Here is a 214,702-nt window from a genome sequence, read left to right on the forward strand (position 1 = left end):
CACTATAGAATGAAGAAGAACAAGCTTTAGGTTGTAGTCTTCACCTGAGGGGAGCCTCACTGATGCATTCATCTGTTAACAGTTGAAAACACATCTCTGGTCATCTCTGAGAGCAGTTATCCATTTTGGAGTAAAGAATTGTCATCTGACATCAAGATGAAGTGATTAATGATCCTTCACTAGGCTACTTAAAACATCACACATCAAAATTCTACACAACACCATTACATTACTGCGTTATTCAACAAGGTGTCTGAAAGCACACTACAGAACTGAAATCTCCTATGTCTTTTTTAGCCAGCAAGTACTTAAAAAGCCAATTATCTTGTCAGCTTGATCTGCATTCTTTAGGGAAAGAATTATAGCAAACGAAGCAGCAACATATTAATAATGGAACACGAAAACAATTTGCAACTTCCCTTCTAATTCATGTGAAAACTGCGTGAGCACTTGCCATACATTAAAGACCACAGAAACAACCAAATACTTTGCAGTTCACCAAGCACCAACTTAGCTGAGAATAAGAACCTAACTCCTCAGTGTTTACCCTTAATTAAACACAAATGTCACTGTACTGAGTATGGCATTACACAGATTACCACCCTTCCTTGAAATGTATGCTTTGCTACAATTGACAGTTTTAGAGATACAAAAAATATATAAATGAACCCACTGACACATTGTTTTTCTGTTATCATCCTAAAATTATTTACAGAATCACAGAATGACCCGGGTTGGAAGGGACCTCGAGGATCATGAAGCTCCAACCCCCCTGCCTGGCAGGGCCACCAAACTTCCATGTTTACTAGACCAGGTTGCCCAGGGTCCCATCCAACCTGGTCTTGAACACCTCCAGGGACAGAGCACCCACAGCCTCCCTGGGCAGCCTGTTCCAGTACCGCACTACTCTCCTAGTAAAGGATTTATTTGTAACTACTTTGAGAGTACCTCTCATGCATCTGGGGTATGAACAGACAGAGATACACTCAAAACACTTGAGCTTCAGATCACTTCCTCCAACAGGTAAGCAGCTGTAAAGCAGATGCTCCCTCTGCTGCATGTATGCCACACTGCACGTTGTGTGCAAGTCCTATGGACCTCACTGTAGCAATAGCAACTAATCAACTTGATTCTGCATACACGTAGCTACTGCATAACTGTATGTAAAGGAGCTCAAACTGAAGTCAGCTTCTAGTGTTTCTTTGTGCTTTTAATAGAAGTGAACATCATTTGGTAGAACTACATCTCGTGGAATCTAGGGATGCTTATCAATAGCACAAATCACCTCTTTCTCTGAGAACTGCACTCTGACACCATCCTTCTGCGCATTCTTGATCATGACAGTCACAATTACTTGAGATTCTGTTTGGTACCAGTCATACCTTAAAAAAAGAAGAAAAATGGCTTTAAGGAGGTGTTTATAAGCAAAAACGAGCTAAAAAAAACCCAACAACCACAACCCACAATCCCCCGCACAATACGAAGCAGGAACATTGCACTGCATAGTTCCAGGCAGGGGGAGGGAAACGGTGCCCTTCCACAGAGCAGTTACAGACTTGACACATACTTAAAGGATAGAAAAATGGTTAATCCATGAATTTATGAAAATTGGATCACCTTAACCAATTCATGTTATAGCCTGCCTTCAATAAATTAAATAGCACTTTTTTACTTCAGGGTCTTAAAAGCATCTCAAAAATCATTACCTACACTGGGCACTATGAGCAAGTCTTTGAATTAAGCTCATAATGAAAATCAGAAAACAGAAGCTAGAACATCTACTCCATTCCACACCCACCCAGTCAGAACAAAGTCACTGACACTGTTTGAGAAACAACTCACTCAGAAACTTCACAAAGCGGCAGTCTACAGAATTTGTACCGTCATTATCTTGTATTTCCAATCCCCCAAGTCAGCAAAGAACAGGTGAGACAATTATTTTTAGTTCTCACAGCAATACTGAAGTCAACTTACTTGATCTTGGATGACAGAGGTTGCTGTTGTGTATTCTAGACGAAGCATATTGCATTGGAAAGAAAGTTGCATCAGTGTACCAGGCATATATAAGAACAAAGATACAGATCACTCTCATACTGATCACATTTCTTCTGTATGTGCATTAACTTATGAAAGAAAGATGGAATTCTTCACTCTACGTTCGTGACAGCCTTTAAAAGTTACCGTTTACAGACTGACAATGCACACACTCAGCGTCTCTGACAATACACAGGCCACACGTTTGAAAGATAACAACTAGATCGGCTTTAATTTCTTTCCTTCCTGGCTAAGAAGCACACCTGAAAGACACACAGCAGCCGTGTTGCTCATCTGTGAGTCACAAAGGAAACCTGAAATACATCTGAGAACGAATGGCACAGTTTTTAAACATAAAAACCCTTTAAATTGTATGTCTTTATATACAGCCACCTTATTTTCTGTACATTTTCTCCCTCTATCCCATTACTAAGATAGATATATATAAAAAAAAAGCACAAAGATTATTTTTTGCTTCAAAAAGTCAATTTTGACATTTCTTTTGAAGATTTCCAATTAGAAAGGGAAATACACTTGTCTGAGTTACAGCTGAAAAACGTCTGCAAAACCCACATGTGAACCACCAGAGCAAACATCTTCGAGCAGTCGTAAGTGAGTTGACAAGATGAGCTGATATGAGTCTGGTAGCACAGACAGCAAGTTAAAACCTGAATGAGCGCACAGTAATTTCCAGACTTGTACGTCATTCCTAAGTTCTCAAGCTGTAAGAAGGCACTGAATTCTACAAGCATGTTTGAGACATGATTCAAAACAATATTAAGGGAAACACCTTACCGCTTCTGTCTGGGAGCCTGCAGGTAAAAGAAGAGACAAAGGGAGATGCATGGTCAGAAAGAAGCAAACCCAACATGACTTTTATTTCACCTTTCTTCACTGACTCCACACATTTTGCATTTATACCAGTCTCAGTGGTACAAAAGTTAAAAACATACCAGCTTTACCTTTCATTTGCAGCCTTTATGACACTCTATTTTTAATTAGGCTTGCTTCATGCTATCCACTTCAACAACCAACTTGTGCAAAGATACAGTATAAAACATGCTCCCATTAACAGCAAGAACAACCTTTGCATTGCTTTGCTTTCCTTAACAAGAAAAGGATGCAGACCTTCATTTAATGAATTCAAGAGCGTGGCAAAAAATAAAATGGAAATCACATCCTGCAAGTCTGTGCTAGCTTGACCATCCCTTATACAGAACATATATATGTGTATATATATATATGTATATATATATATATAGAGAGAGAGAGAGAGAGAGAGAGAGAGAGAGATGGAATCCGAGCAGACAAATTCACTGGTTTAACCTCAAACACACCGTAACACTTGAATGTAAGCAGTAGCTCAGTATTTCCTCTTGTAAATGTTTCTCTTCAAGTAGTGTTTCCAAAGAAAAAACTCCCTGTTTCCCCTATAACGTACACTGCTAAAAAGATAAAAACTGTTTTTCCTGCAATTGGTTTTTAGGCAACACATTGATAGAAACTCGCGTTCCTCCTACTGCCCCATTCTCCAGTAAGTAACAGAAAGAGGGGAGATCACAACAGGTGGAGGAAGAAAAGAGGCAGCTCTTCTGACACAGCCCATTAAAACCAGCAGGCAGTTAAGCACTGCAGGTGAGTTCACCGCCAGGGGTATCAAACTGTGGAAAGATAGCTAAGGAAGCTGTGTGCACACTAAGACAGCAGAGCAGCAATTAGTATCCAAAGGCACTCTCCACGTGAAATCAAAGTGATTTTTATTGCTCTTTCCCACTTAAATTCTCAGATCTTGAAGGAAATAAAGTTGATGTTGCATTTAGAAAGCAAGCTGACACACGCTTCAACAGTTAAAATCAGTTGTCTGAACTTTCACTGCGTACTCATCTAAGAGTTCAGGATACGTAATCAAGAGAAACAAGGCATAAGAAAACATAAGTTCCTTTTAAGCATAAACTTTCTGGTTTAAGTACAAAGTAACCCTTCAGAAAGAAATGAAACGGCTTCAAATAACAGGACACATCAAATCCTGTAATTTGTAAACGTGCTTTTTCTTACCGTTTAACGTTTCCTCACATCTTTTAATCCAAATAGTGAAGGTATCATCTACATCTAGAAGAGATCAAACGCATTAGCATTACAACTCTTCAAGTAATGCACGCAATGCATAAAGAACAGTTCCTTTCAACTCCCGAGTTGGAACAGATTCATCCCAAATTCACATCGATTTATTAAATCATGGTATTATTTCCAAGTACTTTCATGTAAACTCACTCATTCCAGGTAATTTTTAAGTACTTTCTACAGCTCCACTATTTAACTCTGACACACTTAATTAATTTCTAATTAATTTCTAAGACACTCGGCTTTCTCCCTCCCCCAAACTCCCTCAACTGACCCATATATGACATTGCTTTCCAATTGAACTCTACATAACTGTTACAGAGCGAGAAGTACTGCTTTCAAGCACTTCTCCATTCTCTTAAAATTACTTTTCCCAAACAATCACTTGCTGCCCCTCTAGAGAAATATCAAGAGACCCCCCCCCCGGTTCTGTGGGCAGCTCACAGTTGGTGTGAGTTTACACAGACACCAGGCATTTTCCCCTGGTGGTTTCACATATACTTTACAAGCACATCTACAGTTTCAGGGATGTTGGAAATAAATAGGTGCCAATTTCACTTTGCGAATCAAAACCACAGAAGAGTTTATTAAGATCATGACGATTCTAGGAAGAAGCTCCCAGGAGGAAATGAATTCACTGGAAAAAACAGCTAAAAAAGGTAGCAGAGTGTGCCTCATTTCAACACAATTCCCAGAAAAACCCTTCCCAGGAAGGAATGCTTAAAAAAAAATAAAGCTGCTGCATTACTGACCGACTACTAAGCACAGATAAACTGCCACCTTTTTACAATAGCTGGGATTCACATTGAGGGTGTTCATTCAACCAGATTCCCTGCAGAGGGTTTGAAGAAGCTTAAAAGAAAGCCCACACCGTGGTCCAGCAGACATGCACACAAAACAAAATGTGGCTCCACTGCAGTTCTACAAAGCATTCACCTCAACCCTTTCATTTTAAGGTGTGTCTTATATAATTGCTACCCACTGCAAAGGGAAACACAGTCAAATCTACACTTGGCAACAAGTGAAGAGTTCTCTTTTTAACTACAGCCCACGACAAGACTGCCACGCAATACAAGCAGAAAGATCCAGAGTTACCTGCCCTGCTATCCTAGAAGAGCTGCCTCTTCTCATGCATCCCAGCACATCATAATCTGAGGGAAGGACTTTTCCTCTCAGCAATTATTCTCTCAAAGAACTTGCCAACAACATTACGAATAATTATTAAGAAGTTGAACAATTCCATCTTCATTAAATTTATTAGGTGGTCACAATGAAAAGGAAATTTCTCATGTATATTTGTCCTAAACTCACATCACATACTGAAGAGTTGCAGACCATATTGTTTTTTCCAATATGATGCAAATCAGTGAACTCCACAACTCTCCATGCATCTAAACTCATGGCAGAGTGAGACCCTGCTTCCTACTTATGATAGAAAGAAATACTGCACATTCAGTAACGCGCCACGTCCTATTAATCTATCACTGTAGGTGAACAGAGCAGCACTGACAGGCCCAGGGTACCACCAGCAGTAAGCACAAGTAGTGTGCATTAGTGTTCCTTAGCATTCCCAAGATGAAAAGCACACCTTCTATCAGCAAGGAACAGAGGCATGTAATGGTGTACGTCTGCCCCCTCGTGTGGCGAAGAAGCCAACCCTGGCTGAACAGAATTCCCTGTCACAGCAATTCTCTATCAGGCACCAACAGCTCAATCTGCTCTCTTTATCACCTGCCTAGCAATACGTGGCTACTTTTCCCCATTGAGCTTCGCTCATTTTACTCTTCCTATGTTTAACTGGAAGTTAATTAGCTCTTAATTTACTCTTCCTATGTTTAACTGGAAGTTAAGAGTGGGAGGGGGCACAATCACCTATCAGGAAGAACCTTAACTAGTTATGCCCCCATCAAACTCCACTCTTAGATCAGAGGAGCAGATTGCTTGTTTGGGAGAGGCAAAGCAATCACGTTTTTGCTAAAGCTTTCAGTCTCAGCCATTGTTGTGGATGATATAACTGAAAGATCCCAGATGATGACATTGCTTATCAGAGCAGCGCACTTTGCTCTGTGTAACCTTTCAAGATGCTTTTAAGATTTCCTTCTGCTGTTGAGAAAGGGAACTGAATGAGGTGAATTTTATTCGGTGTGGGGAATAGGAAGAAAGATAAAGGAATTGTAACCATCTAGAAATTACTTTGTTATACGCTTCCTAGGGCCTCCTATCAAAGTTTTCCATGTTGAACTATTTCTTTCCTGCTTCTAAAAGGAAGTCATATTATTAGAAAGCTCTAATTCTCCCCCAGATAATGTGTGCAGTTCCAACTGCCAACACTTAAAGGATAAAGAGAGCTCATACACACTCTTCTGTTATGCAGTGAGAGCTGAAATCCACTCTGTCAGTTTGAATGCTCACTATGCTGCATGGCCTTTCTGAAGGCCAGCCCATCAGGTAGTTTAATGACTACAAATCCCAACTACACACAATTCAGTTCAGAAACCTTCCTGCAATGCTTAGTGCCACACCATTGCCACTATTTACCTGCAAGGCCAATGGGAAGCAGGGAAACACCCCCCTTCTGCAAGGCAAGAGAATTATACACTACCAGCTAAGAATTCCACGTGCATTTTTAAGCAGTTTTACACTTCCAGGTAGCAACTGCACAAGTCTCTCCAGAAGCCAGACCTGATCCAGATATACCAAAGTCAGGCACCTAATTCCTAAGCCTTCAAAATAAACCAAACCAAAAGCCAACAACCAACATGGTGTCCATTTTCAGCTTAATACGTTAAGAGCATTTCATTTATCAGCAAAAGGAGTGCTCTGCACACAAGAAATGGTCATACTTACTGTCCAACTTCTGTCCCTCTTTGAAAGACTCTAAAGCAGATGCATAGTTTTTGATATGGTATTCTCCTAACCTGACATGAAGAAAGAAAAAACCACAAGGAAACTGCAATTACTTTCTAATCTAATCCACATCCTGAAGATTACAACATCCCCACATGTGTTGGAATTTAAATCACCTATGAAATCCCCTTTTTGAATAGTCAGGATGTTAACATAATCACCCCTCCCTCCAAAGAAAACAACAAACCACACCAAAAGATCCATTTTATCTTATAACCACAGCTTTATTACAAAGGAGTTACAAGCAGCGCGGCATGGAATCCACTCATTCGCAGTCATTGCAAAAAGTTTGCATAGAGCAATAATGCAAATACTATTATTGTCCTGAAGATGATCAGAATACAGTCAGAGCACCACATACGATACATACCCTTTCCTAAGAAGTGCTACAGCATTACTGGGGTTGAGCTCTAGGGACTTCTTTGCATCTGCAACTGCATCTGTTGGAAGTCAGTTGACAGGTGAAGATCATTATAACGTTATGAAAAGCAGTGAAAGGCAAGTCTTTCAGTACGCCTCAGAAAGAAAATATCACTATGATGTTAGCTTTCTTAGCCTGCACACAGATCAAACTGTCTGAATTGAATTCAGTCAATGCTATGGATGAAGTCTTCAATCAGCTACAGAGCTCCACAAAAGATGAAGCGGCAGCTTTCATTTTGTCAGATCCTCTACTTAGGTCTGAACTGTGAATCACCATCATTTATCTACTTATTTTGCTTAATTATTGACAGGAAATTGGGGCTAAATGTTAATTCAGTAAACCAAATAACACCTGGGTGGCAGATTATCACCTTCCTATCACAACTGGATTCAGTGTGTACCAAAAAGAGCACGTAAGGTTGGAAGAGTTTGCAACACTAAGGTTAAAATCTGCCTAAGAAGTCTACTGAAAATAATGTTCCAAGATAGCACTGTGCTACACTCAAACAGCAAACTGGGATTGCAGAGCATCAGATTCACTGCACGTTTTGCAGATATAAAATAATCAAAGATGGGGAAAGCTCTCGAGTACATCCTAACTGCAGAAACAGCAAACTGAGTTACAGCTAACACTTTGGTATTACTGATATGTCATCTTCTATAAAGAATGTGTCATAATACACTTGTAAGAGGATTGTCAGTGTTGCCTGAAGATGTTACCAGTGTAGTTCTGTAGAAGAATGTGGGCATAAGCTCGTTGACAATAATATTCGGCATCATCTGGACTCCTTTCCAAAGCTCTTGTCAATTCCTGTGAAGAAACATAGAAAAACATGAAATGGCACTTTGGAAATCCCCATGAAGATAGATTACAGAGATCTGTCAAATAAGATGCCAGAAAAAAATACCCTGGACCAGCATGAATGGACCTATTGATCAGTTTTCATCTGTAAAGCTTAAACGTCAGAGCTTGAGGTACAAGGAACCTGCCAGTTACACCTATTCCTTGCAGAGAAGGGACTATCAATGCCTTAAATAGGAATCTGAATGCTCAGGTAATCCTGTATGTTCCAAAAACCTTCCTGTAATTCTCAGCACATCTGAGGGAAAAAAAATGCCTCACTGTGAAGGTGAGATGCCTGGCTGTGATTCTGGGCAATGTGCTCCAGGTGACCCTGCTTGAAGCAGAGGTTTGTTTGGACTAAACGATCCCAAGTGGTCCCTTCTAACCTCAGCCATTCTGCGATATGGTGATCTGTACACAGGCCGGATGGATTTGAGGAAACGCTGCAATACCGGGGATTTGAAATCAATATACATCAGTCAATACGCCTGTGCAGGAATAACATGCTCAAAGCATTGTAATGTGGTGGAATTATACGTTATAAGACACTATTGAGAACGGGAGATTGTTCTGAAGCAAGCTGAGCAAGAAAAGTACAAGGACAAAAGATTCAGGCAGCACAGGGCTCACAGGATCCACTGCTGCACAATGGGAAAAGCATGAAATGGTCCCTTGCTAGGAAAATCACTGGGTAAACAGACTGAAATAGTTGTATTACACTCTCTGAGATACAAGTTTATTATTTTGGCATAACAGAATGAAAGCACAATGACTCAATGCACACGCAGCTGGAAAGAATGTCTCCAGTTCTCCTACCACCAGGGAGCAAAGCTCCTGTCTGCAAGATCATGGCATGTCTTCTGAAGCTACTTCACTACGTCACCACAGCACAGTTACTGTGTTTGCTAACTTTGCTGAATTTCTATTCAGAATTTGGCAAGCATGAGGGTAGCTAAGATACAGACTTTAAGCCTGCATAAATGTTAGTACAACACAGCTGCTAGAACTCAGCAAGCCAGAGAAGAAAGGAAGAGTAGCAGGGCCTGTTTTAATTCAGACCGGTATCCTGCTCTCTTTCATTTATATGCTTACACCAACTAGGAACTACGTGGCCACAACAGCTTCTTCCAGTGGCAGCATCAGGTGTACAAACCTCTTTGTAAGTGCAGCACAAACATCTAAAACCTCTGAAGAAACAGGAGGCAGAAAGAGGTACAACAGAAAGCATCACTAGATCTAACTGTAAAGACACGTTTAAGGATACATTCAAGAGCAGACATTATTCATGGTAGACAGATATTCTAGACAGGAGAAGCATGAGGAGACCCAACAGGATCACGTAACACCGAGAAGTGAAGTACAACTTTTGACCCTCAAAACCAAGGAGTCTGACACCGAACACTACAGGTGCTTGACAAACAGAACCCATTCTGTGACCAAATGTAACCTCCCGTGCTCTGCTGTGGAAACAGGAGCACTGATCAGAACAGCCAAGGGGCAGCTGACAGGCACTAAGAATCCCAGATGGTGGACATCAGATGTGGTTACTCAGACAAGCTCAGGCCCTGTCCTCCCAAAGACCCAGACGCTTCCAAGATACCTTCACTCCAGGCCTGTACCACGCAACCGAGTCTTTATCATATAGAATCACAGAATGGCCTGGGTTGAAAAGGACCTCAAAAATCATGTAGTTTCAACCTCCCTGCCACAGGCAGGGTTGCCAACCTCTAGACCAGGCTGCCCAGAGCCACACCATTCACTGTTAAAACACAGATGATGAGCAGCCAGTTGTATCAAACCCAGGAGCAGGAAAGCAAAGCATGCACATCAGGAATTAAAGGAATCACAGCTCGTGAGGTCACTATGGGAATACAACGCTGACTGGACACACGTCCTGTCAAGCGTATAGGCAGGACACAGCACCGCTTACAGGGTGCCATGTCCCACATTATGAGCGTTAACTATGTCAGCTGAAAGACCACACTTAAGCATAAGCAAACCTGGTACGCTACGTACAGCTCCAAGCTGGTAAGTCACCAGAACATTATGCTGCATTATGAGACTCACTGGGCAGTGCAGAATAAAGGCTGATAGACTGAATACATTTCTCTGATAAGCTTGTTTATATAACCACAAGTGATTCAGGTATCTGACCCACCCACACGGCACGCAGGGGGGTTTTACTTCTGCCTTTTCATTATCGGCCCGAGTGCTGTGCCAGAAGAGCCCAGAATTCAGCCAGGCCCCACACACAGAGGGCAGCCCCCCGGGAGGAGCGTAACGAAGCACCCCCAGCACTCAGCGCTGCGGCAGCACCCCTTAAGAGCCGCCGGTCCCTCCCACAGCTCTCAGCGCCCTCCGCCGCCCACCGTCCCGCCTCTCACCCGCGCCGCCGCCGTCGGGTCCCGATCGATGTCCGCGTCCGAGAACCTGCCGAGGAAACACAACGCCGTGAGGAGGCGACGAGACGGGGACGAGCGGGCAGGGAAGAAGAAGAAGAAGCGGGGTGCTCACCGAGCTGCTGCTTCCGCAGCCGCCGCCATACCGCCCGCCGCCCCCCAGGAAACTTCTGGAGCCGCCGCGGCGCCCGCCCCAAGGCCGCAGCCGCCCGCGCGTGGCCTGACGGGATGCGCCGGGACCAAACGGCGCCACAAGCTCCTCCCGCCCACAACGCGTGACGGGCCGGGGCGGCCATCGCTACAGAGGCACGCTCCCTTCCCGCCCCTTCCATAGAGTTGGAGGACCGTCGGGACAGAGCGGCGCGCACGATGGAGGAAGCGGCGGTGCGCATGCGTGGGGAGGCCGCCATGATGGAGTTGGCTGGGTTGGGTGGTATTGCGTCTTATAACTACACCCAGCGCCCATCCACACCCACCGTGTCCCTCAGAGCCACGGCTGCACCGATCCTGAACGCCTCCAGGATGAGACCGTACCACCTCCCTGTGCAGCCTGTGCCTCGCTGCTGTGCCCTAATCCCCCCCCCCCCTCCAGCTGCCCTCACCTCAGGCTTCCTAGAACTACACAGTGCAGAAAAACAACCCTGTTTTTTAGCCCGCTGCAAAGGCAGCCTGCCTCTCCCAGTCTGAAACAGAAAGTTCTCATCCGAGACGTACTTCACAGTGCTTACTCATGTACCAGCAACGGTGCCAGCAAGGCCCAGCTGCAGGGAGCGCCGCCAGACAAACCTCCAGCTGGCGTCAGCTACCAGTTTGGGTATGGCCAGCCTTCCCGAAAATGGGATTACAGCTGTGGGTTTCTGCAGGTCAAAACATAACCACATGGAAAGGCAGGGCAAAGAGCCACACGCTGAACTAAAGCAAGGCCGCTTCAACTGCCAAACAGGGCAGCTGTGGCTGAGAACTGCTTGTTAGATTGCTTCAATTAATTCAACTAGACTAAGCTTCTGCCACCTCCAGTGACAGAACATTAGTGGTGAGGTTTCATTCTAGTACCGCTGTGTTTAAAATTAACCTTATGAAACAATCGCTGCGTCTCCTATAGACGTTTATAGAACATTGATTTTTCCACGCTGCTCGTCTCCTTACACATTCTTATTCCGCCTCGTGTTGAAGTAAGGCTAGGTTCCAATATACAAAGGCTCAAGGCTCTCTGAGCTACACGGCATCTCAAGATTACAATGAAAACGTGGGGCTGTTTATAACACATTAGGAAGCGACAGAAAAGGAGGAGTTTAAGGCCGCTTCTCAGGCATAGCTCAGCTTTCCTTTGAGCTCCGAAAGCGCTGCTGTTTCAAAGGACACCATGCCACCACATGCCCACGGCACAGAGGGTGTGCTCAAGTCTGTTCAGAAGTGATTCATGCATTGCTCATTTGCTCATAGTCCCACCACCGACGCGTCGATGAATCATGTCCTATTTCTCAGCGTATTTTGGTTATACACGCAACGATCATCAAAAACATGGTGATGATCCGAAAGCATTTCAGAATAAGTGCAGGAAAAAAATAAACAAATGTTGGGTTTTGTGTTTTTTTTCCGTTTGATTTATTTTCATAATAAACCAATTAAAAATACAAAAGGCAAGAACCAAAGGTTCAGTGGGGCTCCATCATTTAAAAATTTGTCTTTAAATACAAATTCACTCTGTAATATGAATACATATAATATTAAACCTCTAAACATAATGATCTTATTTTCTTCTATCAAAAATTTGTATGGAAACAAATTAGCTGAAAAAAGAAAAAAACAAACAACTTGCTTATTGAATGTACATTATTTACAATCAAAAGGAACTCTTAGCAGTATTAATCTCAGAATATCTGCATAAATCGTATATATTTTTTTCTTCCCCCTCCCCCCCCCCCTCCCCCTTACAAAATAATCTGAAGTAGAAAGCAAGATTGTTAAGCTTCATAGTTACAAAATGGCATGAAACTTTTGCACCTGTGGTGATGCTGTTAGCTTCTGTAATTAAATATATCTATCTGATGTTTTCTTATCAAATATTGACATGGCATCGTCCGTTACTGGAATAAATGTTTTTGTGTACTCTCAATAGGAGTGTATATTCCGTTCTGCACACACAAGAGCTTGTGCTGCTGCAGCAAAAAAAAAATGCAAGAGGATATCTGGTTATCAATGGGTAAAACTGATGCAATTCACTGGTATGAAAGATAGTCATAAGCATTCATACACATGGAATGAAAACGCCCAAGGAAAAGTAACTGCTGCTTGAAAAGCTAAGTGATACACGTACGGATTAAACAGAAAAAGGTTATAATAATCTTATTGCAATGTAAATCAGCAACAGACTGAAAACATACAGTAAGAAAGAAGTTTGGAACTTTGGCCAACATCCTGAAAATGACGTCTTCATAACATAAAAAGCACGTTTCTTCGTGCCTGTATTTTGAAACATTAGTAATATGCAATTATTATTATCGCAATACGATAACGTTTAGCAATTAACAGAAAATCAAAACCTGTTCTAAAGCATGAACTCTAACAATTAAATGCAGAAATCAAAGTAGCTTCGTAACATCTTGCTTCTGAATCAAATTATATATATACAAAACTGAAAAGGTCCCATCACATTTATGAAAATAATCATCCACAGGGTCTTTTTTTTTTTTTTTCTTTTAACTTATTAATATGAATTGGGTTCCAATGGCTCATTTTCTTGCTTTGCTTGTATGTTAGGTGGGAAACTATTTGAACTGGATACTACCATCACAAACGGCTGCTGCTGGAATCTCTGCTCTGACTGCTCAGGATCATCTAATTTGTCACCGTCATCTTCTTTTAGCACTCCTTGTACCCCAATCTGTTTAGTTTCTGGCGCTTTAATAACTGAAGTGATCACTGTGCCAGATGGATGAGCAACCACCTGTGAACTGCTGGGTGAAAAAGTTACCACTGGGGTGGTGGCAGTGAAGGATGGAGACGAAGCCACATTAACTGTTCCGTTGCAAATTGTCTGCACGCTGCTGGTGAGAACCTGCTGAACTTGTGCTGGGCTCAGCACAATTGAGGGAGGAGGCGAGACTGGCTTCTGAGACTGTAGCATGACATTTTCTTTAAGGACTGTCATGGGCTGTGAAGTAGGAATGGCTTGTAAAATAAACTTTTGGGATGTTGCCGCTGAGGCTGGATCTGTGCTGGCTATCACTGTAGTAAGAGGCACCGTCTGGAGTGTTACAGTATGCAGCTGCTGATTTCCAGGAGAAACAACCACTGGAACTTGGGTCGGAGTCTGTAAAGTCCTGGTAGGGTTAGAAAAGATTATAAGGTTAGAACGTGTCTGTGATGAGTTTTTAAGAACACAGATTAACTATTGAAAATGACATCAGAAACATTTCGTTTATCTAAGGAGTGCAAAAGGGAAGCAGCCACTTAACTAATAAAACAGAAAATGGATTTGACCCCTGAATTCACCGACACAAAGTGAAGGTATCCTGCATGAATGATACAGCCCCATAACTGATATGAACAGCCCGCCTTTGAGACAGCTGGTAGGTCATGAGAAAACTTGGAAACTCCATCCAGGATCTCCTTCTCAAGCATCAACAAACATCAGAGGCGTGACCCAAAATACCTCTGCCATTAATTTCACATAGTACCCAGCTCAAACTATCCATAAATCAGCCCTCAGTTCTCCTAACATCTTTCTGTGTGTTTACTTATATGCAGAATTATCTACACTGCATTGGTGATGCTTATCAGGACATCCTCAGACTCTGAGGACACACAGCTCACTGCCTTGCCAGACTCGTGTGCTTCTGCTAAAGCAGCTGAACAGAATTTGCTTCCAAAACGTAAGTTTAAACTGGGAATCCTTCCATCAGTTTCAGGCTGACAGACCCGTGTGCCACATTCCGTATTTATGCTGAGAGCAAAGTTAGATGACGAGCAGCAAAATCACTGACGTATACAAACACTTCAATGGAAAACGATGATTTAGAGACGTGGCTGAAACACACACACTTCAGTCATGCGACAGACCTGGGTTTAAACAATCCAAAAAATATCTAAAAGCCAGAATATGCTCCCTATGAAGCAAATAATTTCTGGCAAAGGGAGGGAATAAGGAAGCTAAGGGTATATAACTGCTTTGAAATCCAACCACAGCTTGTTCCAACCCACCACGCTGCCCTCAAACATTCTTTCTCTTTCTTTCTTTCTCTCTTTCTCTCTTTCTTTCTCTCTTTCTCTCTTTTCATCCTGCAAAGTTCCATCAGTTCCAACATTGCTGCTGCTCTTCAGCATTTTCTCCTGCATGTCATAGTATCATATCATAGTATCATAGTATCGTGCGAGTTGGAAGGGACCTTAGAGATCATCGAGTCCAACTCCCGGGTTTCGAGCCCCCTGTGTAGTGAAGCGGCACTTCTACCCCCTGCGCCACAAGGGGGATTCGAACCCGGGCCCTCCAGTGCCACAAGCAGCAGCTTATACCACTGTGCCACTGGGGGCACACAATGTCCTCCTCCCCTTTAGTCTTAAGTGCTCATTTGTCTTTTCTTGAACATACCTGACACAGACTGAAAGCGAACATAACCGCCTCCTAGCTTATTTCTACCTCTGCTGAAATCACTTTAGGTGTTAAGGCACACTTTCGCCATTTGTACTTTCAAGTCCATTAACAACAAGCTATGCTGTAGACAGCCATCTACAAACAACATGGAATGTCTTTTCTGTATTCCTTCTGCCCATGCAGTGCCTGTTTTTTACAGCTCTGTGAAATCCTTCTTTCCAGCATTTAGCCACTGGCCCATCAGATCAGGCTGAGTGTATTCAGTCTAAAAGGATCACAGTCACTATCACAGTCATTATCACAGTCATAACCAAGAGCTCACCAGAACTGGCTGAACTATGGGATGCTGAAACTACAGGTGGCAGATTGTACCGCTTGAGATAGCACTGTTTGCTATCCCAGCCTCACGTAGAGCTGCATTTCCTCACCGCAGCAGCAAAGGCAAGTGAAGGAATATTAGCAGAGTACTTCCCAAGTCCCTCTCAGCTCAACTTCCAAAGGGTGCCCCCAGCAAGAGCAGCTCCAGTAACCCAGCTGGTAACAGGCTCAATGCACTTCACTCTTAGCACCCTGCTGCAGACCAGCCTCTCCCCACTTCCTGTGTGGCTCCGTGATAAATAAAATCTCTACCTGTAGCTTTCTCTTCCTCAAAAAAGATGAGGAAGTTCCAAGTAGCCAGGACTGCTGCTATAGCAAAATAAAAACAAATGGTAGCCCACAGGGCTCCCATGCACATCTCATCACACAGACTATATATATGGGACACAGAATTCAATGTTACTGACGCTAGAGTGCAGAGGGGCAGTCAATTAACTCAATCTTAAGCTCCTGTTTCATACAATTGGAGACAAGCCAAAGAAGATGGTCATGAAAACGGGCTGGATGGAAGATGAAGCACCAACAAAAGTGATCATTTCTTTCTTTTCTATGTGGTTCTGTGCAGCAAATGCACTTAACTGAGCTTAAAACACAAGGCTCAGAACTACATCATTAAGGTTCACCATGTCTGCAGAGGGCAGCAGGTGGGCACCCAATGGCTTCTTTAAACACTATGTAAACTACCAGAGTTATTGAAGCTTGCAGCAAAATCAAAATGTCACATAGATAAAATTCCATCAAGGAGGAAGCAGAAACGCAAGTGGAACTGTTAAGAACTGGCCTTTGCCGTCAGAAAAACACACTGAAAGTATTTCACTAAGACCACGAATCCCACACCAGCTTCTTCATCCATGATGCAACCTACGTGAGCCTGAAGAACGAAGTACTCTTACAGTCAAATCAGTAGTTACAACTTGGCAAAGCAGCAGCCAATGCTGGGAGACTGTGCTGGCCTACCCTGCAAGCAGTACTTCGGAGCTACTTTCTTGTTCTTAAGCTGTTTTCTTTTGAAACGAAACAGTAGAAATAAAACAGTAGAAATAAAGCAGCCCAACTGTTACATGGTTGCAAAGGGTGGCCTCAAAAACAGGGAACTGGATCTAACCGATGCTGAGGGTATTCTGCAAAGTACTAGGAACAACAGCTCTGAGACAACAGATCCAAAGCATTTTCTCAGCATACTGCAATTATTTTGACACGGACACAAAACAGCCTGGTTACTACTGAGAAAAAGAAATGGCAAAAGTCCCAAAGTCTGGCTGAAAATGATAATCTACCTCTTGGTTCATCTGGTTCTGTTAACAGTGAAGAGTTTTGCAAGGCCACATTAGATTATCAAGGGCTGAATAGTGGGAAAAAAAAAAGCAAACGCTAAATGACAAGAAGGAAGAACAAGTTTATTCATGGTAATTTATGAAATATATATATATATGAAATGAGGAAGGAAGGAAGGAAGGAAGGAAGGAAGGAAGGAAGGAAGGAAGGAAGGAAGGAAGGAAGGAAGGAAGGAAGGAAGGAAGGAAGGAAGGAAGGAAGGAAGGAAGGAAGGAAGGAAGGAAGGAAGGAAGGAAGGAAGGAAGGAAGGAAGGAAGGAAGGAAGGAAGGAAGGAAGGAAGGAAGGAAGGAAGGAAGGAAGGAAGGAAGGAAGGAAGGAAGGAAGGAAGGAAGGAAGGAAGGAAGGAAGGAAGGAAGGAAGGAAGGAAGGAAGGAAGGAAGGAAGGAAGGAAGGAAGGAAGGAAGGAAGGAAGGAAGGAAGGAAGGAAGGAAGGAAGGAAGGAAGGAAGGAAGGAAGATACAGAACAAAACTGAAGCTACAAGCCAAGGTGAACAAAGTATTTCACAGTACAAACAAAAAGGATCAAACAAGGCAACATTAGGAAATGCACTGAAGAGGAGAATTCCCTTCCTAGCACACACATTATTCAATGTATGGATGGATATAGGGGAAACGATGGACTTGAGATAGATGGGCCAATTTCCAGGGACTTTCCTCATTTGTTCAACTCACTGGCTACAAACAACTCATTCAATCAGCCTAGGAAGAGGAGGGAAGCAAAGGGGTTTGGTGTGCTTGTTAGAACCTCAAATGTGTGAGTCAAGAGGCAATCTCTTCTATGCGAGCATAGGAAATCTTGGCCAAATCAATTCTACCTTCACTGCAAACCCTTCCCCAGCTGTACTTGTTTATATGATATTCAAAGAGCCATCGAGCCTTGTAAATACCTCATCCCAAAGCATCACAGAGGTAGTCACTGGGCCTTCTTACAGTGCCACGCAGATGGGAGCTGCCCACCAATCAAGGTACAGAAGCCCATGAGAGGCACTTAAGGTACCCGATGTCTTAGTGTAAAAATCTTTACAGAGCCTTCTCCTGAAGGAGGGCAGAGCTTGCCTGTTCTTGTCTAGCTCTTTGTCTGGACAAGGCAATCTGTTACATCATGAGGGCAGAGGACCTAGCTCAACTGAATTAATATTCAGAAATGTTCCCACTGCCAGAGACCTGTAACAACTCCACCTCTTTTGACAGTGCCAAATACACATAAAAAGAGCTCCTGCAGACAGCTTCGCACTGTGCCGAAACAATATTAGCCTAGGTGACCTTTTAAATCCTATCTGACATAAGCAGCCTTCTTCCTACTACCACAGAAATCATAACAGAAATTTTATGTTATGAAATAAGCCTTCTCAGCTGCAGGAAATTCAAATCAAAATGGAAAGCGACAACCAAAGTCTTTGCCATGTTGACTCTGTTATAACAACAAATGAGCTCTCTTGAAGCTAAATGAGTTTCCTATAGACTCTCGATCCAACTGCAAATAGAGGCAAAGCGTGTGAGCTGACCCTAGTTAAACAAAGAAAGGCCCTCCACACAATTGCAGGAGATGTTTCCAGTTAACATATCCCTTTGCTCATGTTCCCCATCAAATACCAGAGCTCTAGCAAACTTTTTACCAAGGCTTGACACTTGCGGTGGGTTTTTATTCAGCATACCTCTAAGAAATGCATAAGATTGGTGGGCTACAACAGTAGCAGACGTGCAGATTTGAATTGCATTCTTTTTTGGGGGAAAGTATCATAGAATCATAGAATTACTCAGGTTGGAAAAGACCTTGAAGATCGTCAAGTCCAACCGCAGCCTAACCAGTAGCCTATCTCTTAAAAAAAAAACAACCACAAAACAATACTACAACAACAAACCTCTGCTAAATCATATCCCTGAGTACCACATCCAAACGGCTCTTAAACACATCCAGGGATGGCGATTCAACCACCTCCTTGGGGAGCCCATTCCAGTACCTAACCACCCTTTCTGTAAAGAAGTTCTTTCTAATATCCAACCTAAACTTGCCCTGGCGCAACTTGAGGCCATTTCCCCTTGTCCTGTCACAAGTCAGTAGTGAGAAGAGACCTGCCCCACTCTCACTGTAAGAACCTTTCAGGTACTGGAAGATGGCAATAAGGTCTCCCCTCAGCCTCCTCTTCCTCAGACTAAACAGCCCCAGCTTCCTTAGTCTCTCCTCATAGGGCTGATTCTCCAAGCCCTTCACGAGCCTCGTTGCCCTCGTTGCCCTTGTATTGATTACAGAAATGTAGATAGTGAAGACTAGATGTTTCCAGACTGCCTCTTTGTGCCTCTATGGTTAGTTCGAGCACAGTGAATAAAGATAGGATGCAAAGTACTGTTAGAGAACATAACAGTGACATTCACTGCACAATTTATACAAGTTAACATCTACAGATGACACAAGATAAAGAAAACATTCTGTTTGATTAGCAGCCGTAATTGCATCTGCAGTGTTCATAAATTCATGCTAGACCAATCTGTGTATTTTATCAGCATCAGCATAGCTGCAAGTCAGATCAACAATAGTTAGTTTACATCATAGCCTGGACACAGAAACAGACTATGGAACAATAGCACCAAGCGTGTGTTTGCTTGGCATAGACACGACTTTCAAAGGTAATTCCCTCTGCTTATCGGGACAATCCACCGTGTTGGCATATTGATGGCTTCATCACTGTTCTTACACAGCATGCTCACAGCCAGAAAAAACACAATTCACCTTCAGCTACTTCCTCCTCCTCCTCTTGAATAAGGATCTTGCCACTGTGGTCCATGCTTGTGTCACCTTCAGGATGAATTACTGCAACATTTTCTACCCCAAAGGTTGCCAAAAGGTCAAGATGAAAGCTGTGGCTGATTCATCGTGTAGTAGCAGTTCTCCAATTCAGAAGTGAACACACAGAGCATATCCCACTGGTCCTCTGTGGTCTGTATTAGCTTTTCCCCAAGTTACAGAACAGAGTCGGGATACTGGTCTTCTAACATGCTCTGTCCAAGCTATCACAAAGACAACTTGAAAATACAGAAAAAAACAGAAACAATAAACTGAATTTTGATAGAAACATTGTGTTTAGAACCTGGATTTGGTCATGCATTGCACAGGAGCTCTCTGCAGCCAGCTAATTGGATGTTCCTTGCTACACAGAGCTGCTAGCTAGAAAATTCAGCTACGTCCCATGTAATCATTATGGAACAGTGACATAGCATCTTAAATTACTGCCAATTCACTATCTCATCCTTTCTGAACTGTTAGTAATGAAACAAACTCTCTTCACTACATAGAAGACACTCTATCTTAAATCACTGCCACGCCAGATTAAAGGTCTATCTATTTACAGCCATAGTCATATAAAAGTGCAATTCAGTTGCTCAAACCCAGCTCACTTATAGACCTCATAATATCCTAAACTATGCAGACAAGGTGAGGCCTCCGCCTTTCAGGAGACACACAGTTTCTAGAGTAGCAGCAGAAATGCTCTTTACACTCAGAACACCCCTATAAACGTGAAGTTGAACCCCAAGCCTGCTTTAGTGCTTCCAAGCTAAAACAGAATGACTCCAATAACACATCCCTGCAAAGCAAACGACCTGCTTGAGTTACCCTGTTTTAAACAGAGCAATTCTACAGGCACTGCATTCAAAGAGCCTTTCTTTTGCCTTAAAAAGCCAGGTCACTGGAAAAGTTTAGAAACAGAATACTCATCCACAGAGGCATTCTATTCTTTGTCTTATCCCTGGAAACATGTGGCACCAAACTCAGTTCCCAGTGACACAACTGGAAACTTGAGTAACTACACTTGTATCCACCAAGAAGAGCAGAAGAGCTGAGAGTCTGTAGTGCTAAATGTTCCCATCTGAGATACTCGACTTCCATCCCAATCAGTGAAAGCCGGTTTGCAAAACCTGACCCTGCTCCTGCCCTATCTCCCAAGCCTGGGTTAGCTCTACACCGTAGCCTTTCTGTGCTCAAATTACACAGAACTCCACACAAGCTCTGAGCAGCTGTAAAGGAAGGCACTGCCAGCTCTGTGCCAGGCAATGCCAGCTGGCACACAGAGGGATTAGGACACAAATCCTGCACAGCATTCTTCGAACACGATCCTTTTAACAAGTCCCTTAGCAGAGAAGATGCATGTTCAGACTTCTTCTCTGAAGGGTATGGTTACTTGTTAAGAAGCCAATTGTTTTAACCTCAAAGGCCCTCAATATATTCTCTACAGTATGTGGTTAATCATAAATTTTGTTTCCCCACTCAACGTGACGGAAACAAATTGCTGCAGAAGGAAGAACATTTATTTAAATGAAGGAAAGAACGTTCGTATGAATTAAACTCTAGAGGCTACATTACAGGAGATAAATTATATGGGCCAAGATGTTTGAGTCTCACAGCAGAGCCTGACCACTAATCGGGATGTGTTAGAAAAGCTCCTGGGGAACCTTCCCAAGCCTTGCTCTCCTGTTCTCCCAAATGACCTCAACTACTCGTGCCTCACCCTCCAAAAAGCATGCACCAATGACTGCTGCTATTTCTCCTCCAGTTTGCTTAGAAAATGACAGTAAGGTGACTCCAAGCACTTTCCTACAAGCGGAATGCATCCATTCCAAGGTTTGTCTGCCTCTCTTTTACAGTGCTACTCACTTGTGCTGTGCATTTTTCAGTCAAGCAGATCCATCACCCTGCACCTCATGGTAGGTCCACTGAACAAACACATTCAACTGCCAGAGGCTTACAGTTGCTTGAGCAAACAAAACTAGGATAGTTACTCTGTTTTAGCTTTACTATAAAACAAGACCTAACAAATCAGCTCCTATATTTTTCAATATGCCTTTCCACGTGGCCAAAGGATTTTAAGTTTGCAGTTTGAAACTGAGCAAAAATATAAGTTACAAACCGCATTTCTGAAGCCTGGATTTATCAGCACCTTGGTCTATCCTAGCTAAAAGCATGGACACAAAGACTTCTTTATTTTTCAGTCTCACTGCTCAAACACCTTTGTACCTGCATTCCCAATGAACAATATTTCTATAACATTCAGTAATTTAATTGCACTGGAAAGATCCAATCAATGGGTCTCTTTGAACCCCTCACTCTCCCATTCACCTGAGACACTGTCATCATGGCTAGGAAATACACAACTGAAAGATTTATGGGAAAAAAAGAGTTACTCTAAGGATTCCCCAGCTTTTATTCCATTCAAACTTCACACGTGTATCATCTACTGCCTTCCCCCATAGCCTTTCCTTATTGCCCAAAAGCTCACTGTGAAGCACTGTAATGCAACAGGTTGGCATCACACCGTTCTGCAGCTTTCCTTGTCTTAAGGACTGCTTGCCTGCCTATCTAACTGGGTCTAACAGGTCTTCGTTCTGTTTATTACTATCATTTTTTATTGCTATCTATGCAACTACATAGAAAGATCTATGTATCTATATAACTATCCATCCAGTTGGCATTGTCTTTGATATATAAACTAATGTAGATGCATAGCCCAGAGCTATTTAACTCCGTAAATTGCCACACTCTTTGCCTACTGATGTTTAATAGCAATTTTCTCCTGACTTAAACGGTATTGCATAGCTTCAGTAATACCTGAACTCATCTCTTTTCACTACTTACCTAGTAAAGTAGTTGCCTCACTTACTTACCCACCCACGTTATTACAAATCACGGGTAATTAAATCCTTTATCAGCCTTGAAATCACAGGCTGATCCACATAAATGGAAACTCTTCAGTTTCAGCTACTTGGTTATCTCCTAAAACATTTCTCATCAGCTTTATGTGCCACTGAAGGCTGACCTAAGCAGTTTTAGCTCTTGTAGCTGAAAAACCTGGCTGATACTGCTATTCGGGATTTTCCTGAATCCATCTTCCTTTCATTTACAAACACAGTTTTAATAACCAACTGCCTTTTACAGTCTGTAGTAGCAGAGATGAGAGAGCTAAAGGTATTCTTTAGAAGCTAAACAATTATTTGATCTCATTAATGCCTTCAGTTATTACCATCTGACAACATTCTGTGGTTAACCCCATATACTCACAGATCTACCGGTGGCTCTGGATGCAGTTTTCAAAGGAAATAACAGAGGAAGAGAGCAGGAGAAAACATTCGTGACTTTTTGAAGTATAAAACGATAACCATTCAAACAGTGACTGTAACAAAGCAAATCTCAAGGGGATAAAGCAACAACAACCAACAACAACTCATGTTCCTAATTCATTAAGAATGTGCAGCTCCTGAATCATATCCTGAGGGTTCTGTGAAACTCTTATGGTCCAGAATTACCATACACAGTTACAACATTCTGTGAAGGGAAGAAGAACCAGCTCTTTCAGCAGCAATAAAATGCTGAAGGACATAACCGAGCTTTCCCCTTTTAATTGGGGACAATAGAAAAGATGAAAGAGATGACAAGATTTACAATAAAAAGAATTAAGAAATAAGAAGGCAAATCTTTCTGATGGGTTCTTCTAACCATACCATGTAGATTCAAAGCAAAGACACCAAGCAGTGAAAAAACAGAGCCATGAAAATACTGTCCCTGCTGCAAGACAGAACCAACAATAGTAATTTTAAAATACAAGTCGTATGTTCTTCCTCTTTAAAGGATTTGCACCAGCCCTAATTCTTGGAGGCAATAAGTGCTCTCCTCCTCCAAAGACAGAGCTCAGGAGTGTAGACGTTCAAGAGTGCTGTAGAAACTCCCAGTTAATTGCCAGGGTCACCTGCACAGAATGCCTTTCACTGAAATCCAGCCACGAGAGGAGAAAGCTTTTTGAAGCCCAGTAAAGAACGTAGACTACCTACCCACCATCCAATGAATTTATCATTATTCATACACTTATTTCCCTTACATTTTCTTACCTTATATTCTGAACTGAGGGATTTAATGTTTCATCTGGAACGTTACTGGTTACAGCCGCGTGTCCTTCTGTGAGGGTATGCAATGGCTGCATTACATGAACTGTCCGAAAAAGCTGAGTGGGATGTACTGGCTGCGTAGACTGCATTGTCCTCAAAACTTCTGAAGTCAAGCCAGGTGTCTGCTGCTGTACAACTTCTACGTGCTCCTTAAGCTTAGCAGGCTTTGAATTTCCTGTTTTTAGAACTGTGGTGGATCCTCCCTTTGTTCCTGTGTTTGCAGATGCTCTAGATCTGCTCGACTGGTTTCGACTGGCCACAGGAGTTGAGAGCAAACTTGAATCTGACGATTCAGTGCTAGGACTTGCATCTTCATCATCTATATAGACGAGATCTTTTGGCATTTCCTTAAACTGATACACTAGGCGCTGACCTTCTACTTTAGCCAGTATTCCTCTTTGGTAATAATATCTGTTTAAAGCATACATATATCAAGTTACAGAGTGTTTTCAGACCAAATAAAGAAAAAAACAAAGCAAGCTGAAAAAGAAAAACCCATAGCAGCAAAAGACCAGCACTAACAAGAAACAAGAGGCTTAAAATACTATTTTCAACACCTCATTTCTTGATTACAAAGGAGTGGCCAAATAAGTAGCACGTTTTTAGCTCAGACAACTATTTAATGTCTTACGGCCCTTTTAATTTCAACCTGAGATAACACCGAACAGTAAGAACTCTGTGACTTGGCAACACTGCTATAAACTAACACTCCTTAAGAGTCATACAAAATTACCATGTCTCCTGGGGACAACATTTTGGTTGTCTGAATTATGCTCAGAGAACAGGACAGAAGTAGAGTTCTCCTGTTATATTTACAAATACATACAATACTGAGATGAGAGGTGTAAAGAAATAAAAGAAATGCACAGCTGATCTACCAGACAGTGATCAGTCAGCAAGTAAGACTGAAGCTTGCATCACTCCCACTAACAGGATTATACTTATTTTGCACAGACTGTCCTGTATGTAGAATAAACTCCCATCAAATAAGATGTTTTAAAACTGTACACACAAGCAGATAGAATCTCATGCAGACCTTCATTCTAAAACTGTATTTTCCACTGAGAGCTGGATCGTTTGCTACGGGAATGAATAATTTCTTTAATTCTACTATAGACAAACTCAGGACTTTTTGGAGGAAGGAGAGTCAAACTTTATAAAAAAGCCTTGCCGCTTTTGGAATCTTCTGTCTCTACTTTTGGGGGTGACTGTGAGATACGGGTTTGGTGGCAGCACTGAAAACATCTAAGCTGAAACTGAAGGTGACTGAGTTGAGGTTTAAGTTAGCAAGGGTTACTCTCAGTTAGCTGACTTATTTTGCTACAATAAGTCCTTCATTTACCAAGCTATCAGAACTCTTTACCGTTGTTACATAAATTAGATGAGACATTTAACGCATGCAAACACCATGGCAACAAAGGCAGTCTATTATTAAAAATGCACATACCTGAGCGCTCTACCCATTGTTTCGTAATTCATGTCAGGTTTGTTTTTGTGCTTTCCCCACAACCTGGACACGGCCTTGGAATCTACGAGTTTGAAAATGCCCTTCTCTCTTTGAGTCCATTTGATATACTTAGGACACGTAGCTTTGTCTTGAAGCAGTGCTAGTAAAAACTCCCAGAGATAAATCGTGTTTCCTAAAATAGAAGTATTTCAGGAAATGGAAAATGAATAATAGTTAGTTGAAGCTGGTATCTGTATGAACACACTGCATTATTAAATGAAGATTAGGAAACAGTGACAGGGGGTACTCAGAGATATAACACCAAGGGAAACAAACCTTGGAGATAAAGTTCAGAAAACATCTATTTCTCCTAAACTCAGTGAGCTTCCCGGTAGACAACAATCAAACAGCATTTTATATAGAAGCAGACACAAGCACACACACACACATATGGAAATCCAACATGCCCGTTTGCTGTTTTCCACACATACAGAGAAACAATAAAATCACATACTGTGAAAAAATTACCACCAAATCTGTGTCCTGAAAACACATTTAAGGAGTCTAAGCTGGTATAACTAAGAAGATCTTTTTGCCTGCTTTTTCTAAGGCAGTTTGTGTTTGATGTTCCTTTGGGCAGTCACAGCTGTAGAAAAGCTTTTTTAGTGAGACACTGTCAGCCTGATGAATGAGGAAAACCTCTTGTGTGAAATTATCCCCTCACACAAGTAGCCATGTAATACCAAAGGAAGGGCAGCATATGCAGATTCCTGCAGCTTCACAAGAAAAAAAGAAAATGATGCCCAGTGAATGAGAACGTAACAGGATCTCTTCGATTCAGCTTCATTCTGCTGTCTTCTCAACTTCCACGGCCATGAGCCTGGACTTTTTGTTAACCTTATACATGCTTAAGACTCTGAAACCACTCTATTGTAATTTCTACAAATGCATTGTTGTCCATAGCAACGTTATGGGTTGGTCAGCTCTAGTGATGAACCAACACGTTTGACTGAAATTTTGGACATTAACCCAGCAAGCCCCCAGTACGAGGTACATGCAACTATTCAGCAACGTCACCAGTCGGCCCTGATGGGGCCTTAACACCCCTTCAGAAAGTGGAAACCTGAAAAGTGAACATCCCTGGAGAAAAACCATTGGCTCTGCAACAGATTTCTTCCAGTCTAGTGGAAAATGTCAGCCTGTTTGCCTCCGGACACCCAAAGGCAAAGTTCAAGACTGTTTAGGCCAGAAACGGTGCATTAGGAATGACAGCATTCCCAGCCAATTACCATCTAATCCAGGGTGCTTTTGTTGTAGTCTAGACTGAATTACTTAGCGGTATCAAGGCAGGTTGAAAATCTGTCACTGTTTAGCCGCTAAAAAAATCACTATGAAGAAGACTGTCTGTGAAAGCACTGTCTGTTGTACTCACAAGCAGGATTTTTTAACCTCCTGCGTGTTACAGCATAAGAAATGCAGAGAAAACTCACTATTCACTCCAGTATCAAATAATTAAACAGAAAAGTCAGTATTTTAGCATACATGTTCTCCTAAGGAGGAACAGTACGGATACAGAGAGATGAGCAACACTCAGGATCTTCTAGGTACTTCTGTGTCATGGCCACATGTATTATCATCATCTCTTCTGCTTTGATTCTACATTCCTCAAAAATGCTTGCATGGTAGGGTGGTTTTTTTTCATAATAGTGGCTTCAGGCAACACACTCTTAAATTCCTTCTGAATTAGCAGTTTTGTAACAAGGAACAAACGTGAAACCTCATAGTATATCCTTGTTAGCAACAACAGAAAGTTAGATGCTTCTGCCTTTAAACTCTGAGGACAGATAGCTGCTTTTATATTTACCATTACTTCAATTGAGCACTGCTGTGAGGTTCTTCTGATGCTTTTCTTTCATTTAAAAGTCGGGTCTTAATTAAAAACAAACAAACAAACCACAACAGTGCATATTCCAAACTGCCAGCAACAGCTTCTAAAATATTTATTACTTGCAAACAGGTCTTTTTTTTTTCCCCTGATACGACTGAAAAAAAACAAAGTTATTTAAAAGAAAACTTGGTTAAATGTAGTAATTTTTTTAATTTCAAAGGAGACTGACACCTCTCAGGTTTTGCAGAGCTTGTCTCCTGGTGAGCGCTGCACAACACGCTAGCAGTTCAGGTGATAAAAGCACATGTGGTGGCATTTGAGGTGACACAGAAGAGCTTCCCCCGTGCACAGGAGTTGGTGGCAGGCAGCGTGTCAGGCTGCAATTCCTAAACCAGCCAGGTTTCAGTGTGGGTACTGGATCGACAGTAAAGCAAGCTGACAACACTGACAGGCACTGCTAAACAGTTCAAGAAGGGGGAAAGTATTTATTATATCAATGATCTGGCTTTTTTTTTTTTTTTTCTTTCCTCATTTTAAACACAGGAAGAATGAAAGAAGTACTGAAAATCTAAGTAATCTGCTCAAGCCTTCTAGCTAACTTCCCTCACATTTCAGGCTCTGGTACTTCCCGCTGGCAGCTGGCAGCCTTGATTGTCTCCCTGTGCAGAATTAGACACACGCAGATGGAAAATGCTTTCAAAGATCATCTGTCAAAACAATCACATCCCAGGAAAGCTTAACACAATGCAAAGTGCTCCCCAAGACGTCTATTGAAACACAGCAGCCCCTGTGGGGGCTTGAGGATTTTCCAAGAACCCTTGCAACCGGAATGACAAATGTATCCTTCTTCCCAGGAACTGGGTAATTCACAAAGAAGCTTCTTGCACTAATTTTTTTTTTACTTAATTTATGATGAAATGTTAACTACCTTTGAGTAGAAGATCCGCTGCTCTATCACTGCAAACTTATCTTTTTTACACGTCGGTAAGAGAAAACATCCCTTGCTACAAACTTCAGTGATGATTATTTGACTTACCCTTTCCATCTTTGTTTTTCTTTTTCACAGATATGTTTGGAGTTGTCGTAGGGGACTCGGGACGAGCAGGTTTGGGCTTCTTCCCTGAAATAAACCACCAGCAAATCAACTTCAGTTTAGAAAGAAAAAAAAAAAAAAAGGATGTAAGTAAAAAAAAAAAAAAAATAGAACAAGGATCTTTCAAAATTCAGAGTAAATGTTATTTTTATTCATTTAAGAATTTTGTTCTATTCTGGGCTTTTCCTATTCCTACAAGAAGACTGACACAGAATCACAGATTTGCAGGGGTTAGAAGGGACCTCTATAGATCATTGAGTCCAACCCCCCTGCCAAAGCAGGCTCCCTACACCACGTCGCACAGGTAGGCGTCCAGGCGGGTCTTGAATATCTCCAGAGAAGGAGACTCCACCACCTCCCTGGGCAGCCTGTTCCAGTGCTCCGTCACCCTCACTGTAAAGAAGTTCTTGCGCACATTCGTGCGGAACTTCCTATGCTGAAGTTTCAGCCCATTGCCCCTAGTCCTGTCCCCACGCACTACTGAAAAGAGACCAGCCTCGCCACTATGGCTCCCACACTTACGAAATTAGTATAAAGATTAGTAAAGAGTTTTTTTCTAGTATAGATCTTCCAAAGCTTATCTGCCTTGGAAATTTCTGTGGCTTTTTAGGTACTCTTAGTGACATTTAGTACAGCAGAGACAAGAAGAATAGGCTATTAACTGTGAACAGAAGAGTTCTGAGGGAAAAGGCTCAACAAAATACAGGGCACTATCTTGTTCAGACATCACCAAAATGGAATTTAGGGATAAAACAGGGCTGTCTTCTTATTTAATTGTCTGGAAGTTCCCAGTGATAGCAGCAAACTGCACTGTCACATAAGAAAAATCTTTTTCGGTTCTGTTTTATCTTATAACTTTCCCAACACTGGAAAGAAAATTGGTTGTTTTTCTAAGACTGGGAGAAAGACTAGTAATGCGTGGAGTCCTCTCATTTTCTTGTTTTCATTCATAGAGGATTCATGACTGAGGATGGGACACAAAGCTCAGCCATTCCCTTGGCCATTAATGTCTTCCTTGATTTGAATGAAGATGGAAGGGAAGAAATCCTATAACACTGGTTTTGTTGCACAGTCCCACGAAAGCATTAAGAATCACTGGAGCACGTTTCTAGCAATTTTGTAGCACTAGGCATTATTGGTTGCAAGAAAAAAAAACAAACCTTGTTTACTTTTCTCTTCCATAAAACATTTAGACAGAGCCACTCTTCAATAGGTCAGTTACTATTGCACAAGATGTTCCACACGGTAACTTTGGGTAAGGGCTTTTCTCTCATTAGAGTTGCATTATGGGATAACTGTTCAGTGTTCTTATTGTTCCCCCTCTTGTACATACATAAATATAAGCAATTAAGGAGCAGGGATTGTTATTTGGAGGTAATTCATTACCTACATCCAAGTAAGATGAGGTCTTAAAGCAAATCATAGAATCACAGAAGCACAAGGTTGGAAAGGACCTACAAGATCACCTAGTCCAACCGTCCTCCCATTACCATCGCTACCACAAGCTACTAAACCATATCTTGTAGCTCCTCATCCAGACACCTCTTGAAACATCACCAGGGATGGCAACTCCACCACCTCCCTGGGCAGCCATTCCAGTGCCTGACCACTCCAAGAGGAAAAGTTTCTCTTTATGTCTAATCTAAACCTCTTCTGGTACAACTTGTGACCATTTACATGGGTCCTGTCTGTTGCTTGGGAGAAGAGGCCAAGCCCCTCCTCATCACAACCTCCCTTCAGGAAGTGGTAGAGTGCAATGAGGTCTCCCCTGAGCCTCCTCTTCTCCAGACTAAACAATCCCAGCTCTCTTATCTGCTCCTCATAAGACTTGTGCTCCAGACCTCAATTCATGTACTTCTGATTACAGATAACCTAGGCCACTGAACATAAATAATACTGCTGCAGCTATTCTAGGTTCTCTTACCTCAAAACTGGACTTCAAGACATCCTATCTGGACAATCCTCTACCACAAAGCTGTGCATAACTGGAAATCAGTGCAGAACGTGAAACTTGTTTACAGAGAGGTACTGATCTTACTGCTCTAACACTGGGTTAGAGATGACTGAAGACGGGTTTAGGCTGCACTGAGCTATAACCTCCAGACACTGATACCATCAAAAGAACATTAAATATTTGCACACTTCCTCCTCTGGTCCAATAGAGAATGAACTTGTTACCTTTCAGAGTACGTTACTACATTCCTTTTTAGGAGAGAATTTTATAAAGAGGAAGGATGAAGAACGTGCAAGAGGCTGGGACTCAAGAGGAGTTGCTGTAATTTCGTGCTAATTGCTTGTATGATTATTTTTTTTCCCACTTTTCTATTTTTGTGGTTGTAAAAACACTTCAGCTTAGAAACTCCTGCTACAAATTAATTAGATATTAATAAAATGAGATGCAGCATCGTGGCTGGCAAGGCAAGTCATTAAAATCATCCCATCACTTCTGGGGAACGTTTTCTTGTAGAAGCTCTTCTCAGCAACGCCCCCAGCTCAGATAGCTGGCAATGATCTGTGCAATGCAACCCTACAAGTATAGCTATTGGGTTACATATGCTGCAAGTCTGTAAATAGATTGTGTTAGTAACGTATGTGGCAAAATGACCATAGTCCTTCACCCTGACACAAAGCTAAACAGCAAACAGACCGCCCTTATAAAAAACAGAACAAAAAAATATAAACCCTGCGTGTCATCCTGAAATGCACTATAAAATGAGTAACGTTTTGCAGTAAAGCTTATAGGTCAATGCCTTATAAATCCTTGCACACCTTGAAATAACGCTTCAGCACTGCTCAGATCAGACCATCTACCTCAAATTCACCGAACACTGGTAGTTAATGAAACTTTAAGCTGATGAGCCTTTTCTAGCTCTTCTTCTAATGATCAAAGTCAGTCACATTCACTGTGGAGCAACTGACTTTTTAGCCTACAGCTAGAAAGGAGGAAGGAGTGGGAGTAAGCAGAAGCACAACACGAAACAGGGTATGAAAGCATCAAGCCAAAGAGGTTAAATGTCGGGCAGGTTGAGGCTCCTTGTTTTGACCCACATAGCAGCCAACACTAAGAACCAAAAAAAAAAAACCCAAACAAAAAAAACAACCAGCTGAAGTCCTCATACAGTTGGTTATGTTGCAGCACGGTAGTTTCCCCAGCAGCACTCTTGGACAGCTGCTGGTAAGACTCCTCTCCACAGCAGTTTCAGTTCAGCTTTCTTACGACAACCAGAGAGCTCCTGATCAACACCCATCTCTACCAGACCCTGTGAGACACAAGGGGCTAAGGAAGCTCCCACAGCATTTCCAGAAGTCTGTATGTTGCCCTTCACAGGCAACTACTCCCAACAATCAGAAGTATGATTTACATTAGCAGCAAAATGCACTTTTCTTGCATCAGAACTGTAAACGGGTAGGTAGCAAAAGCCCTTTTCTGGATGACTTATTTTCCCCACAGGGGGACGCGTCAAAATCCTAAGTTCTAAAGCTCTGATTCAGATCTATGGTTTAGTTCCAGAAACAAAATGCTTCTATTTCATTTTCATTTGTTTATTTCTTTGTTGCAACATCACTTTACATCTGCCCGCACTACATCATACTTCGCCAAAGTAGACATTAGAACCAGGGCCTCAGATGGTGCCTGCACCAAAGCAGAGTAGGAAAACAGGAGCAGAAGATCTGACCAACATCACGTAACTTCATTACTCTTTGGTATGGCAGTGATTCCAGAGGAACATCATGCAATGGATGAAGCCTCAACCACGTCAAGTTACCTCCCTGCAAATGGGACTGTAACTTACTGTAGCGTGCAGCTATTTAGAGAAAGGAAAGATCACCAACAAAATAAAGCTACAGTTCAAATTCAAGAAAAGCTTAAAAAAAAGAAGTCCTCATTCTCATCTTCTGCACATAATAAACCTTTTTTTAGTCAGAGCAAAATAAAAGCTAATTAAAATATTTCAGCTTTCACGGTAGTGCAAGCTCTGTAGTTTGCAATGTAATTTTCTTCTTATGAAATGATAAATAGGAATGAGTAAAGATCCACGTTTCCTAAAAGCAAGTAACCATTGCTACCCCTCCGGCATCATCAATATCTAAGCACCAGCATTTGGGCTTGGCCTTACAGCCAGAAAAAGCACTCTCTGTATTTCCAGCAGAAGACACTTAATTCTTTTGACTTGTCAGCCACGATGGCTCCACAGACGCGTGAGAGGAGGTAAGCGTTCCACTGACTGCTCTGCAATATCATCTTACCCTTTTTCTTCTTTGGTTGTTCAAATTCTGGAGTCTCTGGCGACTCAGCGTAAGGGTCTGGGGCTTGGTGAACTTCCACAACCTCAGGGATCCCATCGAGAGTGACTGATACATGTGTAATAGGAGCCACTATATCTTCATCTTCAGTTGAGCCAAACATAGTTGCTTAAGGGAAAGGGATAATAGGAAGCGATCAGTTCATAACTGAATATATATCCATCCACAATCAGAAGTAGTATTAAAATAGACAAATCCGATGACATAACCTACTCTCCTAAAAAGCACTGTAATGGTGAGTTCACACATTTTTATTCATAGTTAACAGAGTTGAAGATGTAAGCATGTGTTATTGTATCTTGCCACTGTAGAATCACAGAACTGTTTAGGTTGAGGGACCTTAAACACTGCCTAATTCCTAACCCCCTGTTCTGCACAGGGACACCTTCCACTAGATCAGGTTGCCCAAAGTCATATCCAGCCTGGCCTTGAACACTTCCAGGCATGCACCACATTTCTTGGTCAAACATAAATAGATTCATTCTCTATCAGAGAAACAAAGCAGAACAGTCTAAACAACCCCACTTAATCCACATTTTCCCTTCAGTTCTTAATTTTTTCCTTATCTGTTGATGTTCAACTCTGGGATCACCACGTTCTCAAGGAAGTGAAACTCCTCACTGCATACAGCACTGAATTTCTGATACCCAAACTATGCATCTAACGTCTACCTGGAAGCAAAATATTCCTACTCCTTCCAGGCAATCACACAACACTGAACCTCTCCTTGTTACACAGAAGCAAACAAGTCAAATACAGACTAGATATGCTTTCTTAAAAAAAAACTTACTTATTCTTTTTTCATCCAGCATAGGACCAGGGGAGTCCATATTGAGAAGTGCTTCAGCAGCCTCAATTGTTTCCATAGTTTCGTCTCCATTATGACACGATGTTTCAACTAAAAGCAAAAGAATTTAATCTAAACAAACTACGAGGTAGATTTAAAGCATGTTATTTACTTCTATATCATTTCCAAAAAGAAAGTGGAAAGTGGTCTCGACTAAACGAGCAGTAACAGTTTATGAGAAGAGGTACAAATTTAGTGTAGTACTTTCTAACCCCTCCATGTGCTGATCAATTACATGCAATAAAACACCGTGTCCATAATCCTTGAGAAAAAGCCACTACCACAAACAATATTCTAGATAGTACGCTTACAAAAATGGCTGATTTCTTCTTATGCTGGTCCTAAGAAAGAGAATTCTATAATTAACAGATGCTCATATAGCCAGGAGGAAAGGGAAACTTCTATTAGACTGCTTATTATCTATAGGTACGACTGAACACTAAACTTCCAAATCTGCAGGGATGATAGGTGTGACTAACAGAGCATGCTCCAGGGAAGCAGTACTCAAAAATTACTATTAGTAGCATCATAAAAACCAATAGAAAGGGCTGGTATGCTTTCCAAAAGTCTCAACTACTAGACAATCCCTCATGTGTCTCATACGGGTGACCATCAGACAAATGGAAAGCACTTGGATCTTCAATTTATAATTAAGGTCACGCGAAGCACACAAAAAAAAATGATAAAAGTAGTTCTTTTCTATTTTAGAATCACAAGGTTGGAACCTACAAGATCATCTAGTCCAACCATCGTCCCATTACCTTTGCTACCAGAAGCTACTAAACCATAGCTCGCTGATAAACACAGGTTTATCAAAGCAGCGCAAAGGTCTGCATTAGTAGACCCCTCCATAGGGCACCAAGGAACCTCAGCTACTTTCTTAAGCCCTGTAATGAGTCAGCTTCACACCCTCCCTGTTTAACTTTGAGGAATTTGGGGTGGGGCAGTCACACACATACACACACAAAAAGAAAAGAGACTGACTCCATCAGCCATACCATGTACAACCTCAGAACATTTCTTCTTCACATTAAAGCCACAGATTCACTCCAAGAAACAGAACTTCAGTACTCCTTTCAATGCCGGTAACAACAAGGCGCCCAGCCCACCAGCAATCACACTCCATAAAAGTTTCACTCCAAATGCTTACAGCTTCTGCAATGGTATCACTGGGAAAGGACCGAGATAAGCGCAGGCATTTGTGCACCAACCCTGCCTCCCACACCCTGCTATGCTTACAGGCAGCACACGACCTACAGTGGGTAGCTCTACAGGAGCTTCCTGACCACCTGCATTTCTTGTGGACCTCAGCTCTGCCACGCTTGGAGCGTCACAATGGCAGAACATCAATCTGAGGGGCTCTGCTGGGTTAGCAAGTTGAATTACAGCAACTCAAGAGCCAACGCAAACAAGCTGTGAGGTGCCACACACGGCAATGTAATCACAACCTCACAGTCCTATTAGCAGCAGCACTCAGCTTGCGACAGCTCTCAGAGATAACCAGCCCAACAAATACGAGCAAGACAGTGTCTCTTACTTCAGCTTCTCAAAACCACACCCAAAAGTAACATTTTTTTCCCAGGGTACTCAACAAGTTCCCGATTATCTGAGCAAGCCACAAATTTAAGCCTCTGTGTATGCCAATTACAACCCAATTACTGCAGATGCATGTTTGCGATGAATCAGCAGAGCTCACAGCTAGCAGCAGGCCTGCCCAGACAAGGCTTTCTTCTCACCTGATGGACAAAGAAACATCTAGCCTGAAGCTCCTTCCTTCAGCCCAGATTCCCACCTAGCATACTTCTGAATGCTTTACACCTTCCTACTTCACACCTCCTGACCAGGTGGCTGCTCATTTCCCATCACTCAGCTCAGGGATCCCACTCCACTCTCTCTCATAGCAACCAGGCCCAAAGAGCTAATGATGGGGGCCCTTGCCCAGACTGGATATGAGCTGTGCTTGTCACAGCTGTATTTAAGTGTATCAACTAAAAGGGACCACAGCCTCAGAATAACATTGGAAGAAATGTAGAATTGCTAAAAGAAGGAAGAATCATAGAATGGCCTGGAAAAGGACTACAATGATCATCCAGTTTCAAGCCCCCTGCTATGTGCAGGGTCACCAACCACCAGACCAGGCTGCGCAGAGCCACATCCAGCCTGGCCTTGAATGTCTCCAGGGATGGGGCATCCACAACCTCCTTGGGCAACCTGTTCCAGTGCGTCACCACCCTCTGTGTGAAAAACTTCCTCCTAATATCAGAAGAAAGTCCACTGATGATTGACTTTCTGGGAAGTTTATTGCTTTTTAATAGAAGTTCTGCACCTGTTATTAAGCGATGCTGGATAACCAAGTGCTACTTTAAGAATGCATGTGATTCAGGGAGCCCTAAGCATCACACTTCCTTTTCTCACATATTATGACTGCAAAATTCTGTTTCCAACTCAGCAGCCCTTTGGCTGGTTTACAATACGTAGCACTTTCCCTTCGTTCTCTTACTTGAACAGCTTGGCTTGTGCCATCAGTGCTAGAAGTTCACCAAATGCACAAGCCAAATGCTACCAAACTTGGACAGACTGTTAATAACTTTTCAATTGGTTGTTAAGTTTCACTGCTGATCTATGAGAACCTTGATTTCTATGCTCTGGATTCAGATCAGGGCACAGCGAATCAATGTGCCAATCTTTTGCCCCTCCCCCCTCACACAATAATTCTCACTGTTTCAGTGAGGAAGCACAGGTGAACCACAAAATGGCAGAGCCTGATTACCTGCTGTTTTTCTATATTACACGTGCCAGCTTTGAGAAAAAGAAATAATTCAGGAAGTTACATAATCTCATTAGTTCCTCCTTCCTGTGCATTTAATAACTCTAATTAGTTACATTAATAAGGTAAATAAAATGCAGCAAATCATACCAATCTGACAAGATGGCCTAAAATTTATTGTATGCAAAACTTTATCCCCCCGTATTTTTCAGAGAGGAGAAAAAAAAACCCAAAAACTACGCAACTCGATATTCTCTTCAGTGATAAAACTCCATTCAAAGCCAAGTGCTCCAATCTATTTTCTTAATCATCTTTTACTACATGACAGTTAATCGTTTGGGGTCACATAATACTGGCAACAAACTGACCGTACAAATTGCCGTCACAGTCTTTCCAGTGAAATGTGTTGTTAAATGTAGAGAGTGATAAGGTAAGCCTGCCTATTAATTATAAAAAGATTACGGTGTGTATAACACAGCTAGAAAACTGGCTTTTGGCCACCTTTCAGCAGGGTTTCAAGTAAAACAGATGCTGTTCTTATAGCTGTAGTTTTCTGAGGGTCATAATTCATAATACAGATACTAATCACAGCAGTGTCATAGCTACTTTTGAATGGCTTAAGCTAGGCACAGAAGCCTACCATAGCCTGTAATTCTGCAGATACAACACTCAATAGTAATTCCTGCAGTTTCATCAGACCTACTTCTAATTACTTGTAGTTCAGGGGAAAACGAAAGCTTAGTGTACAACAGACAAAAAGCAGCACTGAAAAAACTCATAGCTTCAAAAAAAGATTCATGCTTATTTAGCAACCATTTCTGAGTAACGTTGGCATTTTCAGTTTCATTTTGCTGTGAACTTCAGTCCTCTGAATGTTTTAAATTGGATTTAGTACAGTCTTTACAAGGTCTGATTCTCTCTCAGCAGAATAACGTGGAAGTGACTGAAAAGATTTGTGCAAACTTCCAAGAGCAAAACAACCCATTTCACTGTTGAAACAAACACACACAAAATTAAGATGGAAGCCTCAAAGATAAGAAACAACCAGAAAACCAAGTAGGTGGGAAATGTTAGCTGTGATTAGCCCCGCTTCACAAGCAGCCCAGCTGCAAGATATGCTTGCACCTAACTCTAGCAATTTGGTTGGGTTGTGTACCTGACACCTAGGCAGAAAGGTGATGAAGCCATACTCCTTTCTCTATGCTCTCTCCCCACTTTCATGAGGAGCTCTTGCCCTCCCTGGCCCTGTAATCCTGCCCTACTAGGGACTGGCAGGGGTTCCCTGATATAAACCTGCTGTGGAAGCACCTTGAGCCCTGAGCGGTGGGTGCTGCTCCCTGCCCAGCTTGGAGTCATCTCTTCATGCAAAGCCAAGCACTCAGCTCCCAGTGGCCAAAGAAACCTGCAGCACACTGCAGTGTGAACCAGATAATTAGTTAGCATCTCCTTCATCACGATGATCTCTACAGAGTCACAGCTCTGGTTTTCTAAGGACTTGGCCTTTAAAGAAAAACAGATTGCTTCAGCTACAATGGAAGACGTTAACAATACAGCGCTTGTCTGCCTCCAAAGTATCCCTTGGACACCATCAGTTACAAGGATTACATATTTTCGCTCTCTGGCAGCAAACCCTTCTCATGTGACTATTTACGTTAGCAACAAAAAATCTTTTAGCAAGAGTAGTCACAAAAGTGGAGTTTCACAATTACTCACGCAACCGTCAATTCACACACAATGTATTACAGCGGATACAGATTCAGGAAAACTATGAAATTCATCAACTCCAAAATATTCACACAGTCGCATTAAGTGGTGCTTAAATAACACTCTGAGGAAATGCCAGTTACAGTGTGAATAATTCAAATGAATAGCAAGTGAATAGTTGGCATGAGGTCTCAACTTGAAATAACGTTTAGGCATGTTAGATTTTCTTCAATAATCAGCTAAATTATTTGTACAGTCACAGTCTGTTCACATGGCTAAAAAAAGGGGGGGTGGCACTTAGATAAAACCATTTATAGGGAATGGTTCACGTCTATTTACTCTATGAACTGAACTGCACCTCATGTCAAGTTCTGCTGAGTTTGGCTTTTGGTGGTAAAAGGCTGTAATAGAGCCTTTGGAAGTCATATCAGAGCCATGACTGGAACCAGCAAGCTGCCTCCAGCCCTGGGGAAGGCTCAGCTGGAAAAGCCTCATCACTGAAGGACGGCACAGACCTCAGCTCTGTAAAGCATCAACCTCACCTTTCAGACTTAAGTCTGCAAAAATGCTCCAAATACCCACTTTCACCGAATTACTGTTTGCTTTGGGGGCTTTTTTTGTTATCGTTTTGTTTTGAATAAGTTTCTTAAATTGGACGTATCCTCAAGCTTTCTCTTCTGCACTATCCTTCCTAACAGTATTTATGCAGGACATCCGTGTTTTAAACATTTTATTATTATTAGAGATCTAAAATGAACTCTATGCTGAGCGCACCAATATCAGCGTCATGCTGACATGCACATTTTACAGTTGGCCATTTGCATAACCCTCAAGAAACCAAACTAGTACATGTACACATGCTGTATATTGCTGCTTTTTTGGTACATATCAACCACTAAAAATAAAAGGGCAAAAAAATAACATGAAGAGCAATGCACAACCGTTTTGGTACTCTGAATAGAACCCTATCTTAATCTGTACTAATGGATGATGGGTCACTGTACCAGCTGTGCAGCTGGAATCACAAGCCACCTGGTACTGGAATAATACCATCTTCTCTATCTTACACAGGATTGAGAGCATTCAGTATCATTGTAACTTTGTTTCCTATTCATTTTTGCCACTCGGTTTTTCCTTGCTGCTGGCCACAATCGTCTTGATGCAAAAGCATGGCAGATAAAAAACTGCATTGCAAACCTGTGAGGGGGATATCATCATCTTCGATGATTTGCTCCTCTGCAACATCCAGAGAATTCTCAGTGATCATGTCACTGGGCTCATCCACGCAGGTTAAGCCAGAATAGTTGTTTAGGAGATCTCCACTAGGGACATGTTCCACGATGACAGCAGGGAAAATGGATGGATCACCAAGCTGTAGAAAAAAACAACAAAAAGAGGAAAATTAAAGTAACAGCAGTTAGAACATACCCAATTTAAGCATTTACTGATGAGGATTCCAACAAACCCAAAGCACGTCACCTAAATATTGGACGATCGAGATTGAGTGCTGAAAAACAAGATGATTTTTAGCACGCAAAACAAAACCAGCAGCATCATCCTGCTATGGGACAGAGGCTAAATATCACTACAGATAGTATACAATACACTGACATGGTTGCAGTAGGTAATACAAGACTCCCACAACATCATTCTGCAGCTAAAAGGCTGACAGAACAGAGGGATGGAGTGGTTCAGTAGAAGTCAAACTCTGCTGGCAATGATAGCAGCAAGCAACTCGCTGCAAGCACCTCCTGCTCTTCCTGTCTAGCTGGGGGTGGGGGGTGGTGTGGCTGTGAGCACTGCATGAAGGTGTTACCAGTACCAAGTTTTCTGTGAGACAGTAGCTTAGGGGTAACTTACTGTTCTCCACAGAAGAACAAAGATATGCAAAACTTAAGCAGGGTTTTTGTTTGTTTTAATTTAACCATGCAAGAAGGAAAATAACAACAGATGTAATGATGCTCATTTGGGCATTGCTCATGGCTCACAAACTTGCCACTGCAAAGGCCGCCAGCAGCAGCAAATGGTCTCAGAGCTGCCGTCTCCATGCAGAGAACAGCAATGGGAGTCAGCACCTCCCACAGAAGAGGTCTGGAACGTACATATTGAAAGGAGAAAGTGCAATTAGGATCTTTATGAAGCAATAATTACCATCCGGAATTGCTCTGTGTTTTGTACTATATGCCTCAACAACAACCATGGCAAAGGGCAACGGGGGAAAAAAAATCAAGAGTTAGGAAACAAAGCTAATATTTGTAGGGGGTTCTATCATAAATGCTCTACTAAGAAATTAAAAGCCTACAAAACCAAATACAAGCAAAATAAGGAAAAAAGCAGTGTAATGAGATGAGGAAAAATAAAATACTGTCTGCGTTTGGAAGATTTTCAACAGTAAGTTCTAGCATCTGTTCAGCAGTCTACTAAGAAGGTGAAAAGCATGGATGTTAGATAGGGAAGACACAAATAGGAAGACTTTGATATTCTCATCCTTTTCTAGCTCACAGACACTAGGGGTGATGTTCATCTCACCTGACTTCAAGCACTATACTAAGACTTGAGCCAACGAGCCTAGGTTTCCTTCAGAGTCAAGAGGGGGGTTTTTACAGAGCACTATCTCCCTGACCAGTTTTAGGCTCCTGTGTCACGATAGGATCAATCAGGCCCTGTAAAAACACCAATTTCTCTCCCCTGACTATAAAAAGGAGCTGGTGACAGGGTGCCTAATTCTGGCGTAGACATCCAACTTGAACACATGAAAGGCAGGACAAAATCTGCCATTTCCCAAGGAGGGAAGATTTAGGTTGGATGTCAGGCGTAAGTTCTTCACTATGAGAGTGGTGAGGTGCTGGCACAGGCTGCCCAGAGAGGTTGTGGATACTGTGTCCCTGGAGGTGTTCAAGGCCAGGTTGGATGTGGCCCTGGGCAGCCTGGTCTAGTGTTAGATATGGAGGTTGGTGGCCCTGCCTGTGGCAGGGGAGCTGGAACTTGATGGTCTTTGAGATCCCTTCCAGCCCAAAGCATTTTATGATTCTATGATCTCAAACTGGTCAGCTGCCTTCCTGTAGTGCCTCTGCAGTAAGGCAATCTGTCCTTACCTCCCACTGCTATGCTTGCACTAGTATGATACGCAAGGCTTGCAAAGTTTGTAGGGGATTGTCTCTCAAGGAGCCATTTGTGCTTAGGATGAGCCTCCTGTTAGCTCCTTCTGGATAAGAATTCTCTCTGTCTTAGCACCGTCCTTCTCTAATGACTGAAGTTCGTACCACTAACTGTCTCCAAGAGGCAAAAACACCAACACCACAGTTATGCTTCAGTCTTCCATTCCAGAATAAGAAAGGAAACACTGAACAAACTGATTCTTCATCACTTTTATCTGTTTCTCAAAGCCCTATTTATCTCCAGCACTACTAGTCACTCTGCTGTGAAACCTAATTGCAGCAGCCCAATCATCCGTTCGTTAAGGTACCATCCTTCACCACTATGTAGCAATGGGTCTGATCGATACGATCAAGTATGGTCTACTCTGCAAGGCTGTGCAAAGCATGGATCTTTTATCCTGCCATGGATATGAAAAGGAATTGAAATAGATACCAATAAACATCTACAGCAAGGAAAACATCAATGCAACCAAAAACAAACTGAATTCAAAAGACGTTTCTGAATAAAAAAGATCACCACTATTTTGTATGTTTGCGATTGGTTATGGTTCCTTTCACAAGCAACTCATTCAGTTTTAAGTGCTACTACTAATTAATACTGATACACACAAAACCACAGAAAGATAAAAACCTCACCTTGGCACTTCTGTAATGATCTTGATTTCATTGAAAGTACCTGAATCCCAACTATGGGGCAAGCTCAAGCTTCTTGTAGCTCTCAAAACAGAGGAATAATTCTGTACATACTTTGAATTGCACAAGTGACCATGATCACTACAGCTCCCTATGATGGTACCGTGTAATTCCATAAAGGGAAAACACTGCTGGATTAAAGACTACTTCTTATTATTAATTACAGAATCACACAAAATTGTAGGGGTTGGAAGGGACCTCTGGAGATCATCCAGTACAGCCCTCAGCTACAGTGCGTTCCCTATGGTAGGTGCCACAGAAAAGTGTCCAGGCAGGTTTTAAACATTTCCAAAGGAGACTCCACAGCCTCTCTGGGCAGCCTGATCCAGTGCTCTGTCACCTTCAAAGTAAAGAATTTTTTCCTCATGTTCATACAGAACTCCTTGTGTTCCAATCTGTGCCCACTGCCCCTTGCTTATGGAAAACCTGTTGCCCACAAGGACGCCCAGGTCCTTCTATGCAGAGCTCATCTCCAGCAGGTCAGCCCCCTAACCAGTACTGATACATGCAGTTATTCTTCCACAGTTAGCCATGTTGAATCTCATCAGGTTCCCCTCTGCCCAACTTTCCAGCCTGTCCAGCTCTTTCTGAATGGTACCACAGCTTTCCAGCTTTCTATCATCAGCAAACTCGCTGAGATTGCATTCTATCCCTTCACCCTGAAGGGATGAATGATGGCAGTTAAACAAGACCAGATCAGTAGTGACCCCTGGGGAATACCGCTAGTTACAGGCCTCCGCCTAGACTCTGCATCACTGAAAGTAACCCTCTGATTAAACAAACAGTATTACTTGTATTATTCCTACTACCACCATGATATAGTTAAAGCATGGCATCCTAGCCGCACCAAGCTTTGGTTTGGCTTCAACACATCTTCCCCATTTGCTGGGCAAATAAAGGACTTCAGCTTATGCTAAAATCTTCCCAAGTCTTTCGCACCAAATCCCTCACAGCGTAATTTTTTTCCATAGGCCAACCTTATATGCGGACCTATAACTATTTGGAAGTGCTGAAGTTCCTTGAATGCCCCATGAACAGGTCTCTGCAAAGCATCGGCCATTCTCTATGAGGGGAAAAACTAAAACTCCTAAAACTCCTGCAAAAACCATAAATAATAAAGGAGATTTCTTCTACCCTGGATGTAGTGTCACCTTATGAGACAACATAAGATATAAGAAGGAAAAGTTACATGGGGATTAAAGAAATAAGAAGCCTCCATGCAAAAACCAGCTTTCATATTTAAGATACATTTGGCCATTTATTTTGGGAAAACAACAACGACAACAAATCTAGAGGCACAAACAAGAACAAACACTAATAAAAACTAAGCAAAGTGATCTTGATGACTAGAAAATAGGCTCCAGCTTTCTCTCACAGACGTTCCCATGCCAAACACTGAAGCAGCCTCTCAGCTTTCCAGGCATTCCCATGGACAGGATCTGAGACATGACCAGAGGGATTCTGGAAGAAGATAAATACTGTTTAGGAGTACCACAGGATGGATATCACAACTATTTCTTGAGTCTTCATAAAACAGCAAGCTGAAAAGTGGGGACTTCCCGTAGAAGCTGGAAATAGACAAAAACACAGAACTTGGCCTTGACAGTGGCTTTCAGCTCCAGCACCACCAGTGTTCCTGAGATGACTTCATATTACAGAGCACCAGGGAATGTGGAAGAGCAAATCAAGTCCTGAGAAGATGAGGCAGAAGTTGTTGTCCAACCTAAGGGCTTGGACTTTAGTTAGAGGCTGAAAGAGTTGGGCTGTTCAGGCTGGAGAAGAAAAGGCTCCGAGGTGACCTGATAGCAGCCTTTTAGTATCTGAAGGGGAACTACAGGAAAGAAGGAAACACACTCTTCAGCAGGGTCTGTGGTGAAATGGCTTTAAGCTTAAAGAGGGCAGCTTTAGGTTGGATATAAGGAAAAAGTCTTTTACAGTGAGGGTGGTGAGACACTGGAACAGGTTGTCCAGAAATTTGGTTGATGCCCATTCCCTAAAGACTTTCAAGGCAAGGCTAGATCAGGCCCTGGGCAATCTAACCTAGCTGTGCACGTCCCTGTTCACTGCAAGGGAGCTGGGCTAGATGACCTTTAAAGGCCCCTTCCAACTCAAAGGATTCTATGACTCTATGATTCTAAGCTGCAGATGTAAAGAAAAGCAGTTCTGGGCAGCAGTGTTAACTCAGCCAAAGCCTGTAGGAGCTCCTGCCCAGTTCTACATGCACAGTGCCTCTGTCAATAAATATAAAATCCACAAAACCTCTACTTAAACGTGATCTTTGACACATAGCAGCAGCCAGTCCACCTATCAGTACCATTAGCATTAGTCATTTTGTTCCCTTCTCAGAATTATGAAGTTATTTTCACCACATTTCTTCCTCACCATGTAACACAATGTTACAAATGAGCCCTCCAAGGAATAAATAAAAGAACAAACAAAAAAACATTACTTCCTAAACGGAAAGGGATAAATCTGATAGAAAAGAGCCCTTCCCATTCACACAGAGCCACACAACCAAGCCCCTCCTGCTGGCATTTGCCGCTGATTGAATGCTTAGATTTGCAAATGGACTGTTCATAATTTACGGCTGTTTAACCGAGACTTAAGAGAAAATAAATAAATGGCCATGAATTATGACTTCCCTGAAACAGAAAATGTAGCTGCCATCTAGACCCTGAACTTCTCCCCACAGCTGTTTCATGTCCTAACAGTTCTTGGCACAAAAGGGCTCCGGACAAAGCCTCGACAAGAATGTGAGTATCAAAGTAACCTCAACTCCAGCTTTTGAGAAAATAGCAAAAATTATTACTCAAAGATCAGTTAATTGGCACCTGTACATAAAGATGGCTCCCCAGGGAGGTGGTTGAGTCACCATCTCTGGATGTGTTTAAAAACCGTTTGGATGTGGTGCTCAGGAACATGACTTAGCAGAGGGCTGTTAGTTTAGGTAGTATGGTTAGGTTGTGGTTGGACTCAATGGTCTTTAAGGTCTTTTCCAACCTGAGCAATTCTATGTTTCTACTATTTTGTATCCTGATGAAGCTCATAAAATGTTTTCGATCAACACAGAGCACTTCTAGGACTAAAATGCTCGAAGTACACAAGTTATGGTATATATATCCCAAAATATAAATTGTCTGGAACTGAAAAACTCCATAGTATCTATACCAATAGCTTCTACATTGTAAGAAGCATATCAATGAGTTATACACATGATCAACCTTTTTGTGTTAATAGCATATTAATCTACCTTTATCCAAGTTAAATCTTGTTCCAGTTTCCCACATCTTTGCCTACTTCAGGCTTCTTTTCCACATCTGCATATATAGTATCTACCTTCAGGCAGACATCTAGCTGGCTACCTGAAACTTTGATATATGAACTAAGACAACCTACTGATTTAAACAGAGCTCCCATCCAAGTGTTTGCAGCAAGGAATGTTCTGCTATGGCATTCCACATCTTTCAATACATCTCCTGTAGGGTATGCTCCAGGATGCCTTCTTTCCTTAGGCTTAATCCGGAGTAGGATTTATCTGGGTTATGAGACACACGCCAAGGTTAAGTTTGGCCTCCATTTAGGAGAGTTCCATTGAGGGAGGTTTTACTCTTGAATGTTCCATGTATTTATTTATTTATTTAAAGCTTTTCCAGTGAGCATCTGAAGAAACTGCAAGAGACAGAATGCATAGCTAAATCAAACAACGCCATTATTCTTGCACTGCTCCTCCAAGAAATCACAATGAAGCAGCTCTCCTCCTTCCCTTGACTTGTAAAGTAAAAACAGCAACAAACAACACAGAGAAGTAATAAATACGGCTCATTTTCCACTATGTTTGTGCAATTCCCATATCTAAATCCCCAGACTGCCACAGGCTCTGGAAAAATACAGGGAAGGAAGTTACATTTCTAGTTCCACCCAAAACTGAGTTAGCACTTCAGACAGACAACACTCAGTTCATTGAAACGATGGCACGAGTCTGACAGCAGAAACGGGACACTGGTCCAGCCAAACATGAGGCCACAGAAAAAACCCACAGTCCAGGTTATGAAGCCAGAAGTATTTTTAAAGCAGAGGACAAATGCTTTTCACATTCACAAAAAGAGGAGCAATTTGCAGCAACAGTTCTCAGCTGTCTCTCTAGAAGACTAAGTCTTAAAATCTCCACAAGAACTGTTGCTCCATAATAGTAAATAAGATGCCAAACTTATCGTTAACCAATGCAGAACCCTACCATGAGCCACCACCTATAGAAGAGCTGCCCGAGTTTTACAATAGGATTTCACTGCTGAAGCCTCAGGACTCAGAGGATGTGGTTTAAATAACCTAGAACTACCTGAGTTTTATGAGACAGAAACAGGCAGTTTCCCCACAGTGTGAAAGAAACCCATTTATGTTATTTTGAAGCTTAGCTCTGAATAGCTGATATACGCACAGTAATGCAATTTACAAACCAATCAGCAAAGAGCAGGGAGCAGACACTTACTGTTCCTTATAGTCACCTGTAGTGGATTTTATCCCTGCACACCGCAAAACTTAAAGCAACTGTGAAATACCAGAATGTCAGGAATTTTACAGCCTGAATGGATTCTACTGGCACAAATCAGTGACAAAGGAAAACCACCTTCAGAGGAGGTCTCTGCAATACTGCAGAAGTTACATCATTTCAACCAATTTCTGCTCTGCTCGCGTAAGTTACAGGAAGCAACAGGAAGCTTTTGAAACTGCGGAGATCTGCTGCAACAATAATGATCTCAGTGTTGGCTTTCTTGTGTTTTAGACAACACCTTTTCCTCGTGTTTTCCTAACATTCCTTGCACCAACTTGTACAAATGCCGTTCCTTCCACCATCCCATACCTGCTGCTCATCCTCCATGACGTTGCTGGCGAATTCAAACACAAGCTCATTCTGCTGTACAACTGCTGCCATAATAACGCATTCCCAGCCCTCAGCTCCACATAAGAAGAAAAACGTTCTCAAACGGAAAAGAATGGACAGTGTCACCAGGGTGCAGCAGGGCAGAAAGGCAGGATCACAGAATGAACCAAGTGGCAGTTTCAGTAGTTCTCAGATCATCAGCGTTCCAGGGTCCTCCTCTTCTAAAAGAAACCAAGGAGAATTCTTTCCTGAGTTGTTTCTCCCACGTGGACAGCTGTTTATCTCTGAGGAAGGAAAAACAGAATTACAATTAGGAACTCATTGCTTTAGCTACCTGAAAGCACAGCTCTCACTACGAAGCTTAGTCACGTCTATGAGTGTTCTACCTGGCGATAAGGAGGTTGGATACCTTCTGATTCCCAGAGGTATTACTCCCACTAACCCATACGTCCTTTAAAGGAATAAATAGAACTGTTTCAGGAAGCGAGACACAAGTTTCTAAGTGTTTCATATTAAAAGCATTCAACCAACACTAAGAAGAAGTTACGAAAGCCAACAAAAAGAAAATCCATCTTTCCACCTGATTCATACATGCAGTTTTCACCTTAACTAAATGATCTCCAAGTTACACTAAAAACAAAACACAGAACACAGACTGACCTACCAAGCTGCAGGATACCTCAAGCGTATCACCTTTCTGCCTCTCACACAGCTCCAGTTCTGCGGGGCTGTTCTTTAGCAAAAGAAACGCCCTCGATCTCAATTCCCACGGTTCACAACAGAAAAACAGCCACTAAATTCCTCATATGGGCCAGAGAGTCCCCAGGTCTCTCCATGAAGCAGATCTCCAGCTCCTTTTTAATAACGCGCTGTAAATGTATCCTTATCTCGACCACAGGCTTGCGAGCAGCCGGAAGGAAACTGCACTGACCACGTCATGGCAAATTAGAACAGGCAAAAAAAAAACCAACCCGCACAGCACATAAAAGAATCCCCAACTATGGAATGTAAACAGTTTCACTGGACGGATGCATGCTTACATCTCCTGCGTTTTCACTTACTCATCAGTGCTAAAGCTAAACATGGTCGACTTAAGCTTGGACGGAGATGAGCTGCATCACTTCTGGAGGAAAAGTCCTTGAGAAAGCGAGATGAGAGATTAACTTTGATCAAACTATTCAAGCTGCATGTGGAGAAGCGCTGCTGTGATGGAATATCTCGAGGCAGAGGCCTGGCGGATCCCCAGTCTGTCAGCAATGCACATGGGCCTCACTTGAGACCACAGAGCACTGGATGTTGCTGCTGCTTGTGAGGTGCCACCTCCGGCTCATGAGCGGCTGCCGGCTGCACCTTGTTTCTTCAACAGGTTAAAAAGGAAGGGCACCTTCCTCTCTCTGATGCCAAGCAGCTTAATTAGGGAGGACCGAGTCACACGCTTGTACTCCCTCACTCTAAGAAATATAGCAGCTGTTTTTCCCATATAGATTGTGGTATTCCCAAATTCCTAAGCAGTGATGACAGTGCCTTCAGGGAGTCTCATTGAGGTCACTGAATCCTACCCTTCTAAGAAATCAGGAAAACCAAAGTTACGCAGCCAGGAGAACCTCCCCAGCTTCCACTACTTGCTTCGACGAGCTCTTGAAACATTTTTAAGAGCAGCCACGATCCTAACTGGAGAATATTCGCATTAATGGGAGCTGCATGCACAAAAGGAAAGGGAAATGCTTTGGCAGCCATTGGTGCACAGCCTCAGTCCTTCCCACCTTGCAGGCTAGCTTGAATAGTTCCTAAGGTTTCCCTGCATATCAGCAGGGCAGGGGTACTGACAGAGTTACATGCAACTGTATTGTCCTGGGTTAACCCTCAACTTAAGCACTTGGGCTCTTCTCTTAGAAAACAGAAGTGCAGGGAGGAAGTTGCACACAACACCAGCACAAAGGGATCGTGTTATACCATCCCACATGTTAGCCTAAAAGCAAAGTACATACTATATAATTTAACATTTCCAACGTACCGTATCTCTGACACAGCATGTGTCCTGCCTTTATGTTGATGCTGTTAATTGCTGTTGGCCTTAAAAAGTTACAAGCCTTCAGGCATTTGCACTCTTTAATCATACACACGGGTTCAACTTGTGTAATGGAGAGGACTGTAAGCACTTTCTGCATTCTGGTTCTCCCTGTGCAATTAGCTTCATGCTCATATTTAAGTAAGTCTGCACTGGGAAGCTGAGAGGATTCCCATATTTGCCCGGGATCCTTTGGGGGTAGAAGTCCCTTTTCACTGATTAGTGGGAGTGACTTCAACCATTAGTATTTCTTTGTATTACAGAGTTATAATTCATTCTAAGCAGTAAGCAAAATACAAATCATACTTAAATATTATTTTCACTGGAAGCTGCCATATTCTTCCATTAGTGCCAGGTCACTGTGTAGTAAAATATTAACATTTTACAGTAGATGCTGCACCAAGATGCACAATAATCACAGAATCAGAGAATCACCAAGGTTGGAAAAGACCTCCAAGGTCATCCAGTCCAACCATCCACCTACCAGCAACAATTCCCTGCTAAACCACGTCCTTTAGTACAGCATCTACATGTTTCTTGAACACCTCCCTGGGCAGCCCATTCCAACAGCTGACCACTCTTTCAGAGATGAAATTTTTCCTAACATCCAACCTGAATCTCCCCTGGTGCAACTCAAGGCCATTCTCTCTCATCCTATCACTAGTTATGCAGGAGAGGAGGTCAACCCCCCACCCCACAACAACCTCCTTTCAGGCAGCTGTAGAGACTGATAAGGTCTCTCCTGAGCCTCCTCTTCTCCACTCTGAACACCCCCTGTTCCCTCAGCCACTCCCCATAAGACGTGCAGTGATGTGATTCAGAAGCTGTGACAGCAAATACACTAAAAGCTACAGAGATATTTTTTCATATTCATAGTTCAAGAATCAAACCAAAAAACCGATAACTCACCTAATCCAACCACCTCAATGCAAAATTAAGCACTGTCATTTGACATCATTGAGGAGACTGCAACAGTGCACTGCATGTGACCCCAATGGGATCCAGGCAAGCAATGCTTAAAATTGTTACACTTGATGATAACAGGAAGCTCTTAATAATCTGATACATTTGCAGGAACAGATACTGAAACACTGTTGTAAGGATTTTCCCCACCCTGACCCAGTGACTCAGAGCAATAAGACAATGCAGGAGGCTCCTCATTCCCTACCACCTCAAGAAAAGAACCTCCAAGGAACCTAAGACTGGAGTAGACCAGAGTAATCCACACAGAACAAGCGCCATGTAACCACAGCACTATGATCAAAGTGGAAGGCAACCGAGAAAACAGGCTTTAGTAGGATTTTGTACCTAACCTTATGGCCATTACAAAGGTTAGGCACTCAAACTGTTACCACTTATGGGACATTTCTCATTCTTTATTTGGTGGTAAATAGCAATAAGTGATCAACTGGGAAATAACGGCGTGGCAATATAATGCAAAGCACTTTAACCCATATCACCTTCTCAGGAGTATACAGAACAACAGCAGCTTTTCACAGAAGGCAGCACAGCTCCAAAGCCGCCATATCTTCCCCCACATCTATTTTTATAAACTGTACTTCCATTATTCCAAGCATCACAAGATCCTGCTGTCCATAGGCTAACACAAACATGACTATTGTCATTGCTATATAATGCTACTTACCTCCCTGTCTGATTTTACGTACATCTGTGAACAGAGAACAACTTCTTTGCAAACAGCACCAAATGTATAAATTGTACTCACACGCACAATAAGCCTGACTACATACAATTAGTCCCAGGAGAAAGTGGACCCAGTACATATTGTCATAAAATTTACATCAGGTTTTCAGAACCAGAGAATAAATAAGCTTTTATTTTGGCTTTTATTAACTTGCTGTTGCAGAAATGCGTCATATTAAATAGTTTTAACATACATTAAAACATATTATATAAATCCATGTCCTAATTTTGCTTAATCCTTAAAACTGAACACTATTTATTCATAATAAATTATCTCTATCTCCCTGGAAATTCCCCTCCCTCTACTGATTTCAACATCTAGAAGCAATCTCACCAAACAGCCCAACAAAAGCACATTCAGCCACTTTAACCCTTACTTTCCTACTCTGACACCCCAGAAGACGATGCCTTGTAGGACTCCCTGGCTGGACATCACATCATGTCTCCCCACCACTCTTTGCCACACATAACCTACACCAAAGGTGCCAGCAACAGACTCAAATGTTTGCTGAAGATGCACATCTGGAAGACTCAGAGCTTGATACTAAAAGTAATCTCAGCAAAAGGACGGGTGACGGAAATTTCCCAATGAGTTACAAAGACAGTCTTCAACGTTAGCTCTATTCTGCAAGAAGCAAAGTTGGGACTTCACAGAAATGCCAAACCCCTTTCTGAACAACGCTGTGGATGCAGGAAGAAGAGAATCAGTGAAAGAGAAGAATAAAGGAATCAATGGAGATTTCAGACATGAAGACTGAAAACTATCAGGGGTAACTGCAGCAACCCACTCAAGTTTCTAACTCCTTTCTGCTGGTGGAGGTTAAGGATGGATCATACCAGAGCCAGTCAGTTCCCTGTAGAAATGTACCTTCTTAAAACACCACGCAAGCAGTAGACAGTAGGGTCTGACTTGCATAGAAAGGAAAGAAAGTGGAATGATTCAGTTCTAACAACACAGGAATCCCACACCCATGATGACCTCCATTACCCACAGCAGAGTGTGAATACTATCAGTACGCACTGCAGTAGCATTCTTCACAGCATGGCTATCTCTGTGCAGTAACACTAACAAATGTAGCAGCACTGGAGCTCTGAACCAAGACACTGAGCATCCATGGCCAGCAAAATGACAAGCAAGAACAACAGATGTTACTCGGCACAAGAGATTTCTGAAGGCACGGTACTTCAGCTGCTCACACAAATTGAAGATAGGAAAACAACACTAGGCTATCATGGAGGAAGGAAAGAAACAAGGCACACTCTGTAATCTTCTTACAGTAGCCACATTGCCTAAAGGAAACCATGCAAAAAGCAGCTGACATAGTAAGTCAACAGAGTGACCTTTTCTGAGCTTCAGTTAAGGACAGGGAAATCTTCGATATCAACGAGCCTGTGGTTTGCAACCAGACTGGAAACAGGCCTAAGTCACCGTGAGCTCTTTGCACACACACGGCAGAAAGGACACTGAGTAAGAGGGTTCCATCTGTTATACATAATTACTCATAAAAAAGAGAAAAATAGGCACACGGTTTGATCAGAAAGTATGTGAAATGGAGACCCTCTCCTCCCTTAAGTGTCAAATAAAAGCAGTCTGTTACCCCACAGAGGGCAGAAAGCAGAAACGCATGTGGCGAGTTCTTTGCTGTCATGAACAAATCACTTGTTCAGTGATCATCATGTTTTGTTTGTGTTTTATTTTCTGGCAACAACCTTTGTTAGCCTGAGTATTTAACATCAAGCAAGATTCCTTTCCAGACTGTTAACAATAATGACTACAGACCACCCCAACTCCTGAAAACCTTCCTTTTTTTCTTAAGCAATGAACCCTGATATTTGTAACATCTTGAGCCCCTTTTATTTAGCACTGGTACCTAACTCAGCTGCTATACACCAGCCCTCCACACAAGGCAGCGTACTTCAGTCTCTCAGGTGGTGCTTTTTGACATGTCCAATGCACAGGGGATGAGGGTGGATGTTCAGAAGCCTTGGCTATCCACAGGGCTCTGAAACCTAGCAAACTGGATTTGGTTACTAAAGCCTCAGCTCACTGATAAGCTGTGTTGCTTCAGCTACACATGGACAAATAGCAGGTAATGTTGCTTGACTGTATAGTACCAAGTGTAAGCACAGGCCTGCAAGGATGCAGCCATACACACAAGAGTTGCAGTTGCCAAGCCTGCAAGGTCTCAGCATGCAGACCACATGTTTAGGGGGCAGAGAAGCTCAGTCCTGCAATGACTCATATCTGTGTAATTACTGCCATAAGGGGAAAGAGAATATGTGCAAGTCAGGTCTTCACTGCTTGAAAAACATCAACCAAGCATGGGCTGCAGCAGTGTGTTTCCTGGCCACTGATGGAATGCTGGGCTTTCTAAGAACTAAGAGCAATGGGTTATCTCATGGTTTTACTACCAACCATCAGATTTCTGTTAGAAAGAATGCTTGCAAAAGTGTGATGCTGCTAAACTAACGCAACGTGGATCCAGGACCCAGCTTCAGACAGTAACGTTCATAGCAAACATCTGCTCCTCTTGCTGCCTGAGGCATAACGCTACATCTGCATGGTAACCTCCACTCAATGCTGAGGCTGACAACTACAGTTTACCAGCCCCGGTTTCTTTTTGGATCCTTTTGACTCTGCCTCTCTTGTCAATTCACCACAAATGGTAAAGAGAAGGAAAAAAAATCAGGTACTCACATCTCCCTCTTGATGAAATGAGAAGAAGGAGACGAGCCATTTAGTCCAGAAGCAATGGGTTTTGAACAGATGAACGGAAAGCAATTAAAAATATATGAGCTGAGATGTACTTGGTCAAACTTCTCTCTGCAGACATGACATAAAATGAAACTAAGCACTTCAAAACTAGAATAGATGAATACATGACATAGCACTGCTGGTGCCTGCAGAGTCCAACTCACCAAGAAGTAAGTGATACTGAGCATGGAGACAAAGGAAAACAAAAGATCTCTAATTACTTCCTCTCCTGTAGCATTCAGTACAGGTCATTTTATCCAACAAGAGATTTGCAGGGATGGGGTTGTTCTTTGTCTTGCCCTACGATATCCAAATCGCGAATATTAATAAATAACACGAGTAAGAAAGACTTCACGCTAATTCCTGTATTGCACAAAATCTCAATAAGGAGGTTAAAAAAGATAAAACCTGGTTCTGACATTTCTGTACACCAAGGGAATTATTCCGGTGACACAGAATGAGTGTTTTAAAAGGCATTCTCAGTCCTTTTCTAGCATTTAGTAGCACTTCAGAAAGAGAATTAGGACCACAATCCTGAAGCAACCAGAACAAGACAGCTTCAGATAAGTCAAATCACACTGATTTCAAGGGGAAAGTGTCTTGGTGTAGAGAAAGTTGAAGGGCTGAGCTCCAAGACAGCTTACACAGGATATGAGGAGACCATGTCAAAGGGGTGTGGGAGGGAAGAGCTGCCTGACCCGGAGAGATGTGGCTGCACTGATTAACGGAGGCATGCAAGAGAGCAGAGGTGGCAGTGGGAGGAAGAAGGACCAAGGGAAATGGGAGATAATTGCCTTGGCCAGGTGCCGAGCTTCCCAAATTACCAGCTGACAGTCTGTAGCAAATACTGGCACAGAACTGTCAGTCAGCCTCTAAAAATCACTTTCCCCACAAATTAGTAACGCTGTCGTTATTTTCAGATCACCTGGAGGAAAAATGTTCTGTTTATTGAAGAAAAATCCTTTTTCAGCCATCTGTGGGTGGAACACAAACGCAACCTTGCAAGGTAAGTACACACAAAATACATACATTAAAGGGAGAAAACTGACAGAGGCCAGCAGAGATGAGCTGCAAGTCGGAAGCTTCTCAATCCAGGTGACCTTCTCCAGCCTGGGTTGTTAATCTTAGATCCACGTGTGAAACTCTCACTGGACTTTGTGTGTTCTGCAGAAGACGCTTCAAGCCCAAGCTCAGTAATGATTCCCCAACACAGATCTCAGCATTTAGCGTTTTTTCTCCCCTTCCAGGTAACAATTCCAGTTCGTACAGTCAAACACAATGAACACAACATGGAAATAATTCCAAAAAGCCACAGAAATATTCGTGATTCACCTCTGTGTGTTTTGAGCGCTCAAGCCATTTCAGAAACACAAGTTTGACTTAACTGCTGTGCACCGGCCAACAAGGGGCACAAACCAAGCGGTGCAGAGCTCACTGCAGCCTCCCCTTCCCCAACACAGATATGCTTGCAAGCCCCAGTGTGGTGCTTCACTCTTTAGCAATGTGTCTGCTCACGGCTGCATCCAGCGGATCCGTCAAGTTCAGAAACATAAATCTTACCTTTGCAGTGTCTATAAAGAATCTGTAAGGAGCACATCAGGAGGTATTTCTGCTGTTTGCTCTCATTTGCTGTCAGCTGTCAGCAGTATCAACAGTCAGAAACCCTCCGGAGCAGGCTGCTATTAGTCAGCTAGACTTGAATTTCCAGTTCTTTTACATTGCTGTCTATTTTCCTTCATTAAGTTAGCCTGTCCTACCCTGGTATCAGATTACATGGAGCCAACATTTATAGCACCTTGCAAAACAGTCCAACATATCACATACCTGAGTCTGCCTATACCTGTTGCCCTCAGTGATTAACCCTTGCTACCAATAGGAACAGCCTTCATTCTCAAACGTAGCATTTAAAAAAAACCACATCTGCATCAGAGGAGCCATTTTTCCTTCTCACCTGACAGCTATGGGACAGCGTCAGATTTCCATTGTGAACTCTGAGATATAGAAGGGCTGTTCTGAGAGCAAAGGCTCCAATGCACTGCACTGCACACAGCCCCCTGCCCAAAGGATGTGGGCTCGGCTGCTCCTGTGAGCATCAGTGGTGATGCAGAGGCTTCAGAGGGCTGCAAAGGAGCATATAATCAATATATGCTTGTTTCAGTATATAACCATCACACGTTTCAGAATTAAACAGAGTTCTCGCATAAATGTGTATGTTAACTGCACCATATCAAAGCATAAACCCATCAGTTTTCTTATCCTCCATGCAAATCCTGGGGACTCTATTAATTAAGCAGTTTTCTTTACAAGCACGAAATTTGAGCTGCTGTTGTAGCTGCGAGTGGTAGCCATAGGTTAGATGTTTCATAAACCTGGTTGTAATGTTTTTCCTCTCAGCTTACAGTGATAGGAAGAGAGGTAATCACCTCAAGCTGCACCAGGGGAGGTTCAGATTGGATATTAGGAAAAATTTCATCTCAGAAACAGTGATGAGGCAGCAGCACAGGCTGCCCAGGGAGGAGGTGGAGTCACTGTCCATGGAGGTGTTCAAGAGCTGAGTGGATGGGATGTAGTTTAGTGGACACGGTGGTGATGGGCTGATGGTTGGACTGGGTGATCTTAGTGGTCTTTACCAACCTTAATGATCCTGTCATGCACACATTTCTTCAACGCCTCCACGGACTTACACAACTTAGCATGAACGACATGCTCAAGCAGAGCATTATTTGCTCGTTCCTTTAACCTAAGTCTTTATTTACTTCAGCAACTTTTTAACCTTTCAGACAAGAATCGCAGACCCAATCGAGAGCAAAACAAAACAGAAGTCTAACAGAACTCATGCTGGCAAACAGCACAGCACGCATCACAAAGCAGCACTGCCAACACTTACACCAGCTCCCTTCTTACCAGTGTGTTCAACGAGTACTTCTGTCTCCAGAAGCTTCTGGCTCCAGCTTTAGAAGAGCACTTAGGTTTATTTTTAAGTTGGTGGTCGGCACGCAGGTAAAATATACAAGCATCTGATTTGTCAACTAAAGCAAATTTCTGCAAACTGCATGAAGCTTCTTTATCTATTTGTCACAAAGATCCTCACTTAACTTTTTTCCAAAGCACATCAAGTACTCTGTGATGTATGCACAGTGATTATACCATAGGAACTAAGAGGTGAAGGTGTGTTTGCATAGAATAAGAGGTGGCCAAGAGAAACACGATCACTGTGCACCCCCACGAGTCCCTGCTATCACCTGCCCAGTCACAGCCACCAAGGTTGGTTCTTCATATCGGATCTTTCTGAAAGCCTTTGATGAGTGAAATAACACAGGTAGTAACCACGACAGTCTTGTTTTTAAGGGCTCGGAGAATCCAGCACTAATTATGAACCCAGCTTTAACACAGCGACGGAGAGATTTATGAGGCTGGGACAAGAAAGACACCTCAGTCAGCAAACCTCTCACAAGCCAAGTGCCCTACTTTGTCAAAAATCACAAAGCTGATGTTTGCACTAAGCTTTCACATGGGCTCAAAAACAAACAAACAAATCCACCCAGGAGTTACCAGCAACACCTCCTAATGCTTCACAAGTAGAAATACTTGATTCAAAAAGCCTGTGGAAACATGAGTGAAAGAAGAGGTGCAAAGCTATATCCACGGTCAGGTAAACTGATAAGAGAAGGCTGTAAACAGGGGTAAGAGATTTCAGTTAGACTTCAGGAATATCTTATCCTCACAGTGAACTCCAGGACAGACAAGCCTGGTTTTGAAGGGCTTTCCCCCCCTACACACACATCCCACACTGTTTGTCTTTTTTAATGTAACTTGGGTGGGGTTTTTTTTTGAGCATGAGCGCATTCTACTTTAGCTTTTGCTCAGTTGCATCCTTTGCTTAGATAGCATTCAATAAGGAAGAACTCCCACCACGACTGCCCCATTCTTTGAACTGGGACACCAAAAAAACTACGTGTTTCTAGAATGGTCGTCTAAATCAAGGCACCAGGCTCAATATTATTACCTCAATAAGGCAAGCTCTTCTGGCTGCTTTCTTATTCTATGGATCACCACAGCTGCAACTCATATCAGAGACGCACTTAATAAGAGCTACTTAAAATAAGTGAAAATGGTAAAATGAGGGAGCTGAGCTCTTAAACTCCTAAGCTGAAGGGCTCAGACGGGTTTTGATTAGAAGGCTGAAACTGTAGGCTTTCCCTTTGCACAATGAGTCATGGCCCTGAATTAGTACGTGCTCTCTGCATGGGTAACCTGTGCTTGTGTTCCTGGCCACAGCTCCCCATGGAAGGAGGTAAGAAGTAAGAAAATAATCCAGATATGCTCAAGTAAACACAATTAGTAGACTCTCCCACAGTATGCGGGGAAGGGAGCTAAGTCACCTGCCAAGCAGTTTGCTCTTAACTCATGGAATGCTCTCAACAAACGTTAGCTTAAAACTGAACTTGAAATTGGAAATTACCATGAAAAAGTACCAGTGCTCACACAGACAGGCAGAAAAAAGAAGAGGGAGGGACACAGCCTTGTTAGAGAGGATAAGCATTACATAGCCAGAGGGCCTTCAGAAACAAAACAAAAACCCCAGGCTCTCACTGTGACTTGTTTGGTACACAAGCCAGCCTGCAACTAGACAGCCAGCTACTTATGGGTGTGGAGAGCACAGCCTGCACGAAGAGCTCTGTGTACAGGTTAGCCCAACAATCCCGTCCAGTTTAGATAGAATGAATATGCACGTCACCATCGTATCCAGCAAAAGGACCAGAATTATTTTGCCTCTCCCAAACTTCCTTAGACTTTCAACTCTTTCCTGCAGAGAGGACAGCAATTCTGGCTTTTATCACCTACAATCTTTGTCACAATCTCTTCTTTCTCCTACTAGCGTATTTAACATTAACTCTCTTGATATACAGCAGACTCTGCAAAAGTGTTTGTCCCCTTCTTCCTTATAGCCCCCCTTTAGATACCAAAAGGCCGCCCTCAGGTCTCCCCAGAGCCTTCTCTTCTCCAAGTTCAATGGTCCCAGCACTCAGTCTGTCCTCCTAGGAGAGCTGTTCCATCCACTTCTGTACATTTGTCTCATTTCAGTCCGTATTTCACAAGGTAACCGAATACATTCAGGCGTTTGCTCTGTCACACGTGCACTGAACACTTGTGTTGTTCTTGGAGATAACCTACCCACTCAGCACTGCTGCAGGGCTGGGTCAACCAGGCTGCCTAAGCTGGAACAGTGAGAGAGGGAACATTAACAGGATGAAGAGCACAACCATTTGTGTTCCACCAAACACCTACCCACAATGCAGCACGTGGCAGATCTGGTTCATCAAAATGCCTGCAGAAAAACAGTCAAACTATCCATTTTTTTACTATGCTTTAAAATGCCACAAATCCACTCACATCATTCTGAAAACATGTGTGCACGGGCTAATTAAAATAATAAATATATTAACTTGCAACTGTGTAGCATAAGACAAACTAATATTCTCATGCCATTTGAGAATTTTTCCTTTTTTAGATCAGCGTAGTTTAAATGTTACGTTCTCAAGTATTTGGATAGGGTGGGATTAGGAAGGGAGACTATTTGTCTGGGGAATTAAAAAGCAGTAAACTTGGCTATTAAAGAAGATAAATTATCTCCTGACTCGCTGCTAGACTAACAATTCCCACTGTGGGGTTTCAAACCGTGACAAAACACGAGTCAAAGACCAACAAGAATCTAAAAAAGCAAAAAGGATTTCTCTTAAAAGCTATGTGGAAAAGGAGTGGAGTCTGCAAAGGTCCCTCCAGGGAGGGCAGTGTCTGGACAGGCCAGTATTTCTCATTTCGTAATGTCTGGGGAAAAGTTGGCTGTGAAGCCCAAGTCCCTCCTGTATGAGCAAACACCTGCTCTGAGGAGATGCAGGAATTCACTGCTAATGAACTAGATGCAGAAATTTATGACAAAAATTGGGTATTCTGGAAAGTTTTGGAGACCCCACAAAGCAGGCGGAGAGAAACTCAAGCTTCACCTCTTCCTCATTTCATCACTTAAGTTCCTGTGTCCTTTGTAGAACTCAACTGTGAGAGGCTGCTGCATGCAGCCCTGCACCACCCATCCACAGCCCCAGCAGCGGAAGGCTGCACTGCCCCAGCTGCAGAGGGAAGGCAGGCTGCCGTGCTGGGGGAACCAAACCACCTGGGGGAAGCGCAGAACTGATGGTCAACCCGGGCTGGGCCACATACCCAATTCAGTCTCATCCTCCAACCAAAAGCTGTGCAACCTCACAGCAGCCTCCAGCTTCTGAAGGGTTCATGGAGTCCTCTTTCACCTCACTCCAGTTCCAGAGAATGAGTAAAACAGGTACAATGACACCCAAGTTCAAAAAGATTTTGCTATGCAGTATGCAGGACTGGCCAACACCCACTCTTGTTAAACGGGCCTAAAAAGCAAAGGCACCATATTCCACATCGTTATTCATGCAAGCACATAGATGCGTTCACATGAAGAACTTCTCCCTGCATTCAAATCCTCTAAATTCAGATGGCTTCCAAAAAACTCAAATATCTCTATAAGAAAGGCTCTTGGTTGCTTTAAGTTCTCCCTATGGGAGGGAATGTGGGCTGCCTCTCCTGAAGAGTCCAGTTTTTCCCATTGTCTATGGGTCCAGAAACACAGGCTTATGGTCTTTCCTTTAGCCTCACCATACAAGCAGCTTCCCAGTAGACCTCAGCCACAGCATGAAAACTTCAAATTATCATAGGAACCAGAGATGAAAATAACATTTTATCTACCGCTTCCACCCTACCCTTTCCCCCTTTCCTCTCCCATTATAGTGTTCAACTTGTACGGAGTCAACAGGGGAGAGTAAATAAACAAACAAGGGAAAGCAGATGTTAAAGTGGAAGGTTAACTGGTACCATAAACAAGGTAATGTTTGGAATCCATCCCGTCACTTGTCCACTAGCTTCTTTGCCTGACATCTGATATTTGATCTAATGGTGACTGCAAACTCTAATGCCTCCTCATTAGAAGTCTCACTTGACAAACCAAACGTGGTTTGCTATGATCACAGATACAGTACGCTAATTTCAGAATGGTAGGTGGGTGGGAAACAAGCACACACACACACACAATATCATGCCTTTTGTCAAGGTAGCATAAGCTTCAAGCAAGGTTTTAAGAGGCTTTCCCATGTGTGCCCTATTTGCACCTCTCAAGCAGGAAAAACAGTGCTTAAAACTGAAATAAACAGCAAGTAACCTGCTGCTGAGAAGGGCTTCCAGCACAACTGGATCAGAAATGTATGAGATGGCCCTTCATAGTGGCAAAATTCAGATTTTTAGCCTTGTGGTCTCAGCTCCATGTCCTGCAGGAGAACCGGGAGCCTTTAGAGTCAAGACACCTCTGAATGGAGCCCGCTGATTGATAAGCTGAGAAAAGTCAGGGGGAATAAAAAGCCAAGAACACCAAAAAGTCCTTGCCCACCTGATCTCACTGCCCTTACAATCCCCTCCATCCAGAAGATACAACCCTCAGAGTCAAAACCTCTATTTTAAAGAGCAGGCTGGCAGCAACACTATCACATGGCAAAGAAGCCTCTTCTCTCCACTCACTGCTGGCTAATCAGCACATAAACGGTTAAAAAAAAAGAGAAACAACAGAAAAACTCCGTCTGTTATACTGTCACATGAGGAAGAAAAGAGCACCAAACCACTCAAAATGGCTGAAATTATCTGCCCAGTTTCAGTTCCAATTTAATTTTGATGTGTGGAGTGTCAGTTCTCTAAAGCCTGATGCAGAGGAAGATACTGCTGGGGTTCTATCTTCAATAAGGCGCTGTAACAATACACCTATCTCAAAATCATGAGATGTAGATATTAAAATAAAAGACATGGTATCTTTTAGAACAGAAGTTTTAACGTGCCTTTTCTGTGCTGTTTTCTTCTTTTTCAACATTTCAGAGTACACTTGTAACGACTGGTTTAATCAGAAGACAGGAATTCCTCAGAAATGGACCCTCAAGTGAATCAGAAGGGAAAGAAGATCACTGTGAAGGTTACTGTATCTTATAATAACACCTGGCAAGGCTGAGTACCATGGCAATTATCTGCTAGGAAGGACACTCATGGAAGCATATGACTTCACGCCCTGACCTCCTGTTTCTCATATGCATTTAGGAACTCCTATATCAGTAGGAGCAGAAAAAGACATACTGGTCCCCTGTTCCTCAGTAACTTCCCTGGTTACTGTTTTACAGGTTATGCTTCAAGAGTTCAAGTGCTGCTTTCTCTTCAACTAGTTAAGTTCAGATGTTTATGCTCAGGTATCTAAAGAAGGGTCTGACTGGGATAATAATATCACAAGCCCTCAGTCTTGAGTGCATTTTGAGGAGGCAGCAGTGTTGCACAATGGCTGTTCGTGTCAGCAACTGGAGTCATCTCGTGGTGCATCTGCTCCGCCGCTGGTGGTTTAACTGACAGGAAGCACAGACAGTGATAGTGGGGCCGAGCAATGGCGCTTCCTGCCCGCATGGCTCCATCTGCCCCAGGGCCCGGCCCCACCAGGCCTGAAGCCTCGTACTGCTCCAAAAGCAGTGAAATAAGCTGTGCCCACACACAACATGCCATGTGGATGGAAAGGAATCAGGTCATGTCTACAGAAACACGGCTCCAGAAGGCCGCTGAAGCACAGCGTAAAATGGCGGTCGTCGCCCCCCACAGCCCAGGAAAGCACGTAACCGACTTGGGATGTTCTGGTGCTTGGCCTTCCCTTAACAGGCTTTAAAGCCACCAAGAAACCAGGTGACTTGACGTTTGAAATGAAGATGAAAACAAGTAGAAATCTTCAGAAATGAACCACAGCCGATGGCAGGAACCTCTCTGCCACATGGCACTGGTGCCTTTGTTTGAGGGACCACCCCATCCTAAAGAAAGGGGCATGCTGGTGACCCAAAGGACTCTTCTACCACTAACAGCTCCAATAACACTGGCTACTCCACCACAGAATTCAAATGCTGAGGCATACAGTAGCAACAACATAAGCAGAGCAGTTAACAGGGCTTAAGCAAGCAAAGAATCAACCGCTAGACACAGCAACATCACAGTGAAAAGCAGAAACTCCAGCACAGTTTTTATAACACTGTCTATATGAGAAGCAATATGCTACACTCTGCCTCACTATATACCTCTGTTAAGTCCCAGATAGCCCCATATTGTAGCCAGACATCATGTCTATGGCCAAGCTAAAAAATTATACTCCCAGGCATAGCAAGGAATCTTAAAATGGCCTCGTATTCTTCCTTCACAAGTAGCCACCTTTTTTGTTACTGCAGTATAAAGCTGACCCAAACCAATTTTGTGCTATATCTGCAGGGCTGTCCACTAAAGTAGTGGAAAATATCACTCATGTATTAAGCTGAGGCATAAAACAACTGGTAGGCATCTAGTAGATTTAACTTCTACTACAGTCTAGGGAATGTTTTCTGTATAAATTCAGAAACAGGGGGGAAAAAAAAAGAAAAATAATTGGATTTCATGGAGTCCTGGTATTTTACCCCCTGTGGAAGCAAAGGTCTCCATCCCCAGGTATTCCCAACTCTTATCCCATAACAGTCTGTGTTTCAAATGGTGACTGGCACCTGTAGTAGAAGAGCCATCTCAAAGTCAGTACTTTGCTATGTCTTGACAAATACCAGGCTCCACGTTCTCCCTGTTTCTAACTAGAAGACTGATCTGTAACTAGGTTCCTTTGACAGAACAGTTTTCATCCTCAGTTTTCACACATTGCCACCTCAGCTCTGTTACCACCCGGGTTATTTCCAAGAACAGCAGCTGCCCGGTGCTCCAGCAGGCAAGACTACATCCCTCCATGACACAACCTTGATCCATCCATGCCCCTGAAAGCCTGAAGGAAGTTCTAAACAGGACTCATCAGACATGAACGTAAAGCCTCTAAAAGAACTTGTAGCGGTTGCTTGCTTCTGCAGCACTTCTGAAGTCCATTTATGACACAAGTCTCACCCTTAACAAACATTCTAGTAACCCTCAACAGTCAACAAATTAAAAAAGATAAAAAGCAGTAGTTGCTCAAAAGCATTTCTGAACTAAAAAGCCTTGCAGCACGATCTGAGCCTTACTAAATTTTGCTGGGTTGGCAAAAGGACTTAGAAGAGGACTGAAAAAGAAGTATTTTCCATCTCAGATTCCAACAATACCATGTAGCCAACAGCATTTTATAGATTTGCTTCTTAGTTCGTAAGTCACGTTGGTCATATCTTGCAACATGTCCTGGCACGGTTCAGTGTTTTCCTATGAAAACTGGGGGTGGTAGATGCTGACACTGATCCAGAAATGGTTTATTCTCAAATTGGGTATTATTTTTAACCCTGAAAACTCATCTGCGTTCTGCTAATGAACAGCAGATTTTATTACAGCAAACATTTCAAGATTCTCTCTTACATGCAAGTTATTTTCATGGCATTACAGCCGTACTAGCCTTAAGCGTAACAAAAAGTAGTTCTATTCACAAGCATAATCATCTCTAGTAGATTGCGTATGCAGTGTTAAATTAGCCAAAAATTAATGTAATATGCATATAGGGCTAGAGTACTTCGGAGAGAGTTCTTTAATGATTAATCTTCATTCTGAGGGACCTAAAGACCATCAAGCTCTGTACATGTTAGCCAAAAAAAAAAAAGGAAAGGAAAATGTGTTGCTGTTTATGTTTATAAAAACTAAGAAAGCGAAGCAAAAATCAGGATTTCTCCATTCTTACATAACTGAAAATGAATCCCTTGAAGAAGCTGCCGTGTGGCTGCAAGGCACCAGCGTGCTCCAAACTGCGCTTCGACATTCACCTAACTTGGTTACAGCTAACAAGGGAGGAGTGGTCTCCACAGAACTGCTTATCCTTCAGAACAGTTACGAATCGACTTGTTTGCTGCCTCTGAAACTAGGAACCTGCCAGCCTCGCTCCCGTCAAGCTTTTGCAGGGAGGCAGAAGGAATTAAATCTGAAAGTACCACGTAAGGGAGAGGAGCAAAAGTGAAACTGAGCAAATTGACATCCACCAGCCAGGCTTCCCCAACCAACAAGGAATGAACTGATGCACCTATTTCTATTTTCCCCTTCAACAGAGGGGAACGCGACTTTTAATCCCACCAAGTCCCTTTAATGAACAGCCCAAAGAAGACATTTTCCAGATAACCAAAGAATTTTTTACAGTGTTGACTCACCATGCAGAGCACAGTAACCAGCTTCTAGCTGTTTGCACTACGAGGCAGTACAGTGCAATGAGTTAATAATTTATCACAGCACTGCTCTTGGCAACTGACCATTATCAACTTTTCAGATTCTTCCCAGTTTTCAGTCTTAGCAATAACACAGCATCCTAACAGATTCAGACCTCTATCTCCGTCTTCTGGTGGAGGTAAAAGCTTTAATCTTCCCCAACACCTGCTTTCTTCTCATATTGTTCAGACTCGGAGCAAAGGTCATCATCTCGTTTCAATAACCCAATTCAGCAGACAGGAATAACTAGAATATTTTTAACAAAGCGAGATGTTAACAGCATTCTTTCAGAAAGCTGCACAATTCTCATCCCTGTGTTTCCTTCCCTTTCTCACAGAGGAAAACAGACAAAAAAGCCCGAGCTTCTCCCACCACCAAAACCACTGCAGACTTCTATTTGCACAATTAACTAATGCACAAACACCTTTCCTTTCCAGTTTATATTATCAAGACTTACCTCAGTAAGCAATCCTGGCCAAAAGCTAATTCAATGGTTAACAATTGACTCGCAAACAGAAGGATCTAGAAGTAAGTTTCAGACAATTCATTTGCAAAACTGTTTTTTAATAGCTTAAAATACACTAGGCAGGAGAGTTAACTGTCCCTATTATCTCTTCATCGAAGCTGTAGACAATTGACTTGTCCCAAGGACAACTGTGCTGCTTTGTCCTCCCCCTAACCTTTCAGCCCCAGCTTATGATTTCTGTTCCCACAAACTCCCCAGCTCCACCACTCATAAATCAGTCCCAGCCAAAGAGACAGGCACCTTCCCATGGCCTGAACACCTCATTTGCTAACGTGGTTGGCTTTAGCTGAACCAGATAAGGGATTGCGCACACAAACAGTTCAGACTGTGGATGGGAGGGGAAGGCAATAAAACTTAAGGTGAAAACTACGGTATCAGAGAGGAAAAATGAGGGTGGTACACCCAAGCAGTATGGGTGCAGCCAAATGGGTACTCCCAAAGCTTCTACCACGAAAACATCTAGACATGACTACGCTCACCACAGAAACATGCAGACATGATCACGCTCACGTCCAGAAGTTAAGCTTACATTAAGTTTAAAACAATTAAATGAGACAGATATACATATGTTTAGTTTGTACGCAGACACGTCTAGAGTTTAAATCACAACTTGAGCTCAACGAGTATAACTTACCATTGAGTCAAGAACCTAAGGGCAAGGTAAGGGCCTGGGTAGATGCCACTTTGCTAAATGAGAGGTGTAAGGCTTTACAACCCATCACCTCCAGGCCAGTTCACTACCTGAATAAAACTTGCTTGGTTCCACAGCTCCCTTCTGGGCCTCAGGGCACATCCACTCAAACCACTGCCACGTAGGTGTAATGGGCTGTGCTGTGCAGGGGGTGGTTAGGCAGGAAACCTTCAGCTCTGAGTAAAAACAAGCAGCCGCAGTGAGGTCCCAGCACATTCAACTTGCACACCAGCAGCAAAGACACCAGACACAGCATCGAGCACGAGCAGCAACTCCCCACCCAGCCTGTAAGCACCAAGCTCACTCAAGATGGTGCGACGATGCATTCCTCTAACATGACTTCTGCCAACCTTCAAAAATCGAGCTGCTTTCACAACACGGTTAGCTTTTTTTTCCTGATTTCACATCATCTGGAGATTCTCACATACAGCAACAACAAAAATGAACCCACTAAACTTCCAACTGATCTTTTTTTCCCCACCTCCTGCTCACACCTGTGCAACACATACGGGACCCACGGCCTCCCCACACAAAGCAGTGTTTATTTCACCCAGTGCTGCTAATAACTGCTACTGTCCTTCTCCTCAGAGGTACACATTCTAAATCCCAGTAGATCAACGTAATCATGTCACAGCTCTTTGCAGATGTTTACAAAACTTGACAGTTAACAAAACGGTTCTTTAATTCCCTGGGAGATAAGGCACGTGGAAAAGAAGCTTTAAACACTGCATACATTACAACACAAAACACATCCTTTCTAGCAGCGCGGCTTCAAAACTACGACATCTTTTCTATAAACAGCCCCGTTATTTCTAATAAAAGCATTTGTGATACGGAGTTCTTATTTTGCAGTTTGGCAAAAGCTTTCTGACATTTGTTACTGTTCTGAATGATTTCGACTCCATTACCGCTGAAACATTTAATAGAGCTCGTTCGAAGGACTGTATTAAAAGCTAATTTGCTTCTCATAAAAACAAATGGCCGAATATCCTATTACATGGAAAAATACATAGTTACCAGAAGTACACATTGAGGAATGTCTTCTACCAATAGTTATTTCCTTCTCAGTTCTCCTCTCAAAAGACACCCCAAGGTCCATTTCTAAATGGCCCAAAGAATCACCTTCTTACACTGCTGCCCCTTCAGATAAGCTAAAATGTTAGCTCTCTTAGTTCCTTCCGTAGCCACTTCTTTTAATGTTGCTTTTAGCTGCTACTGGAAGAAATACACCATTTCCAATAGGAAAGATCCAATGCTTTTACAAATGCTGCACGTTTTATCTTGCAGTCAAGCAAACTTGAGACCGCTTCTCGACACAGAGTTTCATTTTCTTGTGTCTGAAACCACCTTTGCAGAGAGGAAAAAAAAAAGTCCCCCAACAGACACTTCCTCTCTGCAGTTCCTTCTTTTCTCTTTTGGAAATTAAAAGTATTAAAACAAAACAAACAAACAAACAAAAACCCCCCCACAGGATTTCACCCTTTTATAACATACCAGGGAAGGCACACCTGGATCACCTTGCTGGGCTCACGGATCTCTGCAAGCTCATTCAGAGGCACATTCAGCCAGCAAAGTAAAGTCTTGCAATCTGTGTAGCTTTGCTGCTGTCTCCCCCCCCCCCCCCCCCCCAAACAGCATGTAAACTTGTACATTATTTTCTTGATAACTAATCTCTTATTCAGCTCCCACGCTTCATTTGCGGCACTGTTACAATTCTTGAATAGCTACGGAGAGCAAATAGTTTGCAGAGGTTCTGGAGAGGGGAAAAAATAACAGCACAGCACAGCAAACACAACAAGAGACCCGGAGTGGATAATGCAACAACCACCTCCAAGGAATAGAGCCAGATTTTGCCTTTAGCAAGCAACTCCTCACGCTTTCAAAGCTGTTCCAAAGTGGGTCCTATTCTGGTTGGAGGGACAACCTTCGCTACAAACAATTTGTGCCATCACATCCTTGGGAAATTACCCTCTAGCTCCTAAATACGTGGCACGCACAAAGAGGAGAAGACTAATAGTATCCTTGTCAGCTTGCTTTTAACTTGAAATTGAGTCTGGTTGGGAAAGCAAGTTAAACATTAATTGCCTGACAGTGGCCAGCCCTAGGAATCACAAGTTGTTACCGTAGTTTCACAATCACATTTTGCCGTTTCTTTCCCCAGCTGTAACACAAAACTGAACAAACACCCAGATAGTTTAAAAACGGAAAAACAGCACCAGTGACCTGATAGAAAGCTCTCAAAAGCGAAGCGGCCTTTCTCCTGACCTGTCGGTTTCACTAAGTGTCAAAATGTCCCCGCGTAAAACACGAGTTCATCCAGAAAAACAGGCAGGATGATGAAACGGTGCACGCAGCCGTGATATATATTAACACGTTCTCTTTCTTTCAACAGCAGGCAGCAATCTGAATCAAGCTGACCCCCTTCTGACAGAGCGTGGGGGAAGACATTCATGTTGAGCCCACTTTGAGCCACCACCGCGCGAGAGGATAAAGTAAACCTAAATTAGGAGCTCTCAAATGAAGCCACGAGGCAGTTGTGCACTAACAGTAACCGCTCAGGAAGTGCAAAACATCCCTGAAAAAAATAATAAAAATAAAATCCTGGTATATTCGCAGAGAAACGCTGATGATTAGCTAAATATAGAGGATTCTAGAAATAGACTAAAATGTCTAATTATAGATGGATCGAGTGTCACTGCCTGCTTCTACAAACAACCCTTTCCCACAGTTTCCAACCTATATATTTGGTATTCCTATTCCTAGCAAATCATCTTAGCTGCAAACATTTTTTCCACCGCACGTAAAAATGACTTACATACAGGTTCTTTGCGGGCTAACAAAATGGCCATCATTGCCACATTCAAACCCTAACTGAGAACAAAGTCACACCTGACCCGAGGTGACTGATCTCTTTAAGGACATATAAATGACCTGAGCTCCAGCCAGACAATTCCTCACTAAAGACGGCTGTTAGGTAGTCAAGGCCTAAAACACATCAAGGTAAGAATGCATAAACTTCACTCCCTATCTAATGGGATCCCTTCAGCACAAAGACCAACACAGCTGGAAGCTCTGCAGACAGATCCATACTAAAGAATAAATTGTTTTTCACCTCTTCAGAGATCAGCGCTTGGTATCAAGAGAGGGAGAGAGCCTACAGCACTTCATATTGCCGCTGCAGATTTGTGATAAGCAAAGACTTCCAATTTCAGCACGCACAGTCTCTGTCAGACACTTTATCTGGAAAGGAACACTTAAATACAATTTAAGAAAGCAAATAATCTCTAAAGCACATCAGTGGCATTGAAAGGATAAAAGCATGGTAGGTCATTGGCGCATGGTAGCAAAGCTTCAGCACACACAGAGTGGAGCACAACCATGGCTGGAAACGTCAACTCCACCTCCTGCCACTCCTCTACCGAATCACTCCAGGAGGAAAAGTCTTCACTGCTCTTCACCACTCAACAAAACATAGAAGTTACCCAACTGTCAGTGCAAACAACAGTGAAATCCGAGGCAATTTTACTAACGCTTTCAAGAAGTGAAAGCTGGTTTGGAGATCTAAGCTTCTTCACTGATATCAAGGGAAAACTCGCCTTTCTGCGCCGCAGCCTTTCCTAGCAGCTCACACAGCACCGATCGCCTGGAGTCTCCCCACCCTCCAACGCAGCTCAGCTGAAAAGAAAGAAGGGTACATACACCTTGTGTGTTTTTCTAAGCACACGAGCGTCCACAGAGTCAAGAACACCACTAGAGTCTGAGTTTGCAGCAACACCGAAACATCAGGCCCTACCAGGCCAACAACATTCTTCAAATCTCAATTCTGTTTCTTGTTTGAGTGCCAAGATCACGGACTTAGCAGTTCTGTCAGTCAACAGACGAAAAGAAAAAGAATATATGAGAAAATAGCATTTCTAAAGCAAAAGCATGGGTCTGGAGCTGGAGTTCGAACTAACTGGCATCTGACGATACCACTTCCAAGGCTCGCCTCTCAACAAAGCCAAACTCTAACCAAAGAGAAAGATCCCGGCACAGACATGGCAGCTCTGCCTTCAAAGAGGAACTGCCTCTTCACAAAGCCCGCGCAAGGGAAAGCAGCAGCACTTACCCCTTAGCACAGAAGAAGCGTTCTGCCCAAGAGAAAGTGCAGAGGCTTGGGAGTTAAGGGCAGGATAGCTTGAAATTGTACTGCTGGATGCCTTGATAGGGTCTGGTACACGAAAAAGAAGTGAAGGAAAGAGGTGAGGAAAGCGAGGCTTGTGCTGTTGGCTGCCAACACGACAGGAAATTGTTAGCTCAGCCCCAAGAGCCCAAAATAAAACTCATGACAAAAACGGAAGATGCAAATCCGTTAAAGGGCCCTTCAGAAAGAAACTTCTACCACCTACTGCGAACGGTTTCTTTCCAAGTGGTTCCTCCGTCACTTTATCAATTCCTCCGTGGATTTGTCAGAGCGAAACAACACGCCGAGCAAATTCCCACAGCCCATACAAAAAAAAAACACCCTTGATTTAAGGCAGAAAAAAAAGGCAAAACGTAAAAGATGGGAAAAACACACCGTAACATAAGGTGCAGGAGGAAGACACGAGCAAACAGTGGAAGGCAGCAAAGGCAGCCTCACCCAAAACACGACCATGTACTTAATGGTTGCCTCCCTCCTTCCTTCCCTCCCTCCCTCCCCTGTAACCGATCACAGCATTAAGCAAGACTCCATTATACTGTCACATATCTGCTTCAAGCAGCAAATGAAACTGCAAAGTGCTCCCCTCCGTGCGATAGCTGGAGTTCCCTGTCACTCATTTCCAAGCGGAAGACGTTCGGCCGAGCTGAGAGCCTGAAGCATTGGGTCCAAAGCTACTCAGCCGGACCAAACTTCCAAAGGTATCACTGTATGTTCCTGTTCGACTACAAACAAGATGGAAACGCGTGTTTGTTTTTCAAGGTTCAGAAGCGCGCAGTTAGGGGCATTGAGGCACTTTTCCTGCATCCAAAGCTGAAAAGTAATTTGACAGGGCACCACCTCAAGGATTTTCCTGCTCCAACCACCACTAACCCCATCTTTACAATTGCTTTGTCCTTCCATCACATCCACAGCACCCCCCCCCTCCCCCCCACTATCATCTCTCAGGAAAGGAGAGCACCAGCCCATTTTTATACACCCAACACTTTCACTTCCTCTATTTTAAAACCACACAGAAGCAACTGTGGCCGAATTTGGCTATTTTGGCAGCAAGCAGAGCAGCGGGGTGAGGTGCGAAGTGACCCCTCGGCAGCCCGGCCCTGCCATCTTAGTGCAGCACAGGTTGGCAGAGCAAAGGTGCTCAGTAGGAGCAGCGCCCAGCCCCAACTGTGCCGGGCCGTGCAGAGTTCTAAAAGCCATTCATATGATAGATTAAATATATTGTGTGCCGTACAGACGGCTGAGCTGCCACCCAGGCAGTAAGAGCAGCAGCGTGCCGGAGATACTGACACGTCTCAAAGCCGACAGCGTGCCCGAAGCGCAGCAAAACTGAGAGTGCCTTTTTTAAGTGCGCTGCTCTCAACAAGCGGCCGCAGAGCTTCGCTCCAAGCGAGGCACACGGCGGCAGAGCACTCGCAGCACTTCTGTGCCGAGCGGTCCTTCAACTCGCGGCACAGTTCTCCCCGCAGCACTTCGGCAGAGGTCCTCCCTTACCCCATACCCTCGGAGGAACACGCTACAATCCCTCCCTCGGCCCGCCGCCCCAGGACAGCACGTACCGCCCCGCACGCCGCTCCCGAGCCGCCTCGCAGCGGGGCCTGCGGCGCCGCGCCCCCGGCCGCCCCGCAGCTTCATGCAGTTAAAATGGCTCCTGACGAGGGGGAAGTGGTGCCCGGGCTCCGGCCGGTGACTCACCGCGGGGCCGGGCGGCGCGGCGGGGCTCAGCTCGGCACGCCCCGGGCGGCGGCTCCGCTCGGGCCGGCTAGGGCCGCAGGTGGTGCTGGTGCGGCCCCGCTCCACGCCTCGGCCGCCACCTGAGGCTTTTTATTCCAATCTTTTCCTTTTGGGGAGCTTTTTATTCCTTTTTTTATTATTATTATTTGTCCCTGCTGTTGGCACGGTGCAGGTGCAGCCTACACACCCCACTTCCACCCCCAGCAGCCGAAGATCTGCCTGCTCCACCCTCCCTGGCTCCCTTCTCCGTGCCCAGCAGGTCCCTCAGCAGAGGGCGAGGGCCCGGCTGTGTCAGTGCCCAGCGTCCCACCCAGCCTCATTTATGACCAATAAACACACTTCTGAAGAACATCTATTTCCTACCAGCTGCCACCACTGTATTGCTCACGCTAAACTGGTTAACTCTAGAAAAAAAATAAAGCCAGGAGGGCCAAAACTGCCAAGGGAAACTTAGTCCCTTCAGCTTTCAGTTTAGTCAGGGAAAGGAGCAGCATGCACGTCACACAGCGCTCTCGAGAATCCCCCAGTAAACTCCCAACATTCCCAACTCGGACCTGGTGCCAAATACACACCAAACCAACGCGCCCGCACTCCCAGCCGCCCAACCCACAGAGGAACCTTATCCACAGGACTTGGACTGACCGCCAACATTAAAAGACCTGGCAGCGACTCAGTCTCAAAAGCACCACATTATTGAGGATGGGCACAGACTTCCTTCCATTGTGTTTCGGTGGGAAGTGAACGTGGGCACCATTTGCTACTGAAGCTCATTTCCACAAGTACAGAGTCCAATGTTCTGCTCTGGAAACTAGGCTGGCTATAGGCATGGCACGGCACAGGGACCCAAATCCTGTGTAAAGGAATGTAACCAAAGGGCAATAGGCAGGGTTGGGAGGCAGAAGGCAGTACATCTTTAGTAGATGTATTTTATCATGCTATTTTGTAGCTTACTTTAGAGGAAGGCCTAAGGAAATTAATAGCAATTAGAGCAGCATCAGTTTTCTATTATTTGCAGAGTAGTTATCAGTTAAGACACCATTTAAATAGCTTCACTACAGCTCCTTATCAAAATACATCCCCGTTTGTATTTCTCGCTTGAGAGACCGAGTGGAGGAAACGCCACGTTACTTTAATACTGTGTATTTTCCATCTCTTGTGACAGACGTACTTCTGCCCCTCTCCAGCAACTTCATTCTAATACAGTCTTGCATCTGAAAACATTTCTTGCATTGCAAAACCCTTTGGAGCACTTTGGGGAGAAATCTAACCCTGCAGCACAGCGGTTTCAAGGAAACTGTAACACGGACAGAGGGAGAGCACCATTTGAATTATTAAAGACAGCCTAATAGTTATGCTTTACAGGAAAAAATAATGCAACAATCTTAGCCAGGCAATCAACCACATTGAAAAATCATTCCACGGTGATGTATGGCCACAAGCTACACAAACCATTTTGCCATTTCCAGGCTGAATCTGGAAGGAATATATATATTTTTTAAGCATTCATAAAGTGTAAAAATATTTAGTGAGAGATAATGAAGGTAGACGTTCAACCTCGGAACCGAGTCAGCTTTTTTTCTTGCTAGGCAGAATCTTGGCTTAGAGAAGCGCCTTTGCCCATTGCTGGGATGAGTGTCTCTATGAAATTCAGATCACCGTTTGCCCAAAAAGACATAGCTAGACACTGACCAACAGCGCGGCTGAAGCCAATTCAAACAGCCTTCACTCTCCGTTCCATCCTGGCTGCATATTCCTCGCACCAAGCGACTCCCCCCGCTGTTTCCCAGCGCAAATATTTGTGCAGCCACACAGCGAAACAGGAGGTGGAACCGACCAACAGAAAAAGTTAACGCTGCACAAATAAATAAATAATGTGCAATAAAATGTTCAAGCTTTCATTGGCCCTGGCTCCTGCAGCCATGCACACTGAAGGGGAGCGGCCTGGCTGAGCCGGCCTAGACATGGCTTCCTTTACTGCCAGTCGGGCCCCCGAGGAAGCTTTCACTCTCCTCATGCCCCAGGTGGGTGATTGCTCCCTTCCTCATCCAGCTTTGAAAGCTACAAGAAGTCTGCAAGAGGGAGACTGTGTCGTAAAACCTCCAGCGCAGCAGCCCCAGTGAAGGGGCAGGCCCAAGAGGTGCTCCAGAGGTACGCTGACCCACCTGAAATGAAAGACATTTTAGTCTCATAAGGAAGGGCCTAATGAGAGGTTTGTGCCTGTTCCCAGCCTTCATTTTTGGACAGAGACTGGGTGAGGTGAAAATATTACGTAGATGAAAAAAGGGACTGAGACAAGTGCCCCTAGAGAAATGAAGCACCAATAATCCCATTTACACACCCAGCACGAAAACCTGAGCCATATGCCCAAGATCAATCATATGTGTGTATGCAAGGGTGACACCTGAACCAGCCTTCATCCAAATCTGAAGCTCACACCCTATCTCCTGCACTCTCTTTTCTCCTTGTATACAGCACCAAGAACCTGTACTGGTAATCCTGCGATGTTTTAACACCACAACATCCCTGTCCTTAGCTGGAACTTGTAGACTACACTTCCCTCTGGGGTAGGTGCCACACAAAACATACAAACCCTCAACGGTTTCACTGCCAAATGCATAATGACCTAAATATTTACACATGGAGAAACTGCATCAAGGCATTGCTTGCAATGTAATTTGGTCCCATCCACAGAAGAAGCCTCTACTACAGGACCTCAGATACACAGAAGTTCTCACCACTGCCTACAAACCTCTTGAATTTTGAAAGATTTCATTAAAAAAAGAACATCTTAAAGGAGAATCATAGAATCACTCAGGCCGGAAAAGAACTTAGAAGATCATTAAGTCCAACCATGACTTAACCATACTACCCTAACTAACAACCCTCCGCTAAATCATGTCCATGAGCACCACATCTAAATACATCCAGTGATGGTGACTCAACCACCTCCCTGGGGAGCCTATTCCAGTGAAAAACTCAGACAATTTCAGAACCCAGAGTTTTGGATACCCAATATGCAGCCCACACAGCTATCAGTTCTTAATTTGCAATTTAAAAGGCATGGTTCCAGTGCACTTTTAATACAGGACACAATAAACTTGAAGGAAAATACTTATTCGCTGTAGTGATCTTCTAAACTTTAGCTGCATTGTAGGAAAGGAAAAGTGAGAGTAAACAAAACACACATGAATAGGCTGTTACTCCTCTCACAGGCTGTGAGGGAAAGCATTGTGGTCATCCTAAGTTTGATCAGAATCCTTCAGATAATAAATGTCATCATCTTTCAAAGCACACAAGAGAACCTTTTGCGACTGTGATCAGGAAACTCCAAGTCTCCAGAAATTAGGCCTAAGTGGCAGAAGGGGGTGAGAGAAGTGCTGGGACTGCGACAGATTCACAACCAAACATCAGAGCGCTTTAACCTCATATCCATTTTGTTCTTCCAAGTTTGCCTCCAGTGTTTCCCAGTGAATTGGCAAAACACCTCTGCCAGCAGCTCAGCAGCACCCCACGCAGCTAGAAACCCCTGACCCTGCACAGCCTTGCACAAAGACTTCTTGGATCACCTCTAAGGTATTCCAAGGTCACATCCCAGAGATGACAAGCCTCTAGGAAAATCTTCTTGTATAGTCATTTTTCCTCGCTCTCTTAAGTCCCTTCCTTCCTCCTTTTGTTATGGGCTTGCCTCTGCTGAGAAGCATTACTTATCAGTATTTCTGAGAACGGTTTAAAATGTGGTTGTACTCTCCTTTCAACTGATAAACACTTAGGAGGGAAAGAATTGCAAAAATCCAGGCTGTAAATACAGCTCTGACAGAAGATAATGTCTGATCCAATCTCAGCCAGAAGTTACATGCTACAGCCTCCCTCCACCAACCCCCCAGCCACACTTTTCTCTCACCATCTTCTCCCTGCTCTGATTCTGCTCCAAGTGGGACCCATTAAACCTTCCACCAACCCAATTTAACCCATTAATGTGGCAGGAAACTGGCTGGGGTGTGTGGGGAGCAGCAGCAGCTCTCTGCGGTTGGTGAGCTGAATCGGAAAAGACTACGATGAGCACAGCCAGCAAAAGACAGAGGACCTCCCTTCTGTGGGTGGTAGTGAAGCACCCAAAAGGTTATTTTTCACCTTAAGAGTCACAGGATTGCATGCCAGCTGAAAGAAAACCAAACAACAAGAAGTGGAGGCATTTTATCCAGAGGACGATGCAGGCAGGCAGAAGGAACAACTGTGGCACTTAACCTATGGCTCTCAAACCCAATTCAGCTCTCTCCCACCACTCCTCCTCATGCTGTCTGCACACTTGTTTTGCAAAGTCATTTACCATCACGCATACATACAGGTGCCAGTAGATTCAATGGAAGTTACACTTCAAAACCCACAGATGAGGCAATCACGCAAGCAGATCAGAACGACAGAACAAATTTACAGCCCCTATTACTTCTCTCAGCAGAATTCAGATCCCTCAAAAATGATGAAACAGAAAGAACTAAACCACAATCTGAAATGCTTTTCAATTGTAAGCAACATTCCTCGGCTTTCTGCAGGAGAACCAACTTCTCTGTCAGAAGAACCAACTGTGTCCCACCTACTGTTCTCACTAACCCCAATCAGACATATAAGACTGCTACATTCTCAAACATAATTCACTTCTACCTCACTGCTTCCCAGCCCTTCATTCTGGGATGCTAAAAAACATCCCTTTTATCTTCATACACCATCTGTAGTCTCTGTCTCACTATGAGCCATACAACAAATAAGCCATCTAATGGTAAGACTGAGAAATAAGTGGACAGAGATATTATTTTATGAAAAGCAATGGGTAATTCTATCTGGGTCATTTTCTGTGAATATGTGAATATGACTGTAGTCATATTCAACACTCCAATGTAGCTACAGATTGTGACAGTAATGCCATTTTATACACAGGACACCTCTCTGCAACTCCTCATTACTTAATATTTGCAATAAGCAAAGCCAAAATGACCTCATTTTTGCACGGTAACAATCTATGTCAATCCCAAGAGAACCACAGGGGCACACAAGTACTGTGCTTTTATGCTGAATTCTCAGCTGGTACGCGGAACAGTCCTGGAAAACCTTTAGAAAATTCCTTTATTATAATACAAAGCCATGCAGTCCTGATTGCAGTAAGATCATGCCATGTCAGTGGCTTTCCAAAGGAAACGATCACTTGTGCATACAGCCAGTTTGAAAGACAAGTATGAGGTCACCTACCTATGGGCTCATACTCAGCTTGCTCATAAGCAAATACAAGTTCTGTGGTATTGCGCAAGAGAGACGCAGAGGTGAGGGGATACTAAGCTGAACTGAAACTGTTACCATTCAAAATCCTGCATGTGAAAGAAAATGTTCAAGTTCCCAAGAATACGAATCAATCTTTTCAGAAAAACCAACAAACCAAATAACCAGAAATATCTCTAATCATAATGCCACGTGAACATACACCAAACTGCATCGCAAACGCGTGCAGAAGGAAAACAAAAGCAAGGACTGAACGAGTTTGGTATCACCGAACAGCGGCCTCTCAACTGGAACACTCTGTAGTCCACTGAGGAATCCCCATTAAAAAGCTATAACTCAGTTTTTCCTTTTCTCATACTGTGGGTCATTTATTACATTTTTGGATGTTGCAACACATTCATGAATAATAAACACATACTAGGGGGAAAAAAAAGAACCTCAGTGTGAACACTGGGTTTTTTTCATGTCTATATTTATCAGTATAAAAATCAAACCAAGAATGAAGCCTAGAGTTGAAAAAAGTTTCTATGCGAGGAATGTTGTTATTCACGGACAAAGTATTTGGTGTAGCCCGAGACAAGCACACAAGGCACAGAAGTTAGAGCATGACAATGTTAGTACTACTATTATTGTTTGGCCTTTATACAGAGAGAGAGGACAGGGGGAGGGTTCATAACGTTCCCCATCCAACTCGCTCCTAAGGGAGAGCAGCCAGGCACCGCCCTTAGCCAGACAGTTCTGGACCCAATGCTGTGCTTTTGCAGCTGCCTTTTTCATTATTTCTCTCTTTTTTTTCTTGAGTTAGGCTGTAGAGACTGCACAGGCCCAACAAAGTCAGTCGTGCTACAGGAAATTAATTGTTGATATCTCAAATAAGTACCATGGAACTATTTGTCCACATTCGTGTTTCAGACAACAACAAATAGCATCCAGCATATGCACACACGGGAGTGGTTGGTACGTTTTCCACAGCTCCACACTGATGCAGAACAGTTCGCTTTAATTCCAACTGCTGTCGTCCTTTCAGTTCTGCAACTATAGGCAAGGCATCTTTGCTGGCTCCCTGCACAGATGCAAGCTTCATTTATGGAATTAAAAGGGGACCTTAGAGCAGCATTCAGTACCTGAAGGGGCCATACAGGAAAGTTGGGGAGGGACTTTTTATAAGGACATGTAGCAACAGGACAACTGAAAATGGTTTTAAACTGCAAGAGGGCAAGTTAGAATAGACATTAGGAAGAAACTCTTCACTGTGAAGGTGGTAAGACACTGGAATAGGTTGCCCAGAGAGGCTGTGGATGCCCCCTCCCTGGAAGCACTCAAGACCAGGCTGGATGGGGCTGTGAGCAACCTGGTGTAGAGGGAGGTGTCCCTGCCTATAGCAGGGGGTTGGAACTACGTGATCTTAAAGGTCCCTTCCAACCCAAACCATTCTATGATTCTGTGGTTTAAAAGAAATCTACATAAGCACTACTTTTCAGAAAAACGTCAAGCTTCACAAATACATTCAGATAGTTATGAGGATAATACAGAATATTTCGGCAACACTCCAAATGTTGACAAAGGAAAGTGTGTTTATTGCCACTCTTCCAGCTGCTCTAATTAGTGGAAAAAGACAATGCTAACTTGGAGGGAGAAAAAAAGTGTGAGTTGTGCAAAAAAGCTCACTGAAATAAATACATTTCCCTTTGCAAACCATTCAGATAGAGAACTGGTCATTAAAGAGCATTCAGTTAGAAACATGAGCCGATTACTTACTTGTTCAGGAAATAATACTTTCAGTATGAGGCTTACCTATCCAGATACGTGCTGCATTAGTCAATCGATGTATACATGGGGAAGAGGTAAAAAACAAACCATAATAGAGATTACAGGAAAGCAAAAGGAAAGGTGCCAGGGAGCTTGGTGCTCCAGATAAGGGGAACTGACAGCTGGAAGGCCAGCTCTGTGATCTCTCAGCTACATTTTGAGCTGCTTGCACAAACAGAAGCCTTGCATCGATGCTGATCTTTGTCCTGGTGAGCAGTCCTAAAGGAAATGACAGATCACACCAAACCGTCACCTCTGTTACTGTCATCTGCCCATAAAAATGAGGCACGGGGCACAGACATCTCCTGGATGATAGAGCTGCTTCGGAGAAAATCCCTGCCACCACGTTTTCCAAAAGCCTCACAGGAATCCTCTGTCTTTACTCTGTGGTTTCAGCCATGAAAACAGCATCTAGAACCAGAAGCTAAGAGAATGAGAGGATATGACATCAGGCATGACTTCACGTATGTGATTTTTCTCCTGCTTTCCACCAACAGAGGTCATCTACTTAATGGAGGGAGCTCAATAGTTTCCTCAAGTAACACAGCATTTCCCCAAGACTTACAAAAACACTCACTATCCGCAGTGCTCCATCCAGAGCAGTGTATAATCACCACATATACACTAGCAGTTATTACTTTAACTCAATACTACGAATTTAGCTTCTCAGCACATACATTTAACCTTAGAATCCATTTTGTCCCTTACTTACTGAGGGTTCAACTTTGAAGCACTAAAAACATCTCACCAGCCATACTGGAATAACAGGTGAGATGTATATTAGCTGGCAGAGCACTCAGATTCTCAGATGGAAGCCTAAATGCCAAGAGTTTTCCCCACTCCCTCTATGAAGCCAACTTTATTTCTTCAACTCTCACTTCTAACGTTCCCTCTTTTCAGCAAGATGCATTAGAAATGTTTTCCAGCTTTGCCTATCAGACAACAACACACCACTTGTGGCTATGTCACAGATATCTTCTTATAGTTCTACCTCTAGTGAAGAGTAGCATCAGAATAAATAAATAGCTTTTCTTAAGGCAGCTGTCAGTGGACTCACCGAGGAATGATAAAGGGTAAAGAAAATGACTTTCTGTTGCTGTTTTTTAAGTTAATTGCACATCCTCGGGCCTGTTGAGCATCTGCTGCTTTGCACAAGCTTTCTCTCTGCTACTCTCTAGTCTGTGAGAAAACCAACTGCCCTAAACAAGCGCCCTTTAATTCCTTTATTACTAATCCTGAATTGCTTGCAGCAGACCAATGCTATCCCAGCAGATCCCAAATAACTACCAGAGTTTGGTCCCAAGGTTTGACTCTGCTTTCCAAGAAGATGATTTCCATCCATCCCACTCAAGAGTCATTACCCAGTGAGTGTTTTTAAAGCTACATGTGTATGTCATATGTGGACATTTTGGCAGAAGTCACATCTGTTATGAAACAATTTATATAACGCATTGGAAAATTCACTTTGTACCATTTAATGTCAGCTAGCAGCCCAGGCTGCAAACAGGAAATACACTACCAGCCCCTGCGCATCCAACAGCAAAGCCACCGGCACCATCAAGAGACACGTGTGTGCACGTGGCCAGGGTGAGCAGGGAATAATGTGTTAACGTGTTGCTTTCTCCTTGTTAGTTCCACTTAACTAAAGAAAATTATAACCAGGCTCTTAATGTTTCACATATCAGCCTTCTACCTTGTTCAACACCATATGATGCTGGCTTACTAACTAGACAAGCTTCAAATAAGGTAATGACACTTACCAATCCAAGGCCATTCTCCCTACCCTTACATCCAAAATAGCATGGTGTGAACATACAGCCACATCAGCTCTCCCCGTTGGTTTTTGGGTGTCCAACTTTGTGCATGAGAAGGCTTATGTTAGGTGAGCCTTATCCAGTGTGGGTGGGAGGAGAACAAAAGAGGGTAGAGGGTCCCACTCATGAGTACCTTGGATGTTGCATTCAAGATATTCCCAAAGTCAAACTACCGAATTCCTGCAGATCTTATGGGAAAAGTCAAAATACAAGACAAAATCCTCTCTCTTCTCTCCCAAGTTCAATCATTAAAGCTTTGTTTTTATGTAAACATTTTCAACTATCAGTTTAAGAGAGTTTTGAAAGCAGGAAGCCAAAACAAGACCAGTACTGAAGAATAACACATTTAAGAGAATGCAGGCATGCTACTACAAAGCCAATAGAGGAACAAGCAGAATATACCTACAGTACACATACATACAACTTTACAAACTGATCTTAACACACTGACCGTTGACTATAAAGGTGCACAGATCATACCCGTATATGTGGTGTATATGTACATACAGTATATGGCTGTATATATGGCATAGTTGTAGTGTACCCCAAATTTGGGGTACCAAACTTGAAGACGAGGGGGCTAATATGGTAACTGCCCACTGTATGATTTGACCTTCCAGCTCTTAGTCACAGAGTAACGATAAAAGCAATAGACTACAAACTTCCACTTCCAAGGGACAAAACACAACACCTACAAAAGTTAATGCTTTCCTCACACAAAGAAATAGGTTGCAAACAGCAAACAACTCCCTGAAAACATGCTGTGACAATTCAGCTCTCTGCTCTTGTTTTTAGAATGCCCAAAAACCTCTTTCAAAGGTAAAACGAGCAGCCAGATCAGACATTTGGTAACACACACGGTAACTCACTTAGGATGTGGTACATAACAACGCAATCACACCCTCTCTGAAAAGGTATAATGATAAAAGTCAATTTGATCATAAGGAAATGAAAAACATGTAACATCAATAGATGTTTGCTGGATCATTCTCACAAATGGTCGTTTGCCAAGAAAAGAATACTAAATCTCCGGCTCTCACTGTTTTGACTACAGCACATTCATGGTGAGAAACCAGCTCATTCATTCAGTTATTCAAGCACCACCCCTGTAACAGCAGGGAAGTACCTGTCACCCTGTAACACTGACATCTGAAAACTAGATTTGATAAAGCCTTAGTCAAATTTTTATACATCCTAAAGATTAAATCTGTTCACACATACAATTTCCTTGACTACAAAACCATCTCGTAAAGGTTTGTTCCAGATGGATGCTCAAGGCCTCCAGAGAAAGACGGTTGCACGTAGGTAAGCAGGTGCTGGGGGGCCCTATTTTTTGTAACTTGTAGACAATCCTACATACTTATAACTTCCTTCTTCCAGAATGAAACAGAATCACAGAATCACAGAATCACAGAATTATAGGGGTTGGAAGGGACCTCTTGAGATCATCGAGTCCAGCCCCCCTGCCAAAGCAGGCTCCCTACACCACGTCGCACAGGTAGGCGTCCAGGCGGGTCTTGAATATCTCCAGAGAAGGAGACTCCACCACCTCCCTGGGCAGCCTGTTCTAGTGCTCCATCACCCTCACTGTAAAGAAGTTCTTGCGCACATTCGTGCGGAACTTCCTATGCTGAAGTTTCAGCCCATTGCCCCTAGTCCTGTCCCCACGCACTACTGAAAACAGACCAGCCTCGCCACTATGGCTCCCACACCTCAGGTATTTATAAACCTGGATCAAGTCCCCTCTCAGCCTTCTTTTCTCAAGGCTAAACAGACCCAGTTCCCTAAGTCTCTCCTCACAGGGGAGATGCTCCAGGCCCTTCACCATCTTTGCGGCCCTCCGCTGGACTCTTTCCAAGAGTCTGTCTTTTTTGTACTGGGGAGCCCAGAACTGGACACAGTAATTAAATATTAAAAGTAATTAAACATTAAAGTAGAAAAAAAAATGGCACAAGTCCATGTGTTTAAAGCTGGAGGAAGGTCTATGGTTGGGTAGGCTGGTGAACACATCTGATCTCCACTGCCGACACTAATATACCACTAACTTCCTCCCCCCACCCGTCATCAGCTTCTTTTACCAGAACCCACCCCAGCTTTGTCACCTAAGCATCACAGCCCACTGCAGGAGAAGAGCAAGTTGAAGGCTGATTGGCAACAAGGGTATTTTTCTGACACAGTGTGTCTGTCTGGAGAAGTCACTGCTGGAAGTATCCAGGCACTGGACAGGCTTCTGGTGCACAGGAGCCACAAAGCACAACAGGAGAGAGGACACAGGCTCAGGATCCAAGCTGAGGAGATGCTGGAGCTCTGTCTCTTACTGCCACTTCACTCAGTGCAAATGATAAGGAACAGCCTTCCTTAGACTTGAGAGAGAAAGATAATCTACAGACAATTGAACGCATCCAGCTCCCTGTATTTAGTTACTCAGTTTAACATTTAAATTAGTTGATCTCCTCTAAAAAATTAGGAGTTTGAAACCTTGCTGGGCTACATTCCTTCCAGGAAAGAAACAGGAGCCCTGCTCCTTATGCCACACTTTATTATCACACTGTTAGTATTCATATACCAGTGTAGGAGCAATGATCTAAGTACTGTCTCCACACTGTGACTAGTTTTGCTGTCCTTTCACAGCCAGTACCACTTCCTCTGTCATATCTCTTAAAGACCAGGAAATCCTACGGCACAGGGTAGTATAACCTTTTCTCACCTCTTTGATCATTCAGACTGGTGGCAAAATGGGCTCTTGCAAAATTCATATCTCTGTTGCCATTCTTTTGATCAACACTGAGAGACCTGGTCACTTCCCATTGAACTTCCCCACTTACACAGCATCCTTTAAGAAAAAATGAAAAGTAAAACAAAAAGAAAGAAAGAGGAAACAACAGATGCCAGGATGCTCTTCAACCCTGTTTAAACAACCTCAGAAGGTCTGCAGCAAGGTGTAGGATCCTACCACTTTCCCACCAGCAGTTCTAATTCTCAAGATGGAAAACCAAACCCACATCCATCTATGAAGATCCCAAGCATGCCCTGCAAGCACCCGATACAAGCTTAATGCATGAGCTCCTTAAAATGGTAAGATTGGTAGCTTCTCTTCAGGCAGCAACAGATGTCAAAAGAGAAGCTGCAGCAGCAGCTACCACCATATGAGCAACCTTCTACCAGGACTTGGCACGCTCAGTTTTCCTATTTGAATACATTAGGAATAAACGAGTTACACAACAAGGTCATGCAGATTGAAACACCTCATTAAATTTCATCAATGCCAGTATGACCAGGTACATGAGACACCAACTGCTTAATATCACTATTATATTAATGGAGAAAAGAGACAGGGATATCACACTGCCCACAGTACACAGGTGAATCCGAAACAGTTAAACAACAAGAACAAGAACTGCTGTAAATGTACGTAAATAAGAACAGGAAATTAATTCTAGGGAGCAGGCAGAATTACGTCTTCACTGCCACAGCTGTGCCAGATGACAGACTGAGAGGGAAGTCCTCGCATATGTGACACAGAATAATACGTTTAATAGAAAAACACAGGTCTTCGCTATCCTGATTATGGTCACATTGAGGACTGAGGGAGAAAACCTTGCCAAGAACTCAGTCCTGCTACTACTTAATTTGGTTATCAAGGTGCACCAACAGTTTGCTCCATCAGGTGTATTAACAGAGCAGCCAGTTAGGCAGCTCCGCCATTTGAACGTTCAGTTTTGATATGTCCTTCAGGCAGCCATAAATCACTTAATTCAGCCTCTGACTAAAATACTGTTTTATTTTACAACTAGCAAGGGAATAAAACTCACTAAATATTACAGGACACGAGAAGACATCAAGAGATGGCAAGCTACAGCCCACGATGGCACTTGGAGAACAGCCATCACATGATGAGACTCACTTGGAGAACAAAATGAGACTCATTATCATCGCCGTTATTACACTATTTATATCAAACTACTGGAACATTAAAGCAGGATTCAAGATTTACTTTTGATTCTTTGTTTTTCCTTTTTATTTCAAAGAGAAATTCATTAGATATCCGAATTAGAACTCCTAAACGCTGAACACTTCCAACCCGGCTTCTACTTTCTTAGTGAGTGACATTCTGTGCCTACTAGAAGTCAATAGGGCACTGTCATTACCTTCAGTGAACGTAGCAATAAGCACGGGGGCCAAACTAGAGATCAGTTTATTCTCATTCTATTCACAAAAACACATCTCAATACAGCAGCTGAAGATGGCGTTTTTAGAAATCACATCTGAGATGACTACTTTAAGTACTTAAGTGTTTCCAAGCAAGCGGAAATACTTGCATGCATGTTTTTCAGTAGAGATACTGATTTACAAGAACTCGGGCTTCTCGAGTTTCGGTTCTTGTCAATAGGAAACTGTCCAGTAATGACATTCTGTACAGAAAGTTCAATTTGTTACCTAAAATATTCAGAGCACGCTTTGAAGTGTGAAAGAAAAAGCCCAAATCAAGACCACTGTGTGAAACGTTGAATATCAGAACCCAGCGTGCTTTTACGTACCATTTACCCTATAGGAGACACAACCATTTTTCTAAGGAAGGAAACACTCTCATACTTGAAGTATATTTATTCTAGTGCAGATGCCAGAGGGGAAAAAAAAAGAAGTGTATATTAAAAAGAATGAGCCACAGGATCATAAAACATCATCTCATAACTATCAAAGGCTCAAGTGCCTTGATAGGCCAAATTCAGCTTCCAGCTTTATCACTCGGTAGGTAACACCTCACTTGATTTTCCTTTCATACATATAAGACATACTCAGGCATCATTCACCTCCCAGTTTCCTCTGATCTGATGAGCCACATTATGAAGTTTGGTTTCTAAACCTTGGATCGCTATTTGTCGCCATGTTCTTACTAATATTTCACATCCTTCCTCGTGTGAATAGCAACACCGGACACAGGCTCAGCATTCCAGTCATCTTACTAACGCCATGTACTTTCCTAATTCTATGCACTATTTTTATTGCTATCTAGCCAAAGATCACGCTTTGCTCACAGCATTACAATGAAAACTCCTGTTGAGATGATCGTCCAAACAAATTCTTAAACCTTCTTCCAAATCGCCAGTTTGAAGACAGCCTTCTATCTTGCTGGTATAACTGCATTCCTGGTCCCTTTGTATCCAGTTAAAATGGATTCTGCTGGATGAGAACCATTTAAAAATGTGATCATAGAATCACACAATCACTGAACCATAGAATGGCCTGGAGTGAAAAGGACCACAGTGATCATTGAATTTCAACCTCCCTGCTATATGCAGGGTTGCCAACCACCAGACCAGGCTGCCCAGAGCCACATCCAGCCTGGCCTTGAATGCCTGCAGGGATGGGGCATCCACAACTTCCTTGGGCAACCTGTTCCAGTGTGACACCACCTCTGTGTGAAAAACTTCCTCCCTAATGTTTAACCAAAACATTCCCCCATTCCAGTTTAAAAGCTATTTATTTGTGATTTGAAGTATATGGCACTAGCAACTTGTTCCATACATGCACACACACAAAAACCTGCATATAATCATTGGTAACGATGAGATATCATTGCAAAACAGTGAATATAACGATACTAAAACAGCATAACACCAAAATCCAGCCCCTGGGGGACCCCACAAGGAACAGCTGCGCTCAGAAAGAAAGACACGCCTAAGTGCCTCTCTAAACTAAGGAAGATTTATGAAGAAGCTTTGCCAATGTTTGTAGTATTTAATCCACAGTGACTCTGTGGCACAATTGTTTTAAACTCACACTTCACTGCAGAGTTAATAGATATATCAGGGACACAATATAGGGTGAGTCTGCTACAATAGAGCGGTTGATAAATAGCTCAGGAATTTGGGAGATGTGGTTTTTTTTTTACCATTCAGAACTCTGGGATGCAATTTGCTCTGGTTCTGCTGTAAATTGGTCTTTAACAATGTTAAGACTCGGAATGAGAAAGCCACAACTTGTTACTTATTCAGAGGCTCCATTTTGAAGCTGGCCAGGAAAACAATAATTAATAATATTAGTAAGTAAAAGCATTCATAAAATTAACTGTAAAAGTTTTAGTCTCACTCCCCATTAAAGCAACTTCAGGTCCAACTGGGTGCCAATTAGTCAGCCGGGTAACTTATTAATATAACATTTTAGCCGTGTGTTTCAATGTACAGAAACACACACCGGTATTGATGACGTTTGATGCTGAACACTCCTAATGTGCAATGCTGTATTCAGCCACTTGCAGCTTGGCCAGCCTTTATTTGGGTTGAAATTTTCCAATCTGAACGTCTGCCTCGGGCTAAATTTTATTCCATGTGCGTAGAGATTGCTTCTGAGGGAGGGGTGCAGAAAGAGGTAGACTAAGAAATCACAGCCAAAATAGTTCAGCTGTTTGCAGAACAAGACCAGGGAAAACTCAATCCTTCACTGCTAACAGAAAACGCCGGCAAGCTTGTTGGAAGGTTATAACGCCCTTTCAGCTTTGGATGTGAAATCAGACACAAGGGCTGGAGCTGTTAGGGTTAGGGTAGCACGTGCACCTTTTGCTGCCTGGGTGAAAAATCCACCTAGATCCTGCTTCTCACTGCCCCATCCCATGGGGGGAAGGCAGGTGCAAGGAGACAGTGGGAGAATGAAATGGCACCAAGATGAGGAATGGCACAGAAAAACACAGACAGACCAGGGAAATCTAAGATACCTATGGCAGAGTTCAGGACACAGACCAGAGTTTCTGAGCCATTCACTCCCTGAATGTGTACAGCTGTGGGCCACAGAGCACAGCAGACCATCTCCTGCTGGCCTACTCACAGCCAAGACCTGCCCGGATAGCTGGTGCCCAGTGGAGACCTCAGACAACAGTCCCATGTGTTGCACCAACCGAGGAAGAACAACACACACACATTGCCTCAGGATGTCTATCTGCTTATCTTATCTTTTCTTAACTGAAAGAAAGCCTAGGAAACGACACTCAAAAAAGCAGCATGAAAAAACATGACCAACACAGCAGTATTTAGGACTTCTTAGAACTAAGCGGCCTGTGGTAATTAAAGTCATCTCCCAGTGCTCACATGCATGGAGGTCAGTCTCCAATTGCGACTGACTCGGTTACATTTTTTCCCTGATAGAAGCTCTTTTACAATTAACACACAATCTTCTTTTTGCCCTTGTTCTTCAGAGCGCTCCTGTTCTATCAGACCAGAGTGTGATTTACTTTCCTCTCATGTTCTTTTACCATTCTCATCACTGTATTAAGCCATAAGGTACAGGACACTGTTATTCGTGATCTCTTGAAGATGGGAAACTAAGACATGAAGAAATGAAAGTTAAAAGCCCACCAAGTGAGCAGTCCTGATGAACAAGACTTGTATTTCAAACACGCTTAGGCCTGTAAAAGATCTCCTCCATGCTGAGAACAAACAGCTATTGACTTCTGTTCCAGACGAGTGAGTTCAACCCAACTGCAAGTCAGACTCCAGGCTCAGGTTAGGCACCAGAAAAACAAATGCATGTGAAAACATGGAAATCCTACGGGAAAGACAGAAGCTGCAGAATCCCAATTCTCCAACTATCTTAAGAACAAAAATGCCTCTCCTTCTTTGCACACCCATCACATCTCCTCTCTTCTGCCCAGCTGTGAGGCCTTACCCACTGCCTCCATTACCCCTGGTTGCACTGGGGTGGTCACCTCACGGCTGACGGTCACCTCAGCCTTGCACTTTATGGCTCCAACACCTCACCTGGCAAACATTCAGGGAGAGAGTGGTGGTGATGTATAGAGCACAGAGCATACAAGGCTCAGCTGCATCCACTGGGTGGCAGGCACGTTTCACACGATCCAGATATATACGTACAGAGGTATACAAACGAAACCTCTTCAATACTGCATTTGTGCTCCGTCTCAGAAGCAGCGACCAAATACAGTAAAAAAATATACCCCCAAAAAACAGTAATAACATACAAACAGCAGCCACAGTGCCTGCAGAGGGCAAGCCTTTAAATTCTTCTCTCGTTTAAGGAACTTAGCAGGATAAAAGCAAACAAGCTGTGGGCTAACAGCTGTGAACGCATCTGTGTGCATGAGGAGCAAAGTTGTGAAGTTCAGCGAACACACAAAGCCAGTCCGTCCCATAGCCGTTCACTCAGAATCATTTCCAAATTAGCCTCGGAGATGTTTCTGGAGAAGAGGACGTTGACCAAGCTTCAACCCAGCGCATATTTGTATAACCGAGCTGTAAACTACATGAAAACTACACTCAGAATGGAAATGCTGACAAACGCATAACTCCCGCAGGGCGCTATGACAGCCCGACCGCAGGCCCTCCCCTTGGGGAACCAGCCAGGCTGCTTCCCCCTCCTGGTAACACAGCTCGGCAGCAGTCTGGGCCGGGGGGCTCGGTACCTCCGGGTCATCTCGTCCCTGATTTAGGTGCTTCTATTCCCACATGGAGAATCACCCCCCTGTTCTCACAGCGACCAAGCACGGGGCCTCTTCAATCCGTGACTCACTCCACAGGCTTCTCCCCACCCTCGGTGTGATGCTAGCGAAGGGGCTGCCAGCTGCAGCCCGTGAGTTAAGATAGATAATATATATTGTTTTCAGCTCGCGGTAGCGTTGGGAAACAAGCTACGCCGTATGGGGGTTTAGAACACAACAACACCGGCACGACTTTTACTCAAGTCCAACAGCCGAAGACGCCCAACAAGTGGGCACCGAGGCGACACGAGCGGGACTCGAACCCCGCTCCCTCCCTCCGGGCCGTCGGAGCGCGACCGCCGCCCGTCACGGAGCGACCCCGGCCGCCTCCCTTCCCCTCACGGACACGCACGCGCCGCGGCCTCCAACCGTCCCGCGCGCGCCTCCGCCCCGGCGGCAGCTCGGAGCCGGCGCTGCCCGACGCCGGCGGGGCGGCGGCGGCGGGAGAAGAGGACGACGCGCAGCCCGCCCGCTCGCTCGCTCTCCGGGCACACGCCGGGGCCCGCCCTCAGCCCTCAACTCCGCGTAAAGTTGGCAGGGGCGCCCAGCGTGCTCCCCGCCGCTCCCCCAGCCCCGTTCCCCTTCGCACCTCCCGTCTCCCTCAGCCCGGCGCGGAGCGCTGCCGGCGGCGGCGCGGCTCGAACCCGCGGCGGCTCCCGTCCCCCTCGAGCTTGAGGCGCGGCGGCACTCACCGGCGGCGGCTCCCTCGGCGCGGCTCCCCGCTGAGCGCTCGCTGCTCCCGGGGCGGGGAAGGAGGAGCGGGCGGAGGGAGGAGGTGGGGACGGGCGGGGGAGGAGAACGCGGACTGAGCCCTGCCGGCCGCCGTCGCCTCGCTCTCCCCACGCCCCGCTCCGTCCCGCTCCGCCCCGCTTCAGCGGCGGCGAGCGGAGAGCGGCGGTGCGGCTGTGCTTCGAGGCGGCGGATATGTGAGTGCCGGGGGTAGCGGGCAGCCCCTGTGTGGGGGCCGTGAGCCGGCAGCTGGGCTGGGGGCTCTGAAGGCAGGGCCGGGCCGCGGGGGCCGCAGGCTGTGGGGGGAGCACGGGCAGCGAGCCTGGCCGCAGCTCGGCTGGAGATCCCCGGCCGTAGCACAGGGTTGTTTCAATCGCTGCTCTCCCTCCCTCTCGGTTGTTGATCCGCGCTGCCCGTCCCGAGTCTTATCTCGGCCAGACAGGCCGGGCAGGTCGGCGTCTTGCTGCTGGCAGGGGGGTACGGCCTCCCCCGGTGCCTCTGCTGCTGCGAGGGGCGCACCAAGAAAACCGCTGCGTCTTCGCTTTGCTGCTATCGCTGTTTTCTTTCAGGTCTTTAAAATAACCGGGAAACCTGCGTTTGGCCCGTCCCTACAGGTCAGGCCGGATGGGACACGGGCAGCCTGAGCCGCTGGGGCACTGCCTACAGCACGGGGCTGGATCTGGGTGGGCCGTAAGGTCCCTTCCAACCCAAAGCAGTCTTTGAGTGCGTGATCAATGCCCACCTGCGTCTGGGAGGTGGGAGCAAAATGCAGGCTCTAGCCTTGATGGAGTAGGAATATCATATGGATTACATTTGCTCCCCTCTGCTATTTTCCTTATAAGCCCAGTTTTCCTGCTTAAAAACATGTGAAGCATATCACAGAGCTGAAATGTTTCTGTGGAGAAGCATTTGATGGGTAGGCTGTGTGAGCCTGTCTTGCAGGCTCATTGCAGTGCTCTTAATTTTAGTTGTTGCTAAAATTACACCTCAGCAGCTTCTTGACCCAGTTTATGTTGATATTGGGGTTTTTTTTTCTTCTCTTATTCTTATCATATTCTCCCTGACGCAGCCCTTGTCTGTCTCTATCCACAGCAGCAGACTTCTGCTCTCAGTAGATATCTCTGACCTCAGATTCTTATCCTCTGGAGGTCCGCTTAGGTTGTTTGCTTTAAGCTCTCTATACATTCGGGATGGCAAGGTAGAAAGAGTGGTGAGGCAGTGGCACAAAGCTTCCCAGGGAGCTGGTGGAGTCACCATCCCTGGAGGTGTTCAAGAACCCATGTGGATGTGGCACTGAGGGACGTGGGCGCGGTGGGATGGGCTGATGGTTGGACCGTATTAATCTTGGTTGTCTTTGCCAACCTTAATGATTCTCTGACAAGGAAGAAACACGCACCCGTGCCATTCAGTTTCCATCTCAGGTGCCAACTTTGGAATGGGAATGATGGCCCTTTGGATGGTGCCCATCTCCTTCCATGGGCGTAAGAGTACTTAGATACCTCATTACCTCACGTTTTAGACAGCTGCTGTTAGATGAGGTGATTTCCATGGATGCTCTGAGGTGTTGCTGCTCTGTTATTTCCATACGTCCTTATATATTGTTACAGCTGTTAATGGGGTTGCCTTTCAAGTAAGCATAGAAAAGAACCTGGCAAAGCGGATAAGTGCAGATGAGCTTCAGCACTGGTACAGAGTTGGATCGAGCAGCTCATGCAGATTCTGCTTAGATTGCCTTGCAGGCTCATGACCTGTGTGTTTAGTGGGGGTGATTACAGTAGTATAATGAGGCAACCAGTTAGGTTTGGAGAATCAGTCCTATGAGGAGAGGCTAAGGAAGCTGGGGCTGTTTAGTCTGAGGAAGAGGAGGCTGAGGGGAGACCTTATTGCCGTCTTCCAGTACCTGAAAGGTTCTTACAGTGAGAGTGGGGCAGGTCTCTTCTCACTAGTGACATGTAACAGGACGAGGGGAAATGGCCTCAAGTTGCGCCAGGGCAAGTTTAGGTTGGATATTAGAAAGAACTTTACAGAAAGGGTGGTTAGGTACTGGAATAGGCTCCCCAGGGAGGTGGTTGAATCGCCATCCCTGCTTCTGTTTAAGAGCCGTTTGGATGTGGTGTTCAGGGATATGATTTAGCAGAGGGTTTTTAGAGATGGGGTACTGGTTAGGCTGCGGTTGGACTTGATGATCTTCAAGGTCTTTTCCAACCTGAGTAATTCTATGATTCTATGATTCTCTTTGCCAAACCTCTCTGGGCAGTAAAAGCTTCCCAGTTTTATTTGCACATGTCCTGCTTGCATTCCCCTTTGTCTGCTAACGTCTCAGCCCTGAAAACATGACTTTTCGTGCATTCAGCTTAATGCACTTCAGACTGTCCCTTCACTCAGTGAAAGGAAGAGAGTTGGCTGCAATTGTGATGGTGTATCAGGTACCTCTCTGGCTCCCCTCAGGCCTCCCTTCAGCTCCACTGCTCTGGACTGAGCAAACCCAGAGGCTCCAGCTGCTCCTTATGCATCTCCCCCTCCAAACCCTTCCCCGTCTTTGTATCCCTCCTTTGGACATTCTCAGATAGTTTTATGTCCTTCTGATGTTGTTGCACACACAGTACTGGAGGTGAAGCCGCACAAGACAAAGCTCGAGTATAAAAGACTTTTGTGCCACTTTAACTGCATCTCTTCATATGTCTGTATTCGATTAAAGAAAAATAATCACATACTTCAACATTCTCATCATCATTCTTGTGGCAAACTCACATCTTGACTTGCAGTGAATGCAGCTGCACAGCCTTAGTATTACTTACACTGGGTTCTTCCAAAGACAAAACAAGAATGGAAATCTTTAAGCTAATGGGTTCTTGTATCTCCGAAGCATATACTGAAATCATTTTAGTGTTTGTGGGCTTTCTGTTAGAATTGGACATATGCCTTTGGAAAGTTGATGTGGCTTTTAGCTGAGAATTCATTGTAGATGATGTCAGAGGGTTTAGGGGCAGTTCAGGAGCTACAGGTCAAATAAGGAAAAGAGACATGAGGTTCATTGCTGAGCTCTGAACTCCCCACCCCCCCACCCAGCTGGATATCAACCAGCGTTAGATTACCCAGGCTTTGGCCTTAGTGAGTTTTGGAATATGAATCTCCAAAGCTTTCTAATTAAATGTGCAGCTACGTGATCTCCCAGGTTTAAGGTTTACCGTGTAGGGATGGGCAGATTTCTGTTTAAACTGGAGGAAGCCCAGCAGCTTTCAAGCTTTTCAGAGAATTGCTTGAAAAGCTGCGTGTTGCAAACACACCATCGCTTACAGGTTGATGAGCATTTGGAGGGCGCGTTCATCCTGCTTATGATTTTAAACAGTGAAGAAGCAGCCTTTAATCTAATCATTGGAGGAGTCGTTGGTTTTGCTGTTAAGTACTTTAACACAGTGGCTGCGGGGCTCTGAAGTGTTTTCTGCGTGTTTTTGGGCAACTTCTTATCCAAACTGCACCTTCAGAAATACTCACGTTGTCCTACTGGAACACCCATAGCACTGCTCTGTTTTGTCTGGGCCCGCACAGCTCACCGTCTGTTCTTGGATTCCTCCACATTGTCCAGTATGGATTTTATATTAATGCTGGCAGTACCCAAAATGGACATTCATCCAAACCCAGAGGCAGTGCCTACGTTAATTTCCAAGGTTGTTTGCATGATAAACCTGCGATCGTCCTTTCAGATTGCTTGTCATTTATTTCTTATTCTCCTCCTCCCCAGGGCCGATTACTGGAAGTCTCAGCCAAAAAAGTTCTGCGATTATTGCAAGTGCTGGATAGCAGACAACAGGCCTGTAAGATCACCCGCTGTACTATACCACTGACTCTGAAATACCAGGGATGTCATTAAAATCACTTCTTTACTGATTTCTTAATGCATGAGAAGCGTTGTTTAAAACTGCCTTTCTGATACTTAATTGTGACAATTAAACCATGATGTGTGAGAAGCACATACATGAACACAACACGGTGTGTTGTGCTCTTCGACTTGGCATTACAGGATAAGAGCTGACGTATCTGGCCCTTCTTTTCCTCCAGGTTTTGTAACATAACATCCAGCTTTGTCCACGTGCTGTTTATATATGTCGGGCCTGGTACAGCCAGTGCTCAGAGCACGTCAAGGATGTTTCTCTCATTTCACACAGCCCACAGAAATGTTAGTGGGTTACAGAAAGGTGTTGCTGACTTGCAGACACCTTTTGCAGACCATGAGACCCATTGGTTTCTCACTTGTAAAACAAATTTTGCACTCCTGATTCAATGCCAAAGGTACTTCTGGAGCTGAGCTTCATCTGGTTTACAGTCACATACCTGTAATTCAGAAGCACAGATGTGAGCCCGTTGGTTTAGGTTTCTATCATGCTTATGAGGGTCGTGCATGAAGGAGGGGATTTGGGTAACTTACAAACCTGTCTTTAAATGAGATTAATCGTCATCTGGATGTGCATCTCTGCACATCGTTTTGTGTCGAGAACCTCTGGGGTTACCAGGTCAGATTTAGGCACCTGACTTCTCAACACTGACTTCTTAACACTTCAAACCACATGCGAGCTCCAGCTGTCACACCTGCAGGGCTGCTGAACTCCTTCCAGTTTCTGATGGCTTTTCTTTTTTCCCCCAGCAGCTTTGTGGCTTGCAGACTGTCCTATTGGCCTTAGTTACCCAGCTCTCCCATCTTGGCTTTTCTGTTAGCTCTCACATTTTTGGACCAGTGAGACCACGGGATCTGTGTGCAATTTGGAATATTGTAATACTAAATAAACCACACAGCTTAGGAAGGTTAGCAGGAAAGCCAACAGAGTGAGTGAAAGAAAATCAAGGGATGCTACTTGGAAGAACAGCACAGGGAAAGAATCCAGATTGTCTCTAATGCTGAATATTATCATCTCATAAGTATAGGATATGAAAGTTTATCATTGGACCATAAATATCATTATGGAGCTTTGCTGGCTTCTTAAAATGTTCCTGAATCGACTGTGAGCAAATGTTTTCTAGCTATAGACCTTGCTGGGAATGTTTTCAAAGCATGTTGCATTTAGGCTTGTTCAACTAAGTTTAGTCTATCTAAGTTGTAAGTCACTTAAAGAAAAGTATGTATTAATTTTTCTCGTTTTTTTTATCCTTGTTTTATTCTTGTTTTCTTAAGAGCATAGACTTTCATGAGAGAGGAAAAAATCACAAGGAAAATGTGGCCAAAAGAATTAGCGAGGTAATTCCAACGTCTTATTTTCACAGATCCGTGCGTTTAATCGCTTTCGTTACCAGACTTGTTGAAATTTGTTCTTATTGTGTTTTCTTTTAGATTAGGAAGAAAAGCATGGAAAAAGCAAAAGAAGAAGAAAACATGTCCAAGGAATTTGCAGCAATGGAGGAGGCTGCAATGAAAGCGTATCAAGAGGATTTGAAAAGGCTTGGAATTAAGCCAGGTAGCTCATATAGCTGCCAAAGGATTAAGGGAAGAATTGAAAGAATATCGCATAGGAATGCTTTTTATTTTGTTAAATTAGGATTGAGCAATATGAGAGTAGGCCTCCAGAACTGCGTTTGCTCCTTAAAAAAAGCCTGCAGATTGCCGGTAGTAGAAGTTGCTGTACAGAATGTTTTTAGTTAAGGTGTCCTTGGGTGCACGGAACGATCTGATTTGGGGCAGAACACTTACAGTGCAGTAGCAAAATAGATAGATATACTGTAGTTGGTACTGAGTGAGCAGGGCGGCTTCCCTTAGTTAATTTAGTGTTTCACTTGTGTCAGTTGGAGACAAGTTAGTATCAAACAGCAGAGCTTGCACTCCCAGTGGTAGCAGGTAGGGATTAGAATCACGTTCTCATCTGGCAGTTCAGCGAGTACCTTTGTTCAGTCCATGTGAGAACATAATCATTTTTGGAGGGTTGTACTGTGCAGCTTCTGTAGAAGCTGTGGCTTTGGAACTGCTGCAGCTTGTTTGGCTTCAGTCAGAGCTGGTTGCTCCTTCTGGTACTTCATGTTGCTACTCCTCTTTGGATACTTGGGCCTTGTAACAGTGTAGTGTTGCTAAAATGAAAGGCTCTTTGAATGTAGTCTTTTCACTTTTATCTACAATGAGTATAAAACTGATGAGTAACACAAAGTTTCCTATTTGTAGTTGCTGTTAATGAGTGAGAAATACTGCAGCTCAGATTATTACTTTAGTTTTCTTTCTTTTTGAACTAAATATCGTCTCGTTGAAGATGAGGTTGGTCCCAGTTCGACACAGAATAAAACACAGAGTAACACAGCGGAAGGTAAAGGGAAGAAGGAAAAGAAAGAAAAGAAGGAAAAGAAGAAAAAAAAGACACGTGAGGGCACCTCAGAGTCACCAAAGGAGTGGGTGCAAGGACTGTCACCTGAAGGCTACACTTACTACTACAATACAAAAACAGGAGGTAAAAAACAGCCAGGCAGATAAACTTGTTGCGTACAAATGAGTGAAGGCCACCTGCATTTACCCTCCTGCCACCTCAGTACTGAGCTGGTTATTAAAACATGAACAAGTAGATGTAGTTTTGATATTTAATAGTCGAGACTTGGGCATCGGCAATATCAGACTGTATTTGCCTTTTGTTAATAAGTTATAATGAGATAATGCAGTAATCTCACTGTTTCTGGAAACTTTTAGACACTCAAAGGATAAAATATGCCAAACATAATTATGTTCTTTCTAAATATGCTTTCTTACCAGGAGATTAATTGGGCAATTACCTCAGCATCAGTTTTGCCCTAGTAAATAAGGGCAGTTACGAATCGTTACCTGATTATTTCTTGCCACATTTGCCTAACTGATGGATGTCGGTTGAGGAGCAATGTGTTACAATCTCCTTCAGAGTATAAAAGCAATCCCTTTTGTGTGTGCGTGTGATTAATGAGAACATCACAAACTGTTTCTTAGAGATATAGAAATGACTTTGTTGGTTTACCTTACTCTTTATTTCTACATGGTAACTTCCAAAAGGTAAAATAATCTTGTGTGTTTAATTTCTTGTGGCCAATAATAGGGTCTTTTTTAACCAACCTCCCAGTCTCTGTGCATCAACCAGTGGTTCACAGAGTCTGATTAATCCTAGTGAAGCCACCTGTAATCAAGGCACGTTGCTTTACTGTTCATACTGTAGTTTGATAAGGGATAATGCATCAGGATGAATCCATACTGCACTTTGTATGAGTGCACATGTCGGGGTTATAACTCTTAGATCTGTTTTCTTTCTAAATATGATGTATCATGAGCGGGACTGAACGATGGGTGAAATATGTTCTTCTTTTTTAAGAATCACAGTGGGAGAAACCGAAAGGATTCCAAGGCAACTCTAAAAATTCACACACGGTAATAACGCTGCTCTTCATATCTTCCTTTGTCTTTGCAAGTACTTAGCAGGAATGAGCTGAACGGTTGCTGGCTTTAGGACATTGACATTGTGATGTTTAGTAGTTAGAGAAATATTAATGCCTTTTTTTGTGCTCGCTTTAGGATACAGTTATGTGATAATTGGTCTTTTCTGTAAGTTTCTTAGAGCCATGGAACCTAGGTAGAAGCAACCTTTTATCATTGTACTGCCTTCCTTATTTAAGGGACAGGCTGACTTGCTGAACAGTCCAAAACCAGAAAGTCAGTCATCAGTGGAATTTCTCCTGATATTAGGAGGAAGTTTTTCTCACAGAGGGTGGTGACACACTGGAACAGGTTGCCCAAGGAGGTTGTGGATGCCCCATCCCTGAAGGCATTTAAGGCCAGGCTGGATGTGGCTCTGGGCAGCCTGCTCTGGTGGTTGGTGACCCTGCACATAGCAGGGGGTTGAAACTGGATGATTGTTGTGGTCCTTTTCAACCCAGGCCATTCTATGATTCTATGGTTTATCACTACAGGAGTTTAGTGCTTCACAACATTAAAAACACTGTTTTTGCAATACTCCTACAGAGCTATGTGAAGTTTTCCACGTTTTCAATATAGATGTCATAGGCACAGTGTGATTTAAAGTCGGTATTGTTTGCTAATAATGTTGGATGTTCTGTTGGAGAGCAAAAAATTTGTTAAAAGAGAGTGACAGTGAATTCATTTGGGGAGTGAGGACATCAGAGCTTTGGTTAGTACTTCATAGGCTTGTTTCTGTGTTTCTGGGCAATCAGAAATGCTGCTTCAGGAAGCCCCGATGGAGGAGAGAAGGAGCTTCTTGGCAACAACTCGAAGGCAGCTCATCTCAGCTCTATCATGAATACACACCCTCACCCTCCGATATCTCTCCAAAGCCACATGGCTGTGTTTTGCCATTCCTCCCTCACCCCCACCTGTGACTCTGTGGTGTCTTTATTTAGCTCAGCTACTGCTAAAAGCAAACATTTAATTGCTCCTTTATTTAGTCTGAGCTAAAGAAATTGGGAACATTCCAGATCTCAAACAAGGGCTCGCATTTCCCACAAATTAAAGGGCACACTTGCAGTATGCTGTGCGAGTGAAGATTCACAGTTCCTCCTTGTTTTACAGCAGGTTAGCTCGCCCCTCGGGCTTCACAAGAGGTGCAGAGAACTGAGCAGTGAAAAGGCACATTGAAGGCTACCAGTCAGAGTGGGGTCATGCTTGACAGCATGTGTGCAGTAGGATGCTTAGTGTGCCCAGTGTCAAATATGGGCTGAAAACCTCTAAAGAACCCTAAGCTCTAGAATGCTCAGGATCTGAATAACAAAAGTAATGTCTGATGAAGCTGCGTAGAAATCCTACCCAGTAAAAGGAGATGAGTAATATTAGTATTTAAGGAGCAGTGAAAGTTGTATGTGTTGCTGCCATTCATGAAATCAAGTTCTTATGGAAGATGTTAAGCTATGTGTGATTCTCTGTGATGCTTTTGTTGATCCTTAAAAGTCTTGTCTTCTTGTTTAATTAACTCCTTTGTCATTTTCTCAGGGAGCAGTGTGGGTAGAAGGTGTCAGTGAAGATGGTCATACCTATTATTACAACACACAGACAGGAGGTAAGGACACCTTGGTTTCCAGTTAACCTGCTTCAGAGGAGAGTTTTCAGAGGCCGTTATTATGCTTCACGTTTGTTGAGCTGTTCCTCAGCTGAAATATACTTGTCACTTAACTTTGTGTTGGCTTTGTATCTGGATTGTCACTTCGTGTGCATTTGTGCTTCGTAGTTGGGTTTTTTTTTTGACCTTCAACTTACAGCTCTAAAATATGGCTACCTCATTTCTGCACACGTATTGAAGTTTTAGCTTGGAAAACCAGAAGGGATAGGATTTTATTTTGACAGGTATATAGGACAGAATTAGAATCTCGTGATCCTTCTTCCTTAGGAGGAAGTTTTTCACACAGAATGTGGTGACGCACTGGAACAGGTTGCCCAAGGAGGCTGTGGATGCCCCATCCCTGGAGGCATTCAAGGCCAGGCTGGATGTGGCTCTGGGCAGCCTGGTCTGGTGGTTGGTGACCCTGCATATAGCAGGGGGTTGAAACTGGATGATCATTGTGGTCCTTTTCAACCCAGGCCATTCTATGATTCTATGATCTTTCTTGCTATTGACACAGGATTGATATGAGAGACCAGAGTCTGAGCCCCTACTTGTTCTCCCCATTTTTCCCTGCATAGGGAACTTTGTAGTAACTCCCCCAGAACAGGCATCTGTTTTCTAAATCTGTTCAAATGATTTAAGGTCAGTGGTGCCTCTCTGCAAGGCAAGAGGTTTGACGCCAGCTATGAGCTTTCCTTCTGATGTTGGGTATGAAGCAGAATTCCTCTGGGTGTAAAACAAGATGACAGTAATACCCTTAGGAGACCTTTTTGTTAGTCAAAAGCTACTTGTTTTCAGTTTCTCACACCTCTCCTTCTCAGGCTGTGCATAGGAACATGCCTGGTAAGTGCTGTTTGCTACTGGTGATTTCTTTGGAAATAGATAAAATAATTGGAAAACTAGCAGTTCTGTTGCATTTGAGAGCTTATATAAAATTATATACAGAAAATTATTATTGTTTTGGTTTTTTTATTGTTACTAAAAACAGCTTTAAGACCACTGTGTTCACTTTTATTCGGTGGTTTGCTGGGATACTTTAATCAAGGAATACTAAAATGAGGTCATATTCTACAGATTCTTTTGTGTCTTTTCAGAATCGTGTTTTCATTTGTTTGCATGACAGCAGTTTTATTAAAGGCATAATCTTACCGAGATGAGATGCAGAGGGGGAAGATTTATCCTCCCTGAAAGCTAGGAGACTCACAGTTCCCTTATCTTTTCTTTGTCACCAATGGATAACTCAAATCAAACAGGCACCTCTCAAGGTGGTCTGTCCTGTCTTAGTGCCTGAGTCTTGTAGGCCATGATTTCTTACATGTGATATTTTTCTTAAGCACTGATTACAGTGATCTCTATCATCAGTGAATTCAGATGTTAGAACAGTATCTTTGCTGTGAACAATGAACTGATCAAAGGTCGAAGCCCTTGTGCCAGATTATTTGCTGTATATTTTGCACAGGGTGACATTGCTTCTGAAAAGGTGATGGCATCAAAGCAAAAGCAGACGGAATTAGATATGTGCATAATGTGGTTATTCAAATATTTTGGACAGTGTCCACGTGGGAGAAACCTGATGGTTTTGTTTCATCTGCAAACGAGAACAGTCAACGTGGCAAGCGTTCTGAAGAAGCAGATTCCGGAGCATCTGAATCAGACTCTGAACAGGAAGACAGTGAAAGCGAAGGACAAAGTCTGGGAACAAATGTAAAGGTAAATTTATACTCTCTTTAGATTTATTTTACATTTAATAGCCATTTTCTAGCATAAGATGACTTTATCTTTGTGACATGCTGTACTCATAGTAATGAGGTTAAACATCATGGCTGAAAGCACAAGTTCACGCTTTTTTGGATAATGAAATGAGCATTAGTTCCGTTATTTGGATTGTTAGTGGCACTGCTCCAGAATACTGAGCATGAGGCTGGCATCCTCCAGCCAGTCTCAAGTAGAGTTCTGCAAGAAGTCGTGGTGTGCTCTGAGAAGGGAAGCTGTCATCTCTGAAACAACCCCCCAAAAAATGATGTGGATTTCATTGTCCGCATATGGCCACACGTGGCGGCTTCCGACCTCCGCTGGTAAAGATGACCATGGAGAAGCTTTGAGGGAATGCCTTTAACTGAAAAGGAGCTGGCTGTAATTTCTATATCAATTCGAAAATGAACCATTATATATTTTGACAGCTATATATTTTTAATCAGTTACATTTTTCTCTTCAGATTAAAAACTCCAGATAAAGAGAATGTGATTGTAGCGCTGGTTGGGTCGGATGGTTTTCTGAAGCTGGGTGTTCAAAACAAATAAAGATGATTTAACTATAAAATGGATTAACAGACAGGTGTTAATTCTAAAATACATATTTACACATCACTGTGTATCATTATAAGCCAGTACCATGCATTACTCCTGGTTGAAAATTAGGAACAGCAGATAAAAAATAAAAGATAAAATAGAGCTACATTATGTTTTTATTTAGGCTTTTTTGCTTAAGGTGGGTTTTTTTCCTCTTTAGAAGAAAGGAGAAAAGGATGAAGAATCGGAGAAAGAGAAATCTCCCAAAGCTAAGAAGTTAAGCCCTTATGGGAAGTGGCGGGAAGTTAAATGGCAGGAAGTTAAATGGCAGGAAGAAGCTGTTGACAAAGAGAAGATTGCATTGGCTTCCAAAGAAGCCTCCAGTGATGAATCTAAGACCGACACTTATGGAAAATGGAAGGCAATTAAAAATGAAGAAGAAGAAGAAGAACCAGAGTAAGTATCTTTTTACCACAGTAATTTTCATAAGGTTTTGTTTCCAGGATCTTTTTAAGAGCTGAAGCTTTTTCTTCTGACTTCCAGCAGAATTAGCAGAGCAGTGATTGGGAACGTAACCCAAGTACAATTCTTTCCTTAGAATCATAGAATCACAAGGTTGGAAAGGACCTACAAGATCATCCAGTCCAACCATCCTCCCATCACCATAGCTATAGCAAACCACTAACCCATCTCTGGTAGCTCCTCATCCAGACGCCTCTTGAACTCTGCCAGGGACGGCGACTCCACCACCTCCCTGGGCAGCCATTCCAGTGTCATTCCAGTGCCTGGTGATTACTTTAAGTAATAGATCTCCATGGAAGACATCAGTGGCATTTCATTTTCAGTGTAGAAGTCTTCCACAAGTGTGAAGTGAAGTGAAGGATAATTGTCATGCATCATTTTTCTCAGAGGATAAGTAACAACAATTTAAATGTAGTTACACTGAGCTTGTGTTCCTTATCATCGTTTCCTTCAACAATTTGGTTCAGCTCCTGTAACTGTTTTTTTTTTTTCAACTCCTTCCAGCCTTGGAACCACATGGGCAGTTTCTTCAGGGGCTCCTAAAGGCTTCCATGCTAGATTCTGTTTCTTTCTGATGAGTGATGAGTTAGTCAGGCTAACTCTGTCTGGATTTCAAGAGCTATCTCAATCTTCTAGGACCAGCAGCAACCTGATCTTTGGTCATCTTTTCTTAGTTAGTATTGCTTTAAATTCCTTCCCTGTGGAATCACTGGTTGCTGACATGAATGCCAGGATGTTGGCTGAGTTGCTTATACAGGCAGCAAATTATTTCTTACTTCTGGGTACTCAGCTGACTCTAATTGTTCACTTGAAGAACACAACCCCTATAACAGCAATTCTTCTGTTCAATTTTACTTTCAGTCCGCACTGTATTAGAAGATTTCTGTTAGAGCTGTTGTCTTTCATGCTCCCTAATTTCCCAATAAAGTTAAGCAAAAAGAAAGAAACACAAAATCCACTGAAACTCTTTTCTGTTGTCATTATGTATAAGTGCTCAGTATTCTCACTTTCTGTAGTGATTTAAGTCAGGAGATGAAGGACAAAAACACATAGTCTGGTAAAGCCAATGTATCAAATCTGGATGACGTCTCTTTCTCATGCGCAGCTGATTCACAGCAGATGTTTTCATGACATGCATCTGATCAGGGATTTTTGCTTGGTTGTGGTTTTTTTTGCTCTGTTGTTGCATTGCGTGGTGGCTGAGGTTGCTCGGTTTCTTCTTAAGTGCTCTGTCTTTTATGGTCAGTTTCCTGTTATGGTGCCCTCCAGCAGTTTGGAAAAATTACTTCTGGGAGAAGGAAATCAATATTTCCCTTCATACTCACCCCGTTCTACAGCATTCTAGCTCTAAATTATGCAGCAGATACAGTTTTGTCTGGGTCTTTGGTCTTTTACATGAGTGTTTGCGTGGTGAGTACTGAGGGCATGCTATAACCACTGCAAAACAGAGGTCTTTTTTTGTGTGCCAGCTCACATAGAAGAAAGAAAGAACATCATCTTGGCTAGAAGACTTTGCCTCTAGCTCAAAGCTGCTTTGATAATTCAATATAGATGTTACTGTCTGTAGCACACTGTGTTCTCTTCTCCACGTGGATTAACCTTCTTCTGTTTCCATCTCTCCTCGCAGTGAAAAAGTGGACCTGGAGCTTCCTAGTACAGAGAGTGACAGTGTGCTGCCTCCAGTGCTGGATGTCCCAGAAGAAGGCACGGTGATATTTAAGGAGAAGACAGTGACCTCCCTTGGAGACCTGACTGAAGGGGTGGCGACGTTTAGAAAGAGGAAATTTGAAAATGGGAAATCCAGAAACTTAAGACAAAGGCTGGACGATCAGTAATACTTCAACATTTCAGGTTCTGCTGAAGCTGGAGAGAATCAGAAGTTTAATATTTTAAACAGGCTTTTATAAAGAAAAATGCTGGATGGAAACGAAGGATTTATAGGTATTAAAACAGACGTGAGTTGTAATATTTTCTTATTTTGACGTGACTGCTTTTGGAATGGAAGTTGGTGTTATATTAATTATGCAATATTGTAAATAGACTTATTTTTTATTGTAGCTACGCCACTTGCGCTCAGTTTGCTCCACGGATGCTGTTTTAGATACGTCATGTCAGGTTTTTTACCCCTTTTCTAAGTACGGGACAATGTAGAAATGCTTAATCTGGGGGAAATAATGCAGACCTTTTATTTTTACGCAGGAACTGGATCAATGGCTTGCTCTGGAGAGTAAAGTCATCCCTCAGCTTTATTTATCTGGAACCTCCTCTGTTGCAGTAAATGTCTCTATGCTTTCATCCCGGTGTATTTTGCTTTGTTGTCTCTACTTGAATTTTCTTTTTACACATCAAATTTTCTTTCTTTTTGGCCTCGTTTCCTCTTTGTCTCTTTCTCTATTAAAAAAAAAATTGCTTGATATCGTCATGAAAAAAAACATCCAAAAGATTTATCCCTGCTGCTTGTAGAGGCTGATGGTTTTCCTCTTTTGCAAGAGGAATGTGTTGAGCAGTTGCAGACAGAGTTAGCTGAGATGAGGAGGGCTTCATTATTCAGAGTGCTGTAAGAGAGGAAAACACAAGGTCAGTACGCAGGGCTGATGGCTGAAATGTCCTGGCTTGGCCGTTCAGGTTTTTAGCAGTTGACTATCTTAAGGAGCCTAAGGTTGGTTTCTTAATCTGGTGGAACAGGTCTTCATTGGCATTATCAAGATCCATTGGCTGCATGAGAAGACAGCGCTACATCCTACTTCCCTGGGTACCAAACAGTGAGCCACAAAGGTTCCGATCGCGCAACCATTCAAATATGTGTCTCCATTTTAAAGCTCACAGCACTTTGCTCAGGGGAGCCTCGGTCAGAAAGCAGAGTTAAGGCAGCTGGCACTGCCGGCTACGGCAGAATACAGTTGGAAACTGCTGAACTTGATTTCCTTGAGAAAATGACCTCATCTGTTGGATCAGCTGACCCAAGAGTGGGAATCTGATCTATCACATATTGCAAAGGAAGCTGAGCTCCTTTCTTTTAATTAGTTTTTTTTTACTCTGTGGTGTTTTTTTTTTTGTGTGTGTGTGGAAGAGAATGAAGTATTGAATTTAATCCTGTGTGGTTTCTTTGGCTTCTTTGTCAAGGTTGTATTTCTTCTGATGTTTATTTTGAGAAATCCAAGTATTTTCTCTCGAGTCCAGCTCTGCATTTTCACTCATAGGCGCAGGATGACTGCTGGCTGCTCTCACTGTCGTAGATGCAGGAATACGTGCTGCTTCTCCACATGAAAAGATAGAGCAGAAATCTCCTTTCTCCTTTCCTCCTGCCTCAGCTGCACATTGCTGGCAGGTCAAGGCTGCATGTGATGCCACCAGTACTTCCGTAGCGTATTGTGAGCAATTCCTGATACATCCCTTCACCACATCTTTCTTCCACATGATCGCATCGTGTTGTGTGCTGCAGGTGCCCTGTGACTGACCACTACAAGCAGCTCTTTCTGCTCCTCCACCACTGTCAGCTGCTGAGGTAGCAGCTGATCAGGCTTTGCCTTCAAGAACACTTTTTTCCTTGTGAGGTTTTTTTCCTGCTGTACTCATTCTGTGTTCTTTGCCCTGCAGCACCTGTGTTACTCCAAGCCTGAAGTATATTAAATGACTTTCTTAGTAGCGCTCCTCTGTAGACTTCAGTCCTCCAAAGAAGATTTCTTTCTTCAGTGAGGTCCCCAAAATATTATCATCTGCTCTCAGAGATGTTTTGTCATGTTCAAGCTGTCACAGGCAGTGATTAGTGGTACCTGTAGTTAAGTTCCTTAAGGAGATGCTGAAAAACAATCTGATCACACAAGCGTTCAAAACTCGCTTCCTTGAGCCGCTGTTAGCAGCAATACAGACCAAAGGTCTTCATAAAGCTCTGTGTTTCACCAATAAGCCTAAGCAAGTGTTTGTGTTAGGAAAAAGGATTCAGTGTCTTCTTTGTCATTGGTCAGGTTGGGTCGGACAGCAGATTAGTTGATATTGCACTCACTGCATTGAGTGTCACGGCAGACACTGGTCTTCCAAGTCATCTGTTCTGCAGAGATCTCTCTCCCTTCCATGCTGTCTCCCTGCAAAATCCTCTGCCTTTGGAATTTGCCATAGGAATCCTATTGGTATTATCTTAGCTGCACGGCTCATCTGCTAATCCTCCCCTGGGCTCACTGCCTTCTGACAAAGGAATGCTGCTTTTGCTGTTTCAGAAGAAGAGTGTTTTGTTTTCTGGCTGATCCCTTCCCTATCACGCAGCACGTTGTTCTGCTTGCCTGCTTCTACTGCAGGCCCCTTCAGCTGGGGCTGCACCTTGGCTTCGCAGCCACCACCTTGGGCACCACTAGTGCTTGGGGAAGGTAGGCAGAGAGAAAAGGATAAAGGGGATTCACTGCCATCTCTGATGTGTGAACGTGGGCAGGTCACTGCACTGCGCTGTATTTCTCTTTCTTGCATCACCTGTCTTGTGTGGAAGTGGAGCTTCGCATCCCATCCCTGCTGTGCGTGTGTTACGGCAGGGCTTGCCCAGAGCTGACGGTGCTTTTAGAAGATGCGAGCAAGTTGTGTTTGGCATGGAAATCAGCATGACAGGAGCTGTGCAGAGACCACCTGCTCAGTCCAACCCATGCCATGGAATTATCCGTGTGCCTAAAAGCTACGTTTTAACCTTCCATCCAGGAACATGTAGCTGGAAATCCAGATTTTCCCAATTTGGTAAATGTTTGTTGTTGTTTGACCCTTGTCTAAACTACTGGTGTCTTCCTCAACCTGTCTTCCTCCAGTATTCCGATATATGCAAACCTCTGTGTCACCGCTGTGCCGCATTGCCAGCAAACACCTCCTATCCCCAGCCCTGCTGAGGCCTTGGGTTGGCTCCATGCTCCAGGGTTTGTTTTCCTGGGACAGAATTCATTCCACTCCTCATACGGAGCTTGCAGCCCTTCCATCCTTGTGCTTTCTTGTTCCGAGCTGTCTGTATCCCTTCAGTTGCTGCTGCAGCTCTTTGCTTATGGTCTGTCAGGCATCATCTCTGTTGTATCGACCTCTCAAGTCGTCTCACCTTCTACCTGCTGTTTGTCCTGAGCCACGAGTCATCGCTGCGACCAGCCAACTGAGCTTTGGGATTTGATTTGGTTTGGGCTTTTCATCACTTGTTTTACAGAAGGGGTGCAGTGTGGAACACGGAGTTGTTCAAAGCCATCATTTTCTTTTGTGTCACCAGCTGTTCTCTATATAGAATTCTCTATTGCAATGACAAAATACTATGAGTCTTTGAAGTGGAGTTAATACAGAAATACCAAATAAAGCTTTTATTGAAATGATCTGTTATTGCTGTTGCTCAAGTATTCGAGGTGTTTTAGGACAACCTAACATTTATTGGTCAGTACTGGGGCCTGTCCCGTTCTGTATCTTATAGAAGACATGGACACAGGCATTGAGTGCACCCTCAGTAAGTTTGCAGATAACACCAAGCTGGGAGGAACTGTCAATCTGCTCAGGGGCAGGAAGGCTCTGCAGAGGAAAGTGGACAGGCTGGGTTGCTGGGTTGCTACCAATGGGATGAAGTTCAACAAGACCAAGTGCTGGGTCCTGCACATTGACCACAGCAACAATGCCAGGCAATGCTACAGGGTTGGGGCAGAATCACAGAACGGCCTGGGTTGAAAAGGACCACAATTTTCATCCAGTTTCAACCCCCCTGCTATGTGCAGGGTTGCCAACCACCAGACCAGGCTGCCCAGAGCCACATCCAGCCTGGCCTCAAGTGCCTCCAGGGATGGGGCATCCAGGGATGGGGCTCAGTGATAGTGAACAGCTCACTGCATCATAGGAATACACCCATCTGCAGGGCCAGTATCTCTGCTACATTTCCTTCTGCATTCCACTGGCGATTCACTGAAAGTAATCAAGATAAGACAGCAGTGCTCGTCTATTTACATATAGAAGGTAAGAATCCATCTTTCCACCATCACATGCGTTACCTTTCCTCCATTCCTGAAGGCATTGAAGGCCAGGCTGGATGGGGCCATGGGCAGCTGCATCTGGTGCGTGGCACTGCCCACAGCACAGGGCTGGAGCTGGCTGGGCTTGGAGGCCCCTTTAAATCTAAGCTGTTTTCTGTTTCTATGAATATTTTGTTACAGTTCATGCTTTGTTTATTCAAAAATTGTGATAAATAGTATTGATATAGATAAAATGTACGTGTAATTCAGCAGAGCACTGTAAGTACTCATACCTATGTAGACGACATCACAGTCCAACAGCCCTGCCTTTCAGCTGAATTAGAGTCAACTCTTGGCTATGAAAGGGAGCACCATCATTCTAACACCGAGAGGAAAACCCTGGATAGATAGATAGCACAGGTACCAGGAAGAGGGAGGATCTGAGTGGTGAAGTGGAGGTTTTACCAAGCCACAGCCCATGGGGATGACCTCTCATCACAAGAAGCATTTTTGGCTGACCCACTGGGTATCCCAACCCGGGCAGCAGACACACTTTATATGTGTGTTCTGATCCATCTTCTGTCGTGTGACACAAGCTGGGTTTAGTGGCCAGATTAAAAAGATGATGCTATTTATGTAGAGGTCTCGGGTACCTCCACTGCAGCTAGGTCTTGGAAAACGACAGCCAAGATAGAATTCCAAGGGTTGGGTAGGTGCCAACTACTATCTTTCTCATTTGAAAACTTCTTTCTCCTTGACATTTTGACAACCACTTCATAAAAGGTAAGGAAGTTTTATAGGTGTCCAAGACAAGACATTTAAGTTAAGTCCTTGCCTTAAGGATCTTACCTTGAAAAAACAATAACACTACAGCAAAACTACCGCCTTGGCTGCAGGCAGGAGGATCATCTCTGGAGAGGAACGCTCCTGTGGGACAGAGCCTACTCAAATACCTCCTTGGAAGTAAGGAGTGGACCAAGGCCAAAAAAAGGTGCAATGAAGGCACGTACACAGAGTTTGCAGCCCCCAGCAGGCTTATTATGTTTGTTATTACTGGTCTGATAGTGCTGCGGAGCTGAGAGCTGAGGTGTGTATATACCTGCAGGCAGCCAACGTGCAAACATGCAAATGACTCTTAAGGCATACGATAATTAGTTTACTCTCCATTTGTAGAGCTACAAATGAAAGAAGATTTTGTGATTGAAAGCATTGGAGGCATGTCAAAAATTTGCAAACAAAACTTGTTAAGATTGGGCAAAAACACAGAAATTGGAAAATAATTCCGTAATTGAGAAACTGAGTCGTTTTCCTGTTTTCTTACAGGTACAAATACCATCTGTCTTAAAGTATCTAAAGACACCATATACACAGTATTAAAACTATAAAATATAGGAGATTCAGTATAGGAAATGTTGTTTTTTTTTCATAAAATAATAGATATCTTTTCAGTCTTGTATCATTCTTGATTACAAAATGGATGCGCAAATACTGTGGTTGACTTAAGTGCAATTTAAGTCGTAACAATGAATGGACTCTTTACATCCAAAAGAGTGCAGAGCCATTGAAAAGCACACTTTGGGAAGAGTGGGGTAAAAAAGGGATGCGTTGATCCAGCAGCCAGCCTGGTTCAGTGCCACACTTGTGTCATTTTGGGTGAGTTTAAGAAGTGAGCACGTCTGCTGCTGCCTGCCCACGCACCAGTGTGTGTGAGCACATTGTACAATGCGTGCTAAAGGGAAAACGTGAATGCAGGCCCTGATAAAGCTGAGCTCTCTACAGACGCCTGGTTTGCCCACAGAGCCAGGCACACATTCCCAAAGACATCAAGGCAGAAGCTGAATTCCAGACGCACCTTATTTACTAAAATACATCTGCAGTGTGAACTCACTTTCTGTCAAGAAGCAGGAAGCTGCCCGTTATCACCGCCAAACTCCTTCCAAAGTGTTGTCATCTTCATTTGACTCCATAGCAAGCACTTTTGCACCCAGCACGGCATGCGGTCCACATCCACCTTCAGCTGACCCAAGAATGCGCCTGCAAGAGCACTGATGGGCACGGCTACCCCTTGTCAAAGTAGCTTTGACTTTGTACATGTCCTGTAACAAAATGAAGCATCAAAATATGGAGCGATTTTTGAAAGGACTCCATTTAGGAAATTCACTCAATTGGTGGATTAATACGGTACAGATAAGTACTATTGACAAGGTCAGATTCTAAACTATGTAAGGGGAGCTTAGGTTCTTTCACCTGGATAGGCACACAGAATCACAGAATGGCCTGGGTTGAAAAGGACCACAATGATCACGGAGTTTCAACCCCCTGCTATGTGCAGGGTTGCCAACCACCAGACCAGGCTGCCCAGAGCCACATCCAGCCTGGGCTGGACATCTCCTACCTCCAGAGCAAAATGTGCAGTGTGTGGTATTTCTTCTTCTCCATCACCCTGATCTATATCTGTCCAGCTGCAAAACGGGCGAGAGAAGAACTGGCTTCAAAAAGCCCTGCTGCCAAGACAGAAGGTGCGTGCACACAGTAATCAGTGCCTCTTCTTCTCTGCTAGGAGAGATCTATTAAATTCAACCCATAGAGTTCATTTGTGCCAAAGCACGAAAAGAGCAATAGCACACATTGAAAAACAGAGGCGTAGATTTGGATCAATCTGTCATCCAATGAGTGTTTCCGTTTTATTTAGTTACAAACCCAGTTCTTCTTTAGCTCCACACAAGGTCTTCATCAGCCTTCTCCTCCTACAGACTGCAGGTTTTCTAGATACTCTGTGATAGCCTCCATCTCCGCAAACTCCAGCAGCCTGTTTATTAGCTTATCCAGTTCTTCTTTCCCACTCAGAATTTCCTATGAGAAAATAACAGCAGACCAAAGCGTTACAGAGCATACCTCAGTACTGTCCCGCAGAGGTGACTACTGAGGAGTTCTCACAGAGCTCACTAAGGAGGACAACACATTGAGCATCATTCATTCATATAGCTGGAGAAAGATACGCAGAACTTATGTGACATGAGCAGGTCAGCTCATTATTTCCTGAAGAAAGGCAGAGAAGTGTAGGCTTCTTGAATCAGTTGTGCCCTATTAGGGCGTAAATAGCCATTTGATTTCCCCATATATTTTAAACCATTTTCACAAGGTTACGTTTTGCTTTAAGTGGCACAGGTAAGTACCCAAGTCTTAAAACCCTCATAAGAAACCCTTACCTTGATATTGCGTGCATCATACGAGATCCTGTGGTCAGTGACTCTGTCCTGGGTGAAGTTGTAAGTACGAATTCTCTCTGCCTGGGCTCTCGTTCCCAACTGTAGCAAAGCACCAAAGAAACAGAAAAAGAATGATGTCAGTCCCAAAAGCCACGGAAGGCAGAAGGCATTCCCACAAAAGGCAGTGAGTGGGAACCATTCATAACAGAAGCAGCACAATCGATGTCTGCTTACAGAAAGGTGGCAAAGCAGTTTGCTGACATCTGGCCATCAGAAATGAGTGCAGACTAAATCGAGCAGACACGGAGGAGTCCTCTGGTGGTAAAGTGGAGCAGTGCAATCAGTTCAAAAAGTTTTCATACTCAACTCCAAATGTAGTTTTCTTGCACAACTACCTAGAGAAATGAGTGTCTACTTGTACGAGCTGCTTTCTTCTTTCAAATTCCACCTGCGCTCACATTTGTATTTCAAAAGAAGGGATTTTATATATTCCGAGTCACTACAAAAGGTAATTTACCTTAGCGTGATTTTCTATAGCATTAACATAAATGTAGATCCGAAGTCCTTTATGCAGCCTTGAGAACTCTTGAGTTAAACTTATTAACAGCAGATAAATGGCTCACTGATTACAGCGACCGAGTTAATAATCTGCAGGAACAACACACTGACACACAGCCTGAGGTGAGCAATTCAATAGCTAAGCTGGAAACGGTGGGACGCTGAAGAGTTCTGTTATTGCAAAGAGTTTTTATTCTTGTTGATCGCTATTGAAGTTTGCACTGCAAACAGCAAAATACTCAAAGAATGGGAACAGAATGTTGGCACACTTAAGAGGAAAGCACAGCCTGCAGCATAACTTGAGGCAGCTCACATTTGGAAGTTACCTCACCCACAGCAAACACACCGCACAGAGCTGTGAAAGGGCAGGCTCCTTTGTGTGCTTGTTTCTCCCAGAAGCTCACCATCTTGTCAAACACCGTGTTTTAGAAACAGCCTAAAATACAACCCCAAGAACTTATGATCTGAATTTTGGCAGCTTCTTTAACTGTGTAACACAACATTGGGTGCTGCGTACCGCCTTTTGGGTAACTTCAGCTATATTCTTATGATTCTCTTCTTTCCACCCACAGTCTGTGGCTCTTTCATTACCTGAAAATTCTAGGCTAGGGCTGAACTGGGATAAGCAGACAACAGATGTGCAGTTTCAAAGCAGAGTTAGCATCTTGACACCCAGGCTTCTTCTCTGCAAGCACACTTTATTAGACACGGACACTCACACGCTGTCACGGTCATTCAGAGAAGCACACCTACAACAAAGCACCCTTCCCAAGTTCATCTATCATGTTTTCTCACCTGCAGTTTCCTGGCGCTCTGCTCTTGACTCAGTTGTTTTTCAATGATCTGCTGGTACAGCTTAGCTCTCAGTGTCCGCAGAGCCATTTCCTTGTTCATCTGCTGCGATCGCTCCTGCTGGCACTCAACTACCACCCCTTCACAGTAGAATGTCAGAGGGAGCAGAGTTAAAAGCCCATTCAGACACAGAACAAATAAGCTAAATCAATTCAAACACATTAGGCAAATGACACCTTCTAGGAGTGCTCATTTTTAGGGTCTTTCAGCTGCAGGATAGAAGTCATTTTAACAGAATGCCTCAAACCATTATTATGTTTTTAAACTCCTCACAGCTGTACCAGGAGCTTTGTTCGGTGCTACAGAAAAGCTGGGGATACTGTGAGATCCCACAAAGCAAACAGTTCTCATTGGAATTATCGTTCTCTGGACACTGCCTCCAGAGAACAGGTTTATTCCAGGTAGCTGCCACATGTTAAAACTGAAGTTGCTGAATCTACAAGAGCATGTTTAAAATAATGTTATGTGGGTTTTGAACGCCTTCATCTACACAAGCTCTTGGAAACTGGAATCATAGAATCACTCAGGTTGGAAAAGATCTTAAAGATCATCGAGTCCAACCACAACCTAACCATACTACCCCAACTCTAACAGCTTTCCGCTAAATCATGTCCCTGAGCACCACATCCAGATGATTTTTAAACACATCCAGGGATGGTGACTCAACCACCTCCCTGGGGAGTCTATTCCAGAGCTTAACAGCCCTCTCTGTAAAGACATTTTTCCTGGTACCCAACCTAAACTTAAACTGGTACAACTTGAGGCCATTTCCCCTCATCCTGTCACCTGTCACCAGTGAGAAGAGACCAACCCCGCTCTCACTGTAAGCACCGTTCAGATACTGGAAGACAGAGCAATAAGGTCTCCCCTCAGCCTCCTCTTCCTCAGACTAAACAGCCCCAGCTCCCTCAGCCTCTCCTCATAGGGCATATTCTCCAAGCCCTTCACAAGCCTCGTTGCCATTCTTTGGACCTGCTCCAGCACCTCCATGTCCCTTCTGTACTGAAGTATTCAAAACTGAACACAGTACTTGAAGTGAGGCCTCACCAATGCCGAAGACAGGGAAGGGAGTTCCTTACTGGAAAGTTCTTTATTCTGGAAGAGGAGAGCATCAGAGCCATACTAGAGAGTCTTAAACTGAATTATAAATAACATAATAAAATAAAAAGGTCACAAACAAAATACAATTTGTTTTTACTTCCTGTCTGATTTCCAGAACAAAAAGGCCAAAGCAGCTTTTTTCAGGTTGGTGTATGGGAAACTGTTGATCACAGCCTGGACCCCCTGAGGCAAGCAATGAGTCAGCTGCAGGAGCACAGGTGAAGGTAATTCAGCCAGGCTCGACCCCTCCTAGATAAATACCTATTTAAGGGCTGACTACCACTGAGGACTGATCTCTTTCTCTGGAGATCACTCCTTTGTGAAGTTTACTGCGAGCTTTCAACAGCGGTGAGCATTTTCCATTTACTATAGATTGTCTTTCCATCATGATAATCTTTCATAACAAAACATCTGTTTAAACCTCTGTTTACCTATTGATTGTACAACCCTACAGTTGGACAGATACAGGCCCACTGAAGTACAAGTAAATCCTAAGAAAGGCAGAGTGGATCAGTACCTATATTAACTTCCCATCAGCACATGTTTTCTTTCCTACTTAACTTTGGATAGCATTATCTAGTACTAAATGGGAATCTTCTAGCTCCTCTTTCTGCCTGGTGCAACTAGGCAAAGTGAACCCTTAACTGCCAATGGCCGTTACTCCTGAATCAGTCAGCACATATTGTTTACATCCTCCATCCCATCCCTGTCACTCTCCCTTTATTCTTTCATCCTTCAAAGACAATGTTTTCACTAAGTATAATAGCAGCATGTTGGTCATCGTACCACTACTAAAGTTCTTCTTCTCACACATTGCTTTGTTAGAAGGTGACAGAAGAAAAAGGGGCTACTGACTTCTTGGTACATGGCATAACCCTGCAGACTTACAGAGTTATGAGCTTTCATTCTAGAATACAGATTTAGAGCACTTAGAAGTACCAACCACAGCCAGACTCACCTGTGGGGAGATGTACAATCCTCACAGCACTATCAGTTTTATTGACGTGTTGCCCTCCTGCTCCTTTGGCCCGGAATGTGTCTATACGCAGCTCTTTGGGATCCACTTTAATATCAACCTGGAATCAAAGAAAAATACTACTTTCTGCTCTTCCTAAAATATTTTGAATGCCTCCTTAGTGATAAAGAAATCACTTATTAAAAACCTACTGATTTACAACTGTACCGAAGTACCAGCTACAATCATTATCATAGAATCACAGAATGGTTTGGGTTGGAAGGGACCTTTAAGATCACCTGGTTCCAACCCCCTGCTATAGGCAGGGACACCTCCCTCTAGACCAGGTTGCTCACAGCCCCATCCAGCCTGGCCTTGAATGCTTCCAGAGAAAGGGTAGCCACAGCCTCTCTGGGCGACCTGTTCCAGTGTCTCACCAACCCTCACAGTAAGGAATGTCTTCCTAATATCTAGTCTAAATCTGCCCTCTTCCAATCTAAAACCATTTCCCCTCATCCTGTTGCTACATGTCCTTATAAAAAGTCCCTCCCTAACTTTCCTTCAGCTTCTGGAAGGGCACTATAAGACCTCCTCACAGCCTTCTCTTCTTGAAGCTGAACAGCCCCAGCTCTCTCAGCCTGTCCCCATAGGAGAAGTGCTCCATCCCTCTGACCATCTTTGTGGCCCTCATCTGAACCTGCTCATGCTCCAGATCCCTCAGAAAACAAGGTACGTCTGCATGGGAAGCTAACTAAAATCAGCAGCTAACAGCAGAGTTCCAGGAGTCAAGCCTGAGGGATTTTTGCAACAGTGATTAAAAACATCTACCTGGGGAAACATTAGGTGTATCCTGATCCTGCTAAGGATAAGAGTCCATGATGATGTGGACCAAGTTTGAGCTCAGTGGATAGGAAAGGAACATTCAGATCTGACCAATGTTGCGAGGAAGCAGGAGAATTTGCAGAGAAAGCCTACAAGACCCAGTTTTGGTTATTCTTTGCATAAATTGCTAGTTTAAGTGAGATTTGGTGGTACCAGAGAAACCTCAGAAAGACCAACCAACGTGCTCATTCAAATGCAAAGCATACTGTCCTTGATTGAACACCAACAATTTAAATGAACAAAAAAGTAGCAAAGGACTTGCTGAATCACCTTCCTAGGCAACGCTGAATATTTTCTTGGATATATTCCCCATCTTAATACATGACTTAATTTAAAACTGGCTTGCTCCAGTTGTGCAGACACTGGGGCTGGAACACTCATTGTGTTCCATGACCACCGATGTACTCGTCCTTTCAGTCAGCAGCAAACGTTCTGTAAAGTTTCTTCTGATAACCCATATAAAAACATAAGGTACAGAGCCAAAGCCTGCTGCCTTCCAGAACCACAGGGCCTGTGGTTTACTTGCTGGGACTTGCTCAAAGCACTTGGGTTTCAATAAAATCCCCTAAGAGTACCATGGTTTTAAATATCGCCTAATCCAGTGCCAGCTCCACACTTCCCTGCTGCTCTGATTAACAGATAGTTACCTCCTCTGGCTGAGGGAGCACAATAACTGACATTGTCCCCGTATGAATACGCTGCATTCTCGATGACAGTCCGGTCTCAGGGATTCGCTGGACTCGATGAGTCCCTCCTTCATATTTCAGATGCCTGTAGACATCATCTCCTGAAATATGAGCAGCTGCATGATGCAACCCACCTACAGAGACAAACAATGCGTGGCAAGTACAGCACAGAAACACAGCATTAAATGTAGCTGTCTGGATGGAACGTCTGGGGGACTGTTGTACCTATCTCAGCCGGCACGTAGTTCAGAATGTCAAAGGTCCAGCATTTATAGTCTGCGTAGTTCTGGTACATCTCAAACATTTCTTTAGTGAACTGTTGGCAGATGTCACCTATAAATATAAAAGCGCTACAACATAAATAGCAGTTTGCAAAACGGCAGCCGCGGGTTTGAAGATTTAACTGCAACTGTATTCGTGCTCATAAAACAGATTAATGCCAATAATAAATAATACAGATTAAGGAAGTATGGCTTTATGCCACGGAAGTGTAAAAATGCATTAAGAATAACCCGTAAGAGCCTTAAAAAGTTGGGTGAAGGTTCGGAGTAATCTTTACTGTGGAGATTTTGCTGACCTCCAGTTGTTCTGCCAGCTGTCACTTCTAATATAACGTGACTTTTATCATACTTCTCCTTTGGCACAAGAAGCTGGAAAAGCTGAAAAGAGAAGGGGAAAAAAAAAAGAAGAAAAAAGGATGTCACCATCTCTTTCATGACTGTATCTCCTTTTAATGAAGTTTACAGCCAGCCTTCACATGGCTTGAGCACCCACAACCATGGATTTCTATTGGCAAATTAATAAGTAGGACTAAGAACTGTCCAAGTCCAAAGGCTGCTGCAGCTCAGTGCAGTTGGTGTGGAAATGGGATACGTTGGTGCATCCACAGGAAAGCTAGCTGAAAATTCGATCCCACAGCGTCAGGTGCCAGGCCACCCATTGCAGCCCCAACTACCTTTGAGCACAAAGTTACCAGCTATCACCCAGCCACTTATTACACAAACACAGACCTTACATTTCACAAGGGTCTATGTTCTATTTTCTCTATCTCAACACAGAAATGAGCCCAAACACAGAGCTTCCTACCAAACCTTTTCAGCTTCTCTGCCTATAATTAATATTCCCACTCGTGGGGAGCCACCAGTTGGAGAGAAAGTGAAATACTGAAAGTTCCAATCAGAAACCTTTTCAAGAATGCACGCTCTGCTGCCACAAGCAGTTACTTGGACGTCACGCAAGGTCTCAGTAGAACAGACACAGAGCTTCACATCCCCCTTAGCATCTCCAGACGGACAAGCAAGCAAGCAGAAATGCCTAAAATAATAAGCTACTAAGATGCATTTGTCAGTAAGGAGCTTACCAGTAATTAATGCTACCATGTCTTCTCAGGGAAAACAGAGAAGCTGCCCTTCTGTTTCATTAAATGCAAGTGTCAGAGTCTATTGGCAAGACCACAGAGGAACATTTTTCTCTGACATTTATTTAAGAAGCTGTGTGTTTTTACCTCAGGCTCACCTTTCTGCACAGCGTGTTGATTTTTTTATCGAGGGTTTCCTTCTCTTCTAAGGCAAGCTCTAGAAGTTGCTTCTCATCTCTGCTGTCTAGCTCTAAATTCCAACAATAGGAATAGACGTTAGCCAATCTTACTTAGCTTACAGCAGATTGTAATACAGCTGTCAGAAGACACACTTTACAGCATTTAAAAGCTTACAGTGCATGCAGTTCCATTTTGCCAGCATGAAATATCAAAGAAGAGAAGCTCAAGCCAGGATGTGTATTGCTAACTAAATGACTGCATTTTCCAGAGGTGCTGGAAGGAGCTGCAGATATATTACTTCTCAGTCTCTAGGCTATGACTCCAAGTCTGCATCACACAGACACCAGTCCCACCTGACAGTTACTTGCCACCAATTATAGTATACTGACAGTTACGTGACAGAGACTGACAGTGCAGAGGTAAAACCACATTGAGATTTAACAAAATATGTCAAAAACATGCCTGGAGAAAAGAGTGCCTCAGTTTTCCTTACCACCATTTCTCATGCAACAAGACTTTCCATTTTTAGACTAGCCCAGAAACAGCTATCTGCGCAGCACTTTGCAGCCAGCTCAATAGGATGAGCATTGGAAATGACAATTATGAGGGTTCTAACCTTCTGTTTCCTGCTAATCAAGCCATCAATGATCTATGAGAATTATGGCTTCAGCCATCAGGATGTGGACAACCTCACTTTAACTCTTTGCTTTGCTTGAAGAGATTCCCTTCCCATCTGCTCAGCCTAGGCGATATTTGTCCAGTTTTGAGCTCCCCAGTACAGAAAAGGCATGGAAATACTGGAGTGAGTCTAACTAAGAGCCACACAGATAGCCCAGGGTTGAAACAAAGAAAGTATGAGGAGAGGTCAAGAAAACCATCCCTGGAGGCATTCAAGACCAAACTGGATGTGGCTCTGGGCAGCCTGGTTTGGTTTGGTGACCCTGCCCATGGCAGGGGGGTTGAAACGAGATGATCTTTGAGGTCCTTTTCAACCCAGGCTATTCTATGATTCTATGATTCTATTAAACTGGGTTTGTTCAGCCTTAAGAAGAGCAGACCGAGGGGAGTTTTCATTGTTGCGTACAATAAACTCACAGAAGGATACTGAAAACTTCAAGACAAACTCTTTTTAAAGTATATTGTCATAAAACAAGACAGAAAATGGAGCATGGGAAATTCAGATTAGGTATTATTTCGACCATAAGGGTTGTCAGACACTGAAATGGGCCTGGGGAGGCTGCAGGATTTCTGTTCATGGATCTATTCAGCTGGACAAGACCCCAGTCAGGCTGTTCTAACCAGTCCTGCTTTGAGTAGAACATAAGCCGAAATCACCTCCAGAAGTCTCCTTCAACCTAATCAGTCCTACAGTTCTGTCATTCAATTGCGCTCTCCAACATTTTAGAACTGGAAAACATTCTCAAGCAAAGCTAACAAAAGCTCCACATCTTTTCTGCTCTACAGACTCCGGTTTAGAATTACGCAAGATGCGAATCACTTAGCATGAGATCGTGCACTAAGCAGACTGTTAAAAGATGGCTGGAGTCAAAAGGGAAATGCCAGAACAGGCAGCACCCCTTCATATGTTCTCCTCAGCAGCAAGTCTCGAGAATGGAGCGGGCTGAGATGCTGAACCAGCCTTACACACTGGACAAGGATAGTGGCAGCTCCTTCATATTGCAGTTTCTAATGTATGTTTCTCTTTGGTTGGTTGGGTGGCTTTATTTTTCTTTAAATGAAATATGGCAGATCAACATGTGAGCCCGGTATCCTCTGCTCTTAAGGCAAGAACTATATAGATAACCCTAACAGTATGTCACAGCTCCAGCCAAAAGATAGCACTGAAGATAGAAGAAGGCCTCTAGGTGGTCTGAAAAGCATCTTTACTGCTTAGCTGAATAAAAAGTATCGGATGAGGTTCTGACAGCAGAGATGGAAGGATGGGCTGATGATGAGAAGCTCGAGGCCCAAATGACTTGTGTCCCATTCCTCCTCCCTGACCTTTATAAATTCACACAGCCTGCCTCATGATTCACATCACTGGTGACCACTGGGAAATAGTAGTTTCCTGCTTCACTGAGCATTGAAAAATTACAATCCTATAGGAATTTACATTAATTTGGGTATTACAGAGAAGAGGAATTACCGAAACCCTTCACAACAACTATTTGAGGCAAAAAATAGTCCAAGGTGAAATATGAGCTTCCCATCATTTTAATACTTCTCAGATCTCCCAAGAGCATTTGTTGTTTCTGTCCCTTCTCATCTTCACTTCTTTTCCTCTTGATCCATTGAAAAAAGTGAAAGGGGTAAAATTAAAGTGTTTTCTATAACGTCTGTTTTTAAAGCACAAACACACCCATTTATTTCTAAAACTAAGGGATCCAGGTATCTTCTATCTTTCTTAAGCAGGTAGAAAACGTTACAAGCTACGTTTCTACAAGCTTTATTTCAATGTGGCTTTTAGTGATGTGCCAACATTCCTTTGTTCTTTCTCTCAGAATTACCAGGAATTTCAATCCTCCTCCTCTTAAACTGCTCCGGATCCATTTCTCCCTTCCTTTGCTTTCCCCTTCCTTTACTGTGTAAGTCCCATTTTCTCCAGGCGACTGTTTCTTATCTTAACGTCTGCTTTGGTGGAGCAGAATGCCTCACATTTTCCCTTTCTACTGAACACAGTGGCTCACTCTTCTCACAACATGTGAGTGTATCTGTTCAAAACGTTGCACCACAAGTCCTCTTACTGCCTACATACTTGGCTTCTTCCTGAATAGCAGCAAAAAGAGGATCAAGCTCTTTTTTTTTTACACCAACTTTTACTGCAACATAGTATTGAAAAGCGGCAGCTTTTTGGATAACCATCAGTTTTCCCTGTAGTACTTCTCAAATACCCTCCAAGATGTATTAAATGCTGCCGTTTGTGTTGGAAGCTGTTAATTCAGGGCCTAATTATGGCAGTCCACATAGCTTGCTTAATAAGCATCAAACTGGCTAGTTGCAATCCCATTTTAAGTGGCATGGCTGAAGTTTGTGTCTATTCAACAAGCAAGACTTGCTGATGTTTATCTTTCAATTTGTTCTGCTCTTGGCTCTACCAAAAAAGAGCCTAAACCAAACATTTCCAAACTATTTCTGCTAGATGCATAGCCCTCACAGTTCCAAACAGCCCCTGCTTTCCCAAGTTGGCTGCAATAAGACCTGTATTAAGAGAGATAGCATAAAAATAAGGAAACGTCTGGATCTAGAAAGCCTTAAATGGATGCAGACTCACAGGAACAGACAAGACCAGAGAGCATTCCAGAGCTGGTTAAACTCATTTAAAAGCTCTCCATAAAGGCTGAGCAATGAGGTTTATCACAAGCAATGCCACTCTTTCAAAACCAGTTAGCACATGTGCTTTCCTTACCTCTACACATAGTTTCCAATTCCTGGAGCTCGCTTTCAGCCTCTTTGATTTCTCGAAATGCGGTTGCAACTGGGGATAGATCAGCACGCCTTCTCCTCAGGTTTCTTTGCTCAAATTCATTTTTTGAATCAGCATTTAGCAGATGATTAACCTGCTGGTATTCCCTGCTTAGAGTTTCCAGATACTTCTGCACAGCCTCATGCTTCCACAATGCTCGAGAGTCCTGATGCTTCTTCCTAAGCCAACCATGAAATGACAGAGTGAATCTAGCCGTGTCCAACAAAGATTCTGGCCTCCAAAACCCACAGCTGTGCAGTCTCATCACATAACTTATCTTCTTTGCAACAGAAGGAAGAGGGGAGTTGTGAAGCTGACCATAGCAGTAGCAACTGGAGAGCAGGTTCTTGAAAAGCCAGACACTTCGTGGAGGTTTCATCTCGTTTCTTATTCTTCCACCACCTGAAATTAGAAGTAGATGATACACGGAGCACTTTTACTAACTAGAGAAAAGCATTTGGTTAAAAATAATAACAATAATAATAAAAATCCTACCTGTATCAAGCCCAAATTCTGCTCTTGACTACACACACCAACACCAATTGAATCACTATGGACTGATTTGTTTCAGTCTTAGTTTAAACTAGAGGCTCTTATCAGCAACATTGTACCAGCTGGGGGTTGGAAAAATCTTTTCCCTCACCTCCTCAGTGTTTATGCTGTGAAAGATCTACTCTAAATGCTGCTTTACAGACAACAGCTTCATTTGCCACACTTCTCACTGGAGAAACTGGATCATTTCCTGCCTTACTGGCAAAACAAAAACACTGCTGTGAGAAAACACATCTACAGTGCAGGCATCAAATTCCATATAAAGAAGGTAGAAAACGTGCAGTATACGCAATATCATACCCACTACCATAACAGGATACAACTTTGGCAGGTGGACATCATCATCCTACTTACTTTCATCTGTGTGTCCTGAAACAAAGGACTGTCTTGAAACAGCAATATACAGTAAAAACAGAGGTATTGCATCTTGCTTGCCCAGACATCTATTTTACTGCCTACACAGACTGGAAGAGCTAGAGAGAGAGGGAATGGCCTCTATTCTGCTTCTGCGCATTCCCCAGGGCTGGCAGATGCTACCAAACTCCCATCTGCACCTTTAAGGAGAATTTGATTTACAGAAAGCCAACAGTAATCCTTATGGATTGTTCCAGTGACTAAGTAGTAGAGGGATTCCACTTCCTTCACCAGCAGTAAGTCAGGATACACAAGTCAGGCTCATCATCTGCACTCTCGGGCTTAGTTCCTCAGGGACATAGATTGGACTTGACTCCAAAACATTTAGTTCTGCTGATATCAGAGGTGTTGCCCCTACTTACTGCAAATCAGCGCGGCCATAGAATCATAGAATCACAGAATTACTCAGGTTGGAAAAGACCTTGAAGATCATCAAGTCCAACCGCAGCCTAACCAGTAGCCTATCTCTTAAAAAACAACCACAAAACAATACCACAACAACAAACCTCTGCTAAATCATATCCCTGAGTACCACATCCGAACGGCTCTTAAACACATCCAGGGATGGCGATTCAACCACCTCCCTGGGGAGCCCATTCCAGTACCTAACCACCCTTTCTGTAAAGAAGTTCTTTCTAATATCCAACCTAAACTTGCCCTGGCGCAACTTGAGGCCATTTCCCCTCGTCCTGTCACAAGTCAGTAGTGAGAAGAGACCTGCCCCACTCTCACTGTAAGAACCTTTCAGGTACTGGAAGACGGCAATAAGGTCTCCCCTCAGCCTCCTCTTCCTCAGACTAAACAGCCCCAGCTTCCTTAGTCTCTCCTCATAGGGCTGATTCTCCAAGCCCTTAACGAGCCTCGTTGCCCTTCTCTGGACCTGCTCCAGTACCTCCATGTCCTTCTTGTGCTGAGGTGCCCAAAACTGGCCAGTCATCATCCAGCCCAGCACTAATCACTGTTAACAGAAATACTGCTGTAGTTAGAACTAACAGCATGAACAAACAAGAACTAATTCATTGTAGAGTTCTGCCTGAGCTTTCAGAAGTAAAATATTCACTAAAGACCCAAGCAACTGCACGACATCAACCCTTGAGAAAGTCAGAGGTTTAGAAATTGATCTTTGTATTATTATTTGGACAAAACAAAGTTGCCTCCTCCTCAGAGAGATGCAGTCACCCTGTATTTGTGCAGAAAGAAGCCCACATAACACTTTTACAGAGCCACGTCCAGCAGACTGCCTATTAACTGCTTCTCAAACTGGTTCTTAGTGATTTTCTGAACGTGACAAAATTACCCAGTGGGCAGCATGAACACATCACAAAATCAAAACCAGTCTGTAAAAACAACGGCTGCAATCATCTCATTACAAAAACATAGAGATCAGCTCATTTCTAGTTAAGGGACAGCTATCGATGCTGTAAATGATTTAAAAGCTTTTAAAAATCACTTCTAGTAATCAAGGATACTGTTAACGCAGTGAAACCGATGCTATTGAGACAGATATGCATAAGGGAGGAGTTTCGGTAATGCAGCCTCATGGAGGTGCCTTCAAGGTCTCATGGGTCCTCAGCCCCCTTTGCATAACCCTCTGCCTCCCACCTCAGCTACACCAAGCAGCCCTCCTGCAAAAGCCATGCACGGAGCCCCGTGCAGCCCTCCCCAGTGCAGGGCTTACTGGGAGAGCTGGAGGGAAGCCCTGTGAGCCAGAGGCCGGCAGGCAGCTGCCGATGATTGCCTTGGCTGGGCTTGGCTCAGCCCCTGCATCCCAGAGTGGGCAGTGAGCGGGCTTAGTGCCGCACACAGAGCCTACAAACTCACCCTCCCCAAATGGAAGCGCCAGTCAGCCCCTGCCTTACATCACGAGGCCATTGCAGACGGGAAGTAAAGTGGAAAGACTCGCACTCCCAGCATGCCTGCTCACAAACACAACGCCCAGCGTGCTTCAGCGGCTGCCTGCCTTGGCCGTCCCTCTGTCCGTCCCTCCAGCTGACTGCTCTCCTCCAGCCTGCAGATGTGGTCACTCTGGGAGCAGTGATCACAGATTTACAAGTGTGGCTTTAACAGCTTTACAAGTAAATCGTGAAATACTAGCTCCAAAACTTTACTCAAATCAAAGTTCCACTTCATGTCAGGGCTGGCTATAATGATACTTCAGATGAATTAGTGCTATACTACACAAGACAAACATCACTCAGATGTTACTAAACGTAACCGTTCTCATTATTAACCTAACAGGCAGTATCTGTTTAATATTATCTATACCCCTCATTATATTCATGTCCTAAAAAGTCTTTACGTAACAATGTTTTTTTATACTTATAATCACCCAAAAGGCCAATTTATTCCTATGTGTCGTAGAAGGAAAATGTATTCAAACCTCAGATGAAAAACTGTACTCCCTGATATATATATGTATATATATATATATAACATTGACGAGGTGAGGTAAAAGGCTGAAAATGAGATGATGGGCAGATTTGTACCAAACCTCACCAACATACAAATGACAACCAGCCTCTTGTTTCACTCTCAGGGCTGCTCCTGGCTCTGCTCAGCCCCTCAGGACAGAAGGCAAAGGGTAGAGACTAATAGACACCAGGAGCCATCCCCGAGCCCATCCAATTTATAGAGGCCACAGCAAACAGTCCTCTGCATTCTCCCAGGAGCCTCCAATCTGACACTTAAGAAGGTGATCTATGGGTGAACAACTAAAAAGCTAATAAGAACATGAAAATTACAAAACAGATTGAAAAAGAAGGAGGTAGGCCAAGAAAAATCACATCAGCTCCTACTGCAGCCAGAAATGGTTATTACATTAAACCCTCTGATTAAAAGCAATCACGATTCAGTTTTCACTGTCCTTGCTGGCAGTTCTTTAACTTAACTCTATGTGTGAAAATACAGGCTAACAGATTCTCAGCACACCCCAGCAGGCAGCAGACTGGACATGGGTTGGACTCAGGGGACCTATTCCTCATATCTCATAATAACAGCAAATAGGAAACACTATTTCCTTCTATTTTCAGGATGATGTTTGAAATGGAATAAGGGAATTGAGTACAAAAGACGGGAAATCCCATTGCTGTCTGTGCTTCCACCTCCCCTATGGTTTGCTTTGGTCTACAGAGCTGGTGAGGCCCAGCTGGTGCTCAGGGCAGGGTGCTGCTGCCCCTCCGCCTGTAGGCAGAGTAGGGAAGTGACAGTAGCAGGTCCCCAGGCTTCAGGGAATAGGACATGGCAATGGGGATGTGCTTTCAAATTTAAATCTGGCAACTCTAAGCTGCCAACTTGATTTCAAAAGGATGGATAGCAGGATGAGGGAGAGGATTGCCCACATCTACTCTGCCTTTGTGAGGCCCCATCTGGAGTACTGCACTCAGGCCTGGGGCCCCCAGCACAAGAAGGATGAGGAACTGTTGGAGTAAGTCCAGAGGAGGGCCATGAAGATGATCAGAGGGCTGGAGCACCTCACTTATGAAAACAGGCTGAGGGAGCCAGACTTGTTTAGCTTGGAGAAGAGAAGGCTCTGGGGGGACCTCATTGAGGCCTTCCAGTACTTGAGGGGAATTTATGATGGCTCAACCACCTCCCTGGGCAGCTCATTCCAGTACCTAACCATTCTTTCAGAGAAGCAATTTTCCCTAATAACCAGCATGAATCTCCCCTGGCACAACTTGAGGACACTCATTCTAGTCCTATTGCTAGTTACACAGGAGAAGAGGCCAACCCCCACCTCACCACAACCTCCCTTCAGGTATTTATAGAGTGATAAGGTCTCCCCTGAGCCTCCTCTTCTCCAGACCAAACAATCTTAGTTCCCTCAATTGCTCCTCATAAGAGTTGTGCTTGGATGTTGCTTCCCGCTTTTGACCTAAATAATCTGTTGACAGACTTCTGAATTCTTTCTATTTGCAGGGAAAACTGGTGACAGAATCACACATGCCTTGAATACAGCCCTATTTATTAACAAAGCCTGCAGAAAGCGCTTTGTTTGGCCAAGCGCAGTGGGATTAAATGACAAGAAGTTTTCTTGACTGTACTCCCAAACCTCACTTTCAACCAGCCCTCTGCCCCCCCCAGTGCTCATTTCTATGTTTAGTCTCTCTCAGCTAGTCTAAAATTGCTTCTTTACTGCCAACTTGCTCTCCTTTTCTTGCTGCTTTCAACACAGATTTGTAATACAGACACATGTTGAAATGCAGATCAAATGCCTGCCTCTCATTTGCAGTTTCGCCTGCTTTCAGATGGCATTCGTTCCAGTATTTGGACTAGCAGGAAACTGACCCTTTGCTATAAAGGACAGCCTTACTGTCTCAGACCAAAGGTCTACTGAACACAGTATTTACCTGCCCATTCTGTAGGTGCATCTGTTTACATAAGAAACCAATTGAAGGCATAAAGCCTTCTGCAAGGACAGAAAATCTGAGTTCATGAAGCCACGGCTCCAACTAGTCACAGTCAGAGCTGATTCAGTGCTGTGGTGCAGACCTTGAAAATGATGCTTTGCTATGCACATCCACTAAACTCATCACCTGAGCAGTAGAAATCATAGAAGGGTTTGAGTTGGAAGGGACCTTTAAGATCATGTAGGTCCAACCCCCTGCTATAGGCAGGGACACCTTCCTCCAGACCAGGATGCTCACAGCCCCATCCAGCCTGGCCTTGAATGTTTCCAGGAGGGGGCATCCACAGCCTCTCTGGGCAACCTGTTCTAGAGTCTCATCACCCTCACAGTAAAGAATGTCTTCCTAATATCTAGTCTAAATCTGCCCTCTTCCAATTTAAAGCCATTTCCTCTCATCCTGTTGCTACAGCATGCCCTTATAAAAAGTAAGTAGGTGATAACCGTATTATTATAAGAATACCATTATTTTAAAACACAACTAACGTACATAAAAAGTAATTACACAGGGAATAATTGAAGCTGCTTAATCCCTCCATCCCACTATCCCCTCCCCATCACAGTCTTAACTGACTGCAGCTCTGACAGGTTAACCAGCTTTCCTTCCAAGGAAGCATCCGATGCTGTGTGGTTTTAGTGCTGCTGGTTTGCCATGACAAATCACTGCTCTAAGCACGCACGATCGTGCTGGGAAGCTTTGTATAAGCAACTGAACAAAGAGCTAATGCCATAAATGACATCCCAAAGGCCGGGCTGGCAGCACACCCACAGCCCAGCTCTGCAGCCGCTTGACAGCGGGCAGCAACACCAGGTTATGAGGGACAGAGGAGCAGGGGGGAGGCTGTGAAGAGACAAAGAGATCTTCTGCCGTATCTCAGCACGGCCGGGCAAGGCCAAGAGCTTGAAAGGAAAAAAAACAAGGTCCATTTTCGACAGCCCCCAGCTTTGAAATAGCCATGACTCAGGCCTTCAGCGAGCCGCAGTTATTTTTACACCTTCTGAGGGCGGCAGTCCCCTTCCACCCCTTCCTCCCCCTACTCCCCCGTCGGGGCGGTTTCGAGGACCCTCCGCCTCAGGGGCGGCCGAAGGGGAAGCGAGCACAGAGCGAACAAGCGCTGCCCTCAAAAAGAAGCGACAAAAAAGAAACCCAAGCCCCATCCATCCCCTCACACGGCGGGCAGAGCGGGGCGGGAAGGAAGCAGCACAGCGCCACCCGCCCCCCACCCCGCGCCAGGCGGCGGTGCGCATGCGCGGCGGGGGACCCCGGCCGCCATTTTGCAGCGTCAGTCGGGCGGCGAGGCCTCCCCGGCAGCTGCGCAGAGGGGCCGCGCTCGCGCGCTGCGCCCGAGGGGAGCCGGCGGGGCGGGCGGTGCAGGCCAATGAGTTGAAGAGTCGCCGCCGCCGCTCGCCCGGAGCCGCGCCGTCTCCCCGCCGAGTCGGGGATCGCCTTTTCCTTTCACTCCCCCGCCTCCTTTCCCTTCCTCTCAGCGACAGCCACCCCGCCAGCCTCGAGCCGCGCTGCCCCGCGGCCGCCCGCCCGCATCATGCCGTCCGTGCCGCTGCCGCCCAAGGAGAGCAACCTCTTCAAGCGGATCCTGGTGAGCCCTCGGCGCGTCCTCCGCGCTTAGCCGGCTACCTGCGGAGCGGGGATAGGATGCGGCCGTCTGGAGGCTGCCACCGCCTCCTCGTCCCGGCTCGTCCCCGCTTCCTCCCTTTGTCTGCGGCCGTCGAACAGGCCGTGTGGCGGCCGGGAGGGGACGGAGGGCGGGAGGCAGGGAGGGACCCGCCGCCGTTTCCCGGCTTCCGCGGCTCTCCGGCCGCAGCGGCAACTCCGGGCCGCGCTCCGGCCGCAGCTCCGCCGCCGCGCCGTCTCTCCCCGCTCCTCCCGCCGCAAGCGGGCGGCAGCGGCCCTGGCGCGGGGGGCGGCGGAGGCGGAGAGCTGTCAGCCCCGGGTCAGTGCCGCTGGGAAACCGGCTCCGAAATGCCTTAGACTTCCGCGTGCCGGGCTGCAGCGTTCTGTCTGAATCGCTGTCCGCGTCTTTGATGAATCGTGATGCAAAGGGTGTGAGGCTGTTTTAACGAAACAACTCGTTTAACTTCCTTCCGAATCGCTTTTTGTTTTCTATACTGTTAAGGCTTGTGGAACATCACTCCGTTCCCTGGGGAAAGCCCGTTTCCTCAGGAGCGCTTCGGCGTGACGGTGAGCGAGTTGCGGCCTCAGCAAAGTTAAGGCTCCTGGTGCCGTTTGGCCTTCTGCAGGCAGAGCTCTGCACAGCCGACCTGCTGGCAGCGCGAGTTTCTTTAGTTCTACTCGAGCCTGTTGGGTTAACTGCAGTGATTTTGTGTGTTTCAGCCTCAGGAAGCTGATCTCAAAGCAAACAGGATGTGTAAGCCTCCATACTCTGCGACTGGTGCCATTCAGCACGAGTTTCTGAGTGTTTTCTTTTGCCTGTTTTAGGTGGTTCGTGGGCTTCTCTCTTTTTTTTTTAAAGACTTAATGGTGCTTAAGGGTGATTTGTTGCTTACTGCATGCCTATGGTATGCATCTTAGTAAGTCATTCTAGCACTCCTCTCTGCTAAAAATAAGTCACTAATATTAGAACAGTTGAGTGATTATTCTTACTAGTAGCAAACAAGCTCACAGTAGCAGTCACTTCTGAACTTAAAAACTGGACTGCAGGAAAAACTCTCAATCTATTAAATAACAAACTAAACAAGTTCTTAGGCAAGGAAACTACTGAGCTTTCCCTTGTTAGTTTGTCGGTTTCCATGTTACTACTTCCCGAAGTTCATTTTCTTGCTGTTCTTTATAAGTACCTTTAACTTTTTCATGGGGAAAAGTCAAGTCTTTGTGGTCTAAACTGACCCTTTTGTTGGCGCTGCAGTGCATTTCAGTATAGCAGTGCTACGGATTGCAGTGCTGAGTGCTCTTCTGTAATGGAAGGAGCTTTCAGCGCCGCTAGAAACCTTGAAATTGCTGATGCTGCCATGGGCATTTTAGAGATTAAAATAAATGAAATCGTTTCTATGGAAGGCTGTATAATAACGTCGTAGAAGCATACAGTGATTGATTTAACCACTTGGAACAGAGGAAGTGTAACTACTTGTGTATTAAGTGATTTTATAAACATTTGTCAGAGAATTAACAGTTGTGAAACGAGTAACTTATCTGGAAAGCCTGATAATGACTTTAGGAGTCCATCACTGCATTCCTGGCAGTGCTGGAGCAAGCTCCCTGAAAACTAGGTGTGATGTGATTGCATAACCAATAGCAATTGCAGCACAGGTGAAATGTTAGCATGTAGGTAACAGTCCTAGTTTCTCAGTACTGCTGTAAGATGTAGCGCCACGGCTCGTCTCTGTCCTGACTTCAAGGGCTACTTGGTCTCTTAAGCCTTGCTTACACACTTGGAACAGTGCTCTTCTTCCACTTAGAGGTAACACATTGCCTGGGAGGGAGGGGCTGGGCAACTTGAGGCTCCTCTGTGCTGTGCTTCTCAGCCTCCAGAAGGCGTGGAGGAAGTGTTCCAAAGCTTCCTGGCTCTCCCTTTTATGGGAAGAGAGGGAGGCATCCATAAAGAAGAATTAGTGCATGAACTCTGCTGTGTCTCTTACCGCTTAGAATCAGTCTTCAGCTCCTGTGACACTTTGAGTAAATGGGGCAGATGCAGCCTAAAATAAACATGCAAGTGTGATAACTTGAAAAAAAAAAAAACACTTTCTGTTAACACTGAAGTTCAGTAATGTGCATTTGAAGCTCAGTTACAGTGAACTTAGCCATTTTCTATTTCATGTATCTAACACAGAGTCATGTTTACCTTCAGAGTTCTCAGATTGAGAACCCACGTTATAAATTGCACCTCTTAGAGCGAGGTTTGAGTTTTGACTTTATGGGATCAAATCAGCTTCATCTGGATATTGCCATGGTCCTTATAAGTGGTTTACAGGAAGGCTGTGGGATTGTTGCCATACCTTTACAGTTTACTTGCTGAACTGGGAAGTGTCACGTACTAGTTATTGCTGTCTGCCTTATATCAGCTAGCATAAAGCATGAGGTATGAGAGAAACAGCAGGTGATATCTGTGGATACTCGCCTTGCAGTTGTTGGATGCAAGAAGGTTTGTTGCTTTAATTGCACCAAGCAAAATTTAATTGAAGTGCTACCTGTTCATGTTTCCCTTAGAGGGACCTGTGTCCTATAGGCCCCCTTCAGACACAAGGCGTTCTTCTTTCTAAGAACAATTTAGCCACCTACCTGTTTGATCTGAAGCAATGAAATGGAAGAAGTCCGCAGCTGTATTACTTTGTAGCAGTGCATTGTTACTGCTCAGCTCATTCAGGCATGTCTCTCTTTCCATCAAGAAAACTCGGATTGTGTCTGAAGTGCCTCTGCTTGAGGAATTGCACAACTGTGTGTTATGTTTTGCTCCTTGGATTTTATGGCAGTCTTAGGATATTCCTCCTGCGATAAAAGATAACTCCTAACAAATACTTGCATATTTAGATTAATTATTATTCATTAAATGCTAGAACTGTAGTATGTGAAATAATAATGGATTATGGGCGTGCAACTGGTTCATTTCCTAGTAATGATGCAGGGGATTTACCACAAACCATTAAACCCGGTAATTAGGAAGCTATGATAGTGTGCTAATTAATGCCTCCTAAACTGGATGGATAACATAAGATGGCCATTGTAATCCACTGCTGGAGCATGGGATGTTGGAAGTGTCTCTTAAAGAGTGTCTCGTTCAAAGAGAAAAGAATGGAGCTGCCAGCAAAGTTCATAGAATCAAGGAATGGCTTGGGTTAAAAAGGACCACAGCGGTCATCTAGTTTCAACCCCCCTGATATGTGCAGGGCTGCCAACCACCAGACCAGGCTCCTGGTGTAGCTCATAGGATTGAGTTGTGTTGCAGCTGTTGCTTGTGCTGCTGTGAAGGGAGGCACAGGAAAAATGTAGGCTCTTTCCTTGATATTAACTTTCAGAAGAAGTGGCAAGGATTCCTGGTCAAACTGCAGGCTTCTGAGATGATGGATATATCATAGACTACTGATCAGAGTCAGTAAAGCTGTTATAAGGTAAGGCCATGCTTCTCTCTTGTTAGTGGCTTGAGTAAGTTGAGTCTGGAGAAGTCTGTATCCCAAATACAAATTCCTGGTTTAATTCTCAAAAGGAATTGATGGATGCCATCCTGAAAGGCTCATAAGCTAGGCTTACTTGGAGTGATGCTGGTTGTTTATTCACATGGGGATTTCTTAATGTTCCTGTGTGGATAAATAAATGTTCTGAGTAACATTTTGTTGTGTTTTGTGCTGGAACTTTTTCTTAATTGCTTACAGTTACATTGAATAGGGAAAAAAAAAGAGAGAGAAGCAAGAAGGGAGCATATAAACAGGAGTGAGAACAGCTGTTTGTGAGGGTGGATAGTGATAGCATGAAGGGGAATGGTTTTAAACTGAGACAGGGGAGGCTTGTGGCACACTGGAACAGGTTGCACAGGGAGGCTGTGGATGCCCCATCCCTGCAGGTATTCAAGGCCAGGCTGGATGTGGCTCTGGGCAGCCTGGTCTGGTGGTTGGTGACCTTGCACATAGCAGGGGGTTGAAACTAGGTGATCATTATGGTCCTTTTCAAGCCAGGTCATTCTATGGTTTAAGGTGAGTTCATTTGTACTAAGCTATTCAAGGCAGAAATAAGAAGGCCTGCAGGAGTACTTCAGGATTCTGGGTTCAATTGTCTCACAGTGGAGAAAACTGATTGTGTAAATTAATGTATGACACTAGGAAACCATGATGTAGTGTAGGCATGTTATCGTCTGCGAGCTGGATTACCCTGAAGAGCTGAGATCTGTAGGGATCTGAGGGGGTTCTGTTAAGACCAGTTTCCTTGTGCAGCAGTTGAAAGCCAGCAAATCCTAGGAGCTGCTGTGGCACTGCTCAAGTCCTTGTTTCCATTGCAGTGCATGACAAGGTGCAACACCTGCTGGTCACACATGGGTTCATGAGGTGTTAAGTCTTGTACATTCGTGTGTGAAGATCTACCCTTTGGCTCAGAGAATGGGTAAGCCACAAGTAAGTGGAATGTTCTGGAGGGGTGTACCACTTGTATCTTGTCTCCTGTGATGTGGGTCAGGTGGGCCTGGTTGCTCTGGCCCCTTATCCATTATGGTTTGTGTATGATTCACAGTGAAGTCGTTGAGATGAGGTTAGGGTTTTAGGCTTGTACCACTAATTGCCTTAAGCTTGTTTTAGGATTTCTAATTAAAAACATAACATAAAGCCTGAATGTTTTATTTTTTCCTTACTGCTGCTGATGTTGGTGGTTTCATTTGCTTAACTACTCATGGATGTGGTCCCACAGGCTCATGCAGCACCTGCTCAGCCTTGAGTTCTTGCTAGTCATGCTGCAGTTCTGTCCCAGAAGTGGCAGATTGCATTTTGTGGAGGATCAGAGAGAGCAGATTAAAGACTATTATAAAATGTGTGACAGGGCAATGACCTGTTTAATTTCTAGTCTGCTATTGCGGCTTGTTTTGTGGAGGCATACCCGTGCTCATAAAACGTAGAGCGGCTCTAACAACCCAACTGAGCAGCTGTAGCTCCACACAGCAGTTGTAAGAGCTTTCTACCAGATGTTCTCCTGTTTCTGCTCCTTTGTTTGAAGAGAGAGAGATCCCAACAACTCAAGCTGTGTAGAGTATTGGTGTATTGCACTGAGTGTGACTTCATTATAAGTTAAGACAACTTTATTTAAGTAGTGTCATGCTTAAAAGGGAGTGGTTTATAGGGCTGTTGAAAGATGGTTCTTACAGAGTACTGAAACATGGTTCTCTTACTACTTATGTTCTTTCTGATAGTAAATGCAGTATCAACTTTGTTCTGCCAACAGCATAGAATACAACCAATAATGATCACTATGGTTATTGTACAGGAGAAGACATGATGTTTAACAGCAACTTCAAGTGGGGGAAAAAAGGTGGTTAAATGGGGAAAAAATACTGTTGTTTATGGAGAATCATGATAGTGAAAGCTTAAAATATAACAGTGACATTAGTTCCTCGGTGACCAAATATTTCCACTCTGTCTGATGCTGGCCACTTGTTCTATTGCACACTGCCATCTGTGGCCTGACTCAGCTTCTGTGTTGTCAAGCCTACAGCTGTGGGCAGGAATGAACTAGTGTGGCCTGTCCAAGCTAAGGCAAGGAGGGCTGGGGGTAGGTTATCTTCATCTTCCTTTCAGTTCCTGAGTTAAACTGCTTTTACGTGCAGAAAGCAGAAGTGGTCCTGTGTGCTCCAGAGGAGGGCCATGAAGATGATGAGAGGGCTGCAGCACCTCCCCTATGAGGACAGGCTGAGGGAGCTGGGGCTCTAGCCTGGAGAAGGCTCCAAGGAGACCTTATAGCAGTCTGGAAGAGTACTGATGTCCTTGTAATGACTGTGCTTGGTTCTGGTCAAAAATGCCTGTTAACAGTGAACAGCCACTAAATACTTGTCAGCTCCCAGGAAAAGATGCTGCTCAAAATCTTTATTGCTGAATAATTACCATTGGTCTTAACCACCACTGTGGCTTGGACATGTTTCCAGCATTACTTTGAGCATTTTTTCCATAAGCTTTGATACATGACATCTTCACCTCGATATTGTCAAGAAACAGCAGAATCAAGTTTTGAATTGCGGGGTTGTTATTAAATAAAATGTCAAATGCTCACCGTGAGCCCGGTCAGCGTGTTTCATTTGGATTGAACTACTTGTAACTAAGGATCTTGTTGCTGTTCTTAAAACTGCTGTTTGGTTTGATGTGGCAGCTGTTGCTTGAATGGAATATTCTGGTTTATTTGGCCTTCACTTGAAAATGGTTTATAGAGTAATGTCGTATCACTTTAGTATGTTCGTGGGCCCTTGGGACAGAGAGTAAGGAAAGGAATGGGTTATGGCAACTGCATCTTCTTGCTTAGACAGTTCTCAGAAGTGCTAATGCCTGAGGAACAGAATAAGGTGTTCTTCAGCTGTAAGATTGCTGAGCTGTGCTGAGCTTCATCTTCAGTATGTTCAAAATGTAGCTGTTCCATCAATACAAGACTAGAAGTGCTTGTGGGGGGGGGGGGGAGAGGAAGTAGTGTGTTATATGTGTATATGGGTAATACATGAAGTTGCTGCTTTACAAGTAGCCTTAGTGAGTTGTTCAGATCCGTGATTCTGTTAATAATGAGCAATATATGGGATTTTGGCTGTTGATGGAGTGGGAAGGTTTTGTCTTTAAAAAAAGATGCTATAATACAATAATTAAAACAGAATTTATAAATGTTAATGCCTTGAGTCAAAGAAGCAAAGCGATGTAATACGGTATTAATCTCTTGCCCTACATTGTTGTATCCTTGTTAATAGCTTTCTCTCATCTTTAAATGTCCAGTTATTTCCTGGGTGCTGTGCGATTCAGCCTCAAGGTAGTGGCACTTGGTATTTAGCTGGAAGCGCACAGTGCTGTCTGGTCTGGCTGCATAGCAAATTCTGCAAGTGGGTTATATCTGAGTTAGTGCTGACGAAGGAATTAAACCAGAATGAGAGAGTTGGCAGAGGAGGTAACATCCTTGAAGGAGCATCTGGTAGCAGAAGTTCTGGATAACATTTTGGCCTTGCCAGAATCTCCCTTTGAGGTTTCCAGGCGTGTAAATATTTGTGATTTGGCTTTAGTTATTAACAGGAAATCACTGCCATGAACAGGTGATGGAAGCCTCACATTAAGCACAGCACATCAGGCTGGTGAGCTTTCAATATATCAAAAGACTTAAGCTAATGGGAGGCATCCTAATGAACATGCTTCAGCTATATTTGCCCTGGGAAGTACAGGACTTGAACGTGGAGACATCAGGTTTCTCATCTATGAAATTCCCATCTGTAGTAGGAAATGAGATAAGACTGGAGTTTGATGCCATCTGATACTGTGTCCTGTAAACAAGTTCCAGGTGGAGCATGGTGTGCTCATTCACAGCTCTCAGAAGTGGAAGTCTAAAAGCAGTTCATTCACAAAGGTTGGATACTTTAAAGCCTCAGGCTTGTCAATGTAACTAAATCTGCAGGGCTTTTGGTATATCTGTATGTGTTGAAAAGCTTTAAGTAACTTGGATTGCTGAATAAGGTCTTTTTTTCCTCTTATATTTTACATATGTGTTTGTAAATAAGTTATATTTATCTGGGGGTTGTTGGCAATGAGTGTTGCAGTTGACACACTAGAAGGGAAGTACACCACCCAGAGGGACCTAGACAGGCTTGTAATATGGGCATGCAATAATCTAGTGAGGTTTGACAAACCCAAGTACAAAGTGTTGCACCTGAGTCGAAGCAATCCCAGATAAATGTGCAGACTGGGAGGAGAACTTGAAAGCAACCCTGTGTAGAAGGATTTGGGAGTTCTCATGGATGAAAGGCTGGACATGAGCCAGCAGTGTGTGCTTGCAACCTGGAAGTTCAACTGTATTCTGGGCTGGATCAAAAGAGGAGCCAGCAGGGAGAGGGAGGGGATTGTCCCCCTCTACACTGCCCTCATGAGACTTTATCTGGAGTATTGTGCCCCCAGCATGGGAGGGATGGGGGTGTTGTTGGAGTGGGTCGAGAGGAGGGCCCACTCCAACACGATGATCCAACTGCTGAAGCACCTCAAACTTACTCTCTATGAAGAAAGTCTGAGGTGGTTGATCTTGTTTAGCTTGATGAAGAGAAGGCTCAAGTGATACCTCAGTGTGACCTTCCAGTACTGGAAGGAAGCTTACAAACAGGAGAGGGCTGACTTTTTACAGGGTCCCATAGTGACGGGGCAGGAGGTAATGACTTTGAACTATAAGCAGGCCGATTTATTTTAGATGTTAAGAAAAAAATCGTGGTGGTGACATTGACTAGAGAGGTTGTGGACACCCCATCCTTGGGGCCAATCAAGGCCAGGTTGAATGGGGCCCAGAGCAGCCCTGCCCATGGCAGGGGGTTCAAACTGGGTGATCTCTGAGGTCTTTTCCAACCTAATCTTTTCTATGATTCTATAAGCCTAACATCTGGGAATGATGAGCTTATGCTTCCCTACTGGGGGAAAGCATTAACTTCTATCCATCCTTTGGAAAACGTGATCTTGTCTGTCTTCCAGAACTGTGTGATTTGGCTCTGATTATCTGGCTTCAGTTCTTGTTCTATGCCTGAGCTCTGTAGGAGGGGGGGGGGGGGGGGAAATAATGCAAACATCAGAACGAGGATAATAGATATTTATTTCAAGAAGTTAATCTGTTTTAAAGGCACCCTTGGCTCAAATAGCTCCTGTTTAGTATTTAAGCGTTACTGTATATTTGACATTTTATTTAATGTTGTAAGAGTTGTTGTGGTATCGTGGATGAATGTTCAGTGTTCTGCTCTGTTTCTAGGAATAGCCGAATAAATGTATAAAGCATATTTAAAGTGTTGCTGTTATTTTCTTATGAGTCTTTAAAAATGACACTAAGCATTTTATGTTGAGAAAGAAGAAGGGGAAAAAAAAGAAGTCCCATGAGGGGATTTCAAAGTTTGCTGCAGGCTGGGTTATTTCAAATAACGATCTGGAAACTGGTTTTTAGCTTAAAAGATCTCAGAGTGTTTTTTGCTGTTGTTTAAATGCTAATTGCTTATAATAATTGTATAATCATTAACCTCTGATGGGAACTCTGTGGCCATCCTGCTAGAAGTCAGCCAGGCAGAAGAAGCTGATTGAATGCCAAGTGAGCCCACCCTTGCAATTTAGGTGGCCTCCGAAGGTTTCTGCCTATCAAAGTTATTCTAGTTTCCACTTAACTGTGGTCAACTACAGTGTCTTGAATTTCAGACAGCTAAGCCTAAAAGCTGATTGCAGTGAAGCCCCTTCCCACAGACTGGGGGAGGACTTGTGTTTAGTGTCTCAGCTCATAACCCAAAGTGAGCTTAGGCATCGTTCTTCATTGCTTGTATAAGTACCCTGAGAAGCAGTATGGTGGATTGTGACACCAAGGGAGTTACTGCACATTGCATTTACTTTACATAGATTTTGCCCCCCTTTTTGTGCTGGAAGGCTGATGAAATGGGAGGGGTCTCTTACAGACAGTTAAAGATCTGAAGTATGTAACTGATATTACATAACTTCTCCTTGGAACAGCTGTCTAAATTGGAGCAGGACAATAGACCTTATTAACAGAATGGTGCCAAGTTGAGCCTGTTAGGTTTTTTCTTCCAACTTAAGAAATCATGGATATAACTTAGCTGACCTTAATTCACTTTCATGCTTACTGATATAAGCATGCCTTTATCCAGCTTACGCAGCGATCAGCTATAGTGATCTAAATGACTAAAATCTCATTGACTCATTATTGTGAGGCAGCGTCCTTGCAAAGAAGAAGAGGGACTGAAGTTGTATATTTTTTCCCATTCCCGCATTGGAGCAGCATTATTTGTCAGTTTAGGTAATTGTAGGTTACAAAGTACCCTACAAAAAATTAAAGTAGCCTTTAGTTGTGTTATTCCAACTAATGGTTACATTTTTAATCCCTAGGTAAGTTCTCTTTATGCCCCTCTTTAGGGGTGACAGCGGGTCTGTTCCGCTGCATGGTTTTCTCTCTTCTTCCCCAAAGTCTACATCAGTGACAACCAAGGGTTTCTGTCTGAGATCTCACTCAGAGAGATTGCTAAGCTGGGGAAATAAAATGTTGAAAGGAGTGTTTGGATTCTTTGCCTGTGACTCTTCTCAGAAGTTCTGTGCAGTCAAGATCTGGAACTTGGCTCTCCATTTTAAGAATTTCTTCATCAAAGTGCAAGCACTCCTCTTTGCCTTTCCTGGTTCTGTCGAAAAGGAATAGCTAACTGGGTACCAGCAGTTCAGTTTCAGTGGAGACCATGAGGCAGAGCATTGGCTGCATGTAAATGAAGGCAGATATTGTTCTGAATCCTGGAAAAAGAACGTAGTGTGTTGTGGATAGTCATATTCAAGTAGAACTTGTTTGTGACCTCATTACCTCACTGAACTTACTACTGCATTTGTAGTAGTACGTTAAGATACTATTTAAATGCCCTTCAGTGTGTAATTTACCTCTTTATTTTTTTCCTTCCAGAAATGCTACGAACAAAAGCAGTACAAAAATGGACTCAAGTTCTGCAAGATGATCCTTTCTAACCCCAAATTTGCTGAACATGGAGGTAACTGGTTTTTGTTTTTCTTTTCTTGTCCCGACTTGTAGTCATTCTATTCTGTGCTGTTGAGACGGAATTCAGCCTGTCACTGAATTTGATTCCGTTGTTGCAACTGAACAATATTCTTGCTTTTTTTCAGCTGTAGCACATTCACACCAAATTTCCACACTAGCTTATAGTCAGCAACATTCAGTGGCGTGAGGATCAAGTGGTTCAGTAGAAACACACTTGAGTGAAGCTTCCTCTTAATTTGCCTTTCTAGATTTTCAGATTAGAATATGAATATGTTCTGTTGGGGTTTTTTTCTTACATCTCTATTTAATTGCAAGATCTGCCTTTTGAACATTACACAAAATTGTTTTGCCAAGGAGTTAAATCTTACTTTTTTTTGTCGACTGGATATTTGGCATTTTTTTGTACTGCAGATCAAATTGCTACTTCAGACGAACAGACTTAAGTGCTTGATGCTAAGACTTGGTCTTAAGACTGGCCTGTTCTGATAAATACTGCAGGAAACAGGACAGGAAAACGCTGGTTCTATTTACATCTCTCAGAACTTAATCCTCAGTAAGATACTTGAGTCCTGTTGCATTGCAGGATTTCTGTTGCATGGCTCAAGGAATACTTTTGATATAGGGATTTTTTTGTCTGTCTGCTGTTGGAGCAACATAACGTAGTGTGCATGTACTGAGTCATAATTATTTTGCTATTTGACCTCATCAAATCTTGGCAAAACGTTTGACTAATCATTCTTTTGTCTGTGCCTGGTGTTTCTTGGTTATCCTTTATTACTTTCCTGGAGATAAAAGAACAGGTTTTTAGTTGCCTCAAAATTGTGGAGTGGCCTCTCTGCCTCTGAGACCTAATCACTTGTCTCTGCTAGCACTTGTGTTTTTATAACCTCTCAGTACGTGTTTCTGTATCATTTCTGCTCTTGCTGTCTTAAACTTTTTCAGAACAGCCAGCTGCCTTGGCAGTCTGTGTACTGCATGGGCTCTGAGCCATGAGTGGCTTTGGAGCTTGGGAGCAAAGCCTGAAATGAACAGCTGAAGCAGAACTAAGCCAGTGAAATGATCTGATAGGAAGCTGCACTGTTGTCACACTTAGCATCGGAGATGAGGGATTATAAAATATTGAGTGACGTGACAAACATATGCATTGCTGTGGCTGGACAGGTATCTCCCTGGTGTGGGCAGGTAGCAGTAGCTTCTCCTCGTGAGACCCCACCTGTAGTACTGTGTCCAGTTTTGGAGCCCTACTGTTGGAGCAGGTGCAGAGGAGGGCCACGGAGACACTGGAACAGGTTGCCCAATCCTCATTCCTCAAATCCTGTGGATGCCCCCTCCCTGGAAGCATTCAAGGCCCAGCTGGATGGGGCTTTGAGCAACCTGATAAAGAGGGAGGTATCCCTGCCTATAGCAGGGGGTTGGAACTGTGTGATCTTAAAGGTCCCTTCCAACCCAAACCATTCTGTGATTCACACGATGGAGATGTGCTTTTTCAGCCTTCCTTATATTACTGAACAGTATCATTCTGTCTTTCAGTGATTAAAGTATGGGTATAGGGCATTAAAAAAGAAAGTTCACCTTGAATAATTATTCGCTTTTTTCCTCTAAAAGTACACCTAGAGACAGGTCTACCAATTAAGTTAAAGTGAGTGTTACAGCTGGCGTTGATCACGAGCCCTTTCCTTTAATACAGTTTGTAGTTTGAAGGAATATGGAATACTTGTTTGAAAATGAGACTAACAGTCTTCTGGCAGCGGGCAAAAATAAGTAGTCTATTATTTAGTAGAGAAGATGATTAAAAAAAGCCACCCACGAATCTACAACAGCTTTCTGGCACAGCACATGCTTACATGCAGCTTGTTGTTCAGTGCTACTTGATGGGTGGAGGAAGAAGAGTGATAGTCATATCAGTGTATTTGAAATCTTTTGCTTCTCAGAGTACTGACTAAAACCCTCCTCTGAGAGACTTGTATCCCCCAAGTGCTGTAGCAGGAAATATGGGTCTCTTGACTAATGATTTTGAAGCAATCTGAAGTAAATAGACTGTGACAAAGATTTTTGTTTCTTACAGTGTGACACAACTTAAATAATTTGATGTTCTGCCTTCGTGGAACCTTTATATATAATGAAATGCACTTTTAAACTGCTTCAGCTACTTGTTACCTCTCTTAGTTAAATGGTTCTTTTGTTAATAAAGTTTGTGTTGTCTGTGTTAGTCACATCTGTATGATACTCTGCAAAGGACTTTAAGCTCAGCTTCAAGAAAGGAAATGCCTCTCTATAACAGTCTTCAGCTGTGCTAGGCAGCTATCCTGATCTAAATTTATCATTTAATGGAGAACTTAACTGTGTAGCAACTTCAAAGGATATCTGCATTGTGAAACTGGCATATGGGAAATCAAGAGCATAAGTATATGATATTTCTTACAGAGACGCTGGCTATGAAAGGATTGACTTTGAACTGTTTAGGGAAGAAGGAAGAAGCATATGAATTTGTTCGTAAAGGACTCCGTAATGATGTAAAGAGTCACGTCTGTATCCTTTGTAATACAAAACCTGATCTCTTTTGCTTTCTTCTCGCTTGTGTGTATGATCTCGTTGCTGCATCAGCCTTTACTTTTGAAGTATCTAATGTGGTCTGTATATAAAAGGAAGTTGGAAATGAGGTATGATTATTAATTTGTGATCAAATGCTTCAAATGAGACTTCAGTTTCATTTATACAATCATACAGAATCTTTAAGAGAAATTAAATGCCTTTTATGTTTAAGTTTCTTACACACAGACTGGTGCTTGCTTTCTGCAGAAAATGATGTGTAAAATGCAGCTGGAGTTCATATCTTCCTTAATGAGAGCGTGAGAAATCTTGTCTTAGAAGTACTATGAAAATATCTATTTTTGTTATTTGAAAACCTGAACTTTGAGTATTCATTTAGGTCTACTGGCTTGATGTCTGCCATTCTTGTGTGCCCCTGGTGGCGCAGTGGTATGAGGTGCTGCTTGCAACACCAGAGGCCCGGGGTTTGAATCCCCCCTGTGGCGCAAGTGGTACAAGTGCTGCTCTGCTACACAGAGGGCTCGAATCCCGGGAGTTGGACTCGATGATCTCTAAGGTCCCTTCCAACTCGCACGATACTATGATACTATGATATGATGATGATTCTCTTCTAAGCTTATCTTCCAAAAGTCTGTAATTTTGAGACATGCCAACTAGCCAAGAGCTTTGGGAGTAGCTGTCTTTTGTTTGTCATGCCACAGGCAGGTGGCTACTTCAGATTTGCTGTATACATTTGCATACATATCAAGTTTACTCGGGGATCCTGAGTTTCCAATCATCTCTTTTTTAACATAAGATAAAATTGTCCTTAGGTATCATACTTGAATGAAATGCTGTCTGGTTATCACAGTTCAGTTGCTGTTTACTCCTGTATTAAACTCCCAGGAAGCAGGAGGTTATGGGCAAAACATAACCGAACAAACACCTCTAAGCACAGAGAAGTCATCAGTTTCTAGAGAGAAACCTATAGAGCAAGCAAATACGACTTGTAGCTTCCTGATCTTAAGGGTTGAACACCTATGAAATACCAAAGCAGCTTTCTTCTGTGGAGGAATTCTCACGGGTTAAATAGGTGAGCAAAATAATCTGGGTGAGTTAGGGAAGTTTTTTTGTTCTTCTAGTAAAAATTCCAGCGTGGGATTTATCAGCAACCTCAATACTTACCTGCGAGGCTGTCTTTAAACTATCTAGAACCCTCGTTTTCAAGTGCTGGGAGGGCTCACTGCAAGAATTCGGTTTTATTTCAGGGGTTGGAGCCAAAGAGATGCCTCCTGGAAAAGTACTTGTACAAAAACCAAACAACTTCCACAATGAGTTCTTGTGAGTTTCTCGCTGTTTTACTGACTTCTAGAACTTCTCTTAACATAAAATGACAAGATTTCGTGTGTGCGTGTTCTGGCTTCAAGTAGTGTAGACCCATCTGAACCCTCTTAGGTATGCATTCCCTTTTGTTCCACTTTTATTCTTAAGGCTGTAACCATAGAATTATCACTCACAAAGCGTACCACCTCTTGCACTCAGCTGTATTGTGGTATTGCAGAGAGTCCCTTCATGTCTTGAGCGATCTGTCTGCAGAATTACATTTCTACTGAGCAGAAGCTTACCGATAACTAATTAGCTTCCAGCAGACATGGAAAGTTTGGCACAGTATTTCAGTTGTCATCTTACAATATTCTTAAGAAATAACAAATGTCTTTTAGTACCATATTTTAAGAGCAGATGCCGATCACAACGTTGCTGCCTAAATACCCGTTTCCTCTGATGTTGAGTCTTCAGTGCGTAGGAAGAGTTAAGAGAAGGGAATACGTATTCTGTCTCATGAGAAACTCAGATTGAGGCTTAGCTTTCTAATAATAAAGATTTGTTCTGCATAATTTGTAGGGGCTCATGACCAGTCCTGATGTTCTGGTGGAAGCTCGATAACAAATTGATGCTCAGTACCACCTAAGCAGAGCTTGGGAAGTTCTCTAAACTAATATTTACATTGCCTTTGGAATGAAGCATTGACAGCTTAATGCCTGTCAGTTTGATTAGACAGGGAAGCTGGGACTAGTCACTAAAGTCATGTCCTTCTGGTAGCTGATTTCAAGGAGGAGCAACCTATCGATGTTTTAGTTTCTTGCAGTAATGTTTGAAAGCGCTTTTGATGTGTTTTGTTCTTTGTACTTTTCAAAAGGCACATGGCAGATGATGATTAAAGTATGACCGGTCACCTTGGAGTTCTGATTTGTTTATGGAATGATAGGAGAAAGTTTTAATTCCTCTGCAGTTTCACAGTTTCCCACTTTGAGGTTTGGAGGAAAATAAAACTGTGAACTGTTCAGAAATGTGGAACTTTTCCTGCCATGCTACGGGTGAGCTCTGACCCATTTTGAATATAATTTGAATCATGGTTTGGTCAGAGCTTACTTTTATATTTAGCGTTTCAGGAAGCAACGTGTTACAGTTTCAGTGCACTGTAGAAACACATTCAAGAGTGGTCCTACTGGTCTGCTATGGTATGTTAGTAGTGTTGTGTTTTATTGGCTTGTGTCGGCTGTTGTAGTTTCTTATGCTTTCTGCCACTGTGCAGACCTATTTCCAAAGGTATTTTTGCCTTTCTTTACTCGTTTGGTAAGGAATGTGGTTAATGAAGATTTAAAGCAGAATACAGCTTGGGTCTGGGAATAATAGTGATACCCAATAAATTACTTGAAGCCTTATCTTTGTTAAACTGCACTTTCCTTTGCACTGAATGGTCTTGCTCTGGGCTAGAATCTCAATTATCTATAGTTTGCTCTTGAGGCTGGTATGTGTTGGTGCTACATTTAACTCTGATCGGTGTCCTCAATGCTTGTCTCTAATAGACAAGGTAGAATTGATAGACAGCTGCAGCATTAGGCCAGCTGCTCTAACTGTATCTAAAACTTCTGTGTTCCCTTTAGTCCTATGGCAGCAACAGCAGCTCTGCTAGCAGTCTCAAAGATGAATATTAAGTTTGTCAGTGGCTGGTGTTCCAGTAGAGACAGAAAGCAGGGTCTCTTGCTTGTGTGTTACCTGCTTCCTTCAGACTGTTTATTACTACAACACTTTGCTTTTGGTTGGAGACTTGTCCTTTGAGATTCATAGTTAAAAACTGGCTTTTGGCCTTGATGTCTAGAACTTAAGGCCTTCAGCCTTTCTAAGCAAGGAGGAACTTACCTTTCTACTTATTTGTCCAAGCTAATCCTTTTACTTTTCTTGCAATGCTTTCTCAACTTAATAGTTGCAAAACACTTGCATCTTTAGAGGGAATGGTTGCTTCATTTTCACCTCAGTATAATGAGGAATCTTAAATGTTTTTTTTCCTCTGTGAGCTATTTTTATGTCTTTTTAACTGAAAATGGGTTAAGGATGCCTATAGATCTTCCCAACTGGATTTAGCTGGTTCAGAAGAGCCTCATGAGAAAACTTATGAGCCACTTTTGATTTGAGTACGTTCAGAGTTACGACTGCAGGAGATGCTGCCCCAGTGAGCTCCTAGTAACCTGAAGTAGCAAATAGTATATCAAGCAATATCTTTAATAATATAACTCTAGGAAACTGTTGTATAACACACATATAATGTGTTGCCATGGTGCCACTTGGTTTCATGTTTTGAAATCTTTCCAGTTTTTCAATTGCTGTTTTTCTTTTCTTTTTTCCTAAGAAAAAATTTAAACGGATGCTTTGGGAGAGAAGTCTGTTGAAATGTGAAATGCTGGAAGTCTGAGAATCTGATAAATGCTAAGGTGCCCACAAATGTTCAGATTTCCTCTTATTAATCAATAATTAATCAATCAAGTGTAGCTCTGTATTTAGCCCTTACCATAAAATATGGACACTGAGGTTGCAGGTTGGCAGGTGTGGAAGAGTAGAGCTTGCACACCAGTTGTATTTGTCGAATGGGATAATTCTTGGGGTGAAAAATCCTATTTTTGGTTACAGTAGTATGCTTTTAAACAATACATCTCTAGGATGCCTTTAAGACTTTGAATTGTTTAGTTTGTATAGCAAAGTTCGGTGGGGAGGAATGTTATGAATGTGATTTAATGGAAGATTTTATGATGCGTGTTACATATTTAGGAGCATTTAATGCTTACATTCTGACAGTAAAGTCTGATTGCAGTAATCTTAATTTATGAGGGTACTGATCTTCATGGAAGCTGCAGAGTTATTTGTTCTGTGACACAAATGCACTGTAGTTACTTGGTGTAAATTTTGGAAGTGTCTTCCTTAACATGCATTAGGTTGGCACGTCTATGGTCTTTTGCAGCGTTCTGATAAGAAATATGATGAAGCCATCAAGTGCTACCGGAATGCACTCAAGTTAGATAAGGATAATCTGCAGATCCTGAGAGATCTCTCTCTGTTGCAGATTCAAATGAGGGATTTGGAAGGATACAGGGTAAGTATTCTGTTTAAACTCCTATTTGTTGCTGTTTGTGTTCTCTGGTTATGTTCCATTAAAAATTCTTGTATTGGTAATAATTCTGTTGTTACTTGCTTTTGGTATTTCAAAGTAGGAGGTGTTTTAAGTTCTTACACAGTAGAGCTCTGTTCTGCTATTGAGATCACACCCCCCAGAAGTACAGTTACTCTTTAAAGCTTGACTCATCACCATTTAACATTCAAGCTATCCACTATTTTTTACGAAAATAAAAAGTATAAGACTTAAAGCTTAACATGTATTTATTGTGTTCTTGGAAGGTACTACAAGCAGTGTTTTGGTTACAGGTTCTGAGGGTGTTTTTTATGAGAAATACATTCTTACTCCACTGAGTTGGTAAAAATGGTGCAAGAAAAATAAAATACCTCTGATAAGTTTGGAGACTTTTGTTTCTTTAATTGTTATCGCTTGTAGTTTTTCATTGGGGTTTGTTGGATCAGGGATCCCTGCCCTACAAAAAGGGCTCTTGCAAAAAACAACATCACAGAATCACACAGAAATAATTCCAAGTTACCCTGAAAGTCTGGATAAATTTGTGCTAGTCATGTTATTTCAAAGGGCAGTAGCTTTTCCAGAGGCAGCAAGCTCCTGTTTCTTAATGAACACACCTGAGATTGCAGTGTTCTGTCTTTGGATGTAAGAAGGCCTAAGTGATGCTTCTTAAAATGACACTTTATGTGCCAAAATAGTTGGTTTTTTTGTTGTTGTTGTACCATGACTGCTATGTTTAAAATGCAAATTTATATGATAGATGATGGTAATAATGTAGTAATTTAACCTTTTTTTTATTTTTAATGTCTTTCTTTTTTTATTCAAGGAGACAAGATACCAGTTACTTCAGCTGCGCCCCACACAACGTGCTTCCTGGATTGGATATGCAATTGCATACCACTTACTTAAAGATTACGATATGGCCTTAAAACTACTTGAAGAGTTTAGAAAAACCCAGCAGGTAAGACTTGCTATTCTGTTCAGCGAACACTTTAGGGATAATAGACAGAATCTGAAGTACTGAGGATTGGAACTAGATGATCTTTAAGGTCTCTTCTAACCCAAACCGTTCTATGAATCAGCCCTTCATAATCAGGGAGACCTAGTTATGAACCGTTTAAGAATTAGGAAGGCACTTCTATTATTTTTGGAGCTTTTTGCTTTTAACATTTAGATACCTCCAAGAGCTTGCAGCTGATGCAAATTATACAGGATCACTTGTTCCCTGGCAGTAAGTTTTCAGGGTTGAGAAAATAAGTGTAGACTGTTATGAAATAACTTTGTAACTTAATGTCTGTGAGACTTGTAGCCAAAGAAAACCACTGATGATCTTGTCTCATTGCAGTGGGTAAATCTTCAGAAAACACCATTTAATATTGAATGTGTTCATGCACATTCTCTCTCTTCTACCATAACCTGGTTATCAACGCACCTCTACAAAGGTCATGAAAACAAACTTCTGTTGTTTTGTATACATCTGTGTATTATTCACTTAAAATCAGCCCTTGGTGTCAGGGCTGCATGGATGCAGTTAGAAAGCCCTATGTTTGAGAAGATCATAGAATCCTTAGAGATAGAAGGGTCCTCTGGGGATCATCTAGTCCAAATCCCCTGCAGTGAACAGGGACATCTACAACTAGATCAGGTTGCCCAGGACCTTATCCAGCCTCGCTTTGAAAGTCTCCAGGAATGGGATGTCAACCACATCACTATGTAATCTGTTTCAGTGCCTCACCACCCTCACTGTAAAAGATTTTTGCCTTTTATCTAACCTAAATCTACCCTCTTTGAGCTTGAAGCTATTTCTCTTTGTTCTGTCACCACAGACCCTGCTAAAGAGTTTGTCCCCTTCTTTCCTGTATCTCCCCTTCTGGTGCAGCCTGGAAGATCTGATGTTACTGAAACTTGTTTGAATAAATCAAGTGGTGCAATGCTAAAATTCCCAAGTATAACTTTTTTTATTTTAAAGGGGAGACAATTTATTTGTGTAATTAGTGACTTGGAATTATAAACTCTGAATTAATAGAGCAGTGGATGAATGAGGACAGTAGATTAATCTGTAACATAGAAATTAAACCCTTGTTTTTAGAGGTCTGCATGCACAGGCACTAAAATATTACCTGATCTATAGAATGTGATTGTTGTTTTAACAAAGGTGTCACATCCTATCTGACATAAATGCATTTGAGATCCTATCGTGCTGCCAGAAGTAGACTAACTTAGGAAACGAAAATCAGCAGTTGCTAGGAGAGAGACCAGTGTTTGTGTGTTGACCATGTATCATGGTCAAGTAGATGGCTTTGTATGCCAGGGATATGTAGTTTGGTATTACTAAAGAGCTGTCATTCCAGTGTTGAATAAAAGCTGAAAGTAATCTATTTAAATAAAAATTAGGTCATTTTGGAGGTGTTTGACAGCCAAGAAGTTATGGCTCACTAATGAATCAGCAGAGCCCTATCTGAGCTCAATGTTGAAATGAATGTTGTAATTAAAAGTAATATGTAATAGATGTAAAAGCTGCCAATGACAAATAGTAAGAAATCGAGGCTTTCTTTAGATCACAGAGCACTTGAAATTTGTTTGGACTCCCTGGAGAGAGTGGAAGTGATGACACTAATGCTGTCGCCTTTTCTGAAAGCTTGTGTGTAAATATGTTTGTCTGAGGACAGTCGTGATGATATACCCTTCAGTCTAGTAACCAAGCCAGATCTGAATACCATCTGCCATAGATAACTATATTAAATCAGTAGGTTCTGTGGGAATCATCAGATTCATTTAAAAAAATAAAAGGTAAAATTAAACCTGAGATGTGTTGCTCTGCTGCCATTTTTCTGTAAGACTGGAAATATTTGGGGAATGTCAGTAAATAAGACAAGGCTTCAGACTTGAATAATACAAGCAACATGAACTGCTTTTTACTGTTGCTTAGCACAATACTTGCCAGACAAACAACAGAAAAGATATTTAAGCATTAGGAGACAGAAATATACCATAAGTGCTGGACAGTGTGAGTTTATAGAATATCAGTCATGTCAAGCGCTTTTTTGAGATTGGTAGATACAGTTATGTGATGTGTTCTGTTTTCTCCTCCAAAACATTAAGGAAAAGATGACCACATTAGTTTCCATGCGTCTTGCAAACTGAGAAAGCATTGTGCCTTGTGCTTTGCTGAAGGAGCTTTCTGAGAAGTGCAAGCCCACATACAGTACAGCTGCTGGAAGAGAGTATAGTTTCAGTTCTTTACACTGACTCAGGAGAGCCTTAGCAAAATCACAGCTCAATTTTGCTGCAGATTTGCTCTTCTGTAGTTCCCAAGTGTGCTGTTGGTGCGGTCTCTGGATGTTTAAGTTGGTTACTTAAAGTACAGCCAAAATCGAGCACTAAAACTAAGAAAATAATGGAGCAGACGTTTTACTGATTGTAGATGAGTAGTGAGTGTGTTAAGATGCAGTATTACAGAATAACAGAACTAATTCACTGCGAGCTGTTGCCAAAACCAACAGTCTGACGTCCAGTGCGCTCCCACTACTTCCCTGTGTGATGCTGCTTGGCTCATGTGGCTCAGGAAGTGAAAAGACAGAAATGTAATTGCTTTCTTGAAGGGCTCATTGGCTGAAGTGTGAGGTGAGAGGGGAAAAGGAAGGGAGATGATAGAGGGAAGTGGACTGCCTTTGTTGATCCAGGCTGTGGTTGGGTTGGCTTAGCTTATTGTCATATTGTCCCTCAGTGCGTGCTTTTGGGTGAAAAGCAGGGAAGACCCTCATTTCTGAGAAGAAATGGGGATTTGCTCTACTGGGGACTGATGGCTGGGAGGTCATGGCTTTCTGATGACGTTCTTCTTGAAAATATTAGGAAATGAAAAGCTATATGGGAAGATGAGAGCACTAGAGTGCTGCTTAGAGAAAGGCCTCTGCTCCATTGGAAACCAAACTCCATTGGTTTCCTGGTGATTCTGGTACAGTTCAGGTACTGATTTTTGGAGGATTTTGGGGCAGAATGATAACCAGGGAGGTTACTTAGAAAGGAGAAATGTGTGGACAAGCAGCGGCTGGAGGCTGAACAACAAATTCAAACAATAAATCACTTTTTATCACCAACAGTTTTATTCTAATGGTTAAGTTAACATTAAGAATGGTGACTTTTCTGTCTGTTAGTCTTTCAAGATCTAGATCAACACTGCTTGCCATCTGGAAGTTGTAAATTAGCCAGATGCACGATATTTCAGCCAAAAACAGGTTATGAGGTGAGGGCAGAAATCACTACAGGAAATACAAGAGCCTGTGCCGTACAAATTAAATGACTGATTTAAGAGTTACTTTGGAATCTGAACTTTGGGAACCGAGGTGTTAAACAGTTATGCAATTTGTTTCACTGTTGTATGTCCCATTTTTTTTCCTTTCCAGAGCAGAATTTATATTCTTAATTTATATGTTATTCCTAATTTCTGCATCAGACCCACAATTACAGATATGGACAGAAATCCTCTGGAGTTCTGGGGGTGTGCTCTTAGGTATGTTTTGGCTGCATCTTGTCACGTTCTTTCAGTGACATTTGTGGTAGGGAGGTGGTAGATGTAGAACTGATTTTTGTTGTTGCTGTTGAGGAGAGGTAGTACTTTCCTCCTGAAAGAGCAGGATTGAGCTCAAGAGAAAGTTAGGCATCTCATATACAACAAGGCTCGTAACTTTTCTGGGTGGAGGGAGGAGTAAAGATGTGTTGTGCAGCAATAGCAAGGGAGTGAGTATGAGGAGGAACTTTGTGTAGAATCAATTAAGACAGTCTGTTGTCCAGGTTAAGCACTGAGGTCTTGAGCTGTTTGCCTGCTGATGAATAGCATGTTTAAGCAGTCATTAACCTGGTAAGATTTCAAAATTTTCTCTAAAAAGAAACCTTTGTGAAAGTCTATCTGAAATTGCTCTGAGAGACAGAAAGCGCAGTAAATTTCCAGTAGATTTGTCCTATATTGAAGAAGGAAGGAGGTCACTGATTCTTTGGCATTTCACAGTTTCTTTTCTGTTTGTCCTACCAAGTCGGGACAGTAAAAGGAAGTTTAATTGATATGTGCTTCTCATCTTTGATGTCATAGAATGGTTTGGGTTGGAAGGAACCTTTAAGATTGCGTAGTTCCAACCCCCTGCTGTAGGCAGGGATCCCTCCCTCTAGGCCAGGTTGCTCACAGCCCCATCCAGCCTGGCCTCAAATGCTTCCAGGGAGGGGCATCCACAGCCTCTCTGGGCAACCTGTTCTAGTGTCTCACCACCCTCACAGTCAAGAAATTATTCCTAATATCTAGCCTAAATCTACCCTATATTTATTTTAAGGTTGTTGGGGTCATGTCTTTTTATTTTAAAGGCCATCAAAATGTGATTGATAATGTCCCAAATAGCTATGCTACCTGAGAAACTTAACCATAAGTGTATTGAATTGGAGAGGCAATATTTTTTGTAAAGGAAGTGAAGGAAAAAGAGCAGATGCTCTGCAGTGTCAATTCTGTGCTATTGCAGTTATGATGTCCAGAAAAGCCTGTGTGAATGCTTGTTGTGTGTGGCTGTTTTGGGAAATGGATAATGCTTTCCAGGTAGCACTGGTTTTGTTGGTGACTGCTGATGTTTAATGGGGTTAAAAATGAGTAGAAATGGAGATGCAGAGAGAAGAAATACAAGAAAAGAATAGGATTCTTGCTAGCTACTGACTCAAGTGGGTGCAAGGCCTAATCTTTGTTCCATTAGCCATCTTTTGCTGTATGTCAACAGTTGGTATAAATAAAATAATGCTGCTGCTTTCAGCCCAAACCTGATGTTTATTGTCAGATATGTACTTCTTTGCAGCATTGTATTTACTTATTCTGTCCTTCAGAATATTCCTTTCCAAAATGAAATCTTCCTTCATAAAAATGTACTACAAATCTTCCTCCGAACCGCTTCTTTGAGCAGTATGTAAGCAGCAATGTTAAATCTCAAAGTTGGACAGGATTTGCAAGAGCTGGAAGGAATAGAGTTGAGGACAACATGAGTGTTAATTTCAACCAGTTAAATGTCTTTTGTTTATTGTTGTTTAGTGAATTCCTTGTTTTTTCGATAAAGGTGGTAGAAAAGTTCTACTCAGGGAACAGTAACAGTAAGCCATCTGGTGACCAATGTGACTTACAAGTCTTGTTTGCTGAGGAATAAGCAGAGTATATTGTGTCATGGGAAAGAAAATCAGTAACAGTTTTTCAAGCTGAGCAGCTGTTTATCTATTTTTGTTACAGCAGGGGGAAAAAAACAACAAAATCTCCTATATGTAGACTGTGACTGCCCATTCTTCAGTTTCATAACAGTGAACTGCTGCAACGGTGTGCTGGGCCTTGTCCATTGCTCCTACGTTTGCTTTCCGTTGTAATTTGCTACTTCTGTGTATATTAGCAAAGAGCTAATGAAATTATTATGACTCTAGGAAGACTTATAACTGTCTGAGTATATTTAAGGGAGAAGGAAATACTTTAGAATGTGTCATCCTTTTTCAGTGGCTGGTGCCTTAGTGGAAAGTTGGTAGCACACTAGTTTTACTACACGTATGCAGATCTTGAAAGAATCACCTGTTGCTTGAGAACTCTGCATTGCTTGTGAACTGTGCTTTCAATGGAATTAATGTGCAGTATGAAGAGTGTTTGGCTAGAAAAAAAAAATAGTGCAGGTTTCTTACATGAAAAAATGCAAGTTTTTTCAAGCCATAGCCAATGTTTGAATGTTTCTTGTTCTTTGGAAAGAATTCATTCCAGAATTTGTGTTATATTGTAGTGCTGTATTGTGAAATCCCAACAACCTGCTGCAGAACTTGGGTCAAACTTAGTGTGGGGTACACAAGTCCTTCAGAAGGAATGAGTTACTGAGATCTTTCTCTGAGGGAAAGCAAGGATTCTGGTTTTATTGACCTGGCCACAGTGGTAGAGAAAGGTGATGTACAGCCATTTCTGAAATGTTCTTCAGCAGTGGATATCCTCAGTGAGTTTAATTTGTTTGTGAATATTGGGAGTTTCACATTTTGGAATACTTGGGAGAGTATATAGACTTGATACATTGCTTTGCTTGAATCTTGTATTCTGTCATATTGCATATAGTTGAGATACAGACAGATGGCATGTGGTAACTAGTCAATTGTTTTTTATTCCCCTAGATTCCTCCAAATAAAATAGATTATGAATACAGTGAACTAATTTTATATCAAAATCAAGTGATGAGAGAGGCAGATCTCTTTCAGGAGTCTCTGGAACATATAGAGACATATGAAAAGCAAATATGTGATAAACTAATAGTAGAAGAAATCAAAGGTAAGTTCTTCTCTTTGTTCTAAACTTTTGCTACCAGCTTTCAGATATGTTAATGTGTTAAAAGAATAAGTGTGAAATCTTTAAGTAATTTTGAACTAATATTGGGAAACTTAATACAGAATCTACAATCCTGTGCTCGGTAGTATGCCCTGTAGTGGATACAGGTAGATTAATTTGGGTTGACGGTGGAACAAAGGAGATCTCGAAGGTGGTGGTATTAGTGTTTGCGTAAGTAGCTTTCTTTAATCAAAGCTATTGTAATCCAGTTTTACTGTAATGAAGAATATTCTGTTTGTAGTACAAACACTGATTTTATTTATTTTTTAGAACTGAAATAATAAAATGTTTCCTTCGTGAGCTTTCCAATGCATTTATTCTGTATTCCTGGCCTTCATTGAATAATGAAGTTGACTTTTTAAATTAAAAGCAACCCACAGTTGTTCTCTGGGTTTCAAGTACTGGGTTCTGAATGTGCACAGTTATGTAGTGTAATAGCATGTATTCTTTGGCTGCTTGCCTATTCCCATGCCTTGCAGCCCCCTTCATCAGGCAGGAGAGAGAAGTGGAGAAAACTTATGGGTTAGATCAAGTTAAGGAAAGAGGAAGAAAAATAACAGAAGGGAAGTGCATAGGCAATTACACAACACTTCCAGAAGCAGGCTGATTCTCAGCTAGTCTTCAAGCAATGATCATCTGCCCAAACAAACTTTTTCCGTATTTTTTTATATTACTGAGTGTGATGTTATACTGTTCTGGAAGGAAGTTTCTTTGCCCACTTGCGACAATCCCAATAACTAGTTTAAGCATGTAGTTAAAGACATGCAAATCTTGTTTTCCACCAGTACTTAATGCTCCGAATTGTGTTGAGCTATGGGTATGATGACTTCATGTAGCACTTGTCATTTCCATAAATGCCTCTGTAAAACAAAACAAAAAACAACTTCTTTTTCAGTATCTACGTATGATAAATCCCATTTTTTTCACTTTGTTTCGTAAATTTCACTGCCAGGATGTGGCATGTAATTCATAGCTCTTTCCTGCTTTGTTTTTAGGAGAAATGCTGTTGAAGTTGGGAAGACTAAAAGAAGCTGGTGAAGTATACAAAGAATTAATTGAGCGCAATGCGGAAAACTGGTATTATTATGAAGGCCTGGAAAAGTCCCTGCAACCTAGTAAGTTAAAAAGTACTGGTACATTGAAAATACCTACAGTCCTGGACATACTTAAAACCTTCTGCTTGGTATATTGCAAATTGAGTTCAAAAAGCTTGACTCAGCAGAAAATCATTTACTATTTAATCTATGGTTGTTTTTCATTGAACGTTTAAAAAATGGATAAACACTTGTATGCATGAAATCAGCACCAGCAAGTCTTTTTTCTTCTTGGATCTAAAGCTGGCATTGGTTTAACATGCTTATTTGAAGGACCTTTCCTTGTCATGCATGAGCTTGGAAGCCGAATTGCAATTTGTTCCTATCAACCTGATTGTCACGGTGTTATTTATACTCCAGGAAGTAAAACCATCATTCTGAAACTTGTTTGGGTGGTACCACTTTCACATGTAGAGAAATACTTAGTAAACATCTAATCCAGATATCCTCCTAAAAGATGAGAAGCTTTCCTTAGAAGCTGACTGTTCTTTGGGAAAAAAGGTGATAAATGTGATGGAGCCTTTTGGTTTATGTTTTTTTTCTGCCCTCCCCCCCCTGCTCTCAGGGCTATTTCATGTTACTGCTGGTCTGTCTCGTCAAGAAAATACTTAAATTGGATTAAAAAAAAATAATAAAAAATCCCAAATATTGCAATCATGTCTACTATAATAATTGTTTTGCAATAGTAACTTTGCCAAGTGTCTACTTTTACGCTAGAATACATTCCTTGTATTTCACTGTTGACTAATAAATGGAAGTTTTATTGGAATAATTCTGATGACATCATAAATCATAAGCCCACAAGCATATTGTTTGTAGATATGAGATCTGCATTATATTTCTCAACCAGCTTCCAGGAAGTTTTATGGTTTGGGTTTTAATAATGTCTGGAAATACAGCTTGTGATTGGGAATTAAAGATGATTATATTTGTTGCATTTATATACAGACTACCATTGCCCTTTGAATGTTTTTCCTAGTGTATCTAGTGTACCTAGTGTAGAAGTGAAGATGGTGATTGAGTTATTAATAAACTCAAAATAAATCATCCAAAATTGACTTTTCTGCTTGAATATAGTATGTAGATATAATTGAATAGTTTTTAACAAGTAACCAATACAGTAGATTATTTGACATATTAAAATTTGTTATAGATTAAAACTTTACTAATTTATAAAACTAATAATGCTACTTTATTTTTTTAGGTGGTCTTAGGACTATTTCCTCCCCCATGGTAAGTTCTGGAGCTCCAACTTGTGACTTCAATTAGGCTTTTTATATGCTTTAGTTCCAATTCAAACATTACTTTAGTGTTACTATTAGAACTGCACATCTCTTAGAGCCGCTGGGTAACATATTTTTTTCCCCCCCTTCCCCAATATCAGAGCTCAGAGACAACATAAATTGTTTTTCTTAGAAAAGAAACTGGAAATATTCATTAAATATATGTTGTGCTATAGTCTTGATGTGAAAAAACATTCATTTTTATTGAAATTGCTTGATGAATTTGAAAACGTTTCAGCAAAACTGATTCTAGTTATATGAAAATGGCATTTCAAAAACCAGATTAATTTTAAGTTCTAACCACATTGGAGCTCCAAAGCATATTATGGGGGAAAGGGGAGGAGTGGGAAGAAAATCTAAAGAAAAATAAAGCTACTTTTAAATGTTAAGGTATTGACACTTCTTATGCCCAGTGTCTGTGCTGGCAGTGTTGTGCTTTAATTTTGCTGCCACCAAAGGACTTTATGATAAGGACGTGCTTATATAGTTTTTATTGTAGATAGACAAATAGCATACATAGTGTATTCCTGAATGCTTCAAATATGTCTGAAGGAAATGCATACTGAAAGACAGGTTTTGAAGCATCGTTGTTAAAATACTTTATGAATGGGTCTGCACAGTGCACAAGTGAAAGAAAACAAATGTTACTGTTTGATTGAACTTGAGTGGTAATTGGTTTTTTTGGTGGTTTTTTGTTTTTTGGTTTTTTTTTTTGCAGTTTACCCTTACAGTGATTATGCTGATATTTCTGTCATAGCGATTTCAGTGCACTGTTTCACAGTGGTTTTGATTAATTGGAAATAAAATGATTCAAAGTCCAAAACATATATTGAATCTTAACAAGTCTCAACGTTTTAAACCTTTGGAAGAATAGACTTTGATCTCTGTTACTTACATCTATTGTATTTACTGATAATAGGCACTTTAGAAGAGAGGCTTCAGATTTATGAAGAAGTTAGTAAAAGGCATCCCAGAGCAGTTTCACCTAGAAGATTACCTTTAAACTTTGTTTCAGGTAACAAGTTGCATATCTGTTCCATAATATTATTATTTTTTTGCTTTTTTTTTTCCTCTTAATTTTTGTTAGGCTGTTAGATGTGCATTTAATAGCTACTTTTGCATGTACACAAATTAGACAAATGCTTTTTTTGTTTTTGGAATAGACAAAAGTATTTGTTATGTTTTAGGATTTGATAGAAAAAGGTCGCGCACTCTTAATATGGTGGTACCAACTACGTAATGCTGTTTGCTTTGATAAAATTACAGTGCAGAATGGTGCCCGGGGTCTTGTGAATTATTATGTGTAGCTTTTCTACATCATTGATTTAAAGAGCATCAGTTAAAAGGCAGGGAGTTCTGCTGTACTTAGAGGCAGGGCTATGGATCTCTGTACACATACACAGACATGGGCTGACCTGCCTTCTAATTTATAACTACAGGAAGCAGTTCTAAAAGATGCATATTGTAATCAAGAAGCATGAATTTCACAACGATTTTAATACTGCTTTTGTACCAGAAAACACCAAATCTGTTTTGTGAATCTGTCAGCATTTTTGTTTAGAGCCATTTTAATCCATCAACTTGTTGCTGGTAATTTAAGAAGAACAGGAACAAAAAGCAGATGTGCAGCATTTCATAACGGGTTGTTATATTTTTAGTTTTAGAACTAAGTTCTTTTCAGAGATCACATCATTTTACAAGTCGTATTGAAATAAAGCTGACAAATACCCTCCACTCTGCAAGGAAAATACACTTTAAAGAAGAAAACCAAAAACACAGCAGCACAAAAAACAACTCTACTCTTATGAGAGAGAAGGAAGTAAAATAAGATTTGCTTTTGGTTTCATTCCTTTTCTGATCGTTGCATACACTGTACTTTTCAATAGTGCCAAACAGAACTAGTACGCTTGTCTGCTTGTCTGCACACACCCTTGTGTAAAAGCACGAGACTGTAACCACTTCATAAGAGGTATAGCCCTGAAATCAACACCTGTGTCTTAGTTAATCCCAGATATCTTACGTTTTTGAAGGTACAAAGGCAAAATGTCATGGCAGGTTTGCTAGATTTTATTAAAAAGCCACACAACAGAGTTTTCTCCTTTGTTATGCAATTGTTTACACCAATACACAACCAACAATCAGTACCTTTCAAAGTGATTTTCCATATTTCCATTAGTAGTGTGCCTTGTTTGTGTTGACTTCTTCGCTGTATGTTTTGTTCTGGGTTACTCTTTCATTGGACAGTGTAGCTTTACAGCTGGTGTTCATTCAAGTAGAAATGAGTTTTGTTATAGGCGTCAGTTGTTCCTGCTAATTTCAGAAGCAAAATAATTCACAATTAAATCATTTGAGAGAAATCTCTTGGTGAATTTGATTTGGTGGGTTTCATAATAAATAAGGATTTCCATGATCAGCTTCTCTGTTGATCCTTTAAGTCTGCTTTGGTCAGGTTGGATAAGACTGTTTTTGAGCCTGCAGAAAATCACCTGATGGGTTTGCATTTGTGTTCCAAATGCCTCATGTTTATAAACTGAGCAGATTAGAAATGTTGTTGGCAGAAATTAATAACGAAAATGTTAAAAGGTAGAGACCAACTTCAGTAGAAATATATTTGCAGATTTCAAGAGAGGAGAATATTTGGTTTAATGAAGCTTCTGTCCCAGTGTAGTCATTGACCAAATGCCTCCCAGACCTTACCTTGAATCCCATCATAACAACCTTGTAATTTGTGCAAATCAGATCCTTGATTCTGCTGGAAACCACCTTCTGGGAGCTTGGAGGTGATCGAGGATGGGAAGAGGGAGTCTGGCAGTTCAGTTTTAGATTTGTTTACATTGCTGTAGATTCACTGTTCCTGTGTATCAGTTAAAAGATTGACTGCTAAGCTGTATGTTGTAGACTAGGGTGCATCATTGTGGTTGTTTTTATGTTCCTTAGACTTTTTCAAAGCTGTTCTGTTTTCTATACAAAAAAAAAAAAAAAAAAAAAAAAAAAACCCACATACTTAACAGGCACTTGAACCTTGCTTTGCTAAGTTCTAAGCTACAGTTGTTCGATTAAGAACGTAAATTAGAATATTGTGGCAGAAGAAATTAAGAATGAAGTTTTTTGTTTGTTTGTTTGCTGATGAGGAGTTTCTGGTAGATTGAGAAAGCTTTTAATTAAACCACATGTCATAAAGCCTGGGCTTATAGTTATGCATCCCTCATCCACAGGTAGAATTTCCTATATTTAGCAGTTTGTTTTACTAAGGAAGGAACTTCTTTTATGAGTTTGTACTAGTAACATTGCCAATAACAAGTTGAGGACAGTTTAGAATTGGTAGAAGTACATTAGAAATGTTACATGCAGAGCAGTGGTACCTTCTTTTTCTCGATATTCACAGCAATGTGTTAATCAAATTTTGTTGATGCGTTCTTAATAAATTGAGGCTTATTTCAATCAACAGTCTTATGTGCTTAGCTTAGTATTATGTTTAAAGATTGAGAAGTCCACAACAGTAATCAGCGTTAACAGCCTCGTCTCTGTTCAAAGCGAAGTGAAACAAAAACAATAAATTGAAACCATTGGAAACAATCACTGTTCCTCATAGGGATACAAACGTGAAGAGCAGCTGTATTTTTTTAATTGGATACCTTCTCTTTGAAGTCTAGCTTTGTTTCACAAACAGCATTTCTCAGGAACATGAAACCGCAAGTACTATGCCTTTTTTAACCTCAAAATGTACTGAAACGTTCATTAGCTTTACTAAGTGCATTAGCTACAGTGCTTCTGAATAAGTCTCCTGTTTCTGATTCCAGAAACAATCATTAGATTTAAAGTCCAGTCCTACCTAAAAAAAGAAAGACTGGAAGAGAGGGAGGGGACTCACTTTTTTTTTTGTTCCATTTTTCTTTCTCAGTGCAGGATAATCTTTATCTGTGCTATTGCGAACTCACGTTTGTGTAATTTAATCATAAAAGCTTAGTGATGAAGCTTTTATAAGGTCTCTGAGGTAATTAATTCCAGTGCTTAGTTACTCTTACCACTATATTTTTTTCCAACATTTATTTGAATACCCTTGTTGTGTACTAGATAGACAGTAGTTAATCCCTTCCCTTTTTAATAGCTGTTAAAGATTTTGAAGACAGTTACCATGTCTTCCAGTCATCGGTCTCCTAAATGCTAGCAAGTTAAGCATTTTACTTTCTGGTCTTCTTTATTTTAATTAATTCCGAGCATATTTGCATCTTATTCTTCAATAAAAGATGAAAACTCTTAAATGCAGTTTTTCAGTTACTCTATCATCCAGAATTGTGTACCAAATACTACTTAAGTTTATATAACACTTGCAATCACTGACATATAACCAAATACACTTTTGTTTCTAGGTGAAAAATTTAGAGAACTAATGGATAAGTTCCTGAGGGTTAACTTCAGTAAAGGCTGCCCACCCTTGTTTACCACTTTGAAATCTTTATATTACAATCCAGAAAAGGTAAAATTTAGTACTTACTTCGTTTTAATGAAGTCTTCTGTATTGAATTTCTAAACGATTATCTAAATGTTAATTTTTAGATTTCACTATTACTTAACAAACAACAACTGTTGAACGTTCTTCTCCCTAATGTGCTGTTTTGTCATGTTCGAGTCATCATTTGGTGATGCTTAAACCGTGACAAGATTGTTACTTTACTTCTGTGGAGAGTTGATTTCAAAGTACTTGAAGCCTGGTTGCAGGGTGCACTGATCTTTATTCATTTTTATTTTCTGGAGGTCAAAGATAAGCAGTAAAGATGCGTACTCTGAGTGCAAGTGTGTCAGGATTCACTCAGCTTATGGTTTATGATGTCACCAGAAGTAATGATTTCAAAATGTCATACAGATGGCTAATATTCTCTGTCTATTTCTTAGTTGCTTCAATATGTTACTGTTACTGTTTACCACAAAGGTTTATTTCCCATTTCATTCTCTGGATGATCTTAGTGTTCAATTTTTACAAGTTTAAATTCTCCAGGATCTGGAAAAATTGCATCACACCGGAACTATTATTTCAGACTGAGTTATTTGTTCCAAGCTTTCAAAAGATGCAGTAAATGCTTCAAATTACGGTTAATAAAATGTGCAGCAAATAAAAGAGAATTTATTCACACATTCCGTTTTTGCTACAGGCAATAAGAACACTTGGTGTTCCAGTTATGAACAACTTTTATAGCTGGAAGAAAAAGTACAATACATGATGAAGCTTATCAACCAGCTGTGGATGTTCTTGACTTTGAGAGTTTCCTATCGTTTTCCAAATGCTTCTGTTTTGAAAATATTCATAGAATTAACAGCTTGTGTTGGAAGGGACTCCAAGGGTCATCAAGTTCCAGCCCTCCTGCCTCATGCATGGCCACCAACCTCCAGATCTGTCACTAGACCGGGCTACCCAGGACCCCATCCAACCTGGCCTTGAACTTTGCCTGACATCCAAGCTAAACCTTCCCTCCTTGAGCTTAAAACCGTTCCCCCTTGTCCTATAACTATCTACCTGAAGTGGTGTTTTCCCTTCCTGTTTATGATCCCCTTTTAAATATTGGAAGGTGATTTCAGAGAGTAGTAGGTAATAGTAATATAAGTGTGGCTGGGTGAAACAAAGCTAACTCCAATTACAACTTCCTCAGTTTCTTGAGATTGTATCTTGTGTTGTTTTACTATAGTATGGGATTTTGTTCTATTTTGGAGCAACAGTGACAGAATATGTTGGGGATTTACCTTCAAGTTCTTTGCTTTGGTGGAAATTGGAGACATAATCCAATTTCAGTCTAACTAAAAACAGCGTCGATGTTTTTGCATGAAGTTTCTGGCTTCTCATTGAATATCTGTTGACAGCCTGTGGAGATGAATGAAATGCTTTTTAATGCATTTGAGACGATGATTGCATACTTTAGAAGCACTTGCATCGATGGTGTGGCAACATGAAATGTAGATTTTTCTTTTTTGGTTTTTGCTACTCAGTTGTCTTTTCAGGAAGACTGTTAAGTATGTAATCCTTATATCTTATGTATAACTTGAGCAGAATAATGAATGCCTTGTTCAAATCTTTAATTGATTTTTCTTTTTGTTTGAACTGTTGTTTCAAATCCTTTTACCTAATGCATCACTGGAGCTATGTCTGAGCAAAGGATGTTAAAGGCAGAGAGTGTTTCTTGCTACTCCAACATTTCTAGGAAAACTAAAATTATGCATAGAATTATCTTTGCATAATTTATAGTACAGGATATATTGTATTTCTTTACATTCCTGCACTCAGTTAATCTTTTCCAAGATACTTGATCAAAATAGTGTAGTTCTCCTATGCTTGTCCTTCAATAAAGATGACTGAAGTGTGGTTATTCACCCTGGAAAGCAGCTTTGCATAGAAAGACATAGGGGTTCAGATAGACAGCAAACTGAACATAAGGCAACGGCACGCCCTTGGGATAAAGAAGGCCAACAGCACCTTGGGCTGACTGAGGAGAAGCACCACTATGTTGAGGGAGGCCATCCTGCTCAGTCCCCTGGTGAGGTGCATCTGGAATCATGAGTGTAGTTCTGAGCTCATGGATGAAGATGGATGTGCCTTGAATGCACGTAGACAGGAGCACTGAGGTAACTGGTTGGCAAGCTGTGATTTTGGAATCTTTGCGGTTTTATATCTGCCAGCAAAACTCAGTCAGTTCCTAACATTTATTGCTTCTCCTTTCTCAGACCATTCACAAAGAGTTAAATAAGCACTTTCCACAGAACCTGCATTTTTAGAAATGGGTTCACTTTGAATACAGGTGAATAGCTGCAGATTTGCATTAGTGTTGGGTTAAATGTGAGTACATGCATGGTTTGCCACATGTCAAGTGAAGCATCTGTAACTGCTGCTGCAGGGTAGGCACTTTCCAAAAGAGTAGGTTGCTTATTCAAGTGTGTGATCTGGTTAGGCTGAGGGTGCTATCGATAGAAAGGAGCCTCATCATTGTTTCATTACAGTCTTCCATTCATCGTTCTGGATTTTGAAGCCCTCAAAATGGCATATGTAGCATCCATCTTTATTTTTGTCGTTTTCCATGGCGCACATTCTAACAGACAATGAAATTATCGTGCATTTGATGTTTTGTCAGTGATTATCTTCCTGTTCCTTTAGGTAAAGAGCTGTATAAAGATTTACTGCGCTTCTTAGAAATCAGTCAGACAGTTTGTTGATGGAATTGTTCACTGATGCTGAATTTGTTCTCAGTGTACTGAAGGAAAAGTGGAGGAAAAGCCAGTAAAATTCTAGTGAAGTCATTAGAATCATATTATGGACTATGGTTTAGGTTAGAGGAGACCTTAAAGACTAACTCCAACCCCCTGCCATGGGTAGGATCACCACCCACCAGATTAGGCTGCTCAGGGCCCCATCCAACCTGGCACTGAACACTTCCACATCTTCTCTGGGCAACCTGATCCAGTGCCTCGCCACCCTCTGAGTAAAAGATTTCTTCATCATATCTATCTGGAATCTCATCTCTTTTAGTTTAAAGCCATCCGCCCTTGTTCTATCACTATGAGACAGTGTAAAAAGTATGGTCCCCTCCTACTTGTAAGTGCCTTTCAAGTGCTGGAGGACAGCACTGAGGTCTCCTCGTAGCTATCTTTTCTCCAATCTAAAGAGGCCTAAGTCCCTCAACCTTTCTTCATAGGAGAGGTACTCCAGCTCTTTGATCATCTTTGTGGCCCTGAGTCATAATTATCTGGGTTGTTTCCTGGGTCAAATAGCTCATGCTGACCATGAGTTGCCTGCAGATGAAGACAATTTGATTGGGCAAACCTGCTGATGTTTGTAATGTATACAGCAGGAATGACTGATACAATATTGCAGTGGGGTCATTGTATAGCATGTTAATTGTGTGTTAATACACAATAGCTGTTGGGAAGCTCAGTGGAGCAGTTCTCTGCAATGCTTGTCAAATACAATATCCTAAGCTTTCAGTGGTTAAGTTAGATGCTGTGTTATGGTGATTTGTGGACTGGGGTCTTTAATGCCCTTGTACTTCAGCCTCTAACCTATTCATACTCACTCTACTAAGTAAATTTTGCCTTCTGTAATCTACAGTGGCTATAATGAAGAGGTAGCACCATCTTACATAAAGAAACCTGTGGTTTATTTTTTCCTCCTCTAACCAAGGTAATCTGTTTTCCACTAGAACTTTGAAATGTATAACCAAAACATGGCTTTAAACATGTAAATAAGATGGGATTTTAGTGGACGGCTGATATTCTTGAAGTAGTATTGAGTTTCATTTTCAGGATTTGTGAAGCCTTTTGCAATAACCCCTTATAGTATAGATGTGCGAGTAAGAAATTTCAAAGAACCACGATGCATTTACAAGGAGAACGTTTCAGTATGATACAGCGTGTATGCTAGGTATTTTGATATGGATGGCTTATTCTTTTTGCTGGTACGGCAGACTTACTGTTAAATCGCTGTTTTAGGCTGTTTTATACTGCAGGCAGTTTTGCAGTTTTTACTCTTTGCCCGGTTTTTGGTTTCTGAAGTTTTAAAAGAAGCATTTAAGCTAAGTGGTCAATTCTCAAGTTTTCTATAACACTAGGCTTCTACTTTTAGAAGCCCGCTATATACTATGGAGTCTTACTCAGCTTTTAGTGTTTAAATAACAAATATACTTGTCTATTTAAACTATATATGCTGATAATATATGGGTGCCTGAGTAAACCGAGGTGAAGCTGCAGTCTCTTGATGGCATAGTCAAGAAGCAAAAATTTGTGTTTAGGAGTTCTGTTTTTCATGCAAAGCTTCTGTTCATGGCTGTTGTAGCTGTGGCCCTGGACAGAATTGTTCTGCTGGAAGCTAATAACCGTGTGTGCAAACACATGAGATGTAGCTACTTTCACACTCTGTGAACTGTCTGTATTACTAATAACTATGAACAGCCTTATTCCTTACAGTTCCTCACAAGAGATTTTGAAATACTAACACCCCCCCCCCCCCCCCCTTCCCCACAACAATCATTCTCTTTGTCCTCAAGCAATACTCAGAAACGGTCTTTGGTTCTCCATACACATTGACTTCTATATCCATGAGATAAAAATCCCAAGAGCGAAGATCTTCAATTAGTCAACATTAAGGTTTGCGTGGATTGTGTTGCAGGTGCACTGATTACATTGAAACTCAAAATTAGAGCTTATGTACCCTTTTTCTGGGTAACTTAAAAACACGGAGACTGTGAGGAAATACTGGATGAGAGAATGTCTGTCTGGAAGAAACATCAGTAACAACAGTCTCTAAATAAATAAGTAAAAGGTATAAGACTGTCTACACAGGAAGGTAGGCAGTATCGAGTGAAGATTTTTCTTTAACTTCTACAAGAAAGACAACAATTTCCCTCCTTGATATAGAAAGCTAAAGGAGTTTAGAGCAAGTTGCAACTCTTTTTGTAGTCAGATGGCCTCTGAACTACTGGTGGTTTGTGTAAGAAAGTGAGAAATGTTAGTTCTGCTCTGAATCTCTCTACATTTTAAGATGAAGCAAATCTTAAGATGAAGGTGAAGTCAACCAAGAAATGCTTTCATGTTTCTGCTCGCTGCCAGTTTAACTATAGAGAAAAGTAAGATGGCAGAGTTAAAATACTAGGAGTAGAAATCTGGTATGTGGACTTGCTCAGAATGTGAATATCTGGTATGTTCATAGCAGAAGATAGTATTTCTGCAGTTTCAGTGTATGTAAAAGGAGGAAAAAAATTTAAAGTAAGTGGAGGAAGAATGAAATAAACTGTTTCAGGTAGTGCCAGAATAGGATGCTCCCACTCTAGTGAGCATGAGTATTGTTAAACCTGCTGATGTTTGATAGTCTTCTTTGAAGCAACCATGAGGTTTCTGAGGCAAGTTAAACTGCTTATTATGCTGATAATAGTAGCTTGATGTGAAGCTGAATTTGAACCAATTTAATTAACCTAGTCATGCTTGGTTTTGTTAACAAAAAGAAGTTTTAATCAAAAAGACTCAGTTGTTACAGGATTTTCCCAGCAACGTGGAATTTGAGTTCATTTCTGAGTCTGAGTCCTGTGTTTTTCCATCCCAAATGGTACCTTAACAGCAGCACTGTTACTCAGATGCCATAACAGTTTAAGAAAGGGATTCAAGGACTGTTGATTTAAAACAAATCCTTACATTTATTTTTAATTCTTATTTTCTTAGATTTGAGGCACTTGAAATTCATGGCTCACCCTTGTATTCACAGTCACCTTCAAGTTTTTGTTTAATGTGAGACTGACCTTATACCAGTTACTGTTCCTCAGCTCCAAAGGAGCTTGTCAATCATATCATGTGTAACAAGGTGTGGAACAGAAACTTTTCAAGAGAGTCAAAGGAAGTTGGTTGCAAGAAGTGTAGTCAGTGTGTAGCTGCTTTGGATGTAATTGGAGGTGCTCATTTATCTGCATACCCTATACCCTTCCTTTTTACACTGGTAAAAATAGAGAGTCATTATCTTACTACTTTTATAGAAAGCATTAAAGCAGTCAAACAGTGTGACTCTTCTGTGAACATATAAATGCTATCGTCTTGGATATTCCTTTAAATGAATTTAAGCTAGCAAGCCACAGGAAATGGAATTTCTTATTCAAGTAGCTGCCTACTTTCTGTATGGATACACCAGAAGAACCTGAACTCAGACCTTTTGTACAGTGCCAGTGTGCCAGCTGGCATTTGTTTGCCATGCTCTATTCTTTGCTGCCTTGATGAAAAGCACATCTCGGTTCATGGCAACCACTTCTTGCCTATAGGTGAAGATGCTGCTTTTCAGCTTCATAGCTTTGGCTGTTTTTCACATACATGTGTAAATAATCACCACCATCTCAAAGATGGGCTGATAAAGGAGACAACTGAAGAAGGAGGTGGTTTAGCTCAGCTTTTATTTGTACACCACAGCAGCCACAAGGCCTGTTCAAAAAGCAAGCATCCAAAGCCAGCAGCTTCATTCTGTTTTTGCCTAAATTTCCTAGGTACTAATTTTTGAAATATTTCTCAGGGTACACTGATAATGTTTCTGCGTGTTGTAAACACATTATCTCATTGTAAAAAGACCTGTTTTCATGTAGTACTCTTTCTATTGTTTCTCCATTTCCCACAAGAATTTAGAGTATTGCTTCAGGGTACACGCTGGAAACTTTCCGTCTTGTGGAAGATTAAAGTATGTATGAAAGTATTCCCATTGTAAATTTGGCTGCAGATATTAATCTGTTAATGCCAACATGACTTTCCTTTGGCCCAAGGAAAATGCCTTGCCGGTGCTACTGCTGTAAAGCTAGCTTGCCATTCGGTCTTTTAGATATCCTAGCTTTTGTATGTTGTGAGGCCTGTTTTGAAGTTTTACACTACAGTGGTTTCAACCTTTGAGTACTGTGTAGCTAAGCAACTTGCCAATGGTTTTTAGATACTTTGAAAGACACAACAGTTTTTCTCATAGACATCAGAATTCTTAGCGAGTCTAGCAGATACCTCTTCTGCAGTGTTGGGAAAGTAGCATCAAACCCAGTTATGCTCTGAAATAGTTTACTCCAAACCTGGGCACTTGTTGTTTTCCAAGTGCTACCACTTGCAGTGCTGGTAATGGGAAATACCTTGAAAATTCAACTTCACTTGGAGGTGAAAACAGTTTACTTGGTTCAGGTTTGGGGCACACTTCTGATATTGAGATGGAGTTTCCATGTTTATTGGAGTTGAGTTTTTCATATAAGTATTCCTATGATTTAAGGGAAGTGTTCTTTTTAGATGACAAGGTCCTGTTCAGGAGCTGTTTCTATTACTGGCAAAAGGAAAGCAACAAAGGTTGCTTGGGTTTATTTATTTTAGGAAATAGAAACAGCTGTGAAGACCTCTGTACTTAAGAGGGAAGGTTGGTCAATTCCAAGTTCACAGGGCACATTACAAGAATACAGATAACATAGTCTTTGGATACGATGCGCAGGCTTCTTTCTTTTATGCATCTTTTCACATTAAAAGCAAATGCAATATATGGAAATATGGCTTTTGTAAGTTGGGTATGCAGTCCTCCCACTGCAGATCTGCAGAATGAGAACCTCTCTGGTGATGAAAATCACTCATGTTGACATCTTAAGTCATAAGTTGTTGTTGCAGTTTGACATGAGCAAAATTGTGAAGTTCTATCTTGGGAAACATCCTAGTTCATTTCAAGCAAAGAAGACTGTCTTCATCCCACGATGATGAACAAGTCCACAACTGTTTTTTCTAACCATTTCCAGCTGCCCCTTTTCCCACTTATGCAGGTCCTTCTGCAGTAGAAATCTCTTTTGCTAAAGCAGAGTGCTTTAGCAATGCTGGGGAGAGTTATTCCTTGTGATTGCTCCCTCAGCCTGAGGAGGAAGGAAAAGCCTGGCAGCAACATACTTTTCCTCATGAGGGGTTCCAGTTGATTTCAATGGTCTGTACACCGGTGTTCAGAAATGGTCTGTGTAACAACTGCCTCTGACGTGAAAGGAATTTCCACTTGGAAATGCATTACTTGTGCCAGAACACAGCGTTTGACCTTTCAGGCTGCTAGCTATTTGAAAAACGCTTAGTAATGCTAAGACAATTCTGATTCCTGGATATTACCACTGTTTTTCTTACTACCTAAGGTTTTATCCGGCTCATCTGACTTTGAGTGCCTTGAAGGCAGTGGGCACATGTTTATGTTTTTGTAGATAGGGAATGTGAAGCACACATACTTCCAGCTCTTTTTTCCCCCATTTTGAAGCACTGCTGCAAGATGATATTTGAATAGAGAATCCTGTCTTTTCCTTTAAGCCTCTTGAGGCAGGTGAGTCCAAGAGTAGGAGAGATTCCTGTGAAGTTGTTTTAAGCAAACCTTTCTGCTGTAACTGCTAAGATGGAAAAACAGAGCGATTTCTTAAGCCGTGCTGGATCAGTGACTGGAAGCTGAAGAACTGTTGGCTAATTTTTCCTCTTTTAGCCCTTCGTGGCCCTTTTGAATGGACTGGACAGAGCCTTCCCATACATAAAAGTTTCTGGCCCTGTTGTGGGGTCTCAACTTTGTAGCATCCATCAGATTTCTGTATGAAAAGCAATGTATGTTTGAGACACTGAAATTTTAGATGCTTGTACGTTTGACGGTGAGGCAAGATTGGATTTGTCTCTGGGAAAGCAGAAACTTATAATTCAAGCTGAGGTCTAAGCCTGTTTGCCTCTTAAAAACCTTTCCTTAGCACATTCCTCTTTACTTCTATTTGTCATTTCATTCAACTTAATGTGAAAAAAAAAATAAGAAAATAGAATTTAAGCTACTGTAGCCCTGGCATTCCATTTTTCATCCCCACATCATTGTTCCTGTGTGCGATACTCCTCTTTTGCCCTGCCTAAAGGAAAATCATACAGTGTATCGCACAGATTTGCACTTAATGACTGACCAAAGATACCACTATAATAGTTGCAAGTGGCAGCCAAAGAAGTGGCATCTCTACACTGGGGCAAAGCAGGGAGTAAAATCACTTGTAAGCCTGGAAACAGCCACAGCCTGGACTCAAAGCAGGGACTGGCTACACGTGTGCCTTGGAGGTCATAGAAATATTCTTTTTGGTGGGAGCATGGTCTCTCTCCAGTTGTACACTCAATCTGCTTGCAGTAGAAGAACTGATACTTAAAATGTGGGGATACTCTGAAGTTGTAGTGTAAAGCAGCAAGGAAATAACACACTGTTGTGTCTGTACTAGAACCCTGCTGCAGTAGCTGCTTACTTCAGCATGTAAGTTCATTTTAGGGAAGACAGGCTTCAAAGTTATTCTGAGTGCAGGAGGTTTCTTTTAGCAAACAAATATCTGAGGCCAGGGAACAGCTCAATGCAGTTATTTGACTCAGTCCACGTACTTACGATTTCTTACTGTTTTATTTATAATCCTGTAATTATTTGAAGTCTAGTAATGTTTTATTGTATTTTATGAGATTTTTGATACGAGAAACTCACAAGATTTGCCCATAGCTTTCTAGAATGTGTATATCTGTTTATACATTTTATTACGTTTTTTGAGACATTTACACTGGCTTGAGCCTGTCACCTCTGCTCTTTCAAACACCATTTCTTGCCTACTATAATGCTTTGATCTTCTGAAAACTTTGGTCTTCTGGTACAAGGTTCATTTCCCACCCCTTCCTTTTCTTCCCCAAATGCAACTTGAAGTGGTGCTTTGACAAATCCTACTTAATTTTGCGCTCTCTGCAGTGATTACTATTTTACTCTTGTAACTACGTATTGTTAACATAGGATAGTCTTTTTTACCTATTGATGATTTAGGTTATTACAGCCTATAAGTTTGACATGATTGGTTAATATATCTCATTTTTCAAGTCCCTCTCGTGTTTTGATTATATATACACGAGTCATACTTTTTTCTTTGTTAGTACTCTTCTTGGTTCATTAAGAGGCTTTCTCTGCTTGCTAAGTGTGACAGACACATCTCAGATGTTGCAACAAAGCAGGCTGAATGATTAATAAAATGCTTAAAAAAGTGACACTTGTAAGCCATGGATCTGCTTCTGGAATAGTTCTTTGTCATGAAAAGCATAGATACTAACACTAGTAAATTTCAAGCTTTAGTAGTGTGGGTCTAAAGCTAAGACTGAACTTTGAGTCTTTAGCTTTGGAATGATACTACTGGCAAGTTATGATGTCAGAAAGTGTTTGCCTTAATGTATAGAGGGATGCATTCGGTATTCTAGGCAGCAATGCCTTCTTAATAATAAAATAAGTCTTTAGTAGTACCTATTATTTGCTAGGAAACAGCTTGGCCTGTATCTTCTTTATTATGGGAAATTTAAGCCCAGCCTTTTCTAAAGCACCTTGTTTCAGTTGGTTCACTTCAGACATTTGTGTGTGTGTGTGTGTGTGTGTGTGTGTGTGTATGTATATATGTATATACACACTAAAGTTAAGTTGGTGCTTTTATATGCAGGTTTCTACAATCCAAGAACTTGTGACCGGTTACGAAGCCTCTTTGAGAACATGTGACCTTTTTGGTCCATGCGGTAAGTTTCTATCTATTGATTCTTGTCTTAATTATGACATAATTACTTTCTGTGGCAGTTAAGAAGTATTGTTGATGCGCTGAAACTATTTTTGCAAGAGGAGGATTTAGTAAATGAGTGTTTAGTAAACAAAAGCATTATAGGATATGCTTGATGAATCTGCTGCACTTTGTTTTTTGTGTTTATATTTCAAGGGCAGTATTTAGTCTTTCTGATTAATGTAACATTTTCCCATTTTATTACAGAAAATGGAGAGAGAGAGCCCCCAACAACGCTGCTCTGGGTTCGGTATTTCCTGGCACAGCACTTTGACAAACTTGGCCAGTGTTCTTTGGCCTTGGATTACATTAATGCTGCAATTGCAAGCACTCCAACATTAATAGAACTATTCTACTTAAAAGCGAAAATTTACAAGGTAAAAAGTGAATTTGGACATGTGGAGTATATAGCTTTTAAAAAAGAAACAACAAAAAGGGCCCGTGAAACTGGTGTGAATGTATGGATAGCACCGTGAGTACTGACTTTTGTGCAGGTTTCTTCTTGTGCGCTGTTTTGTCGGTAAGAAAATGAAAACCCATCTATTCTGTTTAGATTTTTCTGAAGTGAGTCACATCTTAAAGCAAATTGTTGATATTCATAAAAAGAATTTATAAATATGATGTGAGAGCGAGGGGGACAAGCAGAGGAATATTGTCTTCTAGTTACTTCTGAAAGAGAAATACCAGTAATTATAAATTTCAAGAGTGGGTCAATATAAAGCTTATCTTGAAATTTAGTTTTTAATTTCTCTGTCACTGCTTTCTTCTTGACAGCATGTAGGTAACCTGAAGGAAGCTGCCAAATGGATGGATGAAGCACAATCTTTGGATACTGCTGACAGATTTATCAATTCTAAATGTGCTAAATACATGCTGCGAGCAAATATGGTGAAGGATGCAGAAGAGATGTGTTCTAAATTCACTCGGGTATGTTTACTGCCGTAGTGAAGGGAGGTTTTGTTTGCTTCTGGCAGCTCTTGTTTAACTTTGCTAATGTAAGTCTTAATTTTTGACTAAAATTGGGAAGTTATCTTTTTTTCAAGCATCTATTTTTAAGTTAATGCATGTCAGGAATATGCAAGCTACTACATTCATTATGACTTAATTATATTGCATAGATGTAATTTGGACTTGAACATTTCATTTATTAAAACTAGTGCTACAGACTGAAATTCTATAGAGCAGTTCCATTTATGAAAAGCTGGGCAAACAGTTTGAATGTGGTAATAGTTTTTATATTTACATAAAATTTAGGTTCATCAAATCTGGGTTCACATATTATTTGTGTTCTGACTATGAAAGATAGCTACTTGATGGGGTTTCCAAAGGCAGATATGTAATTTAGGCTCTTTAATTCTTCTTAAGTGTGAAAAAACAAGAAAGTGAATCCAAACTTCCTCAGTATTTCTGGGGGCCATTTGAAACCTGACTGCTAAAGCTCAGTAGGACTGATACTCTCTCAGCAAGTTTGACAACACTAAGCTGAGTGATGCACTTGATCTAACAGAAGAAAGGAATGGGATCCAAGCTTGAGAAGTGGGCCCACATGAACCTAATGAGGTGCTGTGCCTGAGTCGCAGTAATCCCACATATGTGTACAGACTGAGAGGACTCCTTCCCTGTGGAAGTGCTCTCAAAGAACTGGGAGTTCTGGTGGATGAACACTGTGCACTTGTAGCCCAAAAAGCCAACTGTATCCTGGACTGCACCAAAAAAGGGGTGTCCAGTGGGATGATGGTGGTGGTTGTTTCCCTCCAGTCTGCCCTTGTGAGGACCCACCTGGAGCACTGCATCTGTGCCTGGGGTCCCCAGCACAAGAAAGACATGGAAATGTTGGAGCAGGTCCAGAGGAGGGCCACGAAGGTTATTGAGAGCACCTCTCCTATGAAGACAGGCTCAGGGAGCTGAACTTGTTTAGCACAGAGAAGGATAGGCTCAGGGAAGACCTCATTGCAGCCTCCTGGAATTTAAAGGAAGCTTATGAACAGGGAGGATACAGACTTCTTACATTGTCTGATACCAGTAGGACAATGGAGAATAGTTCTAAAATTTAAAAATGGAAGATTAAATGTTATATTAGGATGTATTTCTTTCACTGAGAGGATAATGAGGAACTGGGACAAGTTGCCTAGAGAAGTTGTGGATGCACCATCCTTGGATGCATTCAGAACGAGGTTGGATGAGGCCCTGAGTAGCTTGATCCTAGTGGGTGGCAATCCTGTCCACAGAAAGAGAATTAGAGCTAGATCTTAAAGGACCCTTCCAACCCAAGCCATTCTGGTACTCTGCGAAGTCACTGTGTATGCTTGTGTGAAGGCAAAGGCAAGAAGTGCATAAAGACCAGTAGCAGGATAGGAAAAGTCAGTTCCTAAATACTTAAATATTATGAGTTGAATAGGATTTTCTTCGTATTGTCATAAAATGTTCTGATTTCAGTGACTGGTGCTCTTGATATTTGGATTGTGCTTCCAGTTTGTTCATTGTCTTGAATTTATGAAGAATACTTCCCACAAAAATGTATGAAGCTTGTTAGCCTAACAAAAGCTATTTGGATTTCATGCAAGTTCTAAAATACTATAATTATTCATATTATATGGTAAAGCAGTAACTATATTGGTGTTTTTTTTAGGATCGTGTGTGTAAACATGAGTTAATTTTAATGTGTTGCAACTCTAATCTGCTTCAGACAATTGTTTTTTAAAGTCATTTGGATTTATCCCTCTGTAACTTGAGAAGCATTGAGGCAGCACTAGTGGAGTTCTCAGCTGTGGAGATGTTATATCCATTATACATGGTACTGCAAGTTGTTTCCTACTGGCAATCTGTAACTAGTCATATTTGGAAAAAAGATGGTAAACTGTGATGGCAAAAAGTGATAATAACACTTATTTCAGGAAGGGACTTCTGCTATGGAAAACCTAAATGAGATGCAGTGTATGTGGTTCCAGACTGAATGTGCTGCAGCTTATCAGAGGCTAGGGAAATATGGCGAAGCCTTGAAAAAATGTCATGAAGTAGAAAGGGTAAGTAGGTAAAAACACTTTATTTTCTTCCCATTAATGAAGATGTTTGCAGCTGTAAACAGCACGATTTTCTTTGCATAGAAGCTTTCTAATATAATTTCTAAAACAGGTTAATCCTTGGTGATGTATTGTAATAGCTAAGGATGGCACCTGCTATCTGTTATGTGCAAAACTATTGTGAAACAGTGAAAAGGATTCGGTATAAAATGTTATGCCTTACCTACTACTTTGACACTAACTTCATGCTGTCTGTTCTGTAATTGCTTTTTAATAAGAGCAATCATATTCATATTTCAGTTGGCTTTCAAAGAGTGCCTTAGCCTCTGAGCATTATCATTAGAGTTTCTGCAAACAAAATGAGATTTTCCTGGGTTTATTCTTCCTACTGACAGATTTTCTTGGATGGTCAGTATTGTAAGAATAGTTCTATGCTTGTTAAATAATGCCTGTAGTATCAGTTGTAATTTTATCTCCATTTATGTAAAAAAATAGAGTAAGCCAGGGAAATGCCTTAGACTTGGTTTCCTTTTTTTCCCCTCCTTGAAGCATTTTTTTGAGATAACGGATGATCAATTTGACTTCCACACATACTGCATGAGAAAGATGACTCTTCGTGCCTATGTAGACCTTTTGAGATTAGAAGATGTGCTCAGGAAACATGCCTTCTACTTCAAAGCTGCTCGATCAGCAATTGAAATCTACTTGAAGCTTCATGATAATCCTCTTACCAATGAAAGCAAAGAACAAGAAGTGAATTCAGGTATCTAGACTATAATGGAGGCTCATATGTCTATGAAAAGTAAAAGCTTTTTAAGCTATATAAGTTGTGTGCTATAGAATCAGCGAGTTGTAACCTAAATGCCTTGTTCCATTTCTGTTGCTTATTATTTGATCGGTAACTGGAAAGAAATCATAGATAACATAGTACAGCTTTTCCCCCTCCCCCCTATCCTCCCCACATCATTGTAAAAGCAGCATGTGAATGTGCCTAGATGCAGCTAGCGTATTTGAGTGAGTAGTAGTGTTTCAGAAGCTTAAGAGGAAAAATCAAATTGAATTCAGCCATTCATCCATTTAAACAGAAGATAAGTGTCATTAACGGGTGAATTATGAAAGGTAATGGATAGATTTGGTGGGGAAGCAGTCTGACTTGCTGTAAGAGTATTTTAATATGTATTTAATTTTTATAGATTTTGTAGTACTACATTATAATAATACGTTTACCATTTTTAATATTACTTTGGGGCCAAAAAATACACAGACAAGCATATATTAGCACAAGTAACTTGTGACTTCGTTTGAAACTAGAGTTTAAAGAGAAAGCAGATTATCTTTGGAAATCAGTTGTGCATGGCATGAATGTCAGAGTATTCAATGACAAGTGATTTATGAGGAATTTTTTTTATCTTAAGAAAATAGTCGCTTGTTCTTTTTTGGAATCATAGTGACTGTCAACACTGCTGTAGTAGCTGACAAAAGGGATTAAATTAATGCTTAGCTTTTTGCAAAGGGAAGGATGTTTGACGTGAACATTAATTAAAAAAAAAAGTTGAACTAAACCCGAAGTGCCACTTTATGTTGCTAATATGATCTTACCTTTTACTGAGGTGAATGAGTTCTTCTTCCTCTCTTTATTTGTGTGTATGAAGCACATATAAAAAGAGTCACATTTCACAGCACAGTTCAACTTGCATCGTTTTTCTCTCTGACTTTAATTTTGATTCAGTATATAATAAAAGTTAAAGCGAGGAAGCCTGTTAAGTCCTGTAGTTCATGTGTGTGCTGAATTGAAATTTAGTAGACTTGTCCACAGGGGAGGAATGAATGTGTAAAAACATTTTTCTCCTTGCTCCATCATCTCAATGGTGGCTGGCCCCAGGATGGGCCCTGTAGATGTTGCAATGCCAGCACCACAAAAAACATGCTTGTTCCTTCATAGCTTGTTCTGTTCCTTGCCATCTTATTTGTGCAAATCCTGTTATCTGTGAAATATAGCAGAAGACCAAGTGGAAATTAGTGTAATTCCAGCTAACGTGGGAATGGGGAAGGGTGAAGGCTTCTCACTTCTGTATGGGCCTGTAGGAAATAATGCTTTTTGTGTATTCTTCATTTATAAATCTGAACCCCCCAAACAGCATGAAGTCTCCTATAATGGTGCTATTTAACACATACCAGAAATTTTACCTCTGCACTTCAAACTCTACCATTTGCTGCTTGCATCCATTTAGCTATAATGATGACATGTAGAAAATGAAGGTTATTATCAAGGCTGCAAATGGATCAGACACATTAATGAAAGGTAACAGGCTTGTTTTAAGTTGAAGAGTAAATAAGTCAGCTGAGCCACAGTCAACACGTGAGCTCAGTATTACCTTTCAAAGTCATAATTCATTTTCTGTGACAAAATCTGTCACATGGGTTTAATAACTTCCTGTAGTTAATCTTTCAAGTCACTGAGGCTTTTTTTAAACAACTTTCATAAAGTAATAAACAAGATCAAGTGTTGTGTTGTAACCCAGAGGTAAAGTTGGATGATGCAGTGATATGATACTCTGGCAAGTAAAAGTATATTGAAATGGATAGAAGAACATAATGGAGTTCCTGAGTGGTGTTTGAGACACGCATCTTAGTGTTATAATTACTATGTTTGTTACTTGATCTATAGAAAATCTCTCAGCCAAAGAACTGAAGAAGATGCTTAGCAAGCAAAGAAGAGCACAGAAGAAAGCAAAACTTGAAGAGGAAAGAAAGCATGCAGAAAGAGAGAGACAGCAAAAGAATCAAAAGAAAAAGCGAGATGAAGAGGAAGAGGAAACTAGTGGACCTAGGGAAGAACTAGTTCCTGAGAAACTGGAAAGGGTTAGCATGGTGTCCTTGTTACCTTTATGTCAATATCTTAACAGAGTTGAAATACAGATTGATTGTCAGGTTTTTCTTAGGTAGACCAATTTATGTAAAATCATTTGTGCGTGCAAATATACCCTTTATTTATCATCTACTTATACTAAAGAAAAGTAATTTTTTCTCTGATGAATTGAAATTCTATGTTTATATTATAGCTTTAAATCTTGGCTCTTAGATAGTAAGCCATCTTCCAGTAAGAAGAACAAAAAGCTGACTCTTGTTGCTTTTCATACAGAGAGAAGAGAAAAAAGTTAACAGAAGTATGATTGCAGTCCACAAATATGAAGACAGAAACAGTATTTAGTTAAGCACAAAGAATTTTCCTTTATCAAAGTAACTTCAGAAGTTTAAACTTTGTGTCTGAGGTTGTCATATTTTCTTTATAGCTGCTAACTTAGACCATAACCAATTACACTACGTGAGCAGTGCCAGAGTTAGCACTGCTAACTTACCTTTGTCAATATGAAATCATGAGCACACACTTAGAAATCTTAGCTTTCTGAATTATGTTTGAGTAGTGCTTGAACACTTCACCTTTGGCCTCTGGTTGTTTACATGCCCTGAATAACAAACTATTATTGGTAGATTGTTTTAGATATCTATTTGTATTCTTTACTTTCGTTGTGTGTTTATTAACAGGCAGAAAATCCATTAGAAGAAGCCATTAAATTCCTTATTCCACTTAAGAATCTTATTGGAGATAACATAGACACGCATTTACTAGCATTTGAAATATACTTTAGAAAAGGTAAAGTATTGCTTACTTTTATTTTTGCTCTACACACACTTAATTCTTCACCATAACCTGTGTTCTCTGACTGTTATATATCTGTAGTGTGGTCATTAGGGGGGGGACACAAAACCAAACAGTAACATTATCTATGTAGTTTTGTCAGTTTGATCTACGGGAATTTCTGTATTCCTAGGAATACAATAAGTGCAAAAAGGAAATCTTTTTGACATCTCTGTGAGCCTTGATATTTCCAGTGTTTGTATTAGATTTACTTAATAAAACAGTAGCTAATACAAAGAGAAGAAGTAGCATGTCCTTAATCTCAATATGCTTTTGTTTTTTCCCTTCCCACAGGAAAGTTTCTGTTAATGTTACAGTCTGTCAAAAGAGCTTTTGCTATCAACAGTAATAATCCGTGGCTACATGAGTGCTTGATTAAATTCTCTAAAGCTGGTATGTGTATAGGAAGTACGTACGTATATGTAAGGATATAGGAGGTAACATAAATGAATACATAAATACGTGTTTTTATCGTGTGTAAATATACCCTTAACACAAATTGAAGTCAAGACAACAATGAAAAGTCTCTTTTTCTAGGCAACACCTACAAAAGCACCGGTTGTGCTATGCAGGGTACAATATGCATGAATACTCCTTCTTGCATTAATCCACCAGGTGGACCCAGTGAGTCACTGGCTGGATTGCACAGAGAAGTAGGTGTGACAGAGCCCCTTGAAATTCCTAGAAGTTTTAAGAAAACAATTGTCAAATATGGAAGAGAGATTCTGGATGAAGCAAATTTTATGCTGTGAGCTGCTTGTGTCAGGTGGCAGAAAATATATAGAGCACCATAGAGTTTATGAATTTCTTAAATCATAGAATCGTAGAATGGTCTGGTTTGAAAAGGACCCCAATGATCATCCAGTTTCAACCCCCTGCTATGTGCAGAGTCACCAACCATCAGACCAGGCTGCCCAGAGCCACATCAGCCTGGCCTTGAATGCCTGCAGGGATGGGGCATCCACAGCCTCCTTGGGTAACCTGTTCCAGTGCGTCACCACCCTCTGAGTGAAAAACTTCCTCCTAATATCTAACCTAAACCTCCCCTGTCTCAGTTTAAAACCATTCCCCCTTGTCCTTTCACTATCCACCCTTGTAAACAGCCATTCCCCCTCCTGTTTATATGCTCCCTTCAAGTACTGGAAGGCCACAATGAGATCTTCCCAGAATAAGCACAAACAAACCAAGTGTTTCCTTTTGTCATGTGTATCAGCTTATCAGACTAAATGTGAAATCTTAAATTTATTTGGATTGATAAACTATACGTAAGACAGTGTAAAGAGGAACTGGTTGAATATTTCTTGCTGACTTCATTTGCAGTCAGGTGATTTAAGATCACTCTGACTAGTAGCAGATGTTTTCATCAGATTGTGTATGTTTGCAACAAACAGTTTTTAAACGTAATCAGTCTGACAGATTTGTTTTCTGAATACTGCAGTTTGTGCTGACTTGGGCTGTTGAACTGAAAGTTGTTTCTGGGCATGAATTTGTGAGTTAAAATATTTGTTGTTTCACATCATTTTCTACCGTTGTCTAAAGGTATATATATATATTTTTCCATCCCTTCCTCTTACCCTCTCCCTTTCCAGTATCTGACCATAGTAACCTCCCAGAAATTGTGAGCAAGGTCCTAACTCAAGAAATGCAGAAAATCTTTGTCAATAAAAACTTGGAAAGTTTTAACGAGGAGTTTCTCAAACACAACGCTACCTCCATTCAGCACCAACTTTCAGGTTTGTTTAACTTCGCAATGCTTTTGAAAATGAATTGATGTCAGTGATTCAAATCAATGGTCAGTTTCTTCATTATACATGAATTGGGAAGAGCCAGAAACCTGCCTGTTTACTTTTTTCTCTGCCTGCTTGTACTACTTAAAGCAAACAAAGCAAAACAAAGGAACCTCGTACAACTTACTCACTTTGTTTATTAGTTGCATGAAGAATGTGCTGCTTACCTCTCTGAAGTGTAACGGCAGAACACCAGTTGTGGGTTTGGAAGCTTGAGTATGGAAGCACCATCATCCCTTCTGTTTCAGCTTTTAACATTGAAATAATTAGATAATATAAAGTGAAACAAAGACGTTTAGCAGATGTAATTATAAAACTCCTACATGTTAAAAGCAGTGCTTTTCCCCATGTTTTCTATTCAACCGGAATGTCCCGGAGGTATTGTTGCAACTTTGTCAAGGAGCAATGGCATGAATAAAAATGACAAACTCCTTTGATATCAATTCTGTAGAAAAGTTATGAATAGCCACTGGAATTAAGAAAACGTGAATGTTTTCAGTTTCCAGCACTAATCTTACTTAGTTTGCAAAAGTTATCCAAGCTGTATTATGGTTCACTGGAGAAAGTTAGCTCAGAGAACTGATTGTCTTGCTTAGAGGAAGAGTTCGGGGTAAGCCACCCCAAGCTTAGAAGAGCCCTGTTTCAGGACAGCATACTGCGAGAAATACTAGCACCCCTTTTCCCTTAGTGCAGGTTCAGGATTTGGGAACCCAAAAGCAGATAGCTCAGGAGTTGTTTGCTCCTGATTCTTTCTATTGTGGTGTTCGACTCTTTTCATCTTGTTAGGAGTCTTACTAGAGGTTTTCCAGTTCTTTCTCTTCCCATGTTATTATGGGAATATGTTTATTTTGTCCTGGTACTTGTACAGGGTTCAATGTGTCTGTATATTCAGTATTGCATTTAGTAACGCTATCGTCTCAATGTTGTGCTTTTATTTTTTTGTTACAAGGTGCAAAAATGATGTATTTTCTGGACAAATCGAGGCAAGAAAAAGCAATTGCTGTGGCTACTAGATTGGATAAAAACATGAGAGACAAAAATGTGAAGGTAAAAAACAACACGACGGTGTTGAGAGACAAGTGTATCAGACCTTAAATAATGCGAACTTAACTGTATGATAATTTATCATGAAATATAAAGCATGTATATTAACATTTGGAAGAGTGAGGTTTTTGAACTCTGAAAGAAGTAATCATATCTGAATACCATCACAGTACCTGTGCTTGTTCAGATTAGTAGAATTGAATAGCGCGTTTCTTTAGTATTAAAACGACTGTAAATCACATTTATTAACTGTTCCTTTTTCTTTCTGTAGACATTAACCAAGGTTTTCGAGGCGCTCCTTGATGGCAGTTTTGGAAGTTGCCACACTCAATGTGAAGAATATCAAGCAGCGTGTCATAAACTGTTCCCTTTTACATCTGCCTTTATGCCCGCCACAAATGAGGATGACAGCGGCATTGCAGCTGTGAATCATACAGCCATTAACCACGACTTACTGTCTAATGAAATATGAAGTAGCATATGCAAGCCCGCGTGTGTGCCTACATACCTACACACACATACAAAACTCTGACTGTCATTACATGCTGGCTGGATACGGATCAGGGTTACTTTTCCAGGTTGCATTTTAATATCTTTAACAGGTCTGAAATGAAATATTTGGATAGCTGAATGAAACGGAGTATACTATTAGTTTTGGTTTTTTTTTCTTCCCAACAAAAACTGCCAATATTTATGTAAACATGATCTTTAATCAGCATTTTTCATGTTTATACTTGTACAGTTTTGAGTCTTTTAATAATCCATCGGCCTTCCCTCACAAAAAGAAAAATGATGGATGTTAGAGTGCTTTCACAAGTGTCATTGCATATATATATGAATGCGATCACATCTCGTTAATAAATTCTCTTTTGAGCATCTTGAGCAGATTAAGACGGAAGTGCTGCTTAAATTACCCTCTTCATCTTTTACCGTCGTTCTTGGGATTAATTATTTTTCATTTTTTTTTCCATTTTATTTTTTAATCTTTGCTCGGTTTGGTTTCTTTTGAAGCACAGTGAATGTTGGCGGTTTGCATGTTTTTGTAAGGTGTGTGTGTCTTATGGAACCGGTGTTGATGGACATAAAGAATAGGTTTGTGTAAAAAAAAACTAAGGGTTTGTGAAAGCTGTATTCTATCTACCTTGTGTTCCATAACTATTATTTCTTAAGTTTATGATCAGTTTAACATTTTCGGTTTGAGTATTCTCAAGCATCTCCCTGAAAACGCAATGAATTTGATACTGTTGTCTGTTTTGGGGTTTTTTTTGTTGTTGTTGTTGTTCCATCTTACCCTTCTTTTTCTCACTTCTGATTTCTCCCCATCCATTCTCTTACTGACACTTAAGTTGAGAAAGCTGCTCCAATATTGGGCAAATGCATAAGGTACAGTAATGGGGAATACAGTTCCCTCTCTACATCCTAAAAATTCACTAAGTTTACTGTATTACCTTCATTAAAAGTCTTGGTTGTGAATTTACGGCCCATATGCCAGTACTTCTCATGCCTAAATACTACCGCTTTAGGTGCTGCAAAGCAAGCAGTATGTGAGGAGTGCATTTTGTATTTAAACACTGTTCAGTGGAGCACAAAGAGGATGACTACAAATCACAACGAACCTTTTTCTTACTCTGTATTCTGGTGCATTAACTATTAAATATACAACATGAAAATGGAAGTTTGAATCTAAGAATCTAATATACCTATTTAAAGCATAATGCTGGACGAAATGGCTACATATGACAGCTTTACATCCTGTAAGAACTGCTATCAAAATATAACTATACTGTGGCTTGTACAGAAAATCCATTTTCTGGAAACTGTAATGGAATCATTCAGTCAGTTTTGTTTTTATTTCACTGCAGTGTAAATAATTTCAGTAATATTAACTAGCCCCTCTAAGGCAAATATGAATTCACGGAGAGGGGTTTTTATTAAGACAAATAAAGTGTTCTAATTAAAATTCTCCTTTGTGTGTCATCTATTTAGGTTCAAAATTGTTGAATGGAAAACTCACTGTAAAATATTGCCAACATATGTTATGCTGTAATAAATTATTTTGTACACACTTGCCTTTGGTTTGGAATTCTTGTGTGTTTATGGGCATCAAACTTCAGCCCGTTACACGTTCATTAGTTTGTTTTCAGTTGGATGTTCACTGGTTTAACCCAAACTCTCCAAGTAGTTGAAAAGTAATGATTTTTATTTGTCATATTGATATATAATTCGTGTGAAGTAATATATTACCCTTACCGTGCCATTTGCTGTTCAACAGCTTGCTCAAAGATATCTCGGGCAGGGAATGGTAACTGGCCATTATGGAGTTGTGTTGGCTCAGCTGACCCCTGAAAGTACTTATCAGCCAAATAACAAAAGTGAGGAAGAACAACAAAAGTCTGTTTTTCTTCCAAATGCTGTGAAATGATTTGGGTTTTTCTTCAGTCAATCTGAATTTAGAAAAGACATCAAGCTGAACATGCCTGATAAGTCTTCCAAGAGGAAACGTGCCTTAATATGTAAATGCTAACAGTGTATATGTATCTAATCAGTATTTCACATTTCAGCTTACTGAACTCTTGTAGCAAATAATGTGATGTGCCAGGAGGTAACTAATCTTTTCTTATCAATCCACTGGCATTGAAATAATTGCTTGGATGCATCAAGAATCTGTGGACAACCCAGATCCGGTCAGTTTGTGGAGGTAACCTGCAAGCTAAACAGCATCAGATCTCCTTCACCCCAGCAAGTCTGGTTATCTGTTCTGAAAGGAGGCAAGCCAGAAAGAATAGGTAAGAGCTGAGAGTCACGTTATTTCCTATTTTCACCACAACCTATTCCTCTGAAAATACACAGTTTTTAATTTTTATTATTATTACTTTTTAAAGACATTCTGTCGTCTTAATGGTAGGTTTCAACGCAAAGCGGCCAGCTCCTGGTGTTTCCACTAGAGGGAAGTATTGCATCTAGGATGTCTTTGCAGTAATGAAATCCTGCAGCCATCTGTTTGTTTTCAGGTGTTTTCTGATATTGTAGGACAAACACAGGGAAATGTTTAATGTCTTTATTTCCTTTAGGCAGCAGACTGAGGTTGCTTGCTTAAATGACTGAATCAGACTCACATTCATGTAGCCCAGGCATCCATAGGCCTCGACTTGGAGTCCTGAAGCTGGGAGCCTGGGCAGGTATACCAACTGATGGAGAACAGAGGGCACTGTAGAGGATATCTGAACCCCCACCCAGCCAGTTACCTTCCTGGGAGACCCCACTTCGTATGCAGAAAGCATCAGGCAGCCTATTTCCTGCCTTGATCACCCAGTTCGTTAGCTTGGGCACAGGGCAGCAGAGCATCTGCATGTGAACCGGCTTGGACTGTAGGCAGCTTACTTCTAACCCTTATTACTGAGATACCAAGACGTGTAAGGCTGATATCCCTTTTGCTTGTGATGTGCAGGCTCCTGTGTAACATACTGTGTAACATACAACCACACAATACTTTCAGCCTCTCTTGAAGATTTCTTCATTTCTAAAAGCTGAGCAGCAGGTTGTCTTCTCCCTGCAGCATTCCTCCTCCAGCCTCTCCCCCTGCTATAGGCCTTGGCACTTGCGGTTCACTTCTGTGAGTGGGATCAAATCAACAGCTTGACAGGGACCTTACCCAGCAAACGTGGGTTGGTTGCCTATCAGTAATTGGCAGATAGGCAGTGCAGGCAGTGATGCTTGGTCAAATGTTTGAGGAGATGCCCACACATAGGTGAACTGGGTTACGAATGCTTTGTTCACAGCCTTCCATTCAGGGAAGGTAAAAATTCCTCTCCCTTGCCTCCAAACATAGAAAGCATGGTTTTTGGGGAGGAAGCCACGCTCCTGCTAGGATTATTGAGGCAGAGCCCTGGCTATGGCTGTGCGTGGTTCTTCCTAATGAGCCTCCTGTCTTTGAGAAATGGAAGGTACTGGGGGAAATGGCAGCAACAAATAACTGGTTGAGGGAAAGCTACCTCTGCGTACATCTATTTTCAGCCAGCTTCTCCTCAGCACTGTTCATCTTGAGAGCAACTCCGGTCTTCCTTAGGACTGAGGGCCTTGTTGGCCATTCCAGCCTGATGGTACGTGACCCACTGCTGCACAAGGCTGGGGAGATGTGGCTTCTTTTCTCCCTGTTTTTCCCAATGTTGTCTCATCCTTTGTGCTGAGGGTTTATAACCTTGCTCTTCATAGCAAGAAATTCACCTTCATGTCAAGTGCTAGGCCAAATACAACACTATCTAAGTAGTGGTATGCGCTCTAAGTTGGTAGGTGAGCTTTGGAGTTTACTTTAAGGAATGCTTATGGCTTCAGTAATCCTGGATGCAAAATGCATTTTTCAGTACCATAAACAGATAGATCTGGATTCACGGAGATGAACTTTTGGGTCTCTACAGTGGCAAAGCCAGGCTGGATGTGGCTCTGGGCAGCCTGGTCTAGTGGTCAGAAGGGAGAGGGGGTTAAAACTATATAATCTTTGAGGTTCTTGAAGACTTTAAGACCCTAGAAGCCCGCAGCTGGGCCAATTACCGAAGTAACACCAAGAGGGTGAGCGGTAAAATGGCGATTTCTTAGAGCAAACACACACTTATATAAACTATGCTCTTCGTGTACGCCTCTCTTGTACACGTCATCGATCCTTCCAGAAATTAGGGAGGGCCTATCGCGTGACAGCCCGATATCCCCGTATTTCGCCTAATACAACAGGTTCTTTTCAACCCAGGCCATTCTATGATTTTCCAGTGGTATTTTATTTCTGCTGTTTCTTAATACTCTTTTTTTTTAATGAATATTCTGACAAGTTGAATGTGCAAATCCCCTCCTGTAGAAATAAAGCTAATAAACGGGTACTGGGCAGTATGCAATTTTGCAATCCTGTTATTTATGGAATAATAGTGGAAAATAGAAAACGAGCATATGGAAGAAGTCGCTGTCGCAGATCGTCCCCCTGGCTGGGAGAATTAGAGCATGGTTTGTTTAACTTTCATTTGTGAGGAAGACAGGATGCTGCCAGAGCTTGTCACAAAAATTATCCAAGGCTGAGAAAAAGGGAAAGAACCCAAGGCCTTTAGGAATTATTCTTAAACTGAAAAGCAATCGTCTCAGAGGAAAGAGCTGGATGTGGTACGTGGTATCTGCCTGTAACACTGACCCTTTTCTTCCCAACTACACAACCCCCTGTGAGCTCCTAACAAGAGAGGCTCCAACCTACTAAAGCACGGCTATTTCCCAACCATAAATATGCAAATCCCCGTCCCTTAAAGGAGGGTGATTTACTGGCTAACTAAAGCACAAGGCTTGCCGCTTTTGTTCCACGTTTGTATGGTGACAGGCTCGATGGGGTCCTGGCCCTTGATTGGCACTGCTGCAACACAAATACATAAAGAGCTGCGCTTCTGTTCTGACACATGCAGCCACATGCCTTCAGCAAACAAGTGCTCTTGCTTGCTCTCTGCCTCCTGCTGCCTCAGTGCCAACTGAGCAGAGGAGGGGGAATAACACTCAGTTTTTCTGAGCTTGCTGCAGTAGGGTGGATGGGAAATGGCATCAAGCATCCCCAGTAATTCCTGAATACCTCTATTGTGATCATACAGGTCTGAGTTAACTTGAGATTGGTTCACTGCAAGAGAACGATGCTTGTGGACCATAGGAGACACAAAGCATTGGTCTAGTCACACAAGAGCAAATAAGAGACAAAATAGAACCACAAGTAAATTTTAAGAGGAAGAAAACCCAACAAACCCAAGACTCAGAGGGAATTCAGTGTCTGTAAGGAAAGCTAAGAAGTATTCTTAGTGTGATTAGTATCTTTTCAGACAAGTATTTTGGCCCCAAGTATACTTTTTTTACCATAATGTTTATTAATCAATTCAATTTACGATCTTCATTTCATTTATTCTACTTAGAGATGAATTGGGGGAGATGTCTTATTATGTTAATACAAAGAGCTGCCTATGTGTTTCAGTTCAGAAGACTTGGGATTTGTTTCCAGAGTGGTTTGTGTGTTAGCTATTTCTCATGTAATACAAGCCTCCTGTGGCATAAACTCCCATTTTTTTCCTGCATGTAATTATCTGCTGTTGAGTCAACATTCCTTCTTGACAGAACTGCAGTTTTCTTGGTTGTTTTTAAGTAACACGGCATTCTGCAATCTTAGCTCCTCCAGTTTCCCAACGATTCGGAGCAAAACCACATGAAAAACAGTTTCTTGTTCATATTTGAAACCCCTCAGAGTGATATTCACGATTGGTTTTGAAGCAAAACTGACAGAAAGGACAGTTTCTCCAGTCTGAGGTGCAGCACGAACCCTATCAGCATCCCTTTGCTTACATTCTCTTGCTGTCATCTTGGCTTTTTGACCTTTCTTCTTTGCTTGGTCACTGGTTATTTCTTTGTACCGACAGAGGAAAGTCTATGAGACAGCATCCTTCCCCCTGCATTGGGATTCAGAAACATTAGGGCAGCTTTCAAGCAGTGTTTTTGGTTGATGGGTTTCTCCTACATCTGAAGCAGAATAAGCAGAGCTTTCATTAAGTGACGTTATTCCTTTCATCTTTCAAGAAGGCACCAAACTGAGTCTGGTCATGTTGTTATGAACTTATCTTGTTTACTCGCTGCCACCGCTCTCCTTACTTGACCTCTACTCCCATCCCGTGCAATACTCTAAGTCCCTCGACCCAGAAATTCCAAATTCTTCAGCAATTTTGCATATCTTTTGGCTGAGGCTTACACTGAACTGTCCCTCCCAGCGATTTCGATACGGGTTACAATTACACCATTCAGTTTCAGTGACTTTTAACCCGACTGGAACAACTGCGGTTACGTTTAAACCACCACAAGCACATTTCGGAGTAAACAACTTATTTAAGTATATCCATTCAAAGCTCCTAGAGCTACTGTCTCAAGTTACTAAAAGGCAGAGGAAAACGAGAGGAAAACGATTATATTATATTCCCGTTTAAGAGGTAAACGTCACAAGCAGGAAGTTTATAAGAGTAATGGGCTGGAGAAGGATAGTTTGGGTTCTGACTGAAGTTAGCAATAAGGTGTTTGCTTTGTTTGGGGCAGTAAGCTGGTCTATGAGTTTGCAGCACTGTTAATCAGAACAAGAGAGATAAACGTAAGGAATCGTGCTGGTTTGTGGTCCAAGTTCAGGCTTAAGGAACACCAGGAAAGGCTGGGAAGAGAGGAAGGAGAGGAAACTTCTGGCAGAAGACTTTCTCTGTGGTCTCTCAGGTTATTTATACTGCTGTGAGTCATGCACGCTCCTCACTGTTGTTGTGGATGGAGCTGCAGGTCATTGGTGTGTATTTAGCCCAACCATTGGCTATGGTAGGTTGTTGTACCTCTGATGGCAGCTAGGTAGCCTGTGTAAAACACATGGGTGATCTCCACCAGGTTTTAATTAGGCAGCTGCCCTCATTACAGAACAAGTTTAGCAATTTCCCCAAACAAGTCAACTACGGTTGCAGCGTGAAGGATAAAACAGACTGATGTATTAATACAGACTGCTATGTTAATGACTGGCTCACTCCACAGAGCAGCACCCCGAGGGCAGGGCTGTGATGCTCGGAGCTGGGGGACAAGTTGTACCTATGATGCTCGGTCCATTCCTGCTCTGTGGCTCAAGGACTCAGGTTTTCCCGGCTGTCAGTCTGGCTGTGTCTTTTTATCCTGTGATAGTTTCCATTTTTCTCCTTTGCATCAGTCTGTATTTTGGGCTCCCTGACTTTCCTTCAGTTCTATTTCTGATAACAATGGGTTTCTCTTGATCTTTCCCAGGTTTTAAATGCAATATCTACTTCAACCAACCATGCAGCAATGCTACTTTTTAAAACAACCGTTATTTTAACAGGCTAAAATCTATTAGAAAACTGTCGGATATCAGATATTACATCTATATCTATTAGAAAACTCTCGGATGTTAGCAGAGCGCTCCTATGGGCAGGGATCTGACACCCTGGCTTTTGTCTGTGACGAAGACCAGTCAGAACAGAGGATGAAATTTCACCAAACATCTGCTTTTAATTGTGAGCACATGGTACTTACTCAACAGGATCGATACCTTGGGGTACTCCTGATCTTTGAGGTGGGGAAAGGAAGTGATGGATTAGACCATAAGTTTTCCACCGTCTCTGACATACAACCCATCCCCCATTCTACAGTTCCAGTTTCCAATGGAGCTGCACGTGCCTTACTTGCAGCAAATTTCTCTTTCTTTTTTTCTTCTTTCTTTTTCTCTTACTGTGTCCAGTTTTGGGCACCTCAGCACAAGAAGGACATGGAGGTACTGGAGCAGGTCCAGAGAAGGGCAACGAGGCTCGTTAAGGGCTTGGAGAATCAGCCCTATGAGGAGAGACTAAGGAAGCTGGGGCTGTTTAGCCTGAGGAAGAGGAGGCTGAGGGGAGACCTTATTGCCGTCTTCCAGTACCTGAAAGGTTCTTACAGTGAGAGTGGGGCAGGTCTCTTCTCACTAGTGACATGTGACAGGACGAGGGGAAATGGCCTCAAGTTGCGCCAGGGCAAGTTTAGGTTGGATATTAGAAAGAACTTCTTTACAGAAAGGGTGGTTAGGTACTGGAATGGGCTCCCCAAGGAGGTGGTTGAATCGCCATCCCTGGATGTGTTTAAGAGCCGTTTGGATGTGGTACTCAGGGATATGATTTAGCAGAGGTTTGTTGTTGTGGTATTGTTTGTGGTTGTTTTTTAAGAGATAGGCTACTGGTTAGGCTGCGGTTGGACTTGATGATCTTCAAGGTCTTTTCCAACCTGAGTAATTTTATGATTCTACGATTTCTGTTTTACAGAAATGCTCCAGAAGTTATTGATGAGCCTGTAGGTATCTCCAGGTTTGAAAACCACCATATCACTCCAGCAGCAGTATCCATGTCTGTGTAAATGAGGCCTAGGATCCCCTTCTTGCTCAGCAAGACAAGGTTTTGTGTGCCATATTGGTGTTCCACTTAGAAGACTAGCACCTTGTAAGCCTGGCAGCCTAGCAGTGTCAGAGTACCTGTCAGTGTTGTAGAAGTATTTCCGCGAAGTATATTTACAGAACGGATTTATTGGTTTAAATAGCTCTGTGGCTCGCGAGTTTGTCGGGTCAAAAATGCAATAGGAAACCACTGTCAACACTGCAGCACCAGCTGAGGAAGGTCTGGAGACACCGTGTCGAATGGTCAAGAAGAAATTCACTTTAAATACACCTTGGACTGCCGCCTAGAAGAAGGGAGGGATTCAGTAGCTGAGGTTTACATTACAAGCTGCGTTGGAGGCTTCCACCAATAAACAAGAGCAGCCAGACGTGTCTGTCTGCAGCATTTGAGGGCACTGTGCTCAGAAGGGACTTTTCTCTTTTGCCAGATGTTGGCTGCTCCTCTTGACATCAGCGGCAAAAAATGCATCTAATTGAGCTGGAGCATGATGGGGCCCTTCAGCAATACTTATAGTGACCTGCGGATACGCACACACTGTAACATAGAACAAAAAAAAGGCATATAGACAGTCTTTAATTCCTCACGTATAAGCAAAGTGTTTATGCAGAAAATTGAAGTTTCTCTCTTGATTAGCCTTCTGTTCTTCCAGTTGTTCTTCCTGTTGAACAACTCCAGCCTTGCTGTACCGCCTCAGCCTTCACTCTGTGATGATGTGGCTTAAGACCCTGTAGGTTCTTGGGCAAGAGAGATCTGAGGCCAGCTATGGGACCAAGTCCTTGTATTCTAAGGCCGTGAGTTCTTTCTAATCACATGCCCTATAGATCTCCATTGTTCCCGTTGTCTTTCATCCTCGTGCTCCTGACGTCACGTTCTTATCTCTTCTTGTTCTCTGCTTTTTAACCTCACTGACTCACTACGGTCTTCAAAAAAGATTGTTTGTAACCACTTTTATTAGCAGAAATAGAGGAAGAAGACCACAAGAAAGGAGGAAACCGCAGAATAAATAAGAATTGAACATCACCACGAGAACTTCTTTTGATCCACAGCAAAAATAAATAAGTGCTTCCACGTCAGCTGGTAAGGAAAGGTGAACAAATCTGCTAAATAAGGATTATTTGTCGTCTGGAACGTTGTTTTTCCCATTACAGGTCTTTGAAGAGCAGTGACAATATGTCTCAAAATGTTGTAGAATCAAAGGTTGGTTTGGGTTGGAAGAGACCTTCAAGCCCACCCAGTTCCAACCCCTTGCTATGGGGGGGTGGGCAGGGCTGCCACCCACCAGTTCATGCTGCTCATGGCCCCATCCAGCCTGGCCTTGAGTGCTTCCAGGGATGGGATTGCCCTGACCCAAGGACAGCACCTTGCGCTTGGCCTTGTTAAACCTCACTGGGTTCACACCACCCACCTCTCCAGCCTGTCCAGGTCCCTGTTCCTTCCCAGTCAGCTCTTTCACCGTCTGGCTGCGGAATCCACTCATACTGCGTTGGAATACACCCCAAAAGGGAACCCGAAAAGGGAACCCGGCTGTCTGCCTCGCAGCGCACCTGCACCGCCCGCCTTCCCCCCCACAAAGCGGCGGGCAGCACCGCCCCCCGCTCCCTCCCCTCAGCCCCCGGCCCGGGCGGGCTATAAGAGGCGGCGGCGGCGGGGCCGGGCCGGCAGCGGCCGTGGAGCCGCCATGAAGCCGCTTCAAGCGCAGCGTCCGACGGGCCAAGGTAGGGCTGAGGGAGCCGCGGCGGGACCTCGGGGGAGGCGGTTAGGGCTCGGGATCTCCACACGCAGCGGTTCGCTCAGCCGCCGCTTTCTTTTCCCCCTCAGCCGGCGTCCGGCGTCCCGCGGCGTTGCCGGAGGAGGCGGGCGGGTTGGCGGAGGCGCTGGGCGAGTTCGAGGCGGTGCTGGAGGACTTCGCCTGCCCCGCCGGCCGGAGCCGCTTCCATTACGGGGAGCACCTGGAGCGCATGAAGCGGAGGAGCAGCGCCAGCGTCAGCGACGGCAGCGGCCTCAGCGACTCCGAGAGTGAGTGTGGGCCGGTCGGTCTGTCTATCTATCTATGATTGAATTTGGGTACACCGGGCAGACTACGCAGAGAACTCGGCTAGAGTTGCTTTGGATTTTGTCTTCGGGCAGTGAAGATGCACTGGATTCTCGTGTAAACGTATTAGCGTGCAGGTCGGCGCTGCTTCCCGATGTGGCAGGTGAAGCGTCCCTTGTAAGCCTTGGAGAAGTGATAGCTTCAAGAGGCTCTATGTGGGGAGATACTCTACTACTGGGAAAGGGAGGGGGGTGAAGTGCAAACAAACAGCAGAAAACCCCAAGAAAACAGCAGCAAGAATTTAGTTTATACCTATGGAAGAAGATATGTGATACACTGCTGCCTGTAGTTACTTGGTATATCTCTTATGACTCACTCGCATCTTGAACAGTGCTTATAATTGCGCTGTTAGGGCTGAAAGGAAAGGCATTTGAGGGAAAACAAAGGTGTTCTTCTGCCCTGTCAGAAGACCTAGTGAGGGACTGCATGCTCTTGTGAATCAGCAGATGGGGGCTTTAGGAAGATAATAACTTGCCACAATGGTGAACTGATTTAGACTGAATACACCAGTGGGGTAGCACAGTACAAAGGCGCTGGCTCTGTATGAAGTCCTAAAGGGTCTTCACTTAGGAACTTGTCTAGTGCCCAGCCCTGATGTGAATTTGAGTTCTTCCCTTACTGGTGTCTAATGGGGATGGTTATGGAGGAACTGGAAGTTTTCTGGGTGCTGACGCGCACTAAGAGACCTATTAGGATCCAGCTGCCTCAACCATATGAGGGTATGTTTAAAGGCAAAGAACATCAGCCTGCTTTCCATCTTTCTCAGAAGAGTCCCAGTGAAACGCTTGCGAAAGGCTTCACTCAGGGCAGGCAACTTCTTCTGAAGCAGGAGTAGGATTAGAGCGGGACTGTGAATTTATGAAGAGCTCCTTGTACAAAACAGGCTCCGGTGTCTGATGTAATCCAGCTATGCTCCCTGTGGCTATTTCAAGAATAGGTGTAGGGAGTTCTCTACTTACCCAGGCTCTTTCCATTCAGACTGAAGTTTTTTTTCCCCTAGGGTTGCCTTTCATTTGGTCTCTGTCCTGTAGCACAAGTGCAGTGCTGAATTCATGACCTCGTTATTCCCTTGGTAGCACGTGGGTTAAACATCAGGATCAAGAAGAAGCTGGGCTGAAAGAGCAAGTAATTGCAGTGCATCTGTAACAAGGCAAAAGGAACGCCAGTGAGGTTATCTGCAGATAGTTTGGGTTATAGTCTTGCTCATGAAGACTTCATCTCTGCAAAATCTTGTTATCTGGTGCTGGAGACTATTCCAAGAATAACTTGTCACATATTTACAGAGTAGTTCTGACTGTGAGTTTTTAGTCTCCCAACAAGAAGGTATAGTACTGATCTCTGCTGACGTGGAGTGGCTGAAGGTTAGGCTTTATGTCTTCCTGCCACTCCCATGGTGATGACTTTGAGTGGTGGATGATTTGGGGGAGGGGGACATTTCAAGTTGTAACTCAATTTCAGAGCAGAAAAAAATAAGATTGAAGATGCTACTGCGGAAAGTGAATGTGATAGAACTTGGCTCTCTCGCATCTCGTCTTGTTGTTTGATTAGATGATCTTTGGACGAGGTCTGTCTTGGCTGTGGTTAAGCATTACATGTAACGCGCCAGACTCTAGATCTCATGGTAATGAAAGTGCTAGTGTGTGCAGATGTTCACAATGATGTTAGTGCTTGGCACACGAGAGTTACATTAACCACAACAGCTGATTGAGTTGCTGCTGGAAACCATGATGCAACTGAGGGTTCAGTCCAGCGGACATTCTTGGGTGAATACCAATTCTGTTTCGACTTTGATGAATTCAGCTGAAAGAATAGCAGCTTCATGCTCCGGGTTATTGATTATGCAGAAGCCTCCGAGCTGAGGGATATCTTTGTTTTTTACTGTGTATGTTCATTGTGATAAAATAGGATTTGGATTAGAGAGCGCAGTCTAGTTGGATTCTGCTAGCGTAAATGCAGCAGGTTTTACAAACTTCACAGGTATCATTTGCTGCTTGTGTGTTAGAATAAGCCTAAGACCTGAGAAAAGGGCCTGGAGCTGTACTGGGGAAGGCTAGGTTGGCCCTTAAGGAAAGACTCTTCACTAGAAGGTGGTTGGCTTGGAGCAGCCTGCCCTGGGCAGTGGGCATGATCCCCAGCTGCTGGCATTGAAGGAGTGTTGGGATGCTGCTCTCAGACATAAGGTTTGATGTTTGGGTGGCCCCACGTGGAGCCAGGAGTTGGAGCTAATGGTCCTTGGGGGTTCCTTCCTACTAAGATGATCCTATGGAAGAGTAGAGGCTTGCCTGTGCTAATTCTGCGTCCACTTGATGTATTTTGTTTTACCCTACATACACTAATGTCAGGACAGATGACTTTAGGCTTACAGTAATGAACAGAGAGGGACGTTGTAAGAAGTTGAGAAGAAAAAATGCTTTAGCCTTCTACCAAAGCTTCAGTAACATCTGGAAGCCAAACCATAATCTGATGGTATAGTTTGAAGTGTTTAGACATCAGCTACAGATGCATTTTTCTCTGAAACAGGTTCAGCTTTCAGTCTGCCTATTAAACAGTGCTGCAAAATAAAATGTGCCAATTCAGTTCTTGCACTGATATAGCCCGCAGTGTATAGCTATTTTTAGGGGCATGTAAATGCTTTCTGACCAATACCTCCTGGCTTTTAAACACAATAGAAGACCGTGAGTGCATCTGGAGCTCTTAATTCTTTAATTAAAAGTCAAACAGGTGTAAGTTTCAGGGGCTGAATGGCTTTGGTTAACGTGCAGTGCCTGGCATGGTGCAGGTAGGCACAGTTACATGTATGGAAGTCTTTAGGGTTGGGCTGATGCCTCTCTCTAGAGCTTCAGCTTCAGTTAGTACTGCAGCACTCATCCTGAAAAGCCAGTTTATGTATGTGCTCTATTGCAGTATATACAGAAGTTGCAGAGAGATGACAGAAATGAGTGAAGAGATGAAATAGTTTCCAAATGACTTATTAGACTGAGCTGCCAGCCTAAAGATGAGATGGCTTGGGTGGGGACAAACTGTCTTCCAGAACATCCCTAATGACATCAGGAGAGTGACTGCGACCTCACCCAGTATAAGGAAATAAAACTAAATCAGCAAGACTCAATCATAGAGTGGCTTGGGTTGGAAGGGACCTCCAGGACCATCGAGCTCCAGCCCCCCTGCCACAAGCAGGGCCACCAACCTCCATATTTAATACTAGACCAGGCTGCCCAGGGCCCCATCCAACCTGGCCTTGAACACCTCCAGGAGTGGGGCATCCACAGCCTCTCTGGGCAGAAATTATCTGAATAATGTTTTAAGTTACTGAGACGCTTAAGGGAAAGAAAATCAAGGGGTATCATGTATACATGCTTCTTGCCAGGTATTGCAATTCAAGTAAGGTTTTTTAGTAAGGTTTCCTGTTCTTGCCTCTCTTGCATACCTGTTTCTTTCCTGCCCTTCAGAAAGGAAACCTTAGGGAAGGGGGATGGCTAGAGCTGGCAGTACTGCTTCACCAGTAGGAAGCATGATGAAGGAACAAGATGGTAAGCTTGGAAAAAAAAATGAGGAGTTTAGCTTACACATCTGAATTTCAGGCTTCCAAGATCATTTCCTTGTGACTGTTAGCTGTGTGATCTCAGATCTCTTACGCTGTTCAGCCTACACGTGTTGATGATGAGAGGTGTGAGATTCCAGTTGCTGTGCTGTAACAGATGGTTGATGGCTGGGCAAAAGGCAGCAAAACGATGCGATGAAATGTAAGCATGTTGGTGATCAAACAATCACTCTTCCTTGAGGGCTGCGGCATCCACGTTGTGAAGCCAGCTCTGTGTGGTGGTGGATATTTCTCACTCCGATGGACTGCATTCACATCCACGTTTTTTATTTGTAGCACATATCTGTGTGCCGACTCACAGTCTATTCATTAAGTGCTGAATGTTGTTACGTAATGAATTCACGATTTGCAGAGACCCAAGTGGGATTGCAGACCTTTTTCTCTGAAGACTTTGGAAATGAGGTGTTTTTCTTCAGCTTTGCTCATTGCAAATTATAGTAGAAATATTTACTGATTCCAGTGCTTCTTCGTACTGTGTGCTGGACTATGGTTCTATAAGTAACGTAACGTTAAAGAAATCAGGCAGCTGATCTCTTCTGATGCATTTTAAAACATAGAATCACCAAGGTTGGAAAAGACCTAAAAGATCATCCAGTCCAACCGTTCACCTATTGCCAATAGCTCCCACTAAGCCATGTCCCTCAACACAACATCCAGTCATTCCTCGAATACCCCCAGGTCGGTGACTCCACCACCTCCCTGGGCAGTCCATTCCAGTGCCTGACCATCCTTTCTGAGAAGTAATACTTCCTAATGTCCAGCTTGAATCTCCCCTGCTGTAGCTTGAAACCATTCCCTCTAATCCTAATAGAATCATAGACCACGTTTAAGGCTTTCCTCCTTCAGTTAGTTACTGTCTGGAACCTTCCAGTTGTTCACATCATGGGAGCATGCTATACTTTCATGGTATTGCAGTGTTGCTCTTTTTGTGGCTTATTTATATACCGGAACACCAAAGGTCAATGCTAACTACAGATTACATTGCCAAGGTAAAAATACACCCATATCTGTTGCAACCCCCTAATTTTGCCTCTATTGGCTTAGTTTAGGTCATGTAAATCAACTCAGTTGCTTAACTATCAGATTTTTAAGGTCTTTTTTTTTAAGAAGACAGTTCAAAGAGACATAGTTTGTACATGGGCACAGGCAGTAGAATCCAACTACAAAGCCAAAACTGTTAAGGAATTGAGTGCAAGATGAACTCGCATCAGAGAGGGAGAGCAGGGGTTGGATGCAGCAGCAGTGAGATCCTTGGCATCAGCCTCCAGCTATTAAGTTGCAGGGGATGTTGTATTTGCATGGCAGTGGAAGTCTTCCAGGGCCACTTATTGAAGGCAAGTGAGTGAGCCTGGGCTGTAACAGGACTGGAGTGTCCTATTTCCCAGAGCTCACGCCACTTAACAAAGCTGGTGGTTTTGCACTGTGGGTACCACGGGAATTTAACAGTGCTTTGTTTTCAGTTTTTATTTATCCAGTTGATATTCCCAGCACTAAAATCACTGCTACTTGGTGACAAGCATAAGCAAAGGGCACTACCTAAAATATCATCCTGCTTTTTGAGAGAGATAGATAGCCATATTTACTTGAAATGGTTTGATTTTACAGCCCATCAGAGGGTAAACTCTGTTCTGTGAAAGCTTTTCACCTTTTCCTGGTTTTAATCCATTGTGAGGTCAGTGGTCAGTACTTTCAAGTGCTTATAGAAGGACTACAGAGAAAAATACAAGAGGAATCAGGATGATGAAGAATTCAGGTATGTGTGTGTGGATGTAAATAAACATGTATGAATAGCTTGAGGTCAGTTTAAATGGCGCACTAGTCTTCTGAAATCCAAGTTGCCTTCACAGGAGTTCTCAAAAAGAAGCCTTTATTTCAGCCACAGGTAAAAGCAACTGGAGCTTTGGGTGTAATGCATGAGAAGCACTGGTTTGTAATAGCTTCCCAGCATCACTACATCTGTGCCTGGATACTAGTGGCTTTGTGGTAATAGCATACTCAGCTTCATTGCTTTTGTTCTCTGGATCATTACTTGTTAATTCACCAAACATTTAAAATAAATCCCTTGGAAATTCACAGTCTGTTCTTCCCAAACGTTACCTCAGACATGTGTTTCATCCTTGGTCTGTGCTATTGCCGTTTCATTGAGTTGTATTCTTGGCTATTGCCCTGTTTGTGTGAGGTGTTATTTGGCTTTTTCATAATGGCAGGGCTTTTATCCCAGTTAAAATTTTCCATTCCGAGCTCCTCGTTCAATAGGGTTTGCATCTTGGCTAAAAACTGATGTGGTTTGAGTTGAAAGTTGCTCAATTTCAGGAAGAGATTTGTCATATCTTTAACTAATACTTGAAACCCACTAATGTGCTAGGGTTCATTTCACTGTGCAATGCTGTTGAGACCACGATGATGCAGAGCGGGATTAGATTCCCTTTTTTCACCTCCTATGTTGGCTAGTTCATCTTTTTAGGAGCTACTTTAAAAAACATGTGTCTTTTTTTCAGTGCTTTTTCTTTCTAAAGCTCTCTCATCATTCTGCCTTGTAGAAGCAGATTGGTTCTGATCGTCTCAGGTTTAGAGAGAACGGGCACTTAAGAGTGAAGCTGCAGAGATAGCAATAAAAAGTTAGTATGAAGCGTCATCCCACTTCTGCACCAGAAATACCAACAGCTGACTTGGCCAAGCTGTAATCCCAGTTATCAGATGTCATTTTGTTAGCATGGTGTAGCAGGAGCTGAGCTGACAGCAGAGGGAACTGTGCAAGGTATGATAACACTGTGATAGCCCAACATTATATATAAGAGAGGAAGATCTTCAGGGTGAAGCTCCTCACATATGCATTTGCAGTGTGTGTTGCAGCAGACAGTTGGGCAGGTCAGCATTTCTGTTCTCAACGAGGCGCTGCGTTTTTCCATATGTTTATTGCCACAGCAAATGATATAATTATGCCTTATATAATAACAGTGCTTCTGAGGAACTGTTTGTCTCTCAGAGCTCTTAATTAACTTTTCTAATAACTTCTGAAAAGTTCTGCTAACTGAGGTTTCCCAGTATACTGTTAATCATTCCAGCCTTGTGAGATTTAACTCGGATGTAGGATGATTGTTGTAATACTCCCTAGATGATGCTAAGTACAGGGGAAGCTGATGCTTCCCTTTCTAGGAGACAAGGAAAGGGCCCGAGACTGCTTCCTTTTAAGCAGTAGGTGTGGGAACAACAGTCTTCAAACAATAGGTAATTCACTCATCCCTCTGGCTTTAAAGTCTGCAAACTTCGGTTCTCCAGACTTTGAAGCCCATGTGAGAAACCTTCTGTTTTTTTTTTCATGTAATTCTACTGCAGAATCTGAGGTGGTGCTATTTTTTAACTTGAAATGACATTTCTTCTTTGGTTTTTTTAACAGGCGCAGATTCACTCTACAGGAACAGTTTCAGCCTCAGTGATGAAAAACTTAACTCTCCAACTGCGTCTACTCCAAGCTTGCCATCTCCATCAGTAACTCCTTGTAAAGGTAAACTTAAATCCTCAGTGTTTCTTCTGAGTTCTCAATTATATAGGCTTCTTTCTTTGGGCAAAGATATATGTTCATGCATTGACTCCTAGTTCTGCTTTCATTCAAAAGCAGGGATTACTGATAAGCACACTATAAGCGTGAATATTATTGCTGCTTATGATCAGTGCATTGTCATAAGGCATCCATGCTTCTTTGCAGGTTGTTCAGTAGCTTTTGGGTTTGAACTGGCCAGCTGCAGATAGTTCTTTGGTCAAATCTGTGGTACAGCTTACGGAACACTCACTTTAGAATTAACAAGTCTAACTTAAACAAGTAGTCTAAGAATCCCATCTATGTACAGAAATGCTTAGCTAAGACGTGAGGCTGCACTGGTTGCCAATAACAAATAAAATGTTTCTACTAATTACTATGGAGAAATGTGTCATAGTTAATAAGAAGTAGGGAGTTAAGTGTTTCAGTTAAACTTGTACTACTCAGTTAATACTTGGCTAGGAGTTGCACATGAGGTCAAGACCTTCTTCCTGTTGAGAAAGCAGAAATAGTTGAGACCACCGTGGAATAGACCACAGAAGTGAGATGAAGATGCCACTTGGAATGAAACTAGAGTGAATGGAACCAGTGATGTTCTCAGCAGTGGAAGTTTGAGTAAATGCTTGCATTTAAACTGAATGTGTGTGGCTCTTGATCAGAGGATTTAACATCTAGCAAACCACAGATGCTGACGTCAGGTTTGGATTTGGGCAGGAGTAGGAGCTAATTGAGTAGGGTAAGGCCATGGATGCAATATCTGAATACAGTAATAAGAATTCCACAGTAGCAAGGTTGACCTTGCTATTCCAAGCAGTGTTGACCTACAGCTTTATCCCCACTTCTTTAGCACCTTCTTTTAAAGGAAGCTAAACAGGCTTGACCTGGCCTTGTCAAAAAGATTGAAAACTTCAGTTTTCAGTTTTATACAGTTGTATTCAGTTATATGAAGTTATATACACTGCAGCAACTATCGACTTCTCCAAAAGCAATCCAGAGCAGATTTGATACCACTTAAAATGATTTGGGGGTTTGTGTGTTTTCATTGGTTTCTTTTGTCTTAGCTAAATACTGACTATCCCGTCCTAATTTGCAGCAAAACTTGGAGACACAAAAGAACTGGAAGAATTCATAGCTGATCTGGACAGGACACTAGCAAGTAAGTAGGTTTTTTAGTAGTCTGCTTATTGCTTTGTCACTGATCACAGTCACGGGGTGACAAAAGCCAATGTGTTGGTGGAAACTGTATATTCCAGTTGTTCTACTGAGTTCTTCATTATGATTTGAGAGGAGTGCGGGTGAACAGAACAAAGAAGCCAACCCAGTACCTTGTTCCCCACCATATATTCTGCCTATTCTTTTTCTTCCTATGCTGTTTGAGGTGTGATACTGGATGTTTGCTTTTTTCCCTCATGGACTGGCATGTAGAACCCAAAACAACACTGGACCTACAGAGCTACATGTTCAAAAGCTGTGAACTGGGTTTCTTGTATTCATGGAAGTATTTTCCCTTCCCCGTAATTCAAGACCATCTGTCTTGGTTTTAACTCAAGAGAGCTGTCCTTACAAGCTTCCCATTTCCCTATCTCAGAAGTGAAACCAGGATTAAGATATTTCTAGCTTCCTGGCTATTTATCATACACTGAAGTTCTAGGAAAGTCCAATTTCTACCTGATACTTCACTTTTTTTTTCTTCTGAGGAGTTGCTATATGCATTCTTTGAGGTTACACAGACTTTTGTAGCTGCTTGTTGAAGCGTAATACAACTATTATATTAATAAAGGACTTGGATTCTTATGTCAACCTTATGGCTTTCATATTACTTCATAAAAAACCTTAAAGATAATTGTGCTTGTCAGGCAGCTAGCAATCTCACTAAATACAGACTTTATAGTTGTTCTTGTTTTGTATTTTCAGGTATGTGAAATGAATCCTTGGCACTGTTTGCCCGTGGGTGTCATCTGAGGGATAAGTGACGTCAGTCATGGAGATCTGCTGCCTTTGTCTGATAACTTTGTTACCCAAGATATTCACCTTCTGAACACAACCTTTGCAAACTCGTACAAGTATTTAACTGGCAAACATCAGTGTTGTTACTTTGCAGCAGCTGGAATCAGATAACTTAAATTTTCCAGCTATATTTTACTTTAAAATATAGCTTGAATTTTAATTTAAAGTTGCTTTTATGAAAATCTATTTGTAATTTTATATAGTTGAGAACTTTTAATGCTTTTTTTCCATTATAATATATTTTTATACAAATAAACCCTGAACTGGAATCCAGATCTCTGAAACTTTCATATGAAGGCATGAACTGTGAAACATCAACACAAATTATGCACTTACGGAAAACATGGAGCTTGAAAATGCCTGATAAGACTGTATTTTTTTTGTTAGGCAAAATGTGTTACAGTGTCTTCATACAGAACTTAATATTGTTCCTACCAAATTGCTTGAGTAAGTGTTTTTTACCATGTAAAATCTAATGCAGTCAGGAAATTAAAGTTAGTTAAGTTTCCATTTATATGAATCTGAAATAACATTGACTTAGTACAGATATGAACAATAGCACCGATTTCGAACCCTGTCTAAAAGCTGCCTTTAAAGTTACATGTCATTCTCTATTAAGTACTAATTAGGAGGTTAGGAGTTTAGGCCTAGGAGTTTAAAGAGAGAACTGCAGCATTGAGAAAATGCTCAAATGTCCAGTGTCAGCAAAACCTGAACACTTGTGTCCAAAATAGTCTCCATCTCTTCAAAAGGACTGCCTGACCATTGCTGTTTTGCTGCAAGGCTGGAAGGTGAAGCTGCATGATTTTGTTATGTATAAGGAACCCGATTCTTTCCATATGCATTAAGCACTGAAGATAATGTGTGAGCTCTCCTTCAGCTGCTGCAGGCATTACACTCAGCTCTGCTGTCCAAGCTGCTCATGTGATTGCCCCCTAATCCATTCAGGCAAAGTGAACTAGACTTGTTTGAGCTGCAGGTCTTATTTTGATTGTAGCAGGCTAGTGAACAGTCACAGAAGTGGTTCAAGTATTGTGCCCCTTGGAGCACAATAAAATGGTCATGGTCATGGCTGGAAAAGGGTGCATCTGCACAGTGACCAGCCAGTTGCTCAGGGGCTTAGCAAGTGGATTTGCACTTGTCTTCTGCAACCTGGGGAAAGGATAATCTGTATTATCTGATAACAGAAGCACCGTGATAAAATCCATCCCTCTGCTTTGGGTTTTCAAACAGATGAGCAAGAACTTGGATTGTGTTAAGTGTCATGTGTTTGGATTTCTGGTTTTCTTAACACATAAGAAAGTAGAAGTGGGAATAGTATCCAGCAGTAAGTCTGAAACACTCCTAGTGTGGTTGCTTGAGCTGTTCCTTCTTGAACCAGGAGGACTATATGAGGTGGTGGAGTATTTTCCTAAACAAGAAAAAATTCCTTTGTTTTCCTATGGCAGATTTATCATTGATAACTTGTCTCTTGGAATAGAAATGGAGTGAGTTGGCTTTCTGCTGAAGACCAGGACACTTGGAATAGCAGATGATTTTACACTGCTTGGTACGGTGAGAGATGGAATGGCTGTGGGTCATGGATGTTTCTGCTCCAGAGGCAGAATGACTTAAACTCAGTTTGTTAGGTAAGCCACGTGTTTCAGAGGAGGCCAACTCGAATGATGTCTGGGTGAAGGAGAATGAGCAGCTGTTTGCTTCTTCATCACTCAAATCAGATAGCTTGAGGTACTGGGCATGTGTGTTCCACTTTCCCTGTGCATATTCAGTTGTTGCTTGACACAGCTGAATGGTTGACCTGTAATCACCAAATCAAAATTCATTTTGAGTTGAGAGAGACCTTTAAAGGTCATTCAGTCCAACTCCCCTGCAAGGAACAGGGATACCTACTGCCAGATCAGGTGCTCAGAGCCCTGCTCAGCCTGACCTTGAATGTCTCCAGGGACTTGCTTTACCACCCTTACTGTAAAGCCTTTTTGCTGATAACCAGTTTAAATCTCCCAGTTTAAATCTCTGCTCTTTTAGTTTGAAACCATTTAGCCCTGTCTTATTGCAACAAACCCTGCTAAAGCCTGTCCCCTTCTTTCATAAAGCCCCACCTTTTAGATACTGAAAGGCTGCTGTCAGGTCTCCCCCAAGCCTCCAGCCTGAGCAGCCCCCACTCTCACAACCTTTCCTCACAGGGAGGTGTTCCATCCCTTGGATCATTCTTGTGGTCCTCCTCTGGATGTGCTCCACTGCATCCACATCCCTTCTGTGCTGAGGACTCCACATGTGGATGCAGTACTCCAGGTGAGGTCTCACCAGCACAGAGCAGAGGAGCAGGATCACCTCCCTTTCTGCTTCCTTGGATGCAGCTCAGGATTACGGTTGGTTTTGTGGGCTGTGAGGGCCCATTATTTGCTCATGTCCAGCTTGCCCACCACCAGTACACTGAATTTCTGTTTGGCAGGGCTGTGCTGTATCCTTATGCATCCTGTCTTGTACTGACAGTGGAGGTTGCCACAGCCCGGTTACAAGACCTTCAGTTGCATCTGTTGAACCTCATGAATTGCACCTAGATCTCTTTGAATGGCATCCCATCTGTCAGGCATGTCAACCACACCGCACAGCTTGGTGTCATCTACAGACTTATTAAGGATGCACTCAATTCCACCGTTGATATCATAGATGAAGATATACATCACCAGTGCTGGTAAGTGACTCCTGAGGGACACCACCGTGTCTATCTGGTCATTGAGCCATTGACCACCACTCTCTGGCTGCAATCTCACAACTGGTTCCTCATGCACAGAACTGTTCACCCATAAGTCCATACATTTGAGCTGGGAGGGAAGGACATTGTGGTGGACTGTTGTCAAAGGCCTTACTGAAAACCAGATAGATGATATCAGTGGCGCTTCCCTTGACTAATGACACAGTTATGCCACCATAGAAGGCCACTAGGTTGGTTAGGCATGACTTGCGCCTGGTGAAGGCACGTTGGTTGCAGTCAGTACTTAAAGTTGGCTGTTTCCCTTTACAGAGTGATGTCACTGAACTACTGTAAGTATTTTGGGAAGAGCAGTACTTTGTCCTTGTAGACACTCAATCCTAAAGACTTTTCCCAAAGGTTTAAAGCACGGCATGTTCCTCATTTAGTGTGATGTGAGGTCAACTGGGGGTGGAGTTGGGGATTAAATCACCATCTGCTTGTTTTATTTAATCTCATTTATGCATAAACAGGTGGTGATTTCTGCCCGCTTATACAGCAGCTCTGGAGGACGTCAGCTACAAAATATGGGAGTGTCTTCTGGTCTGGATTCCGTTCAGCTGATGCTCTATTTTGAAAGTCTTGTGTCAGAACGAAGGCACTGATGTAGATGTCATTTCTCTGGAGGATGCTTAAGATCATCATCTAATTACATACGTGACTGAACAATGCGCTGCTGAGAAAAGTTCTTGTGATGCTCTATCTGCAGTGACTGCTCTTGGAGGCTGCACTGTCCTTGTGTGCCAGTCTGACTTTTTAATCCTTGTTTTGACCTTCTTGAACCGTGAGGCAGAATTTGGGCTCAGAACGGTCTCTCAGCCAACACCGCTAAGCAGACATATCGGCCCAGTTTAACATGCATAGGGTGAGGAGCAACAATTATTTACAAGTGTGCTCCTTACCTGCTGTAAATTCAAGGTTAAATGGATTAGTTTAAATCTCTATCGCTGAGGCTTGAGCTAATGTGTCTTATCTTGAGTTTGCTATTGACTGTGTCCTCAGTGCGGTCACCCAGGCTCAGCTGATACGTGGTAACTCATTAAGCTGGCTAACATACTCATTTTTCGGAGCCTTTTATAGCAGGGAAAGAAGAGCCAAAGGAAGGATTTTTCTCCCCTGTGTGTCTTTAGCTGCTGTTGATGCACCTACAGCCAGGTGAGGCCTTGTGAGGGAGGGAGACAGTAGTGTTGGCAGTGGTTATGCAAAAGGAAAAGCAGGCTCTGCCTTGAAGGGCTCAGCCTCTGCCCTTTCCTAGAGCCCACTACCCCTGTGCCTCCCCCTCACCTATATTACAGATGCGTGGTGGCTGTATTTCAGCTTTGTTTTCAGTATCAAATGTCTGCAAAGAGAACACACAGGGACTGCATCTTCCTGGTGGGAAACATCTGTGTCTGCAAACACAGATTCTCTTAGCTCTTACTGTCATTTTTAGGCTATCATCCCACTGCTTCAACCTCTCCAAAGCAGAAAAAACCCACCTCACGTGGGTCTCTGTAGGTGAACTCAGACTCCATCAGCTCCCAGGAACTCAGTTTACTGCCCAAGAGTTATTATTGCCACACTGGAGCCTGTTTTGCATGAGAGTCATTAATGCAAAGGTGCTTGAATATGTTAGACATCACATCTGCTAGAGAGAAACCTCCAACTTTACAGCTTTCTGTGTTTGGAAGCAGAATAACTGTCCTAAAGCCAATGTGACAGCAGCAGCTCCTGAGCCAAATCCAGCTCTGCACATAACATTGCAAACACTGTATCCTCAGTGGGGAGAACTCCTGTTTTCTGTGTTACTTTAACAAGCGTTCTACATTACTGACTTCACTGCAGCCTGGCTAACAGTTCTAGCTATCTCAATAGCTTGATGTTCATGTAAGAGCACACTGACTGTTGTATCTCAAGCTGTAAAACAGATCACATCAAGACCCTTTTCTTCTTACAGGCTCTGAGTCACCAGTTAAATGCTCCGGGGATTAAGACGGGGCAGTTGATACAAAGGGCTTATGGAACTTTGCTTTTGTTCTTTCACTTCTGTTTTGGAAACTGAAGTATTGATCAGTTTGGTGCTCCTGACCCAAATGCTGATGTAAGACACTGAAGTTAGGGTGCCGTCCTTGGCTCCTTCCATAGCCTTTACAAGGAGAGGGAACCCCCAGGTGTCCCCATGCTACAGCGTGTGTTATGAAGACACCAGGTAAGGAAGCGTTTCATAGCAAGTGGCTATTTCAACTGCAGATAATTTCTGGGTTAATAAACCAGTATCTGAACATCTCGGTTAGATTTAAGTGGATGATCATATTCTCCCCTGTTTTTCTCTCCATCTCTGAAAACAGTAGAGTTAATGTAAGGACAGCCCAAAAGCCAGCATGCCTTATTGCTGTCCCCTTGTGTTTACACCAAGAGCTGGCCCATGGCTTCTGTGTTTTTAAGCTCTGACTGTCCTGGACTTTCCTGCAGCACCAAGCACTGGTCTGGGCAGTCTTTGTTCATAGATGGCTTCTTAGTGCTGTGTATATTTTAAGAGCTTTATGCACTTGGAAAACTGGTTTATGAGCAGTAGCTTTGCTCATCTGCAGAGTTTGTTATAGGAAAAAAGAATGTGCGTTTAGCTTAGAGGGCTCAGTTCTCTTTCTAAACAGCATCCCCGCTCATTTATTGTGTTGACAGCTGGCACAATGTGCCGCTAATACACCACTGGGTTATTAGGCGTTAGTAGCCACGCATCAGCTGTCTCAAAGCTTCTTGGCATGCTCTATTAAATTCCACTTAAAACACAAGGCAAATTTCTCCAGTACGCCTCAGCTCAGACTTAGAGGGAGCTGATGAGAGCTTGGCTGTAGCTCCATGGCTCATCCAAAGAAGCTGGTGGTCTGAATGAGAGCCGAGTTTGGGATTAGGGACTTCAAGAGCTCCTCTCAGAGCTATTTGTGTGTATTGCCAAAGAGCATCACAACCTCTTCAGTGCTGTAGAAAGGCAAGAGGAGAAAGACAAAGGATGCATAATTAGCCTCTCCTGGATCAATATACAGAGCACTTGGAAGTGCACAGGGCTATATAACGTGTATAACAAGCCTTTAATATCTTGTTTCCTGATTTCTGGCCTTCCCCAGCACCCAGAAGCACCAGAGCAGCATCAAGAACTGAAGTAAGAAAGGGGCTGCATGTCTCAGGGTTTTTGAGACCATTTTCAGATGGTTTGGTCTAGCTTGTAGTCTCCTTCTTTTCCCTTTCTCTCTTTCTGTTTGGTGGGGTCCTTTACAAGTTTTAGTACTTTTACATCAATGTGTAAGTGAACATCCCTTATTGGCGCTTAGAATCTCATCTGCTTCACCAACCCCAGCTTTTAGTCACTCCATTCAAGGTTGAGCCATGGCGTGATTGCCCAGCACTGCCCAGCGGATGAGACCGTACCTTTAGTTTCCAGAATGTCCCTTGGAAATTCATCATCGCACGTGACTTTCTGACAGCCTTTTAGTCTTCCATGCACCTATGCCAGAATTAATGAGAGCGACACGAATGGCAAAGAGTCTTTGTAATAGTGATTTTGTTGGTGAGAGGCAGCTTGGTCATGCTTGGTCTGCGTCTGTATGGGAGATTGGTAATCACAGCCTGAACCTCTGATTAATCAGCTGAGGCAAGTATGGGGTCAGCTGTGGGAGCACAGGTGAGAGTGATGTAGCTGTGCTCCCGGGAGGGGTGGAGCTTGACTCCATCCCCTCTGAGACCTCATTTAAGGGCTGACTCCCACTGGAGCAGTATCTCTTGGAGATCGCTCACCAGGGAGGACTGCCTCAGCTGCTTCAGTCAAGGCACCACCGTTGGTGAGTTTTTCCTTTACTTATTCACTTATATACCTTCTGTACATTTTGTTTCCATCTGTACATTTAAAACCAATACAGCGTCTTTGAGAGCATTTTCTCCCACACAGATTTCTACAGTTATGGGCATGAATACGAGGTTATTGGAATTTGATGCCTGTTACTTTTTGTGTTTGAACGGCTCGAATTTGCAGGGTAGCTCCCACATGTATGTCCCCATGGGGATGGGGACAAATGGGGCAGGAACACGCATCAAAATAATGGGCATTCTCAACTGGAAAAGTACTTAAAATGTCAGATCCATTTTAGTATTTATTTAATATAAGTGGCTCAGTCTTTCCAATTTCATTCCCAGAGTCCATTTCTGACCTTGTTTAGAAGGCTGATCCAAACTTTTCTCCTAGCAGAGGCTGGGCCATCTGCCTTTCTGTCCCTTCCTCGTGGCTGGGTGGCTCAGCAAGAAGGAGCCGTTCAGCCATCCTCAACATCTGACAGTTGTGCTTTCTCTTGACCTTTCCAAAAACAGCCTTCTTTTTGCCTAAAAATAAACTGTATGTTTCCAAGCCATAGAGACAGACTTCCCCAGGCATTCTGAATAACATCATTGTTTTGAAATGTCTCTTGGCTTCCACGTAGCGAAAGCTTGACATTAAAAAAAAAAAGGTGTTTTAATTCAGTACTGAATATTGGCTGATACTCAAAATACAATAGGACAGTGGAGCTTCTGTGCTGTCTTGTGATGTGCACTCCGTGAAACATGTTTGGGGAGGGCAGGAAGAAAAAAAACCCAAATATTTCTCTGAAACTTCCTTGAGATACTTTCAATGTAGACATGTCCACTTTTGGTGTGCCTCCACGTCAAGCCTGTAACTTCCCATACAGCTTTTGGTGAAGTTTTCAGGTAACTTCTTTGCTTTTTTCCACTCAGTTCCAAGCAGATGGTGTAGAGATGGTATCCAAGATGGGAAACACTCTGAATGGTTTCTAAGAACAGCCTTGATCTGTGGGGTTTGCATGCGCGTATCCTTGCGTGTACACATGCAAAAGCTCAGCCTGAAAGCCAGGCATAGAATCATAGATTCATAGGATCCTTAGAGTTGGATGGGACCTTTAAAGGTCACCCAATTCAATTCCCCCACAGTGAACACAATAAACGCACCTAGATCAGGTTGCTCAGAGCCCAGTCCAGCCTGACCTCAAATGTCTCCAGGGAAGGGCATTCACCACACCTCTGGCAACCTGTTCCATTGCCTCACCACCCTCAGTGTAAAAGATTTCTTCCTTATATCCAACCTAAATCTCTGCTCTTTAAGTTTGAAGCCATTTCCCCTTGTCCTATCAATCATGATGGTGACAATCATTATAGCCAGGGCTGGTAGCAGATGTGAAGCTGCAGAAGCAGGGAAGCGATGGGTGAGATGGTGAGGGCACAGGGCTGCTTTGCTTCCTCAGCCACTGCTCCTCTCTCTCTCAGCCCCTCACAGTTCGTTCTTTACTTGTGAAAGTAAAAATACATTTGCAATACATGTCTGCTAGCTCACCGATATTATTTCAGATGGTTTCCTCCCCAGTTTGTGGACCATATCCCAAAGTAATAAACACTTTCAAGATAAATATTAATTTCCCTTGGCTTTTGTGAGCTCCAAATGGCAAAGGGACAGACCTGTCAGTCTTGCAAATGTCGACTTTTTATCAAGAAGGAGCCCTGATAGGTGGTAGCAGTGTGCAGTTGCAAACCAACTGTGCTAATGGGAGCAGGCAGGAAAACCGATCTCTCCTCAGACAAGGGATATTGCTGGATTTTTCTCCAACTACCGTGCTGTCTAACTTGTATTTTCTCCATTAACCAGGAAACTGATGCCCTCAGCTCATCTCAGAGCCAGAATTACAACAAACCCTAATGGAAAAAAGATGTCAAACCCTCCAGACATCCCCATTTCCTGCGGTGTGGGATTTGCTAGCCTACCTGCAGAACCCTGTTTGGTGCCTTTATCTAATGTCATGAAACTGGAGAAGTGGAAAAAATGTGTGTGTTCATATGGTATGTGCATGTATCTGTGTTCACCAGGTCAGCATTTCTCTGCTGCTCCCGTCTGTGGTCCCCATAGGAACTTGCCTGAGTCATTCCATCTTCTTTTAGGCTCTGAGAAGAGCAGCCCCCAGGGATTGAAGTTACCTCTAAGGGGAGCAAAAATACCTTTGTCTGTGAGCCTACAGCTGTGTGCTGCTGTGTCAAGCTCCCTGCAGATTCTGGCAAGCAATGCAATGACTTGTAAGTTTTCATAACATTGCTGGTTAAATTGAGCAGATCTTTTTGGAGTCAGCTTCTTGGTTTAAAGGAAGTTTGACCCCAACTCTACCAAATGGAGCAAAACATCCTTCCTCCTTCGGAAGCAGGAAAAGGGAAGCTCAAGATGTGGTAGCAGAGGTAGAATGAAGACCTCCAAAATCTTTGTGCCCTCATTTGGCACCGCTGGGTCAAGGCTGGCAGATGTGGGTCCTGAATCCCATTCAGATGTGCCATTTTGTATTCAGCACTGCAGAGAAAAGGTGCAAGAGGAGTAAAAGTCTTGCACTTCCTGGGCTTTCTCAGCACATCTAGTTCCCAGCTAAAGTTTGGGGAAAAGCACACTGCCTTTAACAGAAGCCAGAACAACACCTGGATGCTGACACCCAACTGTTGTTGCATGGCAAGCTTGACTCTACCCAACTTTCTGGCCCACTCCACTGTAAAACCAGTGGTGACCCATGATGTGAACAGCTCACAGCGCAGCGCTCAGCCTGATGCGGTTTGGAGGCACTGTGAACACGGACACAAGCCAGTGAGTGCAATGAAAGGCAAGATTTACTTTAGTGGTGGACTGTGTGGAATGCACAGCCCTCCAAAGCTTGGACTCAGACCATTTTTCCCCTTTAGCTCACTGCTTGCTTTAATCAAAACTGAGAACGCTGCTGACTGTGCTGGGAAACATCATCCACGCAGTGTGGAGCTGCTAGCAATGCAGAGAGAGCAGGAAGGTTGCTCTCAGGCCAGTGCTGCACCGATCTGTTGTGTAGTGAAGTTCAAAAGACCCTGAGCTCCTATGCATGACCCCACATCTCTTCTAGCAGCCCCCATTTGCAAGCCAAATCAACTAGCCTCTAGCTGAAGTGGTGCAAGTATGAAATAATGATCTTCAAACCCCTAAATTTACCTGTGCAGGTGAGCTGGATGGTTTGTCCTCCTATATGGATAAGAGTCTCAAGATATATGAGAAAAGGAGTTCTGCCCTTTTCCCGGTGATGCTAAGGTTGCCTGATATCTGGGGCTGTTGGGCAGGAAGATTTGGCTCTGCATTGGGCAGGGGAAGGGGGCTGTGGGTGGATGTGGCCACTGCAGCTCTTCCAGCCTTTGTCCTGGCACAGAGGATGCCTCTAGGGACCATTTGCTACTCTGGATCCCTTGTGAGCACAGAGAACTCCCATGGCCCATTAGTCGGGCACAGCAAAAGGCTCTTATTTTCACATAGCAAGCCATTAGGGATAGAAAACTATGATTTATTTATGTAGCAGACAGAGGTACTTTTCTGTCTTTCTCAGGTGACAACCTCTTTCTGTTCTTTCTCTCCCCATCACACCCAAATCCATCCTCTCCCTTTCTCCCTGTCCTCCACCCTCCAGCAGATGACAGCATTTGCCACCCGCCCTGCTTGGGATTGGCTGCATGAATGTTTTTTTCCACCCCTCTAGTTTTGCTTCTGCATGACTCAGGAGTGACTGACCCTGCTGGAAACACAGATGCCTTTTGCAGCAAGCGTTCCCCTTCCAGAAGGTGTGAGTCACTAGCCAGCTCCCCAGGATGTGCTGCCTCACTATAGGGCAGCCCCTGGTCCTCTTCTCTGGGGCCCTGGGCAGCCTGGTCTAGTATTAAATGTAGAGGTTGGTGGCCCTGCCTGTGCTGGGGGGTTGGAACTTGATGATCCTTGAGATCTCTTCCAACCCAAAGCATTCTATGATTCTATGACTTAGCAGTAAACTGCAGCCAGAGAGGAGAAATCTCATCCTGACCCATACATGGTGGTTTTGCGAGGTGTCTTTTCAGTCCAATTTTACCACTGTTAATGGTATCCATGAGCTAACCCTCTGCATGCTGAAATAGGAACAGAAGGTTTAGCTTCAGATTGCCCTCAGATGTACGAAGCAGCTGTTGAATAACAGTGTTTTATCTTAGAGATTCGCAAGCACAGTCCTGTTGGGTTCTAGCAGGCCAGTTGTTCCTTAAGGATGTGGTGGAAGGAAGGAATGGCTGCTTTCACTCCATCCTTCACCCCAATCCATGTCTCAGGTCAGCACCAATGACTGTAGGAGCACACAGTGCTAACACGTTTTGTTCATGGCTGATTTCTGCTGGCTTAGCACACTTTTGCAGCAGTGACTGCTGGCAGCCCCGTACAAGCCCTGAGCTGCTTTCAAAAGGGACACAGCAGGTATATGGGGTTGCTGCTCACCCTCCTTGCTTGGTACACATCAGATCAAAGTAGAACCATTTTATGGGCATTTTACTCTCTCTGACTTAAATATATTTTCAATAGAAGAGAGATGAAGCTGAGCTCTGACACTGAGGCCCAGAGGAGCCTGTGAGTGGTACCGGGCTGACTCAGTTCATTGCTCCGTCATTTACATACGTGGCTTAGGTTTAACTGCACAAAAACTGTGGTAGCATCACTCAGGTGGAAAAATGAATCTGGCATAGCTCAGTACTAAATAAGATATCCTGCTCTGAGAGGGTTTTTGGCAGCATAGAGAGAACACAGGAAGGGAGAAGGCTCCAGGGAGACCTCATTGCGGCCTTCCAGTACTTGAGAGCAGCTGATATGAGCAGGAGGAGAACAGTTTGATAGTAATAGGACAAGGAGGGCTGGTTTTAACTAAAGGAGGGGAAACTGAGGTTAAATATTAGGAAGAAATTAGGAAGAACTCAGAAAGTGGTGAGGCACTGGCACAGCTGCCCAGAGAAGCTGTGGATGCCCCATCCCTGGAAGCATTCAAGGCCGGGCTGAATGGGACCCTGGGCAGCCTGAGCTGCTGGGTGGCACTGCCCATCGCAGGGGGTTGGAACTGGATGGTCTTTAAGGTCCTCTCCCACTTCAGCCATTCTATGATTCTAATGGAGAGCCTGATCATCACCATTTCACCGTACACAGATGAGTCACAACACTAACAATATCAACGATGTTCAGTCCCTGGAAACACGGAGCTGTGGCATATTTGGCCTCCTCTTCCCTTTCCACACACAGAAATTCTCCAGCACCTTCTCCATTCACCCCAATGGCTGCTTTGAACTTCAAAGCAAAAAGGAGAAAAAAGCTTTCCAGACCTTCCCAGCAGCTCAGCTGTTAAACTTCCCAGCTAGGGCCAGTTTCTACTGGTTTTACAAGACTTTGGAAAGACTTAGAAACAGACGGTCCAACACTTGCCCCTCAACTGTAGTGACATTCATGCAAATAGCATCCTCAAGGTCTTCGAGGTCTTTGGGGGCGTGCCTGACTGAGCAAAAGCAAACAGTCGTGGCTGATAATATGGAATCTGGATAGAATTTCAAAGGGGAGCTATCCAAATATTTGATCATGAGGAAGCTGGGTGAGAAAGGTTGAACGATAAAGTGCTGGGAACACACCTACTTAACCAAAAATCAGGCTAACTTTAAGGACAGTGACTCTGATTCATCCAAGTAATTCAGGTCAAACTGTCATCTTGTGTTTCTTCCCTGGATGTGAAGTTTTAAAGATACTTAAAGCTATGGTGAGTATTTAAAATACATCAACGAAATCCCAAACCGCCTTGGAACTGATTTCAGAGATCAGATCTCTACTTTGCCTAATGATCATTTAGTACCATTTAGTAACATTTGCTTTTAATTGAACTTCCGTGAGTCCTGCTCCACACTTTCCTTCCCAATATGCCCATTACATTATCAATCAGCTTTAAAGAATTGCTTTACTGGAGGGGAAGTGCTTGCCCACCTGCAAGGCTAGAGCCTCAAGAATCTCCTTGATGGCAAAGATCTGTGCAGAGGAATGGAGAACACCACACTAATGGAAGACTCAGTGGTAAAATTACTGCTTTTTCCTGCTTTTTGCTGTCCAAGTAAAAACTGTCCAACAGAACAGCTGTCAAATCTGTTCCGTCTGTGCTTTTTGTGTGGCTCTACAATTAGAAAGTTGTTTTCCAATGAACATGAAGTTACTGAAGAATAGAAACTAAAGTGCCTGAAATAGCACTGTGCTTTCTAACCCAACAGAGAGCAGGCTGAACTGCTGGGAGATGCCAGCCCAGGAAACACGGCGTTTCTTTGTTCACAACTGATTATCCTGCAGCTGGTGGACTTGGAGCACAACTCCCAGCTTTGCTTGTGCTTCTAATTTGGGATGAAATGGAAACAGTGATGGGCTGTGAGTGGGTGCCATGGGAGATCTGAGTCCTTTGACCTGCTGAGCTCAATGGGGCCGTGATTTTCCAAGGAGAGGTATGGAGAAGACCAGCTCTGCAGGTGAAATTCAGAAGGGAAAAATTACCTGAGCCCTGTGAAGGTACATTGCTGTGTCATCATGTAAAGAAATCCCGGTGCTTTCTCTTGAGATATGGCTTAGTCTCCCAGTGCCGTTGCCACCAGTGCCTCAGGGACAGTGGTAGATGATGTCTTCAGGCAGCCACCTCTGCTTTGTCTACCACCCCTGAAAATAGCATTTTGATGCTTGGCTTGGGCAAGCTGAAGAAGCACTGATTCTACCCAACATCGGGCAGGGCAAATCACAGGCAAGGTGAAACTTCCCAAAGGTATCAGCTATGATATGATAGCCAAACGGATCCCAAACACACAGAAGACATTGTTAGAAGCCTATTACATTTAACCTGGTGCACCATGTCCCACCTCCCTGTCTGCTGTCTGGATGGCTGATGTTTCAGCTTGAAGCTCAAAGCTGCACAGCTCAGACCATCCACCTACTTAGTGCAAGGTGGCTGGGGGCCATGCTGCCTTTACTGGTCATCAAATGAGTCCTAAATAAAGGACAACTACAAGTTGTTCAGTGTGGTGCTGGCAGCATCAAGGGAAGTGGCAACCCAGCACACGGCAGTCAGCCCCTTTCCACATGGTCCAGGTCCATCCCAATTGCCAGATACCAAAAGGAATTGATGGACCAAGTGAATGACATGCATCTGTTTTCTGATGGAAACTTCAGCATTTCAAAAGGGGTTGATCTTTTTTTTTTTTTTTAAGCCATCGGATCATTGATTCCAGTTTTGAGGAAAAATGACTAAACTTTGACATTCACTACTTTGCCAGAGTGAATTTCTCACATTCACACACAAGCTTTTGCTAGAAGAAAACTGTCCAGAGAAACAATGTGCCCTTTGTTCAGGGCAGCCAGTTAAGCTAGTTAATGCTGCTTTCTGCCTCCTCCATAGGAACGAGAAAAGCTTGGTGACCTTTAGTTGTGCTGCCTGCCATCTAGCTCCATCTCATTTTGGATTGGGGTGGTGGACAGGATGCCTGTCAGTGCTCTGCAGAGGTTCCTGGAACACACGCTGAGCAGGTTTAGCCTAAAACACAAAGATGCTGCCAGAGCCAGATCTTTTAGGATCTCTTTCAACCTACATGCTTGGGCACACGCATTCTTGGCCATTTGCTTTTGACGGTCTTGTCTTGGTCTTTCCATCAATCCCCATTTCTTTTCTCTCAACCTTCTCTCATTTATGTTGTCTCCCACTCTCAGATTGAGTTCTCTTCTCTTGCTTTCCCTATTTCCTCACGCACTTTTTATTTTTATTTTTATTTTTATTTTTATTTTTATTTTTATTTTTATTTTTATTTTTATTTTTATTTTTATTTTTATTTTTATTTTTATTTTTATTTTTATTTTTATTTTTATTTTTATTTTTATTTTTATTTTTCCCAGAGAACTCCAGAATCACATGAGCAGGGCTGCTACCCATCAGCACAGGCTGCCCAGGGTCCCATCCAACCTGGCCTTGAATACCTCCAGGGATGGAGCTCCACAACCTCTCTGGGCATCAATGCCAGTGCCTCACCACCCTCAAGGTGAAGAATTTCCTTCTCATATCTAATTTAAATCTCCACTCTTATTTTAAAGTAACTGCCCCTTGTCCTATCACAACAGCCCCTGGTAAGAAGTCTTCCTCTATCTAAGGTCTTATGTAAAGCATTTATGGGACTTG

At 42.6% G+C, this 214,702-nt stretch overlaps 6 protein-coding genes across 16 annotated transcripts in view; 3 read left to right on the top strand and 3 right to left on the bottom strand.

Moving 5' to 3' along the window:
* Positions 1-11,020, bottom strand: part of SUGT1 (SGT1 homolog, MIS12 kinetochore complex assembly cochaperone) — a 22,641-nt gene extending 11,621 nt beyond the window's left edge. Inside the window, exons 1-10 of the mRNA XM_072336366.1 lie at positions 10,844-11,020; positions 10,714-10,759; positions 8,206-8,296; positions 7,433-7,502; positions 7,003-7,073; positions 4,090-4,143; positions 2,830-2,846; positions 1,975-2,009; positions 1,286-1,382; positions 1-72 (exon numbers count right to left, since the gene is read on the bottom strand). The exon at positions 1-72 is cut by the window's left edge and continues 36 nt beyond it. Of these exons, the coding sequence (XP_072192467.1) occupies positions 1-72; positions 1,286-1,382; positions 1,975-2,009; positions 2,830-2,846; positions 4,090-4,143; positions 7,003-7,073; positions 7,433-7,502; positions 8,206-8,296; positions 10,714-10,759; positions 10,844-10,872 (582 nt within the window). The 5' untranslated portion in view covers positions 10,873-11,020. The remainder of the gene's footprint in view (positions 73-1,285; positions 1,383-1,974; positions 2,010-2,829; positions 2,847-4,089; positions 4,144-7,002; positions 7,074-7,432; positions 7,503-8,205; positions 8,297-10,713; positions 10,760-10,843) is intronic.
* Positions 11,021-12,336: 1,316 nt separating this feature from the next.
* ELF1 (E74 like ETS transcription factor 1) lies at positions 12,337-89,902 on the bottom strand. Of its 8 annotated transcripts, none has more exons than XM_072358145.1 (10): positions 89,742-89,872; positions 69,865-69,966; positions 46,727-47,031; positions 39,215-39,389; positions 33,490-33,597; positions 32,643-32,807; positions 28,338-28,421; positions 25,414-25,606; positions 23,910-24,377; positions 12,337-14,051 (listed from the first exon to the last, which is right to left on the bottom strand). In XM_072358145.1, exons 3-10 carry the CDS (start codon positions 46,796-46,798, stop codon positions 13,436-13,438), a joined length of 1,881 nt encoding a protein of 626 aa, XP_072214246.1. In that variant the 5' UTR covers positions 46,799-47,031; positions 69,865-69,966; positions 89,742-89,872; the 3' UTR covers positions 12,337-13,435. The 8 variants fall into 8 exon arrangements, with proteins under 8 accessions (XP_072214246.1, XP_072214263.1, XP_072214237.1 ...); XM_072358162.1 differs by lacking the exon at positions 89,742-89,872 and adding an exon at positions 71,496-71,707; XM_072358136.1 differs by lacking the exon at positions 69,865-69,966 and having other exon boundaries at positions 89,742-89,902.
* On the top strand, positions 89,851-103,465 carry WBP4 (WW domain binding protein 4). 2 transcript variants are annotated; one of them, XM_072358227.1, is made up of 10 exons: positions 89,851-89,975; positions 93,521-93,593; positions 94,946-95,008; positions 95,102-95,225; positions 96,006-96,200; positions 97,080-97,135; positions 98,708-98,774; positions 100,369-100,526; positions 101,326-101,561; positions 103,255-103,465. In XM_072358227.1, coding segments are annotated over exons 1-10 (1,182 nt in total). In that variant the 5' UTR covers positions 89,851-89,973; the 3' UTR covers positions 103,463-103,465. The 2 variants fall into 2 exon arrangements, with proteins under 2 accessions (XP_072214328.1, XP_072214335.1); XM_072358234.1 differs by having other exon boundaries at positions 101,329-101,561.
* Positions 103,466-106,908: 3,443 nt separating this feature from the next.
* Positions 106,909-127,951, bottom strand: MTRF1 (mitochondrial translation release factor 1). Of its 2 annotated transcripts, none has more exons than XM_072358215.1 (11): positions 127,823-127,951; positions 120,759-121,217; positions 117,331-117,422; positions 116,393-116,474; positions 116,041-116,148; positions 115,777-115,949; positions 114,251-114,368; positions 112,135-112,271; positions 110,782-110,880; positions 108,256-110,425; positions 106,909-107,645 (listed from the first exon to the last, which is right to left on the bottom strand). In XM_072358215.1, the coding sequence occupies exons 2-10, from the start codon at positions 121,192-121,194 to the stop codon at positions 110,306-110,308; spliced, it is 1,365 nt and encodes a 454-aa protein (XP_072214316.1). In that variant the 5' UTR covers positions 121,195-121,217; positions 127,823-127,951; the 3' UTR covers positions 106,909-107,645; positions 108,256-110,305. The 2 variants fall into 2 exon arrangements, with proteins under 2 accessions (XP_072214316.1, XP_072214310.1); XM_072358209.1 differs by lacking the exon at positions 127,823-127,951 and adding an exon at positions 123,641-123,747.
* Positions 127,447-181,794, top strand: NAA16 (N-alpha-acetyltransferase 16, NatA auxiliary subunit). Of its 2 annotated transcripts, XM_072358115.1 has the most exons (20): positions 127,448-127,784; positions 138,284-138,368; positions 140,801-140,905; positions 145,174-145,331; positions 146,191-146,325; positions 152,520-152,673; positions 153,726-153,845; positions 156,027-156,122; positions 159,478-159,584; positions 170,068-170,140; positions 170,386-170,555; positions 170,953-171,105; positions 173,073-173,201; positions 173,748-173,961; positions 175,867-176,060; positions 176,745-176,853; positions 177,193-177,291; positions 178,488-178,631; positions 179,635-179,732; positions 180,001-181,794. In XM_072358115.1, exons 1-20 carry the CDS (start codon positions 127,731-127,733, stop codon positions 180,199-180,201), a joined length of 2,598 nt encoding a protein of 865 aa, XP_072214216.1. In that variant the 5' UTR covers positions 127,448-127,730; the 3' UTR covers positions 180,202-181,794. The 2 variants fall into 2 exon arrangements, with proteins under 2 accessions (XP_072214224.1, XP_072214216.1); XM_072358123.1 differs by lacking the exons at positions 175,867-176,060; positions 176,745-176,853; positions 177,193-177,291; ... (1 more) ...; positions 179,635-179,732; positions 180,001-181,794 and having other exon boundaries at positions 127,447-127,784; positions 173,073-173,209; positions 173,748-173,903.
* Positions 181,795-190,332: 8,538 nt separating this feature from the next.
* RGCC (regulator of cell cycle) lies at positions 190,333-200,433 on the top strand. The gene is made up of 5 exons (XM_072352920.1): positions 190,333-190,398; positions 190,502-190,699; positions 197,774-197,881; positions 199,008-199,070; positions 199,829-200,433. Exons 1-5 carry the CDS (start codon positions 190,362-190,364, stop codon positions 199,834-199,836), a joined length of 414 nt encoding a protein of 137 aa, XP_072209021.1. The 5' UTR covers positions 190,333-190,361; the 3' UTR covers positions 199,837-200,433.
* Positions 200,434-214,702: the final 14,269 nt, after the last annotated feature.

Source organism: Excalfactoria chinensis, chromosome 1 (genome assembly GCF_039878825.1).
Source record: "Excalfactoria chinensis isolate bCotChi1 chromosome 1, bCotChi1.hap2, whole genome shotgun sequence".
NCBI lineage: Eukaryota > Metazoa > Chordata > Aves > Galliformes > Phasianidae > Excalfactoria > Excalfactoria chinensis.

Bases quoted from the DNA above. Each gene is read 5' to 3' on its own strand.
- ELF1 (XM_072358136.1), bottom strand. From the start codon at position 46,798: ATGGCAGCAGTTGTACAGCAGAATGAGCTTGTGTTTGAATTCGCCAGC. The intron at 39,390-46,726 runs GTATGGGATGGT...TTTTTTCTACAG, and splicing joins TCATGGAGGATGAGCAGCAG to CTTGGTGATCCATCCATTTT. The intron at 24,378-25,413 runs GTATGTGCATTT...TGCTTTAAACAG, and splicing joins ACAATGGGTAGAGCGCTCAG to ATATTATTACCAAAGAGGAA.
- WBP4 (XM_072358227.1), top strand. The intron at 95,009-95,101 runs GTAATTCCAACG...GTTTTCTTTTAG, and splicing joins TGGCCAAAAGAATTAGCGAG to ATTAGGAAGAAAAGCATGGA. The intron at 100,527-101,325 runs GTAAATTTATAC...TTTCCTCTTTAG, and splicing joins GTCTGGGAACAAATGTAAAG to AAGAAAGGAGAAAAGGATGA.
- MTRF1 (XM_072358215.1), bottom strand. From the start codon at position 121,194: ATGAAACCTCCACGAAGTGTCTGGCTTTTCAAGAACCTGCTCTCCAGT. The intron at 116,475-117,330 runs GTGAGCCTGAGG...TTCTCTTTTCAG, and splicing joins TCAACACGCTGTGCAGAAAG to CTTTTCCAGCTTCTTGTGCC. The intron at 112,272-114,250 runs GTGAGTCTGGCT...TCTACTGTGAAG, and splicing joins GATTGTACATCTCCCCACAG to GGGTGGTAGTTGAGTGCCAG.
- NAA16 (XM_072358115.1), top strand. From the start codon at position 127,731: ATGCCGTCCGTGCCGCTGCCGCCCAAGGAGAGCAACCTCTTCAAGCGG. The intron at 145,332-146,190 runs GTAAGTATTCTG...TTTTTATTCAAG, and splicing joins GGGATTTGGAAGGATACAGG to GAGACAAGATACCAGTTACT. The intron at 177,292-178,487 runs GTATGTGTATAG...CTCCCTTTCCAG, and splicing joins GATTAAATTCTCTAAAGCTG to TATCTGACCATAGTAACCTC.
- RGCC (XM_072352920.1), top strand. From the start codon at position 190,362: ATGAAGCCGCTTCAAGCGCAGCGTCCGACGGGCCAAG. The intron at 190,399-190,501 runs GTAGGGCTGAGG...TTTCCCCCTCAG, and splicing joins GCAGCGTCCGACGGGCCAAG to CCGGCGTCCGGCGTCCCGCG. The intron at 197,882-199,007 runs GTAAACTTAAAT...CCTAATTTGCAG, and splicing joins ATCAGTAACTCCTTGTAAAG to CAAAACTTGGAGACACAAAA.